Consider the following 243,793-nt stretch of genomic DNA (forward strand, 5'->3'; position numbering starts at 1 on the left):
AAGAGAAAATATCCAGTGAGCGACAGTTGTGTGGATGAAAATGCCTTGTTGATATCAGAGGTCAGAGGAGAATGGGCAGACTGGTTCTAGATGATAGAAAACAGTAATTCAAATAACCACTTGTTACAACCAAGGTATGCAAAATACCATCTCTGAACGCACAACACATTGAGCCTTGAAGCAGATGGGCTTCAGCAGCAGCAGAAGACCACACAGGGTGCCACTCCTGTCCGCTAAGAACAGGAAACTGAGGCTACAATTCACACAGGCTCACCAAAATTGGACGATAGAAGATTTGAAAAACGTTGCCTGATCTGATGAGTCTCGATTTCAACTGCAATATTCAGATGGTAGGGTCAAAATTTGCCGTAAACCACTTGAAAGCATGGACCCATCCTGCCTTTTATCAACAGTTAAGGCTGGTGGTGGTGGTGTAATGGTGTAGGGGGATATTTTCTTGGCACACTTTGGGCCCCTTAGTACCAATTGAGCATCTTTTAAATGCCACCCCTACCTGAGTATTGTTGATGCCTACAGTATGTCCATCCCTTTATGACTACAGCCATCTTCTGATGGCTACTTCCAGCAGGATAATGCACCATGTCACAAAGCTCAAATCATCTCACCACTGGTTTCTTGAACATGACAATGAGTTCCCTGTACTCCAATGGTCTCCACAGTCACATGATCTCAATCCATAGAGCACCTTTGGGATGTGGTGGAACGGCAGATTCGCATCATGGATGTGCAGCCAACAAATCTGCAGCAACTGCGTGATGCTATCATGTCAATATGGACCAAAATCTCTGAGGAATGTTTCCAACACCTTGTTGAATCTATGCCATGAAGCATTAGGGCAGTTCTGAAGGCAAAAGAGGGTCCAACCCGGTACTAGCAAGGTGTACCTAATAAAGTGGCCAGTGAGTGTAGATAGACATAGATATTGTAGTAAAAACCTACACCTATAAGCCACAACTTTGATCACTAACAAATTAAATGAATAACATTACCTTGTTACAATAGCACCAGAAAGCGGTGGAAAATACTAGGCAGCAAGTAAACATGTTGCCCCTAATGTTGATGTGTTGCAAGCAGAAAAATGGGCATTACAGTTTGTGTATGGGTCCGCGTAGCTGCAGACTGGTCAGGGTGCCCATTCTGACCTGTGTCCAAAGCCAAAAGTACCTACAATGGGCACATGCAGAACTGGACCATGTAGCAATGGAAGAAGATGGCCTGGTCTGACGAATCATGTTTATTTTTACATCATGTGGATGCCCAGGTGTATGTGCATCACTTACCCGGGGAAGAGATGGCACCAGGAGACAATATGGGAAGAAGGCTAGCTGGTGGGGGCAGTGTGATTCTTTGGGCGATGTTCTGCTGGGAAACCTTGGGTCCTGTCATTTATGTTGATGTTACTTGCAGCCCCTACCTAAATGCAGCCCCTACCTAAACATTGTTGCTGACCAAGTATACCCCTTCATAGGAACGGTATTCACTGATAGCAGTTGCCTCTTTCTGTAGGATAATGCACCCTGCCACATTGCAAAATGGTTCAAGAATGGTTTGAGAAACACAACCATGAGTTTGAGGTATTGACCTGGCCTTCAAATTCTCCAGACCTCAATTCAATTGAGCATCTGTGGAATGCGCTGGAAAAACAAGTCCGATCCATGGAGGCCCCATCATAGAACTTACAGGAATTAAAGGATCTGCTATTGACGGCTTGGTGCCAGATACCACAGCATACCTTCCGAGAGCTAATGGCATCCATGCCTTGATGGGTCAGGGCTATTTTGGCAGCAAAAGGGGCTGTTTTGGCAACAAAAGCGTTACCTATTGAATATTAGGTGGGTGGTCTTAACTTAATCGCAGATTGGTGTATATTTTCATAGCCTCAACTACACTTTCCTTTCAAAGCAGTTGGGCAGGATTTTATTTTTATTACAGGCATTTATATAGTGCCGGCAATTTCAGCGCTTTACATACTGTACATTCACATCAGGTTCTGCCATTAAGGAGCTTACAGTCTAAGTTACTTTTCTCACATGCATACACACATGTATATACTGAACTAGGGTCAATTTATATAGGAGCTATTTTATTACAGGTATTTTTAGAGCGCCAACAATTTTATGCAGTGGTTTACATATTGTACATTCGTTTCAGCCTCTTACATAGGCCTTAGTCATAATACATAGTATATACAAGGCCTATGTAAGAGTCTGAAACGCGTCAATATCTACAGGTGTTGATTTCTTTTATTGGATGGATTTAATAAAATCGTAAATGTTTTATTTTTGAGACATTGTGGTGCCGGATTTTTTCTCTTTGATTGGACATTTGGATGCCTGAGTACTGGGGCCATCCGAGCACGAGTTTCTATCTCATCCTGTTTATCATTGAGGGCTATTTAGGGGTAACAGCAATATTTCAGCAGATGCATGAACAGAAAAAAAATACCTCTCCAGCGTATTACTGCTATGCCACTCCCAGTAACAGTATGGGGTGCTGCCGTGTACCTACTGTGGACTCCATGTGTGCACATAACGTAACACTTCTATATCTGTGTACAAGCTAAGGGCCCCATTGGTGCAGATCTGCTCCCATTGCTATGGGAGACAGATCACTGCAGAAGGAGTGCTGACAACATCTCCCTCACTGCAAGAGGCTAGCACACCTGTCACATGTACACGCTTACAACAGGTCGCTAGAGAAACCTTTGTCACCCTTGGAAACCACTTTATCTTCACACTGGAGAAACTCTTGTACCATTATCTTCATACCTCAAAGTGCTTTTTGACCTGAGCTGTAACTATGTGTGCCTGTTACTTGCAATACACCCCTTTAGTAACTTCAGACCAGGCGAGGACAAAGTTTAAAATGCTTTACTTGAATAAATGAAAATGATGACATACCCAGACAACAGTCCAAAATAATGTGCACTTTTCCCTAACATCCCTATTCCCTAACATTGCTCAGGCTTGTGGCTGCCCCAGCATACCTGCATAGGAAAAAGCCAATTCTTCGTGGAGTACATGCTTGGTTTCTTCAGGGAGCACTGCAAGTCCCAAAATTCCCCTTTGGTAGTGGGAACTCCGACCTCGGCATGGCACTGGGGATCCAGGCCCTGGCAACGTTGATAAGCTAAACTGCGACAAGTGAGCAAGACCCAGTCTCCCCCATTAGCAGGGAACCCCAGGGTCGTACCCAAGGAAACCCGCCAAGAAAGATGCGGTGAACACAATTAACCCCAACCATCCTAACCAGGGCAGCGTTAACCATTACCTGCCTACAAGTGTACTCCTTTTGCACCTTTAATAAAATGGATCATTTTGTTTATAGAGAGATTATGACCCCTATAAACCCTATGAAATATTGTTTGCTGTATCTGTTCATCTGGAGAGGTTTCCCTTGCTTCTTGTCCTGCAGAAGCAACAGAAAATTAAAGGAAATATTTCTAAAGCAAATGGAAGTTTGCCCAGACATACACTTTAAACCAGTCAATTCAAATGTATTGACTATCAGTAATGCATACATTTCTATGCTTGACTAAAGCGTGAAGCTTGACTTGACTACATTCACCAACCTGTTTCAGCTGATGTCAACTCATTGTATGCATTGTAAGCAGTATTTAGCAATGCTTAGCATCAAAACATAGCATGTAAAACACATTTTGTGACTAATGATGTTAAAAATGCAAGGAATTTATTAAAAGCTTAGCAAAACTTAATTGGTTTCCTGATTCCTTCTGATTCATGATTGATAAAGATTCTGAGATCTTTAAAAATGAGAAGAGAGACTACCCAGAGATACATTATAATACAAACCTAGGAACATTTGCACTTTGAGGTACTGAGCCAGTCCATCTTTGGCACATGATCACGCATTTATGGACCCAATAGACTTCAAAGAGAGCACCTGAAAAACATGCATAATGCTTGATATTTGCACAATTTTGTGTCTAAAAACCATCCACCAAGGACTAGTTTTCCATTGGCTAAAACAAACACTCAAGACTGAAAATACGCTCAAGTAGGAATCCAGGCTAAAGCTGGCCATACATTGTACAATTGTCTTGTTCAATTTCCATTAGATTTACTGTCAACAGTATAATGCAAGGGCCTGCCTGATTGCATACAAATTGAAAGTGTTTAGGTTTGATCCCATATTATATGGTTTTGGTAAATCTAAAAGAAAATTGTGCAAGGAAATTGTATAATGTATGGCCAGCCTAAAGCCTCGTACACGATGCAATGGTTGGCCAACCGAGCGTCAGATTTTTGTCAAAAGGCATGTGCCTGGATCTTGTCTTGCCTACTAACGGTACACAATTGTCTGCCAACAAACACAAACGTAGTGACATACTACGAGACTATAAAGAGGAAGTTCATTTCTCAAGCGCCACCTTTTGGGCTCCTTCTGCTAATTTCGTGTTAGTAGAAGTTTGGTGAGTGTTAATTTGCGTTTTTCAGTTCGTGCTTTTCAGTTTTTTTCTGAACTGCCGGTCGTCAACCAGCCATGTTGCGTAATCAGAGGAGAGAATGTGTTATTATTGGGCTAGGAGTTATTGCTTTGACCCAGGTGCAGCCCAGGAACAGGAGGAGTTCTTGGACCAAAAATTGGTTGCCTAATCATGACAAATTATGTCATATGCCATTGCTGCAGGAGCTCCAGAAGAATAATCTGGATGATTTTCGGAATTATCTCCGGATGACGGACCCCTGCTTTCACCAACTCTTGGCATTGGTGTCCCCCTATATTAAGAAGCAGGACACATGTATGAGGCTTTCCATTACTCCAGAGCAAAGGCTCATAGCCACCTTGCGGTACTTGGCGACGGGGAGAAGTCTCCAGGACCTCAAGTTTACAACTGGGATCTCCCCCCCAGGCTCTGGCAGTCATTATTCCAGAGACCTGCTCAGCCATTATTCAAGTCCTGCAGAAAGACTATAGTAGGGTAAGTTTTTACCTTTAAGATCACATTCTATGTATTTATGTTTGCTAATGTATTGTATTAATTTGTTGATTACATAATTCTCCAAATTGTAATATGCTGTGAATGTCCTCTTTGTCCTCATGCATGCTGTAAGCTTTTCCTGCTCCTTTTTTGGCCAACATGCATATTTTGCTTCAATAACCTCCCCAGCATGTTATCCTGGGCCCATACACACCTAGCCTAGTAACTTAACAATGTTTTTTGTCAGCTACATTTTGGTGCTTACCCTAAACAACCCCTAAAATGTCTACAAATGTTATTGTTGTCCTCAAATTCAGTCAGAGTGCAAGAGGCCATTTTTTTGTGGCCCAAACTCATTTGGAACCCTCCCTCCCCCCCAAAATGCTAAGTCATCAGATTCAAATACTCTATCTGCTGACTTTGCAAAACCCATACACACTATCCCTTTTTTGTGTTCATATTTCTGTATAAATTCCCTGAATCATGTAGTGCAAGGGCCTGCCTGGTTACCTACAAATTGAAACTTCTTAATTGTTTGGCTCCTATTATATTGATTGGTCAAATCATAATGTGTTGAAATTTGGACAATGTATATCCAGCTTTTTTGATTATGACACTTCTTACCTGTCCACTGGGCTGCCAATAGTGTAAGGAGGGGCTGGCCAAAGTATCACTGATTATTTATGCAAACAGCTCTCATGGAATTGGAGAGGGTTACCTGTCCAAAACATCTTCCCATTACCCCCCACCCCGCTAAAATGTATCTAATGGCCACCAGAGGGGGGGGGGATAAGATAAGTTGACCTTCCACTTTTGTCTTCAAATACTCATTTAAGTGTATCCTTATGTTGGCTAAGCATGTTTGTGTCAAATCTGCTAGCAATGTTATGTGCAGAAGTAGTATTTTTTTTTTAATCCAGTTTCCTTCCAACCCAGAGCAATGGCAGGATGTTGCAGCCCAGTTCCATCATTAGTGGGATTTTCCCAACTGTGGTGGTGCTATTGATGGCAAGCAGGGCTTTTGCAGCATAGTCATGCTAGCTGTAGTGTCTGCCAACTACAAGTTCCTGTATCTGGATGTTGGGAAGAACGGCCGCAACTCTGACGGAGGAGTGATTATGCAGACAAAGTTCTACAAGCGGCTCCAGAATGGCACCTTAAACTTGCCACCTGCTGAGGAGAATTCTAAGGGCCTGAATTTTGTTTTCGTGGCAGATGAGACCTTTGCTCGGGGGGAACATCAGATGAAGCCTTTTCCTATGAGGAACCTCACCCTAAAGCAGAGAATCTTCAATTACAGGCTCTCTCGTGCCAGAAGGGTGGTTAAAAATCGATCGAGTTGTTTCAGGCTGTTTTTGACTCCAATCAACCTGGCACTCTACAAGATAAATCATGTGGTCCTGTGCTTCTGTATTCTCCATAATTTTTTTAAGAAGGAATGCTACCAGCTACCTAGCCTCACTGACAAGTGACCTGGACCCTGCAGTGGCAGGCCCAGCTGAAGAGGCTGCAGCTCATCTGTCTGTGGGCCTGCTGGCCGCTATTGAAAATGCCCTTGCTGGATTGCCCTCACAAATTGCCAGAGATTTACGGCAGAAATACCTGGAATATTTTGTGGGTAGAGGGGCAGTGTCTTGGCAGCAAACTGTAGCTGATCATTTTAAATTTTTTTTGGAAGATCATAAACTTCTACTTCATTTGAACTACTGTTGTCTGTGTTCCTTATATGTCTAATATGTTCCCAAATGGGCTTTATTTTGGCCACTTGCTCCAATAGTGCAAATGTACCTTAATTGCTACATGAGGTGACAATATCTTCTTCACCTAACTATTATGGTGGGCTGTGGGTTTGTTCAAAAACATTATGCCTTTACAACTTTTTTTTGAGGCCTGAAAATTTCAGGAGTTGTCCACATTTAAGAGCACATTGTCACTGTAACTACAACAACTTACAAAATACACTGGTATTGAGCAATGAAATAATAAGCCACACATTGTTTAGTAAAAAACATTTTACTCAAAGCACATTCACATGTGCATTTTAAGGTTTTAAAACAAACCAAAATCTTGGTGAATAACATGTATGTTTTGCATTATTTCTCCTTTTTTGTGGCTAAACAGGTATGTTCTAAAACATTAGATACACATCCCAAACTCAGTAACTTACAAAAGTTTGGTAAAGTGAAGACCAAACGAGACATTAGTATCCCAAGACTGTGTGGATGCTGCCTTCCTCAGATGGGTTGATCTCACCCCTCTAAAAGCCAAAATTTGAAGCCATGTACACGTAGAGGCATAACAATTAAATGTCCCTTATGAACCCATGCCTAAAATGTGTGTAGTTACAAACATCTATTTTTCTAAACCCACAAACACACAGTGTGTCAACATGTGCTATCTCCCATCACTGGGTATCAGTGGACGTGTTTCAGGGGTGCAAACCCTTCCTCTGCGCTACTTTAGTTATGAGGAAGGGGATGCACCCCCAAAACGCATCCATTGATACTCTGTGATGAGAGATAGTACATGTTGACACACTGTGCGTTTTGGGGTTTTTGAAAAATAGATGTATGGAACTACACATATTTTAGACATGGGATCATGGGGGAAATATGAATGTTAAGGCCCAATTTTGGGACACCTTTACATTTGGGGTTTTATATTATAAAAAACATTACAATTCACATTAGTTAGGGCAGTGTTTCCCAACTCTTCTCCTCAAGGTACAAACCCAGGTCATGTTTTCGAGATTCCTTGAATTTGGCACATGTGATGGTGTAATTTTCACTGTTATAGCCGAATGACGGCTGCAGCGTGGTCGGATAACTCTGGGAGGGTGTACTATGACGTCCCCCCAGAATCCCGCTCTCTCGCGCACCCCCTGGGGCGCGCACCCGGGAACATCCGTGACCAGACCTGGCGCATCACGGATCACGGTAAATGGCTGATAGCGGCCGTTTACCACGTGATTGCTCCGTCAAATGACAGAGCAATCACTTGTAAACAAACCGGCGTCACGTCCAGTTCCTCTCTCCCCTCCCCGTACCTATTGGTACAGTGCGAGGGGAGAGGGGAGAGATCAGTGGCAGCAGCGCTGTGGGCTGGATGTGTAGTGCCCACATATGCGCTGATATGTACCCATTCCAGCCGTCCATCCATCCACACCCAGCCATCCATGCTCGGCATACCCATCCATACTCACTCACTCAGCATACTCGCTCATCCATCCATACTTAGCATACTCGCTCACCCATCCATACTCAGCATACTCATCCATCCATCCATGCTCAGCCATCCATACTGACCATACTCAGCATACTCATCCATCCATCCATGCTCAGCCATCCATACTGAGAATACTCATCCATCCATCCATGCTCAGCCATCCATACTCAGCATACTCATCCATCCATCCATGCTCAGCCATCCATACTCAGCATACTCATCCATCCATCCATGCTCAGCCATTCATACTCTGCATACTCATCCGTCCATCCATGCTCAGCCATCCATACTCAGCCTACTCATCTATCCATCCATGCTCAGCCATCCATACTCAGCATACTCATCCATCCTCAGAAATGCTCAGCCATCCATCCATCCTCAGCAATACTCATGCATCCATCCATGCTCAGCCATCCCATCCACCCCCATCCATAATTAGCCATACCCATCCATACTCAGCCATACCCAGCAATACTCAGCCATACTCAGCCTTACCCAGCCATACCCAACCGTACCCAACCATACTCAGCCATATACATCCGTACTCAGCCGTACCCGGCCATACTCAGCCATTCTCATTCATGCTCAGCCATCCACGGCTCATCCATCCCCATTCATGCCACATCAGTTATCATCCATGCCACATCCATACCACTACAGTGCCTCACAAAAGTGTAATAGGTAGTCGAATTAGATTTGAAACTTATGCCCCTAGAACACCTGACGGTGCTCCCTGCATGTTGGTCCTCTGTATGTGGCCACACTGTGGAAAAGTCTCACACATGTGGTATCGCCATACTCAGGAGGAGTAGGAGAATTAATTTTGGGGTGTAATTTTTGCTATGTACATGCTATGTGTTAGAAACATTGTGTAAATGGACAACGTTGTGTAAAAGAAAATGCGTTTTCATTTTCTTTACACATTTTCCAAAAACTTTAGAAAAAAAATGACATGTTCAAAAGACTCATTATGCCTCATAGATTATACATTGGGTTGTTTTCTTTCCAAAATGGGGTCATTTTTGGAGCGTTTCCATTGTCCTGGTTCTCCAGGGCCTTCAAAAGTGTAAGAGGTAGTCAAGAAATTATATGTGTAATTTATGCTCCAAGAACACCCGATGGCACTCCCTGCATGTTGGGCCTCTGTATGTGGCCACGGTGTGTAAAAGTCTCACACATATAGTATCGCCATACTCAAAAGGAATAGTAGAATGTGTTTTGGGTTGTAATTTGTGCTATGCATATGCTGTGTGTGGGAAATAACCTGCTAATATAACAATTTTGTGAAAAAAAAAAAAAGAAAGAAAAAAAAATCTTGATTTTGCAAAGAATTGTGGGAAAAAAATTACAACTTCAAAAAACTCACCATGCCTCTTTCTAAATACCTTGAAATGTCTACCTTCCAAAAAGGGGTCATTTTGGGGATATTTGTACTTTCCTGGCTTGTTAGGGTCTCAAGAGATAAGCCGTCAGTATTTCAGGTGTGATCAGTTTTCAGAGATTGGCACCATAGCTTGTGGACTCTATAACTTTCACAAAGACCAAATAATATACACCAATTTGGGTTATTTGTACCAAAGATATGTAGCGGTATAAATTTTGGCAAAATATATGAAGAAAAATTATTAATTTGCTAAATTTTATAACAGAAACAAAGAAAAATGCATTTTTATACAGAATTTTCGGTCTTTTTTCCTTTATAGCTCAAAAAATAAAAAACTCAGCAGTGATTAAATACCACAAAAGAAAGCTCTATTTGTGTGAAAAAAGGACAAAAATTTCATATAGGTACAGTGTTGCATGACTGAGTAATTGTCATTCAAAATGTGAGAGCACCGAAAGCTCAAAATTGGTCTGGTTAGGAAGGGGGTTTAAGTGCCCAGTGGGTAAGTGGTTAAAGACCATATACAGACAGTTGATTTACACATATACATGTTGTTTAGATACAAATATTGCTTAATTTTTTATAATCTGATGTATGTACTCCATCTAGTCTTGTTCACCGTGTTTGAGATCAGACCATCGTTTTCAGATTTGGTCCTTTGATCATTCCACTGAAAATTCGCTCTGCAAAACAGCGATGACCTTCTCCAAAATGGAGGACCTTTCGGCTGTTGGGCCTTTCGTAATCGCGCAGCTTGCAGTCCTAATCGTGCTTCTCCACCATCTCACCCTTGCTCATGGGGGTTGCTTTGTGCCTCCTATGAGCTCCACCACTGCAGGGCTGGCTGTAATCCTCTTAATCCGCTATGTTGTCCCTCCCGAATGCTCTGCCGTCTGTGTCACATGCAGAAGAGAGATGGTCACGCCCCAGCGTCATGACGCACTGAGAGCGATGTTTGACGCATGCGCAGTATATATAAAGCCAGAACGCACGATCAATGGAACGGCTGTAGGAACGATCTTGGAGTGGAGGACGAACAATCGCCAAAGCACGAAAGTAGGCATAAAAATGAAGGTACAATTGGAAATTGGGGCATAGGTGGGTAGTGGCCTATACTGCTTAGATTGAGGCCTATATTGGGACCAGCTTATGGGTTAAGCCAGACATTATGGTTTGTCTTGTGTTCTGTCTTGCAGGTATCATATCATATCATGATGGATAAATTTACTTCCCCCGATTTTCTACCCCAATTCATTGACCTGTACCTGTCTCTGGAAGGTCAAGGGTAGAGACTACTCCAATAAAATCTTTAGGAAGGCAGCTTTGGAGAAAATGGTGGAGTTGGTCAAACCAGTGTACCCCAGGGCAGACATGAACTATGTAAAGCAAAAAATTGCTAACCTGAGGAGTACATTTAAAAGGGAGCTGAACAAGGTCCTGGAATCTAAGAGGTCAGGAGCTGTGGTATTACCACAGCCTGCGGTTTTTGTCCGACCAGACAGAACTAAGGCCATCACTGTCTACACTCCCTTCGACGTATGCTGAGGCCACAGCTCCTGAGGTCTGCACAGGACCTGATGCACAGGAGGATGAAGATGTGGAGGAGCCCAGCTTGACCCAGGTATAGCATTGTTGAACATATTTGTATCCAAAAATACAATGATAATAACTAAACGTTATTGGTAAAATATTTCTGCCTTAACAAAGTGGTTTCCATATCAATAGACAGTAGTGACCAAAAATGATTTGAAGAAGAATGAAAAATGCTGGGGTCAGAATGATAGTCTTTTCTATTTCTCCACATTCAATTTGCAACAGTGAGGAGATCAAAAATGTGTAATTGATGGCCAAACCCTAAAAAAGATTCTAATTATGTCCCATTTTCATACACAGGAAAGTGTCAGTCTGGAGGAGCCAGCAGCCAGACGGAGTCGCAGATTCCTCCCCTACGCCCTCCTGCTGCTAAAAGGACCAGGAAGAGCAGGAATCTGGAGGAGGCCACAACTTCCTTCCTCAGCCAGGCCACTACTGCACTCCATACAGACCCAAATGAGGCTGAGGCATTTGGATGTGTGACTGCCAATATATATATATAGTTACATAGTTAGTAAGGTTGAATAAAGACACCAGTCCATCCTGAGCAAGTGTGGCTGCATGTCTACAATTGTCCCTATCCCTATACATTGCGTCTCATTAAGATGCTCATCTATTATTATTTATTTAAGGTAGCCATACAGCGCCGTCAAATTACACAGCTCTACACATACATTGCACCCACAATCCAAGGTCCCCAACTCACATTCATATACTAGGGCCAATTTTTATTTTTTGGACAGAAGCCAATTAACCTACCAGCATGTCTTTGGGGTGTGGAAGGACACCGGAGTACCCGGAGGAAACCCACGCATGCACAGGGAGAACACGCAAACTCCACGCAGGTAGTGTTGTGGTGTGGTTGGGTTTTGAACCAGTGACCCTTTTTACTGCTAGGCGAGAGTGCTAACCACTACACCACTGTGCCGCCCAATATATTAAGGCAGATGGCCGGTGAGCAAAGGAGCAGGTGTGAGGAACTCATCCTGCAGCTCCTCAACAAGGGGGTGAGGGGCCACATTTCAAAACAACCCACATTTCTGATTTTGTGGCCCCATCTCCACCACCTTCACCAACCCACACACCACAGCCATCCCACCCACCACAGCAGTATGGCGGTCAGTGACAATACCAGCCCCAAGACCCTCAACAAGGCTGCTGGACTGGGGACTTTCACCCCTTTACCACTTACTAATTGCTATATTTTTTTTATTTTTAACTGCTTGCAGACCAGCCGCCGCAGTTTTACTTCAGCAGGTTGGGTCCACTGTGCGAAATCACGTTATTGTACGTGATCTCGCGAGGCCTGGATAGCGCCGCGAGCTCCGTGAGTCCGACTGCGGGTCCCGCAGACTCGATGTCCGCGGGGATACCCGCGATCATCTCACGGAGAGGAAGAACAGGGAGATGCTAATGTAAACAAGCATCTCCCCGTTCTGCCTAGTGACACTGTCACTGATCACAGCTCCCTGTAATTGGGAGCGGTGATCAGTGTTGTGTCACACACAGCACCCCCCCCACAGTTAGAATCACTCCCTAGGACACACTTAACCCCTGTAGCGCCCCCTCCTGGTTAACCCCTTTACTGCCAGTCACATTTACAAATTAATCAGTGTATTTTTAATCTCACTGGTCGCTGTATAAATGTGAGTGGTTCCAAAATAGCGCCAAAAGTGTCCGATGTGTCCGCCATAATGTCACAGTCATGATAAAAAACACTGATCAACGCCATTACTAGTAAAAAAAAAATTATTAATAAAAATGCCATATATCTATCCCCTATTTTGTAGACGCTATAACTTTTGCGCAAACCAATCAATATACGCTTATTGCAATTTTTTTTACCAAAAATATGTAGAAGAATACATATCGGCCTAAACTGAGAAAAAAAAAAATTTATATATTTTTGGGGATATTTATTATAGCAAAAAGTTAAAAATAATGCGTTTTTTTCAAAATTGTCGCTCTTTTTTTGTTTATAGCACAAAAAATAAAAACCGCAGAGGTGATCAAATACCACCAAAATAAAGCTTTAATTGTGGGGAAAAAAGGACATCAATTTTGTTTGTAAGCCACGTCGCATGACCGCGCAATTGTCAGTTAAAGCGACACAGTGCCGAATCGCAAAAAGTGCTCTGGCCTTTGGCCAGCCAAATGCTCTGGGACTGAAGTGGTTAATAATGATTTTATTTGTTATATTTTCTATATTTTTGTATGCATACAATGCATGTTTTGGTTAAGTCCTTTGTATTTGGATGGCAGATAGCATCTTTAATTTAATTATTTTTTCTGCACAATAAAATAATTGTGTAGAATAATACTTGGCTATGTGTTTTGCTTCAAATTACATTTTGGGAGTAGGCAGTTACATTTTAAAAAATACAATTTAAATTTAACAAGGAACACCAACATAGCTGTATCTTGATTTTAAAAACTACGGGATAGGCCTCATGTACACTGCTGCTGGTAAACGGACGTTTAGGAGCAGTTGGGCATTTTTTTTTAACTGCTCCTGAACTCTCTTCTATGTTATCTTATCAGTACATGTACACATTTTAGTTTATAGTCGTTTCTAGGCAGTTGTCTTTAGAGGCTTTTTTTGGAACCCCCAAAAAATGCATTCAGAAGTTGTGTTTAGAGGCATTTCAAACTCCAAAACGTGGCTAAATGCGGTAACTCGCATTTACCCACGTTTCATTTAGAGGCGTTTTTCATTTTTGGCTATTTTGAAAAAAATATTTTTTTTTCAAACGCTTCTAAACGCAAAACGTGGCATGTAAATGCCCAAAACGGACGTTTTAAACATGGGTTACTATCTGTCAAGTTAAATCGTTCAGGAGAGGTTGTAAAGACGTCCCGTGTATATGAAGCCATAATGGTGTTGTGATAACTTGACCAAAAAAAAAAAAAAAAACCATAACAAGCATAAGAATATTCTTGATATCACTAGAAAACAAAAGCCTTTTAAAATACGTTTGCCATAACTCCATCAGTATCACAGCAATGCAGCTTCATTAATATCCCATTAACCACTTGCCGTCCGCCGCACACACACATATGTCAGCATAATGGCACAGGCAGGCAAATGGGCATACCTATACTTCACTTTGAATTTGCTGCCTATCAGGCACACACATGCCGCCGCGCACTCGATGTTCGCCGGCAGCCCGCGATTGCGGCGAGGAGAGGCAGAACGGGGAGATGCCTGTGATGCCTGTGTAAACAAGGCATTTCCCTGTTCTGCCTAGCAACATGACAGGGAGCTACTGCTCCCTGTCATTGGGAGCAGTGATCTCTGTCATGTTGTAGTGAGCCCATCCCCCCACAGTTAGAATCACTCCCTAGGGCATACTTAACCCCTTGATTGCCCCCTAGTGTTCAACCCCTTCCCTGCCTGTGTCATTTATACAGTAATCAGTGGTTATTTGTAGCTCTGATCGCTGTATAAATGACAATGGTCCCAAAATAGTGTCAAGAGTGTCCGATGTGAACACTATAATGTCGCAGTCCCGATAAAAGTTTCATACAGAAAAAATGCAGCATGTTCTACTTTTTTTGACTGCACTGGAACTGACTGCATTGGTGTGAACTAAGGCCATTGGAATACATGGAAAACTGTGCTTGCGTTTTTCATGCAGATTAAAAAAATACAATGGACTGCATCTGGTGTGAACCAGCACTTAATGCCGACATTTCTCATAGCATTCTTCGACATTGAATGCTGTGTTTTGATCAGTCTGTCATTCACATTTAAAATGTATTAACAGTATAATTTAATTCTTCTTTCACCAAAATGGTATGGCACACCAGAGAGAATTACAATGCACCTGGAATTGTAAAATTCCTATAGCTCAGATGGTACATGTTGCTGTGTCACCGGCACCTGAGAAGTATGTCATCAAACCAGCACTGTACTACATGCCCACATAAGTTCTGCATTCCACATAAACACATAACAAACACATACTGTACATGTATAATATATAGTTATACTGCCTATGGCACCCTCATGATGTCAATGCATACAAAAACATATGACACTGCAAGTACAGAGTGAAAGATTAGTACTGGCGGGACATGATGTAATAGTATATCTGTACATTTATCTTTTCATAAACCTAAAATCCACAAAACATTTCAGAAAAGAAAGAATGTGACCACTTACCAAGACCACAATAGTGCAATCCATCAAAAAATGTGCAAATATGTATCTAACCTTAAAAGTTCAGCTGAAATAAATCTCCAGGGTGCATTGGTTTTCCCATGATCCCCTCTATTCAATGCTGCCTGCTGGCTGACAGGGTTTTCTTTTCTGTGTATATAGTACTATCAGAGACCCTACAGGATAAATTTATGGCTTTCATCTGTCTGCTGGATAGTCACAGTACAAATGTAAAAATCAACCCAAAGGGGGTGATTTACTAAGAAGGCACTGCACCAGTTCATACATTAATTGGTGCGCTGGAAAAAGTCATTAAGCAAACTTACGAACCGGTGCAAATAGCGATAATAAATACCCGCATATGCAAACTGCAACTGGTGCTAGGGTAACTGTGGTTTTCTCATTGATATTAGCGCACGCCTAATACAATTGTTTAATTTTATCTAATTGGATGTGTCTTGTTAGACATTTAGTAGGTGTTCTCAGTTAATTAACCCTTTTGATGCTAATCTCATGCCTGTTGCTTCTAATATATCTTTGAAATGTGTTTTTTCTTTTTTTACCCAAATTTTTCAATACATTACAAAGAACAGAGACGTGTTTCTAAACCCAATAGATTAATATTTTCAGATCTTGATCTTTAAAGGTGACCATACACTGCAATCAGTTTGATCTTAAATAAATTAGATGTAGTGCAAGAGCCTGTTTGATTTCCTATAATTTGAATTAATTGTTCAAGTGCGTCTTTCTATTACCTATTTTGCCTAAATATTGAGTTGAACAGAGATTGGCCAATCAGATTGCATAGTGCATGACCATCTTAAGTGCTAAATTTGGAATGTGGATGTGCCATGACCCACTTGTATTTTCCAAATGATATTTCTTGGGCATTATACAAGGCACACGAGAAACCACCTTTTTTCAAGACATGCTAGGCATGATGGGAATTGTAGCTCCTGAACAACTGGAGGGCTGTAGTTTGAAGACCCCTGTCCTAGACCATTATTATACCTCCAGAGTTGGGGGTGTGGCATCTACTCAACTTCTCTCTGCTGATGGACACAAGAACCTACATCTATAGATATATATATAGATATATCTATATCTATCTATATATATATATATATATATATATATATATATATATATATATATATATATATATATATATATATATATATATATATATATATATATATATATATATATATATATATATATATATATATATAGATAGATATATCTATCTATATATATATATATATATATTTATATATAGATAGATATATCTATATATACACACACACTGAAGCAGGAAGCAATATACATGGCCCGGAAGTGAATCTGTACACTGTACAAATGTTTATAATGAAAGGTAACTGGTGTTTTCCATTAAACAAGGTCTAAATGGGCCATTAACATGCATCACAGTTTAAGGAATGTGTCTTTTCAAAGTTAAACTAAATGAAATCCTTTCTTATTTTTGCTTGGGGATAGAGTGCAGAGGAATTAGAAGTCTTGTCCGTTTTTGAGTATGTCTGCACAACTGATAGGGTGAAGACACCTCCCAAATTTTGCCAGTTTCTCCTTGAAAATGTATTCACTTCCTGTCACATAGCCAAACAGGAAGTGAGGGTAAACCCTAACAATTTCTTTCCTTGGGGACACACGTGTCAATCTAAATAGTTTCCCATTAGGCAAATTGCACTCTAGGATTTTGCTGTGTACACCCCAAATTATTAGGTATCTTGGACTTTGGGGTTTATTTACTAAAGGCAAATCCACTTTGCACTACAAGTGAACTTGGAAGTTCAGTTGCTGGAGATCCAAGGGGGACATGCAAAGAAAATAAAAAAACAGCATCTTTGCTTCTACATGATTGGATGATAAAATCACCAGTGCTTCCCCTCGGATTTACAGCAAGTACACTTGTATTGCAGAATGGATTTGCCTTTAATAAACCCCAAAATACCTAATAATTTGGGGTGTACACAACAAAGTGCTTGAGTGCAATTTGCTTAATGGGGACACTAGTTAGACTGACCTGTGTGTCCCCAAGGAAAGACATTGGTAGGGTTTTACCCTTACTTCCTGTTTGGCTATGTGACAGGAAGTGAAGCCTATTTTCAGAAAAGGGACACAAAGCCCAACCTAAAAAAGACAATCAGGGGTTCTAACACTTACTTGGTTTTCTTCAAATGCCCACAATTAGAATCAGTGGTTCTCATCCTCAGTCCTCAAGTTCCCCCAACAGGCCATGTTTGCAGGTTTTCCTTCATCTTGCACAGGTGCTTTAAATCAGAGTCAATGACTTGGTATTTTGGACAGCTATTTTAGCTAAGATAAATTCCCAAAACATGTCCTGACAGGAGGTACTTGAGGACTGAGGCTGAGAACCACTGCGCTAAAATGGAAAATTGAATACTTACCTCTCTGTAATTTTCCTTTCCTGGCAGCATACACACAATCCATGAAGGCACCAGGAAAGTAGCTTTTAGACAAATCACACCTTTTTTTTGTTTTGCCATGCCAATCAGCCTAGTTAAGCTGCAGCTGGTTAATCTGTAGCATGAAAATTGAGGTCTGACCATTTTGCAGAGGAAATTAACAGGAGTTAAAAGGACATATAACATAGGTTTGTGTGCAAATGAGGCAATTGAAAACACATGCACAGTCCATGAAACACACAAAATGCAAGTTCACCCAATGTAGAGACATTACTTCAAAGTGGGTACACCTGTTAAGGATGTCCTTAAATTACTAACTCAAAAAACACACTCGCTGAGCATGCCCTGAAAAATCCAAGTGCTGTTCGCACACAAAAAGCACAAAAAAAGGGTTGTGGGAGCTGGGGTTGTGGGGAGCTGCAGACAGGGGGCTTTATGGAATGTAGAAAGCCCATTTAAATTAGTGGGTGCTTTGTGGTTGGTACTGGGCTGAGCCCAACATGCCCCAAAGGCAGCCAGCTATGTTGAGTGCATGTGGCCTTGTATGGTTCAGGAGGGGGTTGGGCCATCGCTCTTCTCACCCCTTTTCTAGCTGGCCCTGTTGTATGCTCTGAAAAAGGATGTGGCTTGGATATGTATTCTTCTACATATTTTTGGTAAAAAAAATCGGTGTATATTGATTGGTTTGCGCAAAAGTTATAGTGTCTACAAAATAGGGGATAGATTTATGGCATTTTAATTTTTTTACTAGTAATGGCGGTGATTAGCTATTTTTAGCAGGACTGTGGCATTGCGGCAGACAGATCGGACACTGCTGACACTTTTTTGGGACCACTGAGATTTATACAGCGATCAGAGCTAAAAATAGCCACTGATTACTGTATAAATGTCACTGGCAGGGGAGGAGTTAACACTAGGGGGCGATCAAGGGGTTAAATGTGTTCCCTAGGTGTGTTCTAACTGTAGGGGGATGAGCTACCAGGGACATGACAGAGATCACTGTTCCCGATCACTGGGAACAGTAGATCTCTAACATGTCCCCTGTCAGAACAGGGAATTGCCTTGTTTACAAAGGCAGTTCCCCGTTCTGCTTCTGTAATAGGTGATCGCGGGTCGCCGGCAAACATCGAGTACGCCCAACTCACAGGCACGCTCCTGCAACGTGCAGCGGGCTTGAGCCGCCCTACAGCTAAGACAATTTGAACCGTCCTGCCGCAGCATACTGATGGTGGTTTGTCAACTAGTGGTTAAAGTCCTTGTAAAATTATGTAATCCGTTCTGTAAAAAGAGGATATAATGTGCAATGTGTCTCCCTGTGTAACTTTATTGTGGAAAATACCTTTTTTACAGTGCCACTGGGCACTCACTTAACTTGCCACAGCTCTTCTTCCCGGCTCCGAGCACTGCAAAGGGAGGGGCCACTGACGACAGCGGGGAGGAGAGGATCTGTAAATAAGGTATTTTCCACAATAAAGTTACATGAGGTGAAAAGAAGGGTGATTTACGGTATCACTGCCGCAGCTATGCAGGCGCTCAAAAGGATCCCATGTATGGAGATTGCCCTAGCATGAAAAACATATAGTGTAAGGGGTATGACCCACAGCCAGGCATTCACAATAAATAATATAGGAACAGCAAGAGGTGAGCATTGCAAAGGCGTGTGCAATGGCTGCCAGAGTTCAGAGACTAGTTCATGAGCACACGGCACTCCACCAAGTTTGATGTCATGAAAAACTTGTAGAAAGGCAGCTGAACAACAAATTCTTCAAAAAGAGAAAATGTAGCCGAGTGGAACTTACTTGCAGTGCAGTCATAGGGCATGTGTCCTAATTTCAGAGGGCTGTGGGATCCCAGGTTGTTCAGCTTGTAGCAAAGTTGATCCGGCTTATTTGAGTATAAGGATAGAGAGAGCGTACGCCCACAATGTGAATGTGGGCCAATACATAGGGCGGATGGATGACAGGTGATAAGTGGACTCTTGCAGTGAAGATGCCACTCCATCACCTGTGTCAAAAGTTGAGCTGAAGAGCTTGTCAACCAATTTTACTGCGGCAGTGATACCGTACATCTCCCCTCTTTTCACCTCGTGTGGAGTTTGTCCTGGAATTTGAATAGTACCCCACTTACCTTTTGGGGTATATCTCTATCTCTAAGCAAAACTTAGATGCGATGGGGTACTGTGTGGAGAGGAGAAGTCAATGATCCATGTTGTGTTTTTCATATCTGATAAAGGTAGTCGCTATGTGAGTATTTTCGGATTTAAATATCTGTCCTGACCATGTCATGCTGTTACCTACCGTTTGTGTATTACTCTTTGTATATCATATGTTTTTGCTGATACTTTGTCATTATATCACCAGATAATGCAGCTTGTTTTGACCATCCCTGAAGAAGAAATTAAGTATATATTCCGAAACATGTTGGGACTGTTTGCGGTCTGGCCTCCCATCGTGAGATCAACCGTGTGTTTAAGAACTCAGCTGTGTATACAACATATATCATGATTACCATTTTTTTATTTCCGTTTAGAAATATGTTATCCATGTCTATTTTCAGAGCTTTTTATATTCATATTTAAATAAACTTTGTCCTTTTTATTATACCTTTCTACTTCATTGTCTGATCTCCACCCATTGCCCACAAAGTCCAAGGAGCATTCCTCTGTTCTCTTTAACACTATAGGCTAAAACATTCAACCAGAAGAGGAAATAAGATGAGGGAGACCAATAACCTCTGTACAAAGTGTATGGAGATTTCTGTGCTCACAACTGACAGTGTTGGAAATCAGTTACTGCAGAAAGAGAGAACTGCTATACAGAATTGATACAATGCTGCAGAGAGGAAACTCTGTTTTTACCTTAAAGGGGTTGTAAAGGCAGAAGGTTTTTTATCTTAATGCATTCTATGCATTAAGATAAAAAGCCTTCTGTGCAGCAGCCGCCCTCAGCCCCCCTAACACTTACCTGAGGTCGCTCTCTGTCCTGCGATGTCCACGAGTGTCTTAGCCATCCCAGTTTATCCTTCCTGATTGGCTGAGACACGGCAGCGGTGCCATTAGCTCCCGCTGCTGTCAATCAAAGCCAGCTAGCCAATCAGGGGAGAGAGAGGGGCAGGGCCAGGTCAGGACTCGGTGTCTGAATGGACAACACACAGAGCTGTGACTCAGCTCGAGTGCCACCATAGCAAGCTGCTTGCTGTGGGGGCACTGAACAGGAGCGTGGGGCCAGGAGCTCAGAAGAGGGACCCGAGAAGAGGAGGATCCAGGCTGCTTTGTGCAAATCCACTGCAACAGAGCAGGTAAGTATAACATGTTTGTTATTTTTATCGAAAAAAAATGAGCCTTTATAATCTCTTTAAAGGGGTTGTAAAGGCAGAAGGTTTTTTATCTTAATGCATTAAATGCTTTAAGATAAAAACCTTGTGTGTGTACGTAGAAGCTGCCCCAGCACCCCTAATTACTTATCTCAGCAACTTCTCTCTCCAGCGATGTCCACAAGTGTCTAAGCCATCCAGGACACTCTTTCTGATTGGCTGAGACACAGCAGCGGCGCCATTGGCTCTGAATGGATACACAGAGCTCTGACTTGGCACGGGTGCCCCATAGAGAGCTGCTGGCTGAGAGGGCACTCGATAGGAGGGAGGGAGGGACCAGGAGCAGCAAAGAGGGACCCAAAAAGAGGAGGATCACAAACCAACTGCACAGAGCAGGTAAGTATAACATGTTTGCTATTTAAAAAAAAACAAAAACGGTCTTTACAATCACTTTAGGGCCCCTTTCACAAGGGGGGGGGACTGATCGGGTCCACCTGTCAGTTTGTTAGGCAACCCGATCGAACCATTCATTGCCCTCTATGGCAATTGAACCTCTAGAAGCAGGTTATGTCCAACCGCCTATAGAGGAGAGCGGGCTGTGTCCATGTCCGCTCTGCATAAACAGTTTAAAATTAAAATGAATTACTTTGCCCATGCAGAGTGAAAGCTGCAGTTTAATTTTAATGCCAGCCCCTGCAACTGCTTTCCCTTCGCTCCCTTCCCCTCCATTTACCTTTTGGAAAGTGAAGTGGCATTCTTGGTATTTCCAGGTTTGGAGGAGCATGTGACCCATAGCCATCCTCCCATGTGACAGTGCTGGTAGCCACTCCGTAACCCAGCCCTGTCCCATGGGGCTCAACTCAAACAGAAACAATAAAGCCGCTCTACAAGCCCTGACGGCTCTTCCCACAAGATGGTTGCTTAAACCATAAAGGGCTCATTCTGGCTCCCACTTTGGGCTCAGGTAGCTGTCTGGATTATACTACCTATTACTCAGACATGGACAATCGAGCCACTAAAAAAAAGCATCTACATATTGATTAAAAGCAATTATGGAAATAGAGCAGCAAATGTCACATAAATGTGTACTGACTGAAAATACACCACATTTTCCCTTTAAGAGCGCAAAGTTAAAGAGGTAATGGTGAAAATACGAGGCATATCAAGTGACACTAGAGTGCTGAAACAGACATTTAGATTAAATAATCAGCAATAAATATATTTGTTAAGTTTATCACCCCATTACATAATGATTTCCATAAACATTTAGAATGGCTTTTGGATGAGTGTTGCGACGACTGTATATACGATAAGGATGTTCTTCCTAGAAAAAGAAGATCTCAGGACCAAACAGAGACACCCTCAACACATAATATTGCCAAGAGTTCTAAATAAATGTGCACGTTGGGAGTAACAGAAGGATTTGTAGTAAAGCCTAGTAAGTAGTAATAATTAATTAATATGACTGAAATAAAAAAGAATGTCTGTATAAAGAATGTCTGTAATACTTAAATGGGACATGTACATTTGTTTTCAACACTTGAGAAAGAAAATATTTTAAGCTTAGCAATTCAGCAATCAGCACTGTACATTCTGAACTCCACTGCAAACATATGGATGAGTTTTATATCTTACCTCTGTGTGGGAGTTCATTTCAAGCACTGTGAGACCTCTTATGATATTCAGGTCTAAACTTTAGCCAAAGGTCCATTTGGTTGATGGAGGCTATTGGTGACATCACCGAGGACATACTGACATCACAGGTCTATTCATCTCTGATGCATTATAAAAAAACCCAGAACTTTCCTCTTCCTCTTCTCCCTTTCATCACCTCTATATTCCTCCCTGTGCACAGGCAGAGAGAACAGAAATTTATCAGCTCACAAGATTTCTGTCAAAATCAACAGGTTTGTTTTGCACAAAACAGACATAACAAAACACTGTTATTGGTATATTTAGCACACCAAAATGGGGCAAATAGGAAGGGTTCTTTGTTAAGGACTACACACACTTCAAAGTCAAACTGCAGCACAAATTGTTTTGGATATAGCCGGGAAGGGTTGAAATACAATTGTTGTCAAAAGTTTGTAGACTTCACCTCTGTAACATCTCTAAAATGTTACAGAGGTGAAACCACCAAGCTACTCATTCACTCCCTTATTATCTCTCGCCCTGACTATTGCAACTCCCTTCTCATTGGCCTACCTCTCCATAGGCTATCCCCTCTTCAGCCTATCATGAATACTGTTGCCAGGCTCATCTACCTTACCAACCACTCAGTGTATGCTACCCTTTTCCGCCAATCCCTAAACTGGCTCCCGATCGCCCAGCGAATTAAATTTAAAATACAACATACAAAGCCATTCACAACTCTGCCCTGAGCTACATCACCAATCTTGTCTCAAAATATCACCCAAACCGTCCTCTCTACTCCTCTCATGACCTCCTGCTCTCAAGACCCCTTGTCTTCTCCTCCCATGCACGTGTCCAGAAATTCTCCAGAGCCTCTCCCATCCTCTGGAACTCTGATGAGCAAAGCCTCATGTATTGAATTGTATTGTAGCTGTACTGTCTCCTTTATTTTTTAAAGTGCTGTGGAAACTGTTGGCACTATATAAATCCTGTATACTAAAACAATAATAACAGAGAAAGATTGGACGTGTCCCATACTGTGAGGATGTTCTGGAGTAGAATTGGTCAAATGGCTTCAGAGGTGGGTACCATCAGTCCTAGCACTCAAATGCAGCACCGCAGCAATGACCGGCATCGGGATTGAAATTGCCAAACCTGACTCCGCAGATACTTCAACTTCTTTTGGGGTAAGAAGACCTTGGCCTGAAAATTATCCAGGAAAAGGCCCAAGTACTTCAAGCTATGGGTCCGCTAAGGTTTGTAGACTGATTGGAATGCAAAGTAAAAAAGGTTTGTTCGCGCAGCAGCTTGTCCAGAAATCCGATGACTAAAATACCTCTGAGACGAATAATATCCAAATATGAACTACTGTAAGGAACGTAGTGAACACTCTAGGGACCAAGGCAAAACTGAAGGGAAGGGTCATGAACTGATAGCAGCTGTCACCCATGGCAAAGCAAAGAAATTGCTGGTTATCTGAAAAAATATAAAAGGATAAATATCCTCATACATCCTACATTTCGATGGATGCTAAGAATCGATAAAAAGGCCATAACTGACCAAAAACATTCCATCAAAAAGTTTTGAAGACAAACAAAAGTATTGAGAGCTTTTAAATCCAGCATAGGGCGCAGGGCGCCTTTGGGTTTTAGAACTGTAAGCAAGTTTGAATTTCAATAGGCAGAAAAATGGAATGATAACTTCCTGGTTCAACAAACCTTGAATGGCTAAAAGAAAGAAAGTCCAACGTTGATATGGGCTGAAGGGCAGATCCCACGAGGAATAAAATGATGGTAAAATGGCTTCCATCATCTTGTCATTACGGTGGAACTAACAACTGATTAAAATTCCCTTCTAGGGAAGGGAAGGACTTTGCATCTGACAAGAACCTTCTGGATAATCCTTGACAGAAATATATATGTACTTTATTGTATATATATTAGGCATCCCTGGAGCAGATTTCACTGGTCGAAAGAGGTGTTGGGCTCTAAGGGCTCTAAGCTTCTGCGATCAGGACAGCAATAACACATAATTTCTGCATAATAAGAAGAGAATACCTCAGCTAGGAGATAGGAAGGGGTATAAATACCCAAGAAGTAAAAAGGGCGGGTAAGAAATTGCTACTGCCACAAGCAGCCTAAATTGGGATCTGTAAGAAGCACAGAAAGCACCATTTTTTGCATTGACTGTTTATATACATTACAGATACTAATTTACTGCCAAAAAACTGGGAGAACATAACCTGCTGTAATTGAACCATGAGTACAACCTGTGAACAAGGTGTAGCGGTACAACTGAAGGGGCTGCTGAGTGTTGTGGTCCGTCTGTCACTCTGCCCAGCCAGGCACACAGTTCTGATTCACACTCAGGCAGGAAACTAGTCCTTGAACTTTGTTTTGTATTTTTATTGAGGGGAAAAAACTTGGACGGAGATGGGATATCATGAGATGCCCAGTTGATTAAGAAAACGATTCAGGGACTTGAGACTTTATATAACTCCAGTATATACACCTCCTCTCTTCTCTCCAGCACATCACTTGCTTGCAGACTATCGCTCTTTAACACCTCCAGCACATCACTTACTTGCACTTCCCATCCGGCTAGCTCTGATTTGTAGGCCTGACACTGGCTCAGCCAGGTCTAAAGTGAATGTCCTTTGCAGGCAGGGACTGAGGGCCCCTTTAGTGTAGCAAAATGGTAGGTAGTCCTGATGCTAGCTGTGCATGTGGCTACTGCTCCCAGTGCCACCTCTTCAAGCCCCGCCAGCCCTCCTGACTGCAGCTGCCTCTCTCCACTACCCTTGCCACCGCAGTCAACTCGGCTGGCTCTGTACCCATCTCAGACTGCACTCTCCCAGTCCTCTCAGGCGTGCCTCCCCAGTCCTCTCCTGACTGGACAGAGAAAAAAACTTGGACGGAGATGGGATATCATGAGATGCCCAGTTGATTAAGAAAACGATTCAAGGACTTGAAACTTTATATAACTCCAGTATATACACCTCCTCTCTTCTCTCCAGCACATCACTTGCTTGCAGACTATCGCTCTTTAACACCTCCAGCACATCACTTACTTGCACTTCCCATCCAGCTAGCTCTGATTTGTAGGCCTGACACTGGCTCAGCCAGGCCTAAAGTGAATTTCCTTTGCAGGCAGGGACCGAGGGCCCCTTTAGTGTAGCAAAATGGTAGGTAGTCCCGATGCTAGCTGTGCATGCGGCTACTACTCCCAGTGCCACCTCTTCAAGCCCCGCCAGCTCTCCTGACTGCAGCTGCCTCTCTCCACTGCCCTTGCCACCACAGTTCACTTGGCTGGCCCTGTACCCATCTCAGACTGCACTCTCCCAGTCCTCTCGGGCATGCCTCCCCAGTCCTCTCCTAACTGTGTGTCACTCACCAGCTCTCTTGGCTGCTACCTGTTGTTCCTCTCTTGGATTCTTTGCCTGGCAGTGCCCTCCTTCTGTCCTCTCTTGCACCCGTGCCACCTGTCCAGGACACCTCCATGTATCATGAGAAGGATCCTGTCCACACCCGAGCCCCAGGCCCAAGGTCACCTCCCCTAGACTAGGGAGCTCCCTCAAAGGCCATGACAGCCTAGCACTTCATCTCCAGCTTCCTCCCGAACAACTCCTCCCCAGCTGGGCTGACCCTGGGTATTGAGGGAGGCCTGCCAATCCAGATAGGGGATTGGTCAGGTCTCTTTAGAACACCCCAAGCAGCTCCACCTCCCCTCTCCACCTCTCTTTCCAGAAAACAACAGAACATTCTAGAAATAAGTGGGAGGTCTTGGTGATGCTGCCTGTGAGTCACCCTGCTCTACTGTGAGTCACTCCCAACCTAGATCAAAACACATCCAGGCTTGGCTGCCAGCCAAGCCTGGAAATGTACCTACGCTCACAAAAACATGCACTATCATTCTAGCACACTAGAGGGTGCTACAAAAGCATGTGTTCAGAAGTAAGAAATACATCTTGCCAATCTCCCTGACTGCACATACAGTGTTCCCCTCAGCATTTGCACACTTGGACTTTGTAAGGGGGGGGGGCAGTAAAACTGATAGAACATGGCGGACAAGATGGGTGAACTAGAGATACTGTTGTACAAGGAGGATTTGGATTTTGTGGGAATTTCAGAGACCTGGTTCAACAGCTCTCATGATTGGCTGGCAAACATTCAGGGTATACCCTATACCGCAAGGATAGAGAGGGTTAAAAAGGGGGAGGGGTATGCCTATATATCAAGAATAATGTAGAAGCGAATGTGAGAGATGACATCACTGAGGGAGCTAGAGAGGAGGTGAAATCCTTATGGGTAGAGCTCCAAAGGGATGAAGCTAAAGGGAAAATAATACTGGGAGTATGCTATAGGCCCCCTAATATGAGGGAGGAAGTGGAGACGGATCTCCTATCACAAATTGGATTAGCAGCAAGGATGGGAAGTGTTATCATAATGGGGGATTTTAATTATCCAGACATAGACTGGACGGAGGGAACCGCGCATTCATTTAAGGATCGCCAGTTCCTTAATGTTCTGCAGGACAATTTTATGGGTCAGATGGTAGACGCACCAACTAGAAATAATACATTACTGGATCTCCTGATTACCAACAATACAGACCTGATCACAGATGTGGAAATACGGGGCAATTTAGGTAACAGCGATCACAGGTCAATTAGTTTCAGTATAAATCACACAAATAGGAAACATGAAGGGAACACAAAGACACTGAATTTCAAAAGAGCCAACTTCCCTAAACTACAAACCTTGCTAAAAGGCATAAATTGGGATAAAATATTAGGAACAAAGAATACGGAGGAGAGATGGGTTTGCTTTAAGAGCATATTAAATAAGGGCATTAGCCAATGTATCCCATTGGGTAATAAATTTAAAAGAGCGAACAATAATCCTGGATGGCTTAACTCCAATGTAAAAATGCATATAAAAGCAAAAGAGAAGGCCTTCAAAAAATACAAGGTCGAGGGATCATCCTCAGCATTCAGACTTTATAAAGAATGCAACAAGAAATGTAAGGGTGCAATTAGGACGGCTAAGATAGAACATGAAAGACACATAGCGGAGGAGAGCAAAAAAATCCCAAGAAATTCTTTAAGTATGTAAACAGTAAAAAAGGGAGGACAAACCATATTGGCCCCATAAAGAATGAGGAAGGACATCTGGTTACAAAGGATGGGGAGATGGCAAAGGTATTGAATTTATTCTTCTCCTCAGTCTTCACGAGTGAATCGGGGGGCTTCAGTAACCAAAGCTGCAGTGTTTATCCTCATGACACAACACAGGAAGCACCTCCATGGTTAACAGAGGACAGAATTAAAATCAGACTTGAGAAACTTAACATTAATAAATCACCGGGACCAGATGGCTTGCATCCGAGGGTACTTAGGGAACTCAGTCAAGTGATTGCCAGACCGTTGTTCCTAATTTTTACAGACAGTCTATTGACTGGAATGGTACCAGCTGATTGGAGAAAAGCCAATGTAGCACCAATATTTAAAAAGGGCCCAAAATACATCCCTGGGAATTACAGACCAGTTAGCCTAACATCAATAGTATGTAAACTCTTGGAGGGGATGATAAGGGACTATATACAAGATTTTAGTAATAAGAACGATATCATTAGCAGTAATCAGCATGGATTCATGAAGAATCGTTCTTGCCAAACCAATCTATTAACCTTCTATGAGGAGGTGAGTTGCCATCTAGTTAAAGGAAGGCCCGTAGACGTGGTGTATCTGGATTTTGCAAAAGCATTTGACACAGTTCCCCATAAACGTTTACTGTACAAAATAAGGTCCGTTGGCATGGACCATAGGGTGAGTACATGGATTGAAAACTGGCTACAAGGGCGAGTTCAGAGGGTGGTGATAAATGGGGAGTACTCAGAATGGTCAGGGGTGGGTAGTGGGGTTCCCCAGGGTTCTGTGCTGGGACCAATCCTATTTAATTTGTTTATAAACAACCTGGAGGATGGGATAAACAGTTCAATCTCTGTATTTGCAGACGATACTAAGCTAAGCAGGGAAATAACTTCTCAGCAGGATGTGGAAACCTTGCAAAAAGACCTGAACAAATTAATGGGGTGGGCGACTACATGTCAAATGAGGTTCAATGTAGAAAAATTTAAAATAATGCATTTGGGTGGCAAAAATATGAATGCAATCTATACACTGGGGGGAGAACCTCTGGGGGAATCTAGGATGGAAAAGGACCTGGGGGTCCTAGCAGATGATAGGCTCAGCAATGGCATGCAATGCCAAGCTGCTGCTAATAAAGCAAACAGAATATTGGCATGCATTAAAAGGGGGATCAACTCCAGAGATAAAAAGATAATTCTCCCACTCTACAAGGCTCTGGTCCAGCCGCACCTGGAGTATGCTGTCCAGTTCTGGGCACCAGTCCTCAGGAAGGATGTACTGGAAATGGAGCGAGTACAAAGAAGGGCAACAAAGCTAATAAAGGGTCTGGAGGATCTTAGTTATGAGGAAAGGTTGCGAGCACTGAACTTATTCTCTCTGGAGAAGAGACGCTTGAGAGGGGATATGATTTCAATTTACAAATACTGTACTGGTGACCCCACAATAGGGATAAAACTTTTTCGCAGAAGAGAGTTTAATAAGACTCGTGGCCACTCATTACAATTAGAAGAAAAGAGGTTTAACCTTAAACTACGTAGAGGGTTCTTTACTGTAAGAGCGGCAAGGATGTGGAATTCCCTTCCACAGGCGGTGGTCTCAGCGGGGAGCATTGATAGCTTCAAGAAACTATTAGATAATCACCTGAATGACCGCAACATACAGGAATATACAATGTAATACTGAAACATAATCACACACATAGGTTGGACTTGATGGACTTGTGTCTTTTTTCAACCTCACCTACTATGTAACTATGTAACTATGTAACATACCTGCAATAAGCTGCCGGAGGTCCGGACATACAGAGGCAGTGGGGTTGAGAGCACTGGTTGGTCGAACTTTACAACATTAAGTGAATTGTACACAATGAAATGCTTTAGAACACCACAGTGAAGACAAACCTAGAGTGCATATGCGCACTAGGTCCATAGGTCCATGCTGTGCTCATTTAGCCTCAGCTGCAGAAATACATTTTTATACATTTTTGCAGTCAGATCACAGATTACATATAAGTTGTATGGCAGTAAGGAATATATCACACAGATATTCCTCCAAAAAAAACAAGGATAATTAAGTGATAACAATATACCAATGATGCTGTTATTCACCAACAAATTGCTCTTCAATGAGCAAAAACATAGTATAAAGAAACTACAGATATGCAGTGGCTAGATGAACAAAATCTCAGTATAGACAATAGACAGTATAAACAATATTAGGTGACAATATCAAGGCTCTATTTTATTCTGACCTAAAAACAATAAATAGGGCTGTATTTAGGTGCTAGGCAGACCTAAATGTTGACAACCCTTTTGAACTAACTCCACCCCCTGTGTTATGTGATTATTTTAGTAAAGACTGATGCCAGTATGTGTTGTTGTATCCCACTGCTACTCTGCATACTGTCCACAGTCCTCCAGTTGCACCGCCCTGTATTAGGACACATTTGCACACTGAGCAGAGTACTCCATCGCAAGCCTTATTTCAGTTATGGATTAGCTCTCCCCATTGGCTTTCAACACTGTTCATGTGACTAGCATCTAAAGGAAGCCTGGAGTACCATTGCCTTCAGGAAAGGCATTTCAAAACTTCAGTTTAATCATTTTTGTGATGCAGTAACAAAAAAAAGGTGAGGTGATTTTAGGCTACAGCCCAGGTTAGAACCAGGAGTTGGCAGGTTACGCAATTACAATTACATTGTTGAACATGGCAACCAGATTCTTGTTTTCATTTTCTGATGTGCACTTGATAATTTAAAGCCTAAATTATTAGTTAACACAATGCTGATATTTCAGTTTTGTTTAGATAGTAGAGATTTAAATATCACTTCCTTGTGTACATTATTGAACTTGGCTAAAGGTTGGAGTTGGGCTTTATCTACATGGATTCTTAGCACTGCTATATTTTCAGACTGAGAACAGAAATACAATCTGGTATACATTGAAATCTAACAGCCCTGATTATTTACCACGGAAAATTACCCACATTGTGATTTGCAAAAAGAGATTAATTTGACTTATAAAGCCAAGTCGGTGCAGCTTGGCATGGTTTTAATTTGATACTGTAGAGATTTCATTCTTAAAGTCAAAAAAGAATGCACGACTTTAATGGAAGCCAATCCTTTGGCAGTGGATAACAAATAGTGTTTCTGTAAAATATGTCTGGCATTTTTGTTGGGTGCCAGATATTCATGAGACCAATTTATTAATGTAGGAAGTATTTGCCTGGCAATGTAAAACTCTGAGCTAATTTATCAAAGCTTCCCACAGTCGAAACAGTTGACCATGCAAATTATAAAACATAACTTTGCATCCATTATCTTTTTATGCAATAAGGGTAATGCTATACAATGCTTCTCTAGTCATAGCAGTCTAACGATTGTGTCTAACACCATGCAAAACAAGATGCATATAACTCTGTGTCTTCTCAAAGCTGATCTAAGTTGCAAGAAACCACTGAACTAGTGCTTGCCAAATTATTATTATTATTATTATACATGATTTTTATAGCGCCAACAGTTTGCGCAGCGCTTTACAATGCAGAGGGGGGGACAGCACAATTACAATACAGTTCAATACAGAAGGGACAGGAGGGCCCTGCTCATGGAGCTAACATTCTAAAGGAAGGGGGAAGGTGCTACAAAAGGTAATAGCTGTGGGGGATGGTCTGATGAGGGTGGCTTGGGTACAGTTCTTAGGTGGGTGTGGGATAGGCTTCACTGAATAAATGAGTTTTCAGGGATCTCCTAAAGGTGGACAGGGTGGGGGCTGACCGAACATACCAGGGCAGGGAATTCCAGAGGGTGGGAGAGGCTCTAGAGAAGTCCTGGAGGGGAGCATGAGAGGAGGTAACAAGGGAGTTAGAGAGCAAGAGATCTTGGGAGGAACGGAAAGGATGATTTGGGTAATATCTACAGATGGAGTTGGTGATGTAGCTGTGGGTGATGTTATGGATGGCCTTCTATGTTGTGGTTAGTATTTTGAATTTTATACAGTGGGGTAGAGGAAGCCAGTGAAGGGATTGGCAGAGAGGAGCAGCAGTCATGGATCTGTTAGTGAGGTATTTGAGTCTAGCAGCAGCATTCATAATAGACTGAAGGGGGGATAGCCTGTGTAAGGGTAGGCCATTCAGGAGAGACTTGCAGTACTTGAGGCAGGAAATAACCAAGGAGTGAATATGTTGTTTTGTGGTCTCGTTAGTCAGGAAGGGGCGAATTCTGGAGATGTTGTGGAGGTTAAGGCAGCAAGATTTAGCCAGTGATTGGATATGGGGGCTGAAGGAGAGGTCAGAGTCTAGGGTTACAACCAGCACCTTGGTATGTGTGGAGGGACCAATGGTTGTGCCAGTCCCTTTGCTTTCCTATGAAAAACTGTCTACACTAAGCAAGAGAACACTCTGTGGTCAGTTTTCTAGCTAGAACTCATTGTGCTCTCCTCCAATGATCAGACTTGTCCTGACATGCCTCCGCTGCACAGCCATTCACTGGAAAGATCAGTGTGCTGCTGCTGCTTCTCCTCCTCCCAACTCTTATGCAGCTGAGAAAAGAAAAGTAACAGTAAATTGGAGCACTTATAAAAAGGGAAAAAAATTTATTTTTTTATATCCAGCTATGTATGTAGCTTTTATATCTATACAAAAATGTTTTGCCTTTCATTTAGGCTGCGTTCACACTAGTGCGAATTGGATGCAGGTTTCCGTGCATCCAATTCACGCAGCAGGAGATTGTGACGGACTCTCTATGTAGATGGTTCACACATCTCCGCAGCCTCTCCAGTGCGATTTGCACGGGAGCCCTGTGCGCCTTTTGGTCCATTTCAGCTCCGAATTCAGCCAAAAATGCGGGCTGAAATCGGACCTGAAATGGTGAACGGAGACGCACCGGACTCCTGCTGTGAGCCACTGCGTGCTCATATGTGAACCTAGCTTAAAACTGTATGAGTTGTTTTACAAGGTGATTATTTACAATCACTTTAAGAGAGAGCGGTTGGGGGTGATAAAAAACACAGCTCAATCACATTTTTACTGCCTAAAACCACAAGTGTAAAGGAGCCTTTAGTATGCATATTTTGACTCTATCTCTAATTCAGATTTCAGCACCCCCACATTTCACATATTGCCATGTGTATGTCTATATTGTATTGTAGGACTCAGCTAGGACATAACTCCCAATTGTCCCTGATTTTGAGGGACTGTGCCTTGTTTGGTATCAAATCCCTCTGTTCCTCTTTCCTCCTCACTTGTCCCTTTTTTTTTTGGTGTGGTGTACAGTATAGGTCACTGTAACAAAATGTAATACCTAACTACCAAAAATGTTATACTATGCTAAGCCTATTCTAACCTCTTAATTATTGTGTATCTTATTTTAAAAGCCAAGAAAAAAACACTTAAGGCTTTAACAAATCATTTTTTTGTGCATCAATTTTTCATAGTCTGCATAGCTGGGGGGTGGGTAGCAATAATGTGTCCTTTCCCTACATACACTGTGCTAAAACATGTCCCACTTTGTTATCTCAGAAAGTGGGGAGGTATGCTAGGGAGATAGAAAAGAGGTTTAATGGGGCAAGTTCTGTGTGCACAAGGTCCCCTAGAGGATTTAACATCCCCTAATAACATTACAATTGGTGCTGTGGTTCTCCATACACCTAGAGCCCATACAGCCCCTGCCGCCCCTGAACACTGCAGAAAGGGACACATGGCAAGGAGGGCTGAAGATGTTTTGTTTGCAGTGTTCAGGGAAGGCAGAGGCTTTGTGGGTTATGTCTGCCCTGTGTCTGTATCTCTCCTCTCCTCTCTTCTGTGCAGTCAGTTATAAACCCTTTGTCTCTTTTGTCCGCCATTGTCAGATAGCAGTAGACGGGGCTAATTATCCCACAATGCTCCTTCGGAACCACAGCACTGACTTTAATGTGGACAAGTGCTACAAGCACAAGGCACAAGGTTCCCTGGCAGGTCTTACAAGGCTGACAAGCCTAAAGTGAGGTGAAACAGCAGTGTTTGTTATAGTTTAGTGCATGATATAAAAAATAGTATTGTGATCAGAATTTGTCTCAAAGGGACTGTATAATTTTTATACAATATCTGTATGCTTACCAGACCAGTTTTAGTTGTTCTCCTGAAAAATGCCATCTGTTTACAGAGTTCATTAACTCAAGATGGAATTTGCACTTAAAATTCAGAGAAGCTTGTCGCTGCCTACTTTGTTCTCATGGCTCCATATAAATCCTTGTAGCCACCTCAAGAACATTTGCTATACTGTCTTTTGCGTACATGTATTGCAAAAATGTTACTCATGGCAGAAATTGTTTACTATGTCACACAGACTGTTGGCTGTCGCTAAATATTACAGTGTGCCAGCAATGTAGCTCCCTGGACTTCAGAATATCTCAAAATGGGCACTGCAATTTACCTCTATGGCACCGCCACAGAAAGGAGAGACACAAGTGCCATCTTAGAGAGCGGATGTGACACTAGTGGATGGAATGTTCTGCAGTAACCTCAGGGAGGAAGGAGATTGGTGAAAGAACATTCTGAAAGAGGACAGAAGAGAAAACCTACTGCTGAATCCCTTTGCCTACAGTCAGAATCTTGTTTATTCAGTGCCCTGGAGAAGGGATCTCCAAACTTTATAAACAAGGGGCCAGTTTACTGTCCTTCAGACTTTGAGGGGGCCAGACTGTGGCCAGTGAAAGTAGAAAATGCCCTGTCATCAATGGGAGTAAACAATGCCCCATTATTGGTATTCGAGGGAGGAATATTGCCCCATTGTTGGTATCAGTGGGAGGAATAGTGCCCCATCATTGGTGTCAGTGGGAAGAATACTGTCCTGCCATTGGTGTCAGTGGGAGGAATAGTGCCCTATTGTTGGTATCAGTGACAGTAATTATGCCTCGTTATCAGTGTCAGTGGAAGGAATAGTGCCCCAAGGGCTAGATAAAGTTAGGCAAAGGGCCACATCTGGCCGCCGGCGCAGTTTGGAGACTACTGCCCTAGAGGATAGAGCAGAGAAGCTGAAGTGGATTCCACTTGTCTTTTTTTGTCTGCCTAAGAGGACTGAGGAAAGCTGACTGCTGGATTGCATGTACCACAGTGGTGTAGTGGGTAGCACTTTTGCCTAGCAGTAAGAAGGGTCACTGGTTCGAATCCCAACCATGGCACTACCTGCCTGGAGTTTGCATGTTCTCCCTGTGCCTGCGTGGGTTTCCTTCGGGTACTCCGGTTTTCTCCCACACTCCAAAGACATGCTGGTAGGTTAATTGGATCCTGTCTAAATAGTCCCTAGTATGACTGTGAATGTGAGTTAGGGACCTTAGATTGTAAGCTCCTTGAGGGTTAGGGACTGATGTGAATGTACAATGTTAATGTAAAAGCGCTGCGTAAATTGACAGCGCTATACAAGTACCTGAAATAAATAAAATAAATAAATAAATGTACCACATGGTCTTTACATGCATGTTCCCTTTGTTACAGTACCGGTCTCTAAGATTTCTAGAATTACATTATTTTGCTGTCATACAGTACTGTTATGCATGTAGCTGATTATTCATCTTATGAGGAGCTAGTGTAACTGACTGCATTACAAGGTCAAGGAAAGACTTTTCAATTATATACAAAGGTTAAAGCCTGGTACAAGCTAACAGGGTTTTTTCGGCTAAGAGCGCTGGTCGGGAGCCAGTCGGCTGCAGGTTTTCCAGCATGCTCGTCCGACAGATGCCGGTCAAACTGGCTGCCATACACACGGGCCGAATGTCTCCTGACATTCAGCCTGTGTGTACAGGGCTTAAATATTGACAATTGCTATACAGTAGTGCCTGCTTACTAAAATACAGTAAACTGTCTGGGAAGAGACTTTCTTTAAGGTGAATTATCCAAAAGGGGCTGCACACCTGTTATTTCTCCAGTGTACCTCATTTCCTACTTGCATTAAAAAAAAGGAACCTATTACTGTGTAATTGTTCAAGGCCCCACTGCAGACTCGCAAGATTACCAACGGACACATTTAGGACCTACATTGCAGTTATTTTAGTTAGAAAAGGGAAAGTGAACTGATATGTTATGTTACATTTACTGATATTGCAACGTCAAAACTATGACTCCACTTGTAATTGTTGAACTTGTTGCTCTGTTTGCTTTAATAATTTCTCTTATTTATTACATGCGGATGCTGCTGAATAAAGTTGCCTAATATTAATAATTGTCTAGCTCACCGTGTCATGGGATTTTCAGGGTGTCACCAGACTAAGGTAGGATATGTACACACATACTTATCAAAGCCAACAAATACCGGTGTGCTAGAGTCTCAGCTTTAGAGAGTCTAAAAGAAAACAGCTTCTGCTGTTCTGCTTAAAAACCCCATCATGTTCTGTGACACCAGTGCCTTGAGCGCTTCCTGTATTAACTATTTATTTGTAAGGCAAATATTTTTAAATAGTTATGTGTTTAAAATGTACAAACCTAAAAAAAAAATGTAAAATAAAATTAACCAAACCCATTATAGTCCCCCATTAATGAAGAACTCCCAGAATTGCAGCACTTTTTAAAATGTGCTGGATTATAAGGGGTTGAGCCTAATGTGGTGTATGCCACCCATGAACTTATCTCTTTTATTTAGTATTGGCATTTTTACTGAGCGCCAGGAGTATAGCTCCAGCTCTGGACCTTCGGGTCTCCAATCTTGCAGACACTTTGCCCACTCCTCATCTCCTCCTACCCAATCATAGAACACTTTGTATTATGTGAAGCCATTCACAAAATTCAAAGTATTCTATAAATGGGCAGTGAAGGGGAGGGCAGGCAGGAAAGCTGCTATGTAAAAGAGCACATCTCCCCTTTAAGAGTGTCCATTAGTTGGCATACGCCTTGTTGGACTTAACCCCTTATAAACCTGCTTAAACCTGCAGTCACACACCTGACAACCAACTTACAAGGTAAATGTAAGAACCTTAAGAAGATATATTTTACACAGTACACAGTATATATACTGTATTATTATTATTATTATTATACAGGTTTTATATAGCGCCAACAGTTTGCGCAGCGCTTTACAACATGAACTACATTTCAGACTGAACTGAAGCTAAAAGGTAAAAATTTTGATTTTAGTGATGCTAAGAATTGCATGCTTAAAGTTGTGTAAGATCATTGTAGCTGTTCCAGTTCAGTACTGTGTGTGCAATGCTTTTTCATTTGTTCTAAAATTTCACTCTCAGGCTTTTGTACATGCTTTTGGGAGATGTGCTTCCTTTTTCTGTTAGTACTGCTTGTACCAGATAAGGAAATGGATCTTTTAAAAGTGTATACTGAAAAATGAACTGTTAGTGCAATAAAAAAAAAACATGTACAGACTTCAGCTATGCTTAAAGATAAAATTCTGTCCAGAATTGCTAACTGTAAGAGCTCTTTGCCGACACTGATGTTACATGCTGTGTTCGTCTGCGGAAACACAGGTACCACTAAAGAACAAGTTGAAGCAATTGCTGGAAGAAATAGGTCTAGGTCCACCCAAAGAACCACATGACTTGCCACAACCAGCCTCCTAAAAGTAAATATTTTTGCCCTAAAAAAGCCAAGGTTTGCAAAAATCTTATTCAAAAGTCAATAGATGGTGGCAATGTGGACATATGCATTGACACAACTAGTGCTCAGTTTACAGAACAATATACCCTATGAATGAAAGAAAGATTTAGTGCAATTTTTTTCAAGACAAAAACAATGAAAGACAAACTACTTTTTGTCCTTCTTCTCAAAGCAAGCTCCTAGAACCTAAAACATAGCACTCTGCAATGTAATAATGCCTGTAAACTGAGCATAACCTCCCACTCTCAGTTCAGCTATAGTGGTTGTAAGAATCTACTATAAAGACATTATGTCTTTAAAGTAGACATAATTTTATACCTAAAGTAGCGGCAGCCCATCCATATTGGACGCCGCCCCCCTAATCCATGCGCCCGACCTCTAATCTACATGTGGGGTGCCAGAAGCATGGATTCCAATGAGTGTTTTTTTTTAGAAGCACATGATTAGAGCCAGAGGCTCAGGAAGCAGGTCCTGAGACCCGATTGGGTGATAGAAGTGATCCTATTGGCCCCCCAGGAGGAGGAGGGAGGAGACACAGGGGAAGCCATGCCGCCATTAAGCCAAGGAAGGGGGAGACACAGGGTGAAGCCGCCGCTCAGAGGAAGCCCACAACCTACGTGGGGTAAGTGCGGGGCTAGTGACCGACCGGGGGGGGGGATGCGGAGACCCGACCCACTGCTTGACCAACCAGCATGGCAGCAGAGGGATTTCCTCCCACCCCCCAAAAATATACCATCAGCCGCCACTGACCTAAAGTATTTTAAAATAGGTTTAAAGCCCATCTCCAAGCATGTGCTATCCTACTTCACACTGCCCTCCCATCTTTTCAAAAGTTTATTGTTTTTTTTAAATAAAATATCTTCTTAAGCTTAATTTTCCTTACTTATATCGCCTCTTCTTCATACTGCCGAATAGCCAATAGGAGGTGTCCACATCATCAAGGAAGTGACATAGACACCTCAAGAGGGAACCTTCTCTTCTGTAGTGAAGAACCTGGAACACCAGAACCCAGTGCATCACGTGACCACTGATTTATTTGGTATGACTCTTATTTTAGCTTTTGCTAACATGAAAGCAGCACTGATTCGTCGCTAGCAATGGCCATGCTAGCTAAGTACACCTCTTACCTACCCACTTCAACAGGACTTGATTTGGACATGTACACACCTGTAACAAGGAGAGACTCCACCGTCTTGGGTCACCCACATTTTCCTGGCTTGAGGTCTTCCTCCAGAAAGAAGGAGTGTCCAGACATTCAGCCTTATAGCAATTTTACTGTGACAGAGGCATAATGTCCAGTTTTTTATATCCTGACCTTCAGCTCCACTCTGCCAGACTCAATATTCATATTCTGCACAATGCATCCCAACACAAACGTAAGATGACCTCCCAACTCTTCCACTGTCCTCACTGCAGGTCCCTCAAAGGTGAGTTCTTCAACTGAGTCTGCCATGGGTCTACACTAAAGGATTAACTTGCTGAGGCTACAGCTTACATATCAGCATACCAGGGGTAGCCACTTCCCATCATCCTCTTCCCCATGCTCTTATGGCTCTATAATGACCGGCTAGCCCAGCTACCAAATCCACCTAGGGGAGGAACCTGACTAAAAGTGGCACTAACCCCTGCTTACAAATATAGTAATGGTTTTGTGGCAGAAAAGGGGTGGGGGAGGACCACACGACTGAGTTGAAGGGGTTTTTGTATTTATGGAGTTCAACCTCAGTACGGTATGCTCTGCATGTTTCCATTTTTTTCAGAAATGTATTGGTAGCTTTGGTTACTTGGCAAAACTTGTGTAAATACCATTCAAAAATCACAGTCTTCAACCTGATTGATATGTTTTTTAGAACTTGCTTTTCTATAAATAAATTAATTCTCATTTACAGAGCAGTGATTTCACCATTTGGACTACATGCATTTCCACTGTGTGCTTTTAAACCACTGAAATTTGCTGAAATGAAATTCAAATTTGGCAATTGTGTTGCGTTCCAGAAACAAACAAAAAAAAGATAAAAATAAAAAAAGTGCCTTCCATCTGTTTCTAACACATCAGCAGGATGTAACGTCCAAAATATATTACACATGATAGTTTACAAAGGTCAAGGAGGTACAAGAGATATGACTAACATTGGAATATTAGGAATTCTGCATTATAATGTAAAGCAGGAACTGTTTTTCTGCCCAAACACAACCCTATCAATTCTCAAAGACACCACACCCGCAGAGACACCAGGTGCTACCATGCTCTGTATATAACGCATTGCACTCCAAAAGCATCATGTAATGGCAACTTTGGAATAAATCAAATACCGTTTCCAATTTTGTTATTTAAATTAGAGATAATGGTAGAGTGAGTGATGCCCTACATATTAACTACTCCTGTCCTTGCCAGGAGCTCAGCTTTAGAATATACAGTCAGGTCCATAAATATTGGGACATCTACACAATTCTAATCTTTTTGGCTCTATACACCACCACAATGGATTTGAAATGAAACGAACAAGATGTGCTTTAACTGCAGACTTTCAGCTTTAATTTGAGGGTATTTACATCCAAATCAGGTGAACGGTGTAGGAATTACAACAGTTTGTATATGTGCCTCCCACTTTTTAAGGGACCAAAAGTAATGGGACAATTGGCTGCTCAGCTGTTCCATGGCCAGGCGTGTGTTATTCCCTCATTGTCCCATTTTCAAGGAGCAGATAAAAGGTCCAGAGTTCATTTCACGTGTGCTATTTGCATTTGGAATCTGTTGCTGTCAACTCTCACTATGAGATCCAAAGAGCTGTCACTATCAGTGAAGCAAGCCATCATTAGGCTGTAAAAACAAAACAAACCCATCAGAGAGATAGCAAAAACATTAGGTGTGGCCAAATCAACTGTTTGGAACATCCTTAAAAAGAAAGAACGCACCGGTGAGTGCAGCAACACCAAAAGACCTGTAAGACCATGGAAAACAACTGTGGGGGATGCAAAAGGAAAGTGCAGCGCTAGAAAATCAATAATGACTAACATTGATACATGACATACAATGTAGATATGTTCCAAAAAATGTACATAAATGTGGTTACTAAATATACAAAAATTAGCGTGATTAGCAGATATGTTTAAGTAATACATTTGTTGGAAATTGAGTCCCAGGAACATCTACTTAAAATATATATATCCGACATATATTGGTGTGAAAAAAAGTCCATGAAACATCTGTTGAAATATATGTATAACACCAAGGAATGTGAAAGCAATATTAATATTGTGTTGATAGGAGATCCACCACCATATGTATAAGCTGGGGGCTTACCAGAGCAAATGGACACAGATGGGTATACACCCACTGTGTTAAGTAGGCTTATATGAATGAGGATCCCAGGAGATGTAACCAGGGTAACCAGGATACTTGTAGATAGTATATATGGCAATGGCGAATCCCATCAAATATTCAAATCATATGTGGAAGAGATATGAAGACACATAGCGTAATACTGTATAAAAAAGCTTTGCAGCCTATTTATTAAAGGAAAAACACTCACATTTGAGAAGATAAAAAACAGCGCTGAATATGGATAAAATTGTGGCAGTGTCAGTGGTGTCAGCAAACGGTCCCGACGTGTTTCGTCCTATCAGACATCATCTGGGGTGGATGACCGAAGAATTCTTTCACTGGTGAAGAAAACACCCTTCACAACAGTTGGCCAAATCAAGAACACTCACCAGGAGGTAGGTGTATGTGTGTCAAAGTCAACAATCAAGAGATGACTTCACCAGAGTGAATACAGAGGGTTCACCACAAGATGTAAACCATTGGTGAGCCTCAAAAAGAGGAAGGCCAGATTAGAGTTTGCCAAACAACATCTAAAAAAGCCTTCACAGTTCTGGAACAACATCCTATGGACAGATGAGACCAAGATCAACTTGTACCAGAGTGATGGGAAGAGAAGAGTATGGAGAAGGAAAGGAACTGCTCATGATCCAAAGCATACCACCTCATCAGTGAAGCATGGTGGTGGTAGTGTCATGGCGTGGGCATGTATGGCTGCCAATGGAACTGGTTCTCTTGTATTTATTGATGATGTGACTTCTGACAAAAGCAGCAGGATGAATTCTGAAGTGTTTTGGGCAATATTATCTGCTCATATTCAGCTAAATGCTTCAGAACTCATTGGACGGCGCTTCACAGTGCAGATGGACAATGACCCGAAGCATACTGCAAAAGCAACCAAAGAGTTTTTTTAAGGGAAAGAAGTGGAATGTTATGCAATGACCAAGTCAATCGCCTGACCTGAATCCGATTGCGCATGCATTTCACTTGCTGAAGACAAAACTGAAGGGAAAATGCCCCAAGAACAAGCAGGAACTGAAGACAGTTGCAGTAAAGGCCTGGCAGAGCATCACCAGGGATGAAACCCAGGGTCTGGTGATGTGTATGCGTTCCAGACTTCAGGCTGTAATTAACTGCAAAGGATTTGCAACCAAGTATTAAAAAGTGAAAGTTTGATGGATGATTGTTAATCTGTCCCATTACTTTTGTTCCCTTAAAAAGTGGAAGGCACATATACAAACTGTTGTAATTCCTACACCGTTCACCTGATTTGGATTTAAATACTAATTAACAAATTAAAGCTGAAAGTCTGTAGTTAAAGCACATCTTGTTCGTTTCATTTCAAATCCATTGTGGTGGTGTATAGAGCCAAAAAGATTAGAATTGTGTTGATGTCCCATTATTTATGGACCTGGCTGTACATCATACATAAGCAGAGGCTGTTGAACAATGCAATGGGGTTGATTTACTATAACTGGAGAGTGCAAAATCTGGTGCATTTGTGCATGATAGCCAATCAGCTTCTAACTTCAACTTCTAACTAAGCTTTGACAATAAAACCTGGAAGCTGGTTTGTTTTTTTGCAGAGTTGCGCCACATTTTGCACTCTACGGTTTTTGTAAATTAAACCTGGAAGCCGATTTGTTTCTATGTAGAACTGCAGTTTTAGTAAATCAACCCTAATGACTTTCGAATAGTCATGAAGCAATCCTACTTTATACAGATGTGGTGGTCAGCTTTTCAGGTACTGTATAAGAGTGCTCATTTGTTGCTCTTGGCATCATCAAGGGGCCATACATATATACAATATATGTAATCATCAAACCAAAACAGGGCTTTGTCACTTCCAGCTTTGCTCTGGCGTCACGTCAAGGCCCAAACTTCCCTTTGGTGGAGCACTCACCTATCCCTGGAGGGAGATGCAGTGGTGCTTAGACCTATAAGGATGTATACATATGTGCCTAGTCAGGGCACGGTTACAAGTGAGTGCAATATTTTTAATCATCTTAAAACCTGGTGCAATAAAATACTACACTATGGTACATTCATTAGTTCTTTTGGCCCTACTTTTCCTGGGGATCACAGGAGTAGACTTTGTTCTGGACTCCTGTGACCCATATTCATCCGACAGTGAGCTAAATTACTCTGTTGGCTGCAGTGGCGGCTGGTGGGTTCTTCTTTAGGGGGGCGGCAAACAAACAACACCCCCCCGGCAGAGCAGCAGCAATGAAATAGAAGCACCCCCCATGTGGGCGGTCCAGCACAGGTGTGGAGGGGCTGTGGCCTCCTTTCCTGGAGTGCGGTCAGTGGCCAGGGGGGCTCCGGTGTCCGCTCCTCCAGCATTCTCCACCATGTCTCCTGTTCTGCCAAAGCGCTGGGCATCCAATAGGATCGCCTGATGCTTTGGTGATTGGCGGGGAGGAACCCTTTTTTGAAGCCTGTTAGAGCCTCTGGCTCTAATCAGGTGCTTCAAAAAAACACCTTGCTGCATTGGAATCCATGGTCCGGCACCACTGATATGTAGATCAGGGGGCTGGGCGCATGGATAGGGGAGGCGGTGCCCGCACGCCCTCTATGGATGGGCCGCCACTGGTCGGCTGACAGCACTCAGCCAGTTCAGACTCTGGAGAGACCCAGACTTTAATGTCGGGATTCACCCAAATGCCTGGACCTGCAGCTGCCCCCTTTACAGCCCAGCTATCCTGTGAGGGCTGAAGGGGCAGTCACCAGCTCTCTGCTCACTGAAGACTGAGAATTGAGCAATCAGGGATCTTTGATCGCTCAGTTCTTGGTGTATAGGCAGTGGGGGACAGAATCCATGCTGCATCCACCTAGGTGAGTATAATTTTTTTTTTTTCAATCCTGAACATCTCTTTTAATTAGGCTTTAAGAAAAAAACTCTATCAACCAAAGTTAGAAACTATTGCTCCAGTTTAAACAGCAATGGTCTTTCATTTCCACTTATGCCTGGAATTCAAGAAATGTTGGAGAACTAAGGGGCAAAACCAGATCAGAAGGTCAGTATACAAAACAGATTTGCCATATTCTTCCCTTTCAGGTCTGAGGATTCAGAATTTTGGAAAACTCCACCCAAAGGAATGCTTAACTGTATTTCTTAAATTTAGCATGTTTTCGGTTTCCGGATGTTAACAAGGTTACAAGCCATAGTTACATTAAAGAGGTAGTAAACCCTCCTACATAAAAACGATTTTAAGAGTATTAAAACATAAATAATAATTTATAAAGATAGATATAGATAGATAGATAGATAGATTTTTAGTAACAGAGCGAGAAAGGGGTATGCGTGTGTTCATTAATAATTTTCAATTAGTATATTTATTTCATTTTAATTTGTTATTAATTGACAAACGTAACAAAAATTTACAAAAGGATAGATTTATTAAAAAAAAAAAAAAACATTTGCAAAAAAAATACATTAATAATGTATATACATAAAAAATAATATATTACTATTTAGTGATTTTTCAGCTTTGCTGTATATCGATTTTTGCAGGCTCTTCTCTGTAGTTCTGCGTGTAACTCGCTCCGTCTTTGTCTCCTCCACCCTGTGACGTAGCAAGTCACAGGGTGGAGGAAGGTAGCCAGGATCCTCTTGGGGAAGAATTAGGAGGAAGCTGACGGGGCTGACGTCTACAACAGGAAATGACACAGCCTCGACATAGACACAGCATTTTTCTGGCAGGGTCTCGGCTTGCCCGAAAGATCGAAGAACAAAAACAAATACAGCGATAAGTTGCAGGTAAAGAAAAAATTATTTATGTCAAATGATTTTAAACAATACAATTGATAATTCAATGCAAAGTCTTAAGAATGGGTATACAACCACTTTAAGTCATAATGCTCAAGATCTAAACAAAACCCTCTAGCCTTAGAAAATGAAACAGGAATTTATGTATATAGGTTATAGAAGTCCAGTGAGTTGTGTCATAAAAGAGTTTTTTTTGTTTAGACTGATGTTCTTTTTAAAGAGGAGAATAGCCTCTTTCAAGTTATGAGGTCAATGTGAACATAACATACTATATATTGGTCAAAAAAAAAAACCAAAGCCTAGAAATAATTTTTAGACTCTGCATCTGTTTCTTAAAACATAATACTTTTTCTTAAGATGCAATCAACCTCTTCTATTCAAAGGTGTTGAAAAGAGATATGTGATCTTTGACATGGGCCTACCGTCTACCTATATATTAAAGTTGTCCTTATGAAAAGTGGATAGAATGTGCACCTTTAAAGAGGAACTGAACTGTGGAAGCTGTGCCCAGAAAAGGTGGACAGAGAGCAAAGGACTAGCTACCAGTGTAGCACCCTGATGTTTAGGCAGGGTTGCTATTAGATTTATTTGCCAAGTGATAGTTGCCTTGGCCAATTGATAGGAGGTCAAATGATTTCACCCTAATTCTGGAATTGCTGCACTTCTCTCTACTGTCACTACTGTCACGGGTATCTGGTGACATTAGACAAGACAAGGGCATTGCAAGGACAGATTAGGAATGAATGGGGTGTCTCAGCCAATGGGCAGGGATTTTCTTGGGTCAATTGGCCTGCTGGGAGAGCCTATTTATTTGGGTGGAATCAGGTGATTGGGGTTCTGTGCCACCTGGACGACTGTCTGGGTGGACGTGTGTCATAATGCCCTGGGCTGCTAGGCCAGAAACCTAAGGCCTATCCTGGGGACATCTGGCTGCTAGGCTATCTGAGAGCCTATCCAGGGTTGGGACTAGTCCAACCAGAAGTAACGGTTCCACCGGTGGGGGAAGCTGTCATGGTCAGAGGTAGAGGGGAAGCTGTCGCCACAAAGGGACCATCCACCTTGCTACCGGAGACCACAGTGAGTGAGCTGAGGCCAGCACCAGAGCAGACTTCTCGCCAACCGGGGACGATGAAGAAGTGGGAAAGCATCAGCAAGTGCCAAGTCAGGGACCCAGCAGGACAGCAGAGGTGACGCTTGTGGAGTACCAGGCCAGGGACCTAACGTGTCAGCAGGGGTGAAGTCTGAGGACTATCTGTGAGTACCAAGCCAGGGACCCAGCAGTGAAACGGGGATGACACTTGAGGAAGATACTGATTGCTACAGTGAAAGAGCTCCGGGGATCCAGTGGCTAGGGGATCTGAAGTCTAGTGAGAGGGACTGGGAGCTCGTTGAGTGAAGACCCACAGTGAGTGAGTGTGGGCTAAAGAGAACTGTTTGTATTACAGAAGTTGAATACCTTTACCGTTAGTAACAGCTACAAGATTGTTGCCATAAGAGACAGCGGTCCTATCTATACAGAAGTGTTGTCCGGCTGGAGGCCTTCACCTGTATAGCTGTCTACCTATAGAAGTCTCGGAGTCTTCCAATTAACATTGCATCTACCTAAGGGTGTCCTAGCCCTAATCCTCTCTCCCGCTGTTCTGTTTAAGAGACAATAAATCTCTTTGCATTCAAAAAGTGTCTGGCGCTCACCTGTTCATCTTGCATTACACCCACCATGCCTTGTGACCCACTCTACACTGAAGGCTGTTAGCTGTCCTTAACTCACCATTGGGCTTCAGGGGCCCATGGGACTTGGCTACACCAGTATTGCCTGTGGTCACCCTGCAACTGATCTTTCCACATGACCTAAAGTGATTGTAAAGTCTTGTTTTTTTATCGAAAAATAACAAACATGTTATACTTACCTGCTCTGTGCAGTGGTTTTGCACAGAGCAGCCCAGATCCTTCTCAGGTCCCTGGCTGGAGCTCCCTTGACCCTCCCTCCTATTGAGTGCCCCCACAGCAAGCAGCTTGCTAAGGAGGCACCCTAGCAGAGCCGCAGCTCCCTGTGTCCATTTAACATGAAGCCATGGCCCGCCCCCTTTCTCTCCTCATTGGCTGACTGACTTTGATTGACAGCAGTGGGAGCCAATGGTGCCACGCTGCTGTCTTAGCCAATGAGGAGAGGAGTCCTAGGCAGCTGAGACACTCCTGCAACATTGCTTGATCTAGAGGAACCTCAGATAAGTATGGGGGGGTAAGTATTGGGTTACTGTTCTGTTAACCCAATATCTGTGATTTTCTTTCACTTTTGATGATAACAGAAAACAGGGCAAATAAAAAAGGGCGAATCTCGCCAAGAGGGGCACAGTCAGCAATAAAAACAAATGTACTGATCCCTCCTCACTCTATCCAAATCTAAAAAAAAATGTTTGCCTTTGGTTACACTTTAAGAATACTTACTTGAATATATTTTTTTTAAACCAAAGTTTAGTGTCACTTTGAAGATTTAGCAATGGGACAATACCAACAGTGTGTGGCAATATTGGTATTATACTACTGGGCAGAGTGAGTCATGGAAACTGCAAACAAGTAACATGCCAAAAACATTTCTAATATGACCGAGGCTAAACCATAAACATTAGCTTTTGGTTTGCAGACCGAGACATTGCATTGTAACCACCACTTAAAGGCTTCCCAAACCAGGCCATTGTGTTTAAAATATTTTAAAGAGCCTTCCTTATTTAAATATGACATACCACAAGATGGTATATCATGGGTGGCTCTTAACGATGCCATTTATAAAACAGGAGAGTCTGGAACATTTGGACACATTTTAGGATGTCTAAAAATACTGAAAAGTCAAAAACGTTTTCAGGAATAATTCCTTACAATGAACCTTATGTGAAAATCAGGCCACTGAAAAAACATAGCACTTTGCCAGGGAAACATGAAATGATTTGTTTAAACAGGGAAGAGGTTGTGAGACACAGTGGTAATCATGGTGGTAGACCACAGACTGGTACACACTATACAAATGATGGGATGGCATTATGTTGGAATACACTGTTGTCCCACACCTGACAACAGCCAATGCCAAATGAAATAGAAAGCTTATAGTACTAATAATTATTTCCAGTGGTAAAAAAAAAGTAAAAGTAAACTGTCTACAAAATCATTATTGCTAACAATATAAATTGTGAACAGCATTTATTATAATGACAGTAGCAATCAGATAATGAAACACATGACATCACAAAAAAAAGGTTTTGGGAATGCAATGCATCTGTTATCAGAAAACAGTTTACATATTATATTGTCTATCTATCTACAAAGTGCTTTGATGCTTTCTAAATGTGAGTTTTAATCTATTTTTAATAAAGGAAAACTTTTACAGGTATACAATATGTGGAGTTCTCCAATTATATCTTGGCATGAACATACGTGGATGTATGATCAAGGCATTTCTCTGGAGGTACCCTTCATGTGGAGTGGAGTATACCTAATGTTCTAAGGATTCCGTTTGAGAAGATTCCTATGAGCCCTTTGGGGTTGATGTGCGTTCTGTAACTAGAAGGTCATGGCTATCTGGTAAGCCTATGGGGTATTACCTGGTGGAGGACCTATCAACTTTATTTCAGGACACCTTCATCTTCTAACTGTTTATGTGGGTGGATGTGGTCACTTTCATTACACTTTTGCTAGATATTTATATTTATTTCATGTCTGGACTTTGCACATGATTATTTATTTGTATATTACACTTATTTCTGTGGATATATTTGAATTTTGATCATAATTTATTTGTTCACAGTGTTGGAGATAGCGTAACATGTGCTCTTTATAGTTTGTATGACTATGATAATATCTCATAGTGTGTTTGCAGCTTTTCCTACAACATTTTTGTACACCTAAGTGCAGTTTACGTGCCTGAAAACAAATGGTTTGTCATGCTTAGACAATTCCATGTTGGGCACCAGGTGGTCGGTGCTAATACCCGCAGTTCCTGGCCAGGTGGCAGAGGTTATGTAAGGTGATAGTAAAGGTTGGAACTTGGGAGGGTAAATTATAAAGTACATCAACCTGCGAAGCGAAAGCCGTACCAAATCTAGCACATGAATCTGTCAAAAGCCTTGAAGGACAGAGAGCAGGTAGCCTGCCTGGCTAAGGTTAGCTATAGGCCCCCATGCAGGGGTGGACTTAGTCCTAGTTTCCACCAACCTGTCCAAGCCACAAACTTCCAAGGGTCCAAGCGGGCATAAGAGTTTTTACAAAGAATAGCACATTTTTTTCAGGACCTTCAGGTCTTACTAGGGTAATTGAACACGGACAATAACATTGTTATGGAAGCTAATATAAAGGTCTGCGTAAAACCCTATCGCATTCCTGAGGAACAGTGTTGGATGATGTTTGGAAAATGTTGGAACTCAATGTCATTGAGGAATCTCAGAGCAAATGGCCATTTCTGTGCCACTGACTGACCTGACAAAGAAGAAGTCATGATCAAGTGAAATGATTGGGGTGAAGAGGCTTTTCTCAAGTTTAAAACAGCTTTGTGCCAGTGTCAATTGCTGTTTACACCAAACCTCTCCAAGGAATTTGTTGTTCAAGTGGATGCCTCCAGCAAAGGCTTAATAACCTACTGTAACTCCCTCCTCATTGGATTACATTTACATAGGCTATCCCCCCTTCATTCCATCATGAATGCTGCTGCCAGACTCATCCACCTTACCAACTGTTCAGTGTCTAGTACTCCTCTCTGCCAGTCCCCCCACTGGCTTCCACTCACCTGACGAACAAAATTCAAAGTACTAACAGCTGCTTACGAAGCCATCCACAACTCTGCCCCCAGCCACAACATCACTAACCTAGTATCAAAATATCATCCAAACCACTCTCTTTGGTCCTCCCAAGATCTCCTGCTCTCTAGCTCCCTTGTCACCTCCTCTCATGCTCACCTCCAGGACTTCTTCTCAGCTTCTCCCATCATTTGGATCTCCCTACTGCAATCTGTTCGACTGTCTCCTAATCTATACATCTTTAGACGATTCATGAAAATCCTTCACTTTAAAGAAGCCTATCCTGCTTCTAACTAATACACTGTGTTTTTACTTTCTGCAGCAGCTCATCCCCCACAGTTATTACCTTTTGTATCACTTGACCCTCCCTCTTAGATTGTAAGCTCTAACGAGCAGGACTCTCTGATTCCTCTTGTACCAAATTGTACTGTAACTGTAATGTCTGCCTTCATTTTGTAAAGCGTTGAGCAAACTGTTGGAGCTATATAAATCATGTATAATAACAACAAAAATAGTCTTTCTGTCTCAAGAGGTCAATTGGGAGAAATACCCCATAGTTTTTCTTGGTAAGATGTTGATGGCCAGCGGGAGAAATTATGGCGTAGTGGAGCAAGAGTAACTGGCTATTAAGTGGGCTCTAAACTTACTATGTTTTTTTCTCCTTGCCAGGAACATTTATCTGGTGTCAAAGCATGCCCTAACGACATGGATAAATCAAAACAAACACATGAATGCCATGAATGTTCCTGGCATTACAAGAATTCAAACTTGTGGTATAACAAAGACCAGGAAAGCAAAATCAGAATGCAGATGTCCTCTCTAGGATACACTGTGAAGTGACCCACAGTGCCTCTGACAACTCCACGATGAGGTTGGGGGGGGGGGGGGGTGCGGCAATGTACAGGGTGTTAGATCCTGGGTCCTGGATAGGAGTCATCTTTTTCCGCTCTTTGGTTTGTGGTCTCTTTATGGGAGAGTATGAGAGACATTTCGTTGTTTTCTAGTGCCATTACAGCGATTTGCAGCTTCCACAATGATCGCTCACATATAAGATATGCATGCTTCCATTGTTTCAAGCTGGACCAGTGTAACAATGCAATATAAATCATACCTAACCTTCAGCTTTAAGCAAGTTATGGTGTACTCCTATTGTAAAGTGGAGCCAAACCTATCCTATTGATTAATTGAAAGAACCCTCTGTGGATATGCCGAACATCAGTTTCAGGCTGGGTTCACATCTCCTTACGGAGTGGCTCACTGCAGGTGTCCAGTGTGTCCCTGTTCACCGTTTCAGGTCCGATTTTGGTCTGAATTTTTGGCTGAATTCGGACCTGAAATGGACCAGAAGACACACAGGACACCTGTGCAATTTGCTCTGCTGCCATCCCGGAGCTGTGTGAACCGGCTCAATTGAGAGCCGGTCACAGGCTCCTGACATGCAAATTGGATGCGGGGAAACCCTGAGAAAGTATGTGCTGGTCGATATACCCTTACTAGTACAATAAAACAAAAAAAGGACAAAAATAAGGCTTGAACTTTTTGACATGTTGGTGAATACACATGACAGGTATCAGTTAACTGAAAGCAGGACAAAAATCATTGCTTTTTTTTTATTACAGTAACATTTGTAACCACATATTTTAGTGTTTGGGCTTAAAGTGGTTGTAAACGCGGAAGGTTTTTTATCTTAATGCATTCTATGCATTAGGATAAAAAACATTATTTGTGCAGCAGCCCTCCTCAGCCCTCTATTACTTACTTGAGCCCCATCTCTGTCCAGCAATGTGCATGAATGCCTCGGCCATCCGGGACTTTACCTCCTGATTGGCTGAGACACAGCAGTGGCACCATTGGCTCCTGCTCCTGTCAATGAAATTCACTCAGCCAATCAGGAGCCGAATCACGGCTCCATGTGTGAATAGACACACGGATCTGTGGCTCGGCTCGGGTGCCCCCATAGCAAGCTGATTGCTGTGGGGGCACTCGACAGGAGGTAGGTGCCAAGAGAGCCAACCTGAGAAGAGGAGGATACGGGCTGCTCTATGCAAAACTCCTGCACAGAGCAGGTAAGTATAAATTGTTTGTTATTTTTAAAGAAAATAACGAGACTTTAGTATCACTTAACATGCACTTTAATTACAATAAGCCCAGACTGGTATGTCGTAGAATCTAATATATTCATTCTGCATAGGTTAGCTTGCAAAATTGCCATAAGCAGGAATTCCTTCAGAAAAGTTGTAAGACTGATTGCCATATTTGTCCTTGAAGAAGTCAGCACATGGTGCTTGGTAATTATAAATTAATATAAAGTATTAATGTCAGGATAGCATGTTTCACCATGTAACAAGTGTGCCATGATTAGCCTTGTTACTTTGTACCGTAATAATATACAGCTGTATAAACAAACATATTTTTCATGGGCTTCTGTGATTTTTAGAAATATGGGGCCCTTGCAAAGCCATAAAGAGATCTTATATTTTCCAAAGTGGTGACTTTTCTCCATGTTAAAGATTGTTTAAGACTTTCTGTTTATTTAGGATAACTATTTTTACAAAGGTCCTTCTATGCTGGGGCTAATCTCAGCCTTCTGTCTGGTTGCATATTGATTCATTATATTTATGTACAGTAAATGTATTATTTTAGTCTAGACTGATTTTTTGTCGCTTTTTTTTTTTTAAGACTAAACCGACTCTCTATAGAATAGCTTATAATGATTTTACGGCTGTTATTTCTCATCCATTCCTTTTAGTAATGCATGTAGTTAAGGCTGCATTTACACTTTCGCATAGCGGGAACAAGCAATCCCGCTCGCAATTTTGGTTAAGCGACTTCATGGGTTGCCCTATGTGCATTTGTCGCCTGAAAAGAAGCTCATGCTGCTTTCTGGGCAACAAGAGTAGCTCGTTTTTTAAAAATTGTGTTTTGCCTCACTCACCACACGATCACATTGCACGACGATCATGCATCGCATATGGGGTGCCATTAAAGAATAATGGCACTCAAAAGTGCTATGGCACTTTCTGCCATAATTTGGGATCATGGCTAGAATTGTGCCAAATCTACCTGCGATCCCAAATTGCGAGTTGTGAACAGAGCCTAAAGGAAAGCTTAAAGCCCCACTCTGGGTTCAATGTGACTGTTTAAAAAAAAAAAGGAAAAGGCTATCTACTGTAAGTGTCTATTTATTCTTAATCACTTTTAATTGGATGTCCTGCAGTGAGGTTCTCTCAGGATCCAGAAGAGGATGATGTCATCACAGGAGGGTTGGAAGGGGACTGGTGATGTTGGGTTCAATGTGCACTGCTGGATTTGTGGTCCCCTGCACCTGAAGCAGCAGTGGCAGGGACCTGGCTGGGGGACTTAGGTGAGTATATCAGGCTTCACAAGGTAAGGGGGAAATATGTGTAGCACCCCCTAGCATTGCTAGAGTGCTAGAGAAAGAATTTTTGTTGTGTTAGCTTAGTGAAATTTTCAGGTTTGGCTGGCAGCCAAACCTGTGTGTTTTTCTGGATTGGGTGAGTGACTCAGGTAGGCTGGATGACTCATCAGCAGCTTCTCTGGTGACTCCCCCTGCTAACTGGAAACTGGGAGAAGATTCCAGAAGCAGTTGGGAGGAGTCCAGGAGGAGCTAGCTGGAGTGTTCTGAGGGCCCTGACAAATTCTCAACAGAAGGGTTGGCAGGGGGCAGGTCCTCTCAAATACTCAGTATCAGCCCAGTGTGGAGTTGGGTTGGAAGATGGAGATGGAGTGTTAGGCTATTGTGGCCTTTGAGGGTAGCTGCCCAGTCTGAGGGGGGTGAACTTACACCTGGGCTTGGGTGCGGAAGGGATCCCTCTTGATGATACACAGAGGGATTCTGACCAGGAGGCTCAGGAGCAAGGGGAGGACAGCAGGAGGACACTGCCAGGCAAATCTCCAGGGAATAAGACAGCCATGAGGGCTGGTGGGTGATACAGTCAGAGGACTGAGAGGAACTGGGTGTAAGCGGTCTGGGATAGATGAAGAGTCAGTATGGGAAGACTGTGGAGAAGTAGCCAGGAGGGCTAGTGAATGGGGTAGCTGCAGCCAGGTGGGCTGGCAGTGCCTGAATAGGTGGTACTGGGAGCAGTAGCCACAAGAAAGAAAAGATAGCACCAAAGACCTCTATTTTTGCTACACTAAAAGGACCCCGCGATCCCTGCCTGCAAAGCGCATTTGCTTTGGATCTGAGTCAGTGTCAGACAATCCAACTGTGCTAGCTGGCCCTGGGAGTTGTAGTTCTACAAGCAAGTCTGTGCTGGAGGTAGAAAAGGAGTGTGTATATACCAGATGTATATAGTTGTGTCCCTGAGGAGTTTCTACTGATCAAGTGGGCATCCCATAATAACCCTTCCCCATCCAAGTTCAAATTCCCTAAATAAAAACAAACACAGGACTGCTCCTTGTCTCAGGAATTATTGAGAAATTCATGTGCCTGACTGTGCAGGGTGGAGATAACCAACATTCACCAGCGGCTCCTGTGGGGGGTAGCACTATATTTTTGGGGGTGTCGTCTGGGATATCTGCCCACAGTCAACCTGCTGGCCATTGCTCCCAGCAACCGGAGGTTTTAATTGAGCCAGGGAACTATCTGTACCTTGTTCCAAAAAGACCACCAAAGGGGTTGAACCAGGGAAGGACTGTCATTTCAAAACCCAAGTACTGTTGTCCATAGCAACCAGCAGGAGCTGCCTCTCAAGTTATTGCTGCCCTGCTTACTCAGTTGCCCCAACTGCAGCTGGGATGGACACTTGTGCTTAAACCTGCTATTTAGTAACTTTTATCATCTGCTGGCACCCGTGGCAACCACAGCAGGCGATTGCGCCCATGGATTGCAAATATGCCCAGCTATCTGCTAATGCTGGACATAGTGACTTTATGCTTCAAACTTCTGCTTTTTACAGTAAAGTGTGCCTGGAGATGTCTACTGTTGCCCGAGGTGATTGGGGTAAGTCGATAGGTGCCTGCGGGAGGGACAGTTCTAATTCTGCTCCTTACAGTGAGATATGGGCCAAAAATGTTATTATTACCCCAGGCAGCCACAATGCAACTCAGCGGCCACCTGCTCCAAGTTACTTGGGCACCACAGTGCCAAGCAGCATGTCCAGACAACTTCTGCAAGCAACAGTGGGCCTGCGAACTTCAGTACAGCTAACAAGGGGTTACAGCCACGCAAGCGGGAAGAGGCCTGCTCAACAGCTCTGCAGGCGCCAGCCCGTCTGGAAGCTTGAAGGTGGAGCAACGCCCCAGGGAAAATCCAGTGTACCTTGCTAGCAGAGAGGAGCAAGATGGCAGATTGTGCTCGTGTGTTTCCAGCACTGACTTGGTTGCCTGATCTGCAGGAGCAGGCGCTGGTGGACCCTGATGTCCGATTGAAGCATCACAGGGGATTCACCCTTGGGATGATCAAGGAGATGGAGTGACTATGCCTGCTATGTCCTGGGTGCCAGATACCAACCGCTGTGGTCAGTGCCTGGATCCGGTGCGGGCACTGTGACGAGTCGCTAACCCAGCTAGTATCCAGCCAGCAGGCGCCACAGTACTACCGTGTGGACCTGCAATCAGGACTGTGCCAATTACAGCCGTGGAAGTCCTGGAAGGCCAGAGCGGGCCTTGGATCATCCAAGCAAGGCGGGGTTGAGTCGGAGCCTGGTGATTCCCCTGCGAAAATCAGTGACATGGTGGAAGAAGAATGGAGATCTGGCGTGGCCTGCAGCCCGGTCGGGAACTGGTAACTGTAAGTACTCCCAGCAAGAACCAGATAATGCTGCTCCTATGTGCTCTGCTGACCCCACCTGGAAGGAGCCAGTGCAGGAGGGAGATGTGCCCTCAGGTGAGTCAGAAGGGGAAAGCAGAGACAGGGTCATAGATTGAGGTTACCCCAGACTAGAAGCAGAATTAGGGTCCCTGGAAGATGATAAATAAAAATGAAATAAATCAGCGCGAAATGGTGAGAGAATATGTACTAAAGCTGCTGAACACTAGGGTCAAAAAACAAATCCCTCAAAACAGTATAATATCAAATAGTGCAGCGCTAAAATTAAAATACAATGTATAAAATATAAATGCAGTCCATAAAGGAGATATAATGTCTTCATGTGCAAACGAACACCCGTAGGAAGAGAAGTGGTTCAGGCAGCCCTCCACCAGAGGATAAGATGGCCTCTCACCTGGGGGAATGGACCCTTTAATTACAGAGGGTCAGATAACGCCTTATGGTTGTAATCATACAGGATGCAGCATCCGTCAGGGTACAGGTGACACACACACCAATAAGACCATAGGGCTCCGTAATAAAACACTCCAATGGGGTCGGGACATGAAACAAAAAATGGCAACAAATAGTGCTCTCTGTTTGCAAACAATTTATTTAAAATATTAAAAATGTGCACTCACATAGGTAGCACTCAATGTGTGCATGTAGGCAGTCAGATAGGAGAAACCTCCGTGTAGCTGTGTGGACGAGCGGCGGCCGCGGGTGACGTCACGGCGTATCCTCGTTCTGGACGCGTTGCGTCCCAGTGGGCGGGGACTTCATCAGCAGAGGGTCTGCTGTACAAATATTTTTTATAAATAACAATTTTTTGTAATTATGTAATAAAAGGATTTTGTAATATTATATAATGCTGTTCCTTTTCTGGTACCGGTAAAGTCCACTCAATATGTCCTAAATCTCTTAAACAATCTATATATGGATGTTTTACCCACTTAGTCATTTATCTCTTTGCATATACCCAAAGGGTCTGGTATGGATTTTGGGGGGGACCCTCCGCTGTTTTTTTTTTTGCATGGAGTTCCCCGTAATATCCAACTCAGACCCAAAGCGCCTGGTATGGACTGGGGAGGGGGGGGGGAACCCACGCCATTGTTTTCCTTGATTTTTATCTATATTACCGGGAGCTGGCAATACATTACAACCGCGAGCAAGTTTAAATTACATTTTTTCTTTTAGAAATGTCATTTTGCTGCGGGACTGTAAAACTCATCATACAGATGTGTTACTTTACAGGCAGACTAAGAGAACCCTCAGGCATGATATTTAACCACTTGCTTACTGGGCACTTAAACCCCCCTCCTGTCCGGACCAATTTTCAGCTTTTAGCGCTGTCGCACTTTGAATGACAATTGCGCGGTCATACAACACTGTACCCAAATGAAATTTTTATCATTTTTTCCCACAAATAGAGCTTTCTTTTGATGGTATTTGATCATCTCTGCAGTTTTTAGTTTTTGTTAAAAAAATAGAAAAAGACAGAATTAAAAAAAAAAAAATTATATTTTTTATATTTTGTTATGAAATTTTGCAAACAGGTAATTTTTCTCCTTCATTGATATGCGCTGATGAGGCGGCACTGGTGGGCACTGATAGGCTGCACTGATGGGCACGGCTAGGCACAGATAAGGCGGCACTGATGGGCACAGTTATGGTGGCACTGATAGGCACAGTTATGGCGGCACTGACAGGCACAGTTAAGGCAGCACTGATGGGGACAGATAAGGCGGTACTGATGGGCACAGATAAGGCGGCACTGATGGCCACTGATGGGCGCTGATGGGTGGCACTGATGGGTGGCACGGATGGGTGGCACGGATAGGTGGTACTGATGGGCACTGATAGGTACCACTGATGGGGGGCACTAATGGGCGGCACTGATGGGGGGCACTGATGGGTGGCACTGATGGGCAGTGATGGGCGGCACTGATGGGCACTTATGGGCACTGGTAGGTGACATTGATGGGCACTGATAGGTGGCACTGATGTGCAGCACTGTTGTTGCACTGATGTGGGCGCTGATGGGTGGCACTGATGGGTGGCACTGTGGGCACTGATGGGTGGCACTGATGGGTGGCACTGATTGATGGCACTGTGGGCACTGATAGGGGACGCTGGTGGGCACTGGTAGGCAGCCCTGCTGCCTATTGCTGTGTCACTGGCAGGGGCAGATGATCGCCATGATCGGGACTGATGTCCCGATCACGGCCGCCAGTGATCGGGTTTATTTTTTCCTCCTCACGCTGTCAGCGCGAGGAGGAAAAATGCTGATTACCGGCTCTGTTGATGTCACATGATCAGCTGTCATTAGCTGACAGCTGATCATGTGGTAAGGGGTCGGGTCCGACCCCTTACCCTGATCTGTGATCAGGCGAGTCTCATAGACTCACTGATCACTGAGCGCACCGCACGCGCCCTGCAGGGGGCGCGCAGGCCACTCGTGCACAGGACGATGTCAATAGACCAGCAATGTAGATCCGCGCTGTTGCCGTCATTTGGCAATGGCCCAGATCTGAAGAAACTATTTTTAGCGGCGCTTTACCGTCGGATTAGCGGCGCATTTCGTCCGCTAGCGGGGCGCTTTTACCCCCGCTAGCGGCCGAGAAAGTGTTAAAACCGCCCGCAACAGCGGCGTTTTGCCGGCGGTATCCCAGCGCTGCCCCATTGATTTCAATGGGGAGCAGCGGTGGAGGAGTGGTAAACACACCGCTCCTTCACCGGTCCAAAGAAGCTGCTGGCAGGACTTTTTTTCCCGTTCTGCCAGAACAGCGCTCCGGTGTGAAAGCCCTCGGGCTTTCACCCTGGAGACAATGCTGCAGCTGTTTGAGGGCGGATTGCAGGCGCTATTTTTAACGCTATAGCGCCTGCAAAACGCCCTCGGTGTGAAAGGGGTCTAAGAGTAAGGTAAATTATCATGTCAGATGGTGGTGTTCAGATTGGGTGTGGATAAGGCATCTAGGCTATTACACAGGTGCAGGTCACGTGAGAATTAGGCATTTAGGGTGATTTAGCCAAAGTTCCCATTGGTTATGAAATTTTGGGATTTGTAAATGAGCTTTGGTATATATGTATTCCATCAGGCAGTTGTTGAGAAGTGTGATCACGTCCAAGATGGATGGGGGCTGTGGGAATTTCCACTTTCTAGCGATAGCGACGCGCATAGCTCCCAACTGTCGCTGATTTGGAACAATGTCCCTCTGTCCCTCTTTGCTCCTAATTTGTCCCTCATGTTGGTCTTATCTATATAATTGTATAAAAAATGCACTACTTATCTATCAAAAAGTGTATTACAGCGCTTAACCTTTCACTCAGTTTGTAAATTGCTGCAACTGTAAATTCAAAAAAACACAATAAAGAAGTAGTAGTCGTAAAAAAACAAACAAAAAAAAAAACACTTGTGGGATTAACCGATCATTTTTGTTGTACACTTCTCCTTTAAGGGGGCGTGGAAGAGGGTGTGTCCTATGTCTACATACTTTTGGTAGCAAGGTGTCCCTCATTCCTGTCTCAGAAAGTTGGGAGGTATGGCGAAGCGGGCAGCTATGAAAATATGGGAAATGATCACGTGGGATCTCTGGGGCAAAGTGTCCGTATCCAGACCCAAAAGAATCATTTGAGATGATAGGGAGAAAAAGGTTGAGGTGATAGAAAGAATGAGCTTATTTAGAATGGACCAGTATAGAGTGAGTGTGGGTCATTTCCACCATATATGCAGGGGAGATCCATAGCTTCCACAGTTTCTCCAGCATGTGTTGGTCGTAGAGGGGTAAATGTGTGCTAGTTTAGCAGGTGTGAGGTACCAGTTATGGAATATTTTCTGTATGAATTCCCAATGAAGAGGGCAGCGGGAGGACTTTAGCGGTGCATGAAGAGAGTGGTACCATTGCTGGGGGTATAAGAACATTGTAGTAGTTGCTCCCAGTGGTCCATTGATGGTGTCTTGAAGTCATGGGAGACTGTGGTAAAAAGTTTGTATATGTGGGAGATACCACTATGGCGTGGAAAGGTTTGATAGTAGAATTGTATTGAGTGCAAAGGTAAAAGATTGTTTGATCAATTTACACGAGAGAGAATAGAGTGGAGTCTAAGGTATTTGAAGAAGTCTTTGGAGGCGATGTTGCGGTTGGTCCAAAATTGTTGAAATGGGAGCAGTAGGAAGTCTTTATATAGGTTTCCGATTGTTGTTAGGCCTGAGATTATCCAAATGGAAAGGGAAATATCGGGTGTGAGAAGTTGCATGGTGGTGAGAGGAATGAAAGAGAGTAAACGGTGTGGTATTCCTCTGTTGCTTTAAAGGGTGGCTTTCCATGTCTTGATGGTGGCATTGATGGTCTGGAGATAAGAGTGTGCTCCATGTTGGTGTAGGAGAAAGGCACTTAGGATCAGCTTAGGTTAGGAGGTTGTCTCAATTTGGAGCCAGACGGAGTGTTGGGTAGATGTCCACGAGTTTTTAGCTTGGTCAAGAATAGTTGCTTTGTATTAGGTTGGGATGTCCGGAGCACCCATACCTTCAGAGGAGACAGATGTGCATAGTATTTTGCATTTGAGCCTTGATTGTTTTCCATTCCAGATGAATGAGGTTATGATGGATTGAAGTTTCTTGAGTTGCGTTTAAAGGCGGGGAAGTGGGATTGTTCTGAAAGTGTAGAGTATGCGCGGTAGCAGGTACATCTTGGATAAAGCAATGTGACCTGCCCATGGCACTTGAACATTTTGGAGGTCTTGTTATGTTTTTTGGAGTTTCAGGAAGAGATTAGAAAAGTTGAGAGAGATTAATTGAGAGGGGGGGGGGGGATTAGTTGAATACCCAAGTAAGAAAGGGTAGAGTTAGGAGTCCACGAGAAAGAGGTACATGCTGCAATGCTCACTGTAGTGTAGTGAGTTTTATGCCATTTACTTCTGTGTGCGTTACTGCCAGTTTAACACCATATCGTTTTGTGTGCGTTACTGCCAGTTTAACGCCACATAGTTTTGCCTGCGTTATTGCTACTTTAACGCCATATAATTCTGTGTGCGTTACTGCCAGTTTAAGGCCATATAGTTTTGCGTGCTTTACTGCCAGTTTAACGCCATTTACTTCTATGTGCGTTACTGCCAGTTTAACGCCATATTGTTGTGTGTGCGTTACTGCCAGTTTAACACCATATAGTTTTGCATGCGTTACTGCCAGTTTAACGCCATAGAGTTCTGTGTGCATTACTACCAGTTTAACGCCATATAGTTCTGTGTGCGTTACTGCCAGTTTAACGCCATTTACTTCTATGTGCGTTACTGCCAGTTTAACGCCATATTGTTTTGTGTGCGTTACTGCCAGTTTAACACCATATAGTTTTGCATGCCTTACTGCCAGTTTAACGCCATATAGTTCTGTGTGCATTACTACCAGTTTAACGCCATATAGTTTTGTGTGCGTTACTGCCAGTTTAACGCCATATAATTTTGTGCGTTACTGCCAGTTTAACGCCATATCGTTTTGCATGCGTTACTGCCAGTTTAACGCCATATAGTTTTGCGTGCGTTACTGCCAGTTTAACGCCATATAGTTTTGCGTGCGTTACTGCCAGTTTAACGCCATATAGTTTTGCGTGCGTTACTGCCAGTTTAACGCCATATAGTTTTGCATGTGTTAATGCTACTTTAACGCCATATAGTTCTGTGTGCGTTACTGCCAGTTTAAAGCTATATAGTTTTGTGTGTGTTACTGCCAGTTTAACGCCATATAGTTTTGCATGCGTTACTGCCAGTTTAACGCCATATAGTTCTCTGTGCGTTACTGCCAGTTTAACGCCATTTACTTCTGTGAGCGTTACTGCCAGTTTAATGCCATATCGTTTTGTGTGTGTTACTGCCAGTTTAACGCCATATAGTTTTGCATGCGTTACTGCCAATTTAACGCCATTTACTTCAGTGTGCATTACTACCAGCTTAACGCCATATAGTTTTGTGTGCGTTACTACCAGTTTAACACCCTATAGTTTTGTGCGTTACTGCCAGTTGAACTCCATTTACTTCTGTGTGCGTTACTGCCATATAGTGTTGCGTGCGTTACTGCCAGTTTAACGCCATATAGTTCTGTGTGAGTTACTGCCAGTTTAATGCCATTTACTTCTGTGTTCTGTGCGTCACTGTACGATTGGTGCATTATATTGCAGTATATTATAGTGTATCCATGGAGTGTGTCTATGTACTGTGAGTACTCAAATTAAAATGCACCAAACACCACTTTACATTAAAGTGCATCTACGTACAGATTTCCACTTCTTCTATACATTTGCTTATAAGCACTGCCCCCTCCTCCCAATAATGTCTGGGAGGACAACAACAAGAGGCAGACGTTTCCTTGGCACTGTAAGGGGGCCAGCAATAAATGTGTCCACAGGCAAAGGTGGACGTGGTGGTCAGTCCTCAGGTAGGGCATAATTTCCTCTGTTTAGTGAGTTTGCCCATGCTATCCAGCCACAGCATGCAGAGGAGGTGGTGGACTGGCTTACTAAACCTTCCTCATCCTCCTCATCCTATGTCACACAAGTTGAGACAAGTGTGCAGTCCCCTGCAGTTGCCACAGTGGATAAACCTGCCTCCTTGTCCACAAAGAGTATTTTTTCTGCACCTGTTTGACAGGTGCATATCATTGCAATTTTTTACAGCAAGGCCAATTCTTGCTCTTATCAAGATTACCTTTATAGGGTTACGGTAGGAAGGCGCCACGACACTCAAAGACCAATTTTTACGCACCCGTTACTTCTATCCAAAGTCAAAGTGACACCAGAATGTATCCAAAAAATCTCTAATCTTGTTCCCAGTGCACTACATTGTGGCCTCATCATACACACCACGCTGGCTCCCCAGCTGTTGCTGAGCAAAATAAAGGCAGCTTGCTGGGAAAATTTAATTTTTTTTTGGCTTTATAAATGCAATTATTGCTGCAGCAGATTCTAAAAATGGTACAGATCTGCCACTTTATAGGTAGACTAGGAGGACCCCCCAGGCACTATATTGAAAGGAATTTTTCATTTTTATGCTTTCTCTTTAAAATCAAAAAATCACTGCTCATTTAAAAATAACGTTTTTCACAAACTTTCTTTTTATTGATGCATGTCCCCCAGAGCAGGACCCGGACCCCTATAACCATTGTATGCCCAAATACTTGCATATAAGCCTTTAAAATGGGCACTTTTGATTTTTGACGTTCGGTTCCCATTGACTTTAATGGGGTTTGTTATTCGTGTCCGAACTTCAGAGGTGTTCAAAAGTTCCGGTGCGAACCGAACAGGGGTCCGTTCGACCCATCCCTAGTGCACAGTCACCAATTTTAATACCAGAGATAAGGGGGTGGGTGCGGATAGATTGGGCCAAGGGTTCCATAATTAGGCAAAAATTAGGGGGGAGAGTGCATGCCATTAGGGATATGGAAAGGGTCGGAAAATATGCCCGAAGTTATAACCCTAGCACTGGGGGAGGTGTAGAGAGATAAGATGGCTTTCAGAATCATTCCAGAGAAGCCAAATTTTAGTAAGACAGCTTTAAGGCTATGTTTCCACTATTGCATCCCCAAAGTCGCGCGATTTTCCCGCAATTTTTTACTGCGACTTGAAGAAATGCCTGTGTATTCTTGAGGTCTATAGACCTCAAGTTGCATCAAAGTGGGACCAAAGCATGCAGGGACTACTTTGAAGTTGCAGCGACTTGAAGTTGCACAGATATGAACGGTACTCATTGGAAATCATGGGGTACGACTTGTCCTGTGACTTTTCAGTCCCAAATCGCATGAAAAGTCGCACTAGTGGAAACCTAGCCTAAGAAAATTCCAATCTACTCTATAAAATGCCTTTGATGCATCAAGGGCAGAGAAGGCGTTTGATGGTGTTCTGCCCATTGTAGTAGGTCAATGAATCTCCTAGTGCCATCTGACACCTGTCTGCCAGCCACAAAACCCACTTGGTCTATATGTACTAAAGAGGGAATGATGTCAGAGAGTTGTGTAGCAAGGATTTTAGCAAACAGTTTTGGTATCGGTGTTGAGTAAAGAGATGGGCTCTAGCTGGCAGGGCCGTCATGTGGCTTGCCCAGTTTTGGAATGGTGGTAATAGTGGCTTGTAGGTCGGGAGAGGAGGAGGAGAGAGAGAGCCAGCCGATCATGTGGTCGGGAGAGGAGGAGGAGAGAGAGACAGCCGATCATGTGATTGCTGAGAAGAGCTGTGAAATGAGATATAGCAGGCTTTTTTGATTTTTAAATCACTCACACAGGGGGACATAGGATTAGAACATAGAGGGGATGGTTACCTGTTTAGAGTTACAGAGAAGGTCTAGTGCTAGAATTATTTCTCTCACTCTAAACGATCACGGCGATACCTCACATGTGTGGTCTGAACACTATTTACGTATGCAGGAGCGACTTATGTTTGCGTTTGCTTTTGAGCGCAAGCATGGAGGGCTTTACTTGTTTTTACACTGTCCCTTGATTTTTTTCATCACTTTTATTCCTTTTACAAGTAATGTAAACATCCCTTGTAATAGAAATAAGCATCACAGATCCTCTTTATCGAGAGATCTGGGGTCAAAAAGGCAAAGAAAAATGTAAGAAAAAAATTACTCTTTACAATCAAGTGTTGGCTGCAGGTCAGCTTTCATTTGTTAGTTAAAGTGATTGTAAAGTCTTGTTTTTTTTTACTATAAAAATAACAAACATGTTTTACTTATCTGCTCTGTTGTTGTGGATTTGCACAGAGCAGCCCGATCCTCCTCTTCTCAGATCCCTCTTCTGTGATCCTGACCCCTCCCTCCTGTTGAGTGCCCCCACAGCAAGCAGCTTGCTATGGGGGCACCCGAGCCGAGTCACAGCTCCCTGTGTCCAGTCAGACACGGGCCTCTACCCGCGCCCCCTCTCTCCCCTGACTGGCTAGCTGACTTTGATTGACAGCAGTGGCAGCCAATGGCACCACTGCTGTGTCTCAACCAATCAGAAGGGAGAATCTTGGACGGCTGAGACACTCGTGGACATCGCTGGACAGAGAGGGACCTCAGGTAGGTGTTAGGGGGGCTGAGGGGGGCTGCTGCACACAGAAGGCTTTTTATCCTAATGCATAGAATGCATAGAATGCATTAAAATAAAAAAAAACTTCTGCCTTTACAGGCACTTTAAGTTATTCTAAATCTGCTAGTGTGTCTAACTAGACATGTGCAGAAACATTTGTTTTGTTTCGGATAAAATTACTAATTTCGTTTTGTTGATTTGTTTAGTTTCGTTTTATTTCATTAAATTTCGTTTAGTTTATAAATTTTCTAACAAATTCCAAATTTTCGGAATCTATTTGAATTTGGATTGGTCAAAAAATGATTGACTATTAGAATTCTGTGTGAAGAATAGCTGGTTGTTAAGGAACGGCCTGGGAAGCCAGCCCTCATGTCCCTAACAACCGATGACTCATCAGCTGTCAGTGGGCTTCCTTGGTGAGAGCTGAAATGTAAGCTAAAGAATGCCAACAATAGAAAACTCTAAAAACAACAGCGTAGGTTCCCCCCTTCGGGCCTAGTATGGATTTTAAGGGGAACCCCACACCCTTTTTTTTTTTATACAGCGTGAGGTCCCCCCCAAAATCCCGGGAAAGGGGGGACGAGCAACTCCCCCCTTTCCTAAACTATACCAGGCCACATGCCTTTAACATGGGGGGGGGGGTGCTTTGGTGCAGGGGGGACAATTGCAACTAAATTTGTTACTATTTCATTCAGAGATTCGGACACATCCAAATCTCTGAATCACCAAAAATTCGTCCGAATTTATATTCGGACCAAAATAAATTGCACATGTCTACATCTAACACTGCCCTCTTCACAAGCTGACAATGCTATTGTCCAAGGGTGTCTCTGTTACTCCTTCTTCCAGAGTGGAGAAAACCTAAGACAGGAAGTCTGTTACTGGCCAAATCAACAGAAGAGAATAAATGAAAAAAGCCTGGAAATTGAAAACGAATGCAGCCACCACATCTAAGGATTGGTATTATGGGTTTAATACAACTTTAAGCTTTAGTAAACTAGGCCACAATGAGCAGAATGTTGTCTGTTTTTTTCAATTTACTGGAATATCAACTAGAATATAACAGGAATCAGGTCACTTACAATGAATGACTCTTATAACTTCTGGGGAAAAACCTAAAAGCCTTTCCATTTCAGGTATCATACGTGTGTGTGGCTTATGTACCTATATATAAGAGTTTGTTTTATTCAAGCATGCGGTTCACGTCAAGTGTCCGCTTCTCCTTTTGCTAATTGAATTGTTTGTATGTTTTCTCAGTAAACCTCTAAGAAAGCACATTTATTTTACCGGTAAACTAGCAGTCCAATGAAAATAAGCAAAACCAGATGAGAAAACAACAGCAAAGTCACAAACTACTGCAGATTGCAGTCAATCTGTCCTGAAAACTAAATGGATGGCATCCATCACAGTGAGTGTAAATGTAAATGTCCTCACCACAAGAATAGCCTGTTAGTTTATAATTCAATAGCGCTATTGACAGGAGACGATAACCTCGGATCTGCAAAGTTTAGCTCTTGACATGGCTGCCAGTTTATTGGAATGTGTGCAAATTCATTCACATGTAGGCCCACTGTGTTCCATTTAATTAAATACATTTTCTGTGTTCTGGAAAAGGCTTACTAAACATACATTACAAGTAATTTTAAGTCAAAGAGCTTGTAATAATATTCAATGAAAATCTGTTCCATACGAAGTGAATATATTTAAGTAATGGCCATATAATGGCATTCCACAGATCAGTTGGTTTTCACATTTTCACCTGCTAAGGTTCAATGCAATATTAACTACCTTGGTTGTGAAAACTGACTTTTTGTTTAATCTGACTTATGTCATTATAAGACATTTAATGATGCAGAAACAAGGAAAACAGGGGGACATCTTTAGCTACTTAGCTACAGTGGCGGTGATATTTTCCAATATATACCTGTATTTGTGTCTAGTAGATCTAAAGCCAACCACTAAAATCTCGTTTAAGCTTTAAAATGTTAATGCAATTTTAAACTTGTTTTCAATCCATTTAAATATTAGACAGGATTTATATAGCGGCAACAGTTTACGAAACACTTTACAAAGTAAAGGGAAACAGTAGAGTTACTATACAACTCAATACAAATAGATGAGGAGGGCCCTGTCATTAGAGCTTACAATCCATAAGGAAGGGCCAGGTGATACAAAAGGTAATAACTGTGCGGGATGAACTGATAGAGAAAGTAGAAGGGTTTTTGTGTGGAGGTGGGATAGGGGGCAAAGCGTAACATTGCTTAGGGGATCATCTAAAGGGGGACAAAGCAGGAGATAGCCAGACAGATTGGGGAAGGGAAAGCTCTGAAAAAGTCTTGGAGATGAGCAGATGATGAGGGACTTAGAGAGCAGGAGGTCCTGGGAGAAGTGACTGTTTGGATGGTATTTTATTATGATGTTTGTGATGTAGCTGATGGCAGAGGTGTGAATGGCTTTGTATGTTTTTTATTTTAGGCTAGTAAAAGTTAATGGAGGAATTAGCAGATAAGGATTGTAGACACCGAACACTTGGTAAGGTGGATGATTCTAGAAGCAGTATTCAGGATAGACTGAAGTAATAGCCTGTATAAAGGTACATCAACAACAGGGAGTTGTAATAGATGAGGCAAGAGATAACCAGGGAGTTAATTGGTAACTTCATGGTATTGTTTGTCAAAAAGAGGTGAATTTTGGAAATATTACGCCTAGTATACCAGCTGGGTTGAACGCAAAAAAACCTGACAGCTCTGGTCAGAGCCACCATATTCACTATGCGTAGTTAGTACAGCAATTTCCCCTGCTGAGCTGTTGTGTCTGACAGGGGGACGGCACCCTCGCCAGAACACTCCGATCAGCCCTCTCCATCATTGGCTGAGAGCGCTGATAAGGAGTGGGTTGGCTGTTGGTTTTCCAAACGGACAGCTTCTGTCGGACAGACTGTCATACACATGGGCTGAATGTCAGCTGCTTTTTTTTAAGCTGGCCAATGTCTCCCGACATTGGCCCGTGTGTACCAGGCTTTATGGAGGTTAAAGGGGTTGTAAACCCTTGTGTTTTTTCACCTTAATGCATCATATGCATTAAGGTGAAAAAACACCTGGCAGTGACCGCCCCCCCAGCCCCCCCATTTTACTTACCTGAGCCCTGGAACTTCACCCGGGGGGGGACGTGCTGTACCTCTGCCCGGGGTTCTCGGCTGTTGATTGGATAGATTGATAGCAGCACAGCCATTGGCTCCCGATTCTGTCAATTAAATCCAATGACGCGGGCGACGGCGGTGGGGCAGAGTCATACATTCGGCAGCTATGGACGCCGAATGATGGACTCGGGAGCGCACCCTCAAGGTAACCCCCCAGGAGAGCACTTCTTCTAGGGTTTATCTGATGTAGGGAGGAGCCATGAGCGCTGCCGAGGGACCCCAGAAGACAGTGTTTGGGACCACTCTGTGCAAAACAAGCTGCACAGTGGAGGTAAGTATGACATGTTTGTGTTTTTTTTTTTTAAATAATGGAAGCTTTACAATCACTTTAAGATGGTAAGATAGTAATTGAATGTGGGGCCTGAAGAAGAGTTCTGGGCCCAGGACTACTCCTAGCACCCTGACATGGCTGGATTAGTTGTGCTATTGGTCTAAGTGGAAAAGTCAGACAAGGGGACATGGGGAAGAGGAGATATTATTAGTAAAATTTTTGAAAGACTGAGTATGAAGTGATTTGATATCTATATGGATATGTTAGTGTAGTGCTACCCTCGTAGGAGCCGTTGGTGCATAGGGATCCCCCACCCTGCACAGCGAGCTACACTGAAATTTCGCAGGCACACTTGAGTCAGGAAACAGTCCAGCAAATTTTTTGTTATTATTATTTTATTAAGGGATAAGAACTTGAATGGGGATGGAGGTATTATGGGATGCCCACTTGACTTTGCAGCAAAGAAACTCTTCAGGGACACAATTATATACAGTCCATGTATACACTCCTCTATTGCCTCCTGCACAAATCTTGCTTGCAGGTCCCCCTAGGGTGTCACCCTTGTAGAAGGTAGTAGCAAAGACCCTTTACAGGCAGGGGCCGTGGGTCCCTATATTTGAGAACGGTGGGGTGACACCAAAATCACTTTCACTGCCTCTCCTGTCTGTGGTCACTGAGCCCAGCACCACCTCTTCAGGCACTGCCTGGCTGCAGCTGCCCCTTTCCTAGCCCTCCTGGCTAGTCCTCCTAGACTGCACACTAACCAGCCCTCTTGGCTGACTTCTCCCTGAAGATCTCCCAGACATGCTGGCTGGCTCCTGCTGTCCTCACACCTGCTACCGTGCCACTGGGCAGGACTCCTCCTTGTGTTGTCAGAGGATCCCTTCTGCACCCCCCCCCACTCAGACTAGAGGGTTACACTCAAGGGTCCACCAACAGCCTTCTCAGCCCTTCATCTCCAGCTTCCAAACAAACTCCACTGCCCCTGCTGGCCTGACCCAGAGTATTTAAGAGCTCCCTCCCCCTGCCAGCCCATTTGGCCGGGGATTGGTTCGGGCCCGCATCAATACTCCAGGCAGCTCCTTCTGACCTCCCTCCCATTCTTCTAGAAGTTTCTGAAAATTTCCAGCAAGTAGGGGGAGGTATCAGAGATGCTGCTTAAATCATTCCAGCCTTCCTGGATCACTCACCCTGACCCAGATTCAAACACAGGCTTGGCTGCCAGCCAAGACAAACAATTTACCTACACAAGTGATTTGTAACTATGTAACTATGTAAGGAGACTAAAGGATTGAGCTGAGTTTTAGAGAGATAGATTTGGGTGTCGTTGGTATAGATGGTTTAGGAAGCCGTGGGAAGTTATCACCTGACCCCGCAAAGAGGTGTAGGCCGAGAATAGAAAAAGTAGTGGCAATTGGTTTTAGTGGTTAGTCAGTTGTTAATGAGTTTTAGTAGGGCAGTTGCAGTGGTGTAATGTGAGCAGAAGCCAGACTGTAAGGGATCAAGAAGATTGTTATTAGTGAGGTAGGAGCTCAGATGGTTGTACACTAGGCGTTCAAGAAATTAGGAAGTAAACTGGATCAAGGCGATTTAACTGGTGAGGTCCAGTAAGGGCTTTTTAAGTATCGGAGTGACCAGTGCAAGTTATAGAGGAGAGTGGAAGATGAAAAGGGAGTGATTTAAATGTGAGTTAGGTAGAATAGAATAGAGCAAGAAGGTGACCTAGTCATAGTAAAAAAAACAGGGTCCAGGCGCAGGTTTCATGTAGCTTTTATTGAAAAAATACCTTGTGCACAAGTTCCTTGTTTAGGCACTTCCTTAAATTGAGCTGCAAATGTCTTCCAATTGTGATTCTGTATTGTTACCCTGTCACACACTATCTTGGTGGACGCTACCAGTAGCCATACTGACACACACTGTGCAACCATAGTCCGTTGCTGTCATCAGTAAACCAGATAAGAGCCATCCCATGCAATGTTAGGTAATGCACTCTGTATGAGCATAACACCCAGCTTTGTTTCGCCTAAAATTCACCTAATATTTAAAAAGCTTTACAGGCAAAGACATAATTTAAAAATACCTCCATATTGATGTAATATAATATGTGGTAAGTGTACTATATTCCCACAGCATCAAGAGTATTTCAGTCTTGTGTTAGAATGTGCCCATCGCTATTGGAATTTCCATCTTTTGGAAACAATTTTATTTGAAATCACAATATGAAAGTAATTGAAAATCTTCCAATATCCTTATTTAAGTATTCTTTTCAAATGTTCCGAGCTGCACTTTTAATGAAATCCTGCTTTCCAAAAAATGCCTATTGACATGAACTGTCCATATATTTTCAGTTCTGGGAGACATCGCGCATTCTTACAGTTCCAGAGTTTCCCTGTAGTGTGATACCATGTGCTGGGCTCTTGTGTGTCTCAAAAAACTAGCCATTAGTAAACTCTCTCCTACTGTACATTACCTACATAATCAGAACCATTCAATTATCCAAACTGAGAAATGCATACAGGTATTTGTAGTTTTCAACAGGCAGCATACAGTTGCTGGTCTAAGATACTATATTAAACATCTTTTAGGAGACTCAACCTGCCTACAAATGTTAAGATTCTTCTCATATACCTGATATTCTAAAATATCTTCTGATATAATGCAGGTACATGATCTGCTAAATAAATATGAGACACCAACGTCCAAGCCCACTATTGAAAACGTGATGTAGATTTGAACTGTGGGGCCTCACTTAAAGATATAAAGTTATGCAGACCTATATATACAGGGAAGTGGCTCTAATACACTGTATACTGTATATTTAGCATGTCTCCGGGATACATAGGTATAGATTCACCCAATAGTTCTCCCCTACTCGACCACTATTGGTCAGCATTGCACTAGTCATTTGCATTGGGCTGCCAGGATTTTTAGCTGCAAGTATTCTACATTGTGTTACCCACATCACATAATGCAGAATACAGGGGGTGCCAGTTGGCCTATGCTGCAATGAACAATGCATACTGTGCTAACAAATATGCCTGGTGAGTGAAGGATCCTTCTGTGCCAAGATTTCAGTAACTGGACAGCACAATTTACAACCTTGCAGACGCCACATACAATGGTAATACTAAAATATCATAACACCAATGGACAATACGGTGATAAAGTGGCCTTTATGAGCAGGGGCTTAATCGCATTTTTGACCTCTGCTGTCCTTGCTCCTGTGCCCCTGGTTGAAACATTTACAGTATTTGTATATAATCTTATTTAATGGCCAAAAGATTTGTAAAGCGATATACATGTTCTTGTGCTCCACCTACCCCTTAAATAGCTTAAGAATGACTATACTTCTCCCTATACTTCCCATATTGTCAGATGTTGGCTGATTTAAATGTGCACACTTGTTTAAAACTGAACTCCGGGATAGGTAAATCTTGTCTAAAGCAGGGTTTCTCAACCAGGGTTCCATGCAACCCTAGGGTTGCTCCAGATGTTGCTAGGAGTTTCCTTGAGCAATGAGCAAATTCTGCCTCTTAGATAAGTTCCTTCTGAATTGATCTTTTAGATATCTCTAAGGAGGGATTTTTCCCAATGACCTCAAGTGTAAGGTGCATTCTTCCCACTGACCATCACACTAGTATTATGAGTAGTAGCTATAGTAAGTTTTAACAGGGGTTCCTCGAGTACAGAAAGTTATTTTAAGGGTTCTTCTGTGTTGAAAAGTTTGAGAAAGGCTGGTCTAAAGTATTCTTCCTTAAATCTTGGTGTGCTTTGTGTATTTCTTCCAGGTGTGTGCAGTGATTTAATATTAAACTTTACCTTTGCACAGGAGCTTCCTGTAATAAACACTGGCAACTGCTGCTCTCTCAACTTGTACAGGTTGACTGGTCTTGCCTACGCCCCCTCCTGTAGTTTTCTGCAGGCAGCCTGTACTAGATAGGCCTGTTGGGTCCCTCCCGCAGCACTGCTCTCCGTACAGGTTATGTGCAGCACAGTGATAATGCTACTACTACTTTTACAAGGCATTATTTGTTTTTTCAAAGGGCATTTGGTGCGCACAATGTAGATTAGTTTCCGTTGTTACTACTAAGAAATGTATTTTAATGAAAGTTTATTTATACCTTGAGTTCAGTTTTAACATAAAACTGTTAAAGGTGATTTAGTTTCATTATATTACAATTAGGGTAGAGTTAACATTTTCACAAAGCAGTCTTGGCAAAAACTGAAGTACAGGGGGACCTCAATTAGTCATTTTAGCTTTATTCTTTGTCCTATTTTCTGTGTAGGTATAGACACTTTCACGTGTGCTTTTGTATTACCAGCAGCTATTTCACATTAAGGCCCTAAATACACTTGCTTTATATAATCTTGGCTTATAAATGTTAGTCTGAAAACAAGGCATGAACTTCATCAAGCATTTTCAAAGCATTTAACAGGCATCATGCAGCTTTCCTGACATCCTAAGAAACTCCATTCTGAGAGTGTTTTATACAGTTTTTATTTGGAGTGCTGTCTAATGATTAAAGTTGTTAGCTAGCTTCAGCAAGCTTCAGTTTGTTAAAAGTTAGTTTAAAGCTACCTTCAGGATTCTCATTAAAGTGTATGCATAGCCAAACCCCTTTGTATTTGTTTTGGATGGTCTATAGAATTGTTAAAGCCTATCTCCAGGTTTCTTGCAATTTAAATAGTTTGGACCAAGTTGACCAGTACAAACAAACGTATTGCTTCACTAACAGATGCTGCCGCTGGGAACACTGTATAAACTGTATGTAGTATACAGTTACACTGTGTTCCAGGAAGGGGATGGAGACTTCCTGTCCCTCTCCCGAAACAAAATCAAGTCGGGCTGAGGGCTGCTCTGCCATTTACAGATAGCTTTGTATTTCATAAATAAATACAAGGGCAGCTCTGCTTGGCTGAGGTGAAGACATCATCTGTCCACCTCTCCACCTCGGCCAATTAGATTAAGCCCTAATATATAAAATATTTTCTAAAATATTGCTAAATGCTATGAATCACAGAAAAAGTGTAAACCCCTGTAGAAAACTTGAACACTATGTATACCGCACACACCAAAGTGTTCAAGTTTTCTCCAGGTGCTGAGCTTCCACTTGTACAGTGGCGGTGCCTCCATTAAGGGCACACGGGCGTCAACCTCTCTCTCCAGGCACCCCCCTTTATGACTGATCGATAGAATCATGCATAGCATTAATCTACAGTATCAATGGCCGCTGCTGCCACCCCCTATTCAGACGTCTTGCCCCTTTTAGGATGCCGGGCGCCTGAATTACAGTGGCAGGGGTGTATTTTTGAAGCACCTGATTAGAGCCATAGTCTCTAATAGGCTTCAAAAAGGGTGAACTCAGAGCGCAAAGCATTGCGCTCGAAATTCCACCCAGGTGTGTTAGACACTAAACCGCCTCTCCACCAATCAGGTAGCGCGGGTCTGATACCTGTCACCCGATTGGCTGAAATGACAGGCGCTGCAATTGGACGCCTATCAGGAGGAGAGGACGAGACACATGGAGGACACAGGAGCCGCTGTCTGAGCAGCTGCAAGGTCCCACAGCTCGCCACTGTCACCTGCTGCCTGACCCGCCACCAAGATAGGGTAAGTGCCAGGGAGACCGTGAGCGGGCAGGAGGGGTCACAGTGGCAGCATTTGATGGGCACAGTGGCAGCATTTGATGGGCACAGTGGCTGCATTTGAAGGGCAAAGTGGCAGCATTTGATGGGGCACAGTGGCAGCATTTGATGGGGCACAGTGGCAGCATTTAATGGGGCACAGTGGCTGCATTTGATGGGCACAGTGGAAGCGTTTGATGGGCACAGTGGTTGCATTTGGTGGGCACAGTGGCTGTTTCATGGCACAGTGGCAGCGTTTGATGGGCACAGTGGTTGCATTTGATGGGCACAGTGGCTGTTTCATGGCACAGTGGCTGCGTTTGATGGGCACAGTGGCTGCATTTGATGGGAACAGTGAGGCTGCAATTAATGGGTTTTTTTTTCCTAATTTTTCAGTTTGTTTGCCCCCCCTCGAAAATTTTGAGCACCAGCCGCCGCTTTTTTAAAGCTCTACATGTTTTGCAACCTAGTTGCTTCTTCAGGAGCCTTTAATACATTAGAAATGGGATGTGGGGATTGAGGTGCTCACCTCTGAGCTAGAAAATGAGCCCAGATACAGCCACACATATGGTCCCACTGTTAGGTGTGGGGGCATATTTATCTGATAATCAGGTTAAGTATTTTTGAGGTCCACTAGTTTCATGGTTATTAATACTTCCCACCTAGGGTGGCCAATGAGCCTTATTGTATGTTCACACTGCCAGGGGCCCACCACTAATGAATTAATACAATCATTTGAATAAGTAATAAGATCTCTCTGAAGGGTACTTGTCAGTAAGCCTGTTCCATATGAGTGAACGATCCATCTCAAGGATATTGTCCACCGTGTTGTCTCCTGTAGGGCTGCAGTCACCATATACAGCAAGGGGGGAGGGAGAAGGGAGGGGGTCAGCCCATGTCCCACTGGACGTTCTACTCTGGTGCCACAACATTTAAAGGCATCAAGAAAGCTGCAAGAAGCTTTTTAAAATTTACTTAAAATTTATTTAATGCTTGCTGATGCATTACCGTCTAGAAATAAAAATAGAAGTGTAAATGAAGCCTGTGTGCTTAGAGCAGACACTGCAGGAAGATAGAATATAGTGGGTCAGGGAGGAGCCTGAGAATAATGAAGACTGCTGAACTGAAACCTACTGAGCCAAACATGGGAGCTCTAAGGTGAACATAACATGTCAGTGTTACATGGGTGTATGCCAGTGGTCTTCAAACTGCGGCCTGTGAGGCATCATTTCTTCCACTGACACAAACAGTTAGACATAATTCCCCTACTGGCACCAACAATGGGACACTATTCCTACCACTGATACCAATTATCAGGCACTATTCCTCCTATTGACACCAATGATGGGACACTATTCCTTCTATTGACATCAATGATGGGGCACTATTCTTTCCACTAACATCAACGACGGGGCACTATTCCTTCCACTAAAGCCAACAATGGGGCATTATTCTTTCCACTGACACCAACAATGGGGCATTATTCCTCCCACTAATATCAATGATGGGCCACTATTCCTCTGCTGTTCACAGGTGCTGTGTAAATTTTTTTTTTCTGAAAGACAGTAAACTAGCCCTTTTTTTTTTAAAACAAGTTTGGAGACCCCTGGTGTATATGATGGCTGTATTGGGGTGCATGGTGCAGTGTGTATTGGGTTGTATAGTGTAGTGTGTATTGGGAAGCGTGCTGGTGTATATTGGGGTGTTTGGTACTGAGTGTCCACTGCCTGTTTTAGGGCATAGTTTACATGATGATAAACTTTTTTAGGATGGTAAACCTATTCTGTTTTTTCATTTGAGTTCCCATAAATGACTGGCACATTCATCTATCAAAGTTAGAAATTCAGTTTTAGAGCTGCTGATGAGTTTACAGTGCACACAAGCTTCTCAGCGAACATTTTGGACAGTTTATTATTGTTTGCCTGTTATGGAAAACTAGCACAGTAGTTGGGGTTCACAATGCAACTACATCCTTGTTACAGCAGTGTCAAGCTTGTGAAGTTAGGAACATACCTGCTCTTCCTCCTCATTTACCTGTGATTTATGTACATTTAATTTTGTATTAAAAAAAACAGCATTACTAAGTCCTTCACACTCTTCATCAATGTTATTTGATCTTTATAAGGTTTAATTAGGCTTACATAAAAAGGAAGAACCAATATACTGATTAAGGAAAAATCTCCAAGTAAATTCAATAACTGAGCTACTGATGTTATCCAGCACTAGGGATGAACTTAAGATTCGATGAACGACTGAACATTTACCCCTACGGTGAAAGATGAACATCATATATAATTACTACCACTGTTATAAATTCCCACTGTCGGTGGTTGTTAAGAATGCAGGTGGGCCCACCACAGTCCTCACAAACCGTGACTTTACTGGCCCCATTCATTTCACATGGCTAGGAATCCCTAATTCCTTTAAATGAATGCTGGGATAAACAAATATTATCAAAATACAAGAGCCATGTGCATTCTTACATCTTGGTGTGCTTTGTGTATTTCCTCCAGATCCGTGGTGTGTCATCAAGTGGGAAACTTTGTTTCTGTAGAGGAGCTTTCTGTATTAAGACCAGTCACTGCAACTCTCTCTCCTTAAGGATAGTGTCACACTGGGGCGGACGGGCGTCGGCGGTAAAGCGGCGATTTACTGTCGTTTTAGCGGTGCTATTCAGCCGCTAACAGGGCGCTTTTAAAACCCTGCTAGCGGCTGAAAAAGGGTTCAAACCGCCCACGCTGCGCTGCCCCATTGATTTCAATGGGCAGGGGCACTTCAGGAGCGGTGTATATATCTGATCACCAGATTCAGACCACAAAAACAAGTAGTTTGTGTTTGTTGTGTACATCAAATGTCTTCATTTTCAATTTTGACTGGAGCACGACTTTAAGTCAAAACAAATTTGTCCAAGCATGTATGAGAACACATCACATACAGGGGTCCCTTAGAGCTTATGGTAACAGCTTTTTAAGGGCTTTCAAACCCCATTTTTTACAAGTGCGGTGTAAAGCATCTATATGGGAACACGTCCTTTTCATATACTTTGCACTGTGTAGCAAAACATCCAAAGCACAGTCCGATACAGGTGGGGGTCAGGCAACCTTTTAAAAGATCATTCACATAAGCTGTTACATAGATTTTACAATAGAACCTTCACCTCTCCCTGTGGGCTAGCCTCCCTGCTTACACCTGGCATTGGAGGGGCAGTATTCAAGGATGACCAATAGATCTGCTCCCTTTTAATATTGCATTCCCTATTGTATAACATATCCAAAGGGATAGATTTACTAAAGGCAAACAGACTGTTCACTTTGCAAGGGAATTTTCCCTTAGTTTAGTGAATGAGGTGAAGATCTGCTGACTTCTAGAATTTTCACCATATCTACTAGGGTTGCACCTATACCAACACTAGTATCGGTATCGGTGCTGCTACCCTCGTTCACCCCTCCCCCCCCCCCCCCACGGCTTTCAGCTGCTTTATTGAAATCTATACAGGGAGATCGGTGGTTGTAACTCCTCCTACCGCCGCACCGATCACCCCTGACTGTCCCCTGTGTCCTCCTCCGTGTCCCCCTCTGTGCTCCTCCGCCCCTCAGTCCTCCTCCAGTCCCCCCTCATCCTGGATCTGTCAAGATGGAGAGTGGAGGAAGGAGCCGGTAAATCTATAATTTACCGGCTTCTTCCTTTTCTAAATGCACAGTGATCACTAACTCTGTTCATTTATAACTGTGTTTACTCTGCTTCAGTTTATAAATGGAGAGGAGTCTCTGCCTCCTGCCCATTCATCTTCAGTGCAGCTGCTGCTGCAGAGAAAGGGACTGGGGAATCTGTGTCCTTAGTCCCTTTCCCTGTCTCAAAGGGGGGATGTCAGGGTTCTGTTTAGACCACTGATATCTCACCAAAGCCACCAAAGCCAACAGGGTTGCTAAAAAAAGGAAACATTTTAATAAATAAATATGTAAAAGTAAAATTGTAAAAATAATAAAAAATAAAATAAACACTGACACCAACACTGCTGCATATTAGTGCCACTGGTACATGACATTTAAAAAAAAAGTATCAGTAATCGGTACCGGCGAGTACTTGGAAAAAAATGTCGGTACTTGTACTCGGTCTTAAAAAAGTGGTATCGGTGCAACCCTAATATATACTAAGCTCAGGGAAAATTCCCTTGCAAAGTGAACAGTCTGTTTGCCTTGGTAAATCAACCCCAAAGCATTTATTTCAGTGTTAACCACTTACGGACTGCCCACCGTCATTATATATGGCGGCTGTTTGAAGGAGGACATTGTTGTTATGGCAGCAGCTAGCTGCCATAACCCCGGTATCCCTGTCTTCAGCGGGCGGTCTGCTACAAGATAAAAGTGGTCTCTGCGGCAGATTCGCCACGAGATCACTTTTATCGGTGACGGGAGAGGGGCCCCCCTCCCGCCGCGATCCGCTGCCCTGTTTGCCTTGGTAAATCAACCCCAAAGCATCTATTTCAGTGTTAACCACTTACGGATTGCCCGCCATCATTATATATGGCGGCTGTTTGAAGGAGGACATCGTTGTTATGGCAGCAGCTAGCTGCCATAACCCCGGTATCCCTGTCTTCAGCGGGCGGTCTGCTACAAGATAAAAGTGGTCTCTGCGGCGGATTCGCCACGAGATCACTTTTATCGGTGGCGGGAGAGGGGCCCCCCTCCCGCCGCGATCCGGTGCCCTCCGCCGCTTACCGGAGCCGTTGGCAGCGGCGGAGGCGATCACATCCTGTCAGTAGCTGGGTATGGAGACGAGTGAGGGGAAGATGGCCCCCACCCGTCTCCATACAATTGCTGGGCGGAAGCGACATCAAAATGTCACTTCCACCCACAGCTCTTAAAGGGCCATTTTTTTAAACAATTTTTTTTTATTGCATGTTAGTCTAAATATGATATCTGAGGTCTTTTTGACCTCAGATATCATATTTAAGAGGTCCTGTCATGCTTTTTTCTATTACAAGGGATGTTTACATTCCTTGTAATAGGAATAAAAGTGAATTTTTTTTTTTTTAATGTAAAAATAAAACGTAAAGTAGATAATAAAAAAAAACATTTTAAACGTGCCCTGTCCCGACGAGCTTGCGTGCAGAAGCGAATGCATATGTGAGTAGCGCCCGCATATGAAAACAGTGTTCAAACCACACATGTGAGGTACTGCAGCAATCAGTAGAGTGAGAGCAATAATTCTAACCCCAGACCTCCTCTGTAACTTAAAACATGCAACCTGTAGAATTTTTTAAATGTCGCCTATGGAGATTTTTAAGGGTAAAAGTTTGTCCCAATTCCATGAGCGGGCGAAATTTTGAAGCGTGACATGTTGGGCATCAATTTACTCAGCGTAACATTATCTTTCGCAATGGAAAAAAAAATTGGGCTAACTTTACTGTTGTCTTATTTTTTAATTCAAAAAGTGTATTTTTCCAAAAAAAGTACGCTTGTAAGACCACTGCGCAAATACGGTGTGACAGAAAGTATTGCAACGACCGTCATTTTATTCTCTAGGGTGTTAGAAAAAAAAATGTATAATGTTTGGGATTTCTAAGTAATTTTCTAGCAAAAAAAACTGTCTTTAACTTGTAAACAACAAATCACAGAAAGAGGCTCGGTCCTTAAGTGGTCAATTTTGACATTAAATTTCAGTTTAGTTTTAGTCATAGTCTTTTGACTAAAATGCCCAGGGCCATCTTTATTATTGATTGGACCCTGGGCAAACATTTTCTTAGGCCCCCTCCCCTGTTCTGAGACATAAAATAAATAGCAGCTAGACTCAAAATCATTTACTGCAGCAGATCAGACAGAAATTGTGATTGGTTTCCAGAAGTTACAGCATATCATTACCACTCACTGACTGGTTGCTAGAGGTTACAGCACACATTACGGCTCCCTGATTAGTTGCTAGAAGTCACAACACATCATTATCACTCACTGGTTGATAGAGGATGCTGCACATTATTACCGCTCACTGATTGGTTGCTAGAGGTTACTGCAAAATTTTTCTGCTCACTGATTGGTTTCCAGAAATTACTGCACATTTTATACTGCTCACTGATTGGTTGCTAGAGGACACTGCAGATTAATACTGCTCACTGATTGGTTGCTAGAGGTTATTGCTCATATGTTTTGCTCACTGATTGGTTGCTAGAGATTACAGTAGATCACTACACCTTTACCACCACTGTACCCCATCTCACACCTTTACTACCACACCTTTGCAATCACTTTTTTATTTTTACTAAATACACACCTCTGCTAAAAACTGCTTTCCCACTGCACATATCTCACATCATCTACCCACTCTGACCAACTCTGTCACCTCTGTCACCGCTGTACCTCCTTGGAGCCTGCCTACAGACCCGCCCGCTGTTTCCCCACAGATGAAAGGAATCCAATCCTAATGCTGTGGCCTCAGTGTCCCCTTACCATGGTGACAAGGGAAAACAATAGAGATATGCTGCACGTTGCTGAAAGTCAGGACCCAGCCCCCCGGGACACAGACATCCCAGGACAATGGATCAATTAGTGAGACTGTTTTTAAGTATGCTATTTGTGGGCAGCTGCTTTGGGCCCCACGACAATAATTGGGACCAGGGCAGCTTTCCCTTTTGCCCCATGTTAAAGACAGCCCTGAAAATGTAATTTTAGCTTTGGTCATATTTTAGTCTTTTGACTAAAATACCATTTTAGTTTTAGTCATATTTTAGTCATCTGAATTGTTTTAGTTTTAGTCAGATTTTAGTCAACTAACATCTTCTACCTTTTTTCAACTAAAATCTCCAGTACATTTTGGTTGACTAACATTTAATAGGTTCAGTTAAATTGTAATGCATTATTTAAAGTGATTGTAAAGTCTTATTTTTTTAAATAACAAACATGTTATACTTACCTACTCTGTGCAATTGGTTTTGCACAGAGCAGCCCGGATCCTCCTCTTCTTGGGTCCCTCTTCTCGCTGCTCCTGGCCCCTCTCTCCTGTTCAGTGCCCCCATAGCAAACAGCTGGCTATGGGGGCACCCGAGCCGAGTCACAGCTCTGTGTGTCCATTCAGACACAAAGCCCCGACCTGGCCCTCCCCCTCTCTCTTCTCATTGGCTAACTGACTTTGATTGACAGCCGAGGGAGTCAGTGGTGCCACTGCTGTATCTCAGCCAATCAGGAGGAGAGTCCCGGATGGCTAAGACACTCGTGGATATCGCTGGAGAGAGATGGGGCTCATGTAAGTATTAGGGGGGCTGAGGCAGGCTGCTACACACAGAAGGTTTTTTATCTTAATGCATAGAATGCATTAAGATAAAAAATCTTCTGCCTTTACAACTCCTTTAAGCATTTCTCTAGAATTGCCAAACTCATTCTATACTCCTGGATTAAAAATCTAATAACGTTATTATTTATGGTATTAAGGTTTAAACATGCACTACAGACACAGCTTTAGCTGTTGTGATATATAACATCTTTATAAATAAAACCAAGTTTCACAAAACAAACAAAAATATTGCCTTTTGACAAACAAAAGTACAACTTTAAAATATAAAAAAGCACAAAAACCTGTAAACTCTATTGGCTGTAATGCCATTGCGCATATTACTTGACAATATTTTCAACTTTGTAGAAAAAAACAATTAGAAAAGCTTTTCTTCATTTTTTTTTCTTTCCGCAGCTTAGTAAATGCTCCCTACTTATTCTTATGTTGTAGTACAGTGTTAATTTTGACATCAAATTTTGATTTTGTTTTATTTATAGTCATTTTCATTTTAGTCATATTTTAGTCATATGCATTGTTTTAGTCGTATTTTAGTCGACTAAAATAGTGTTAATTTCAGCAACGAAAATATTTTCATCTACGAAATTAACACTGCTGTATTTCCAGTGCAGTTCCAGCCATAACCTTTCTACCTTGTACCTTTCTCAGAGCATATCTCCTCCAATCCAGAGGCAGACTTTAAATACAGGGCCAAAACTTTGCCTCCATAGGTGGTGGATGTTCTTTATTGTCTTCTATAGGTAAAGATCTGTTCTGAACCAATAATACCCCCTACTCCAAAGTGAACACGTCCCATGCATCCAACTACTTTAATAGATGTACAGTGCCATGAAATAGTATTCAAACCCCTTGAAATTTTCCATATATTGTCATGTTACAACCAAAAATGTAAATGTATTTTATTGGGATTTTATGTGAGAGAACAAACACAAAGTGGCACATAATTGTGAAATGGAAGGAAAATGATAAATGGTTTTCAAAATGTTTATGTGGCGTGCATTTGTACTCAGCCACCCTGAGTCAATACTTTGTAGAACCACCTTTCACTCCATTTACAGCTGCAGGTCTTTTTGGTATCTCTACCAGCTTTGCTGTGGATCTCTGCAGCTCCTCCAGAGTTACCATGGGCCTCTTGGCTGCCTCTCTGATGAATGCTCTCCTTGCCCAGCCTGTCAGTTTAGGTGGACAGCCATGTATTGATAGGTTTGGAGTCGTGCCATTCTCTTTCCATTTTTGGATGATGGATTGAACAGTGCTCCGTGAGATGTTCAAAGCTTGGGATTTTTTTTAGAACCTAACCCTGCTTTAAACTTCTCCACAACTTTATACCTGATCTGCCTGGTGTGTTCCTTGGCCTTCATGATGCTGTTTGTTCACTGCAGTTGTATTAATACTGAGATTACATTTCACACAGGTGGACTCTATTTACTAATTAGGTGACTGCTGAAGGCAATTGGTTCCACTAGATTTTAGTTAGGGGTATCAGAGTAAATAAAAGGGGGCTGAATACAAATGCACTCCACGCTTTTCAGATACTTATTTGTAAAAAATGTTGACAGCCATTTATCATTTTCCTTCCATTTCACAATTATGTGCCACTTTGTGTTGATCTATCACATCAACTAAAATACCAATAAAATAGATTTATGTTTTGGGTTGTAACATGATAACATGTGGAAAATTTCAAGGGGTATGAATACTTTTTCAAGGTACTGTATGAGTGAGAAAAATCACACTGACATTACCGCCTAAACATGAGACTTCATTTGGTATTACAATGATGAGATGGTGATGATATTGAGCCCTGTGGTCCACCTAGTAGGCGTCATAAACCTTTACTGTCTATTTATGGATAACTTAGACACTTTTCTTTGAGAAAGCTTTCTATAGTTACATGCATTGCTAAAGCTGAACTCCGGGCTAAACACATATTGGGGGTTGATTTACTAGAGGCAACTAGACTGTGCACTTTACAAAGTGCAGTTGCTCCAGAGCTTAGTAAATGAGGTAAGGCTTCACTTTGCAAAAAATACCCAATCACATGCAAGGAAAATAAAAAAAAACAGCATTTTTGCTTGCACATGATTGGAGGATGGAAGTCAGCAAGGCTTTTGCTTTGCAAAGTGCACAGTCTACTTACCTTTAGTAAATCAAGGACATTGTCTAAATACAAGAGGCATGTGTTTTCCCAGTCAAATCGCTTTGTCCGTTGTGTATTTCTTGCAGATCTGTGCAGTAATCCAGCATGAAATGGCTCCTGCACTTTTCCTCCCTGCAGGAGTTTCCTGTAATAAAGACCATTCTCTGCTGCTCTCTCCTTTTGTGTGGAGTGACTAGTTTTGTCTCCACCCCCTCTTGTAGTTTTCTGCAGGCAGCCTGCAGTGGGTGTGGCTTGATGGGTCCCTCCCACAGTTCTGCTCTCCGTACAGGCTATGTTCAGCTCAGTGATGCTGTCGCCACTCCTTTTACAGGTAATATCTTGGTTTGTAAAGATGTCTGGTTCACACACAGTAGATTTATATTCTTTGGGGATTTTATTTAACCACTTGCCGGCCAGTCACCATTATACGGTGGCAGGTCAGCACGTTCCCGCATATCGCCGCAGGTGTACGTCGGCTCCTTCAAGGAGCCTTAGCAGGCGTGCTCCCACTGCATGGCGGGGGACCCAATGCACGTGGCCGCGATGTCCGCCGGCCACCCGCGATCCCGGGAACGAGAGCCAGAACGGGGATCTGTCAATGTAAACAGACAGATCCCTGTTCTGACAGGGGAGTGAGAGAGAGATCTGCTGTTCCTAGTGATTAGGAACAGCGATCTTTCTCCTCCTCCAGTCAGCCCAGCCCCTATACAGTTAGAAAAACTTCCAGGAAACACACTTAACCCCTTGATCGCCCCCTAGTGTTAACCCCTTCCCTGCCAGTGACATTTATACAGTAATCAGTGGTTATTTTTTGGCTCCGGTCGCTGTATAAATGTCAGTGGTCCCAAAAAAGTGTCAAAAGTGTCCGATCTGCCCGCCGCAATGTCACAGTCCCGCTAAAAATCGCAGATCACTGCCATTACTAGTAAAAAAAATAATAATAATAATAAAAATGCCATAAATATATCCCCTATTTTGTAGACGGTATAACTTTTGCGCTAACCAATCAATATACGCTTATTGAGATTTTATTTACCAAAAATATGTAGAAGAATACATGTTGGCCTAAACTGATGAAGACATGTTTTTTTTTTAGGGGGGGGGGGATATTTATTATAGCAAAAAGAAAAAAATATTGGGTTTTTTCAAAATTGTCGCTCTTTTTTAGTTTATAGCGTAAAAAATAAAAACCACAGAGGTGATCAAATAGCAGCAAAAGGAAGCTCTATTTGTGGGGAAAAAAGGACGTCAATTTTGTTTGGGTACAGAGTCGCACAACTGCGCAATTGTCAGTTAAAGCGACACAGTGCCGTATCGCAAAAAAGGACCTGGTCATTAAGGGGGAAAATATTCCGGTCTATAAGTGGTAACAAATGAGTTTATGTGCAGGGAGTTAAGTTTTAAAGTGATATTAAAGGCAATTTAAAAAGAAATAACAAACATGTCATACTTACTTGCATCTTTGTAGTGGTTTTGCACAGAGCAAGACCAATTCTCCTCTTCTCTGCTATGCCACAGGTGCTCCTGGCCCCTCCCCTGCTCTCTCCTCATTGGCTCACTGGCTGTGATTGACAGTAAGGGGAGCCAATGCTCCTGCTTCAGTCTCAGCCAATGAAGAGGAAGAGACCCAGGAGAGCTGCTGCTCTCATGCACATCACTGGATTGAGATGGGGCTCAGGTAAGTTTTGGGGGGGGGGGCTGGGGGGCTGCTGCACACAGAAGGTTTTTTACCTTCATGCATTGATTGCATAAAGGTAAATACCTTGAGCCTTTATAACCACTTTAACTGCTTGCCCACCAGCCGCCGTCATTATATGGCGGCAGGTCGGCACATTCCCACTAACCGTTGTAACTGTACATCGGCCCTTTAGGCAGGGATAGCAGGCACGCGTGTGTGCCCGCTGCACTGCAGGGGTGCCGATACACGTGGTCGCCGGTCGCGATGACCACCGGCCATGAGCTGTCGCAGGCACGAGAGCCAGAACAGGGACGTGTGTGTGTAAACACACAAATCCCTGTTCTGTGAGGAGACAGATCATGTGTTCCTACTAGCTAGAAACAACGATCTGTCATCTCCTCTATTCAGTCCCATCCCCCTACAGTTAGAACACACATAAGGGAACACAGTTAACCACTTGATCACCCCCTAGTGTTAACCCCATTCCCTGTCAGTGACATTTACACAGTAATCAGTGCATTTTTATAGCATTTATAGCATATATTTTTATAGTCAATGGTCCCATAAATGTGTCAAAAGTGTCCGATCTGTCCGCCATAATGTCGCAGTCCCGATAAAAATCGCTGATCACCGCCATTACTAGTAAATAAATAAATTAATAAATTAAAATGGCATAAATCTTTCCCCTATTTTTTAGACGCTATAACTTTTGCGCAAAACCAATCTATATACGCTTATTGCGATTTTTATTACCAAAAATATGTAGAAGAATACATACCGGTCTAAAAAATTAGCTTTTTTAAAAAAAAAATTGGGAATATTTATTATAGCAAAAAGTACAAAATATTGTGTTTTTTTTCATAATTGTCGCTTTTTTTTGTTTATAGCGCAAAAAATAAAAACCCCTGAGATGATCAAATACTACCAAAAGAAAGCTCTATTTGTGGGAAAAAAAGGATGTCAATTTTTTTTGGGTACAACGTCACAAGTTCGTGCAATTGTGAGTTAAAGCGACGCAGTGCCGTATCGCAAAAAATGGCCTGGTCATTGAGCAGCCAAATCTTCTGGGGATGAAGTGGTTTAACACTTAGTTTTTTTTAAGCCGTTATGTTTTAATCCTTGCTTATTTTCCAGTTTGATCTGGCGCCATGATCACTGCCCCAGGATTCCTGTTTCAGGGTGACTACTTTCTCTTGCAGCATCCTATGGAGCCACCCTTGCATGCAGGGACTAGAACTGTGTCTCCCTACACCATGTGCATCAATAGAAACACATTGGGGGAGATTTACTAAACCTGGAGCACTCAGAATCTGGTGCAGCTGTGCATGGTAGCCAATCATCTTCTAACGTCAGCTTGTTCAATTAGGCTGGGTTCACATATATGCGGGGCCGGAAATGTTGGATGTGAGCTTGTTGTCGGAAAGTCTGACCGTGTATATGCTCCATAGAACATTTGCTGTCAGAATTTCCGCACACAAATGTTTGAGAGCAGGTTCTCAAACTCGTGTGTACACAAGTCCGTCGCGCAAAAGCTCACGCATGCTCTGAATCAAGCAGAAGGAGCAGCACTTTCAAAAGGATACCACATTTGGCACCTTTTGGAGGGGAGTGGTACCTGGTTTTGACAGGTACCCACTTCCACTTCTGGCTAAGTTTGCTGCGGCAAACTCAGCCGGAAGTTCGGGCCCCCTCCTCCTTTCCCCTATGCCGGCCCATTTACAAAGCGCAGTGCGCTTCACACATGTGCAGTAAGGAACCTTGCGGCTTCACTGCTAGTTTCCCTTAGTGGAGATGGCAGTGGCAGCACCCCGATAGCTGAAAAAGTAAAGACACCGCTGGATTCCTGGACAGATAAGTGCCCTAATATTAAAAGTCAGCAGCTACAGTATTTGTAGCTGCTGACGTTTCATTTTTTATGAAGAAGCCTGGAGCTCTGCTTAAAGACCCGTACACACGATACGAAAATCTGAAGTAAACTGTTCGTCTGACGAACGATCTGCTGATTTTCTGATCATTAGTATGGTGCTTTCAACAGCCGATTCCGAATTTTCGAACAACAAAAGCTGGATATGCAGGCTTTAAAATGTTTGTCGTACGTGAACACAACATCCGATTTTCATTTCATTAGTACAGTTTACGTTGGAACAAAATCGTAAGAGCAAGACTATGCATGCTCAGAAACGAAAGAACTCATGCAAAACAATTCAACGCATTACATCACTTCTGAAGTCATATGAGAATTTTCATATGTTGAGTAACCTCTTCACTTTCGATATGAGACATGCAACAAAATTTGTCCGATAATCTGATCGTGTGTACCTGGCTTTAAGCTTTGACAATAAAACCTGGAAACTGATTGATGTCTCTGCAGAGCTGCACCAGATTTTGCACACATCTGTTTTAGTAAATCTCCCCCATAGCACTATACAGTAAAACCTTGGATTGTGAGCATAATTTGTTCCAGAAACATGCTTGTAATCCTAAGCACTTGTATATCAAAGCAAATTTCCCCATAAGACATAATGGAAACTCAAATGATTCGTTCCACAACCATTTATTTATTGGTCCTTCAGTTTTTTTAGTCCATATAAAAAGATTATAGCAATGTAATAGGTTGTGTAACCATAAAATGTCCATCCACAAATGAAGGCTCCACAAGGAGTATAGAAGCAAAATCCAACAGGAGTTACAGAGTATAAAAGAGAAGAGAGGTGCAAGATAAGCAACATTTTTAAACAAATTTTGACTTGATAAACAAGCGATGCCTTGATATACAAATAGCGTCATGTCACAACTGAGTATTAAAGAGAAGAAAGGCGCCTCTAAGTGTAGCAATATGGTTACATTTAATGAAGGTACAACATTTAGCAACTCACATGTTTGATGATTAAAAGAGGCACATCTAAGTAGGCAGGCATCCGGGGTAAAACTGTCCATATAAACTATCCTCCTCACCGCCGGCTCTCACCACTGTCAGTCTGCAATCGTGACCAGAAAGAATACCCTGCAGTAGAACGATCTGAAAGCGAGGCTTGAATGGTTTGTGGAGGGCAGTGTGGAAGGGATGACGTCGATGGCGTTGCGGAGGTCGGTCTATAAGGACAGCTTTACCCTCATTTAGCAACTCACATGGTTAAAGATTAAAAGAGGCACATCTAAGTATGCAGGCATCTGGGGTAAAGCTGTCCTTATAGACCAACCTCCGCACCGCCATCGACATCATCCCTTCCACAATGCGCCCCACGAGCCGTTCAAGCCTCACTTTCAGATCGCTCTACTGCAGTGTAGTCTTTCTTTTCTGGTCAAGATTACAGACTGACAGTGGTGAGAGCCAGCGGTGATGAGGATAGTTTATATGGACAGTTTTACCCCGGATCTCTGCATAGTTAGGCCTCTTTCACACGAGGAATCCGTATGTCCGTTTTTCATCCTTCCGTTTTCGGATGAAAAACGGACATACATGTATCCCTATGGAGCGTCGGACCTGCTCCGATCCGAAAAGTGTAATGGAGGAAAACCCTACTTTTCCATCCGTTTTTGGATCAGATCGGGTGACGACGGACACTACGGTCCGTCATCACTCGATCCCCCATAGGGGAGAGCGGCGCTCTGACAGGTCCATCGCTGCACAGTGTGCAGCGATGGACCTGTCATCTTCCTGCTCAGCGGGGATCGGCGGAGCGATCCCCGCTGAGCAAGCGGGTGTTCACGGGGCGGATCATCACTCATCTGCCCCATGTGAAAGAGCCCTTAGATGTGCCTCTTTTAATCATCAACCATGTGAGTTGCTAAATGTTGTACCTTCATTAAATGTAACCATATTGCTACACTTAGAGGCGCCTCTCTTACCTTTTATACTCAGTTGTGAAATAACGCTACTTGTATATCAAGACATTGCTTGTATAATATATATATTTGTTTTAAAATTTTGCTTGTCTTGCAAAACGCTCTCAAACCAAAGTTTTACAGTAGTCTAGAATGGCAAGACCCTTCCCTGCTCCTCCCTCCTCCTCCCCCTCCCTTCTCCAAGCTAACACAATGACTCCAGACTGCACTGTCCATTGTTAACTCTTTCCTGTGAGAACTGGAAGTGAAGAGAAGGAGCACTGAGAGAGCAGGAGCCAGCAGCAGATGAAGATGTAAACTACAAGTGCTGGGTTAAAAATTTTAACAAATAGATTAATTGGGAAAGTTTATTTTATTGTGCTCAATGTGTCAAGGTGGAAAGAAAAAAAAACACAGAGGGTTTATTACTACTTTACTACCCCATGGGTTTATTAATCTAAATATCCTATGTGGCATTGAATGAAACGTCTGCTCTGGGACCGGTGCATAGTGTACAGTCTCATGTTTTAAACATCTGAAAATGAAAATGTTCCATGGAGTTTGGATCAATTTTGCATAAGTCTTGTTCCATTTGCATTTTTCTTTTAAAATGTAAGCCTGCTCTAAAGCACAATTGACTTTCCTTTCCCCCCATGACTAGCTCCCTGGAAAACACACTTTGCAGAGGGGCTGGGGGACTGAGTGCCTGCTGCCTGTCTGTCTGTCTGCTGCACTGACAGCCCACCTACTCCAGGGGACAGCCCCTCCCACCTACAGATAAAAGCCAACAGAATGTTAACAGCAGCTGATCAGAGCACTTTCTCAGTCCCTCACTGTCACATGTCGGCATCATACCTTTCCCTTGGATCTTGTATAACCAAGGTAAGAAGTTAGCATGCTTTATTTCTTAGATTTTATACCAGGCTGCAAAATATTGGCCACCTGTTCATACAGACCAGACAGGTTGGCTGCTGCTGCTGCAGTGCCTATTCCAACTACTTTTTAAAAAGTTTTTGTTTTCTCCTTGATAGAGTTAAATCAACCCCTATGTCTATTTCATTTATTTCTCATTTGTGATTGATAGAGGTGAAGTCAGATCATGGGAAGAGTTCAGTCTGCAAATAAGTTTGTTTTAGCATGGCATGGGTAGAGAGAGGGGGCAGCTGCATTGTTTTTGGATTGTAAATGACACATAGGTGCTAAGAAGGTGCAGGGAGGGGATGTCACATTCTGCACTTTGCATTCCTGCACACACTTCAGCAGGTGTACTGAGACTTCCCTGGGCAGTGCCTATGTCTGCAGGCTAGGGGGCATTGGGTTCACTTGCACTCAATACAAAGGAAAGGCAGGTGATCACACATTTCTTATGTTTTGATCTTCTTGTGTAATGAACAATCACAATTTTGACACCCAAAAATCAAAACAAAAACATTTTTTTATTTCTGTTTAATCTTTTTTTATTGTTGTAGAAGTGATCACAAAGTATTCTTTGATACAAAAACCATAATGTATACATTAAAATGTGAACATCCAAAAGTTGCCCGTTCCAGGTCATGACAGATAGGCAACATATATAAAAAAAAAAAAATTATATTCAATCGGTTTTTACTATTATTGTAGAAGTAATCACAAAGTATACTTAGATACAAAAACCATAATGTATACATTAAAATGTGAACATCTAAAAGTTGTCTGTTCCATGTCATGACAAATAGGCAACATACATAAAAAAAACCAAAAAAAACAAAACATTTTTTTAAGAATAAACGTATCCTTAGTCATTACGAAAACCTGTTTGTGCATCTCTCCAACCAAATGAAAGCAAATCGAAATCCAAGAGCAAAAATTGATAGTATTGCAGTTTACCGTTCCTTAGATGTGGTGGCTGCATTTGTTTTCCTTTTTTTCACACTTTTTTCACTTTATTTTAACCTGGTAATCCTGCCATCAACTCACTTCCTGTCCTAGGGTGACAACTATACAGAGCAGCATTGTCAACCTAGGACAAAATGTGTGTTAGGGCTACATTACACCTATCAGCTCCATAACAGGGGGGTGTTTTGTAGTCTGTGGAGGTAGCAGGAAACAATGCTAACTGATAACAGTCCAGAGACAAAGCGTATAAGAAGTTATCAGCTCACAAGATTTCTGCTACATTGTTTGCACTTGTTGAACAGATATAATAAAACAATGGTATATGTAACCAACCAAAAGGGAGAAAATAGGAGAAACCTATTGTTGGGGTTTACATACCTGTTAGCAATTCTATATGTAAAATCATTGAGTTCCCAGCTCTGCCTACCTACATGAGCCTTTCTGACACTCTGTTGGAATTCTTTATTTAGAGAATGCATAAGAAGCACTAAAGCCGTGTACACACGGGCGGACTTTTCAGCATCAAACGTCCGACGGTCTTTCCGACGGACTTTCAACTGAGTTACAACGGACTTTCGGACGACCGGACTTGCCCACACACGAACGGACTAAATTCAGTTCGAAAGTCCGTTGGTATGAATGTGATGATGTACGAAAGGACTAGAATAAGGCAGTTTATAGCCATTAGCCAATAGCTGCCCTTGCGTCCTTTTTTATCCGACGGACTAGCATACAGATGAACGGATTTTTCGACCGGACTCGAGTCCGTCAGAAAGATTTGAAACACATTCCAAATCTAAAGTCTATCTGATTTTCGCAGAAAAAGTCCGCTGAAGGTCCGATGAAGCCCGCATACGGTCGGATTGTCCGACTGAGTTTTTCCGTTGGAGCAGTCCGGTTGAAAAGTCCGCCCGTGTGTACACAGCATAAGATCTCTCATCCCTAATCTTAGCCTACTGCCATGGTTTTGGGGAATATGCAGTAGCAGCACTAAGGAGACTCTTTTTGATGCCACAAGAGGAATGAGATTCCTGATGGGGATGAGAACAATCTTGGAAATAGATATAAAAGGCCACTGCATGATTCTTCCAGCTAAGGTCCACTCATAACTGAAATACTTTTTGTGTATGGAATTACCCCATAAAAATTAAAGTGTATCCAAACTCTAGCATTACATTTATTTTATTTGTTCCCTTTTGGTCTGTTAAATATCCCATAGGAAGGATTTTATTGTATCTGTTTGACAAGTGCAAAAAAAGTAGCTGTTCATCTAGGCAGAAAATTTGTGAACTAATAACTCATACTACGTTTAGATGTGCAGCTAAATTGCCACACCTTTGATCCGTGTTCAAAATGCTTTTTACAGGTGTTTAATGGGTAGGGAGGAGATGATATGATGCCTCCTCAGTGCCTGTTTTGTCATAGTGCTGTACCAGTGTGCTGCATCTGTGTTCATAGCAGCGCATCCCCATTTGCTTTAATGGGTCATGTTCAGTGGCACTATGCCAGCCAAAGACAGCAGAGGAGTGGTCATTTTTGCTGTGGGCAACAAGCAAAGGATCGAAACCGTGGCATGTGAACACCCCAATTCACTAACCCCAACCTGCTACTTTTTCAGCTTAAGGGGGGCAGTTAGGTGGTGTTAAAAATGCAGTCTAAGTGTGTGTTTTTAACAACCCCCCAAACTGCAAGTCTAGATGAACCCTATGCTATCTGGACTGTTATCACATAGCATTATTCCCTGCTATCTCTATGGACTACAAAACACCCCCCCCCCCCCTGGTATGGAGAACAGAGGAAGGGTTTACATAGCCCTAACACAATTTTATGTCATCCTAACACACTCCCTGTCAATGCTGCTCAGTACAGAGGTCGACCTAGGAAAGGAAGTGTGTCAATAGCAGGATTACGAGGGTAAAATAAAAGGGAAAAAAGAAAAATAATGTAGCCACTATATCAAAGGACAGGTGAGCTAGAATACTATCAATTTCTGTTCTTGGGTTTAGATGCTGGAAAAGAGAACCTGTTATGTGCAATGTAAAATTATCAACAAGAGTTGATGCTTCCAGCTTAACTTTGAGTAACAGTTTTATTGAAATTAGCTTTTTTTAAGTAACATAATTCAAATGACTTGTGGTAACCAATAGCAGCCAGTAGGATATAGGTTTTCTTCCGTTCATTCTAGTATGGCTTAGGTAGAATGATTTTCTGGTCACACTTGGTGCTGCACATCTGTATGACTACAAGTCTTCTGCAGATGTCGTACAAGAGTGCATTGTAATAATGTTCTTTCTTTATTAATGTACTCAAAGTAATGGTGTGCAGTAATCCCTGGCAACCAATCAAAATGAGCTTTTAGCAGCTTAGGGTTAGCACATTTAATGAAAAGCAAACTGTGATTGCAGTGGGTCTGTGCACACAACTGCTTGTTGCACAGTTAGTACAAAAGTGCAAAACCGTGAACTACCCGTTTAATGACATAGCTAGATTCCAGGCATACAACACTGCTGTATGTAATGTAAACAATGTCTAGGAAGAATTGAACATACTTAATTTTAGGTTTTTTTTTTTCTCAGACAAAAACCTGCAATTAAAATACCATGTAAAATAAATAAAGGAACTATTATATCCTCAGCGACACATTTGGAGAGATCTCCATTTTTAAATACCGCGTGTCTTTACATCAATGTGTTATTCATTTCCTGGGTATGTGCTATATTCTGAAAAGTTGTTTTCTAACAGAACGAAGAGATTTTGCCATTAAAATCTATTTAGCTTAAAAATCTATTTCCTATGATTCCCTGATTGAATGGATGAGGACAATTTTATTTGGCAGAAGTTTCTATTTTCTTGAAGGCATTGAAAGGAGTAACTATCAATTATCTTAAAGTCTTTTTAGATAAGAGAAGAACACAAGGAATTCTTTGTAAAACCTAAGCTGTCCATACACTAGCAGAACATTCATATGAAAAAGTGTGCAAAAATTCTCAAAACATTCAATGTCATTTAAAAAGTCCTTCAAAATTTCGTATGCCTTTAACATTTGATTTGGGAACAAATGGACTTTCCCAAAAGAAAATCACATTTACTATTACAAATTCATTAGTTTGTGAAAATTTTCCATCCGGTCCTTTGTACTTTCTTGTTACTACGGTCGAAAATTAATGTTGCTTTAACCCTGCGAGTGATTAGAAAATCAAACGGACGTTCTAAAATTTTCTCTTAAAATGAGAAATTTTTAACAAAATTCTACTAGTGTATGGCCAGCTTTAGTTTGGGTTTAAACTTTTTATGGCCAGACAGTCCTTCTATGGAATGGTAGCAGGTGGAATTACTCAGCAACTGTCCAGGCCTCCAGTGGAGCCAGTTCTGGCCATCAAGCTTATTGTTTGCATGAACTCACTGCTTCTGCTGGAATCTTCATAATGAAAAAGGAAGAATCCAACATGGTGAGTAAGATCCTGGCACAAGCAAAGAAACAGGTAGACAGCCCTAGGAACCCAGTTACATAGAACTCAACATTAGGGTGCCTAAGATTTGCATAAAGATGTACAGGGATCAATCTTCTAAAAAGAAAAATATGATATTTCGATTGGTTGTTCCATGGTACTGTAATACTTTAGGACAGCATACAATGTTTAAAGGCCTTAACTGGGATGGGATGTGGAAATGAATGTGCCATTTTTAGTTTTTTTAACTATTTTAACCTACAATGGGTGCAAGATTATATGATGGATTCCTGCAGCTATCTTTTTTTCTCAAATCTTACACAATGGTGCCACATCCTGGGCATTTCAATTTTATGATTCTGTTCTGTTGGTCTTGGTTATGAATTCTTAGTTACAAAAGAAAATCTGTAATTGTGACATTTGTCATTGTCCTTTCTTAAGATTTTCCAGGTGTGATGCTTAAGGCTTCCTTTACACTGCTGCTGTTAAATTCACATTTTGTGAGTTTAGGCGTTTTTTTTTTCCTGCCTTTGAACTCCCCTCTATGTTATCCTGTGTCCAGGCACACATGGACATTTTTAGCAGTTTAGTAGCAGGAGAGTTTAGAGGATGTGTTCTGAACTTCCTAAAATCACGTTCAGGAGAGGGAATTTTGACCACAAAAAACACTGAACGCTTTTAAATGCATGTAAACGCTGTTAAACACATTTAAACACAACTAAACGCTAGGTGCGTTTAGCACTTCAGCGTTTATTTATTTCAGTGCCCAGAATAAATTAAAATTCTGGCCAATTAAATAAATAAACCTCCAAACACAGCTTAGGTGAGTTTATAATGCTGATTTTCTCCTGTCAGGAGGAACAGCATTTACATGAAACCTGTGTGCATGTGCCCTAAGGATCCATTCACACCTCCGTTTGATTTTCAGGCATTTTATTTGAGAGTTTTCTAGCGTTTTTAGAAGTTTATTACAAGCGTTTTAGAAGTGTATTACAAGCTTTTTACAAGAAAAACAAAATGGGAGGGGCGCACAACTAGTGCATTACCAATGATAATTTAATAAATAAAATAAATCCTAAAAAGTGGGTTCTCACAAAATACAACTCTCAATGAGCCATAAAAAACACACACAGTGTATGGACATGTGCAGGACCATATCACGGGGTATAGCTGACATGTTTCGGAGGCACACCCCCTTCCTCAGAGCTAGGCTAATCAGGGCCACCATAGGCAAGCGCTTTTATAGGGAATGTGAGTTCCCACTTTTTATGAATGTTTTTATTAATTAAATTATCATTGGTAATGCACTAGATGTGCACGCCGTCCATGTTGTTTTTCTTGTAGTTTCCATCGGATTATCCCATCTGAGGAAGGCAGCATCCACCCAGTCTTGGGATATCATTTTCCCTGTTGCCCTCTACTTCAGAAGACCCCTTAGCGCTGGAAGTGATGTGTTTTCTTCGAAGCTTTTTACAGCTTCAGGCATTTTTGTTTAGCCAATAGAAAGCACTAGGGAGAGGGGAACATTAAGGGTGTAGAGCTGCTGTTTGAGCAGAAAACGCACGACAAAATGCTCGTAAAACACTCAAGTAACGCGTTTTCAGGCATTTATAAGGGGACAAAAATGCTTGTAATTTACCAAAAAGAAGCTCATGTACTTTTTTGAGCAACAGGCATTTTGCTTCAGGCGACAGAATGCTCAGATGTGAATGGGGCCATTGAAATGAATAAGATTTGGCTTGTCGAGTATTTTAGAGCTACGAGCTTCAAGTTGAAAATCGCTCAGGGGCCTAAAAGTTCATCACCTTGCCTACTTGTGTAGTTGAATTTGGCACAGTTAGTAAATTTGTCTGTCTGTCCTGTCATTGGCTTTTTTCACCCGTAATATATTGACTGGTAAATGAAGATCAACAAGTGGCCATGTGACAGTACTATAAAGACCCATCTTTTAAAGGATTTTCAGTTCCCCCTAAAATAGCATTTAATATTTTTCTTCATTCTACCCAAGGTGTATTAGTGGTAAAAAAAAAAAAAGCAGCACTATGTCAGGAGAAAGAACTAAAAACAAGGGTAAAATATGATGAACCCAGCAAAAGACTTCCAGAATGCTTTGCCAGGTCAGTACTTATATAACATTCTTATTTTGCAATGATTGTTCCCAGAAGTGGTATACATCTTATGCTAAGCATTCATAATCCTAGGCATTTTATTTATTTGATTGTACACTTGCCATCCTATTATTTTATTCTGCGGCAGAATAAACGGCTTCACGAATGAGGCTTGCCATGAAACCTAATATCTGTAATCAGTTGAAGAATCACTTCCCATAGTTGGGACATACAGAGTTACAATGGGCATTTGCTATTGCTTGAAATTTTGTTGCTTGAAGAGATTTTTTGTTTAGTTTTGGATAGAGTAAGAAAGAGTTTGAAGCTCTGTCAAGATTCATCTTCTCTATTTGTTCTGTAGACCAGTGGTTTTGAAACTGTGGCCCTGGGGCCGGGTGTGGCTCTTTGCTTGCCTTTATCCGACCCTTGGGGCACTTTTCCCCCACTTATATAAACAAAGGAACACTATTCCTCCCACTGTCACCAAGGATGGGGTACTATTCCTCCCACTGACACCAATGATGTGGCACTATTCTTCCCAGCGACACCAATGATGTGGCACTATTCTTCCCAGCGACACCAATGATGGTGCACTATTCCCCCCAGTGACACCAATGATGGTGTATTATTTCCCTCAATGACACCAATGATGGGACACGATTCCCCTCACTGACACCAATGAAGGGGCACTATTCCCCTCACTGACACCAATGAAGGGGCATTGTTACTAACGCCAAGGACATTTTCTCCTCCTACTGGCCACAGTCTGGCCCCTCTAAAGTCTGAGGGATAATAAACTATCCCTTTGTTTAGAAAGTTTGGAGACCCCTGCTGTAGGCCATTGACACCAAGGCATGAAGTGAGGGGAATTCCCAAAAATTTTGAGTTGTGCTCAGAGCAAATTGGTAAAATTATCCAATAGGGGCACACGTTATGTGACTGCTGTTTAGTATTAAACTTCCCTTTGGTGTATGAATGGAACATCCATTTTGGTGAGATTTCATCTAATTTCCTGTTGCATCTCCTGAAGAGGTAGCGAAAGGAAACTTAGTGGTACAAAAAAAATAATCTAATAAAGGTTTTAACAATTCCCAACCTTTTACCTTTGCTTAAATAATGACCTCCTCATCTTTGTCTTTTTCTGCTTTTTGATAAAGCACTAATACTATCTTTGTTGTCCAAGGCAGCAATACTGTATACATTCGTCCTTTTGAAACTGCTGTGTAAAATGATAGGTGAAGTCTGATGGTCTTTTACTGTATTGGCAATAAGGATTCTATCTTTATAAGCAACTGTATACTGTAAATAGAAATGGTTTTAGATTGATCGTCTTTCTAGGTGGGGCTAAACAAAAACATATATCTACTTCACTAGGTAGTCCTTGCTCTAGAAAAAGTTCCCTCTAAATGATTATGCTGTGCATAAATAGCAATCACGCTAAAAGCCATCCAATCCACAAATTATTACTACGCAGATTCACTGTAACTCTTATTGCGCAGCCTTACCCAATTGCACCCCTGGCATGCAGTGTGTTATAGTTTTTACTGGCTCTGTCTCAAATAAAACGATCTCTGAAAAAAAAAAAAAAAAACAATGTTTCCATTTTGATGTTATCAGGCTGCCCTTTCATTTCTTGCATAAACGCTTGTGATTTTTCTAAACTGATTTTTTTTCTGGCAGTATATTTGGTCAAACTTCTGGCTTTTATTAAAATTTACATTTCTATAGAGCTTTCTTTTTATAATAACCAGCCGCTGACATTAAAACAAGACCGTAGCAATATTTTGCTTTAGGGCACCACAACACTGAAAATCACCCACAAAAGAATAATACAAAGGAAATTTGCTACAGTATCTACTGGAAGCTCTTGCATTGCATGGATGTTAAATGAGATTTCAGCTACTGTAACATATCCCTCATTCACCCACGCATCTGTTAACTTTAAATATCGCCACTCCAATGGGAAACAGACATGTCTGATTGTCCTTTCTTGTGCTTAGTAAAAACAATATGAGCTAGTTGTATGGTAGCAAAAGTTTTTTTCTTTTTTGGTAGTAATTTCATCCAAAACTGTTATCTCAGTAGATGCCTATGGATTGAATGATCCATTGCTGTCTTTTATCTGTTGGAGTGACCAGAGGTTAGTTCATGACACCTGAGCTGCCAGATTTCCTACCACATTGTAGCTGTTATTTCTCTTGGCATTGTGTTGCTTAATATCCAGAAGCTGTTGTGAAGGTACTCCCATCTGTTGGTATTCCATCCTGAATGGAGAGATTCACTCTACCAGCATCTACCCATATTTACATGGAAACCTTTCAGCTACAAATAAATGGATATCCAACTTTGAGGCAGGTGGCTTCTTGTTGATCCACCCATTGATCCAAACTGCCCCTGCAGTAAATGAATTCACTTTGGTTTGACTAGGATGAGTACGAAAAGGCAGCATTTATTGTTATTTACCTGAAATGCCAAAGTTTGTACATGGAGTAAAATGGGGGACATGGTGCTATGCTCCAATAAAGCCATGATGTTTATAATTGGCAGAAGATCAGAAGTGATAGTTTTCAGAGCTTCTGATGAAGAAGACATTGTCCTACTCAAAGCCCCTAACACTTGTGTTCCTTACCTCCACCATCTCTGTAACCCTAACTTCCCTATAACTCCCACACTAACCTCCCTGCAAACCTAAGACTAATAATACCTTACATAAATGTAATCTTTTTGCATGCTGAAATATACCAGCACCAATGTCCCTCTCCTGGAATCATGGATTCGAGGCTGAGGGTCAATGTATTTCACCTCCTGTCCTAGAGGTAAATTTGCCAGATATGTACAGTATTTACCTAAGTTACCTAGTAGCAGAGTCCTGCGTAACAAACTAAACAGACTAAACATTCCTTCAGAGTTGATAAATGATCTTTCGTGTATCTTAGACTGAGATACCCAATTTTTTGTCGACTAGGAACCCTGTTACCTGTATACTGCAAATATATTATTGGAGGTCTAACCTTTTAAACTCATGGAATCTCATCAGAATTGACAAATACATTTTCAAGTATCCATAAGTGAGACACCAAATTTTTGTGTAGACTGGGAACCCTGATAGTAGTGTACTGCAAAAATCCCATTTTGAGGCCTAACCATTCTATCTCATAGTTTGGTGAACAATCAGTGATCCCTGTTCTCCAACCTCCACTCCCCCCCCCTTTACCTAGACTGCATTACTGTAAATTTTCCTTAAAATTATTACTATCCTGATATCCTCCATATTATTTTAGTTTGTTTAGCACTATGTATATTGAACACTTATTATGCAACAGCATGTCTGTTAACTGTCTCTTTTTCTTAGGCTTCATGTACACACTGCCTACTTTGACCGCCGGCTGCAGGAAAACGCCAAATGCGACAAAAGGTGCTAGTTTGCTGCAGTTTTGCGGTGATTCACGTTATCCTGCAGGCTTCAGTCAAAACGTTCCTATCCTGAATGCGATTGTTCTGTGTTCAGGAGAGAGAGGTTGAGGGAGGTTGAAGTTTCCCTAACTGCAGCAGCTCCTAAACTCTTGTAAACTCTTGTATGTGTACACTGACACAGGCTTTTATGGAGTTGAGTTTAGGAGCTTTGGTGAAAAAAACCAAAAGCTCCTAAACTCAAGTTTAGAAGCTGTAGAGTACATGAAGCCTTATTGTTTGTAGGTAGGCTAACAAGATAACAATCTAGTGCTTTGAGTTGTGCAGGTTTTTCTAGTGTCAAATTTATGAATGTCATATTTGCAAATTCAAGGACTCTTGACAATATAGTGGGATCATAGCTCATGTGGCTTTATGTTTTCTCAAGAAACAGGAGGTTATAATTTCATAGTTTGCCTTCAGTGTCACCTTCTGGTGAAATCTGGTATTAGGGTTTCAACATGTGGATTGTATTACACTCTACTGTATGTGCGTAGCATTTTATAAAGGAATGAACAGTAGGCTGTCATTAGTGTCTTAGGACAATAGACATCTTTTTTGAATCTCCAATGTGATAAAGTTTGAATTTTCTGGCACTTTTTTTCTTCAGTCAAGATTCTTCTTTACGTTGCTGATGAAGCCATCTTTCCTCAATTGCAGCTATTCGTGTGGCTGTCCTTAACAGGGCTTTAAAGAGCCGCATTGGAATCCACTGGGCTGGATTGTGCTGGGAAGATAGCCTGGGAATGACTTTCAGGCACTGAGTGCTACATAGGACATCTTCTGATAAAAGTTTAGCTGTGAAGCAAATTCCAAGTGAAGAGCCTTGGCATTTCCTCAGTACTTGCCCATTTATGAACACTCACTGCATGAGTAGGCTGGTCTGATACTCACATCATCCATGGGGGGATGTCCTGTACATGCTCCACACTCTCTTTCTTGAGCATCGAGGAAGTATCTCCCTGCTGCTGCTCCAGCTTGCAAGACCCATGTGAACTCTAAGTGGAACAGTAATGTTTGATCTGTTTCTGCTACCGATCTACACTGACTTTTGTCACCTCCATTTGACTGACCCTCATTTGCTGCCAGCTGTCTAGGTTTTGTGAGGCATTGTCTCATACCCTGAGTCTTACCTGCTTCAACACCACGTGACTGCAACATGTCTGCTTGTAAACAATGGGGGGGGGGGGTAGAGCAGTCCTGCTGTACTGGGTGCCCCCAACAGTCATTCTACTATTGATTCCAAGGCATTGATTGTTTGCAGCATGCTTACTGATGGTGCTGATGTCTGAAGCCTACATATATGTAGAGTCCTATTTAGTTCTGTTGGTTGTGGTTGGCTCCTCAGCCCTTTCAACAAATGTTTTTATTACTTTATGGCCCAAATCAAGAGACCACAAGCATGCTCCCGCACCCTACCCTGCATATTCTCTATGTGATTTGCTTGCAGCCTAAGCAGCTTCAGCTCCATTGGACACAGATTCTGATTCTGAATTTCTCCAGCCTTTGACTGATGAGCTTATCCCAGAGGAGTCACAGTCTACTGCTATCACTGCCAAATTAAAAGGGATTCTTTTGGCTCTTAGCAATGCTATGCACACCACCCTGTAACTTCTACCAGTACTGTTTCAAATTTTGGGTCCTTTAGGCTGGATTCACACCTATGCATTTTTAGTGCTTTTTGCCGATTTGAAGTACAGAATGTGTTCCATAGGAAACCATATTAGATGGACTGTAGTGCAAATCTGCAAAATGTAAAAAGCACTAAAAATGCAAAGGTGGAAATCCAGCCTTAAAGCTGCTAAGACTGTAAAGACTTTGCATCCATTGTACCAGCCTTTCCAACTATTTCTGTAACGAGACTTGAGACACCCTGACAAGCTGTTTGCTCTCCCCAAACAATTATTAGCCTTGTACCCTTTTGAGGAGAATTTTGTACAAAAATGGTCTATTCTCACTGTGGTTCAGGCAGTATTTTGCCTTAACAAGGCAACTGCCATACTGGTGAAGGATGCATCTGTCTTTATGGACTCCTCTTATAAGTGGGTGGTAGTCCTCTCTAGAATTCTATTCTCACTGGTGGGTCCTGCCATTTATCCAATCCAGGCAGTGACTTTACTTTGACAAACTATGGCTATACTATTATGAAGGATGCCACTGGTGGCAAGAGCATCAATTTTCGTCACTAGATGAAGCCTAAGGAACATATTTCATTTCTCTACTTCCATTCCCTCCATATCAAGACTCCACAAACCTGGCTCCCAATCCTGCCACAAGGTCTGTGGCTCAAAGTTTGCATAAAGGTGCACCCCCACTTTTCAGAGTGGGAGATGTTAGTTAACGTTTGCAGACATTTGGGCAGCTTTCATCTCCAAGGCTTGGATACAGGAGGTGGTATCCCAAGGATACAAGCTGGGGTTTCACTCCATGCCCCCTCCTAGGTTTCTCCCCTCTTTTGGGCAATGTAGCCTTCACTGTCCAGAAATGATAATGAGTCAGATGGATCCTGAACTCTCAGAAATCAGCACTGGAACTGACTCATTGTTTGGAGTATCTAAGTATAGTTCTGGACACAGCTCAGGTCAAAGTTTTTCTTCAACAGGAGAAACTTCAGGCTGATTTGTTTGGCACCAAGGGCCAGGTTGTCTCTGACATGATGGTTCGGGGAGCCAGCTCCTTTTCCCATATTTTGGAAGATCTTAATGACAGATGTCAGCCAGGGGAGGAGCTGTAGGCACTGTGTTGCTACAGTGGGCTTGGTCATTTGTCTCCCAAACAACATCACAAAACTTCTGGCGATATGGCTGTCACTGAAGCATTGAACCATTCTGTTGGTGAGTCATCCAATCAGGATTAATTTAGGCAACACCATGGCAGGTGCATACATCAAACATTAGGGAGAAACCAGAAACCTTGTTGCAGCAAGCGTAGATCAGATCCTGACTTGAGCAGAACTTCATGTTCTCACCTTGTCCACCACATACATCCCAGACATAGACAATTGGCAGTGCCCGGAGCTGTGGGTCCCTGGTTTGGGCTGCACTTCTGTAAATGGAGTTGGAGATTTGGTCAGGATCAGTCATGTCCTTAGTGCTGAGAAATACAGGCAGATACTTATCCATCATGCCATACCATCAGGGAGACAAAAGAATGGCCCCAATTCATTATGCAGCAGGACAACAACCCCAAACATACAGTCAATGTCATTAGGAAATATCTTCAGCGTAAAGAACAAGGAGTCCTGGAAGTGATGGTTTGGCACCCACAGAGTCTTGATCTCAACGTCATCGAGTCTGTCTGGGATTACGCAAAGAAACAGAAGGATTTAAGGCAGCCTACTAAATGTTTGGAACAACCTATCTGCGAGTTTCTTCAAAAACTGTGTGCAAGTGTACCTGGAAGATTTTATGCTGTTTTAAAGTCGAACGGTGCTCACACCAAATATTGATTTGATTTTGATTTCTCTTCTGTTTATTTTCCATTTTGTTGATTGACAAAATAAACTTTTAACACTTCTATTTCTTAAAGCATTTTTAATTTACAGCATTTTTTCACACTTGCCTAAAACTTTTGCACAGTAGTGTATTTTCCGCCTTTCACATCAACTAGGACATTTGGGGTTATTTACTAAGGGCAAATCCACTGTGCACCACAAGTGCACTTGAAAGTGCAGTTGCTGTAGATCTGAGGGGGAAATGCAAGGAAAATAAAAAACAGCATTTTTGCTTGCACATGATTGGATGATAGAAATCAGCAGAGCTTCCCCTCATCTCATTTCAGATCTTCTCCTCAGATCTACATGACTGCACTTCCAAGTGCAATTGCAGTGCACTTGTAGTGCACAGTGGATTTGCCTTTAGTAAATCAACCCCATAGTCCTGCCCATCTGTCTGGTTCCATTCCACAATAAGAACATTTCTCTCCATTGTCTGGATGGGGGGGGAGGGGGGGTAATTTACTAAAGGCAAATCCACTTTGCACTACAAGCGCACTTGGAAGTGCAGTCACTTGTAGTGCAAAGTGGATTTGCCTTTAGTAAATAAACCCCCCCCCCCCCATCTTGCATTATCCGTGTATTTTTTATTTTGTGGTGTTTCGTTTTGGATATTGCAATATTATAGCGTTCTGTGAAGTTGAGTTGCTCTAATGTACTTCACTAAGCCTACACAACAGAAATGCCTTTAATCTGAATAAATTCTGAATGTGTCATGTCAGGGAAGGAATTCACCTACAGAGCCCAGAGTGACTAGTCTTCTGGGAATCAAAATTTTGTGTTTTTAGAGTGGTATCAGCTGTGCAGCTATAATTAAATATTTTTCCAGAGATTTAAGAAGCAGTAGTGAATGTCCCGTTGGATTACAACCCTTGTCAGACAATAAAAGTTAACTTTGCTCCAGCACACTGTAAATTAACACTGCACTCTGGAAGATAAGGCCTAGAGGCAATGAAAGCTGTGCTTGGCTCCAACTTCGTTTCTGTGGCTGTTTAATACAGTGTAACGTTTCTGGGCTTCATGTCTCTGCTTTGTATCATTATACTCTGTGATTTAAAGTCTGGTGGTTTTTAGACCTGTAGTGACCCCTTTGTTAGCTTAGTTTTTACTGTAACGGCATCAGACAAGCATGTTTTTCCAAAGCCTTATATATTATTTCCTATTGCTTGAGTGCTCCTTTCTGCTTGTCAGGTTATGCTATTACACTGTATGTAAAATATGTCCACTGATGGTATTTACACTCTTTTGCCTTGCCAACAATAGCAGATTTTTGATACTGTACACTGCTGTAAGGTCAACTCCTGTTTTAGATAACTCAAGCCAAAACTTCTTAGTCTGTTGCAGGACAGCATATATTGGCATTAGTTCTTTGTACTGGCAGCATGCTACAGACATGTTTTTCTTGTATTGTGGCGTTTTTGGTTGACCTCCTCCTATGTTGGGAAAAATGATGCTGCATTACTCATGACCAAGCACATGCAACAAACGTCTTATGACGAATTACATCATAAGACATAGCACACATGATAACATGCATAATGACGTGATGAATAAAGGGCCATAAAAGGCTGGCAAATCTCACATGCCAGTGACCGTTATGTTGTAAATTGCACCTGAGCACTGTAATTTTTTCACAAATTGTTAGCTTTTGGGTTTTGGGTTTGAGTTTCAGATAAAACGAGACATTAAATTTGATTTAGAGTAGGCAATGGACTAAAGATATAAGAAGGAAATAGAGAGCAGAAGGAAATCTAAAGATAAATGGAAAGATAGAAATAGGGAGAGAAAGATTGTGAAATATCTAGAAAAATCTGTATATTGCTAAAAAATGTTGGAAGAAAATAGAGAGATGGTAAAAAATTAAGGGCTATCAGAAGAGGTTTGAGAACTAGATATAAAAGGATAAGGATTTAAAAAAAAAAAAAGTAAAGCTGGCCATACAAATATAGATTTAGATGGTGCTACACAGCATGGATGGACATAACTCCCGCTTAAGTTATTGTATTTTGACAATGGGCACCGTCAGCTATCTAATCTGAACATTGCCTTGATTAGATGAACATTGCTTTGATCGACAATTTTCGGCCCAACTATTCAAGAATGTCAGGTGTGGGGCAGCTGACAGGGTCACCCACTGAGCGAATTTTGATTGCTTCATCAAGAACCAGTCAAAATTCGCTCCATGTATGGCCAGCCCTAACGAGGAACTTCACAGAAAATACAACAAAGGTACCGTTAGAAATGTTTAGCAATGACAATCTACAAACAGATAGATAATTACACCCTTGTTGTTCCTTGCATGCTTTTTTTTCATTTCCTCCCCATTCTTTTGGCCATTTTCACTAAGGGCAGATGAATCCACCTTACTTTACTTCTTGGAACTCTGCTTAGAGCTGTGAGTCTGCCCCCTGGAACTTGTGACAGGAACTTCCCAGGATACAGCTCTGAGGCCATGGTTCCATCACAAGTGCCTCAAGAAACCAGGAAATGTCTATTCTAAGACTATTCTACCTACCCCGTGAAAGAAAAGATGCTAATGCTTATTTATTCTGAAGCCGCTCCAGTCTGGTGACATTATCAGGTCGCAGCACTGGTCTCAGCATAGAGGAGGGGCAACTGACAATGGATGCCCCATAGTAAGCCTCTGGGAGATGTCACCGCACAGGCATTTGCAGCTGTTGTCGGTGAGCTCTCCTCTGCACTGAAGCTGCCGCTGGAGAGATCATGTGACCAGACCAGACTGGCTTCAGAATAGGTAAGTATAGACATCTTTTCTTTCACAGGGTAGATAGGATAATCTTAGAATGAGGTGGGAGTAGGTTTAGCCTTAGGTAGATTTTGAATGAACTTCCACTTAAGTTTTTATTGCTGTGGTCACTTTGGAGATTTGCCCTTTCTGCCTGTCCAGGTGTCACGGGACACAAAAGAGAATGTGGTTGTTACTGTAGATATTCTATTCTCTCCATACTAGAAAATAAAAGTTCTTTTGTTGCTGTCTCTGTCCCCATCAGAGAAAGATCCCAGCACTTCCTGTCCTTGTGACAGTAAATCCCCCTAAAGGGGACAAAGCAATACTTCCCCCTCCCAAATAACATTATACAAGCGTTGGCTAGAGTTCAGCTTTTTTTTTTTTTTTTTTTTGAATTGTTTATTTATATGCAGAACCTGGTCCCAGTGGACCAACAAGTTACACAAAACCACATTCATCACAAATCGATACAGAGTGATATAAGAGCAGCAAACATACATTACGTATTGCGGTTTCATATCTCCATTAATCCTGTCATCAATACCTTATATTACAAGTTAGAGACCATTGCAATTAAGAATATGTACTTCTTGCTACTCAGTTGGGTTTGTTAAGTATTACTGCCCACTGGTTCGGTTCTCTTTTCTTAAATATAAAAACTAAAAGAGAACATATAGAAAAGAATGAGAAAATAGCAAGAGATAAGAGGAGAGAGCGGGGAGGAGGGGGGAAAGAGATGGGGTAGAGATATAGGGATTGGAGGTAGGAGGGGTTAAGAGGGAGTTAAACCCTCTACCCCCCGCAAGCCCGGAGTCTCTCGTGTTCTAAGTTTTCTGGGGGTGATATTTCCGCTGGGGAGTATCAGTGGTGTGATGTGAATTTTGCGGTCATGGGGCTTCATCAGTCCTTCTCAGTGCTTGGCCCTCAGACGAGTAAATAAACATGGTCCACATTTGCCAAGTTTTAGAGAACGTTTCTTCTCTATGTTGTGCCGTCAGAATAAGGTCTTCCATTTGTCTTATTTCCTCCACCTTCCCCAACCACATGTCAATAGTCGGCGGGGTGGGAGATTTCCAACAGAGCGGAATGCAGGCTTTGGCTGCGTCTAGTAGGTGTCGTATCACCGATTTCTTATAAATTTTGTCGGGAGTGTCTGTGGCGTGTAGTAAAAAGAGTGCAGGGTCGTCGGTTATTGTCCTGTCAGTAAAAAGTTGTACCGTTTCTCGCACTACTTTCCAAAAGTGTGCTAATTTGGGGCAAGTCCAAAAGATGTGCAAGAGAGTTCCTTTTTCCCTCAGACACCTCCAGCATTTATCCGATGTTGCAGGAAAAAATTTATGTAGTAATGCTGGGGTTCTGTACCAATGGGAGAGTATTTTGTAATTTGTTTCTTGGATCTTGGCGCAAATCGAAGACTTGTGCGTGAATCCAAGAATACGTTGCCTCTTTGTGTTGTCAAACCTGCGATCTAGTTCTATTTCCCATTTCAACAGTCCCGGGGGTACAAAGTCTGTGGGAGGGGTATTTATGAGATTATAGGCTATTGATAACGTGTGTGGTAGAGTACCTTCCTCAGTGAGGAGTGATTCCAGAGTTGTGGGGATTCGATCATTCTCTTCGGGTGGGGGTGGGATAGCGTTAAGGAAATGCCTCAACTGGAGAGTTCGCATAAAGTCTAATCGGAATAGGCCGTTGGGGTCACAGAGTTCTCTATGTGTTCTCCAGCGTCCTCCAATGCTATAGTGGGACGCTAAAAGTAGCCCTGCATCGCCTAGTTTTCGGAAGATTCCGTCTTCCAATCCCGGTTTGAACAAAGGGTTGCCTATTATAGGGTATAGAGGTGAATTTTGGGGTGTGAGGGTTTTCTGGGGGATTAGTTGTGAGCATATCCGTGCCGTGTTGCCAATCAGTGGGTGTCGTTTAGTGTCTACTGGTATATCTTGAAAACACCATGGTGTGCCCCTTAATGGAATACTGGTGTGTGATTGTTCTATACGGATCCACATCTTGGTCTCCTGGTGGCGGCACCAGTCTATGAGCCTTCCCAAGTGTACCGCATGATAATATGCACGAATGTTCGGAAGTGCAAGACCTCCTGATTTTTTGGGGAGTACAAGTAATTTGTTAGAGAGCCTTGGTCTCTTCTTTGCCCAGACAAAATCTGTGAAAGCAGACTGTACCTGTTTAAAAAAGATGGATGGGATATGTATGGGAAGTGCCTGCATGAGATATAATATTTTTGGCAATATGGACATTTTCAAAATATTGCAACGGCCTAGCCAAGAATGTAGACCATTTTGCCAATTAGACAATAACGATTTAATTTTTGATAGCAATGGGGGGAAGTTAAGTTCATATAATTTGGAGAATGTTGCAGGGATAAATGTACCTAAATATTTTAGGGCTTTGTTCGTCCATTTTAGCTTGAAACTAGACTGGAGACCTGCAAGTTGTGCAGATGGAATCCCTATCCCCATCGCTTCCGATTTTGCTAAGTTTATTTTCAGGTTGGAGAGGGTGCCGTAGATGGTAAATTCTTTCAGTAGGTTCGGCAGTGAGATTGCCGGTTTTGATAGTGAAAACATCAAGTCGTCCGCATAGGCGGAGACTTTATGTTGGGCTTGGTTAATATATACTCCGGTTATGTCTGGGTTCAATCTGATGCGACACAGGAAGGGTTCTAGTGAGAGTGCAAAGAGTAGGGGTGAAAGTGGGCAACCCTGGCGTGTACCGTTCGTTATTGTGAAAGCATTTGATGTTACCCTGTTAACCCTGACTCTTGCTGACGGTTCAGTGTAAATCGCTGAGATCCAGTTTAGCATATTACTTCCTAGGCCTATATGTCTAAGTGTGGCAAACATGAATGACCAGTTAACCCGGTCAAACGCCTTCTCGGCATCTGTGCTAAGGAAGACCGATGGTGTGTTAGTGGTGGTGGCTTTATAGAGTAAATTCAGGACCTTGGTAGTGTTATCCCTGGCTTCCCTAGATGGGACAAAACCCACTTGGTCAAGATGTATCAGACCAGGTATCTGTTGTTGTAGTCTGGTGGCTAGTATTTTGGTAAACAGTTTTAGGTCTGTGTTCAAGAGGGATATTGGGCGGTAACTCCCGCATTGCGTCGGGTCTTTATCTTCTTTGGGTATTACTGCTATCTGGGCTTGTAGTGTATCATGGTGGAATTTCCTACCTTTACCTAAGTCATTGAAAAGTTTAAGTAAGTGCTGTCCTAGAGACGGGAGTAGAGTTTTATAATATTGAATGGTCAGTCCGTCTGGTCCTGGGGATTTTCCCTTTTTAGTATTCTTTATCGCCAACTGTATTTCTGATATTGTTATAGGTTCATCAAGAAGGTCTCTCATCGTGGTCGGTAGTGTTGGCATTTGGGAGTTTGTTATATAGTCTGTTATGTGTTCGTTGGGAGGTGTTGTCGTTTGTAAGTTGTATAATGTCTTGTAGTAAGACTTAAATTCATGTGTAATCTGCTGGGGTAAGGTCTTCTTCTGTCCCGCGGGGTTATAGACGTGTGGTATATATGACGCCGTTTTTTGCGCTTTTAGCGATTGTGCAAGTAATCTACCGCACTTGTTGCCCGACTCATATATCCTCCTTCGGGAAATTTGGAGTGCCGCCTTTGCCTTATAGTGTAGGAGGTCTGTTATCTGTGTGCGTGTCGTGTCTAGTTCGCTTCCTCGCATTCTGGTTGGTGTCTGTTTGTGATCTTTTTCCAATTTCTGTAGCTTAGCTAGTAGTGTTATTAATTGTGTCGTCCTTTGTTTCTTCAACCGTGCGCCATGCTTTATAAGCACCCCGCGTATCACCGCCTTGTGTGCTTCCCAGATCAAACCCCCTTCTCCTTCAGTTGTATTGTTAGTGTCAAAGTAGTGTGTTATTTCTTTAGTCACGTCTGCAACTACGTCAGGGTTTTGTAATAAACTTTCATTAAGTCTCCATGGGTTCCTTTGTCCCTTAAAATAGTCAGTTAGGGCATATTGCATTGAGACTGGTGCATGGTCTGACCAGGTGATAGACCCAATTGCCGAGCCCTTGACAGCATGCAATTGGTTCTGAGGGATTAGAAAAAGATCAATGCGTGAGTACGTTTGATGGGGGCGGGAGAAGAAGGTATAATCCTTCTCGCCCGGGTGAGAGAGGCGCCATACGTCTACGAGTTGTGCTGCATGAAATGCAGAATGTATCCCCTTGTGTACACCTCTGGAAATTGATGAGGACCCTGTGGAGGTGTCTTCCGCGGGTAGTAGGGGTATGTTAAAGTCACCGCCAATGATAAGTTGACCCTCTGTAAAGTTTTGGAGTAGGGCTAAATGTTTTTTCATAAAAGAGTCTTGGTGGACGTTTGGGACATAGAAGTTGGCGATGGTCACTTTAGCACCACCTATGAGGCCTTTTAAAAATAAGAACCTCCCCATCGTGTCTGTCTTTATGTCTGTCAAGGTCCACGGGACTTTTGCTGAAATCTGAACCGAGACTCCCCTGGATTTAGCTGCTAAGTGTGTGGAATGATATACTGTTGGGTAATATCTGTTTTTAAGTATTGGGAGTTTATTTTCTTTAAAGTGTGTCTCCTGTAGAAGTATAATGTCTGCTTGCATTCTCTTCATATCATTTAATAGCATACGTCTCTTCTCAGGGATGTTGAGCCCCTTTACATTAAGAGTAATCACATTTAGTACCTCCATGCTTGCGGGTGGGCAGGTGGGGGAGGGAGGAGAGTAGGGTGGGAGAAAGAGAAAGAAAAAGCAAGAAAGAGTAAATGGAGAAGTTAAGAGAGATAGTAGGCCGGCGTGCCCTGAGGGTATCCCCCCCAGTCAGTATCAGCCCACTAGAGTTAAGGCTAAGAGTTTTAGCAAATAATTGCTTCAACGCCCACCAGGGAGGTCCAGGTGAAGGCGTCTGCCTACGTGGAGGTGAGTTCAGCAGGAGCCAAGGACGGAGGTCCCCACCCTCTCCCACCCCCCCACAGACCTATAATAACATATGAGTATGTGAACAAACATATATATATTGCTTGCGTGTGCCGAGTCAATATGTGGATACCAAGTAATATTGGTATTTAGTGACCTTCACTAATAACAAACATGAGCAACAGCAGCAACATAAGAACATTTATAGTAAATATTTCAACCAAATATTTTGCACATTACCTCAACAAATTCTATGTGCTTTTCTTGTGGTTAATAGTAATAATATTAATTTTAATACCCACCCCTGCCTGTCCAAGATTCGCGTGTCTGGGGGTGTGTCTCTCAATCCCCTTGTCTAGAGGCATTGTGTAAGGGCCCCAGTGGCATTGTCTGGAGGGGTTGCCCATGGAGTGTGCGTAGTGCCATCTTATCATCTATTGCCTCGATGGGCTCCCAGCCACTACCCCCCGGACCCTGCATCACCGACCTCCTCCCATTACAATATTATGGCCTCTCCAACTCCCCTCCCACCCGCAGTGCAAAATAAAATAAAATAAAATAATATAAAATAAAGAACGCCAGACTGCTATCCGTCACTGCATCACTCCCCCTCCCCCCAGTCCCTTCCACATGACCAACTGTTAACCTACAGCGTCTTCCAAGGAGGTCTTGTGTGTGGTCTGGATAACAAATCAGGAGAGTGTCACTCACGCATGGCCTCGGCTAGGGTCTCTGTTGACCAGATTATGGCAGACTGCCCTAGGTCAGGTATCCCGGTCATCATCCGCCTCATGTCTCTACACAGAGTCCCCTGAGATGTGGCGTTTGTGGCTTGGAGCACTAGATGGCGCCTCTCTCTCCTTACGGACAGAAGTATTCTCGTTCGGGTGGGGGGAGGGGTGTCGGGCCACCATGGAGAGAGTCAGTTACATTTCCGCTCCTCATCCTCAGTGGAGAGCAGCGGATCGTTGTGAGTTGCTGGCTTGCTGGGGGACCGAGCAATCTACCGTTGTAGGTCAAAGGGGGAGGGGCCACATCTCATACAGAGCGACAAGGGTGGGTGATAAAAGAGTATTCCTCTAGTGCTGATTTTGGGGCATTGTAAGTGTTTGCAGAGCAAGGAAGAAAAACGAAACTCAAACTTAGAACTGAATAATAAAAAAGAGCACTAAAAGTGCAACATTCTGTTTCGCTCTCCATCTTCATTTTTAAGACTCACGGTTGTTGTTTCCAGGCCTGATGCGAGAACGGCCTCTGGAGCGTTGGGTGCGTGCAGGTGGGTTGGATCTTCCCATAGCCAGACCAGGTCGGCCGGTAGGGATTTTTTGCAACCAGTTCGGTACTGGGACCGGCTCTGTCTCCATGAAGGCAAAGAGTGCTGGGAGATCCGCTGGAGTGCGCAGTGTAAAAGATTCCCGTCCCGAACGAAAGGAGACTGCCAGCGGGTATCCCCATCTGTATGTATAGCCCTGTCTTCGTGCTACCTCCAGCACAGGTTTTAGCATGGCGCGTCGTTGTAGCGTGGCTCTGGAGAGGTCCGGGAGGATTTGGATGTGTGCGCCGTCAAAGTCAATATCTCCCCGGTCCCAGGCTTTCCGCAGAAGTATCTCCTTTTGTGCATATCGGTGTAGCCGGCACAGCACGTCACGGGGTCTGGTTGGATCAGTTGACTTTGGTCCTAGGGTGCGGTGAATCCGGTCGATCTCTAGGTTGGGGGGTAAGTCATCCATGAGGTTGTGAAAGATTGCCGTTGCTGTTTCGGCCAGGTCTTCAGGGCCGGTAGCCTCTGGGATTCCACGTAGCCGTAGGTTGTTTCGGCGGCTACGGTCCTCCATTTCCTCGAGGTGGAGCTGCATCTCCTGGGCCTCGAGTGTGTGGACCTGCTGTAGTTGTTCCAGAGCTTGCACTTTGTCTTCCAGGGCAGAAAGTTTGTTTTCGCCGGCGGAGACCCGATTCTCCACATTGTGTAAGTCCGCCTTTACCTCCTGGATGTCCTTACTGTGTGCCTCCTCTATCTTTAGGATTAAGGCCTCTATGTCCGCTCTTGTAGGGAGTGCTCTGAGCATGCTGCGGAGGTCATCCTCCATGGGAATCTGGGACAATCGTGAGTTCTCTACTTCTGAACCGAATATCGCCGGCGTCCCCGTGAGGGAAATAGGTGTCTGTGTGGGTGCTAGAGGTAGTCTCTGCGATCCGCTAGATGTGGTAGCCATTGAAGTTCCACGAGGTGCGGCAGCAATGGCGCCCGGGGATAGTACTGGTTTGCCGTTAAAAAAGTGCGGTATCCCTGTTTGTATAGTCCGGTGGTTAGTTCCACGGGTAGCTGATCTTGTCCTGTATCGTTTGGCGCTGTACATGCCTTGTTCACATGCGTTTAAAGGTGTTGTTCGGTCCGTGTAGGTAGGTTTGGGCAGGGAGCTCCAGCAATACACGTCCTACTCGGCCATTGCTAAGCCACGCCCCCCCAGAGTTCAGCTTTAAAGGGGTTGTAGAGGGTCAGGGTTTTAAGAAAACAAAAAACAAACATGTTATACTGTTATACTTACTTCCTCTGTGCACAGAGTGGCCCCGATCCTCCTCTTCTGGGGTCCCTTGGCGGCGCTCCTGGCTCCTCCTCTTCTCGAGTGCCCAGTCGGAGAAGCGCTCTCCTTCATGGACACCCGTGTAGGCAAACTTCTGTGTCCTGCTTCTGCGTCTATTCACACAGAAAGCAGGAGTCGGCCCCGCCCCCAGCGTGCTGTGTCATTGGATTTTATTGACAGCAGCGGGAGCCAATGCACTGCTATCAATCCATCCAATCAGGACTCGAGATACCAGCTTTTGCTTGTGTGCTCGTCCCCGGCGCAAGATAGACGGGGTACGGGTAAGTAAGACAGGGGCTCAGGGGGGCTACAGCATTACACAGTTTTTCACCTCAATGCACAGCAGAATGCATTGAGGTGAAAAACCTTGAGGCTTTACAACCCCTTTAACCGCTTCAATACCGGGCCAGTTCTGACACTTTGCTCCTACATGTAAAAATCATCATTTTTTTGCTAGAAAATTACATAGAACCCCCAAACATTATATATGTTTTTTTAGCAAAGACCCTAGAGAATACAATGGCGGTTGTTGCAACTTTTTATCTCACACAGTATTTGCGCAGGAATTTTTCGAACGCTTTTTTTTTGGGAAAAAAACTGTTTTGTGTTTAAAAAAAAAACAAAACAGTAAAGTTAGCCCAATGTTTTTGCATTTTGTGAAAGATGAAGTTACGCCGAGTAAATAGATACCTAACATGTCACGCTTCAAAATTGCACACGCTCGTGGAATGGCGCCAATGTTCGGTATTTAAAAATCCCCATAGGCGACGCTTGAAATTTTTTTACTGGTTACACGTTTTGAGTTACAGAGGAGGTCTAGGGCCAAAATTATTGCTCTCGCTCCAACGTTCGCGGCGATACCTCACATGTATGGTTTGAACACCGTTTTCATATGTGGGCGGGACTTACGTATGCGTTCGCTTCTGCGTGCGAGCACACGGGGACAGCGGCCCTTTAAAAATTTTTTTTTTTTTTTATTGTTAATTATATATATTTTTTTTTATTTTGACACTTTTTTGAAAAAAAAAAAAAATTGATCACTTTTATTCCTATTACAATATGACATGACAGGTCCTCTTAATAGTGAGATATGGGGTCAATAAGACCCCATATCTCACCACTAGGCTGGGAAGCCTGAAATAAAAAAATAAAATAAAACGATCGCCGTTTCCAAGCCGAAGCGGCGCCGTTTTTTTTAATGGAGAGGCCGGGCGTGATGTCATAACTTCGCGCCCGGCCTCCGACAATCATAGAGACTCCGGGGACCATCTGGTACGCCGGAAATCTCTATGATCTACATCCGGCACCGGCGGATCCACTCTCCGCCTCACCGATCGTAACGGTGAGTCGGAGCAGGCACTGGAGGGCGGCGGGAGGGGGGGACATCCCCTCTCGCCTCCCATAGGAACGATCAAGCGGTGGAACGGCCGCTATGATCGTTCCTATGGTGTAGAGATTCGCCGGCTGAAACCGGCAATATCTGAATGATATCTGTAACTACAGGCATCATTCAGATATACCTGCTCAAAGCCAAGGACGTCATAAGGAATAAGGAATTTATTCTAAAGCATTTCAAGCACAAAACCTTTATTCACAAAGATTGTAAAAATCCGATTATGTTAAATTAATTTGTACAGTGTAAAAAAAAAAAATTTAAATTCTGTGAATTTGTACAGAATTAATTATTTTACCAGGGCAGAGAAAAGGTGCAAGTACTCAAGACTGACATTGATTAACGAAGAATTCCAAGCATAGATATTTTATACATAGTTACATTTGTCCAATTTGTACTAATCTCCATCTGCTTCTAAACACAGTCGGCCACTCAGTACATCCAATGTAATATTCCCAACAACGCACACGTACCTGCACAAACGGCTGTATCTTAAATTGGGTGCTGAAATGACCAACGGCTGTAAAAGTAAATCTCCCAAACAGAGACATGGACAGCAATACAAAAAATCACAGGGGTTTACCCAGCCAAATGCACTGCTTCTGTTTCTACACCTTTTCTGAAACCACAGCTTCTGAGTAAGATGGCCAAGCTCTATCCATTCAGAGATAAGGATGTGAAGCATCTAAAGACTGCCTCTCTAAATGGCTGAGGCCTTGATGAGGCAAGCAAGCATGTCGCTCTTCCTTGGAAGATGCAGTGAATAGCCCAAAAGTTGGCCTGGGCACTAGTGGCTATATCGAAAAGGATCGAAATGTGGATGGAGAATGTGGACGAAGTATACAGGAGCGTTTTCAGAAACTCTATAGCTCAGTTTTGGAGCTGGTGTCGGTTTCCATGATAAGGCTCCAAATGACATCAGCCATATAGTGGCACGGGTTATGCTCTCGTCAGTTACGCCAAAATTAGTGCTATGGCTGGGGCCTGGGCTTGCTGTTCCCGCCTCTAATAGGCATAGTGTAGCATTCCCTTTTAGGGAACTTCATCTTTTGGCAAGCTGGATAGCATCGTAACCTGGGCCACAGTTGGCAAGTTGAGGTCCTACCTCAGGACCAGCACTGGCTAGGCCAGAAGAGGACAGTCTAGAGAACAAAGTTCAAAGCGTGTGCGCATTTTTATAGACCAGGTCGGGATATTAGGAAGAGCTGGTGAGGGGACCTAATATCCCCAGAAGTAAGCTGAAGCTTGAACTTGGAATCCTAGAAGCTACTGAGTTGGGCTTCATACAATTGGGACGTCAAAGTGGTCCTTTCGGGAAATGCATGGTCCATCAGTGGTCCTCCATCTTCTCTGATTAATTTTCATGGATTTTGCCTCATGCTGAGGTAAAGAAAGCATATACTCATGCTTTACGTAAGTCGCTGGTGTTGCAAAGTGCGCTGTGCCAGTCTTTGAATGCGAGAAATTTCAGGGAAGGTGCTCGCCCCTCTTCTGGTCATGAAGAGGAACAGTTTGCAGAGGCCGGTTTTAGACCTTGCACACCCGAGACAATTTTCAACAAAGGAGAAGTTCAAGGTGGAAACATTGTCCCTGTTTCATAGGGAGTTCAGCCAGGTGGCTGGCTTGTTTCCAATAGACTTAGGATGCTTACTTTCATGTGCCCATTGTAGAAGACTTCCGCAAGTTCCTACGGTTCACTGTAGGTTAAGACCATCTCCAGCTCCAGCCATTCGGGCTTTCAACATCACCCTTTGTGTTTTTTAGGGTCTTGTTGGTTGTTAGTCTTTATCAAAACAAGGAGCACACGCCTGCCTAGTTATGTGGATGTCCTTGTCCTACTGTCTCAAGACAGGGGGCAGCTGCTGGAGCCCAGGTCGTTTCTATGCTCCTCAAATTCGGCTGGCTGCTGAATCTGGCAAGGACACACCTGGAGCCCACTCAGTCTCTTGTGGGCCTCAGGGGAAAATTTCAATATCATTTTGGATCTTTGCCTTGGCTCTGGATTTCGATGGTTTGGATCTGAATACTTCTGGCTCGGTTTTCTTCCCACCTGCACGCCTTTCAGTGTCTAAAATGATTGGCACTGTGGTGTCTACGGATCCGAGGACCAAGTGGAAGCTAGAGAAGGAAACCTTTCTGGAAAGTTTTCTTCAGTAGTGGGAGCCAGGAAGCAGATTTCAGGCCTTTCACCATATAACCACGAAGCGTCAGTGCTCTTAGGTTAGTCAACACTACGGCGGTCTCCTACGTTAAAAGACAGCCTGGGGACTCAGAGCCTGTTCTCTATTACAGGAAGCAGAGCCAATTATGTCTTTGGCTCAGAAGAATCGAGACTACAGCTCAGCGGCGTATGTTCCCAGAGTTCAAAATGTTCTAACGGATCCACAACGAATGGTCTCTACATGTGGAGGTTTTTAGGTGCAGATACCCTGATGGATCATTGGAAATGTGGTAACACCTATACATTTCTTCCAGTCCTGGTCAACTTTGGGTTTTCTACAAAGACTCCGAATGGAGGTTGTGGTATTAGTGGCAGTGATGCCTTATTGGCCAATTAGGTCATGGCTCCCCTTGCTTTCACAGTTCAGCTTCTGGAACCCAGTTCACCTTCTCCTCAGGCCAGGCCAGGCCTTCTGTCGTTGAGTACAATTCCACATCCATGTCTAGCACGGTTGCGTCTGACGGTCTGGTTTTTGAGATTGGAGGTCCTCTGCTGCTCTTCCAGAGTCATCTCCACTCTCATGAATACTAGAAGAATGAATGCAGACAAAGTTGACGGGAGTATCTGGTCAAAGTTATTCAATACATGTCTGCTGCTGACAGATCATGAGGTGATCTAGAAGTTTTAGATGCTCTAGGCTTCCTTCAGTCAGATTTAGTTCTGGCTCTGTCGATCCTGGGAGTTCAAGTGTCAGCTTTATCGGCCTTCAGAGGTGTTTTCTGTTCTAGGCATCTTTCCTGTCCAACAATTCTTCAAGGAAGCAGCTAGGCTCAGATCTCGGAGTAAGCGAAGGTTTTCCAATGGAGTCTCCCTCTTTTTTTTAACTCCCCCTGGGGAATTGAAGTGGAGTGTTCTAGGGCTGTCTCAGTTAGAGGCCTGCCTGTCAAGTTTGCCTTTACCCGCTTATCACGTTGGTATAAAAAGACTTAGAAATTGGTTCAATGATCATGGAGAACTTTTTTACGTTCTTTCCAGTTGACCGGTGCTGTTACCTATGCTTAACTCAATTCCCAAGGGTGCATCAGTCTTCGTGGGAGCCAAGAAATTGTTCTGCCAACCTTAGAGTTCTATCTTGCGTGGGAGAAAGTTGATTAACCACCTGCCGACCGCTGCACGCCGATATACGTCGGCACAATGGCAGCGGTGGGCAAATGGGTGTACCTGTACGTCCCCTTTAAGAGCCGGGGAGAGCAGGCGCCTGCGCGCCCGCCGTGTACAGCGTGGCCATGCCTGCCAATAAGCTATCCCCTATTTTGTAGATGCTATAACTTTTGCGCAAACCATTCAATATACGCTTATTGTGTTGTTTTTTTTTTTACCAAAAATATGTAGAATACATATCGTCCTAAACTGAGGAAAAAAAATGTTTTTATATATTTTTGGGGGATATTATAGCAAAAAGTAAAAAATAATGCATTTTTTTTTTCAAATTTGTCGCTTTTTTGTTTATAGCGCAAAAAAATAAAAACCGCAGAGGTGATCAAATACCACCAAAAGAAAGCTCTATTTGTGGGAAAAAAGGACATCAATTTTGTTTGGGTGCAACATCGTACGACCAGTTAAAGCGATGCAGTGCCGAATCGCAAAAAGTGCTCTGGTCAGGAAGGGGGTAAAATCTTCCGGGGCTGAAGCAGTTAAAGAGCATTTCTAGTAAACAGGGAATCCTGATTTGACTTCCAGCAGTGCCTTCCTTCAATTTTAGGAATCACTCAGATATTTTTAAAGTCATATCTACAAGCTACTGCTTCCAGTGCTGTATTTTGGCCTAGGCCAAGAAGGCCCAGGCCTAGGGCGGCACTTTGTGGGGGGGCGGCGGCCGGCGCTGCCCCCCCGCATGAAAAAAGCCCCTCCTCTTCCTCCTTAGTCAGTCCATTCACTGCAAGAGGTTCCTGGCGGAGCGTCTCTCACATGGAGCACACACAGCATGCTCACAGTTCCCCCCTCCCCTTCCCCTCTGCACAGACAGGAGAGAGAGAACTTGTCAGTGTCTTCTCCAGTGTTGTGATTCCCGGGCCGCTCGGATTGTGGCTTCAGTGAGCAGACTCAGCTACAGTCTGCATATCCTGGAGGGTGAGAATAAAATCCCAATCCTCTTCACTGTCTCTCCTTGAAAACCTCACACAGGGCTTATCTGTGCTCCAACTTTGTTTCTTCTATCTCCCTGTTATCTGAAATACAGACTGTCTGATAATTAACACTTTGTGTCCTTGCTGTACTTTACTACTCTGCTTCAATGGACACATGTATACTGCTGCTTACATATATGGTTAACTCTTTATAGCTCAATATCTGCAGGCTGGTGCTTCTGGAATCAATGGCATTTAACACCTTAGTGTCTGCTTGTATATGTGGTTAACCTTTCATAGCTACTTGTATCTCTTTGCCCTGGTTCACATTGATGCTACTTTGAAATCACCCTACTTCACTTGAAGTAGCGCGATTTCAAAGTAGCAAGGTCAGCGCGATTTCAGGTGCTTCTTGATAGACATTTGTGTGGCTTCTTTCACAGATGTCTATTGAAGCCGCACCTGAAATCAGCAAAAGTAGTACAGAAACTACTTTTGCAAATCGGTGCGACGCTGCAAAATCAGTGTCACACCGATTGGAACAGTGCCATTGCCTCCAATAGCCTGCGACTTTTCATGCGATTTGATCTCTTATATCGCATGACAAATTGCTCCAATGTGAACCTAGGCTTAGGCTCAGTTCACACTGGCTTTGATGGGCACTGATGAGGCAGCTTTGATGGGCACTGACGAGGCTGCATTGATGGGCACTGACGAGGCTGCATTGATGGGCACTGACGAGGCTGCATTGATGGGCACTGACGAGGCTGCACTGATGAGCACTAATGAGGCAGCTTTGATGGGCACTGACGAGGCTGCATTGATGGGCACTGACGATGCTGCATTGATGGGCACTGACGAGGCTGCACTGATGAGCACAAATGAGGCTGCTTTGTGGGCACTGATGAAGCTGCATTGATGGGCACTGATGAGGCTGCGTTGATGGGCACTGACGAGGCTGCACTGATGAGCACTAATGAGGCTGCTTTGATGGGCACTGATGAGGTAGCTTTGATGGGCAATGATGAGGCTGCTTTGATGGGCACTGATGAGGCTGCTTTGATGGGCACTGATGAGGCTGCTTTGATAGGCACTGATGAGGCTGCTTTGATGGGCACTGATGAGGCTGCATTGATGGGCACTGACGAGGCTGCACTGATGAGGCTGCATTGATGGGCACTGATGAGGCTGCATTGATGGGCACTGATGAGGCTGCATTGATGGGCACCGATGAGGCTGCTTTGGTGGGCACCGATGAGGCTGCTTTGATGGGCACTAATGAGGCTGCACTTGGTACCCACTTTTAACCACTTCAATACTGGGCACTTTCACCCCCCTCCTTCCCAGACCAATTTTTAGCTTTCAGCTCTGTCACACTTTGAATGACAATTGCGCGGTCATGCAGCACTGTACTCAAATTACATTTTTATCATTTTTTTCACACAAATAGAGCTTTTCCTTGGAGGTATTTAATTACCGCTGGTATATTTATTTATTACGCTACAAATAAAAAAAGACTGAAAATATTTAAAAAAAAAAAAAGCATTTTTCTTAGTTTCTGTTATAAAATTTTGCAAATAAGTATTTTCTTTTGATAAATGTTGACCAAAAATGATGCTGCTACATTTCTTTGGTAAAAATAACCCAAATCAGTGTTTATTTGGTGTTGGCAGTGATGGGGGACAGACAGATGTTTTATGGGGACACTGACGTGTATGGGGACATGCGTCTCTGTTTACATTGTGACAGCTGCGATTGGACACAGCCGTCACGTGATCGGGAGGGCCGATCACAGCACCCATATCCGATCTCTGCTCAGCTGGATTCTGTGATCATAATCACAGGATCAAGCCGCGCTGCAAGCACTCGCTCTGAGGGACGTTCCTGAACGTCCACTCAGGACAAGGAAATGACCACCCGGCCGTTTATGTGTAGTGGCCGGGTGGGAGGTGGTTAATGTACAGAGAGAAAGAGGTGGAGCTCTAAGAAGAAAAGGTGGAGCCTAAAGAGGAAAGGGTGTGGTTTACAGATGACAGGGTGGGTCTTAAACAGGAAGGGGCATGGCATTGACAGGAAAGGGTGGGTCGTATTTAAATTAGGGGGTGCACAAGTTTAGTCAGGCCTAGGGCAGCACAAAACCTAAATACACCTCTGACTGCTTCCTTCAGGTTTCAGAATGCCTGTTCATTCTTTTGACAGAAAGGACAGAGAAACGTGCCTCATCTTGTGGCACGGATTGTCGTGGATGTTATGTCTCTATTATTTTTTTTCAGTGAACATGGCTTCTATACAGTAATGGCTTTTGCTGAACATGGCCTCTGTACAGTAATGGCTTGTGCTGTCTTTACTTACATCACATCAAACATGAATTGCCTAGGTCATCCAGCAGGCTCACAGAGCCAAAGGCTTGGCTCTTTGGAGGTAGTGTCTGCTCACTCGACCTGGAGTGGGTCTACATCTTGGGCAGCTTTGTGCCATGTAGCCCCCAAAGTAATTTGCAGGGTGGCTTTCTGGTCTTCTATGAACATGTTTATGTCCCACTACTGTGTTGAACCAGCTGTCCTATCTTCAGTTAATTTTGGTTTACAAGTACTGTCAGTTGATGGTGTTAAACTTTCTTTGCTCAACATTTTGTCCACCTGGGTGTGTACGGTGAGTTTTTTCTCACACGTATTCTGCCATGGAGTCTGTCAGGAAAACTGAATATTTCTTATCAAATACTTACCATAATTTTCATTTCCTGATAGACTCCATGGCAGGAGGAGTTCCCTCCCAAATGTCTGTAGTAGGCTAGTTAAGGAACAGGGCCGCTGGCCTGAAGAAAAGATTTATGGGAGAAGGGTCCTATAGGGGAGGAGTGGAAGCGAGGTTAACCCACACGTATGCTGCCATGGAGTCTATCAGGAAAGGAAAATTACGGTAAGTATTTGATAGGAAATTTTCCATTTTCTGTTCCCCTAGGGTAGTCTGATATATCTTGGATCAGCTATCACTGGTGTTAAGGGAATGGATTGTTGAGCTTAAAGCTGGCCATGCACAGTTAGAAAATCATTAGAAAAAAACTGTCCAATTTTTATAGATCTGTCGAATGTACATGCGATAACGCCATCTAATTATCAACATATTATTGATCAATAACAACATAAACAGTAAATTTTTCATCGAACAATTGCACGATCCAGGGTTACACACGCATGAGCTATAGATTTTTTTCAAACAGTTTTTGATAGTTTAGGCTCCACAAATCCAACATGACAGTTTGTTTTTTTGCCATAAAACTTTGCATTTCAATAATCGAGATTAGCCCACTAACGTTACAAAAGTCAAACAATGGAGCGCATCGAAAACTTTTTCGAACGATTTTTTAACTGTGTATGGCCAGCTTAACCTCCAGTTTTGTGAAAGGAAAATGATCTCAGTCAACTATATACTGTATATTACAAGAGTTGAGCAACGTTTATTGATCTCTTCCTTCCTACTTTTCTGTGGCTATTCTGTGCATTACCTTGCCAAGTCCAATTACTATAATCACATAATCAGTCCTAGCGTTCGATTTAAGGAACAATGTACCACCAGCATCCCAAACTAAGACACACAGTCCACCTGTTGCAAAAGCTAGTTGCCTACAAATCAGAGTGGTGTTAGAACTGATCTGTAAACTTGATCTGGGTCAGAAGTTCCAGAAAATAATTTGTTTACCAACCACCTGAAAGATAGACTGGGTTTGCAGGGCTGCAGCCATGTCTTGATGAAGAAAGCCAAGGATGAGAGTACATCAATAGTCTCTGAACTGCTTTTTGACACCGGAGGAATAACTGATAGTTGGGATTCTGATTGAGTAGTCTCTGCAGAATGACCTTCTTCCTTTAAAGCAGACCTTCAGTCATTTTTCAACTTTCCATCTATTAAATCTTCTGCCCTTGTTGTTTTAACTTTGGATAGTAAAACATTTTTTTTTTTTTTTTTTACTGCCAGTAAATACCTGCCCACTTCCTGTTTCTTGTCTGGTCATTAGCCTAAGCTTATAACATCATGCACAGCTCTGTTTCTCACTCTCCTGAGAGTTTGCCATGAAGGGAGGGGGATGAGTTATTAGAGGGCCAATGAAAGCTGCAGCGCTGCAGAGCTGGAGGTGTGCCTCTGTGTGTCTGTGTAAATCCAGCAAGTGAACAGGCAGCAGCTTCAGCTGCCCACAGTTAAAATGGCTGCAGCCAGATTTAGTGGAGGGAGATTTCTGCAGTATACAGGCATACCCCACTTTTAAGTACACAATAAGGTTTATTTACTAAAGCTGGAAAGTGCAAAATCAGGCTCACTTCTGCAAAAAACCAATGAGCTTCCAGGTTTTATTACCAAAGCTTAATTGAACAATCTGGGGTTAGAAGCTCATTGGTTTCTATGCAGAAGGGAGCCTGATTTTGCACTTTCCAGCTTTAGTAAATAAACCCCATTGTGTACTTAAAAGTGGGGTATGCCTGTATATGGCAAGTACAGAATCACAGTATATATACAATAATATGCAAAGTGGTTGGAGGGAAACTTCAGAATGCCAAATATGTTTTTTTTACAAATTATGTGAGCAGATTGCAGTTCCTCTTTAAGTCTGGAAAGTAAACCTGTTGTGTCTGTACATCTATCACATGCCCACCAGGAGTTTAATTGAACCTGTGCTTTCCCCAAGCAGGTTAAAGACCTGCTAGCTCCTACCTACAGCACCCCACATTTGGTTGGAACAGTGATAGGTGGAAGAGAGACACAGGAGAGGACAAGATAGCGCTGGCAGCCATCAATGAATGAAATACTAATGCTAGCCAGGATGTATTTTTAGCTGTCCTAAAGTCAGGATGTCCATGTCCATGTCGAGTGTTGTGTAAGGCTGGGTTCACACTGTAGTGCGGAGCAGCTCACAGCAGGTGTCCGGTGCGTTCCCGTTCACCGTTTCAAATCCGTTGTCGGTCCAAATCTTTGCCTGAATTCGGACCTGAAACAGACCAGAAGACGCACAGGACTCCTGTGCAATTTGCTCCGGATATGTGTGAACCAGTGTGAACAATCTCCTTACATGGGAATTGGATGTGAGGAAACCTGCATACAATTTGCAATAGTGTGAACCCAGCCTTATACATTGTAGCCAGATTTATCTGGTCTATTATCAAATTTTTCTGTGCCAGGTAACCTCCCTCTCATGCTGCACTATGTGTATGCATGATTGATCACTGGCTTAAAGTCATATTGATTCATTGGGAATTATTGATTTACCGCTTTTCAAAGGTTTTTTTGCATGTACGATACACACTCACTGTCAAGGTTAAGCAGAGTAAAAACACAGTCACCGCTGTGCACCAGTATCTTGGTTTCTCATTCATTCATGGTAAATGTGAGTCTTGATAACTGTGTTTATAATAAGACCCCTCCTATGTTGACTGGAACATTTGCCTTTAAATGTTCAATGCAGCCTAAAACCCCAAGATAGGCCAGTTTTCATCCCCTGCATTGTACCCTGCTTTTTTTCTTATTACCCCCAGTGAAGACGGGGCCAAATGCTGGCAGATGGCCCTGGAAAGTGATCTCATCCAGGTAGACATGGCTGGATTTGAACACATCTTATAAATTTACCTCTAAGTTAGATTTGGGCATTAAGAAGAATAGGATATCAATAAATATAATGATTCACCTAACAGTTGCGGGGGGGCGACCCCCAGGGCGTTTTTTTTTTTCTATTGCCGGCAATGATATTGTATTGCTGGCAATTTAAATGGCTTTTTATTTTTCTTTATAAATGTCAGTTTTGCTGCTGCAGGTTCTATATGTGGTACAGATGTGCCATTTTACAGGCAGACGAAGGGGACCCCCTCCCCAGTCACTATGTTTAAATAATTTTTTTATTGTTTTCACTTTAAGCATTAAAATCACTGCTCCTGAAAAAACAATCTTTTAAAAAAAATTGCATTGATACATGTCACCCAGGGCAGTAACCGGACCCCCATACCCTTTTTCTGGCCAATAACTTGCATATAAGCCTTAAAAATGGGCAAGTTCGTGTCCCATAGACTTTAAAAGGGTTTAGAGTTCGAGTCCAAACTTTTGAAATGTTTGAGAGTTCTGGCGCAAACCAAATGGGGGGGGGGGGGTCGGTCCAACTCTACTTTCCAGTACTTAGATGTAGCTGCATTTTTTTTTTTGGTTTTTCCTTAGCTACACTTGATGATTCTATTACTAACATACATCTTTTCCTATGGAGACAGTGCACACTCTACTTAATTATAAACAGAACATAATATAGGGGGGTTGGAAGAGGGTTGGGGTTCTGTAGTCCTCAGGTAGCTGGGAGCAATAGTAACTGATATCAATCAGGAGAGCGCACATGTTGTCAAAATTTACTATTATAATCAATAGGTATTTTTGGTACATAAGCTGCCAATACATATTTCAAATCTCAGCTGATTTCTGTTGAATCGGTGAAAATTCAAGCCGTGGGTGGTCCTGTTGGCACCACCTAGCTCAACACAAGGTGGTTTCAAAAGCAAAGGAGCCTGGGTGAAACATTTGTCCCACTGACTGCATCCAATCAAATGCATGTTAGTATTTAGGCAGCTGGTTGTTGGAATACAATAGTAAGCAGGGGAGATCCCTTCGTCCACACTCTTTGGTGTGGACGGGGCAATCAAAACTGATTTATCTCCTACAGTCAGTGGGGCTGTACAAGAGGAATCTAAGCATTTATGGCTATCCTTGCTTGAACAGATATAATAAAACACTTTCATTGATATAGTTAAAGACGAAAGGGGTGACCCAATAAGAGAAATTCATTGTTAGTGTTTACATTCTCCTTAAAGCAAGGAGCATTGAAAAGAGCACAGCCATTTATATATAGGCTGTATATAGGCTGTGTATGTATATAACCATAATAATTATGGTTATTTGAATCTAGCAATCAGAAATCTAGATATGGCTAGATCCTTGCAGCACTTTCTTAAATAACTCCAATAATATTGACTATATTTTCTATTTCTCAAAGTATTTCTAATCATTTTACTCAGGCCCTCCGACCTAGGTAAAAAACAGACGTACCTTGCAGCTCATCCTCTTAAAGCGTTCTTCCTAGATAACGCCCTTGTCAAAGCCCCATTTTTAGAGGTGCAGAATTTGAAACTCTGGTGTGGTCTTCCAGCAGATGTACTGTCTGGGGAGTCAATTTCCTCTGGAATTTTGCAGTTAAGCTCCTACATCTGCCATGTGTGTGAATTTGGAACCTTCCTCAACCACAAGTCCGTAGTTTCTCTTATGTGAGAAGTGAAAGCATTGTCCCAGATCTTAAGGCAGATGCCAAGATCACTAACTGTTCTTTTCCTTACATTAAGAAAAGATTTGATTCACGAAACTGTCTAGGATAATATGTGTTTAATGCTAAAAATAGGTAGCCATTAGAAAGCCCACCTATACTTAATTTAACCTATTTATTAATAAGTCAAAGTAAACCTCAAGGGAAATAAACAAATACCTCACTTTTTCCAATTATGTATTTTTTCTTTTTTAAATGAAAGCTAATATAAGTACCTGATCTGTCTCTGTATTACCTTTCTGTAATCCACTGCATAGCACTAGAGGGGTGTGGGGATGGAAGTCATGAATTGTAAGCCAGTCAGGGCTCTATTCCTTTGCACAGTGCTATTAATCTAATCCTAGACACAAATATAATATTTAATCCAGGTATGTATAAAAAAAAATTTGACATTGTTTCATTGCTCTAGTTTGGGCCGATGTAAGTGCATACAGTATCTGCCATACCTGTGGGATCCAACGCTGTATCCTGGCCTAGGCCAACAAGGCCCAGGCCTAGGGCAGCACTTTGCAGGGGGGCAGCACGGAAAGAGTCCTCGCCAGCTTGTGCTACACTGTTAGTAGCACCAGTTTTATGGGGCGGACTGGGCTGAGAGGCAAATTAGTCTAACGCCCCCATAAAGCAGCCTCACTGCTTTCGGTATGCTGGCAGCTGGCATTCGGGGGGGGGCGCCGCTTCTAATTTTGACTGTCCTCTTATCCTGGACCACAAACCTTCCTCACTGTGCTATATGTTTTCTGCTGCACCATTGGCATGGTTATATCTTCTTAGTCCTCTCCATAAAATTATCAGAAATTTGTGCTTAAAGAAGAACTATAGGCAACACTTTTTTTTTCATTTTGGATAGAGTAAGAAAGGGATATAACCCCTGTCAGTTTATTTTTTTTACCATCTCTGTCCCATTGCAGAGATTTCCCTTCACTTCCTGCCCCATAGCCAAACAGGAAGTGAGGGTAAATCTATGCAAATTAAGGAATCCATTGCCCCCCCCCCCCGGCCCTCAGAACTAGTGTCCCCACTCGAACATTTCAGGGCGGGTCTTAAACAGCAAGGGGTGTGTCCTTGACAGGAAGGGGTGGGTCATATTTAAATTAGGGGGTGCACGAGTTTAATCAGGCCTAGGGCAGCACAAAACCTTAATACACTACTGGTGGGATCCCTTGAAGCTGTAAATCACTATAGTAGGTGCTCCCACCACATTGATTTACACTAGCTTGGGGTCATTGCCCCTGCTGCATAGTGAACACAAGAGATTGCTTGCTCAGCATGGGCACGAATCAGAGAACACTTTGCATTTTCTCAAGTGGCTAATCATGACATCATAACCCACCTCTCCACTTCCAATCATAAAATGCTTTGTATTCATTAAAGTGGTTGTAAACGGAAAGAAAAAAAAAACAAACCCTGTAAGACAAAGGCATAATGAGCTAGTATGTATCGTATACTAGCACTTTATGAAATACATACCTTAGATCAAAGCAGTCCCCGCACACCGCTTTGACTAGCAACATGTCTCCCGGAGTAATTTACGGGTTCGCGGGCTCCAACGCTGTGATTGGCCGGAGCCGCGATGACGTCACTTCCACGCATGCGTGCGGGAGCCGCCAGTCACAGCTTCAGCCCTGAAGAAACAGCACGATCCTTGGAGGGGCTAATAAGGGACTATATACAAGATTTTAGTAATGGAAACGGTATCATTAGCAGTAATCAGCATGGATTCATGAACAATTGTTCTTGCCAAACCAATCTATTAACCTTTTATGAGGAGGTGAGTTGCCATCTAGATAAAGGAAGGCCCGTAGACGTGGTGTATCTGGATTTTGCAAAAGCATTTGACACAGTTCCCCATAAACATTTACTGTACAAAATAAGGTCCGTTGGCATGGACCATAGGGTGACTACATGGATTGAAAACTGGCTACAAGGGCGAGTTCAGAGGGTGGTGATAAATGGGGAGTACTCAGAATGGTCAGGGGTGGGTAGTGGGGTTCCCCAGGGTTCTGTGCTGGGACCATTCCTATTTAATTTGTTCATAAATGACCTGGAGGATGGGGTAAACAGTTCAATCCCTGTATTTGCGGACGATATTAAGCTAAGCAGGGCAAAAAATTCTCCTTAGGATGTGGAAATCTTGCAAGAAGATGTGAACAAATTAATGGGGTGGGCGACTACATGGCAAATGAGGTTTAATGTAGAAAAATGTAAAAATGCATTTGGGTGGCAAAAATATGAATGCAATCTATACACTAGGGGGAGAACATCTGTGGAAATCTAGGATGAAAAAGGACCTGGGGGTCCTAGTAGATGATAGGCTCAGCAATGGCATGCAATGCCAAGCTGCTGCTAACAAAGCAAATATTGGCATGCATTAAAAAAGGAATTAACTCCAGGGATAAAGCAATCATTCTCCCACTCTACAAGACTCTAGTCCGGCCACACCTGATGTATGCTGTCCAGTTCTGGGCACCAGTCCTCAGGAAAGATGTACTGAAAATGGAGCGAGTTCAAAGAAGGGTAACAAAGCTATTAAAGGGTCTGGAGGACATTAGTTATGAGGAAAGGTTGCGAGCACTGAACTTATTCTCTCTGAAGAAAAGATGCTTGAGAGGGGATATGATTTCAATTTATAAATACCATACTGGTGACCCCACAATAGGGATAAAACTTTTTCGCGGAAGGGAGTTTAACAAGACACGTGGCCACTCATTAAAACTAGAAGAAAAGAGGTTTAACTTTAAACTATGTAGAGGGTTCTTTACTGTAAGAGCGTCAAGCATGTGGAATTCCCTTCCATAGGCGGTGGTCTCAGCGGAGAGCATTGATAGTTTCAAAGAAACTGTTAGATAAGCACCTGAAGGACTGCTACATACAGGGATATACAATGCAATACTGACATATAATCACACACATAGGTTGGACTTGATAGACTTTTTTCAACCTCACCCTCACCTACTATGTAACTATGTAACTATATGGTAAATATCTCCTAAACCGTGCAGGTTTAGGAAATATTTACAGTACCTACAGGTAAGCCTTGTTATAGGCTTACCTGTAGGTACAAGTGGTATAACTAGGTTTACAACCACTTTAAGAAAGTGCAAAGTGTTCCATCAATGGTGCCTGTGCCGAACAAGAAAACTTCTATGATCACAATGCAACAGGGCAGCTACTCAGCACAGGACAGGGAAGCTAGTAAAATCACTGTAGTTCTGGTGTCTACTACAGTGTCTACTACAGTAATTTCCAACTTCCATGGGGATCACACAGGTATGGCACACAAATACTTACATTGGTCCAAGTTACACCAATGTAATTATATAAAATGAATGCTTGGAGGATACCGTTAAGTGTAAGGTAGGAATAATATTTAGGAAAGCCAACTAAAATCCTGAGATTATGGTTGTTGTCTAAAGAACTGCACTGCGCCTAATTTGTATACAAAAAAGCTAATTAACATAACACTGTTACAATTTTAGAAAAAAAAAAATCAAAGCATTTTGTAGAAAGAAAGGAAACATACCTTCCATGGAACTCCGATGCCTCAGTCACATAAAGTATCTATCTAAAATTTTTATTTCAATGCCAGGGTGCTGTGATAGATTTCCTGCTCTGCTTCTGCATGAATCCTTTTGTGACCAGAGGTTATTGAAGCTTAGATGCCCAAGCCAAATCTTGCATTGTCAACATGCAGTTGATGTGAACCTGTGCCCAGACTTTGCACTCTGTTTACAAATTCAGAACTCGCAGTAAAAGCAATTAAAAGCTGTTATTCACTTCTGTACCTATAGGCATTGTGGAGATATTAATTGTCAAAGTGCAAAACTAAAAGCACTAAAATCTTATCTCTTTTTCTATTACTTTCTATTGCAGCAAAATCTCGGCAGCCTGCCAACCCTCTAATGTAAAAACACAGCAGATGTTTACAGGCTGGGAAAAGACATACACTACTTTAGCCTGAGTTCACACTGCTGTGTTCACATCCATGCAATCCAGTTCTGCAAATCACTCTGCGTTTTGCAAAACGATTGCAGGGTGTCATCAGCTGAACACACACTCCGCAATTGGTTCACGTGGACAGGATGTGATTTAGATGCAGTGCTGACTTCATACTGCATCTAGTGTGAACCTAGGCTTAAGAGCGCTTTCTTGTTGTGTTTTTTGAATGTGCACCAAAAGTCCTGCATGATTTTCTGACAACAAAATCCGTTGTCGTAAATTCCGATCTTGTGTACACAATTCCGACGCACAAAGTTCCACGCATGCTCGGAATCAAGCAAAAGAGCCGCACTGGCTATTGAACTTCATTTTTCTCGGATCGTTGTACGTGTTGTATGTCACCACGTTCTTAACGTTCGGAACTTCCGACAAGATTTGTGTGACCGTGTGTATGCAAGATAAGTTTGAGCCAACATCCGTCGGAAAAAATCCATGGATTTTGTTGTCGGAATGTCTTATCGTGTGTACGGGGCATAAGTATTTACTGCTGCCGCACCATGCTGCGCCTTCCTATATACTGAAAACACCTGATCTAATAGAAGTCCAAGGGAAAGCACAGGCAATACCAGAATTATTTGATTGTATCTGATCACTTTGTTTTTACGTGTTTATTCATTTTGAATTGATTATTTTCACTTGGATTGGGGATTGAAAGGTATATGGTAAAGTTGAGTACATGAGTTTATAGTATTATTATGATTATTATTATTATTATTATTATACATGATTTATATAGCGCCAACAGTTTACACAGTGCTTTACAATGTAGAGGGGGACAGCACAATTACAGTACAATACAGAAGGGACAGGAGGGCCCTGCTCGTAGAGCTTACATTCCAAAGGGAGGGGGTGGTGGTACAAAAGGTAATAGATGCAAGTATATAACGCTATACTATTAAGGCTATAGGTTTACTTGTGACAGTTATTATTCACGGCATACCTTGAATGTAACTGTTTTGGGAATCAGTTAAATTGATGGCTTTAGTTTTACTTTAACATTTCCTTGCAATTTTTTTCACAAATTGTTTATTTAAATTATCTCTTTGTGTGTGAACCCATTTTTAATAATTTGGCTTTTTTGCAGCTTTAAATTTTTAGAAAACTTTTATTCAAAAGCTACCATTCTTTGTACCAATTATGTAGTTTATGGGTCATGATCAAGGGGACAAATTTAAAGAGAACCTCCCCTTTTTGTTTACAAAAAAAACATTACCCTCTAGGTGATCAATATACATTGCAGGGATTTGTGTTGCAGAGGATGCCTAAAACCTGACTTGCATCTTAGAGTTCTTCACACAAGCAGGAGGAAATTATATTTCTGAAGACGTTCTGTATACCAACTGTGTGCCAAACACCTCCAGGAGCCATATTACATTGACTTCATAGAAAATTACATTATTGTTTTTAATAGAATTAAATTACAGTATGGCTTGTGTAGCAGTTGTATATGCTATGTGCTATATTCGGGTTGTAAATCCAAGGGTCCAGTTCATTCTATACAATATTTAATGCAAAATCATCTGCATTACATTTTGTGTATTGATCCCATCTATTGAAAATTGTAAAGTATTTCAGTTGGATTCAATAATCAATCACCAAGGTATCTATCTATAAGAAAAAATAATGTACACATGTCACATAATTTGCACAGCCTTAACAAATAATCCCTGTAATGTCTCTAACATGTTTATTTTATATTGGAGACATTTGGGAAATTATCCATGACAGCTGTGTGAATGCTGTGACATATATACAGCAAACTTTTTTTTTTTTATAAACAGCCCCCCCAGCGTTCATCTTTTCATAATTAAAAAATATATATTCTCTTAATTTATGTACTCTATAGTAGGCTTGCTAAACTGTTGCATGTGGCCCTTGAGCTTTTTTTGTGTTGAATTGAATGAGACCCCAGTTCTTCTCCACTTGATAAAGGTTACTCTGCCTTGTGAAATTTTTGCAGCATATAAGATAGGAAATGTTTTGTGGTCTTCAAGAGAATGCCCAGCACTTCAGAAACAATTACAAAAGGCAACTAGATTCAAATTTAAAGAGTCCACCAGCACACAAGTGTTTCCCAGAGTCTACCAAGCAGCCCAACAGACCACCAACACCCTCTGGCATATTCAGTTCAAAAATTCAAGAGAATTCCAGCGCTTCAGGAACAATTTTAAAAGGTGAATATTATCCTGCAGATATTAAAATTAAAAAAGATGGAGTGCTAGAAACACAGCTAGTGCAATATTGAAATAGTTCCAAGGTCCAGGTGTGCCGATAGGCAAAGTTCATTCACTGCTGAGACCAGACCAGGGTTTAGGGGTTCTAGTCTGTATCAGTGTGGACAGCCAGCTGTAGAGAGCAGAATCGACTCCGTGGATATGGGTGAGAGAGAGAGGAGCGGCGTCACTCTGAGTGCAAAATGTCAGTTAAAGTTCAATGTTTAATAAAAGTAAGATCAACTCACATTTTGGTGAGATATAATGTGCATGGCAAGAGTAGCTTGGGCTCCTGTAGTCCAGCTGGGCAGCGGTGGTGGTCAGCAGTTCCAGGTGGCTCCGGTGGTTCCCGAGGCTGAAGACAGTCACACAATGAGCACGTCAACAGTGATGGATGGGAGGCGTGGTCGAGCTCACATTCAGAGCATGCGTGCTCCTTCATCAGGCATATCTGATGAAAGAGCACGCATGTTCCAATCGCGACCGTCTTCAGCCTCGGAGCCTCGGCAACCACCGGAGCGTCCGGGAACTGCTAAACACCACCGCTGCCTAGCTGGACTGCAGGAACCCAAGCTACTCATGTCATGCACATTATATCTCACCAAAATGTGAGTTGATATTACTTTTATTAAACATTGAATTTTAACTGACATACTGCACTCAGAGTGGCGCCGCTCCTCTCTCTCTCACATACATTATCCTGCAGATGGCATTCCAAGCCTCTTACCAGATTTCCAATCCACTTATGCCAAATGTGTCCAATAAACTTTCAAAATCACCAACTGTGTGTCTTCGCCTTTATTCAGCTTTGCTTCCCAAATATCTTTAACTCATCACATGTTTTGCACATATAAAGATGGCAGGTGATGTGGGAATCACGGATTTGCACTTTATGGCTGGCTGCGAAGATAGGAAGAAAGATCTAAGATTACCAGATTTTGTGCCTTAAAGGACCAGCCCCTGGTAAGGGGTTAATACACTAAGCTGTCATGTGGTGTGGGAATCACAGGTCTGCATTTTTTTATTGATATAAATGTGAGCATGATTTATTTATTCATATGATTTGCATTGTTAATCTTTACAGTATTACACTATTTTGAGTAATGTTCTTTTCAATTTTACCAAGAGGAGGAACAGTTGATCCACTGACCTACCTGGAATGGAATGATATGTAGTTTTAATTTGATTATTTGGTAAGAGGCTGCACAAGTAGCGTGTGGAGCACTTTATAACTGGTGGTACACTAATGGTGCTATATTCACATGTAAGCACAATATAGATATGTTTGTCTGCATTTAATAAAATACTACACTATATAAGTTTCTTTTGGGTTTCACATGTGATGAGTTGAAGATATTTGGAAAGCAAAGGTGAATAAAGGAGAAGACACACAGTTGGTGATTTTGACAGTTTATTAAAGTGGATTGTTAATTTGGTATGAGGCTTGGAAAGTCATCTGTAGGATAATACTTACCTTTTAAAATTGCTCCTGAAGCGCTGGACATTCTCTTGAATTTTTACAATGAGTGCACCAGGGGGTGTTGGTGATCTGTTCGGCTGCTTGGGAGACTCTGGGAAGCACTTGTGCGCTGGTGGACTCTTTTAATTTGAATCTAGTTGCTTGCCTACTGTTCTGCTTTAAGAGCACTGGGATGTTTTACTAGTAGGATCATCTGAAGGTGGATATGAGTGTAGAAGGTGGCTACTGGCAGGTCACTGTCGGGGGAACAATAATCAGTTAGATTAGAATACCTGATCGCTATTGCTGCTGCACTGCTCATTTTTTTCTCCTTCACTTCCCATGACCTGAAAACCCTGACTTGATGCCCTTGACGATCTTTGGATTAATTTGGTGACGTTGCAGCAACCTGTTGTTTGCAGCTAAGCCTGGTCTGACGATGATGATGTTGTCAGTGTTTGCTGAAGAATGATCAGACTCCTGGAAGATTTTTTTTTTTTTTACCTGACATGAGCACCTGTTGTAGCTGTCCTTGATAGGTTAGATTGCTGTGTGGTTACTCAAGAATTGTTTACTATGTGATAATCTCTCCATGTATGAATACCTCTTATAATATCCTTTATTGAATTGAAAAATGACACCTGTGTGGTAGAAAATATACCTATACAGCAGCCTTTCTCAACCTTTTTACCCTAAAGGAACCCTTGAAATAATTGCCAAAAATAACTAATTGCTGTCAGTGGGAAGAATGCCCCTTCATCCTTACATTGTTGGCCAGTTTGAAGAGTGTCCCCCTTACAGTCATGTTCAGAATGCCAGCCCCAGAGATAGCTAAAAAGATCATTGGTACCATGCCAGTGGCTTTGCCAAGTGGCGTTGGACCCAGATTTATGCAGGCACCATCTTATCGGTGGTCAGTCAGCCCAAGGAACCCTTAGCAACTTCTGGGGGAACCCTGGTTGAGAAGAGCTAATGTACAGAAAGAGCCTTATCAAAGTATTTTAGCTTCAGTTCAAAAAACATATCATATAATAATTATTCTAAGCCAGCTTGCCATTTGGGTTGGTTCATTCTTTAAAAAAAATTATTAAAGAGTTTGGTTATTTAATAGACTACTATTAATAGACTACTACTAACATTTGTATCTACCTGTAAGGTAATTGATAAATGATAAATATATATATATATATATATATATATATATATATATATATATATATATATATATATACACAGTATCTCACAAAAGTGAGTACACCCCTCACATTTTTGTAAATATTTTATTATATCTTTTCATGTGACAGCACTGAAGAAATTACACTTTGCTACAATGTAAAGTAGTGAGTGTACCACTTGTATAACAGTGTAAATTTGCTATCCCTTCAAAATAACTCAACACACAGCCATTATGTCTAAACCGCTGGCAACAAAAGTGAGTACACCCCTAAGTAAAAATGTCAAAATTGGGCCCAATTAACCATTTTCCCTCCCCGGTGTCATGTGACTCGTTAGTGTTACAAGGTCTCAGGTGTGAATGGGGAGCAGGTGTGTTAAATTTGGTGTCATCGCTCTCATTCTCTCATACTGGTCACTGGAAGTTCAACATAGCACCTCATGGCAAATAACTCTCTGAGGATCTGAAAAAAAAAATTGTTGCTCTACATAAAGATGGCCTAGGCTATAAGAAGATTGGGAAGATTGCCAAGACCCTGAAACTAAGCTGCAGCACGGTGGCCAAGACCATAGAGGCGGTTTAACAGGACAGGTTCCACCAATTTGATTCAGTGTACAGCATATGCTCTGAGCACTGACAGGCTGACCCCCCACTTCTTCAACCTCTGCAGCAATGCTGGCAGCACTCATATGTCTATTTCCCAAAGACAACCTCTGGATATGATGCTGAGCACGTGCACTCAACTTTTTTGGTCGACCGTGGAGAGGTTTTTTCTCGGTCGACCAAAAAAGTTGAGTGCACGTGCTCAGCGTCATATCCAGAGGTTGTCTTTGGGAAATAGACATATGAGTGCTGCCAGCATTGCTGCAGAGGTTGAAGGGGTGGGGAGTCAGCCTGTCAGTGCTCAGAGCATATGCTGTACACTGAATCAAATTGGTCTGCATGGCTGTCATCCCAGAAGGAAGCCTCTTATAAAGATGATGCACAAGAAAGCCCGCAAACAGTTTGCTGAAGACAAACAGACTAAGGACATGAATTCTTGGAACCATGTCCTGTGGTCTGATGAGACCAAGATAAACTTTTTTGGTTCAGATGGTGTCATAAATGACTCTATAAATAAAGTGCTAGGTGCTCAAAGGTGCTTAAAAAGTGCATTAGTGCTCCAATATTATTGCTGGTGCTCCACAATTGAGGACGGTGCCGTGTGCCACACTCCCCTGTTGTGACCCCACTCACCAGATGGCAAGGACCGAACAGCTTTGCAGTCTGGGGTCAGAAAAGCTTGGAGCAAATAAGATCAGTTGGGGGATGCAACGTTTTCTCTGGAGCCTCTTACAGTCTTGATTTCCATAAATGTTCAAATCATATTCATGTGGGAAACAAAAAAGGAACCAATAGTAAAGTACTGTGTGGATAAGGTAAATTTGCTCTGGCTTGGCGGTACTTATAAGAAACCAAAACACAACAGGCATCAGCATGGAGCTGGTTAAGTAGTTGTACTTAGTCACCTATTCGCAAGCACTGTTTATATTGTTTTTCTACACTTCAGGGTCTAGTACCTGTGCGATAGCTGCTGCGAAAAATTGTTTTCACTTCATTTCACTTTTTTGTCCATTGCCCCAGGGGGGGTTTGTTGCACTATATCCTACGAGCGCTGCTTAGCACATTTATTTATCACATTTATTTGCAAAGGTGATGGACTGGCCAAGCATGTCTCCAGACCTAAACCCTATTGAGCATCTGTGGGGCATCCTCAAATGGAAGGTGGAGAAGTGCAAGGTCTCTAACATCCACCAGCTCCGTGATGTCATGGAGGACTGGAAGAGGACTCCAGTGGCAACCTGTGGAGCTCTGGTGAACGCCGTGCCCAAGAAGGTTAAGGCAGTGCTGGAAAATAATGGTGGCCACACAAAATATTGACACTTTGGGCCATTTTCACTTAGACATTTTGGACATTTTTACTTAGGGGTGTACTCACTTTTGTTGCCTTCGGTTTAGACATTAATGGCTGTGTGTTGAGTTATTTGAGGGGACAGAAAATTTACACTGTTATATGAGCTGTACACTCACTACTTTACATTGTAGCAAAGTGTCATTTCTTCAGTGTTGTCACATGAAAAGATATAATAAAATATTTACAAAAATGTGAGGGGTGTACTCATTTTTGTGAGATACTGTGTGTGTATGTGTGTGTGTGTATATATATATATATATATATATATATATATATATATATATATATTATACATTTTAGTACAACCACTGAAAAATAGATATTACAGTACAGACAATTTGATTCTGTTCTGTATTGGCATATGTCATGATATAAAACAGAAATCAAGGAAGCCTACATTGTGTCACACCAAGTCAACTACAAAGACTTATTAAACATGGTAATAGAAGCCATATGTTATGGATCAGGATATATATATATATATATATATATATATATATATATATATATATATACAGTTGTGCTCATAAGTTTACCCTGGCAGAGTTTATGATTTATTGGCCATTTTTCATAGAATATGAATGATAACACAATGATAACACAAAAACTTTTCTTTCACTGAAGCCATTTATTATCAATCGACTGTGTTTAAATCATAATGACAACAGAAACTACCCAAATGACCCTGATATTAAGGACAGGAGACTGAGATGGCCACTTAAGAAACCTTCACTTTATTCTGCTGTAGCCAATGACAGGTCGACTTGGCCTTGTGTTTTGGATCATTGTCATGTTGGAATGTCCAAGTACGTGCCATGCACAGCTTCCTGGCTTTTGAATGCAAATGTTCTTCCAGTAAATTTTTGATAACATACTGTATTCATCTTGCCATCAATTTTGACCAAATTTCCTGTGCCTTTTTAGCTCACATATCCCCAAAACACCTCCATGTTTCATTGTAGGAATAGTGTCCTAGTGACCTTTCATCATAGGCCTTGTTGACTCCTCTGTAGCATTTATGGTTATTGCCAAAAAGCTAAATTTTGGTCTCATCACTCCAAATGACTTTGTGCCAGAATGTTTGAGGCTTGTCTCTGTGCAGTTTGGCCTATTGTAAGTGGGATACTTTGTGGCATTTGCGTAATAATAGCTTTCTTCTGGCGACTCGACCATGCAGCCCATCTTTCTTCAAGTGTCTCCTTATTGTGCATCTTGAAACAGCCACACAACATGTTTTCAGAGAGTCCTGTATTTCACCTGAAGTTATTTGTGGGTTTTTCTTTGCATCCCAAACAATTTTCCTGGCAGTTGTGGCTAAAATTTTAGATGGTCTACCTGACCGTGGTTTAGTTTCAACAGAACCCCTCCTTTTCCACTTCTTAATTAGAATTTGAACACTGCTGATTGGCATTCTCAATTCCTTGGATATCTTTTTATATTGGATACCTTTCCTGTTTTATACAGCTCAACTACCTTTTCCCGCAGATCCTTTGACAATTCTTTTACTTTCCCCATGACTCAGAATCCAGAAATGTCAATGCAGCACTGACTGAAAGATGCAAGGGTCTGTCAGGAATCCAGAAACTCATTGACCTTTTTTACACGCACACACTAATTACAAGCAAATAGATCACAGGTAAGGATGGTTACCTTTAATAGCCATTCAAACCCCTTTGTGTCAACTTGTGTGCATGTTATCAGGCCAAAACCACCAGGGTATGTAAACTTTTGATCAGGGTCATTTGGGTAGTTTCTGTTGTCATTATGATTTAAAAAGAGAAAACACAGTTGATTGATATTTAATGGCTTCAGCCAAACACTAACCATGAGTGAAATGTTTTTGTGTTCATTTATTTATATATATATATATATGTTGATCATTTATAATCTCTGAAATGGCACAGAAATCATAATTTCTCCCAGGGTATGTAAACTTATGTGCACAACTGTATATAGATCTATATCTAGATCTATATAGATCTAGATATAGATCTATATATATATTCTTTATGAATGTGCCAGTGGCTGTGCAAACTCTGCAGCTGCACAAACGCTTTCTGCAACTTGCTGTTTTCACACTAGAGCTTTTTGGTGACTTTGGCTGCCTCTTGGACAAAGAAAATACTGTCTGCGTCCCCTTTGGGGAGTTGTTCTCTCACTTCCTGTCCTTCTTGCTCTTTCTTCTTCACGTTCTTCTCTGACACACATCAAAAAGAAAGGTATAGAAATATAATCACCTCCACAGGGGTACAAATGGTATTTAAAATTCAAACCCTTCCCCACTCTATTCAAAATGATAAACTTTAGTTAGGTTTGCCTGTCGAATTACTTATGCGAGTCAAAATTTTCTTAAAAATGGCCACCATAGCCTTCAATGGGACCACCCGAAAAAACATGAGAAAAACACGCATAATATCGTGAAATGCAAATTTTTTTCCCATAGTAAGCAGTTTTCATTGGCTAAAAATAATTCAAATAAGAAAGGCTCAAGCAAAAACACTCAAAAATGCCTATATAAACACCTACAAAATGGGGCTCAAATCGTGTGTGAATGCAGCTTTAGATGGCAAGCCCTGCTTAATACTTCTCAGGGTGATGGCTAGTACCCCCCAGTGGTATATACCCCACAATTTGGGAAACAGGTCTCTAATCTTCTCTAAAGGCAGTGTTTAATTTAGAAACATCTGTCTCCTATTTTGATTAATATACTTTTTTATGTAAGAAGTTTTCATGATGGAGATGAAGTTATGAAAGCCTAAATATCTTGCAAATGTATGTCAGACTAAGAAAGGATAGTACATTGTGGAACAATTTTGTTTCCCAGGCTCTTTATAACTTTCACACTTGTTTTTTGGAATGAATTGAAATGCTGTAACATTTTTCAACTATTTTGAGCAGTCTGTTTAATACTTTAAACTGTCATGTGTTCCTTAAAGTTTAATTTTGTGTGATTAGTAATGACGTACAACTCCAGGCAAAAATAACAAAAATGTCCTCACTGTGCCCTCTCTCTGCTCATTAAGTCTAGGGTATAACTGTATTTCTTACCTGACCCGTCACTTCAGCAGATTCCCTTGATCTGCAGCCTTCTCCCTAAGTGGCTCTCTCAGTGGTAGTCACAAGTTTGCCCCCTGACCCACACACAATGTGGGCTAATGGCCCTGCATTGCATGTGATGATGCCGGGGGACTTTGCACAGCTCAGAGCTTTGGAGAGAAGAGAACAGTGCAGGAGCCTGAACCCTTGTTTTTTTTCTGGTGTGCCTAGAATTGGGCTTTACCGGGGCAGGGAGTTCCAGAGGATGGGAGAGGCTCTGGAGAAGTCCTGAAGGCGAGCATGAGAGGAGGTAACAAGGGAGCTAGAGAGCCGGATGTCCTGGGAGGAGCGGAGGGGACGATTAGGGCGTTATATATTTTTTTTTTTTTTTTTTTTTTTAAACATCAAAGTTTATTGAAGTCAAAATAATGCAACTATGGAGTCGCAGCTCCATCATAAAACAGAAAGAAGAAAAAACATGCATAGAGTATATCTATGAGTCAACATTGATTCAGACAGCTTAAATCATTCAATTGTTTTCAATTTGGAGACTTGTGTCTCCAATTAGGTGCATTTTTAATAGTGTCTCAGAGTTTTATCACATGTTATTCAGTGATTAAAATAGAAAGTGGTAAGAAAGTGGAAAGAGTAAAAGAAAAGGAAACAATCCATAGCATTAACCTAATCAGATGGGTAAAAGGACCCCAGAACCTGTACCGAATATTCTTTTTCTGCATTTGGTTCAGTTATAGCAAACAATCCTACGAAGCAAGTAGTAACTATTATAATTCGTTAAAGAAGTAGATGGTCTGTGTTTGCTCTGACTTTGAAGATTAGATTCCCTAATCTGGGTTCATTAAGTTTGAGTATTTCTGAGAGTATCTGAAGATTATCCAAGGATTCCATGTTTTGTGGAAGCGTTCAACATTTTCTCCTGCCTGGGCTATGGTCTCCTCCATCTCACGTATCTCTGAAATCTTATTGAGCCAATCTTTAATAGTTGGTATCTTTGTAGATTTCCAGTGGATTGGAATCAAAGCTTTTGCAGCGTTCAACAAGTGTTTAGAGAGTGAGTGTTTATATTTTTTAATGGGAAAATCAGTGACATGGAGGAGGCACCCCGCTGCGTCTAGTTTTAAAGATGTCTCAGTGATATGGAGAATGATCTCTTTAACTTCCGACCAATAAGGTTCTAGTACAGGACACTGCCACCAAATATGTAGCAGCGTTCCTTTTTCATTATGGCAGCGCCAACATGTATCGGGATAGTCTGGAAACCAAGAGTGCAGTTTCGCCGGTGTGGCATACCACTGGGTAAGCAACTTGTAAGCTGTTTCTTGGGTGCTTGTACTCAGTGAGCATTTATGGGCGAAAATGCACGCTTTTCTCCATTGGTCTTCTGACAGCGAAATCTCTAATGCTCTTGACCAACTCTCCCTGAATCCATGGTCCATCGCACCTACACTATTTTGTATCCAATTATAGGCCAGAGAAGTCGTTTTGTGAATCGGTTCTCCTTTCTGGCAAGCCTCTTCTATGTCTGTCATTGGTCTATTAAAGTTAATTTTTGTCTCTGTTTGGTTCAAGTAGCTTCGGCATTGAAAGTATGTCCATAAGGGTAGGTCTGGGGTATTATTCACCGCTTTTAGATCAGTATAATCTCTGAAAACTTGGTTGCAGAAGCAATCCATGGCTAGTAATGTTCTGTTTGTGCTTGTAGACCAGAGGAGGTGGTTTTTAATGCCTGGTAAAAAATTAGGGTTGTCTTGTAGTGGTGTGAGTGGGCTTAGATGTGAAGAGAAATTTGTGAGATTGGTTAGTTTATGAAAGATTGCAAGCGTGGTGCCTATGAGAGGGTGAGATTTCATAGCGGCCGGAAGGCTAGTCCATGGAATCCATGGCGAGAACCTAATTGGGGTTTGACTCACTACCTCTTCCAATTCTACCCAGTCTTTAATTTTGTGATGACAGTGCCAGTCCACTATCCTTGTGACGTGAGCTGCCATGTAATATGTACGAAAGTCTGGGATTCCCATCCCTCCTTTCTCCTTAGGTTGTGTGAGTACTGTGCAACGAATTCTGGGTTTTTTGTGGGCCCAGACAAATTTCATTTGGATTGTGTTTAATGCTTTAAAGAAACTTTGGGGTACCTTGATTGGCAGGTTTCTAAATAAGTATAAGACTCTAGGTAGTATAGTCATTTTACATATAGCAATGCGTCCAAACCACGAAAAACCTTTCGTGTGCCAAGTTTGGAGGTCCGAGCAAATTGACTTTAATAGCGGGGTAAAATTGCGTTCGTAAATTTGGGAAATCTGAGGGGTCAGCCATACTCCTAAGTATTTAAGTGCTGAATTTTCCCATTTGAAGGGGCAGTTGGATTTGATAGCTTCTATTTTATTCATGGGTATGCTAATGTTCATTGCTTCGGACTTAGAATAGTTAATTTTTAGATTGGAAAGGTGACTAAATAAAGAAAATTCTTTTAATAAAGTAGGGAGAGAAATATGGGGGTTGGATATAAAAAATAACAGGTCATCCGCGTAAGCCGCCACCTTGAACTCTTTCCCGGCTATTTTAAACCCATCTATTGCTTTCTCTGCTACAATCCGTCTAATGAATGGTTCCAGTGTTAGAATAAATAAAATTGGCGAGAGGGGGCATCCCTGTCTCGTGCCATTTTTAATTTTAACTGTTTCTGAAAGCGAACCATTTATTTTGAGCTGAGCCGTGGGATTGTAATAGAGAGAGGAGATCCAGGTCATCATGTGACTTCCCAAGCCAATATACCTGCAGGTCTCCAGCATGAAGTCCCATGCCACTCGATCGAAGGCCTTCTCCGCATCGGTTGATAGGAGAAGGCCCTCGATGTTCTCCCTCCTGGTTGCATGAATCAAGTTGAGCGTTTTAATGACATTATCTCTGGTTTCTCTGCCAGGCATGAACCCTGCCTGCTCGGCACCTATCAGGTTGTGTAGCAAAGGTTTCAGCCTATTGGCTATAATTTTTGACATCAATTTCACATCTAAATTCAGAAGTGAGATTGGCCTGTAGCTAGCGCATTCTGCTGGGTCTTTATGTGGCTTGGGAAGAATTGTAATGTGAGCTGCTAGAAAGTTTGGCGGGATCTCCCTGGGTTGTGACATATAGTTCAATGCTCTCAGTAGCGGCCCAAGTAGGGTGGTCTGAAACGTCTTATAATATATGGCCGTGAAGCCATCTGGGCCTGGGCTTTTCCCTGGTTTGAGGTCTTTGATAGTCTGTTGTAGTTCTATAGCTTCAATGGGTTTTTCTAATAAGGATATGTCTTCTGCTGTCAGGGTGGGTAATTTGGATTCTCTAAGATAGTTTTGAATATTTTGTTGTCTTGTTCCCTGCGTCTCATTGGATTTTTGTGAAGCAGGTAGATTATAAAGGGCCGTATAATAGTCGTGAAAGTTGCGTGCGATTTGTTTGGTGGTAATGTCCATTTTTCCTTCTTTTGTTCTAATGCCGGAGATGTTGTGTTGTGCTCTAGTGTCTTTCAGGGCTCTCGCTAAGAATTTGCCTGTTTTGTTACCGTGTTCGTAATAAATTTTTTTCCTGAAGAATAAAAATCTTTTAGACCTAGTGTCATAAATCTGTTGTAGTGCCTTCCTGGTTTCTAGCAGTTCTGTTGCTGATTGTTCTGTTAGTGATTGTTTGTGTAATGTTTCTAGACTACGGATTTTCCCTGTCAATTGTTTAATTTGTTTGTCTCTTTCTTTTTTACGTTGGGAACCTGCTCTAATGAGGTCACCTCTGATTGTACATTTGTGGGCCTCCCAAATTGTCAAGGGGTTTACTTCAGGTGTGGTGTTTTGTGCAAAGTACTCTTTCAATGCCTTAGCTATTTGCGGTAGCCAGACTGGATCTGTCAATAAAGCTGAGTTCAGTCTCCATTGGTTGGGTTTTGGTGTAGAGTCAGATAAGTTTAAAGTTAGTGATGTAGGGGCGTGATCTGATATCGCTTGAATCCCTATTTTTGCTTCCGAGATCCTATCAAGATCTTTTTGTGTAATAAAAATATAGTCTATTCTGGAGTATCTGTTATGTGGAAATGAATAGAAGGTATAATCTTTGTCATTAGGATGTACAAATCTCCAGGAGTCGACCAATTGTAGGGAGTTAAGTAGTGTTTTAATCTTTTTAAGAATCTTGTAAGTGATGTAGGTTTTACCGGTAGATGTATCAGTTAGAGGGTTTAACGGTACATTGAAGTCTCCTCCGAGAATAAGGCAACCTGTGCTGAAATCTCGAAGTTTGTCATGAATGCGTTTACAAAATGTTGCATGCGCTGTGTTAGGAAAATAGACGTTAGCTAAAGTCATAGGGGTGCCAGAACAATTTCCCTTCAGGAATAAGAATCTGCCTTCCGGGTCCGCTATTTTATCTGTGACCTCGAAGGAAGCATCTCTACTAATAAGTATAGACACTCCCCTGGATTTGGCCATACTGTTAGTTGCATGATAAGTTTGTGTGAAAAAGGAATCTGTCAGTTTGGGGATCTTATCAGTCTGGAAGTGAGTCTCTTGTAAAAATACAAACTTGGGCCTACCTTTTTTGAGTTCTTTTAGTAGAGTGGTGCGTTTTTCAGGAATGTTTAGACCATTCATATTATGGGAAATCACTGTGGGAGAGTGTCCCAGGGATGAGTACGCCATTTTGTGGACTCAAAGAGAGCTGTCAGCACCAGATCTGGAATCAGAGCTTAATGACTGTTAGTATTTTAGCTATAAATTGCGAATAATCAATACACTTTTCAATTCCTAGATAATGAGAGAAATAAGTAAGAAATAATATTAAAAGGAGAGAAAAAAAAAAAAAAAAAAAAAGGGGAGAGATGAGATATGTTCCGCGAGGAAGGATGAGAGTAAGAAAAAGTTGGAAAAAGAAGTAAGATATACTGTCTTCTCCCTGGTTACCAAATTGGTCCAAGGAAGTAATTTAAATTAGTGCTACTCAGTAGGAGAAATCCCTCCCGCTAGATAGCACTTGTTGGGAGCAGTGGATGACTGCCCGGATTTTTAGAAATACAAATTTAAATGTGACAATAAAACAACACTAGTTGTTAGAGCTGAAGCCGGTAGCAGCCTGTGTAAGTAAACTGTAGTTGTGTTAGTCAACTTAGCGCCTAAAATATATGAAGAAGGAAACTATGAGCTCTACTTATGTAGAGTTAAACTTGAACTGAGAAAATGAAAATAATAATAATAATAATAATAATAATAATAACCGTGTTTTGTGGAAAGGAACACCCTGTTATGTGAAGGTCGCGGGGTCTCCTTTAAATGGAGCTTGTCTCCCGCCCTCTCCACACTCAAACGTGCAAGGTGAGGATTTCGGAGGTATTGTTGTTGTCATTGCCTCCGCTTCAGTATTATTTTCAGTGTTAACCTTTTATATGGGTTTGTCAATTTAACTAACCGTAACAACTTAAAACTACCCAATTCTGTCATCATCTTTATAACTGTGCAGTTCTCCGATTCTTCCCTTATAAGGAGCCTAGCCCATATCAATTTTGGAAGTCTTTGTGGTAACCGCTCCGTTATGACTTGTCTTGATCCTCATTGAGTAAGTCTATGAGAAAGATCCAAAGATGAAGTTTAGAGTGAGTGGTGCGTCTTTTCCATCCGGACCACCTTGTTGTACCTCTGAAATGAATCAATGAAAAGGGGTCCTCAAACATCATCCAGTCCCCTGGAAGAGTGTGGTCTGTTGCTTGGGGTTCCGGCTTGAGAGCCACCAGGGCGTGAGGATTTCATTTTCTTTGAATGCCGCTTGTCTGGAGAAGTAAGTGGTGATCTTGCTTGTGTGTTTTCCAAAGGAGGCAATAAGAATTCCTGGTACCATTCTGGTAATTCTATGAGGTCTAATTGAAGTGCGTGACAGAAATCCGGTAGATCCTCAGGTGATCTTAGGGTATGTTGTCTGCCGTTGTGGTTCACCAGAAGTGCAAATGGGAAGCGCCATGTGTAGCGGATGTCCTTTTCTCTAAGTTTGTCAAGGAGTGGTCGTAAAGCTCTGCGATTTTTTAAAGTTATCTGGGACAGATCATGGAAGAGCATAATAGTCTCGCCATTAAAGATGATTTGGTCGTTTCTGCGTGCTCTGCGCATGATATCCTCTTTTAGAGAAAAACTTTGCAAACAGCAGATGATATCCCGGGGTGGCATAGTATCAGGGCCTCTCGTTCTGAGTGCTCTGTGGGCTCTCACAAATTCTATTACTGTGTCTTCAGGCCTGTCTAGTAGGCTGTTAAAGACTCTTTGCAGGGCTGGGATTATTTGTTCAGCTTCCACCGATTCGGGGATCCCCCTCACCCTTATATTGTTCCTTCTCCCCCTGTTATCCAAATCTTCTAAATGTTTATTGATCTCAATGAGATGTTGGGTTTGGGAAGAGGTTACTTTCTCTAGACGGTGAATTGCTATGTCTCTGCCTCTGCCTGCAGCTTCCGCAGTGGCCATCTTGTCTGTTAGTACAATCATGCTGGACTTTAAATCAGTGATAGCCGCAGAGAAAGTGGCTTTAATGTCGGCTGCAAAGCCTGACATGCCAGCGTAGGTGAGCGGTAGATCAGGGTGAGGAGTGTTCCTACCAGTGTCATCTGCCGTGGATTGAGAGTCCTCACTGAAATCCTCCTCCGCGTGTGGCGTCGCCATCTTGGATCCCGACTTGCTGTTCCGCTCCGCCGAGAGATTTCTCAGTAAATCCGCTATGTTCTTTCCCTTATATGCAGCCGCTGAACGGCGGGATCTGGTGTTAGGTGTTCCCAGATTCCTCCTGCTCATTATGAGGTGCTGTCGGCGCTAAGAGACGGGCTCAGGCTGCTATTCCACCGGAGCTCCTGTACTAAGCGTCCATCTCTGCCGCGCGCCAAGCCACGCCCCCTATATATTTTTTTTATAATAAATACCTAAGTACATTTATTTTAGCTTTTGAGGGGGTTGTTAACGCCAGGAGCCAGAGGTGGGCCTCCAAATCATGTGATCACCGTGATTGGCTTTCACAGTGATCACATGATCTATCCCTAACTTCTGATTAGAAACAGGGACTGAGTTTCTTCAGTTAACTTGAAGATAACTCTACGCCTAATTTCTCTAATTCACAACGGCCCGAGAATTAGGAGCACACGGAGTCGAACATTACTGATTTTCTTCTGCCGGTTTATTGTTTTCACAGCAGGGGAAATTTCACATTTGGACTTATAAAGTCGTACTACGGTCACAAAGGAGTTGAAAAGGCTGTATTCCCTTTAAGGTGGACATAGAGTCAAATATTTTAGTTGCATAATTAGCAAGTCCATCTAGTTCAACAAATAGAAAAAAAAAGTTATGTTTAGGTCTTCATGGCTGCTGCCATGGAAAAAATAACATGTATAACTCTGAAATACTCGGTTTGCTGCAGTGGGGTCCCTCCCGGGCTCACTGGTCCGGCAGCCGAACAACAACTAATTGGACCAGGAGGTATTTCAGATTTGTCAATGTCAAATTTTTACTCTCCTAGCTCCACTTTTATCCATAGTTTCAAACTATTGTACTGAGGAGGCTTGTGTGCTGTCATGAGGGAAAGATTAAAAAAAGATAAATATATGCTATTAGATCAGAGAATAAGCAGAACAAGAAGTGTTGTAATCTGCTATTTATTATCATACATAAACACACATCTGCCCTCACATGTTTCACTGTGTCCATGGAATTCAGTGTCAATAAATCTATTGAAAGCAAGTTTTTAATTGAAGTCCGTATGGCGTAAATTTGTTGTGTCCGGGAATTACGATGTTCCCTTTGATAGTAGAACATAAACATACTCAGACTCAGCGTGATCTATAACATAGCTCGTGTCGGCTGTCAACAGATGTGGTGCTGTAAAATGTCACAATATATGAATTTCTTTTTTTGGTTCTGTACATTCTTCATATATCAATTCCCAAAGAAAATCAGGCATTCACTAAAGCAGAGCAATGATAATGTGCAAAGGCAATTTGTCTTCAAAATATTGTAACAGGTTCAGTTTTACAGTTTCAAAATTATTCCCGATTAGTTGGTGTGAGGTACATACCTTAAACTAAGGATACATACAGGAAGTAAGAGAAAATTCTTTGATTGTTTTTTTTTTGTTTGTTTTACAAAAATATAAGCAGCTCTACATTATTGTATATACTGATCACATTGTTGTTTCTTTGTCTATACATAAATTAAGCTGTTTGAATTTTAATAAAAGAAACACCTCTTCCCGACTGCAAGCAGATGAGCTCTTTGCCCAACATGCAGTATCCAACTTACTAGCTAAATGCCTGTTGGGGCAGAGTAATGTAGTAGAGTAAGAGTAGGGTAATAGTGTAGAGATAGTGTAGAGTAATGTAGATGCCAGGGGGAAAGCAAGGGCAGCCAGGAAGAGAATAGAATAGAACAGGTGTCCCTAAACTCTTCAGCTTATCAACCATTCCATGAAATTTCTGATTGTTCATGGCCTCCTTAATATTTGTAACATGAAATTAATTTATTAAATACTACTATAACTCATAATTTGGATACAAATAATAACATTCTTTGTATACTTTTGACACTTCCTTTTGGTATTGGCATTGTTATAATTAGTTCTTTGGCACTGCTCCTATAACTATGGATGTACTCACTGGCTCCCCAACAGACTTTGATCTGCAACAACGATGAGGTACATCCACCCACTGGTTTTCCAACAGAGTCTGAGATGGGTGTACTCACTGGCCCTCCAACAAAGTTTGAGGTGGGTTATACAGTACTCACTGGCTTTCCAACTGAATTTGAGGTGGGTGCACTCACTAGCTCTCCAACAGAGTCTAATGGTATTACACCAACTTGCATTCCAACTGAGTTTGAGATGGGTGTACTGAATAATTCTTCAACAGAGTTGGATGTATCCACTAGCTCTGCCACAGAGTTTAGGGTGGGTATACTTACTAGCTTGCCAACAAAGTTTGAGGGTGGGTGAGTATGCTCAATACAGACAGTGAACATGTACAGTATGTATATCTTTGCAGGAAGCAGGAGGATGGAAGTTCACAACACAAAGCTCACTGGTAAACAAGGCCAGTAACAACCCACAGCTGATTGGGACAACTCAAGGCTGCTCTCCCTAGCGTCTGGCCATACAACCTTGGGTAGCACTGTTTGGCCTTTAGCCACCTCATCTCCAGGACTAGGGACTGGGGTGAAGCTCTACAGCAGGGGTCAGCAACCTTTTTCCACTTTAGGGCTGGATTCAATGTATGTGAATGCATAGAGGCCCACATTTGCCTGATAATAAAAGGAAGATAATAATAATTCCTCTTTACATTACACAGCCTCTTACCTCTGGACCCCTTTACATTACACAGCCCCCTTACCTCTGGACCCCTTTACATTACACAGCTCCCCTACATATTACACCCCCCTGCACATCACACAGACCCCCCTACATATTACACAGCCCCCCTACACACACTCCCCCCCCCCCGCAGCTCTGCCCTTTCCTACCTTGCCCCATGCAGAGAGGGAGACAGAGTGAAGCAGGGAGCTGAATGAGAACACAGGAGAGACACACAGCAGCGCTGATAAGACAGTGGGAGCTTACTGAGTTCATTTTTCATATTAACAAGCTGGTGATTGGTTGCTAGGACCACCTAGCAACCAATCACCTGGAAAGTTAACTCCGGAAGCTCCTGCTGTCTTATCAGCACTGCTGTGTCTCTCCAGCTTCCTGCTCCCTGCTCCACTCTGCTCTTATTTAAAATGTTCATGGGCCGGGTGCACGTGAATTCACGTGCACTGATGGGCCGGACACTTAGCGGAGGCGGGCTGGGTGCGGCGTGCGGGCAGTAGGTTGACGACCCCTGCTCTACAGAGACTTCAAAAGAATTATTGCTGCCAATCAACCTTCTATCACCTATCACTTATTGATCCCCAGACTTTTACTGACCTATTTTTGACCCCTTTGGATATTCCAATGAATCCTTGGGGGGGTCAAAATAGACCTTCAGTGATTGTGTTGGTCCTTAGCTTTATTATAACCCTTAATAGTAAACCTATTTAAAATAGCCCTACCATTGCATATGTTAACTGCATACAGGATTTTTAACATCAGTTGTCCTTTAAACACAAAAATACCAATTTTTATCATTATAAGCTTTGGCTCAGCATCAAAGTTAGAAATATTTCAGGCAGGATTTTGCATTCCAGCCCTGCAGTCAATCTTAAAATGTAACAGTTTGTTTCCAGGGCCAATGGCTGCAATGGGCTGAACTATTTACACAATTTAGCTAATATTACATTACTTATGCACATGTTTCCTCATTGATCATAGCAAAAATATTACAGTGTTTTAGTCTGTGTAATGAATTGATATGTTGGAAGTAAGTGCTGGACTGAACAAACGTCTTTCTTCCTGATCCATGACATATGGCTTCTATTACCGTGTTTAATAAGTCTTTGTAGTTGACTTGGTGTGACACAATGTAGGCTTCCTTGATTTCTGTTTTATATCATGACATATGCCAATACAGAACAGAATCAAATTGTCTGTACTGTAATATCTATTTTTCAGTGGTTGTACTAAAATGTATAACATATATATATATATATATATATATATATATATATATATATATATATATATATATACGGTATCTCACAAAAGTGAGTACATCCCTCACATTTTTGTAAATATTTTATTATATTTTTTTATGTGACAACACTGAAGAAATTAAACTTTGCTACAATGTAAAGTAGTGAGTGTACAGCTTGTATAACAGTGTAAATTTGCTGTCCCCTCAAAATAACTCTACACACAGCCATTAATGTCTAAACCGCTGGCAACAAAAGTGAGTACACCCCTAAGTGAAAATGTCCAAATTGGACCCAAAATGTCAATATTTTGTGTGGCCACCATTATTTTCCAGCACTGCCTTAACCGTCTTGGGCATGCAGTTCACCAGAACTTCACAGGTTGCCACTGGAGTCCTCTTCCACTCATCCATGATGACATAATGGAGCTAGTGGATGTTAGAGACCTTGTGCTCATCCACCTTCGGTTTGAGGATGTTCCACAGATGCTCTATAGGGTTTAGGTCTGGAGACATGGTTGGCAGTCCATCACCTTTACCCTCAGTTTCTTTAGCAAGGCAGTGGTCATCTTGGAGGTGTGTTTGGGGTCGTTATCATGTTGGAATACTGCCCTGAGGCAGAGTCTCCGAAGGGAGGGAATCATGCTCTGCTTCAGTATGTTACAATACATGTTGGCATTCATGGTTCCCTCAATGAACTGTAGCTCCCCAGTGCTGGCAGCACTCATACAGCCCCAGGCCATGACACCCCCACCACCATGGTTGACTGTAGGCAAGACACACTTGTCTTTACTCCTCACCTGGTTGCCGCCACACACGCTTGACACCATCTGAACCAAATAAGTTTATCTTGGTCTCATGAGACCACAGGACATGGTTCCAGTAATCCATGTCCTTAGTCTGCTTGTCTTCAGCAAACTGTTTGCAGGCTTTCTTGTGCGTCATCTTTAGAAGAGGCTAGCTTCTGGGAAGACAGCCATGCAGACCAATTTGATTCAGGGTACAGCATATGCTCTGAGCACTGACAGGCTGACCCCCCACCCCTTCAACCTCTGCAGCAATGCTGGCAGCACTCATACATCTATTTCCCAAAGACAACCTCTGGATATGATGCTGAGCCCGTGCACTCAACTTCTTTGGTCGACCATGGCGAGGGCCTGTTCTGAGTGGAACCTGTCCTGTTAAACCGCTGTATGGTCTTGGCCACTGTGCTGCAGCTCAGTTTCAGGGTCTTGGCAATCTTCTTATAGCCTAGGCCAGTGATGGCAAACCTTGGCACCCCAGATGTTTTGGAACTACATTTCCCATGATGCTCTGGCACTCTGCAGTGTAGTGGAGCATCATGGGAAATGTAGTTCCAAAACATCTGGGGTGCCAAGGTTCGCCATCAGTGGCCTAGGCCATCTTTATGTAGAGCAATAATTCTTTTTTTCAGATTCTCAGAGAGGTGCCATGTTAAACTTCCAGTGAACAGTATGAGAGGATGAAAGTGATAACACCAAATTTAACACACCTGCTCCCTATTAACACCTGAGACCTTGTAACACTAATGAGTCACATGACACCTCGGAGGAGAAATGGCTAATTGGGCCTAATTTGGACATTTTCACTTAGGGGTGAACTCACTTTTGTTGCCAGTAGTTTAGACATTAATGGCTGTGTGTTGAGTTATTTTGAGGGGACAGCAAAGTTACACTGTTATACAAGCTGTACACTCACAACTTTACATTGTAGCAAAGTGCCATTTCTTCAGTGTTGTCACATGAAAAGATAGAATAAAATATGTACAAAAATGTGTGGGGTGTATTTACTTTTGTGGGATACTGTCTATATATATATATTGACAGTGTAAGGCCTTGTCGCGATGTGAGTTCAGGGAATTAATATAAAAATGACACAGTATTCTCAAAGTTACAACTTGAGAAGCTCATGCGCATTTATTGTGAGCATAGAAAGCTATGTTTTAAGCTTTCTCTATGGCTTGTAATCCCAGATTGGGGCCTGGAGCTTGGATGCTTGAAGGCTTCAAAGTGTTTTGGGAGGGACAAAGCCTTCAATCCCGTGTCTGGGTTTTGCTGGAACCCTGAGGCTGTGTGAGTACACAGGTGTGCAGGGTCATTATAAGCCGAATCTGAGCATAGCTCAGGGTTCCCATTTGCAGATATAGAGGCTTCAAGCCTGTGGTCTTGAAGACCAGAGACGAGAGCAACAGTGAGGCTGAAAGAGAGCCTGGTGTCTCGGCATGTTCCTTGACTGTTTGCTTTGTGAAGCTGAAACTGAATCTTTACAGCCCCAAATCCAATCGTTGTGAAAAGCTTGTAGACTCCGCCTCCATAACATCTCTAAAATACGCCCCCTTTTTAACAAATTAAACCACCAAACTACTCATTCACTCCCTCGTTATCTCTCGCCTTGACTATTGCAACTCCCTTCTCATTGGCCTACCTCTCTATAGGCTACCCCCTATTCAGTCTATCATGAATGCTGCTGCCAGACTTATCCACCTTACCAACCGCTCAGAGTCTGCTATCCCTCTCCACTGGCTCCTGATAGCCCAGCAAAATTAAATTCAAAATACCAACCACAACATACAAAGATATTCACAACTCTGCCCCGAACTACATCATCAATCTTGTCTCCTAATATCACCCAAACCGTCCTCTCCACTCCTCTGAAGACCTCCTAATCTCAAGCTCCCTTGTCTCCTTCTCCCTAGCTCGTCTTCAGGATTTCTCCAGAGCCTCTTCCATCCTCTTCCAACTCTCTGCCTCACCCTGTCTGGCTATCCCCTACCCTAGCTGCCTTCAGGCAATCCCTAAAAACTCATCTCTTCAGGGAAGCCTATCACACCTCCAACTAATCTTTTACCACTTCCATCAGCTCATTCCCAACAGTGACAACCTTTTGTACCACCTGCCCCACCCTATTAGAGTGTAATCTCTTCTGAGCAGGGCCCTCTTAATCCTCTTGTATTTTTTTGAATTGTAACTGTATTGTCTCCCTTTTATTTTGTAAAGTGATTTGTAAACTTGGCGCTATATAAATTCTATATAATAATAATAATATTATAAACTTTTATTTCTGTTTTGCCTAATAAAAGAGGGCCAGAAAGCCCTTAACCACAGTTTAACTGATATGGACTTACTGCAAGAGCATCTACCACACTGAGCTAATCTCCCAATATCCCAATATATACATACTGTATATGTGTTGGGATAGAGAGAGTGACCATACTCCAGTGTTGATTGAAAAAAAAAAATGAACATGTGAAAAGTAATTACAAAACTTAAAAAGATTATGTGCCAAAATTTGATTCGCAAATATAATAGAAAACATATCAGATGTTTAAAATAAGAAAATGTACCATTTTCAGAAAAAAATAAGGTAATTTTGAAACTGATAGCAGAAAACAAAATGTGGACAGGGCTATGTTTACCACATTGTAGCATCCCCTTTTCTGTTAACAACACTCTGTAAATGTCTGGGAGCTGAGGAGACTAGTTACTGGAGATTTGGGAGAGGAATGTTTTCGCATTTTTGCCTAATATAAATTTCTAACTGCTCAACAGTCCTGGGTCTTTGTTGAATTTTTTATTTCAAGATGTACCAAATATTTTCAATCGGTAAAATCTGGACTGCAGGCAGGCCAGTTAAGCACCTGAACTCTTCTTCAATGAAGGCACGCTGTCGTCATAGATGCAGTATGCGATTTAGAATGGTCCTGCTGAAAAATGCAAGGCCTTCCCTGAAAAAGATGTTATCTTAATTGGAGCATATGCTGCTCAAAATTCTGGATATATCTTTCAGCATTGATGGTGCCTTTTTAGATAGTTACCCAATTCCATACATACTAATGCATCCCCATACCATCAGATATGCAGGCTTTTGGACTAAGCACTGAAAACAAGCCAAAAGGTCCCTCCCCTCCCCATTCGTCTGAACACAAATCAGTTTTACCACTTTGCAGCAGACCATTTTAAATGAACTTTGGCCCAGAGAGAACGATGGCATTTCTGGATTGTGTTCAGATGTGGCTTCTTCTTTGCACGATAGAGCCTTCCCTTGTGTTTTTTGGCTGGAACGGCAAACTGAGTTCAAAGACAGTAATTTTTGGATGTGTTCCTGAGCCCATGCAGTGATGTCCATCACAGATTAATGCCTGTTTTTAATGCACTGCCGTCTGAGGATCTGAAGATCATGGGCATCCAATATTGCGTTTTTGCCTTGACCCTTGTGCCAAAAAATTTCTCCAGATTCTTGGGATCTTTTGAGGATATTATGTACTGTAGATGATGATATATTAAGTCTTTGCAATTTTCTGTTGGGGAACAATATTCTGAAATTGTTCAGTTTTTAGATGCAACTATTTACAAATGAGTGAACCTCTGCCCATCTTTACTTCTGAGACATTCTGACTCTCTAAGATGCCAATGACCTAATTAGTTTAAAAAAAATGTTATTCTCTATTATAGCCAAAGCAGTAAATATGCATCTACATTCTGGTCTTGAGACCTAAACAGTTCATGCATTACAAGCAATGTATAACCATCAGGAAAAGGTGTCTTTTGGGAAGCAATTTTAAATATAGGCTTGCAAATGCCATTACAAATACATGAGTGTATTCTCTTTGTCTCAAGTTTGCTATCCATTTGTTTAAAAACTATAGGTTCCAGTGCAGTTAAATATATGGGGATGCTTCTACACTAACCTTCTCTGTAGACCTCCAGATTGCCCTAGTGTGGACTCCATTTTATTCATCTTGATTTCTTCAATCGAAAAGCCACTTCTGAAACTAAATGTTACTAGTTAGCATTTATATGATGCAACAGGTTACAGTACTGGTAACATGATGCAATGTGTATAGACTGTAGCGAAGGTTACTGTTTAGTAGGAACTAGGTCATCTGAAGCTGAGCAGCTCACAGGACCTCACACTCTTGCCCTTTTGGAAAATGCCAGATTAGCTACCAAAACCATACCACGGGAGTCTTAAATAGAGCTTCTACATATGCAACGACAGTGACAAATTTATGGCCATATTGTCATATAAGATAGAAGTGACTAAAGCTATGGATATGCTGTTAAACAAAAAAGTAATTATAGTATTTAAAATGAGATGCATACTGGATACCTATTATTGTTATCTGCATCTTTAACCTATACCCTACCATTCATCTGCAAGAGATATTTGGAAGCTACAGTATGAAAGCCAAGGTCCAACAATCCCTAGCGTGTCAGAAGTAGCATCATAATTATATTCTGCTGCAACATTTTTGTGAATCAGCACAGTACCACTGTTTTGCATGAGCTGCTTGCCCACCAGCATGCAGGAAAAATGTAAGCACCGAAGGGGAGTTTGATCATATTAACTGAAAGCATGGAAAACATTATCCTGCAGAAAGTTCAACTTATATGTTTAAACTGTTAGGCTGGTAGTATTTTTCATCTTGCCATACCCTGTAGTGTTGCTTTCATACCATTGTTTGAATACAGGTCCATAGACAGATTTATGTACAGTACGTGTGTTGTGAACGTAGTTTTTGTTTTATTAATATGTCAAAACATATCCCGATCAGCTATTTGCTTAGGTTTTTTTTTTTTTTTTTTGGGGGGGGGGGGGGGGGGGGTTGGAAGCCTATTGGTTTAAATTTAAAGTCTTGATTGTCAGGGCATAGTCTGACCCTGGAGGTACATCATCAAAAGCAATGGGTTTTAGGGAGAATTCACAGGAGCTGAGAAACGCCAGTTGTTGAATAGCTTAATTTAGTGTACATTCAGGGACCTCTTTGGGACATTTGATTAGAAGTAACCCTATTCTGTTAAGCATTCTAATATGTTAGAAGAAGAGGAGAAAGAAACTGAGAACCCATTGTACTTTCAGTGGTATTACACAGTCTGCATGGACAGTCCTTCATATAGGAACAGTCTAAAACCTTTATTAATAACAGGAAAAATTTCAAACATTCTTTATTTCCTCTATCATTTATATTTTTCAGAAATGTTGGTATTGTCATTGGAATGTCAGTTGCTTGCAGAAATAATGTTACTTTCTTATTTTGGCAGCTCATCACTTCTAGATTTGTTTTCATGAGAAAAATAATACTAAAGGGATTTTGTGATTTTGTCAAGTTTTTCCTGGCATCCATACAGCACCATGCTTCTCTGTGCCCAGATCAGACCCCCCGAACTAAGAACCCCAGAAATGCAGTGTAGACTGTAATAGAAAAGAGTTTCTTCTGTCTATAAGTTGCTAATGACTCCTATAAAGCCAATTAATGAGAATTGTGCCCACTGCTTTGCCACTTGATATGGTTCCTTTATAACTGCAGGGAGGACAAGGGGAAATGAAAGACCTGAGTGGAGCAGGCAGAGAGCTTAGTGCTGATTTATTGTATCATACTGGTAGAGAGAGAGCCATGCCCTGCATACCAATACATGGCGGCATGCAAAGTGCTCTATTCTTCAAAGTTGACATATTTTTAGGAATGCATTTATTTTGTTGGGTTGTTGATCACTGGATGACATCATTGTGTATGAGATGTATCCATTTGTTAAGAGCAATGTTAGAATTGTTTTTAAAAAAAAATAATTATGGTGATTGCTAAGTTGCAGTGGTAGATACAGTTTTGAAGAAGAGCTATGCACAAATGGTTTGGGCTCAGTTTTACAATCATTGCTGTTGCCCCACCTATATGCATGGCCTCTTGCAATAATGCCACCTGGCCAGCTAGACTCTATTAGAAACCCATGGGGTACTTTAACACACAGCTGCCCATTTTTCTTTTGTTCTCTGACACATTTTACTACTTCTTATGATGTTACTACCACCAGTTGACCATCGCCCTGCCTTTTTTAGTAAAAAGTGAAAATCCTTGAAATGTATATGTCAGGGCAAAAATAAAAAGGCAGTACATCTCTGCAATATACGCACATTTCCCTTGTTTTATCCATTTAGATATCCTGCAAGAGCAGCTTTTTGTGCAATATAAAATACAGATATTAAATCAAACAAAAATAAGTGTTGCGCTATTCAAAATAAATCTTGATATCAGTGTAAACAAATATGATGCAAAAATATTTAAATAAAAAAACAATGTGAATAACAATTAGTGAATGCATACAGTTCATCATGTAATGATAAACAGTCCATCCAGTGCCGAAACATAAAAGAGTGATCAGCCACAGAGCTTCTCTTTATAAATTCCATGTCTCCCTGGTGTCATACATAAAGGCTTATAAGAAGGAGTATGACCCCTAAATTAATATGTAGTCAAGATGTGGATAATTCACAGCAATGCCTTGATGCCAATTTGGCTACAGAATTCCGCCATTCTCAAGGATCTCCTCCAGGTCTCCCACACATATATCATGCACGAGGAAGCTATAGCGATCGGATCCTGAGTATTATTTTGTACAGCACATTTATTGAGAATACATGTGAGTCATGTGCATATTTGATTTATTAAATCTTTTAATTACCGGCTTACATTTTTGGAGCATTTGCCTCCTTTTTTGTCCCTTTTATGTGTGGGAGACCTGGCGGAATAGCGCAGCACTTATTTTTATATTATACTTGTATATTTACTACCACAAGCGCAGTTTCAATTTTTTTACTTTCATTGCAGTTTTTTGTGGACTAAATTGTGTCAGCCCTGCCCAGTTGTCCTCTGCTAAACTACTTTAATGGTATTTTACCATCCCAAACAGAAGCATGTAGGTGGGGCCTAACCAGTGTAGCCAAGAATTTGGAATAGTCAACGCACATAAATGCTTAAACATTGTTTATATTGTAGAACTTAAATGATCACACAGAAATAGTGTCACTACATACCATATATTTCAGTAGGCAGAAAGGGTAATGCCTATCAGCAAGGCACTTTTTCAGTAGTGATACAACATGAACTTACAGCATTACAGGCATACCCCGCTTTGCGTACACTCGTGAGTACGGACATACCCGTGGGTGTACGTAAAGCACCTCGCAAGTACGAACACATTGGCTTCTATGTTAAATCTTGGTTAGCTTGGCATGGCACTGTTCTCGGTTTTTACCATTGGCGTTTATGTTAAATTTTGGTCAGAATTGAGAAGTGAAAAAAGGTATTGCTTCACTAAGTACATTTTCTTTTTACATACATGCTCCGGTTAAATTCCGATCGTGTGTACACAAATCCGACGCACAAAGTGCCACACATGTTCAGAATAAATTAAGAGACGAAAGCTATTGGCTACTGCCCAGTTTATAGTCCCAATGTACGTGTTTTACGTCACCGCGTTCAGAACGATCAGATTTTCCGACAACTTTGTGCAACCGTGTGTATGCAAGACAAGTTTGAGCCAACATCCGTCAGAAAAAATCCATGGATTTTGTTGTCAGAATGTCCGATCAATGTCCGACCGTGTGTACAGGGCATAAGGCTCCTTGACACCTCTCTCCTGTGTTCTATTGTTTTTGCTAAAGCCGGCCATAAACAGAACAAATCTCAGACGGTTTAGATGGGAACCGGACAAGATTTTAAACATGTATGGGCAGGTTGATTGTACCCAAGTTGATCGCTTGATCAGCTTGGATACAACAAGTCTGTTGGATTCTTATGTGATTATTGTCAGCAGCTAAAGCCTCTAGCAATAACTACTGTGTGTTCTCCCAGCAGGAATGGCTTCCTCCACCTGGAGATTGCAATAGCTCCACGGAAGATATTCCCCCATCAACACTGACTTTGTTGATAGGGGAATCAAGCGCTTTTCGTTGCAGGAAAGAAAATCGCACCATCTATGGCCTGCTTAAATATTGACCATCTGGCCCCCCAACTGGGTTTCCCTCATGGTCCCTTTATCCTATTGGACATACAGTATGTTTAGCATTCTCAGTTGTTTAGAGTCTGTTAGTATTTGATATGTGTTTGGATAATCTAGGGATTAGAGATAATGGGAGATTCTAAAACATTAACAAATTTAATTGTAGAAGATTTTTTAAATGCAGTAATGATTTGTTCAAGGAATGTTTACTGAATTTGGAACATTTACTTTAAGAAATCAGGAACATGTGAAAAATTAACTCTTGTATTGGCTGGATGCAAAAATACAAAACTGCACTTATTGTGCAAACAAGGGGAGAACTTCCTGAACATTTATAGGAGCCCTTGCAGTAAAATGCAAGGTCTGTATATACTGTAATAGATTCATACTCACCCCGTCTTCCAGCTGTGGTGTCTAGGCTAGGGTGACGTCACTCTGCTTCTGGCTAGGACCTGGGGAATACAGAGCAGCTTATCTAGCCAAATACTCTTGCAGTGGACCGTATTTCCCAAGAATCTTCTCAGAAGGAAGCTCTCATACCCAGCTAGGCACAAGACGGGGATAAGTATACTTTTTTTTTTTTTTTTTTTACAGGGGTAGAAGCCCAGACAGCATATGCAAACCTGGCATTGTACTGCGAAGATCTTTTATTGACTCCTTTCATATTGTGATGTAGGCAATTCATACAGTACTAATACAAATTAATAAAACCTTACTTATTTTGACCAATAATAAAGGGTCAGGTTTGACATAGATAAAAATAAATACACGCCACAGAAATGTGATGAATAAATAAATTGATTCCATTTTTTAATGTGCGGTCACTGTGATCACAAATAATGTGTGGATGTATAAAACTGCGCTCAAACACTCAGTGCAGTGCTAAATCAATGTCTGTGCAATATGAAAATAAATGAATCAATCTAAATAAATAAATATATCATAGTGCAAAATAAAAAAAACACACCAAGTGTTCAGAAAGTGCTGGTGCAAAATAAAATCCAGTATAGGGTGACATCACTCAAGGCTCCACCCAAGCCTTGAGTGACATCACCCTGTATTAGCTCGTGGCCGCTGGCAGCCTGTGTGTGAGACAAAAACTTTTGTGAGGTGAAGGACGCTTGGTGAATTTTCACTACCAATTGTTCTATTTCTTTATTTTCACTGTGTGGTGGAAGTCAGGGATTTGAATTTTTTGCGCTATTGTTTTGGACAGTAGTTTGATTGATCTCATGGACTTTATGAATTATATGGACTTTTGGTTATACATTTTTTGTGTAATCCCTGCAGATTGAGTTGTTTACAGATTTTATTTTGCACCAGTACTTTCTGAACATGTGATGTGTTTTTTGCAGATATATTTATTTAGCTCTATGATAGATTTATTTATTTAGATTGATTCAGGTTGGACATAGTTATGCAAGTCTCATTCATGCAGTCTTGGACAGATTTCTTTTTACAGAAGAAGCATAGTAAAATGGTCTTTTTTTTCTATGGCGACACTGAATCGACCCTGCAGGAGACGGGCGGGAAGGCGGTGATCCCCTTTATTATAAAGCACACTGAATAATTGCATCAAGTTAATAAATTGTCCAGTATAGGGGATTGCTGAACTCCAAATTGTCTGCACTGCAAAGTTTAATAAAAGGAAAGTTGCCGAAATTTTACAGTTAGCTGTTAATGGCAAATATTTGTAGTTCCAGTATAATAAGGGTGTGGGGTGCAGTACTAATACTATATAACATGGGAAGGGATGGAGAGGAGAGTGGAGGAGAGGAGTACTGACAATTATCAGGCTGCTGATTAGGCTCTGTCCCTGCTCCTCGGATCCTAGCACTTGAGGGGCTGCCAGGTGGCTGGAAGGACAAGATCACCCCATGGCCTGGAGTACATCTAAGAAGAGCTCAAAAAGGGGCCACAAATCCAATCCCAAGCCCCCCGTGCGGGAGATAGACAGGAATGCGGTAATCCCCACTGCAGGAGATGAACGGGAAGGCGGTGATTAGAGGCTTTACCTTAGGAGGCAGATGACGAGGATCCGGGGCAGGGCTGCTGCTCCTCACACCAGCTTGCCAAGGGAAGAGCCAAGGAAGAGCCGAGGCTTCTCCTCACAGCCCGAACAGAAAGTGGGTCCTGAGACCTGATTGGCTGGGAGTCCTAAGACTCCTAGGCCAATCGGGTCTCAGGACCTGCTTCCTGATTGGCCTGGGAGGAGAATCAGGAAGACAATAGCGAATATTAATTCGCTATTGTCACAAAACTGGGTGGCATCAGGGCGCAGTGTTCTGCGTCCCGAGTCCACCCTTTTTTGAAGCCAATTAGAGACTCAGGCTCTAATCATGTGCTTCAAAAAAAAAGAAAAACCCCATTGAAATCTATGCGTCCGGCGCCCTGCATGTAGATTAGGGGCCGGGCGCATAGAATAGGGGGGCAGCGCCCTTGCGCCCCTTATAGACGGGCCGTCACTGATTTCACTCAAACCAACACTAAAGATATGACCAGAAAATTTACAGTCTGACAGGCAGGTGCATCCCTGTATCATGTAGTTGTTGCTTTAGTTGACCAAGCCAAGCTGTTGCCCTAATTTTTGAGATCTGGGAATTTCTGTTGGATTTGTATTGTTCTTCATGGGTGCAGTATTTCTCAATTTGCCCTTGCAACAGTAGTCCAGGAGGGCCAGGACACATTATAACAACAGAAGTCTCATCCACTTGTACTCTCTGCTGTTGTCCATGCTCTCATTCTCTGCCCTGGAAATCCGTGTGTTTTCTACTGGGCTGTACCATATATTTTCTCCTTTCAGAGTGGTAAATCAGGAAGTCAAAGTCACATCTCACCCAATGCCAGGTTAGAACATTGGTGAAAGGTAAACCAAGAAGGCTTTGTGACTTATTTGCTTTTCAAATTGTATTTATGTATTGTATTTATCATTTTCAAAATGATATATTGAAATTGTATAGGTCAGTACCTGTGATAGCAAAAAAAAAGCTTTTACTACAATACTCACCACCTCTCCAGTTCTGTCCCCCAACCTGCATTCCATTCAGTCCCACTGTCACCACTCTTCAACCAACGTCCAAGGCATCAAGGACCCATCCCCTGGAGGTGTATCACTGTGGAGATCTGCACTCACAGTACGGACGTAGGACAATTGTCACTGGATGTGTTTGGTTCTGCTCCCTTATCCAGATTTGACTTACATACATGTGCATTCTGGCCTACTCTGTTCTTTTATAATCGGCCATCAGGCAAGCTTGCACTGCCACTGCTTTGTTAGGTTTGTAAGCAGCTTAATAATTCCCTTAAATTGTAACTGTTCAAGATTTGCACAGTATATTACAATGGGTCCTGGGTGCTTTGTGCTGGCACTTGTAGGTGAATGTTATGGAGCCGAAGTCTCAGTGTACTAAACACAGCTACAGGTTTATCAAAAATGCCAGTGGGAGTCCAAAATGTTCTAATCCAACTATATGGGTGGAAGAGGAAAAAAATAAAACTACTTTAGCTGAAGCTAAGGGGTTGGTGAATGGTGCAGCCTGACTTTTTATTTTTAATATAAATCTTATTTAAGCCTACCACATACTAAATCAAGGATTGTTACTCGGGCTGAGGGTGTGTTTTCTGACAGTTGGTTGATGTATCGGAATGTGGATGCTCACCAAGTCATTGTTCCAACTTTCAGTGCTGTTCTCCATTAGACAGAGTTGCCATAATAAAATCTTATTTATGCTGGTGGGACGCTGTCTCATGATCTTCGTGTCTTCCAGGTGCATGAGTTGGCCAACTAGGACAATCATTTCTTCATTTTAGGTTCATGACTTACCATAAAAATTATTGCTGTATTAATATCAGTATGTTTTGTTACTGGATTTCCATCCACATTTTTCTTCTGTTTTATATTTTAGAAAAGCCCAATTATGAGATTTCATGGACCTTAATCTTCTGTAAGCCTCTAGTAAGATGTTCTATATTTCCATACGCCAGTGGAAATTGGATCAGAGCATTTCGCTTGGACTTTGATCCAGTCCAGTATATGGCCAGTATATTTTGGGAAACCATTGCCACCTAGGATACAAAGCTGCACGAGACATCACTGTAAAATCCTGCCTGAATAATAACACCTCGATGACTAGATAGATAATTTATTTCATATATATATATATATATATATATATATATATATATATATATATATATATATATATATATATATATATATATATATATACACACACACACAGTATCTCACAAAAGTGAGTACACCCCTCACATTTTTTTTTGCAAATATTTTATTATATCTTTTCAACACTGAAGAAATAACACTTTGCTGCAATGTAAAGTAGTGAGTGTACAGCTTGTAACAGTGTCAATTTGCTGTCCCCTCAAAATAACTCAACACACAGCCATTAATGTCTAAACCGCTGGCAACAAAAGTGAGTACACCCCTAAGTGAAAATGTCCACATTTGGCCCAAAGTGTCAATTTTCGGAGTTCACCAGAGCTTCACAGGTTGCCACTGGAGTCCTCTTCCAGTCCTCCATGATGACATTACGGAGCTGGTGGATGTTAGTGACCTTGCACTCCTCCACCTTCCATTTGAGGATGCCTCACAGGTGCTCAATAGGGTTTAGGTCTGGAGACATGCTTGGCAAAACCATTACCTTTACCCTCAGCTTCTTTAGCAAGGCAGTGGTCTTCTTGGAGGTGTGTTTGGGGTCGTTATCATGTTGGAATACTGCCCTGCGGTCCAGTCTCCGAAGGGAGGGGATCATGCTCTGCTTCAGTATGTCACAGTACATGTTGGCATTGATAGTTCCCTAAATGAACTGTAGCTCCCCAGTACCGGCAGCACTCATGCAGCCCCAGACCATGACACTCCCACCACCATGCTTGACTGTAGGCAAGACACACTTGTCTTTGTAATCCTTACCTGGTTGCTGCCACACATGCTTGACACAATCTGAACCAAATAAGTTTATCTTGATCTCATCAGACCACAGGCTTTCTTGTGCATCATCTTTAGAAGAGGCTTCCTTCTGGGACGACAGCTATGCAAACCAATTTGATGCAGTGTGCGGTGTATGGTCTGAGCACTGACAGGCTGACCCCCCCACCCCTTCAATCTCTGCAGCAATGCTGGCAGCACTCATACGTCTATTTCCCAAAGACAATCTCTGGATATGACGCTGAGCATGTGCACTCAACTTATTTGGTCGACCATGGGGAGGCCTGTTCTGAGTGGAACCTGTCCTGTTAAACCGCTGTATGGTCTTGGCCACCATGCTGCAGCTCAGTTTCAGGGTCTTGGCAATCTTCTTATAGCCTAGGCCATTTTTATGTAAAGCAACAGTTTTTTTTTTTCTTTTTTTTCAGATCCTCAGAGAGTTATTTGCCATGAGGTGCCATGTTGAACTTCCAGTGACTAGTATAAGAGAGTGAGAGCGATAACACCAAATTTAACACGCCCGATCCCCATTTACACCTAAGACCTTGTAACACTAACGAGTCACATGACACCAGGGAGGGAAAATGGCTAATCGGGTCCAATTTGGACATTTTCACTTAGGGGTGTACTCACTTTTGTTGCCAGCGGTTTAGACATTAATGGCTGTGTGTTGAGTTATTTTGAGGGGACAGCAAATGTACACTGTTATACAGGCTGTACACTCACTACTTTACATTGTACAAAGTGTCATTTCTTCAGTGTTGTCACATGAAAAGATATATATAATAAAATATTTACAAAAATGTGAGGGGGGGGGTACTCACTTTTGTGAGATACTGTCTATATATTGTTATAAAAATATTTATAAAACAGTCCACAATAGTAGTTCTGCAGTACCTCAAATTATTTATTTAATTCCTTGCAAAATCCAGAACAGAACAATACGTGGAGTTTGTGGTAATGTGATAAATCCATGCAATGTGTATAATAAGGATGAGCTCAGGCTTGTTCGGGCAGTGCCCGCACCCGCCAGGAAGCTGACGCTCCGCAGCGCTAATCACAGGCAGTGAGACACTTTCCGATCCGCGGCTGCACAGATTGGGAAATGTCTCACTACCTGATCAACGATGCGGAGTGTCAGCTTCCTGGCGGGCGCGGGCACGTAGAGTTGCGAACACGCCTGAGCTCATCCTTAGTGTACGTCAGTTTCAAACCACTCACAGTCCGTTCTCAAGTAAAACATGTATGAAACTGAAGCTGACAAAAATGTTCCCACTGTATTGTAATTATTATATTAATGTTATAAAGTGTTTGTTTCATTCATGTGGTTCGGTGAGTGCAGTTCTTTGATACAAGTTGGTAGAAAGATGTGTGCACAGGTGATACAGGTTACCAGTTGTAATTAACATATAGGGCCAGTTCATACCAGAACGTGGTATGGGGAAGGCTTGTTCCATACATGGATCGACTGTCTTCCGATTTGCTGTCTTCCATTGCTGAATCAGCTGGAATTAGTTTGATGGGTGCCCTGTCCTCACCACCTGGTTTTGTATGGTTCTCACTGGGGAGGTTTAAGTATTAGTGCTGATGACCACCGTAACCAGGACTGAAAGTGAGGGAGAATCCAAAATTTGGCATCAGAGTTGTCATCAGAACAGGAAGTGAGGGAAAATCTTTCAGTAGGGACACTTAATCCAGCGGTGAGTTTTATTTCTCACTTTGCAGAGATTTTTCATCACTTCCTGTTGTGTCTACAGGACATGAATTGAAGGGAAATTCCTCACAATGGGATACAAGAAACAATCTGTAACTCTTCCCTACTCTATCTAAAAAAGCGTGGGATTTGGATATACTTTAAATGTGAATAGAAGTGGTGGAAATCTTCACTATGTAGAAGATTAATGTTACCCCTGTAGAAGTGTAAAGGATCAGGACCCCCTTGCTAGGGGATATTCCTACAGGTTGGAAAATCTCTCTGTACGACAAAAAGAACCTCTAATTGCTTGCAATCATGAGCGTCGCTTGCTTTTATCAAGCTATCTGTGGCCCTACATACAACTAACAATCAGACTTTCAAACCTGACTAGTTCTCTTGCATGTGTGCTTATAAAAATGCTTCTTGCTTTAAAACATCTTACAAAATGCTAGAAAAAAAGAACAAATAGGCAAACTATGTGTGATGTTAAAGACATCCTGCATGTTCAGTATCTCACAATAATTTTTTTTTTTCACCAAACATGCCCCAATAATTGGCAAAACCTACTGTAACTCCAGACAACTAGCTAAATACATTGATTAAATAAATATAAGGGAGCTGCTCTACCTCCCAAACAAGTTGCATTTCTGTTCATTAAATTGGTTGTAAGCCCTTGGGTATACCCAGTGAAGTGACTGGCCTCATGTGATACACTGAGATTAAATAAATCCTCCAACATAAGTTGTATCTGTGTGTCTGCAGTTTTCTTGTCTCCACATCAGTTCAAAGTACAGAATTTATATAGCTTGTCTGAGCTTTCAGAGAACGGGGGCAGGAAGCTGAAGTTACACTCTGCAGTGCTCAGTGGGGAGAGATGAGAGCTGATTGGATGGAAGGGACGCACCCCCTTTCACACAGCACACAGGAACAGAGCTGAGGCTGTCAATCATAGGCTGTGTGTTGGAGATCCCTCCCCTGTCCCTTTTTTTCTCTTTGTGTCAGGTAAACTTGTCAGAAGTCACTAATGTTGATAGCAGAGGAATGAGGCAAGAAAGAGAAATGACAATCGGTGTCCTGGATACCAACAAGTACACACTATAGAGGGATATGCGTTGTTCAAATTTCATGTCTGAGGTTTACAATTACTTTATGTCCTGATATTTACACAGCCCCATCACACAGTTACAGATGAGCAATACAATGGTGTCATCTGCTGTGACAGAATGCTGATTGGACATTGAAGGAGTAGCGGGAGATTGATGAGGTCATTTCTCTTTTCACTCTACTGTCTCCTCTTTTCAGCTTGTCTCATTCTCTGTGATGCTGTTTTGGGGATTGAAATTGGCTGAAACGAAAGTGTCACTAGGCGCACATTTGTTCCAGTTGAAACTTGTGCAGTGGGTATGAGGTCATATATCTCCCCACCCATTGCTATCGGAAAATGGTGAATGAAGGAGGTGGGGATGAAGGATGCAGGGGGGAGTGGAATAGAAACTGTCAGCTTATGCTGTGAAGAACAGCCGCTGGAGATTCCCAAAAACCCAAGCCGTCAGCAACACAAGCCAGCTACTTCATCATTAGATCTCAGAATAGATCTACTCACACTCTTCCCTTGAATAGTTGGCGGCAGGCAGGTGGGACTTAGCTCGGCCTTTTTCGTTAGAAGACAGAGGTTTGCTCACTACTCTTAAGCCGTCATAGGGGTACAGTAGAGGAATCATAGGGCTGCCATACAGACAGAGCTGCTTGTTCCTGGCAGCATTCAGAGGAGGAGGCAGGTTTTGCGTGGACTGCTTTGTGTGTGTCACGCCCAGAAGAGGTGACGGAGGATGCAAAGGGTAGCAGAATGAAGGGCAGGAGGTGGCTTCAGTGGTGACTGTACCTCCCTCACAGGTATGCCCATAAATTGGGCTTCAGCCTGGAGTAGAGTTGCAGCCAGCACTGACAGTAAGGGCTTGTTCACACTTGACTAAATTTCTAATGCTTAACAAACGCTCTTATAGGGTTAGTATTGGCATTAGACTTGTGTTAATGAGCTTTAGTGTGGACATTAGACTGACATTTTACAAGCGTTAATGATGAGTTAAAAATGCTTCCCAAATGCCCTATGGCCAGTTTTGAAGCATTTGATGAGCATTAAGGCGCATTAAAACTGCTCCACAAATGCCTATTCCATTACAGTAAATTAACTAATCTTAAAGTGGTTGTAAACTCAGAAAAAAAAAACCTGCAAGACAAAGGCATAATGAGCTAGTATGCATCGCTTACTAGCTCATTATGAAATACTTACCTTAGATCAAAGCTGTTTCAGTGATCCCCGGACACCGCTATGACTGGCGACCTGTCACCTGGAGTTATTTCTGGGTTCGTGGCCTCTGGCGCTGTGATTGGCCGGAGCTACGATGACGTCACTCCCCCGCATGCACGCTGGAGCCACTGGTCACGGCACAGCTACTGAAGAAACGGCTCGAGCAAGCCGTTTCTTCAGTGTTCATGTGCCGAGGACATCGGCACATGCGGATACAGTGAATATCTCCTAAACTGTGCAAGTTTCGGAGATATTCATGGTACCTACAGGTAATCCTTATTATAGGCTTACCTGTAGTGAAGACTGGTGTAACAGGGTATACAACCACTTTAACACCCTGCAATGGCACCACAACTGCCTGCCAGAGCATTTGTGAGGTGCTACGATAGACTTCAATGGGAGGCGTTGAAAGGCTTCAAACTTCTCCTGACTCAACATGAGGCTTCAATTTTGAAGCGACACAACGCTAACACTTCATGTTTTCATAGTGTGATCAGCACTGTGTGCTGTCTATTGTATCTTGTCCATAGGAGTTTGAGGGTCATTTTTAACACCTCTTAAATGCCTGCTTTTAAAACCAGTGTGAACCTAGCCTAATCAAAAATGTCCTTTTACTTGAAAACCACTGCGTGGAACTGAATGGGGAATTTAACAAGCATTTTAAACTTCTGACAGGAGTTTTTTTTTCTTTAAGTCTAATTAAAGAGGGAGTCCCGCAAACTGCAGCTGCTGACTTTTAAAATATGGACACTTACCTGTCACAGGGCCCAGCGATGTCGGCACCCGAGGCCAAACCGTCCCTCGGTCCTCGGATGCTGCCGCCGCCATCTTCGGTATGGGAATCAGGAAATGAAGCCTTGCGGGTTCACTTCCCGGTTCGCTGTCGCGCAGCGCAATCTGAATGGTCCGTGCTGTCTCTGGGACCCATGTGTGTCCCAGCAGACAGTGCGGCGGGACAGGAAGAGGCATAGACTCCCGTGGGAGTCTATGCCTGGAAGTGGGAGCAAATACCTGTCTTAGACAGGTATCTGCACCCCCCTCCTCCCTGAAAGGTGCCAAATGTGACACCGGAGGGGGGGAGGGTTCCGAAAAGCGGAGGTTCAATTTTTGTGTGAACCTCCGCTTTAAATTACTTACTTTGGTTGAATGAAAAAAAAAAATCATCATTAATGTATCTTTTATATGTATCTGTCTGGAGCCCAGCTTTAATTTACCCTGCAACCATGGGTAGCATTACTGTCATTTCTGGGATACTGCTTTATTATTTACTGAAGCTGAACCAGACACAAAACACCTGGAAGGTTTCCAGACATAACCTGACTTTTGGATTTTACTGGCCGGGAGCTTGAAGACATAGAACTAGACAAGGGTGTCATTTTCTGGTGTTGCCCCATGCTACAATGTTACATGCTGTGCATTTCTCCAAGGAGCAGCAGATCCAATTATGAAAACATTTCTAAGAACACGACATGGTCCTGTTTTAAGACACGTTTTTCCCATCTCCAAACCGGTTTAGCCCTCAGCCAAATCGTCGACATCATTACTGGTGAAATCTCTGTTTATTTTTCAAAGCCGAAAATTGCTATTCTCTCTTCCCAACACTTTAATCTGTTTTCTTACATGGACTTCAAACCTTGTTTATGCACACATACAACTGGGGCAGTCAAAACAAGTCAGATTTGGATTAATAGTCCAAACAGACAGAGAAAAATCTAGCCCAGTAATTAAAGACAGGATCGAACTGATTAGCTTGTCTCGAATTATTGTCATTGATTTTCAGCATTGTGGTTTTTCAAACATTTGGTGATATTTATGAACATCTGTAACCCTGATGTCAGAATTCTTAACTCCGAGTCTGGTGATCAGCCAGTCTGGTCTCAGTCTTCGCCAAAAGAAATTAAGGTCAGATATTACAAGGGAGTTTATTTGATGGATAGATATCTAAATGACTCACTTTTTCATGTTTTCTACATTTTTGTGCAATTCATCAGGGGAAGTCAAGTTTTCCAAACAGGCAAACATGGATCATGTGCACATTCCTGCCTTGAAATACCGACTGCAGGACTAGACTAGGTCTTTCATAGACAACCTGTGTCCTGCTAACATTGTTTATTTGTAGCTCCTAGAATGCTTTGCAGGATACAGGGAAGAATTAAAGGCCAATGTTACTGTATCTATAGAAGAGGAATCCTATGCGCTACCACTTTAAGTTTTTAATTAAATGTATAATTAAAAGTAAGGATCAAGCAGCTGCTCACATTGAATCTATGTGTCTCCACATATATAAATAAGACGAATAGTCCAGAAGTGATGTCACCTGGCTCCATCCGACGCATTGCATTACCGCTCACGTGACTTTTTCAGAAATCTCTGATTATTGCTGGATATACTGTGGAGAGGAGTGGAAGTGGGAGTATATGGTGTATATACACAAGAGCATAAACCTATAAGGGGAAGAGCCATCAAGTGCAAATAGACCTATATAAAAGTATAGGTCTATATTGAGGGTGAGCTGCCATTTTTGCACAAGGGTGGAATATGGCATTGTAAACACAGTAAGGTTGAATCACATGGATTAGGAAATAAGTGAATGTTGGACATTTTGTTAGAAAATCAATATAGTGCAGTTGTGTGGTTGGATTGACAGCACTGGGAGTGTGGTATTAATCTCCGTATGAGGTATATCAGAAATTGCTGCTTTTTGCCACATTATTTATTTTGCACTGAATTTACAGCACTGGGATTGCGTTATTAACCCACAGTAGGGTTGGTAACATTAGAAGCTATTGCACACTTTTACCTTTGTATGCAGCACTTTGCACTTTATATGGATGAATTAATTGCATAAGTTTATTATTTAAGCACCAGTGAAGTCTTTAGTATTCATTTTATTTCTTAATTTTATCCACAGTACATTTATGTGACACGTTTGTTGGAGTAAGTGCCATATTATTTATTTCAATTTCCAAATTAAGTATTGGCCCCAATGTTTTAAATTTAATTAGAAGCGAGGTGCAGTAAAATCGTAAGTTTGTCCTGTTTGTCCATTTTTTTTTTCTTGTTATTCACCCCCTTGCACTGAAACAGAGGTCTTCTTGCATCGGATCAACAGTAATTGGCAGAGTTTTCAATACCTACATCTGCTGGGGTTCATGGTACTTATGCTTATGGGACTTATGCTGGGGTTTATGCACGCTAGACATTTGCTCATCTACTCTGAATGCCTTTACTCCTTGAAGGTAAAAAGCTGCCTAAAAAACAAGCAGAAAGCTGTGTATTGCACAAGTGTTTAGATATGTTTAGGCGTTAATGCATTCCATTTCTCAGAATTTTTATTTATTTTGGCATTTGGAATGCATTAATGCTCCTCGCCTGAACATGCGGGTGATGATTTTTTTTTTTTCAGCTTGTAAACGCTTCTTTTCTTATACACCTGTGCATGGACACATAGGCTAACATAGAGGTGCTTTTACATGTATTTTTATAGCCCAGTGTGCATGAGGCCTTATGATTTAAAGGACAGTCATTGAGGTTCCAGGTCATCTTCCTGTGTATGGTTTGATAGACAACATTAGCAAAAGTTACCCGTTTACTGAATAGGGAAATTTGGATGTGCCAGTGATATGCATAATTTCTGCTTATCAATATGACAGCACTGTGATCATTAGTGGGTTGGAGTATATAAAATAGAGCACAGCATTCAGAGTAGAACAGTCTGGCATATGCAATGTACTGCACAGTATACAGAAGGCGGCAGTCTACAGTATTTCTTGTACAACACAGTGTAGTGAGAGAAAAGATTACCTTTCCCTCACTACACTCAGCAACACCCAACCAATCAACCATATACATAAAGCACGCCCCACAATGCTGCCCTACACACTTAGCACACCACTCCATGCACCCCAGTGGAGTAGTCTGGAGTATGTCGCACACAGGACCATGTAAAAAAAAAAAAAATCATACAATCCCATATACACAATCCTTCACCCACAGTTGATCTAGAGGAAGGCAAAAAATGCCAGCAAAGTATGCTCCAATTTGCTACAGCAGGGGAAAAAATTCCTTCCTGATCCCCAGAGAGGCAATCAGATTTTCCTTGGATAAACTTTACCTATAAATGTTTGTATCCAGTTATATTATGTAGATCCAGGCCTTTTTTAAAGCAATCTACTGAGCTTGCTAGAACCATCTCTGTAGGGAGTTTAATCCACATTTTCACAGCTCTTACTGTGAAGAAACCTTTCCGTATTTGGAGATTAAATCTTTTTTCCTCTAGACGTAAAGAGTGCCCCCTTGTCCTCTGTGATGACCTTAAAGTGAATAACTCAAGTTCACTATATGGACCACTTATGTATTTGTACATGTTGATCATATCCCCCTTAACCACTTAAAGACCGGCTTACGCCGATATACGTCGGCAGAATGGCACGGCTGGGCAAAGTAACGTACTTGTACGTTACTTAGAATTTCCCGCTGTGCGCGCGCGCTTGCCGCGATCTCCGTGACCGTGCCCGCAGAACCTGCGGACTCGATGTCCACCGGGTGCCTGCGATCGTGTCACGGAGCTGAAGAACGGGGAGATGCCATGTAAACACAGCATTTCCCCGTTCTGCCTAGTGACAGGACACTGATCGTCTGATCCCTCTCATCGGGAGTAGCGATCAGTGTCGTGTCGCTGCTAGCCCATCCTCCAGACAGTTAGAATCACTCCTTAGGACACATTTAACCCCTTCCCTGCCCCCTAGTGGTTAACCCCTTCACCGCCAGTGACATTTTTACAGTAATCATTGCAATTTTACAGTATTGATTGCTGTATTAATGCCAATGGTCCCAAAAATGTGTCATAATTGTCCCATGTGTCCGCCATAATGTTGCAGTCATGATAAAAATCGCTGATTGCCGCCATTACTAGTAAAAAAAAAAAGTTATTATAAAACTACCATAAAACTATCTCCTGTTTTGTAGACGCTATAACTTTTGCGCAAAACAATCAATAAACGCTTATTGCAATTTTTTTTTTACCAAAAATATGTAGAAGAATACATATCGGCCTAAACTGAGGAAAAAAATAGTTTTTTTATATATTTTTTGGGGATATTTATTATAGCAAAAAGTAAAAAATATTGCTTTTTTTTCAAAATTGTTGCTCTATTTTTGTTTATAACGCAAAAAATAAAAGCCGCAGAGGTGATCAAATACCACCAAAAGAAAGCTCTATTTGTGGGAAAAAAAGAACGTCAATTTTGTTTGAGAGCAACGTCACACGACCACACAATTGTCAGTTAAAGCATCGCAGTGCCGAATCACAAAAAGTAGCCCGGTCATTGGGCAGCCAAATGGTCCGGGGAGGAAGTGGTTAATCTCCTCTTCTCAAGAGAGAATAAATTCTTTTCCTCAAATCTTTCCTCATAGCTGAGCTCCTCCATGCCTCTTATCAGTTTGGTTGCCCTTCTCTGCAGTTTCTCCAGTTCCCCGATATCCTTTTTGAGAACTGGTGCCCAAAACTGAACTGCATATTACAGATGGAGTCTTACTAATGATTTGTACAGGGGCATAATGAAATCTCTCTCTCTCTCTGAAGTCCATACCTCTCTTAATACAAGGACTTTGCTTGTTGGAAACCACAGCTTGGCATTGCATGCTATTATTGAGCTTATGATCTACCTAAACCCCCAGATCCTTCTCCACTATGGATTCCCCCAGTTGTACTCCCCCTAGTATGTATGATGCATGCATATTCTTAGCCCCCAAGTGCATAACTTTACATTTATCAACTTTAAACCTCATTTGCCACTTAGTTGCCCAATTAGACTGTGCATTGAGGTCGGTGTAAACTGGAGACATCCTGTAAGGACGTTAATCCACTGCATAGCTTAGTGTCATCTGCAAAGACAGAAATTGTACTTTTAATCCCAGACCCTATATCATTTATAAAGATATTAAAAAGTAAGGGTCCCAACACTGAATCTTAGGTTACACCACTGATAACCTTAGACCATTCAGAATAAGCATCATTAACCACTACTCTCTGAATTCGGTCTTTTAGCCAGTTTTCTATCAATTTTCAAACTGATCTTTCCAAGCCTGTATACTTTACCTACACCCCTTTGTCCAAGATTTTACTTACCTCCTCATAAATCGAAATCAGGTTTGTTTGACAACTTCTGTCCTTCATGAATCCATGCTGTCTGTTGCTTAAAATATTTTTTTCCATCAATAACACATCTATGTGGTCTTTTATTAAACTCTCCAGTATCTTCCCGACTAGAGAAGTTAAACTAACAGGTCTATAGTTACTTGGTAAAGACGTACCCTTTTTAAATATGAGCACCACATTGGCCCTACGCCAATCCAGTGGTACCATTCCAGTCATTAACAAGTTCCTAAAAATTAGAAACAATGGCTTTGAAATTACAGAGCTCAATTTTTTTAGGTTCCATGGGTGGATGCCATCTGGTCCAGGTGCTTTATCCACCTTTATTCTGTCTAAATATTTCTGGAACATATCACTTTTGAGCCTTTATGGATCATTTGGGGCTGTGCCAATACCACCCCTATTATGAACTTGAGCTGCCCCATGCTCCTTTGTATACACAGGGCTGAAGAAAGTATTTAATAAATTAGCCTTCTCTTTGTCAACACAGTGTAGTGAGAGAAAAGATTACGTACTCACCTCAGCTACTCTAGATTATTTTGTAAAGGGCCTACATGCTCAGACCTGACCTTTTTACTATTAATATATTTGAAGAATTTTTGGGGTTTGTCCTACTATCTTTTGCAATCTGTCGTTCCTTTTGAATTTTTGCATCCTTGATTTCCTTTTTACATATTCTGTTATATTCTATGTAGCATTTAAACAATAATAGTGTTCCTTCATTTTTATATATTTTTTTTAAAGTTCTTTACTCATTATTTATAGCCATTTTAAGTTTGGCCGTAAGCCTCATAGGTTTTATTTTTAGCCTTTTAAACGTATTGCTCATGGGAATATACTTTGCAATGAGTTCGCATACAGTCTTTTTGAAAAATTATCATTTCTGTTCTGTGTCCATTGATGCCAATATTCCCTCCCAGTCTAAAGCCTCGTACACACAGTACGATTGTTGGCAGGGGATTGTCTGTTGACAGACTGTTGTCCTAAAATCTTACCGTTAGTATGCTCCTTTTGACAATTGTTGCCCAACTTTCGGCCAACAAATGTTGGATGGCAGGCTAGTAAATTTTCGGCGGACAACAGTTTGACTGCAGATTTTTGTATGGTCAGTACACAAATCTGTCACACAAAAGTCGAAAGTACAAAAATGCATGCTCGGAATCAGTGCTCACCAAACATGAAATTAGCAGAATTGGCCCAAAGGGTGGCGCTCAAGAGCTGAAATTCCTCGTAGTACGTCACTACCTTTGTGTTTGTGACGTGAAGATTGTTACCGTTAGTATGCAAGACAAGATCCTGGCACATGCCCTTTTGACAAAAATCAGACGCTCGGTTGGCCAACAATCGTACCGGAGAGCATGAAAAGGACATCTCACCATTCTCCTGTTACACTCAGCACACCTTACCATTCACTCCTATATACTCAAAACACCCCATTATGCACCCTTGTACACTCAGCACACCCCATCATGCACCCCACTGTTCACCCCTATACACTCACCATACCCCATCGTGAAACCTCTATACACTCCTCTATGCATTTTTATACACTCAACACTTCTATACACTCAGCACACAACTCCGTTATTATTATTATTTAAGGCACTTATATAGCGCCGTCAATTTACGCAGCACTTTACATATACGGTCCCTACCCTCAAGGAGCTTATAATCTAAGGTCCCTAACTCACATTCATATACTAGGGCCAATTTAGACAGGAGCCAATTAACCTACCAGCATGTCTTTGGAGTGCGGGAGGAAACCAGAGTGCCTGGAGGAAACCCACGCAGGCACAGGGAAAACATGCAAACTCCAGGCAGGTAGTGTCATGGTTGGGATTCGAACCAGCGACCCTTTTTACTGCTAGGCGAGAGTGCTACCCACTACATCACTGTGCCGTCCAACTCCATGCTCCATGATACACTCAGCACACCTCTAAATTCTCCATGATACACTCAGCACACCCCTAAATGCACCTCAATACACTCAGCACACCCTTTCATGCACCATGATACATTTAGCACACCCCACCATGCACCTCCATACACTCAGCACACCCCACGTCGTACCTCCATACACTCAGCACACCCCACCATGTACCTCCATACACTCAGCACACCCCACCATGTACCTCCATACACTCAGCACACCCCACCATGTACCTCCATACACTCAGCACACCCCACCATGTACCTCCATACACTCAGCACACCCCACCATGTACCTCCATACATTCAGCACACCCCACCACTTAACGCTATACACTTAGTACACCCAACCTTTCACCCCTATACACTCACCACACCCCACTATGCACATCTATACACTCAGCACACCCAACCATACATACAAATGCACTCACACTAACCACTGTTCTCAACTATACATTCAGCACACCCCTCCATGCACCTCTATACACTCAGCACACCCCATAATGTACATAGTTACATAGTTATAGTTAGTCTGGTTGAAAAAAGACATAAGTCCATCCAGTTCAACCAATAGAAGGGAAAAAACATTTATACAATCCTTTATACACAATCCTGTACCCACAGTTGATCCAGAGGAATGCAAAAAAAAACAAAAACAATAAAGCATTATCCAGTTTGCTGCAGTGGAGGAAAAAAATTATTTCCTGATCCCCCAAGAGGCAGTCAGATATTCCCTGCATCAACTTTACCTATAAATATTAGTATCCAGTTATGTTATGTGTATCTAGGAAAGAATCCAGACCTTTCTTGAAATAATCTACTGTATCTATACACTCAGCAGATCTCATCACACACACACACACCTATACACTCGGCACACCCCCACCATAAACATCTAGGCACTCAGGAAGCCCCACTGTCCACCTCTATATACTAAACACATTCCTTCATTTATCTCTGTACACTCAAGACATCCCACCATTCAATTGCTGGTTGTGCACTATGGCTTTAGCAGAACTGATTTTATTACAGGTGTGTTGCCTTGTTATTATTATTTTTAATACTTACTGTATACAGTTATCCTTTAGGTTCAGTTCACACTACTGCAACCTGAAAGTCACGCAACTTCTGGTGCGACTTTGCCAGGCAACTTCCTGGCGGTTTGCTGGCGACTTGACTTTTGAATACTACTGTGATGTGACTTTGAAGCAACTTTCAGGGAATGCCAGGGTAATCTTCCTGTAATATCGGATCCAAATCACCTCACTATAGATGAGGATTCAACCAGAGGCAACTTCTATGGGCACAAGTCGGATAGAATTTGCCTTGAGGTAGTACAGGAACCTTTTCTAAAGTCGGAGCGACTTCAGTAGTGCTAATTACGACAGCTCTCATTGACTAATATAGGATTTCACATGTCATGCGACTTGGGGTCTCACATTTTAGATCCCAAGTCACGGCAGTGTGAACCGAACCTTAATGTGACTTTGTCCTCTAAATTTTGTAAACAAAGACATACTTGCCACTTTAAGAAAACACTGAGTGCTGACAGCAATGCTTGGATTCATTACTGTATACATTATTATAGTTAGAGGCTCCCACTATTCATACAAACAGAACACAAAGATCAGGCTTTTTAATTCCAGAAGTTCTAGGCATTTGCAGTGGATTTTGCACAAACGGTCAGATTTAAGTGCTCTGCCAGACTGCTGAAGTAAATGGTTACCTAATTCCCTGTGAAATAAAAGGTGTTATTGTTTCATAAGTAGCTACTGTGGTAGATTTGCAGATATTTTAAGAGTATTAATTCAGGCGGAAGTAGATTTCTTGAAAGGGGTAGAGACAATAATTCAACACAAACTTAAAGGGACACTATATTACAAAATCAATGTTTTATAGTAGAGTAATCTTCTACTAACATTTGTGTATTTTAAACTAGCTCTGCAGTTATTGATGATCATATTCAAGACTGAGATAAATGGCCACATTCTGCCCTGATCTCAAGGCTCAGTGTGACACCAACTAGGGGAATAATATATTCAGGGATGCTTCCAGAAAGGTTTTTGTCAGCACAATACTGTCTATGGAGATTGTACAGCCGACTAGAAAATTTCTCTGTATCCTAGCTGATCCTTCCATTAATCAGGAGGAGGAGAAGAAGGTATGGGTCACCCTATGTCAGTGATGGCGAACCTTGGCACCCCAGATGTTTTGGAACTACATTTCCCATGATGCTCATGCACTCTGCAGTGTAGTTGAGCATCATGGGAAATGTAGTCCCAAAGCATCTTGGGTGCCAAGGTTCACCATCACTTCACTGCCCTATGTTCTGTAGGCTGGGCTGCAGAAGAGACAGCAGCAGGTACTGGAGCTGTAGACAGAAGACCCTTGCTGCTATTTTTGGTGTCACATCTTCCCATCTACTGTATGTCTAGAATAGGAAAAATACATATTAGAAACTGATTTTTTTTGTGTTTTATATATTACAAACATGAACTGTGAAAATGACAGTAATAATGTTTAGCTGATTAACTCATTGATGTATAGTATTTTAGAGTTTTAAATCTGTTACTTTACCTTCCTATGACTGAGGTCTAAAGGTAAAGTTGAACTCCAGAAGACAAAAAAATAAATAAAGTGATTCTAATAGGTGCATTTATTTTAAAATAATAAACATGTTATACCTACCTGCTCTGTGCCATAGTTTTACAAAGAGCAGCCCTGATCCTCCTTATTAAAAAGTGGAAAATTTGGGGCTCTTTTGATACCAAGCCAAGCTCTGGTAGACCAAGAAAGATTGCAGCCACAACTGGCGGAAGAATTGCTCAGAATACAAAGAAAAACCTGCATAACATGTTTATTATTTTAAAATAATACACCTATTAGAATCACTTTATTTATTTTTTTGTTTTAGCTGTCCCCTGGTTTGGCTTTCATCAGCTATAACCAGGATGATGTCTGGCATTTTCACTCTGGCATCATATGTATTGTGCAAACATTTCAGAAGGCCAGAAACTGGTTTCTTATATGTCTGGAACTGCTTTGCAGTAACGACTTACCAATGTTATGTTTCACTAATGTCTATTAAAGTGCTGTTTTGTATTTGGAATAGGAACTTTGAGTATTCATATACCTGTTTTAACTTTGCTGATCCATCAAATGCCTCTAATCTGTTCAATTTCCTGCAGCATATACATGATCCTGCACATCTGAATACTCAACATCAGAAGGTTGTAAGGGTATCAACTGTATAAGTGGACACATTTTAAATATATTTGGACTTGGGAATTTCAGGAGTTCCAAATGATAATGACAGACTCTGACTGGCGGAACAAGAAGTAGCTAACAAAGGTAGTATACTGAATTTTTCTGATCACACCTACATATTTATCAGTATAAATATAAATGAAATACATACATACAAACACATACTGTATACTGTGTGTGTATATGTGTATGTGTATGTATATGTGTATATATATATATATATATATACACATACAGGCCCCACTACAGTAGTCTGTGACTGAACCAAAAAGAAGCCTGTCGGGAAAGAGATAGCAGGGTTGCTAAACTCCTTATGAACATGCTAGCTATCTGGCTGTTCCTGGTTACTCTCCAAGTCACTGACCCAGGAAAAGCAAGCAGCCAAATAAATCTAAACATAAAGTGTATCTAGACCCCAAAACAAGAATGCAATATAATGCAGCTTACATTGTGTGGTACATCAGTACTTAAATGTGGTGGCTGCATTTGTTTTCTTTTTTGGGGGGGGGGCTTTTTAGGCTTTATTTTTACCTGGTGCTCCTCCCTGGGGGGAGACAGATGGAACAGCAGCGATCAGGGCATTACCTTTGGAGTCAGGGGGAATAAACAGCTGGACTGTTGATTCTCCTCCCGGGGCGAACAGGAAGTGTGTCCTGAGACATAATTGGCCAGGGGGTCCTAATACGCCTTGGCCAATCGGGTCACAGGAACTGCTTCCTGACTGGCTGGGAGGAGAATCAGGAAGACAATAGCAAATATTAATTTGCCATTGTCACAAAAGTGAGTGGGCTCTGCGTCCCGAGCCCAGCCTTTTTTGAAGCCAATAAGAGCCTCAGGCTCTAATCATGTGCTTCAAAAAAAACCCTATTGTAATCCATCTATCTGGTGCCCTGCATGTAGATTAGGGGGCCAGATGCATGGATAATGAGGGTGGCGCCAATGCGCCCTGCATGAGCGGCCCCCACTGTGCTTCAGGCAGTAAAACATTTCCTGTCTTAGGGAGTCTCCACTATATGGAAGAGCAATAGAGCCACCCTTAGACAGCAGCATTGTCAACCTGTAGAAAGGGTAGTGTTAAGCCGCGTACACACGGGCGGACTTTTCGATTGGACTGGTCCAACGGACCGAGTCCGGTGGACAATTTGATCGTGTGTGGGCTTCATCAGACCTTCAGCTGACTTTTCCAGTTGAAAATCTGACGGACTTTAGATTTGGAACATGCTTCAAATCTTTACGTCGTAACTCTGCCGGACCCAGAAATCCGCTCGTCTGTATGCTAGTCCGACGGACAAAAACCGACGCTAGGGCAGCTATTGGCTACTGGCTATCAACTTCCTTATTTTAGTCCGGTGTACATCATCACGGACGAATCCGTCGGACTTTGGTGTAATCATGTGTAGGCAAGTCCGTTCGTTATAAAATCCGTCGGAAGTCCGTTGAAAGTCCGTTGGAAAGTCTGTTGGACCAGTCCGGTCGAAAAGTCCGACCGTGTGTACGCTGCATTAGACGCACTAACAAATTTTCATGGACTTGACTAATAAAGTGAAGTGAACTTCAGCTAACAATTTTTAAGCAATTACAGCAACAGAATTTTTTCCTTTTTGGGGAAAAAGGTTTTAGATAAAAAAAATATATTCTGAACATAGTAAACACCCCTATAAATGTTAAATGGTTTGTCTCAACCCGTGAACTCACACTTTTGCTAGACAGCTTGGTCTATTAAAGGAATCTGAAAAAAACAGACTTACTGACAGGATTACCAGGCAAAAATCAAGGGGAAAAAAATGATTTTTTCTTTTTAAGGATTTGTAAACTGCAAAATAATACATTTTTGCTTCTGAGTTTAGAAAAGCTTTAAGTTAGAACTGCTTTCTGCATACTTGTTCCTGGTCAGTGACTCTGAAATCATTGAAGCTAGAGGGTCCGTATGACAGCCAAGCAACTTGTACTTTTAGCAGTAGATCAGAATTAGATAGGAGATCCCACAGGGGTCATAACAGTGTGCATACAATGCATATTTTATGCTTTACATGGTGTTTTTGAAAGGTTACATTTTAAATGACTTCAATAGTAAATAGCTGGTTAATGTCCCCAAAATGCTCCATGAAGCGCTTGATTCCAAAACACAGCAAAGAAGCATTTTGGGGAAATCTGTTGAATGCAATGGATGTCCAAGCCTGCACTGGAAAATGCAGAAATATGGCAACAGATTTAGTGTTAAAAAGCCCCCAAACATATAGCACTTGGCAGATTACATTGAAAAGAATATATCTGTGTGCCTTGAATATGATCTGATTATTTGAAATAACAATGACACCATTATTTAGGGGACCGAACATTATCAGGCTGGTTTCATCATTGTGCTTATTCGTGATACAAAGCAGAGATGATGTACAGTAACCAGTCAGAAATCACTTTTCACAGATCTATCTGCTTTGAGCTGAATTGGTTGCCATTGTGTACTGTGTCTTGCACATCATCATTGCTTTTTGATCTCCTTTGGTATTTTAGGTCTATTAAAGTGCATGAACTGCTTCATTTATCATCTTGTGCAACATAAAGGATCTGGTTAACCAAATCTCATTCATTCCAGGTGTTGACGGTCAAAACAGACACTTGTACATTTATATGAAAAGCAAAGAGCACTTTCATCAACATCTAGAAACATTAACGTAAGTCTTCCAATTATATGTGGATACAGTGTGGTCATTTCACAAATAATATCACACCGGTCCTTAAAGTGAACTGAATACATATACCAGGATAAACGTATGCAGTACATTTAGGGACTGTACATTTCCTGAAACTTCCTGTGTGATATTAATGTATAATTAATTTATCGGTAATCAGCTGTGCACTTCTGACAGGTGTGTCTGAGACCTTCTCTTCAGCCCACAGTTTTCTCTCACTGGTTGCAGCCAAAGCCTTGCCCTAAGGCTTTCATCTACCTTGGTCAGCAGTGGCCCTGGATAACATGATTGTGAACAATCCAGTCATGTGACTACCTGGAAGATTTTGAAAATTTGCAGTCCTTGCTCCATCATGTGTTCTGAAGGGTCACAAAACCATTATTCATTTTTTCTATAATGCTTAATACAATATGTGTGTTAAAAGTTTATAATTATTAGTTTTGAAACTGTGGCACATCTTAACCCCTATGCACCGACGGCACGGAAATATGCGACCTCTCAGCGGGTGGGCCTTGGCGCAGAGAGGCCGCATATTTGCATACCAATTACCAGACACAGCTGTGCCGAGACTGCGTGCCCTACGTGCACAGTTAGCGGCAGCTAATGGGAAGCTTCCGATCACTTCTTGGTTTCCAGTATAGCTGCTGGTAACTGTGCGCTTTCCAATCATGTGACTATTTTAGTAAATATTAAAGGGGTTGTAAAGTCTCATGGTTTTTCACCTTAATGCAATCTGAGCATTAAGTTAAAAAACCTTCTGTGCTGCAGCTCCCCCCCCCAGAGCCCCCCCATTTCTGTATATTGTATACCCAAACTGTATACCCAAAATAGACCTTATATGCTGATCAGTGTTATTCCAATATGACTCTCACAATCGTAACATAAATAAGTAATCGAATGAAAATGGTTAGCTTGGATGCCTTTTTGACAGACCATTTCCTCATTGCGCAGATGGCTCCTTCAGTAGAAAATATATTGGGCTTGATAGATCCAAAGAATCTAAGAGCAAATTGTGACATTACTGAAATATTTAACTCTTGCATTGCTGACTCTTTGAGAAAAGGCTGTATGCTTACAGCTGCTACTGCAGCTGGGTTTTTTCAACAATGCTGGCAACTAACTGAACTTATAAGCAAACCAAAAAATAGAAAAAAAAATGTCTGACTACTTCATGCTAGATCTGAAAGCCCCACGTTATATCTGGCCATCCAAATGCAGAAGGGCTACAATCATACCATACTTGTACAAGACCTAGATATAAAGATTTTTTTTTTCTTCATAAGTTCTTCAAGTGTTTCTAATGTTTATCCTTTAGAGTGCATACTTCCCAATTCTGAATGCTGATTGTACCAAAGCTACAGTAGGTCTGTATTCATTCATATGTGCAGCCAAGTCTTTAGTGCTACAGTAGAGGATGTATAGGCGATTACTCACCAGGCATGTTTGCTGTGTTCAGAGTTTATATAGTTACAAAGGGAGATTGAAACATGACTATATTCTTTGCAATTCAAATGTATGAATGCATATAATACTGCATTATGGGCACTAGAGGGCGCAGAGGAGCATGCTTATTTTCTTATGATAGTCAGCGCCCTCCACATTATGGTCACAAGATGATGCTGACTATTAGAAATATGTGTGCGCCTCAGAGCCATCTAGTGACCATAATGAGGTCTTTTCTGCATTCTTACATTTGAATTGCAGAGAATATAGCCTAAGAACATTCAAGTTTTCTCCATTCTCATGGAAGGAATTTACAATCAGTTATGATAGACAAACAGCGATGCATATTTTCTATAAATACATTCCTAAGTGTATGGAAACCCTAACAATGGATTTCTTTTTTTTTTTTTTGCTCTTCTTTTCTTTGTTAATTATACCATTGAAAGTTTTTGGTTAGATTTCTGCTGTGAGTACAGAAAATACCTGTTGATCCTGACAGAAATTCAGAGCTGTCCTGTCAACGCTTCCTATGTTATCTTAACCCTCTAACTGCTGCATCTACAAGACAGCTTGTTCTGTTGAAAACCAGCCTGCTGGCCAGATCACCAGGTGAAAATAAAAGAAAGAAAGTGTAAAAAAGAAAAGGAATGCAGCCATCACATCAATTGGTATGCTGCAAATATATGTTTACTTAATTGCTTACTGAATTTAATACCACTTTTCCTATAACCAGTGGCAGATTCTTGCTCTGACTTATTCAGTAAGAGCAGTAGTAACTGTAAGTGTAGTACCACTGGATTGGCGTAGGGCCAATGTGGTGCCTATCTTTAAAAAGGGAACAAAGTCTTTACCAAGTAACTATAGACCTGTTAGTGTAACTTCGATAGTCGGGAAGATACTGGAGAGTTTAATAAAAGATCACATAGATGAGTTCTTGCTGGAAAAAAATATTTTAAGCAACAGACAGCATGGATTCATGAAAGACAGAAGTTGTCAGACAAACCTGATTTCTTTTTATGAGGAGGTAAGTAAAACCTTGGACAGAGGGGTGGCTGTGGACGTGGTATACTTGGATTTTGCAAAAGCGTTTGACACAGTTCCGCACACACGGCTCATGTGTAAGGCAAAGTCTACAGGCTTGGAAATATCAGTTTGTAAATGGATGGAAAACTGACTAAAAGACAGAATTCAGAGAGTAGTGGTTAATGATGCTTACTCTGAATGGTCTAAGGTTATCGGTGGTGTACCCCAAGGTTCAGTGCTGGGACCCTTACTTTTTAACATCTTTATAAATGATATAGGGTCTGGGATCAAAAGTACCATTTCAGTCTTTGCAGATGACTCTAAGCTATGCAGTGGAATAACGTCCTTACAGGATGTCTCCAATTTACAAGCCAACCTCAATGTACTGTCTAATTGGGCAGCTAAGTGACAAATGAGGTTTAATGTTGAGAAATGTAAAGTTATGCACTTGGGGGCTATGAATATGTATGCATCATACATACTAGGGGGAGTACAACTGGAGGAATCAATGGTGGAGAAGGATCTGGGGGTTTTGGTAGATCATAAGCTCAATAATAGCATGCAATGCCAAGCTGTGGTTTCCAAAGCGAGCAAAGTCCTTTCTTGTATTAAGAGAGGTATGGACTCCAGAGAGATATCATTTTGCCCCTGTACAAATCATTAGTAAGACCTCATCTGGAATATTCATTTCAGTTTTGGGCACCAGTTCTCAAAAAGGATATCGGGGAACTGGAAAAAGTGCAGAGAAGGGCACCCAAACTGATAAGAGGCATGGAGGAGCTCAGCTATGAGGAAAGATTAGAGGAACTGAATTTATTCACTCTTGAGAAGAGGAGATTAAGGGGGGATATGATCAACATGTATTAATGTATAAGGGGTCCATATAGTGAACTTGGTGTTGAGTTATTCACTTTACGGTCAACACAGAGAGCAAGGGGGCACTCTTTACGTCTAGAGGAAAAGAGATTTCATCTCCAAATATGGAAAGGTTTCTTCACAGTAAGAGCTGTGAAAATGTGTAATAGACTCCCTCCAGAGGGGGTTCTGGCCAGCTCAGTAGATTGCTTTAAAAAAGGCCTGGATTCTTTCCTAAATGTACATAATATAACTGGGTACTAAGATTTTATAGGTAAAGTTGATCCAGGGAAAATCCGATTGCCTCTCTGGGATCAGGAAGGATTTTTTTTCCCCTGATGTAGCAAATTGGATCTTGCTTTTCTGGGGGGTTTTTTCGCCTTCCTCTGGATCAACTCTGGGTATAGGATTGGGTATATGGGATTGTAAATGTTTTATTTTATTTACGGTATTTATTTATTTTTTATGGTTGAACTGGATGGACTTGTGTCTTTTTTTTTCAACCTGACTATGTAACTGTGTAACCTGCAAACGTCGTATTATACTAGTCTGAGTACAGTGAGCTGAAATCTGCATGGTTGTCTAGAATCCCTTTTAAAAACTGATTTATATACTGTAATTACAGCACAACCTTGTTGCATTGAGTATAGCATCCAGGGCCGGCCCAAGAAATTGTGCTGCCTGGTACCAAGAATGAAATGCTGCCCCCCCCCCCCCCCAAAAAAAAAATCACGCCCACCAAAATGCCCCCACATCCATTATTTTATATTATGATAACTAAAGTGGACCTGTCATGGCTCTATACATGTATATAGGAGTATAAAAAGGACCTGTTATTGCTCTATTCATGTATAGGACTATAAAGAGGACCTGTCATGGCTCTATACATGTATATATAAGTATAAAGAGGACCTGTCATGGCTCTATACATGTATATAGGAGTATAAAAAGGACCTGTTACTGCTCTATTCATGTATAGGACTATAAAGACCTGTCATGGCTCTATACATGTATATATAAGTATAAAGAGGACCTGTCATGGCTCTATACATGTATATAGGAGTATAAAGAGGACCTGTCATGGTTTTTTACATGTATAGGAGTATAAAGTGGACCTGTCATGGCACTATACATGTATGAAGGAGTATAAAGAGGACTTGTCATGGCTCTATACATGTGTATAGGAGTGTAAAAGGACATGTCATGGCTCAATACATGTATGTAGGAATATAAAGAACACCTGTCATGGCTCTATCAAAGGACCTGTTATGGCTCTATTCATGTATAGAAGTATAAAAAGGACCTGAGGTGGCTCTATATATGTATATAGAAGTATAAAGAGGACCTGTTATGGCTCTATACATGTATGTAGGAATATAAAGAGGACCAGTCATGGCTCTATACATGTATATAGGAGTGTAAAAGGACGTGTCATGGCTCTATACACGTATATAGGGGTAGAAAGAGAACCTGTCTAGGCTCTATACATGTACAGGGGTATAAAGAGGACCGGTCATGGCTCTATACATATATATAGGAGTGTAAAAGGACGTGTCATGGCTCTACACATGTATATAGGGGTAGAAAGAGAACCTGTCTAGGCTCTATACATGTATAGGAGTATAAAGTGGACCTGTCATGACACTATACATGTATGTAGGAGTATAAAGAGGACCTGTCCTGACTCTATACATGTATATAGGAGTATAAAGAGGACCTGTCATGGCTCTATACATGTATATAGAAGTATAAAGAGGACCTGTCATGGTTGTTTACATGTATAGGAGTATAAAGTGGACCTGTCATGGCACTATACATGTATGTAGGAGTATAAAGAGGACTTGTCATGGCTCTATACATGTGTATAGGAGTGTAAAAGGATGTGTCATGGCTCAATACATGTATGTAGGAATATAAAGAGGACCAGTCATGGCTCTATAAAAAGGACCTGTTATGGCTCTATTCATGTATAGAAGTATAAAGAGGACCTGTCATGGCTCTATATATGTATACAGAAGTATAAAGAGGACGTGTCATGGCTCAATACATGTATGTAGGAATATAAAGAGGAACTGTCATGGCTCTATACATGTATGTAGGAATATAAAGAGGAACTGTCATGGCTCTATACATGTATGTAGGAGTATAAAGAGGACCTGTCATGGCTCTATACATGTATATAGGAGTATAAAAGGACCTGTGCGTGGCTGGCGGCCGCAATGTCAGCAGGCCACCCGCGTTCACTCCACAGAGAGCCAGAAAGGGGATCTGTCAATATAAACAGACAGAGCCCCATTCTGACAGGGGAGGAGAGACAGATCTGCTGTTCCTAGTGATTAGGAACAGAGATCTCTCTCCTCATCCAGTCAGTCCCAACCCCCCCCCCCCGTTAGAAACACCGTATTGCAAAAAAAAATTATTGAAGTGCAATATTTCTATTATTACATTGTTATATAAAATAAAATAGTTCAACTCACCATAATGCAGAATCAGTGGGAACTCTGAGCAAGTCACTTGCCAACGTCATGTGCCTTCAGATGCGGATTGCCACTTGCCACTTCACCTGTCACCAGATGCGCATTGTCACTTGCCACATGTTGCGGATTGTCACTTGCTACAACGTCACCTGCCACACACTGCGGATTGTCATTTGCCATGACGTCACCTGCCACACATTGCGCATTGTCACTTGCCACAATGCCACGCGTTGCGGATTGTCACTTGCCACGATGTCACCTGCCACACGTAGCGGATTGTCACTTGTCATGTCACCTGCCACACGTAGCAGATTGTCACTTGCCATGTCACCTGCCACTGTAGCAGATTGTCACTTGCCATGTCACCTGCCACACATTGCGGATTGTCACTTGCTACAACGTCACCTGCCACACGTTGCAGATTGTCACTTGCCACAACGTCACCTGCTGACTGGCGGGCGGCAATTTGCCGCCCCCCTGAAAGTGCCACCTGGGACGATGTTACCATCAGGTCCCATGGTAGGGCCGGCCCTGATTGCAGACCCCCTTCAGTGTAGCTCCCATTTCAGTGTAGCCCCCGTTCAGTGCAGACCCCCCCTTCAATGTAGCCCCCCTTCAGTGTAGCCCCCATTCAGTGCAGCCCCCTCTTCAGTGTAGCCTTCTGTTCAGTGCAGACCCACCTATTCAGTACCTCAGATCAGCGCGATTCCCTCCTTCTGTTTACACATAAACAGAGAGACGGGGGAGGTGGCTTCACTCTGCTTGGCCGTGCCTGTGTGACATCCAAGATCGCACAGGCAGACAGCCCGCGGCCGCAAGAGGAGGGGATGGTAGGTGCAACGGTGTCACCCTGCACCCCCCCGCACACCCCCTCCCCCTTGCATCACAACTATAGTTCGCCCCTCCCTGCCTGTGCCTGTCACTGTGCTGCTGCCTAAACCTGCGGCGCTGCCACTGCTTCAAGTCGCGAAGGGGGGTGCCAGCCTAACACCCCTCCAGTGTGTGGTACCCGGGGCGGCCCGCCCCCCCACTTAGTACGCCTCTGGCCGCCACGGGTGATGTACGGGTACAACTTGTCACTGCCGACTGCTGCCCCTCTTAAAATGCCAACTGGGACCATGGGCCCACTGGGTCTCTAAGGACCCATACAAGGAAAACCTTATTCCATTAACCAGACTTCCTGTAATATGGACTCAAGCTTCCTGCAGATGTCTGCTTGATGCAGTGAGGCAATTTCAAGAGCAGGATATAGTAAGTCTACAGAACTACCAGTGTTACCTGAATGCAAGGAAGAGAAATTCATTTTTTGTGTATTTTGATGAATGGTTTAGCAAGCTTGTCTTCCAGCTCTGAGTTCTGTGTTTAGATTTTGCCTATGTTGTCCCAATGCTTCCATGTGTGTCCTCTGGTCTACACTCCAGCAACATAATGGTAGGTTTATTGAATGAATATATGTACTCTATAGAGTGCTGCTAATATGTCAGATATATTTAAATATTGGATATAAATTATATGTTAAATTAGGTATAAGTATCAACCTATTATTGGCTGTAGAGTGGAGTCCAATGAATACTACTTAGAACTCTAAGTTATAATTAAAAAAGGATTCTTCACTCTGGAAAAAAAATCAACAGCTACAACTACTATAGCTTCTGATTTAGAAAAATAAGAAAACTTACCTGTCCAGGGATTTAGTACCGTCCTCACCGGGGCTTTTTCTTTAATAGTGTCGGGGGTTCCTGGCGCTGGCATCTTTAGTGTGGGAATCTGGCTGTGACAGCTTTCGGCTTCACAGCCGGCTTCCTACTGCGCATGGGCAAGCTGGTCCCGAAGCCTTCTGGGACACGTTACAGGTCCCAAACTGCGGGTCAAGAGGGGGGCCGAACTTCCGCTCAGATCACCTAGGTGAAAACTAGGCACTTGCTACCCCCCCCCCCCCCCAAAAAAAATGACATGCCAAATGTGGCAAAGGCAGGGGGGAAGAGGACTTAAAGCGGAACTTCCCATTTTGGGTAAAGTTCCACTTTAATGTGCAATTATGTGACTCATTCCAGGTGGCAGTTGATGAGAGATCACATGACCCCATACTGTTTCCCACTTCTACACATTCTTTAGCTGTTGAAGAGTGAAAGTACGTGCATTTCCCTTCAGTTTTGGGTGGGAAGTGTAACACCGAAAAATAGAGAAGATAGTGTCCTCTCACTTTGAAGCTTAGCTTAATTTTGAGTCTGGCCACCGCAGGCACATAATTTGAGAAGTAGAACTGAAGATGAGGGTACACACAAGACTCTCTTGTAGTTTTGTAACATGTGACCATGTCCTCTCTCTTTGCAGACTCCTAATTGGTCGACCAGTTTTAGCACTGTGCTTAAAGCACATAGCCTGTTGCTTCTTTTATCAAATTCTGTTATATTTTTGCAGTAATATCACATATCCTGATTGGTGGTAAAAGGGATTGCCCATGTAGGAAAAAGGACTACACCACTTTACATGAACCAAGCCTGATCTTCACAAGCAGGCCTGATTCTGATGTTGAGATACAATTGTTAAAGGATCTCTAGGGATTTCCATGGCTATTTGCTCAGCTGAACATTCCCAACCCAACTGTTCCCCTGTAAGTCATCTCATCTTCCGCTGTTGATGTGCCTGAATACTTTCAGCCATAACACTGACAACAATATTTTTTAAGAACATAAATATAAACTTTTCCTGGTAAGAATTACAGTATACATCTGTGGACTTACACAAATAGGGCTTTATAGTGGTGCCCCTGATTCATAACACAAATATCAGACATGTAAGTTGTCTTTGTCTTTAATAAATGTGCATGAAATATCTTCTCTCTCCCGCACATCTGAGGATGTTGTATAAATACAACGTGCACATACTTGTCCTATTAGTAAATGTGTGATTTTGAAAGAAAGAGGACAGGCACCATAAACATCTTGAGCACATCATGGAGATAGTTTGTCTCCAGACTTATGTGAACTCGAAGAATTTTCACATTCCCGCTAGTCTCTCAACACACAATGTAAAGTTTACTTTGCTAGGGCAAGGTAAATGCTGCATTCCTCAAATCAGGGACCCATTCCTACGTTTATAGCTGTATTTATTTTGGGTTACCTTCCCATGGACAATGGCCCTGAGTATGCAGTGACCTACAGAGAGAGGGAAGAATAGATTGGAAATAATAGAATCTGAAGGTCTATATGAAATACTGGAGACATATGAAGGCCACAGCATGCCCAGTGGGAGGTCATGAGCTTAAAGTTGGCTATAGATGGGAATTAGATGTGTCTGTACAATCCACCCACCAAATGCTCCTTTACTAGATAGATATCTACATATACATCCATATCATATGACCATGCACATGCCCCAATTTCCAAAGCATTTGGCTGGAAAAACCAACCAGGACAAGAGTCTTTCATGCCCCATTCTCAATTGGCTGATGATATACCATAATTATTAATATGTCTTTTACAGAAAGGCAGGATTGGGTAATGCTCCCCTTTGAATATTTTGAAGTTTCCCATCAAATGTATGATTGGATTGCTTTACTCCTCTTTGGTATCAAGTATTTAAAAAAAAAAAAATCATAACTCTTCCAGATAAGTTGAGGTCGGCAGTAGATCCATTGGGGTTGATTTACTAAAGCTGGAGAGTGCAAAATATGGTGCAGCTCTGCACAGAAACCAATCGGCTTCCAGATTTTTTTTTTTGTCAAAGCATAATTGAACAAGCTGAAGTTAGAAGCTGATTGGCTAACATGCACAACTGGACCAGATTTTGTACTCTCCAGTTTTAGTAAATCAATCCCATTGCGCCTTGCAAATAGCTAAACATAGCCACCTGAAGGCTGGCACACATGGACTCTGGAGTAGTTTTTATTTTGCAATAAATTATGATTTTATTTTTTTTTTTTTAGTAAAATGCACATAATACATAGAGGGGTCATCCATAGTAGAGAATTGCAGGTGACATAGAATCAGTGTACTCGGGTAACCTGAGTAGTAGGGAGATCATATTGTATATTGTATATAGACTACAGATCTGCTATAACATACTGTAGAGGAGCAGTTCTTTACACAGGACAGTCATTACTCAATACAGACTATCCTGGCATAGACCTTATCTCCTTCATTCATGGGGGCACAAGAGCCTGAGTTGAATTCTGTGCATGTCCTGCACAAGTTGGAAAGATTAAAGAGTATGTAAACCCACCATTTCATATTTGTGATATGTGCCTGATGTACCATGTACTTGTATGAAAAAGTATCTTGTATTGCTTCCTTTGTGTGAAATCCCTGGTGCTCCTGCCAGTCTCTCTGCCTTCCTATCAAAAACTGACCACACGAGAGCGCAGTCAGTTCTCTAGTTGTGCTCTGAGTCAGCCTGCTCTCCTCCAATGATCAGACTTGTCCTGACACCTGCCCCTCCCGCACAGCCATTCACTAGGTCACTAAGAAGACCAGTGTGCTGCTGTTTCTCCTCCTCCAGCTCTCTGAGCTCCCTATGCAGCTGAGCACAGAGATTATGTGATCTCTTAAAAAAAGGGGGGGGGGGGGAGGTCTTTGGAATGTTTTTTCTTTTTTATAACCTTATACAAATGTGTAAGGATATAAACACGTTTGTGTAAGGTATAAAAAGCCAATATTCATTTCTATTTTAAACTGAATGGGTTGTTTTACAAGGTGAGGGCTTAATATCCATTTAAATAGGGCTCTTCAACATGGGCTTACCCTTCGTTATTTTCAGCAACCACTGGTCTTAAACTTCATGTATAGGTTTTGGCTATTTACAGATATTTAGCAAGCATATGCTTGTAGAGATACATCTTCTGCAGTCTGTACTTTGATATAGATAGAAGTGAGTTAGCCATGAGCGTCATTATCATGGCATACAAAGGCCTAATTTGTTTAGTAACTGGCCTAGGCAAGATCACCCTAAACCTACCCATAACCATCATACAGTATAAACCACATTGGCACAGTCATGCAAATCTGAAGTAATAAGTAGAAATTGTCAACCTGGTTTAACAACATCTTAACTAGGAGGAAAGTTATATATATTTATCTTTTTGTTTAGAGTGACTGACTATTCCTAAATGACAGGTCAGAATCCTCATGTGTGGGTCCTGTAACCCAGGACGGCTCATTGCATCATGGCGTCTAAGGTGATCATGCGGTACAGATTAGACAGAAAATGTCTAAACTGTAAAAAATAATATTAATAGAAACCCTTCACAGTCTGGGGCCTAAGAAAGCGACTTAATGTGTTTGCACCAGATATGAATTTACTTTATTCACTGCAACTAGTCAATATCTAAGGCTGCTTTCTATTACAGTTGCTTTGGTCTAGTCTAGTGTGAAGCATCTAGGCCAGGGGCAGGAAACCCTGGCCTTCCAGCTGTTTTGAAACTACAAGTCCCATGAGACATTGCAAGACCCTAACAATCACAGACATGACTCCTAGAGGCAGAGGCATGATGGGATTTGTAGTTTTACCACAGCTGGAGAGTGCCGAGGTTGAGGTTGCCTACCCCTGAACTAGGTCTAAGGAAAAGAACCCAATCCTTCTAGCAGACTAATGCTGGCCATACATTATATGAAAAATAGTCCGCAATTCGGCCATTTAGACAGTTCGTTCGTTTTTTGGCCAGTTAATGGGCACAAAATCGATAATCGCTGGGACGTTTTTGAGTCGAAAAAATGAAGAAGGACAAAAAGAAATTTTCTGCCGAATGAACGATAAATTAAAAGGTAAATGTGTTTCACGTCCAAACTGTCTGCACTAGGTATATGTAAAAAAACAAACAAAAAAATGCAATAATTTATGTCCACTGAACGATTTATTGGTCATTACATGATGGCACTATCGTTTGCGCTCACGGACGAATGTTCGTTTTTCAAAAATCGGTTCAGCTGATTTTTTTCGTATAGTGTATGGCCAGCATTAGTCTAGGTTCACATCTATGTGGCTGCGCTTGATGCGTTTTTCAGGTGTGTTTTTAAACCCTTGGTTTTTTATGCGTTTTTGCATGCAGTTTTCATGCATTTTAAACATACTGTACATTGCTGGTTGCTAAGGAGCCCCCTGCCCCAAAGCACCAATCCCCCCATGTTGAGGGCATGTGGCCCGGTATGGTTCAGGAGGGGGGCACTCGCTCGTCCCCTCCCTTTCCTAACCTGCATGCTTGGATAAGGGGGCCTGGTATGGATTTTGGGGGGGACCCCACGCTGATGACTCATCGGTTGCTAAGGATGCGGCAGCCAGCTTGCTGGCCCACTCCTTAGCAACCAACTATATATAGTTAAGACTGTGCAGAGCTCCAATGTTGTGGGTTTACCTGACTTTTAAAATTGCTAATAGTGCTATCTCATCTGTTTTCATTTTCAATGTTGTTTTTTTAACTTAAAGAATAAAAGTGTTGGTATTGCTGACAGCATCCAAACAGGTGCTTTCTGATACCTTCAGTTATGTGCTAAAAATATGGCAGACAGAATTTGATTTGCAGCTATATACCAGGTATGCCAGGCTTCTGTTTCTAAAAAAATCTCAGTGAAAGCCCCAAACATTATTATTATTATTATTATTATTATTCAGGATTTATATAGCACAAACATGCAGCGCTTTACAACATGAGGGCAGACAGTACAGTTACAATATAATTCAATACAGAAGGCAACAGAGGGACCTGCTTGTTAGAGCTTACAATCTGAGAGGGATAGTCAATCGATACAAAAGGTAATAGCTGTGGGGGGTGGGCTGACGGAGAAAATAAATGTACAGTTGTTAGGTGGGGGCCGGATAGGCCTCTCTGTAGAGATGAGTTTTCAGGGATTGTCTGAAAGTGGACAGAGTAGGAGATAATCGGACAGATTGGGGTAGGGAGTTCCAGAGGATTGGAGAAGTCCTGGAGGTGAACATGGGATGGGGTGACAAGGGAGCTAGAGAGCAGGGGGTCTTGGAAGGAACAAGAAAAATAGTTGGTTGGTATTTTGAGACTAGGTTAGTGATGTAGCTGAGGACAGAATGGTGGATGGCTTTGAAAATTGTTGTTAGTATCTTGAATTTAATTTGTTGGGTGAGCGTAAGCCAGTGAAGGGATTGGCAGAGAGGGGTGACAGACATTGAGTGGTTGGTAAGGTGGATGAGCCTGGCAGCAGCATTCATGATGGACTGAAGGGGGGAGGCCTATGTAAAGGTAAGCCAATGAGGAGAGAGCTGCAGTAGTCAAGGCGAGAGATAACCAGGGGGAGAATTCAAAGCTTTGTGAAGTTATTGCTTAGGAAGGGGCGTGTCTTGGAGATGTTGCGGTTAGATATATCTAACTTGTCATTATCTGTCCCACACCAACCTTTGCTCCCTAGTTTTTTCATCCAGCCTGGTTACCTTGTTTCTGTTATCAAGGTGAGCATTTCCAGTTGTGGATGTTTACCTTCTGAAAAATCACTCCTTCAACTTATTCCTGCTTCTGCCCTTAAAGGAGTGGAGGAGTAGTCGCATCAGCACCAATCTGTGCAAATAATGGCATATAGTTAGATTTTTTTTCAAAAAATAAGAAATAATTAATGTTTTTATTCATATGGATGTTTTTTTCATAGTCCTTAAAGCATAATATGTTGGGGGGGTTAGGAGATTACAAGGTACTTTCTGTGTTTTCTGGTGATGTCTTTTTTTTATGAGAAGAGTTAATGCAAAGATCAGAATTCAGTAACAAATAAACCCGTTTTGCATTTTTACTTTATAAGCACTGTTAGGCAGCAAAAGTAATGAGCCATATCATGTCTGCCTACTAGAACTCCAAAGCCCTGCTTGCAGCACAAGGGTTTCTGTGTATACTGAGGAGGAACACGCTGGTCACTGCCAATTGTGTAAACTGACAGAGAATATACTTACCGAAATTAACTCATGTGAGATATTTTGTATGGAAACTGGGGCCTAAGAGCCCTTTCACACTGGGGCGGTTTGCAGGCGCTATTGCGCTAATAGTAGCGCCCGCAAACCGACCAGAAAGTGCCGCTACTTTCATTCCAGTGTGAAAGCCCCGAGGGCTTTCACACGGGAGCGATGCGCTGGCAGGACGGTAAAAAAAGTCCTGCCAGCAGCATCTTCGGAGCGGTGAAGGAGTGGTGTGTATACCGCTCCTTTACCGCTCCTGCCCATTGAAATCAATGGGACGGCGCGGCTATACCTCCGGCAAGACTAATAAAGAGAAGCAAAAAAAAAATATATATATATATATATATATATATATATATATATATATATATATATACATATACAATCTGTTTTTTTAAATGGCCTTAACATCTAAAACTTCAATTACTGTCAAAAAGTGTAAACTATATTTTAATGCAACTATAGCCACCTAGCACAATCCTCCCGAAAGAAACACCATTACCTGTAACTGAATTACTGCTTTACCAAAAAGAGTTTATAGACAGATTATAGAAATTCCCTTCAAATTTGTGGGGAGATACTTTTTCTAAATTAAGGCAAAAATTATGTTGATGCTCTTTTTCCTGTTGCAGCATTAAGACTGCTCAGGTTGTGAAAATGAAGGCAGACCCACTTTTCTTTCCAGCTTGAGAAATCAGGTGGTAAACCTTAAAGCGGTATTTTGACATCTCATCAATTGCCGCATCACAAATGTTAATTCTAGATTACGAACGGTAGTTTACAAAACCAAACTCTTCCGGCTCATTAATCGATTCCGAGCTTGCGTGTTTGTACTTTCGACTCTTGTGTGACGCTTTCTGTACTGACCATCCGAAAATCAGATGTTGAGTTCACATCCGACAAAAATTTTATAGCCTGCACATCCAGCTTTTGTCTGACGAAAAAGTCAAATCGGCTGTCGAAAGCACGTACTAACAATCCGAAAATCCACAGACAGCTCGTCTTACGAATTTTCCATTCTTATTTTTGTATCATGTGTATGAGGCCTAAGACAGGGAGTGGGTTACCGGCCAGATAACCAGGTGAAAACAGAAGGAAAAGGGCCTAATAAATGATAACTAATGCAGCCACCACATTTAAGGATTGGTAAGCAATATATACAATTTTGGGTTTAATACCGCTTTAAGTCATTATCTACCATAAAGCTTTCTGAAATCCTTACAAGGTATGGTGATTACCTGTAGGAGTTTTTCCTTTTTCTCAACAAAACAGTTTTGCTTTAAATAATGCACTTATGAAGCTTTCTTTTTAAACACTTCAGCCCCGGAAGGATTTACCCCCTTCCTGACCCTTTTTTGCCATATGGCACTGCGTCGCTTTAACTGACAATTGCACGGTCGTGCAACGTTGTACCCTAACAAAACTTTTTTCCCACAAATAGAGCTTTCTTTTGGTGGTATTTGCTCACCTTTGCGTTTTTTATTTTGACGCTATAAATAAAAAAGAGCGAACATTTTGAAAAAAAAAAAAGCAATATTTTTTACTTTTTGCTGTAATAAATATCCCCAAAAAAATATAAAAAAAACTAATTTCTTCCTCAGTTTAGGCTGATATGTATTCTTCTACATATTTTTTGTAAAAAAAAAATCGCAATAAGCGTATATTGATTGGTTTGCGCAAAAGTTATCGCGTCTACAAAATAGGGGATAGATTTATGGCATTTTTCTTATAGTTTTTTAATTTTTTTTTATTAGTAATGACGGCGATCTTTTTATCGTGACTGCGACATTGCGGCGGACAGATTGGACACTTTTGCAACTGTTTTGGGACCACTGGCACGTATACAGCGATCAGTGCTAAAAAAATGCACTGATTGCTGTGTAAATGTCACTGGCAGGGAAGAGGTTAAACACTAGGAGGAGATCAAGGGGTTAAGTGTATTCCCTGGGCATGTTCCAACTGTAGAGGGAGTGGGCTCACTAGAACATGACAGAGATCACTGCTCCTGATGACAGGGAGCAGTAGATCCCTGTTATGTTGCTAGGCAGAACAGGGAAATTGCCTTGTCCCCGTTCTGCCTCTCCATGTCACGATCCTGGGCCACCGGCGGACATCGAGTCCGCGGCCACGCTCCCGCAGTGCGCATGCGCCCGCTAGCCGCTGTTGACGCAGCAGCGGACGGGTATGTTGTTTTGTGCACCCATGCCACTTTGCTGACGTATATCGGCGTGAATAGGTCGGCAAGTGGTTAAGCATACACACATCAAGAAAATATACTGTAATTTCATATTATATTAGCATTTTTTGCCTAAAATTAATTTATCCTTAAGGTGGAGTTCCAACCCAAAAAAAAAAAAAAAAAATAGCAATGTGTTTTAAAAAATTAAAAAAAAAATGTGGAGAAATTTTTTTTTTTTACTCACCTCTAAATGCCTATTGCTAGGGGGTCCCTCGTAGTCTGCCTCCTTCGGTGCCTGGGCTCCTGACGTCACTTCCCTCGGTGCAGGAAGGGAGATCGCCTCTCCACCCTCGCTCTTGTCAATCATCTGGGACATGTGACCGGTCCCAGATGATTGCGGGGCCAGTGACAGCGGGCGGTGCGGCTCGCGCATGCGCAGTGGGTGCCCGGCTGTGAAGCCACAGCCGGGCGCCCACAGTTAGAATGCCAGCGCTGCCAAGCGAAGGGGAGGACGAGCGGAGCTTCGATTCCCCGCATCGCTGGACCCTGGGACAGGTAAGTGTCCAATTAAAAGTCAGCAGCTGCAGTATTTGTAGCTGCTGACTTTTATTTATTTATTTTTTTTTTAAAATGGGAACCCCACTTTAAGTACAGTGTCTTGAAAAAGTATTCATACCCCTTGAAATGTTTAACATTTTGTCATGTTACAACCAAAAACTTAAATGTATTTTGTTGGGATATTATGTGATAGAGCAACACAAAGTGGCAAATAATTGTGGAGTGGAAGGAAAATGATAAATGGTTTTCTAAATGTTTTACAAATATCTGAAAAGTGTGGTGTGCATTTGTATTCCGTCCCCTTTACTCTGATACCCCTAACTAAAATCTATTGGAACCAATTGCCTTCAGAAGTCACCTAATTAGTAAATAGAGTCCACCTGTGTGTAATTTAATCTCAGAACAAATACAGCTGTTCTGTGAAGCCCTCAGAGGTTTGTTAGACAACCTTAGTGAACAAACAGCATCAAGAAGGCCAAGGAACACACCAGACAGGTCAGGGATAAGAGCTACAATGGAATGGTTTAGATCAGTGGTCTCCAAACTGCGGCACCGATGATGGGGTACAATTCTTCCTACGGACACCAATGATGGGGTACATTTCTACATTTCTTCTTACAGACACCAATGATGGGGTACAATTCTTCCTACTGACACCAACGATGGGGTACATTTCTACATTTCTTCTTACTGACACCAATGATGGGGTACAATTCTTCCTACTGACACCAATGATGGGGTACAATTCTTCCTACTGACACCAATGATGGGATACATTTCTACATTTCTTCTTACTGACACCAATGATGGGGTACAATTCTTCCTACTGACACCAATGATGGGGTATAATTTTTTCTACTGATATCAATAATGAGGCACTATTCTTCCTACTGACACCAACAATGGGATACAATTCTTTCCACTACCAATGCTTGGGTACTATTCCTCCCACTGACAGCAATGACGAGGCACTATTCCTTCCACTACCAATGCTTGGGTACTATTCCTCCCACTGACACCAATGATGGGGCACTATTCCTCCCACTGATACCAATGATGGGGCACTATTCCTCCCACTGACACTAATATCCAGCCCCCCTGAAGTCTGAAGGAGTGTAAACTGGCTCTTTGTTTAAAACATTTGGAGACCCCTGGTTTGGATCAAAGCATATTTGTGTGATAGAATGGCCAAGTCAAAGTCCAGACCTAAATCCAATTGAGAATCTGTGACAAGACTTGAAAATTGCTGTTCACAGACACTGTCCATCCAATCAGCCTTGAGCTTTTTTGCAAAGAAGAATGGGCAAAAATTTTACTCTAGATGTGCAAAGCTGGTAGAGACATCCCCAAAAAGACTTGCAGCTGTAATTGTAATGAAAGGTGGTTCTACAAAGTATTGACTCAGAGGGGCTGAATACAAATGCACGCCACACTTTTCAGATATTTATTTGTAAATAAATTTGAAAAACATTTTTCATTTTCCTTCCACTTCACAATTATGTGTCACTTTGTGTTGGTCTATCACATAAAATCCCAATAAAATACATTTACGATTTTGGTTGTGACATGACCAAATGTGGAAAATGTCAAGGGGTATGAATACTTTTTCAAGGCACTGTAAGCACATACTTATACTAGTTCAACAAATTTTGACCCATTAAGCTCTACTCAGAGTAGACCATCACAATATCTTCACGTGAACTTTCTCAACATTTAGTAGCCTTTCTTAATCACTCTTCACTTCATTAACCAGAACCTCTGAGATGACTATAAACATTTCTTTGATTCCACAGGGTTATTAAAGAAAGCAACCAGAGATTTTCTAGTGGTTTTAGGCCTCATTCTCTTACAGCGTTTTCACTTTTTATAAACTATATGCACAGTTTTGGTCTTCTTCTTTTGGTCTGCTTATACCCTTGCAGGAAACCACAAGTATCATTTGCTAAAGTATTCTATAATGAAGGTGGTTTGTGTTCATCAGAGAGAACTGGAATGTTTTGTTACAGTAAGCTCCAATTTCATTAACATACATGAAGACGTTTAATTACTGTGATATAGATCAGATTGCTATAGCTGGCATGAATATTCTGCAGCTTTGGAGATGGAGGCTGGCTTGCAACCAAAAGAAATACCTTGAAAAGTATAAACACCTATTACAGAAAAATCGCTGTTGGGGGAATCCAGCTTGTTAAACTTACAGTACATCTGGAGCTTCAGTGCAAAGATCCCCTTGCTTTAGGTCCTAGATGACTGACCACCACAGTCAATGATACTATGCGCTATTACAAGCATAATCATATAGTTAATCTTTGCCTTTTGACCTCTCTGTTTCTTCCACAGTAGAAGTGAGGAAGCAGAAGTAGAGTAGGGACATCGATAGGACGTTTTTTTTTTCTAAAATCTGATTTTATTAAACAGAGAACAATAAATAGGTGGCATATAGAGAACAATTGTAATCCAGCACACATAACTAAAATCAGGTCAAACAACCACATATTGCCAATTACAGCATTATATAGAAGAAATGTGTTGCCAAGTAGCAGTCCTCTCTCATATGGGCAATATAAACATAATTACCATTACATAGACAGAAGATTAAAAGAAAGAAAAACCTAGAACCACCCTCCTGTCATCATGCATCCTTGAGCTAGTACCAAATATTAAAATGTGCATCCCATTTAATTAGCAATATATTAATTAAGACCCACGTATAAAATATTCTTGACAGTTTTAGTAAAATAAATACAAGCAGCCTAATGCCCTGTACACACAGTTGGACATTGATCAGACATTCCGACAACAAAATCCATGGATTTTTTCCGACGGATGTTGGCTCAAACTTGTCTTGCATACACACGGTTACACAAAGTTGTCGGAAAATCCGATCGTTCTGAACGCGGTGACGTAAAACGCGTACGTGGAGACTATAAACGGGGCAGTAGCCAATAGCTTTCATTTCTTAATTTATTCTGAGCATGCGTGGCACTTTGTGTGTCGGATTTGTGTACACACGATCGAAATTTCTGACAACAGATTTTGTTGTCGGAAAATTTTATAGCAAGCTCTCAAACTTTGTGTGTCGGAAATTCCTATGGAAAATGTGTGATGGAGCCTCCACACGATCGGAATTTCCGACAACAAGGACCTATCACACATTTTCCATTGGAAAATCCTATCGTGTGTACAGGGCATAAGACTTTTTGAACTATTTGTAACAGTCCTGCACGTTATATGCCCTTTCCTCAGTATCCATAGTATCTTGAACATTGAAGTGGCAAAAAACAGGACTGTAAAGGGGATCATCTGGCAGAATGTATTATAAAGCTATCAACTCTCACCCCTTGCCAGAAAGGTCTAATATAAGGACACACCCACCACAGGTGTAAAAATGTACCCCGTTCACTACAACTCCTCCGACATCCTGCCTCAACTGAAGGATATATCAGAGTCTGTACCCTCTTGACAATACCTTATAACACACATTTTTATGTGTTAGTGTGAATGGAGGAGGTATGGGTCAGCATAATTATCGTATCCAGATCCCTCTCTCCTTACGAGGTAGAAACGTATCTATCATTAAAGGGCCACTTGGTTGTATTGGCCCCCTGGACAAAAGTTCCCGGTCATCCACTGTCCCCTTTATCATGGTTTGAAACACCTGTAGACATGCAGAAGTGCTGGACTTAATAGGAATAACATTGATCCATGTCCATGTACAGTGTTTTTGGTATGTTTACTGCATGTATCTCACAGATAATTTGGACTCTATTCTGTAGAGAAAATAATGGTTGAAACCCTTTTCCACCCTTTTTTCTGTCTGTGTCCACATTGGTGGAATTTTCTCCTCTAACTTCCAATTTTTAAAGGAGGAGATACCTGTCCAGTAGGGACACAGAAATAAAACTTTAACAGAACTTCTAACCCTTCACCAACAAGAAATGTTATATTTATACACAGGACAACACTCAGGACTTTGTTGCAGCAATTGTGACTGAATATTGACTTGTATTAAGAAAAAGAATGAAAGTTATATTATGTGTATCTAGGAAAGAATCCAGTCCTTTCTTAAAACAATCTACTGAGCTGGCCAGAACCACCTCTTGATGGAGTAAATTCCACATTTTCACAGCTCTTACTGTAAAAAAGCCTTTCCTTATTTGGAGAAATCTCTCTTCCTCTAGACTAAAGGAGTGCCCCCTTGTCCTCTGTGATGACCTTAAAGTGCATAACTCAATACCAAGTTCCTTTTATGGAACACTTATGTACTTATACATGTTAATTATATCCCCCCTAATTATGTGAACAACTTCTTGTTCTTATGGAAAACCGTGCACTTTCTCCAGATATCCTTTTTTGTGAACTATTGCCCAAAACTGAACTGCATATTCCAGGCCTAACATAATTAGAGAAGGTTGAATTTTTTTTTTCAAATCTTATCTTTAGGAACAGAACCTGACTAATATAATTTGCTTAAACCAGAATTTGGTAGGAATGGTGGCCATAGTGAGATGTGCTGAAAAATCCTTGGAATCAGCTCCCAGCTTCAGTTATGTTTAGGGTGAAGACCCATAAGGGACACTGAAGTCAAAAGAAAAAAAAACAATTGTTTTACGAAAATATAATAACCACTCCCTTTCGTTTTTATTGCAGTGTGGTAGTTTTAGAACCTGCCTTATCTAGGAATACAATTAATGGAGAGCCTCACCTGTCTCCTGGCACATATCCAGCTGCCTCTGTAGTCATTTATATCTTCTAAAACAGCTGAAGTGTGATGGTCTTATGAAATTTTATCGACATATTAGCTTTTTCAACTTCATTACTATTTTTTAATAAAAATATATTACACCTATGCCTCACTGTCTATGTTTGCAAGGAAACAAATTGCGCAGGTGTCCTCTACTGGACTTGCTCCCTCACTCTAGTTGGCATATTAGGATGACATAACCTGCTGTAAAGTGGGATTGCAGAGCACTCTGAGGAGACACCTGTCTAGCTAAGCAAAATCAAAAGTGCCACTTGCAACTCTGGCAATGACATCTCAGGTCACACAACTAAGGCTGGGACATCTAAAGAAACAACTGGGAATGCTGCAGTTAGAACTGGGCCTGAGGACTGATTTGTCACTGTCCTCAAAGTAAATTTGGCAGCAGTTTGGTATCCTTATGGTAGCCTATAATGGCTGTCTTCTAGGTAGAAAAATGTTGTCTGTTAAAGCAGTGTTTCTCAACCTGTTTTCAGTCAAGGCACCTTTTAAAATTATGCACAATCTTGAACCTTTGGCTTTGTGTAACTAGAAGGCAGGCTTCATCCACTTGCTGGCTTGTATACAGTTTTGGGCAATGTTTAGGCATTTTGCCATGGCACCCCTGAAGAATCTAGAAAGCACCCTGGTTGAAAAAAGCTGATCTAAAGTATCTATCCATCTATCTAGCTAGCTACATATCTATCTATTCCTCTAAGAGGGGGCATATAAGGTTGTGCATGTGTGACATTTTTGTCTGAATAGTATTTTATAGCACACAAACAGCAGACATGTGAGAGAAATGGCAGCTAGCTGATACAAGTCACATATTCCCGGTTCCTCTCTTCATCCGTCAGTAAATTTCTGTCACTGCACATATCCTCATTGTGTTACACCAGAGACAGCCTTGTCTGGCCTCTTCCGGCTACCTAACCAAAACCACTGAAAGTTTCTAGAGAAAAAAAAGGTAATCAATATCCTATTTTAAATTACAGACTAAAATTTTTGTTTAATGAAAATTATTTATAGGTTGTGAATTTCCTGAAGCACTGTTGGTGTAATTGATATATGTTATTCTGGTATTAAGAGTGTTTTGTTGAACATGTACTTGTGGTCAACATTTGAGATGTCTATGTAGCTCGCGGTGCACAGCCACAAAGGAGAAAACTGTGGTTTTTATATTAGCTTTCACCCTTTTTAAGTACAGGTTAAAGCAAAGTGTAGTAACCCAGAGCACCCAATTAGACTTCATCTTTCAATAAATGGATTGCTAAGCTTTCAGTTCACTCTTTGTATTGAACAATTCATAATAATAACTTAATATGTAGTATTTCATGGTTGTACTGCAACTCATGATTTTACTGCACATATCAGAGCATTTAAGGAGATGTGAGAGGCCTAAAGCTGAACAGTTAGCTAAAAGCATCCGCCTTTGCTAGTTTTAGCCTCCACCCCACTGTATAGGGGTACACAAGGGCCAAAAATCGTCAGGAAAAGGTCAGTTCGGCAGGAACATGCAGACTTTTGGGCCATGTGTAAAGGCCCCCTGTCAGACAGAAACAAGTCTCACAACCAGCTCCTGTCGAACGAGTATGCTGGAAAACTAACATCCATTTGGCATCCGATCAGTACTGGCAGCCAATGGCTGAGAGGGTGACAGTCCCCCTGTCAGAACACAATATCTCAGCGAGCAGATTGCTCTACTAACATGGCTTGTGTTAGTACAGTACAGATAGTTGTTTTTTTTTTAGTTAAAAATGACAAAAATGTCATACTTACCTGTCCTGTGCAGTGAATTTGCACAGAGCAACCCAGATCCTCCTCTTCTCTGGTCCCTTGTTGGCACTCCTGGCCCCTCCCTCCTGTTGAGTGCCCCACAGCAAGCAGTTTGCTATGGGTGCACCCGAGCCAAGCCACAACTCCGTGTGTCCTTTCAGACATAGAGCCGTGGCCTGGCCCAAGGCCCGGATTTACTCCCTTTGCCGCCCCAAGACCGGGTCCTTCAATGCCGCCCCCCTGCGAGGGGTAAGGATTTTTCGCAAGCAATTTTTTAGGGCAATGGCTGGCGTTAGCGCTTCAATCATCCCCGCCACCATGGTTGGTATGGTGTCAGGATGATTGAAACGCATTATTTCTATCATTACATTGTAATATAAAATGAAACAGTTCAACTCACCATAATGCAGAATCATTGGGAGCCCTGAGCGTGTCACTTGCCACTATGCCTGCCACCAGATGGAGATGTCACTTGCCACGCTGCCTGCCACCAGATGGGGATGTCACTTGCCACGCTGCCTGCCACCAGATGGGGATGTCACTTGCCACGCTGCCTGCCACCAGATGGGGATGTCACTTGCCACGCTGCCTGCCACCAATTGGGGATGTCACTTGCCACGCTGCCTGCCACCAGATGGGGATGTCACTTGCCACGCTGCCTGCCACCAGATGGGGATGTCACTTGCCACGCTGCCGGGCTGCCACCAGATGGGGATGTCACTTGCCACGCTGCCTGGTTGCCACAAGATGGGGATGTCACTTGCCAAGCTGCCACCAGATAGAGATGTCACTTGCCACGCTGCCACCAGATGGGGATGTCACTTGCCACGCTGCCTGGCTGCCACCAGATGGGGATATCACTTGCCAAGCTGCCACCAAATTGGGATGTCACTTGCCAAGCTGTCTGGCTGCCACCAGATGGAGGAGGGCGGAACAGCGGTGCGGGCAATGAGAGATGTCATCTCTCTCCCCCACCGCCGCCCTGCTGACATTACTTGTCTCCTCCGCGGCCCGGCAGCAGAGGCACCGCGGCACACAGGTTGGAGACATTTCCTTTCAAAAATGGCGCCGGGCGGCGCAATCACGCTACTGCGCATGGCCGCCCGGCTGAGCACGTACGAGCTTTCCCGAGCCCGGCTGGCTTCGGAACGGTGCATGCGCAGTAGTGGGCGGCTCGCGGCCATCTTTTCTATGGGCACCAGTGCCCCTAATGAACATTAACGGGCAGCCCGAAAGGGGGAGGGAGGCCGCGAAGTCGCAGCAGGAGCGGCGCCGCCCCTTCACCACTGCAGCCCTGAGGCCTGGCCTCGGTGGCCTTGTGGCAAATCTGGCCCTGCCCGGCCCTGCCCCCCTTTCTCTCCTCAATGGCTGACTGACTTTGACAACAGAAGGGGCCAACGGTGCCCCGCTGTTGTCTCGGCCAATGGAGAGTGGAGTCCCGGGCAGCCGAGACACTCCTATAACATCGCCAGATCTAGATGGGGTTCAGGTAAGTATTAAGGCGGCTGAGGGGGGCTGCTGCACACAGAAGGCTTTTTAGCTTAATGCATAGAATGCATTAAGATTAAAAAAAAAAAAGTTATGCCTTTACAATCACTTTAAGGCTCTAACATTCGTTCACCTATAGGACATGGAGTAGGCCGAACTAGCTTATTCTTCACTCCTGCAGGCCTCCTCCTCTAAAGTTGACCAGTCCCACAGCTCCGCTCCACTTTGCTTGTCCTTTGGCTATCATCACATTGAGGATGTTGATGAACCACCCACATTCTGGGGCAAGAACAAGACCAAAAGGAGAACGCTGGCTGCCAGGGGTGGGAAATATAAGGCAAGTATCCTTCTTGTTATACCCATGGATTAAACCAGCATTAGAGCCTCACTATAGAGAGGCATAGGGGTGGGGTCAGAAGACACAAAAGGAGTTTATTTGCAAACAGACTGGAGTTTAGCTTTAAAGGAGACCTGTGCCTTGCCCATGCAGGTCTGTTCTGCCACTGGGAGTAAAGGAAGTTAGCCCAGCCTAGTCTCCAAGTCTTGACTCAGAGCTAACAATGGACTGGTGACACTTTCTGGTCTCATGTGCCCTTGCTTGGTGCCTGAGCAGCCAAACACCAGAACTGTCATGTAGGAGGTAGTGGAGTGAGCCATATGCGCCCCCCCCCCCCCACCACCACCACATTTTTCTTCTCTCCTTGAGCTTAATGGAGTTGCAGGTAGCATAACCGCTGTGTGAGGCCACCAGTAAAGTAGACAGGTTGACTTTAGCCACTTGAGCTCTCACACCGTCATGCTCATTATGGACCCGATTATATTTTCACTATTGGCCTGTTTATTTGGCTTTTAAAGTGGAAGTAAACTTTCATCTCTTGCTTTTACCTGTAGGAAGGCCTATTATAAGGCTTACTTATAGGTAGTGTAAATATCACCTAAACGTGCGCCGTTTAAGAGATATTTAGTGTACATGAAGCTGGGGGTGGTTATAACTCTGAAAAAGATAACAAACAAAAGAATGAAACAAAGTTTAAATGTTAATGGTAAAACAGAAAAAGTTTAAAAATATCCAAAAAAATAACGTAGGGGAGGAAGACTATTGGGTTGTATTGGGGCTGATTACGGTTAACTAGATTGTAAGCTCTAACGAGCAGGGCCCTCTGATTCCTCCTGTATTGAATTGTATTGTAACTGTACTGTCTGCCCTAACGTAAAGCACTGCGCTAACTGTTGGCGCAATATGAACCTTGTATAATAATAATAATGACTAAGGTTAAATAGGAACACATTTTATTTAAAAACAATTACCTGTGTGGTTGTGTTCACAGATGTCATATGCAAATTAACAGGCCACACCTTTGTTCTATATATACACATGAACTAGTAAAAACAATGAAACAATACATTGTTACATTGTAGTACTTAATGACACTTGCAGACTAAAGGCGTCATTCTACACAGAAGATTTTGGCAGGCATTTACCTGTCACAGCAGGGGAGAGGTGGTGGGGAAAAAGAACAGGGCATTGGAGATATGCTGTAGAAACTTTAATGAACTTTTTTTTTTACTACATATATCCTGTGCCTGTCCCTGTACCTACTTGGTCAACACCATCACATGGACTGTGCTGACCAATCAAAATCCATCTGGTCCATCTATGCAGCAATGGATGGAGAGGAGAGAAAGCAGTGGGGATTTCAAATTCCTGGACTGGTGGAGTGGCTTGCAGGAGTTAAGTACAGAGGGGACCAGGGGGTAGGGAGTGGGCCCAGTGTTAGGTCACCTTTACAGATTTTCTTTAAAGGTGAACTAACCCTTTAAATAAAAACTATAGATAGTGCTAAATAGAAGATATGTTAAGCATCCTCAGAATATACTTCCCCTCCAAATATCCCACTTCCATATTACAAAAGTTGGGCCCGGCCTTTGGCTGATCAGGCAACATGCATTGCTTTGTGTGTGGAAGGAAATGAGCCCATTCTTTCCATTTCCAGAAGTCTGTGTTTCCAGGTGTAAACTATTTCAAGCCTATGAAAGGTGAAATATTTTCACAAAGTGAACCTCCAACTGAGACTTCATCTTGAAAAGAATAAGGCAGAGTTAGAACATCTGTCAAGTTTTTACAATTTTTTTTTTTTTTTTTTTATGTACCACTACCAGATACCCTAATTCTTCCCCGCTCTAGCCAAATCTGGAAAAATGCGTAGGCTGGAGTTCTGCTTTAATAGGTGAATCTGAGTGAGGAAAGTTACATTCACAGCTACATAAATACAGTGATAATTACAGAAACCAACATTTAAAATACAACTAATTCCAGATATAAATATTTTAAAGGGATGAATGTATTGGTAGAAAATGATGGTTGTATATTAAGTGAATGATGGCAAATATCGTGAATATGTTTGATGAATATGACCGTTGGTCATTCCATAGAGCCTAAAACAGATTTTTTTTTTCCTTTGACATCATTTTACTAGTGTAATGCTGCCACCTAGTGATAGTTAAATAATTTGCATTGTATATTGTTCAGTTCTTGAGTATTTCATCGCAGTAAGCAAAAATAAATATAAAAGTAGAGAAGGCAAAACATTTTTTGTCAGAATGATACCTTTTAACTAATTACATAATTTGCAATTAATTCTATTCATTTATATAAGGTGTCATGAACCCTGGCCATGAAGTTAACCCTTCCTGCAGTGCTTAAAGGAGATCCATGGTCACGGCATACACTTTCATTTTTTAGCATCAGCATTCAAATAACAATACAAACTAGTTATTTTTGACAATCCAACATAAGCTTTCTTGAAAAATCTCCTTTCATGTTGTGAGTTCTGCCTGTCTGTTTACCGTATCTTTGCACAACATCCTTACAGCTTCTCCTTTGCTGTTTACTTTCAGTGTCTAAGAACTATAGAAGAAGAGAAATCCAAATCAAATCAATATGTGGTGTGACCAATCTTTGCCTTTAAAACAGCATCAATTCTTCTAGGTACACTTGCACTTGGAGAACTAACCACATATCTTCTGTGGATGTAGGCTACATCAAATTCGTCTCTTCATGTAATCCCAGACAGACTTGATGATGTTGAGGTCAGGGCCCTGTGGGGGCCAAACCATCACTTCCAGGATGCTTTGTTCTTCTTTATGCCGAGGATAGCTCGTAATGGCATTGGCTGTATCTTTTTTTTTTTTTTCAAATTGTTATTTTATAGATCACAAGTTACAGCAAGGTAGGTACAGAAATACCAAAGTATTCAGAATACTCTTTGAATCATTACTGTGCATGACAAACAACACAGACAATGACTCCGATAACCCCAAGTCCTCACTGTAATTATTAAGGGCAAGAGGAACCAGCCAAGCAGTACCTCCAATAGTGAATAGACACTGTGGAACACTGCTGAACATTTTAACTCATACCCCAGACTAGACCTAATAGGAGGTAGCCTAGGGAGAGGAAAAGTAAAGATTAAACAAACAGAAAATGAGAAAGAAGGATAAAGAAGAAGGAAAGACTGGGAAAGAAAAGAAAAGAAAAGGGGAGGGGGGGTGTAAAATGTCATAAGGAACCTACACCAGCACCTGTCCATGTGCTGGACGGAAGGTCTTCCATGTGGTTCAATTCCTTGACTTTGTGTAGCCACAGCCCAATGGACGGGGGTTGTGAATCTCTCTACCGCAGAGAAATGCAGAACTTGGCAGCATTCCAAAGATGACGTAAAACTGACTATTTGTAAACTTTGGCTGGCATATCTGTAACATGTAAAGGGAAAACCACCGGGTCACCAGGAACAGGATAATCTGGAAATTTTTGTACAATTCGACTGACCTCTTTCCAATAGTGCGCGAGCCTAGGACATGACCAGAAGATATGTAAGAGTGTTCACCTTTCCTTCCTGCATCGGTCTGAGAGAGTGGGGAAGAACTTATACAAGACAGAAGGGGTCCTGTACCAACTTGCTAAGATCTTAAAATTATTTTCTTGGATTCTTGTGCAAAGAGAGGATTCCAGAGCAAATCTGACTATGGTAGTTTTTTGGGATTCTGTAAAGGTCTTCCCCAAATCTGCTTGCCATTTGGCAAGATACGGTAAAGAGAAGTCTTCTGTGGATAAGACTAATGCCCCGTACACACAGTCGGACTTTGTTCGGACATTCCGACAACAAAATCCTAGGATTTTTTCCGACGGATGTTGGCTCAAACTTGTCTTGCATACACACGGTCACACAAAGTTGTCGGAAAATCCGATCGTTCTATACGCGGTGACGTAAAACACGTACGTCGGGACTATAAACGGGGCAGTGGCCAATAGCTTTCATCTCTTTATTTATTCTGAGCATGCGTGGCACTTTGTCCGTCGGATTTGTGTACACACGATAGGAATTTCCGACAACGGATTTTGTTGTCGGAAAATTTTATCTCCTGCTCTCCAACTTTGTGTGTCGGAAAATCCGATGGAAAATGTCCGATGGAGCCCACACACGGTCGGAATTTCCGACAACACGCTCCGATCGGACATTTTCCATCGGAAAATCCGACCGTGTGTACGGGGCATAAGAGCTCATACATTTTAGGGAGTGCATGAGAAAGTGCACCGTTGTCTTATCAATAGGCCTCCAGAGAGGTCAACGGGCGTCAAAAACAATATCTGCCTGTATTTTTCAGCATTGAGAACACCATTGATCCTGACCAAATCTTCAACTCCATTTGCAGAAATGCAGCCCCAAACTTCCAATGAACCTCCACCATGCTTCACTATTGCCTGCAGACACTCATTATTGTACCGCTCTCCGGCCCTTCTGTGAACAAATCTGCCTCCTACTTCAGCCAAATATTTTTAATTTTGACTCCTCAATCCAGAGCACCTGCTACCATTTTTCTGCACCCCAGTTCCTATGTTTTCGTGCATAGTTGTGTCACTTAGCCTTGTTTCCACGTTAGAGGTATGGCTTTTTGGCTGCGATTCTTCCATGAAGACCACCTGGGTCCCACTGGTTTCTGATGGTTCTGCTGATGGCACTGCTGGATATCTTCTGATGTCAAAGGGAAGTAAGCATGATGCGTGCTGCTGCGCTGTTTCTTTGGCTGACCACTGTGTCTACAGTTTTCAAGGTCGCCTGATCAATGGTGTCCTCAATGCTGAGAAATATAAGCAGATACTTATCCATCATGTCATACCATCAAGGAGGCTTGTGATTGGCCCCAAATTTATTCTGCAGTAGGACAATGACTCCAAACATACAGCCTATGTCATTAAGAACTATCTTCAGCATAAGGAACAAGGTGTCCTGGAAGTGATGGTTTGGTCCCCACAGAGCCTTGATCTCAACATTATCAAGTCTGTCTGGGATTACATGAAGAGACAGAAGGATTTGAGACAGCCAACATACACAACATCTGTAGTTAGTTCTCCAAGACATTTAGAACAACCTACATGCCAAGTTGCTTAAAAAACTGTGTGCCAGTGTACCTAGAAGAATTGATACTGGTTTGAAGCCAAAGGGTGGTCACACCAAATACTGATTTGATTTAGATTTTTCTTCTTTTCGCTCACTTTGCATTTTGTAAATTGATAAAAATAAACAATTAAAATATACATTTTGAAAGCATGCTTACTCTACAGCATTTTTTTACATGTGCCTAAAACTCTTCCACAGTGCTATAAATCTGTGTGTGTGTATATATATATATATATATATATATATATATATATATATATATATATATATATATATATTATAAATGTTTTGTTTTAATCCAAATATCTAAAGTATATTAATTCATTGGCCTGAGCCATAAGTTAAAGACAGACTCCCCCCTTTCATAGTGATATGGCAGCAAAATTAATTATGTCCTGATGACTTGTACTGTCTCAGGGAAAAGTAAAGACGCTTCTTTTTCTTTCATTCATATATTCATATAATACCAGAATTTTGGAGAACACTTTGCAGAGCACATACAACCAGTTAGATGATTGCCCCAGATCAGCTTACAATATAATGTTTTTACTAGGGTCATAGGCACTCACGGAACAGTTTATTAGGAACACCTGTACACTGCTTATTCATACAATTATATAATCAGCCAATCATGTGGCAACAGTGCAATGCAGAAAACTGTACAGGTAAGGGTCAGTCAGGGGCTTCAATATTTTCACATTACCCACAGGAATGGGAAACATTGGAGCTGATTTGCTAAAACTGGAGAGTGAAACATTTGGTGCAGTTCTACATAGTAGCCATTCAGCTTCTAACATCAGCTTGTTCAATTAAAGTGTTACTAAACCCAGGACCCTGCATTCAATATACAGTGGGGATGGAAAGTATTCAGACCCCCTTAAATTTTTCACTCTTTGTTATATTGCAGCCATTTGCTAAAATCGTTTAAGTTCATTTCTTTTCCTCATTAATGTACACACAGCACCCCATATTGACAGAAAAACACAGAATTGTTGACATTTTTGCAGATTTATTAAAAAAGAAAAACTGAAATATCACATGGTCCTAAGTATTTAGACCCTTTGCTCAGTATTTAGTAGAAGCACCCTTTTGATCTAATACAGTCATGAGTCTTTTGGGGAAAGATGCAACAAGTTTTTCACACCTGGATTCGGGGATCCTCTGCCATTCCTCCTTGCAGATCCTCTCCAGTTCTGTCAGGTTGGATAGTAAACGTTGTTGGACAGCCATTTTTAGGTCTCTCCAGAGATGCTCAATTGGGTTTAAGTCAGGGCTCTGGCTGGGCCATTCAAGAACAATCACGGAGTTGTTGTGAAGCCAATCCTTCGTTATTTTAGCTGTGTGCTTAGGGTCATTGTCTTGTTGGAAGTCTGAGGTCCTGAGCACTCTGGAGAAGGTTTTCATCCAGGATATCCCTGTACTTGGCCGCATTCATCTTTCCCTTGATTGCAACCAGTCATCCTGACCCTGCAGCTGAAAAACACCCCACAGCATGATGCTGCCACCACCATGCTTCACTGTTGGGACTGTATTGGATAGGTGATGAGCAGTGCCTGGTTTTCTCCACACATACCGCTTAAAATTAAGGCCAAAAAGTTCTATCTTGATCTCATTAGACCAGAGAATCTTATTTTTCCACCATCTTGGAGTCCTTCAGGTGTTTTTTTAGCAAACTCCATGTGGGCTTTTATGTGTCTTGCACTGAGGAGAGGCTTCCGTTGGGCCGCTCTGCCATAAAGCCCTGACTGGTGGAGGGCTGCAGTGATGGTTGACTTTCTACAACTTTCTCCCTTCTCCCGACTGCATCTCTGGAGCTCAGCCACAGTGATCTTTGGGTTCTTCTTTACCTCTCTCATCAAGGCTCTTCTCCCCCGATAGCTCAGCTTGGCCGGACGGCCAGCTCTAGGAAGGGTTCTGGTCGTCCCAAACGTCTTCCATTTAAGGATTATGGAGGCCACTGTGCTCTTAGGAACCTTAAGTGCAGCAGAAATTTTTTTTTAACCTTGGCCAGATCTGTGCCTTGCCACAATTCTGTCTCTGAGCTCTTCAGGCACTTCCTTTGACCTCATGATTCTCATTTGCTCTGACATGCACTGTGAGCTGTAAGGTCTTATATAGACAGGTGTGTGGCTTTCCTAATCAAGTCCAATCAGTATAATCAAACACAGCTGGACTCAAATGAAGGTGTAGAATCAGAATCATCTCAAGATGATCAGAAGAAATGGACAGCACCTGAGTTAAATATATGAGTGTTACGGCAAAGGGTCTGAATACTTAGGACCATGTGATATTTCAGTTTTTCTTCTGCAAAAATGTCAACAATTCTTTGTTTTTCTGTCAATATGGGGTGCTGTGTGTACATTAATGAGGAAAAAAATGAACTTAAATGAGTTTAACAAATGGCTGCAATATAACAAAGAGTGAAAAATTTAAGGGGGTCTGAATACTTTCCGTCCCCACTGTATCTGCTCTCCCACAGTACACAGAACATGGAAATGCAATAGTTTTAGTAAATATAATCTGCTAAATACCTTTTCTCATCATCAGTTAGAGCAGTCTTTGACTTCTATCAGTTTCTGATTAAAGCTTGGAGGAGTTTTCATTCTCCCCTAAATGTTTCTATGAAGCTGCATGACCCCTGTCCCTCTATCTGGACAGTGCTGATTGGCCCTGTGCTGATCACATGCACTTTCCCAAGAAAGAAAAACTCTAGCAATGCACACCAAACTGAGCATGTGCAGATCACTCCAAAGCTTTGTTCTATCAGGAGATGGTTTGGGGACTGTGGAAGAAGGGGAAGATCAGAGAGGACAGGATCAAACAGCCTTTTTACACAATGCAGAGGATTAATTCCTTAGGTTCCACAGTGAGCAAACTAAGCTTGCTTTACTGCATATACAGACACTTTAACCACTTTTCGCCTACCCACAGTCAAATGACGGAGGAGCAGTGTTGCTCTCAGTTCTGGATGGACGTAATATGACGTTGCCCCAGAATGGGCGCTCTCACATGCAGCGCGTCGGTCGTGCCAGGACACGACACGACCCTAATCTCAGTAAAGAGCCGATGACGTGGCTCTTTACCCATGTGATCGACTGTGTCCAATCACAGCAGGTCACATGTAAATGCAGAAGTGCTGGTAATCGTCTCTCATCGCCTCACGCTGACAGTGTGTGTGGTGAGGAGAGCCGATCAATGGCATCTCCTCGCAGGGGACACCCAGACAGGTAATCAGGGCCCTGATCATCAGTGCCCTGATTACAATAAAGCCCCTCAGTGCACACCAGAAAGTGGCACGAATCAGTGCCCATTAGTGATGGCAGTCAGTGCTGCCTTTTAGTGCCTGCTCATCAGTGCTGCCCATCAGTGCCGCCTATCTGTGCCCATCAGTGCCACCTATCAATGCCACCTATCAGTAGCCACCAGTGCTGCCTATTAGTGTCCATCAGTGCCACCTATCAGTGCTCATCAGTGCCGCATATCCGTGTCACCTATCAGTGCAGCATATTAGTGCCACCTCATCAGTGCCCATCAGTGCAGCCCCATCAGCGTACATCAGTGAAAGAGAAAAATTACTTATTTACAAAATTTACTGACAAAAAATAAGAAAACTTTTTTTTTTTCAACTTTTTTTCTTTCTTTTTTTGTAAAAAATAAAAAACCCAGCAGTAATTAAATACCACCAAAAGAAAGTTCTATTTGTGTGCATAAAATTAATTTAGTTACAGTGTTGCATGTCATTCAAAGTGCGTCAGCGCTGAAAGCTGGAAAATGGCCTGGGCAGGAAAGGGGTAAAAGTACCCGGTATTGAGGTGGTTTAGTTTGACAAAGAAACCTGGAAGCTGATTGGCTTCTATCCAGAGTTGCACTCTCCAGTTTTAGTAAATCAACCCCAATGTGATGTTGACCGTGGTATTATTGTTGGGGCCGGGTGGGTTGGTTTGAGTATTTCTGTAATTTTAGCTCCCCTGGGATTTTCATACCTCAGGATATGTTCACACCAGCCACTGCATTACATGGCAGCAGCTGGTGTGCGGTGCAATGCAGTGAAACTACTGCAGTGCCCACCGGTATCGCCTATTAGTGCCCATCAGTGCCACCTATCAGTGCCCACCAGATGTGCCAATCGTAGCACACTGTTCACTTTTTTTATTAATGAACTTTACTGAAATGTCAAATAGTGACATTTCATTAAGTTCTATTGGTTGATGTGTGGTGCGAGGCCTGCCATACTATTTTTTTCAGTGCAGAGCACCTGCAAACCACCTCAACATAGTGATGTTAACCAGCCACATAGGAAACAGGCATTTTGCCTTGCCTTGTGGTGCAACTGTGCTGGAATAGCTGCCCAACACATTTCCATCGCACCTGGTGTGAACATACCACAGTCCGTACAGTTTACTCAGAATGCAAAAAAAAAAAAAAACCATCCCAGTGGCTTGTTTATCTGCAGACTGATATGTTAATAGTTAAGAGCAGAATGGCCAGATTGGTATGGGTTGACAAAAAAAAGGTTGATTAATAACTCGGATAACTCTTGGTGAGCAGAAAAATATCTCAGATGCACTAAATTTTTGCCACATTTTTTTGGACTGAAGAAACATGCTGGTATTAAATGGGAGGAAATCTGTGGTGCTAATGTAATCCTGCCCTGCATTATCTGTTTTATACTGATTACAGGTCCACTTTAAATATAAGAGCACAAATTCGGTAAGTTATTTTTAATGATCTGGGCTCAGAATTTAAGTCCAGGAAGGATTTGCAACATTAACTTGTAATAATATTTAACCCACTTTGTAAAAGAAAAGCAGAAACCTTTTTTTCCTTCCAATGAAAACTCATTCAGGTTCGGGGAGTGGAAGTGAAATCTCATGAACACATGGCAGACTTGTGATTCTTACACATAGTTTCTATTCTGTAGTTTTCCCTGGACACAGCTTTTGTAAGAATTGTTCCCGGAAAATATTCCACTTGTCGCTTTCATTAATCATAGCCTTCATTACAGCTGTCTTAGAAAAGGGATTTTGGAGGGAGCCATCATCGGGTCAGCACGGAAGCATTCCTAGCTTTTTAGATCAATCTAAAAGGAGCGTGTGTTTTTTTTTTTTGTTTTCTTTTAAGGGCAGACCGCTATAATACAGAACATCAAAGGCCTTGAGTTATGTTTTGCAGCCTGTAAGGTGTCAGTGGAAACAGCCAATATTTAATTGTACACATTTCCTTTCTGCACTATGGCGTTATGTGAGCTTTGAACTTTTCATGATGTCAGCACATATTTATCTTCACCTATATACTGTACATACACCATACACATTTATTTCTTGGGAAGCAGTGTAACAGAGTCATCATTGAACTTTTCCAAATCATTTTCCTTTGTACTTGGTTTTTCTCTTTAACAAATTAAGTATTTTCACCTTAAAGTGGTTGTAAAGGCTGAAGGTTTTTTTTACCTTCATGTATTCTGTGCATGAAGGTAAAAAAACCTGCTACGCGTTGGTCCCCCCACAGCCCTCGTAATACTCACTTGAGCTCCCTCTTGATCCAGCAATGTGCACAGGAGCCTCGGCTGTCCCTGGTCTCTCTCTCCTCATGGGCTGAGACAACAGCTGGAGCCTTGGCTCCCACTGCTGTCAATCATAGCCATTGAGCCAATAAGGAGAGAACAAGGGGCGGGGCTGAGCCGTAGATCTATGTGTCTTATGGACGCATAGAGCAGGGCTCGGGAGCGAGCACACACCAAGGAGGGGACTTTAAATGAAGCGATGACCTTGTAAGGTCATATGTAGACATGTGCACACTGAAATATTTCGTTTCGGAATTTAGTTTTCGTCCGAAAAATAAATTTATTTAGTTACTCCTCAAATTTGTTTTTATTTATTTCGTTTTTCGTTAAAAATTGCATTCGTCTGAAAATCCAAATTAAGGTTGAATCTGTCATTGAAGGCTTATGTTGTCTGTCGAATGTTCAAAGAAGATTCGACGGAGCAGCTAAACTGTATGACGTCGTATAGTTTACCTGCTCCGTCGAATCTTCTTAGAACCTTGTGTACGTGTGTACTTAGTTCTAGCTATTTTACTGCTCCTCCTCTTTGGTTACAATCAGCCAATAACATTCATCATCATCATTATTTTTATTTATCTTTTCTCCCCTACGTCGAATCTTTTCTCTCTATGTAGAATAATCTTGGACTAATAGAGTTAAGGTTAGGCACATTCAACCACAGGTTTGATGGACACAGATTGTTATTGTCATCATCATGTCGAATCTCCTATCTATATCGAACTGTTGTAGCAACGAAAACGAAACTAAAGCATTTGTTTATGTCGGATCTTTCCTTTTTCGGATTCTGCACTTTCGTTATCGTTTGTTAAAACGATAATGAAAATACCTGAAATTCGGACGAAAATGCATTCGGACGAAAACGAATGCACATGTCTAGTCATATGCTTCCATCCCTATCTAATTTGAAAGGAGACAGAGAGGGTGGTACTTTAAATGAAGCACGCAGTTAATAAAATAATTTAAAATTTATTATATTGCAGTATATTAAGAAGGAAAATTATTAATACATATTAATAATAATAATGGTCTTACTTTACAGTCTGATGGTACATACAATCTCGTTTAGATCTACCAAAACCATATACTGCCTGATTGGATGTAAATTGAATAGAAAGAGTTATCGTAAGGAACTTTCACAGAGTATACTCATATTGTAAGGTATATGATCAACTTTAGGTTTACAAAAGCTATGTAATATGAACGTATACCTAAACATTCCACACAACCTTTATACAGAACATTCAGGCAGACAATTGCACTACATCATTGTTAGTGGAACAATTGTATTTGTAGTTAGGGTAACACAAAGCTTCCTCTTGTTTTAAGGGGAGTAATTTATGCCCTCCGCTAGCTCCCTGCTAAGAGCAGCCTTCACGTTCCAAAAATGTTTTTTGTCTCTCTACTACAAAACTAGGATTCCTTGGATGTGCACATGACAACACATAGAGACTGCTAGACCTAAAGCATAACTTGCCAGTTTATTGGCTTGTGCAGATGAGCTTCAGAAGTGCAGGACTGGTCATCTTTCACATGTAATACCTTTTTTTCTATGTTGCACTTTCCTCTTCATGTTTATAAACCACCACATTCTACTCGATGATTGCCTAGGCATTTGATAACATGACCTCCAAAGAAGGAAAGGATTGGCCAATCTGAACTCTGACCTTCCCCTTCCTCAGAGATCCCATGAAAAGGTGCTTAGGCATTTGCTCATGTGTCTAGCCGTTGCGGGATCTGGAATAGAGGTTTCTCTTCCTCTTCAAAAAAGATTCTTTAAAGTAATAAAATGACGCAGTCTGGTCTTCACTCAGGTCTACAAGTGGCAGCAGGTCCCTTGTCCTGCATGAGATACTTGACATATTAAATACTAACTTCTCAGATATAGCAGTGAAGATAGAGCATTGTTTAATATTTAGATTTTACCTGCCCATGGCAATGAAGCAATTCCTCCTCCTGGTCCTAGTAAGAACATGGTAGTTTAGAGGGGATCTCTACACTGTTAAATTGGGTGTCAAGTGACAACGGTCATGTTTGATTTTGGTCTGAGAATTTCTTCAAATAAGCTATATAATATCTTAAATTACATTGGAGAAGATTCTAAACTTACTGTAATCAGAATAAAAATTATTTTCTTGAAGGTATCTGTACTTTGATAGTATAGCATAGCCCCATGGAATGATCTTTTTTTAACATTTAAATAAAAAAATTGAAAGTATATATACACTTCACGAAAAAAACAAAAAAAATAGATATTGAAGACTATTTGCGAAGTCTATTATTTTGCTAGCAGCAATACTTCTTTTGGCTCGTTCCAGCCACATGCACACAGGATCCAAAAAATGGACATCGCACACCAGGTGACAAGCAAGAAATCAGTTTTATTGTTTGCAGCACAGCCTGGACAAACTCCTCCTCCTTCTGACATGTTTCACTTAAAAGAAATTATTGGCAAAGCAATAAAAATTAAGCTCTTCGAGTGAAAAATGTGGGATGGGTTAGTGCGGGCTGTGCTTGGAACAATAAAGTTGATTGCGGGATTATCACTTGGTGTGCAGCTGCCATTTTCTTCAATCCTACTGTTTTACTACTCTGCTTCACCTTATCAAATTTGTCACAAAGCTGGAGTTGTACTTTAAACAGCAGTCTTAAGAGAATGGTGCCTTATTTTTCTCCTTATTTTTCTTATCTTTTCACACTTGTATCGCTCTGCTTCTTTAGGTAATGGCACTACCACAAGGTCCTGTACAGAAGATCCCTTTCCTTTCAGTCATCTTGTTGGGTCTCCTGAATTTCAGCAGTGGAGGTGCCTACTATGGCATGAAGCCATTACCTCCACAGATACCACAATACCAGCCGCTCGGACAACAGATGCATCATATGCCAATAGGAAAAGATGGCACACCACTTGGGCACATGGGAAAGGAGAAGGCACACATGCCACATTATGGAAAGGATATTCCTCAGATGCCAATGTTTGGCAAAGACATGATGCCGAGAAAAGACGGCAAAGGTAACGGACGAGGTAATAAAATCATTTGTTTTCTATATTGCCAATTGTAAATTTAAAACACTGTACTTAAGAGATCCTCAAGTATTATTATTATTATTATAATACAGGATTTATATAACGCCAACAGTTTATGCAGCGCTTTACAACATAAGGGCAGACACTACAATTACAAGACATTTTAATACAGCAGGAATCAGAGAGCCCTGCTCGTTAGAACTTACCATCAAAGAGGGAGGGTCAAGAGATGCAAAAGGAAGGGCTGATGGAGAAAATAAATGAACAATTGTTAGGTGGGGGCTGGATAGGCTTCTCTGAAGAGATGAGTTTTCAGGGATCGTCTAAAAGTGGACAGAGTATAAGATAGTTGGACAGATTAAAGGGTAGGCAGTTCCAGAGGATGAGAGCGGCTCTGGAAAAGTTCTGGAGGTGAGCATGGGAGGATATGACAAGGGTGCTAGAGAGCAGGTCGTCGTGTGAGGAACAAAGAACAATTTGGTTGGTATTTTGAGACTAGGTTAGTGATGTAGAAAAAAGGAACCTGCTCCAGGTGTCTGGACCACAAAATTCTCCTCCTCCTCAGATACGGGTGTTGGCTCAGTATGCAAAGTAGCATGTAGAGAGAAATTCAATTTGGATGGCCGCACTCCAACAATAATTTCTTTATTGGTTAAAAAACATACAGCAAGAGATAGAATCAACAGCTAACATGTTTCACACTGTGACTACTGGTGCTTACTCATTCTGGCATCCCCTGCACTTAAAATTTCATTTTTGGTGAAATGCTCCCAATAGGAAATCATGTCTAAAGGGATGCAGATCCTGCAATTTTCCTCATTAGAGCCCTGCAGGTGCCACAGCTGATAATTATAAAACCACTCCCATTAGATTCACTCTGCACAGAGGCACAGGGGAACAAACTGATTTCTTCAGAATAACAAAAGGTAGGAATCTGCAACAAAGTTGGTTAAAATCCTTGTAATGTACATAAATTACCCAAAGGGTGGAGTTACTCTTTAACATAAATGTATGTTTATATTAGCTTTCAATTACAAAATTGCTTTTGTACCAATTGGATACATTATATCAAAATTTAAAAAAATGGAAGCTGGAAAATTCCTGTGAGCAATAAGTGGACAGTAAGAAGTTCTCATTATCAGGACCCCCCAGTTTAGGAAATAGCTTCTAGTCTGGCTTTTTTTGGCCACCCTGCAGCAGCATCCCTCCTTGGTGTGCATGTCAGTTTGTGGTTAAGGCTTGGGTGTAGGGTTTGGGGTCATTGTCAGGGCAAGGTTTATTAGTTCAGTTTGGGGTTAAGTGTTACATTTGTGGGTTGGATTAAAGGCCTGAACTGTATGCTCAAAAAGACAAGTACAGCCAAATGACCATTAACTAGTATTGCCTGTAGGCTCCATGTAACTGATCTATTGCCTATTACTAACCATGCTACATTCTACACTGTGTGTCTGTGTTAGGCACATCAATTTTTTTCATAGATTAAATTATACATATATTTTGCGATTAACCACTTAAGGACCAGAAGGATTTGCCCCATTAATGACCAGCCAACTTTTTTGCGATACGTCACTGCATCGCTTTAACTGACAATTGCACGGTCATGCAACGTTGTATCCAAACAAAATTGACGTCCTTTTTTTCCCACAAAATAGAGCTTTCTTTTGGTGGTATTTGATCACCTCTGCAGTTTTTATTTTTTTGCGCTATAAACAAAAAAAGAGCGACAATTTTGAAAAAAACAAACATTTTTTTTTACTTTTTGCTATAATACATATCCAAAAAAAAACAAAAAACCCCCACATTTATTCATCATATGTGAATAAAGTGCAGCGCTGAGTATTAAGAAAAAGTAAGTCTGTGAAACAAATAAATTGTATGCTGTATGCACTGAAAGTGTGAAAAGTGCAATAAAAGATAGACTGCATATACAGTACCTCGTGGAAAAAGTAACATGTAAACAGTGACTTTGTAATAAGGTGTATCAGTGTGAACAATTATGTGTGAACTGAGATTCCAAAACAACATGAAAGCATATATATAATGATGTAAAGTAATTAAGGTGAAATAAGTTCAATAAAAGACCCAGCGTGGTCTGTTGAATAGTCCACACTGTAGATCAAGCCAATAAACGTAGAATCCACGTCCTCAACCAAAGGCAAGTAATAAACCAAGATGGATGCCAGATCACCCGGGATAGTGCGTCCTCCACCTGGGGTAAGGTGTAGGTAATGTTACTGGAAAAAAAAATAGTCACGCTAAGCAATGAAATTTGCAAAAATATACACCAAACAAATATTGCGTGAAATACCAAACCAATCATTAATGATACATATTGGTATCTACAGATTAAAATAGGTGTATCAAATAACCCATAACGTGATTAGATATCAAATGTGAAAGTGAATATTTTATGATGATACAAAATCAGTCCATAAAAACAGTCTGTATGAATAAACGTCACATAATCAAATAGATTCCAATTACAGGGGACCACACAAAACGAGTGGCTGCAACCCCAGCCCGGGATCTCTCTGGGAAGCCCTGGTCTCCAAGGTGTCAGTAAAGGTGGTCAGCAGACAGGATCAGCAGGAACCAATATTATGCCAAAAAAACAGAAATACTCCACATAGTGTGAGCCTGTTACATTTATTGAAGTATAAAAAACAGGTGGCAACTTACATAAAAGAAGAGTAAAACGCATGTAAAACATTAGCTGGCCGGCTTATACAAATCCCGTATGCTTCCGGGACTCAGCGGTGACGTCAGGGCATAGCTCCTCCTCCCTACGTCGTTTCGTCACAAGTGGACGTGGTCAAGGGATCATAAGGCATCAACACGTTCTGGTAAGCAGCAGTACTTTTTAATGGTGGAGGAGATTTTCACATTTCACTAGCCACTTCAGTTTGAACCCTCACCACTCATCACTGTGGATTCACCTTCCATTGGAATCTATTTGTTTATTCATACAGACTGTTTTTTATGGACTGATTTTGTATCATCATAAAATATTCACTTTCACATTTGATATCCAATCACATTATGGGTTATTTGATACACCTATTTTAATCTGTAGATACCAATATGTATCATTAATTATTGGTTTGGTATTTCACGCAATATTTGTTTGGTGTATATTTTTGCAAATTTCATTGCTTAGTGCGACTTTTTATTTTTTTTTATACATTGGTTTGGTGTAGTATAACACTTTTAGTCGCAGCTTTTTTTTCAAGGTTTTTTTATAGCGCAGTATTTTTTATTTACTAATGTTACTGGAAACTGTGGACCCACTTGCCAGCAGCAGTGAGTCAACCAGGCTTGGAAGTAGGGAACAGGAACTCCAGTATGGATCACCGAATGTCCTGGCACAGCATGCAATGGTCCTATCCAATGGATATTCATACATGGGGGTCATAAAAGAAAAAAATGCCTCCGCATGGTGTAGGTCAAAAATATATTTATTAAATGAACAGTACCAACATCTGAATGATGTGTACAAATAAAAATGTAATCACAGGTTCAAAAACGTTTCAAGCGCAAATGTGAAGAGCTGGACTAGCAAAACCCGACGCATTTCGTCACACTGGACTGCAACTGGACCCCAGTGGGACGAAACACGTCGTTGCCTGCCCACAACTGCGCCTGCTTGAGCCGCCATACAGGTATGGCGATTTGCGCAAGAGAGCTGACCTCCCGCCATATAACAACAGTGGCTGGTCGGCAAGTGATTAAATAACATATCTAATCATATGAAGTTAATCACAAGAGTCCTCCTTTACATCTGAATCCATAGAGTTCCCCTTTTACATCTGAATCCACAGAGTTCCCCTTTTACATCTGAACTCACAGAATTCCCTGACACTGTAAAGGGGTACTCTGCAGACTCTGATGTAAGGGAGAAATATGGGGACTTTGACATAAGAGATGCTCTGGGAACCCTAATTTAAGGGGGAACACTGAGAACTGTGATGTACAGAGAGGACTCTGATGTAAGGGGGAACACTGATGCCTCTGGTATAAAGGGGAACTGTAAGGAGTGCTCTGAGAACCCGGATTTACCTTAGTGTACTCACTCAGGGGCAAGAGGGAGAAGGGGGGAGACTTCAGTCACAGACAGGGATGGATGGTGAGCTCACTCACCCCTTGGCAGTCAGCACCTCTCATACAGATGTATCTGTGGCGGTTGGGCTTCTAATCTCCCACCCCCACTTTCCTTTTCTGAGGCACAGCTCGGGGATTGGAGTGTGGGCAGTCACAGAGGGGTAGGAGTGGGAAGAAGAGGACTAGATTGAGCACTCTCTCCTTTTCCATGTGTGTGTGTGTTTGTGTGTGGGGTGGGGGGGGACTGTTAGTGCTGGCTTTGGGCAGTGTGAAAGAGAGTGTAACAGATACTCTCAGCTTAGACAACTGCAGCCAGCAACCCTGCTGGGAAGCCATAGTCCAGTCTGAGTAATGTGTCCGGGTATCAGGCAGTCTGAAACCAGGACGCATGTTTCAAAACCCGAACTGTCCGGATGACTCCCGGACAGGTGGCAACCCTAGTCTGTGTGGAGGCAGCCATCTTAGCAGAGGCAGGGATTTGTTTCCTCATGTCAAAGATGCCCCTGTGAGGACTGGTGTGTTGTTGATTGATTGAGGAGTAATCAAGCATCAGCAAACAAGATTCATAAAGTAGAGATCCACAAAATGAATGAAACAGAGCAGGGAGATATTTGTACTGTGGGTCCTCAGGTACAGACTCCTCTCCAGCAAGAAAAACTGTGAGCAGCACAGTAGTGACATCACTAACTCATTTCAGATCTAATGGAACTGTCTGGTCAGAGGTATTGAGCCTGATCTCATACTGCAGATATAGAGTTAAAGGACTCAGTGCATTGGATTGGCTAGACAAAGGAAGTTCACTGCTATTCTTCATAATAAATTCAACAAAAAAAGGAACATTTTCACATGTTCCCTAAAACATAGACATTTTTTTTAACTTCATGTCAACTTCTAAAAGAGGGTTTGGGTTTAGGGCAGAGGTAGCGATTATATTTTTAATAACTGTTTATTATTGGTTTGTTACTGGTTGTAACCCGTGGTCCAAACGGCCAGCTTCTGTCGGACAGACCGACATACACATGAGCAGAATGTCAGACGTTTTTTTTTTTTAACCGGCTGGTGTCTCCCGACATTCGGCCCGTGTTTACCTCCTGGCTTAACAGTGTGGATGGAGAGACTTTAAAAGTCCAGTACAGTATATAGATCTTGCCACCAATGTCTCTGAGTCAAGAAGTTGATGAGCTCTCAATCCATTGGCATCTACCATTTAATAAAATATCAGATATGGGTAGACTAACTCTTTAATACCATGTTTGCACAATCTGACCAAATCAGTAGAAATATGATTATTTATTTGCAGGTTACAGCAATTCAGATGTTATCTCTCACTAAAAGAGCATGAGAAACTGTAATATGCCAACTCAGTAGTTGGCTCAGCTGCTGATATATAAAAGCTTCTCACAGCTAAAGTCGGCACTTTCATCCAGGTCGGTATAAACCTAATCTTACGTTTATCAAAGAAGGAACGCGGAGCGGATGTGATAAGAAAGGCTTTTTGTCACCGGGTTTGGGTTGTTTAGAAAAAATTTGTTAAGCAAATAGCCAACTAGTTTTATGCCCATTCTTGGTGTGTGACCAAGGCAAAGAAAGAGGATTTAATTTGATATAACTGCTCTCTGATCTAGAAACACTGCTGTGAGATCTTTTATTACTTTTCTGCCAACTTCCAACTATTCAGTGCCCCGTCAGAGCAAACAAATTATGGTTCTTGTGATGAAGGTTCATTTTCAGGTTTTCTAAAGACAGAGGTAGCAGAGGAACTAGCTTGGTTAAAGCCCCATACACATGGGCAGAATGTCGGGACAAAAAATACCGGCCGACATTCTGTGTATGTCAGTCTTTCCATGTGTATGTTTGGCCACTTCTGTGGGACGTGCATTGCTGGAGAACCAGCAGCCGACCGACTCCCAATCAGTTGCTCTCAGCCAATGGCAGAGCGCGCTGATCGGAGTGTTCTGGTGGAGGGACTGTCCCTGTCAGAACACAACAGCTAAGAGTGGGAGATTGCTGGACTGGACCCCTGGACCGGGGTTGCACAAAAAAAACTGTAGTGTGTATCCGGCTTTAAGCTTAATAAAGCAATGGATCCTGATGGTATTCACGCCAGAGTTTTAGGAGAACTTTGAGTATAGACTTTTAACAGATCTTTTAAATCAATCTCTTCTAATAAGAGAAGTTCCCTATGACTGGTAGACAATGAATATTATATCTATGCACAAGAAGGGTAGCAAGGTAGACACTGGCATATACAGGCCAATGAATTTATCATCTGTTGTTGGTCACCTAAAAACATGCAATTTGTTGGACCCAAAGCAGCATGGCTTTACGGAAGGCGAATCCTGTCGGACTAATCTGATTTATATTTTTTACTTTATCAAAGTTTTGGACCAGGGTGGTGCTGTGGACGTAGCACATCTTGATTTCAGCAAAGCATTTGATACAGTTCCACATAATGCCATAAAAAAAGTTGTTGAAGGTAGGACTTGGGTGGTTCAGTGGATATGCGGTTAACTAAAGGATAAATACCAGAATCTGGATATTCACAAGAAAGGTGCAACGTTTCGGAGTCACGCAGGACCCCTTCGTCACATGCCTGACAAATGGGTCCTGGGTGACTCCGAAACGTTGCACCTTTCTTGTGTTGTGCTCATGCAATAAACTACCCGTTTGGACGCCACTTTGTGCCGATGCTTGGTGTGCTGGCAAATATCTACTTTAGCACTAAAAATAGCACCTGTAAAGCGCCTGAAAAGCACCTCTCAAGCCACCCCAGTGTGAAAGCCTTAGTGCTTACACACTGGGGCGGTGCGCTTGCAGGACAGGAAAAAAAGCAGCATCTTTGGGACGGTGGGGGAGCAGTGTATACACCGCTCCTCCACCACCCCTGCCCATTGAAATGAAGCAGCGCTGCCGAAGCCGCAAAACGGGTGCTATTAACCTTTTCCTCGGCCGCTAGCGGGGGTTAAAAGCTCCCCGCTAGCAGTGGAAAAGCCGCTAAAACTAGCGGCGCTTTACCGCTAACGCCCGCACTGCCCCAGTGTAAAAGGGGTCTTAGGCCGGACCTTTGATGGAGCGATTTTTTTTTTTTTGCATGCAACCACTGATTGCAGGAAAGAAAATCATAATAATATTTTAATAATAGCATGTAAAATCCAACAGGCTGGTTGTACCGAAGTTGATCGATCAATCAACTTGAGTACATTCAGTCTGCCTATACATGGTTTGAATTTTGAACCAGCTATGACCGGCTTAGGGTGGGCAATAGCGTTGATATTCCTGGCCGTGTCTGTAACATGGAACATGATTTGGTATTGCTGAAATATTGATTAAAGCAGTGGAAACTGCAGCTCAATGTTTCTAAATGTAAAATAATGCACCCAGGGAAAAGCAATCCCTTGATAGAATATTGGGGGTACAATGTTGGTCAGAACTACAGGGGAAAAATATTTTGGGGTACTTATTTCAGATAATTGCAAAATGAGCAAATGGTGTGACCAGGCATTGGAAAAAGTGAATATAATTCTTGGATGCATCACTAGAGGGATCACCAGCAGGAGGAAGGAGGTCCTGATTCCCCCATATAGATCCTTAGCTAGACCTAATTTAGAATACTGTGCCCAGTTCTGAAGACTTCACATATAAGAAGACATTGATAAGCTGAAACGAATTCAGGGACAAACAACAAAAACGGTGAAAGGTCTGAGGGATGAAATCAAGTTACATCACCAATCTTGTCTCCAAATATCACCCAAACCATCCTTTTCGCTCCTCTCAAGAACTCCTGCTCTCAAGTTCCCTTGTCTCCTTCTATCATATTTGTTTCCAGGACTTCTCTAAAGCCTCTCCATACCCCTGGAACTCTCCACCTCAATCTGTCCGGTTATCTCCCACTCTGGCTGTCTATAGGAGATCCCTGAAAACGTATCTCTTCAGGGAAGCCTATCACGCCTCCAACTTATGTTTTAATACTTCCATCAGCTCATCCCCCACAGTTACAACTTTTTGTACTGCTCGCCCCACCCTATTAGATTATAAGCTCCTATGAGCAGGGCCCTTTAACCCTCTTGTATTTTATTGTTTTGTAAATGTACCGTCTCCCTTTTATATTTTAAAGCGCCGCGTAAACTGTTGGCACTATATAAATCCTGTATAACAATAATAATAAAATACATCAGGAGATACTTCAAGAATTGTACAGTTTTGAGAAACGAAGGGAAAGGGGGGGGGGGGGGGGGCATGATTGAAATAATTATTACATTAAGAGTGTGAATAAGGTTCAGGAGAGCAGTATTTTCAATAAGATCAAGAAGATCAACAAGGGGACAGGACCATAAACTAGCAAGAGTCAAGTACAAAACTAATCTTAACCACTTCAGCCCTGGAAGGATTTAACCCCTTTATGACAGGCCATTTTTTGCGATACGGCACTGCGTTGCTTTAACTGACAATTGCGTGGCCGTGCAACGTTGTACCCAAAAACAAAATTGATGTCCTTTTTTTCCCACAAATAGAGCTTTCTTTTGGTGGTATTTGATCACCTCTGCGGTTATTACTGTTTGCGCTATAAACAAAAAAAAACTTTAAAAAAAAACTGGGACAACACAGAGATTGCTGTTCCTGATCACTAGGAACAGCAGATCTCCATGTTGTCCCCTGTCAGAACAGGGATCCACCTTGGCAGATCCCCGTTCTGCCACTCTTTACCGCAATCACGGGTGGCCATCTGACATAATGTCCGCCGGACCCACGGGCGAGCACCTGCGGTGGGCGCGCACGCGCTGTATTTAATGCACGGACCGACGTACAGGTGGTGGTACTGTACGTTGGTTCGCGCAGCCGGGCTGCCCTGCTGCAGTATATGTGCGGTGGGTGGTTAAAATGGAAGTGGTTAAAATATTGTTTTCCCAAAGAGTAGTTGACACTTGGAATAGATTTCCAGCAGAGGTAGGAAGTCAATCAACAGTAAGTGGATTCAAACATGCCTGGGTCAAACATAGATCTATAAAAAATGTTAATGATTTTTTTTTAAGTTAAATAATAAGATTAAAACATTTTAAAAAATATGGCAGACTCAGTGGACCAATTGGTCTTGTTCTGCTTTCATTTGTCTATGCTATGTACAAAAGAAGCAGCTCATAGATAAAGTGCAGGCGCATAAAGGAGTCTTGCACATATCTGCAGCAATTTTTAGTCCCCTGCTCTGCCCCAATTCTGGGCAGTCCTGAACAGGAAATTTTTACATGTTCTAATGGTGTCCAAGCTTTCTCACCCTACATACTTTCCAATTGGCCCATTACTATGATTGGCTGCCTCACTTTCCATGGGTGGAAGGAGAGAAGGAGCAAGCAACCTTCAACAGTAGCAGAATGTGCCTATGCTTTGCCCTTTCACAGTGGCTCGGCATTCAAGTAGCTTCAGTACTTTCCAAATCACTGATCCAGAGAAAGCATGCAGTAAATAAACATAGTTATGTCAGGGATCCTAATCTGTATACTAGTTCCTGCTTTGAGATTTAGAAAGTACCAAAATGATTGAATCAGTATGACAAACAGGCTACTGGCATTTTCCGGAAGAAAAGCAAAAACGGCAGCTTCAACACAAGTTATCTTTATAGTAGAACTGTGACCTAGATATGGGCATTCACCTATTTACATATTCTTTACAAACAGTACATTAGCTTTAAAACAAGCCCTCATTGACTTCTGTAGCTGCATGTACTGTGAAGCCTCGTTCACACATGAGCATACTGGAATTGCGGCAAAACGCGGGACGTGTATGCTGTGCCATTATTTCTTAATGGCAACCTAAATGCAGTGCAATTTTACTGCAATTGTCGTGCAACAAAACGCATGAAAATCACTGCAAATATTGCACCGCCAAGCGCACCTGGCTCAGTGCCAAAATTTGGTACATGAGCTTCTTTAGTACGTTTTCAGAGTAGAGGGAGGCCCATTAAAAATGAATGGTGCCGCTCCAAAAATGCACCACAAAATTGCGCAAAAAAAAAAAAAAAAGCAATGTGGCAGCTCCTTTTCAAACGCAACCTGTTCTACATTGATAGACCCTGGCACAAAAGCTATGTGTCCCAGGTCTTCTGTTGAATGCCCCTCGTCTCCTCTGTAGTTTTTTTTTTTTTTTCATCATCTACATTAATTTTTTTTTTTTATTTCAGTGACATTTTCATATCAAATAGATCTAGAGGTATGGGAAGTTTTATGCCAATTTAAAATTGTCTGTTTAGGTTGGCTTTATACTTGTGTGATACCATAATGCTGTATGATACCATAATGCTGTAGGTGCATTGTGTTGTGGTGTCAATGTACACATACAGTAGCTGCCAATTTACTTGTGCTACAGTGCACATGGCATGCATCTTGGTGTTCTGTATTGCCTTAAATGTGGCAGGTGTGTTTTTTGTATATTTAGAATGAGTGGACTAACCTAACCTCTTCAATACTGGGCACTTTCACCCCCTTCTTACTAGACCGATTTTCAGCTTTCAGTGCTGTTGCACTTTGAATGACATTTGCGTGGTCATACATTGAGACATATAGAGCTTTCATTTGGTGGTATATAATTACCACTGGGTTTTTTTTATTTTTGCTAAACAAACAAAAAACAACTAAAAAAAAAAACGTTTCCTAGTTTCTGTTATAAAATTTTGCAAATAAGTAATTTAGGTAATTTGTATTCTTCACTGATGGACACTGATAGGTGGTACTGATGATCAGTGCCCTAAATATCAATGTAAATATGGCCTGTCAACTTTGACGGTTATCTGCTCTCATTACACATTGACAACTTGTGAGGCATTGAATGTCGACAACCGGCAAGTCTGTTTATATGTGATCAGACACAGCTGATCACATGGTAAAGGGCCACTGTGATTGGCCCTTTACCTCGATCTGTGATCAGCTGTGTCCAAAGGACACAGAGGTCACACAGCGTACCCGATGCACATCCCAGGGGGGCGCGCAGGAAGAGTGACGCCCTCCCAGAGCAAGAGAGCCACGCTGTAGCTGTCTTTGGCTATGGCGCAGTACTGAGGTGGTTAATACGGTGTACCTCATGGCACAAAAACTACAATACTTTTTTGGATTTTACCTTAAAGAAAAACTTCTTTAAAATAGGTGGGAACTACTCAGAAACCAGCAACTGTTGAGACAAGGTGATGGATTTTCAAAGATAGACCATTGCTTCCACACAGAGCAAGGTACTTCTATGCAACATACTGGCAAGGGACAGTTTTTTAAGGCTATAGGTGCTTTTTAAAGAAAATGAAGTGTTAATACTTTGATTACCTTTTGTTTTGATGCACTTGAAATATATTTAGCTGAGTTAAAATGAAAGTCCAGTTGAGCCTTAAATGTGAGTGGTCAGTATTTCTTAAATGTGGCTGATCAGTGGTCTATGCCCCATAAATGTGGCCGTTTGACTGCTATTCTGCATACTTGGAGCTCAGACTATAATTTTGCAATGGGATTATGTTTTATTATGTCTAGTAATTTAATTTAATAGAATGGCAACTTTAAAAAGGATGTGGGAGTGGTTCAATAAATTGTATTTATACATTCACTTGTTCCTTCCCTGCTGGATGTGACATTTTTGGGCTTTCCAATTAGAAAACCCAGCTGCAACTTCCCACTTTCTGACTGCCTTTGTTTGAAACTTTGCTGGCTTAGAAGTGGAGGGGAATAGATGTGTGTCTTGTTAGCATATCAAAAATCATCAAATATCAACAAAAAAAAATACATTTTTTACATTTTCAGTCTTGAAGATAACACATAAAAACACAAACACTATAGCCATCCTTTAAAGCATTAAAATCTTTCTCTGGTATACTGTATTATAACTTAAAGTGGTTGTAAACCTCAAACATGAAATATGAACAAAGAATATCCCTCTATAGTGTGTGCTTGTCTCAGTTAAGAGCAATTAGGCCTCGTGCACGCTGGACATTTTTTACAGCTGCTGTTTTTGGCTTTTGGCATTTTGTTCTACAGCCAGTAAACTTCCCAGCATGTTATCCTATGTGTCCATTGACACACAGGTTTTTTTCAGCATTTTTTGGCTGGAAAAAAAAAACCACAGAACTAGTGGCTTTGAAGAGGAGCTTTTCAGCTGTAAAAATGTTCTAACTCTGAAAACCTCTAAAACAAGGCTAAAAAACACTGAAAAACGCGGCTATTCTGCGTTTTATGAGCATTTTATGAGCCATACGCTTCTGTAGGTTTATAGTTTTGCTAAAAACCTCAAAACGCTAATGCAAAAACGCTGCAAAGGTGGCAAAATTTGCGTTTTTAATGTGGCATTCTACAGCTGAAGCTACTGCTGTTTTCATAACGTCCAGTGTGCATGAGGCCTTAGTGTCATTTCTGTCTGCTGCTTCGTTAGGGGAGGGACCTCCAACTGATTGACAGCCTCAGCTCTGTTCCTGTGTGCTGTGTGAAAAAGGGGGGGGTGGGGTGTCACTTCCCTCCAATCAGTTCTCAGTGCTCTCCTCACTGAGTTCTTCAGAATGTAACTTCAGCTCTCCAGACTCTTTTTTCTGAACGCTGAAACAAGCTTTATAAATTCTGCATTTTGAACAGATATAGAGAGAGCTGCAGATAAAACAGGTACAACTTCTGTAGGAGGATTTATTTCATCTATATGTATCACCTGATGCCAGTCACTTCACTGGGTATATGTAAGGGTTTGCAATCTATTTCATTATATCTGATTAAAGAAGCCAGGATTTCACCAGCAGGTGGTGCAGCTGCAAGCAGAAATTCCTGATTTTTCAAAAGTGCCAGAATTATTTTAAAGTGTAAAACAGTTGGTTTTACACTTTAAAAAAAAAAAAAGCTGGTTGAGCTTTTTTTAAGTGATGTTAATTGAGGATAGCAAGTTAGATAGATAGGGTATAAACAGAACAGTAGACAACAAAACACTGTAAGACTATATTATACATTTGTTTTCCTTTTGAGTTTTCATTACTGTTATTCATTTAAAGAACACTTTAGGTTTAATACTGTTTTGGTATTTTTAAGTCTTGGTAAATCTACATCTGTGGCGCTTGTTCAAAGTAGGTTTACCTTAAGACTAAAGGTGGGTATATTTTGGTAAGGCATAGATACAAATATGTTATAATTGTTTTGCCCATGTTATTACTTTTTTTTTTTTTTTTTTTTTTTTTTTACAAACACTAATGATTATAAAATGTTTATTTATTTTACCAGAACTTCCATTATCTGGGAGGAGAGGAGAACCAGGTGCACCCGGTGAACCTGGACCAAGAGGACCACCAGGACCTTCTGGACCACCAGGACAAGGAATGCCAGGATCAAAAGGAAACCCAGGTCCACCTGGCCCACCTGGATTTCCTGGTATGGGAAAGCCAGGAATGCCAGGCATGCCAGGAAAACCAGGGGGCATTGGAATACCAGGTCCAAAGGGAGATCAAGGACCTAAAGGAGAGTGTGGACAAACAGGACAGCCAGGACCACATGGAGCCCCTGGGCCTTCAGGTTTATCAGGCATTGGTAAACCAGGTGAACCAGGTTTACCAGGACTTCCAGGGCCAAAAGGTGAGCCAGGATTTAAAGGACCACCAGGATTTCCCGGAATTGCAGGCCCAAAAGGAGATAAGGGAGTTGGGGTACCTGGATTACCTGGACTCAAAGGCCCCCCTGGACTTCAAGGACCCCCAGGCCAATCTGGCCTTCCTGGCATTGGTAAGCCAGGTATGAATGGCTTCCACGGACCAAAGGGGCATCAAGGAAACCCTGGGTTACAAGGTCCACCAGGGCAGGAAGGACCAGTTGGTCCACCTGGGCTTCAGGGTCCACCAGGAATTCCAGGTGTTGGGAAACCAGGCCAAGATGGTCTTCCAGGTGAAATTGGATTACCAGGTGTTAAAGGTGACCAAGGACTTCCAGGTTTACCCGGAGCTCCTGGTCTTCCAGGAATTGGTAAGCCAGGTTTTCCTGGAATAAAAGGAGATCGTGGATTTGGTGGGCCACCTGGACCCATGGGACCAAAAGGTGAAAAAGGTCATATAGGTGAACCAGGTATAGGAGGCCAACCAGGTGAGCCAGGGCCTGCAGGTCTGCCTGGGCCTATGGGACCACCAGGTGTTGCTGGTTTTCCTGGTCCCAAAGGAGATCGTGGCAATGGGGGCCCTGATGGACCAACAGGACAAAAAGGTGAACCAGGAATTCAGGGGCTTCCAGGTAAACAAGGATTTCCAGGTGAGGTGGGGCCTCAAGGTCTTAGAGGGTTACCAGGACCAATAGGCCCAAAAGGAGAACCTGGACACAAAGGTTTAACTGGATCGTCTGGTCAACCTGGATTGCCTGGACCCAAAGGAGAAGGTGGAATGCCCGGTGAGCAAGGTCTGCAAGGACCAACTGGGATTCCTGGTCTTGCAGGACCAAGTGGCCCAATTGGACCTCCAGGACTTCCAGGGCCAAAGGGAGAACCAGGAACAACTGGGGCACCTGGTCTACCTGGCATTGGGAAGAATGGTATACCAGGACCCCAAGGTCCTGCAGGACAACCAGGGCCAGTAGGGCCTACAGGACAGCGTGGATTGCCAGGTCCTCCTGGGCCACCAGGTGCACCTGGACTTCCTGCAGAAATCCCACCCACGCCACCAGGCATGGGACAGTATTTACCAAACATGGGGCCTGCAATTGATGGAGTAAAATCCTATCAAGGTTACACCGGAAAGAAGGGAGGAACGGTGCCAAATCACGAAATGCCAGCATTTACGGCTGAACTGACAACTGCCTTCCCCCCAGTAGGAGAACCTATCAAATTTGAAAGACTGCTCTATAATGGTAGACAAGGCTACAATCCACACACTGGCATATTTACTTGTGAAATTCCTGGTATCTACTACTTCTCCTACCATGTCCATTGCAAAGGAGCCAACGTTTGGGTGGCACTCTATAAGAACAATGAACCATTAATGTACACATATGATGAATATAAGAAGGGCTACCTAGACCAAGCTTCAGGCAGTGCAGTGGTCCCACTAATGCTTGGGGATAAAGTATACATTCAAATGCCCTCCGATCAAGCATCTGGACTCTATGCTGGGCAGTATGTCCACTCATCATTCTCCGGATATTTATTATATCCAATGTGAATGGCAATAATGATAAAAACTCTTAAATTAATTTGGCTTTTTACTTTTTTATATCAGTAATAACTGCCTTAAACTCTCTGCTACCAGTGGCAAAAATGTTGCTAAATATGTTCCAGGCCTCTGAGGCGATAACTAACACAGACCGGCAGATGTACCATTCTTTACCCAGGCTTCGTCTTCTATCCTACTATGCACATTATATACAGAGTGAAGAATTTATTGACATTGTGGACTGGTGCTGCCTTCTTTAATAGAAAAGCGTCTTGGCACATATTGCACATCAGGATCCTAGCTGACATCAGTACTATCCCATCAATACTACAGTTCAAATTACTCTACATAGAATACAGGGAAAAACAGCAACTGTGAAACCAGGACTTGTTTGATACAATTTCCAAAAATGCACCAAGACATTGTCGTTAAAGCAGAACTCCAATCAGAACAAACACCATCAAAGTATTCATATTTTTGTTAAATGTATTTGTCATATTTTAAATATGCGTTTCAACAGTCCCGGTAGTAATATCAGTGCTACAGCTAAGCAGATTATCTAGTATTTCATTGTGGGTATGTCAACTGTTGAATTAAACAACACTGTTTTCAAAAGCTGCGTTTAGAATTCAAACAGGCAAAAGCTGGTGGCAATGACATTAGATGGGATTTGTTAATATATTTTTTCCTGCTAATATATGCAAAAACAGCAGGCCACCAGGTATTAATACAGCATATTTATTACAAAGTGTTGTCTTTTGACTGAAGTTTCTCTTTAAAGAAATTCCCCCCAGACCCCTGGTGTTCAGATATATCTTCCAAATCAGTGCAATGTACAACTTTGCTATTGGTAGAGTCACTAAACTAGAACACACATGCAGCCGGTAGGAACTCCTGAGTTGCGTACTTGTCCGCATCAGTGACTTTGCTGGTTTTAAAGCAGGCCTATTCTCAAATGCAAAATGAAACTTGTAGGAATGGTAAATATATAGTAAAATAATCATTAATTATATTACTCCAGATACTGATTACTTAGCTTTCCTTGAATACTTTCTGCTTCAGGCTTCATCTAGTGCTGTGCTCATAATGAGAAGTCTAAGCATTCAACTTGTGTTGAAGGGTAAGATCAGAGTTTAGTTCCGCTGATCTTCCGGATCTATTTATCAATGTTTTCACCCAAGTTTCACATTAGATTTGATTAGAATGTGTGAAAGTTGTGTAAATCTTGATAAGTAGAACCCTTCAGGATTGGCCACATGTCCAGGCTTTTGGTTATTTGACCAACAGAGAAAGTCTGGAGCAGCACCTTCTCCGGGAATCTTGATGAGTATAGGTCTGCTTTGAGCAGAATGAGCAGAATGAGCTGAACAGCTCTATTATATTAAGGAGGACTTAGAGGAAGGTATTTCTCTTAATGAACTTTCATTACTCGCTTATCTTCAAATGACATACCAAACTCATGAAAGCTATTAAGTGAGTAAAACATGCACTGATATTTTTATAAAGAACAGAAGCTTTTGTTATTTTCTTATATTTCCCAATTATGAAATTTAAAAAAAGGAGACCTGATCACAATCCAAATAATCTAGTCATTGGCGTTATATTGTCAGAATGTAGTACTGTAAATCAGTGTTTCTCAACTCCAGTCCTCAAGGCGCCCCAACAGGTCATGTTTTCAGGATTTCCCTCAGATGAAATGGCTGTGGTAATTACTAAGGCAGTGAAACTGATCAAATCACCTGTGCAAAATAATGTAGAGCCTGAAAACATGACCTGTTGGGGAGCCTCGAGGACTGGAGTTGAGAAACACTGCTGTAAATTGTGCTTTGCAATTCTTTATTTAGTAATGCACAGAGCTTGTGAAATGCTCACATCCTATACGATCAATGGAATATGAAAAATAGATTTCCTTTAAATATATTTTTAGACATAAAATGTAAAAAAAAAATAAAAAAGACATTCCTTCTACTTGCTCTCTGTTTCTTGAAAGGTGCACATGTCAAAAATAAAATGATATAAGCAGGAAGAAAGTCTGTACTCTGTCATGGTTTTAGATGTGTTATTGTGGCTTATTATTAGGAAAACTTTGAGGCGTGGCCCATAACAACCAGATTCCACAGATTTTTTTTTTTTGGATAGAATGGAAATGAAAGCGAGCATCTTACTGGTTGCTATAGACCACATTGCTATGTTTTTTCATGCTCCATTTTTTACACTTCCTAGGTGTTAATGTGACATGGGGATCCACAATGTATGTTTGTACAGAATGTATATGTACTTGTTAAGTAGAAGCCTTTTTTTTTTTGTTTATTAGACCCATGTTACTGTGCTTTATGGACCATCAAACATTCCCAAATGTGGAAAAATAACTTGCCTATCAGCCTTTGAAAACTATACATCAATCATAGATACATATATCAGCTTCTGGGTTTTTTACTCTGACCCTAAATCCCAACTCCAGGATCACTGATTTTTACATTTTTAAAGCCTTTAAACATTTTTATAACTTCTGTTTAATTGGTGTTTTCTTATTTGATCATCTGTCCCTAAGCTGAGCAGCTGTTAAAATGTACAAAGTGCTGCGCAAACTGTTGGCGCTCTATAAGTCTTTTATAATATTAATAATAATAATAATAATAATCAGGAATTGTATGTCTGGCTCCCAGCCTCACCACAAAGGTGTCCGTGGCAAACACCAGTTGTTTTTTTCTGCCCCCTCCCGGTTTGCCATTTTTAAAGCATAACCACAGAGTCACCATAGCCTGTGCTTTGTGAATGGCAAAGCAGAGGAAGTGAGTGGAGACAAAATACCAGAATTGGTGACGGTCATGGACACCTTTCAGGTGCAGCTGGGAGCAGTGGGCCGATCCTGATGTACTTTTTTTTTTACAGCTGCGCAGTGGAGCTTGGAAACCGCTAATCAAGCAAGAAAATATTAAACAGGCGTTCTAGAATTCCTTAAGTGTTTAAAAAAAATACCATTCATTAATATGGGCTTAAGGCACTCTGACTCCATATCCTATTTTATATTTACATTTTATAATATCATTATTAAGAGATGGAACTGCCATAGGCTAATCATTTATGAATATTAATAATTGATACTTCAGTTCTTAGCAATTCGATGTTAATACAGTGATTTCCATTGCTGTTCTATTGTGTTCTGACAGGGGGCGCCCCCCCCTCCAGCCAGAAAGCTCCAGTCAGCGTTCTCAGCCATTGTCTGAGAGCGCTGATTTGGAGTCGATCGGCAGATCTTTTTTGGTCCTGCTCCTTCGACAGAAGCTTGGCCGTCTTCTGTTGGACCAACTCCAGTACATGCTGGCCTGACATTCGGTCCGTGTGTACTAGGCTTTAAGATGCTTGTCGCCTTCTTGTTATTGCAACATATTCCCCAAAGACTTTTTTAGTCACCGGCATTTGCAACAAGTATGAAAATCAGAGAAGTCAAAAGGTCCTTATCTGCATACTTTTTTGAACTTCAGTTAGTGAAGTGTGTTTTGCCAGAGTTGCTTTAAGGGTTACCATGATCCTTGAGCCTTGGATCCATGTCAGGTTGCTGGATTGTCATGTCCTTTTGGGTATGGCCTTGTTGTGGACACTAGACACAGACAATTCCAAAGTTATCCGGTCCATAAAACACAGTACTGGTTTTACGTAAAGAATAAATTCATATTTTTAGCATATTTAATAGGATTATAAGTTAGAAGTAAAGTGCACTGCTCAGGAGATTTGCCAAGATAAGGAGTGTGTGATCATTTTCTGTACTACTTTGTATGTACTGTGTATGCTGCAAATATATATTTTTTCACATGGTAAGAGTTTAGAGAAATGCTATAGAAATGCTGCTAGCAAGACATCACTAACTTCTTATAGACAATGAGCATTCGACACGATCACTATGCTACCCCACCCATCATCATATACTATGCAATAAACATACAGAAAGAGAGAACCTTTGTTTAAAGATGGTTTTAATACTCACCTTATCTATAGAATAATCAAACCGTTCTTTATTTGGCACACATTACATTACAAAACCTTACAAAAAAAAAAAAAAAAAAAAAGGAAAAGGAAAAACAAACCTACAAAAAAAAGCAGATATTTTTACTTATACTTTAATATATAAAAATACAGATGCGTTTTCAAGTTATTGATACAGGGCTCTAATTTTACATCCAATAGGCTAGATTGTTTTCAAAATATATATTTACATAACCGCAGTTGATTTCCTAGTATGACCATATCTGAGCAAATATTACAGTAAATTATTTTTGTTTTAAAAAAAATGGAAAAAAAATCAAGTCACATTTGCCTCCACAGACTTCCTAAAGAAATGCACAGAAGACTGTTTAATGCTGTACATTGAAAATGGTGCTAAACTTATAAAGTGAATTATGTTTAACTTAATGTAAAGATAAAATCATTTTTTTCCTTGAAATGTTTCCTTGTGGGATTAGAGGCAATACAAATCTACACTGATATATATGTAAGCATAATGTCAAATGGATACTGCTGTTCATTTCAGTGTGGAGTTAGCCTGCAAAGGAGAAAATGTTTTCAATGTAGAAGATGCAAAAACAAAATTGTTTCTACAGAATGTTGGTGAGCAATAAAGATTTTCCCCTTGAACACTGGTGGTGGTTTATTGACTTCCAAAGATAACATTTGTAGCATTAAAGGAGACCTATGGTGTAATGCAGCGGTCCCTAAACTTTTTGGTGCCAGGGACTGGTATCATGTGGACAATCTTTGCAGGGATGGGGGCGAGGGGGTGTGTGTGTGGTTGGTGGTGATGGGGGCTGGGTGATATTGTTGCCACTCACTGATATGGTTTTAACTAAGGCTGCGGAAATTAACGATTAATTCCTTGATTAATCGTTAATTTTTTTGATTGATCAAAATTCTTTTGATCGGTACTCACCTCTCCGCCGTCTTCCGAGTCTTCAGGGAGTTCCATTGGAGTTCCTTCCCCCTTCCCCAAGTGCCTCCGTTTGCTAACGAGGGCTTGACAAACCAGAGCTGGTTTGTCAGGACCTGAGGCAGGTGTCCTACCTGAAGAAACAGTTGAAGTCACGAGCCGTGGGTCTACATTCTGCAGGGAGAGCGATCTAGAGCTCCGGGTGGAGTGTGGACAAGGAGATGAAGGTCCAAGTCCAGGAGGTGGAGGAGAGGTGAGCAAGGTCTAACGTTGTACGGTGCTGAAAATGATTCAGGGATCTTATCCATGTACAATTATCTTAATGCAGCAAAATTTGACCTTTCAATAATCCCATGGTCATCTTAAAGTCATCTAAAGGCCAAATAGTTGGATCCTCTTGGTGGGAAAATCAACAGAGAAAAAGGAGGAGATGGCTAAATACTTTTAAAAAGGAGACAGAATCTTTTTTAGGTTTATCAGTGATGGATGGAAAAAATACCATGGCATCACTAACATGAAAACTGGGTACAACACTTGTGGGGCGGTGCAGCGGCAGTAAATACTTAGATTCCAGTTACAGTAGCAGAACTGTATTGAAGTTGATTGAAGTTCAATAAAACACAACTACCCAATGAAACTAACTAGTGTCGGGTGATTGTATATAGTGTATACCACATTTACCACTGACTAATGCAGAGTTGCAATGCAAGGATATCAGCTAAAAGTAGTATGATCTGTATGTGCGTTATAATTAATCGAAATTAGTCGATTAAAAAAAAAAAACAATTAATCGAACACGAAAATTTTAATTAGTAACAGCCCTAGTTTTAACAGGAATTTCTGTGGAGTCAAACCTCTTTGGCTGCACAGAGATTTCTATGGAAACATTATCAGTGAGTGGATCACTGCACAGAGCTCCTCACTGAGCACCTCAGATCACCAGGCGGAGCTCCACTCGCTCGCCCGCCTGCAGCAATTGAATATAATAGCCCTTCATTGTAGCCACACAGCAGGGGGTGAGTGGGCGGGCGAGTGAGCGAAGCTCCACCCCCTGTCAATAAGTGGTGGCTGTTCTCCCCCTTTTGACGGCCCGGGACACAGCAAACACATACAGGTCCCTTGCTGCCGACCAACAGTGGATGACCAAAAGGGGATTCTTTATAGATGAAGGTCAAATCACTAGCTGGGTTCATGCTAACAAACCATAATTTTTTAAAACTATATTTCACTCACAGATGTTCAGAAATTGCTTTGTAATTAATTAAATTATTTTACCTGCAAAATCCAAATTGTGGCTTTTTATATTAGCTCAATTCAAAACTTTGAAAATTAGGAGTCCTCAAAATATAACATACATAATAGTCTTAATTATGGATTTCTATCCAGGTGAATTAATCAAGTACAGGCTTACACTATAGCTAGAACTAGGTATCACAAGGCTACAAAACAGTAGGGGTTAAAATATATACTCATTTATAGGGATGCACCGAATGGGTTTTTTTGGCGCCGAAACCGATACCGAAAATAAATCTTCCTTGATCCCAAAAACCGAAACCAATACCGAAACAACACAATACCGAAAGTGACTGTTTTTAAAAATATTTTTATACAGGAGATGGTCAGCGACTGAGGACATGGTACAGGAGATGGTCAGAGACTGCAGAGATGGTACAGGAGATGGTCAGAGACTGAGGACATGGTACAGGAGATGGTCAGAGACTGAGGACATGGTACAGGAGATGGTCAGGGCCTGAGGACATGGTACAGGAGATGATCAGAGACTGAGGACATGGTATAGGAGATGGTCAGAGACTGCAGACATGGTACAGGAGATGGTCAGAGACTGCAGAGATGGTACAGGAGATGGTCAGAGACTGAGGACATGGTACAGGAGATGGTCAGAGACTGAGGACATGGTACAGGAGATGGTCAGAGACTGAGGACATGGTACAGGAGATGATCAGAGACTGAGGACATGGTATAGGAGATGGTCAGAGACTGCAGACATGGTACAGGAGATGGTCAGAGACTGCAGACATGGTACAGGAGATGGTCAGAGACTGCAGACATGGTACAGGAGATGGTCAGAGACTGAGGACATGGTACAGGAGATGGTCAGAGACTGAGGACATGGTACAGGAGATGGTCAGAGACTGCGGACATGGTACAGGAGATGGTCAGAGACTGAGGACATGGTACAGGAGCTGGTCAGAGACTGAGGACATGGTACAGGAGATGGTCAGAGACTGGGGACATGGTCAGAGAGTCAGAGACTGCGGACATGATACAAGAGATCAATGCAGCCTCACCAGTGCCCGTCAGATGCAGCCAGCCAGTATCCCCAGTAGTGCAGCCAGTGTCCCTGGTAGTGCAGCCAGTGTCCCCAGTAGGGCAGCCAGTATCAGCAGTAAGGCAGCCAGTGTCCCCATTGCAGCCAGTGAAGGGAGAGGAGAGCCGCTGCCTGTTTGATTACAGTGCCGGGAACATCACAGCTTTCATTGCAATAGCTGTGTGTTCCCCGCTGCGCGCCGTCACATACAGCCCCTCCCCCTTGTCCGGGGAACTTTGATAGACAGATCACCCGTCCCAGGATTGGAACACACAGCTATTGAAATGAAAGCTGTGATGTTCCCGCCGCTGTAATCAAACAGGTGGCGGCTCTCCCCCCTTTCAACGATATAGGAAGCCCCCAATAGGCGGCACCAGGGGCAGCGGCGGAGCCCCGCCCAGGCCCCGCCCCATTTTTGGTGCCAGTATCGGCAAAAATTTTCTTTTGGCTTTTTGCCGAAAGGGCCATTTTCGGCCGATATGTTTCGGTGGCAGAAATTTCGGTGCATCCCTATTATTCAGTGTATTGATCAGTCCCAAGGTTCAATAACATGAAACTCCAGGAGCACAAAACTATGCCATGGACTTCTATCTGATCCAAAAGTCAGTATTAGCCCATAGTTTGAATATAAATAACAAAGATATACACTGATCAGCTATAACATTATGACCACTGACAGGTAAAGGGAATATCTTGTTACAATGGCACTTGAAAATTGGTGGGATATATTAGGCAGCAAGTGAACATGTTGTCCATGAAGTTGATGTGGTGAAAGCAGAAAAAAAATGGCC

General features: G+C 42.0%; 1 protein-coding gene across 2 annotated transcripts; it reads left to right on the top strand.

Moving 5' to 3' along the window:
* Positions 1-88,925: 88,925 nt before the first annotated feature.
* COL8A1 (collagen type VIII alpha 1 chain) lies at positions 88,926-239,836 on the top strand. Of its 2 annotated transcripts, none has more exons than XM_073616971.1 (5): positions 88,926-89,038; positions 179,269-179,431; positions 181,941-182,019; positions 220,223-220,526; positions 233,849-239,836. In XM_073616971.1, the coding sequence occupies exons 4-5, from the start codon at positions 220,226-220,228 to the stop codon at positions 235,759-235,761; spliced, it is 2,214 nt and encodes a 737-aa protein (XP_073473072.1). In that variant the 5' UTR covers positions 88,926-89,038; positions 179,269-179,431; positions 181,941-182,019; positions 220,223-220,225; the 3' UTR covers positions 235,762-239,836. The 2 variants fall into 2 exon arrangements, with proteins under 2 accessions (XP_073473072.1, XP_073473073.1); XM_073616972.1 differs by having other exon boundaries at positions 220,223-220,514.
* Positions 239,837-243,793: the final 3,957 nt, after the last annotated feature.

This window comes from Aquarana catesbeiana, linkage group LG02 (assembly GCF_042186555.1).
Source record: "Aquarana catesbeiana isolate 2022-GZ linkage group LG02, ASM4218655v1, whole genome shotgun sequence".
Lineage (NCBI taxonomy): Eukaryota > Metazoa > Chordata > Amphibia > Anura > Ranidae > Aquarana > Aquarana catesbeiana.

Coding starts and splice junctions, on each gene's coding strand:
- COL8A1 (XM_073616971.1), top strand. CDS start 220,226: ATGGCACTACCACAAGGTCCTGTACAGAAGATCCCTTTCCTTTCAGTC. Junction 220,527..233,848: donor CGGCAAAGGTAACGGACGAG/GTAATAAAATCA, acceptor TTATTTTACCAG/AACTTCCATTATCTGGGAGG.